This window comes from Bos taurus, chromosome 2, assembly GCF_002263795.3.
Source record: "Bos taurus isolate L1 Dominette 01449 registration number 42190680 breed Hereford chromosome 2, ARS-UCD2.0, whole genome shotgun sequence".
Lineage (NCBI taxonomy): Eukaryota > Metazoa > Chordata > Mammalia > Artiodactyla > Bovidae > Bos > Bos taurus.
The window spans coordinates 79,794,411-80,082,768 of record NC_037329.1 but is presented as its reverse complement, the minus strand read 5'-3'; the positions used below and the strand labels follow the sequence as shown (position 1 = coordinate 80,082,768).

The window sequence follows — 288,358 nt, the reverse complement described above, 5'->3', positions numbered from 1 at the left end:
GAAAACACTAGTGTCTTAAAGAAAAAAAATCCAGGGGAGGGAGAAGAAATGAAGCATACTGCTTAGTACTGATTGATTTTACTTTAAAAGAAATCTCCATGTGTACCCTTAAGAAGACAGTCTGTATCCTATTGACACAAATGTGCGTTCTCTAAGACTTTAGTTTGTGTTTTTAGAAAGCACTTAATTTTTTCATGTTATTTGAATTTTTCATCCATTTACCTACAATCTAAATAAGGCAGATAGTTGATTAGACCGAACATAAAAGACAAACGTACCTTCCCAAGTGCAAGAAGCGATTAACTTTTGCATTTGATGTTGGGTTTTCCTTTTTAACATGCAATGTGGACATTTAAACACCAGAGGACAGTGTGTGAATGAAAACAAAGTTCAATTACTATTCATCTAACTCAATTCATTTACTTAGTATATCAAAGTAAAATCTTAATTTTAAGTGATTTTCCCCCAAAGACATTTTATGTCATTTTATGCTTCAGAAATTAAAAGTAGAGGTTGATAGAAATGTGAATCATGAGACCAACTAATCAAGTTAATTTGAATCATAATGGAAATTAGAAAGATTAATTTCATAAGCAATCATTAATAATGGAAGCTCTCATGTACGAATAATCAAAGCTTTAAGTATTATATGGTAATTAATTCGTTACTATGGGTTGCATATTTTAAAATAATTCAAACCTCCCTTGTTTTTGGTGTGCTTATTAATAGCAATCCTGAGGGAAGAAAAGCTAAAAGGTTTCCTTAGGAAAGTTTTCTGTATGTGTCTTTAAAGGGGCAAGAGAGAAAGTTATATTAAATGAAAAACAGGTTTGTTCATAGGTACTTTGCCTTCAACCATGGAAGAAGTCAATTGTCAGCCCTTTCTGAAAGAGGGGAAAATTGTGTTCTTGATGAAAAAGAAGGCCTAAGGTGAAGGATTAATTGTATTATTTTATTGTCTGATATTGAAACTAATATTTTGTATATATTTCATTTCATTTAAAAATGCATTTGCTTTGGGGCTTGATTTGGAAAATGGTCTGGTATGAACTCACTTTTAACACAGCATATGTTAAAAAAATTAGCTAGACAGTTACATCTCTCATTTGTAAGGCCCTGTAGTTTTTCCATAATCAAATTCATATGCAAAACACTTGCTATATAAGTTATTCATGCAAAAATCAAGGTATAAATATACTTGGAATATACTTTTGCACCTTTTCTCCTCTTATCTTTAGGAATACTGTATTTTAGAGTTGTAAAAGAACTGTGAAAACTTACACAGCTTCTTAGGAATAATGTAATATATGAAGTATAATATATTTCTATCATATGTTAAGATGATGTATTATGTATGATAACTTTCTTAAAGATAAATAGACCTGAGCTTGTTTTCCACATATCCTTCCTCCATTTTCAAAGTTTTCTAGGTTATATGGATTTGCCCTGGTCTTGATGATACCTTGACTACAATATTTGACTTCTGTAATTCTAACTGTATTCATTCTTTCAGCCAACAATTATTGAGTGTCCACTACATCCTAGTCACCCTTTCTGGTACCAGAGATATTAAGGCAAATAAGACAGATTAGATCTGGGGAAAGAGTTCTAGGCAGAAGCTTGCAAAGTGTCTGTTTTTCTGAGAGTCTAAAAGAAGATCTTTATGACTGACTCACTGAATAGTGAGTAGAGGAGAAATTGATCAATACTGCCAGGTGCCATAGGGTCTTGGTGGGCCAGACAAGGTGCCGGGAGCCGGCATATTGCATATTGAGTGCATATTGCATATTGAGTGCAGCACTTTTCAGGATCTGGAATAGCTCAACTGGAATTCTATCACTGCCGGTAGCCAGCGTGAGGAACTCCGCCCATGACAAAGGTCATGAGGAAGGAGGCTCGGCATACGCAAAGGCGGGATCGAGCTTCAGGAGTCCCCCTGGAAATTCTCGAGCATATACCCCCAAAACCAGAGTCTGCCTACTTTCTGCTTTGTGCTTTCACCTACACCTCTGACTTTACGGGGGGCTGTCCCCCACTACCTCTCTCTGAAAAAAGTTAGCTTACAGCTCCAGTTAATAATTCCTGGGTGTGACAGTGTTTAACTTACAAACTCCTTTGGAAATCCTCTAGCCTGCCTGAATAGGTTTTTCCGGCCTCATGTGACTGTTCAGAGCCTCCCAACTGTGAGAGGCAGGAGATGTTCTAAACTGTCTAAACACAGATTCTTTTGAATAGTTAAAAGATTGATTAGAAATTGTATTGGTGAAGGGATTTTCACTAGTTGGGCCAATGTTTGCTGCTAAGTTTCCATATCCCTTACCTGCTGTGTCCCTGGCAGTGTATTGATTAATATAATTGGTGTAAGTAGTAGCTTTAATGTTTGTAACCTGGGACCCTTGAGTTAATTCTTTTTCTTGTTATAGCCCACCACACCTTTGCTCTGTAGGAATGCAACTTTATCTAATGCTTTTGGAGGGTGGCTCCTGACCAATCACCTTTAGAGAAAAATAAGTTTTCTGAAGAAAAGGTCTTAAAATGTTAACAGGCCTCCGGGCCAGATGATGCAAATCACCTAACTTTTGCATATGCTAAGTTTGCAGGAAGAAAGCCTGGCTTGCTGCCTGACTCTACCCCTTCCCCCATTATCCTCTGTGCATAACTTAAGGTATAAAAACTACTTTGAAAAATAAAGTGCGGGCCTTGTTCACCGAAACTTGGTCTCACCATGTCGTTCTTTCTCTTACCTTCTGGCTGAATTATTCAGCCTCTTTTCTCCACTGAATTTCTTCACTGAGCTATCCTTATTTCAGCCTCTTTTCTTCACTGAATTTTACTGAGCTATCCTCATTCTATTACTCTTTATATCCTTAATTAACGTTTAATTAAGCAATTGTTTCCTGATCTTCGCCTACGCCGTCTCTCCTTCGAATACCCTGGATCAGCCGGGGCTGGTCCCCGGCAACAAGGGGCTTGGAATTCATTCTAATTGCAACGAGAAGCCTCTGGAGAGTTTTAAGCTGGGAAATGATTCAACCTGATTTACCCTTTTAAAGTATCATGTTGTCAAGAAGGCAAGTTCAGAGGCCATTACAAAGATAGGATGGTGGTTGGACTAGGATTGTAGCAGTGGGAATGAAGGGAAGCAGACAGACTATGAATATACTTGAGACTTAGAGGTGACAGGGAGTCAGCAGATTGGCCACAGTATGTGAGGGAGGGAACAAAGTCAAGAATGGCTCCTCAGTTTTTGGCTGAGAAATCTAGTGATGGAGAAGCCTGAGTGAGAAGCAGGCTTTCTTGGACGAGAGGGATATTGTTTTGGCCTTGATAAATTTGAGGTTATTATTAAATATTAAAATAGAAAAATTGAATTGACAACTGGATATAGGTAAGTGAAGCTCAAAGAGGTGGTCAGGACTACAATGTTCATTACAGCACTGTTTACAATAGCTAGGACATGGAAGCAACCTAGATGTCCATCGGCAGACAAATGGATAAGAAAGCTGTGGTACATATACACAATGGAATATTACTCAGCTATTAAAAAGAATGCATTTGAATCAGTTCTAATGAGGTGGATGAAACTGGAGCCTATTAAACAGAATGAAGTAAGTCAGAAAGAAAAGCACCAATACAGTATATTAATGCATATATATGGAATTTAGAAAGATGGTAACGGTGACCCTATATGTGAGACAGCAAAAGAGACACAGATGTAAAGAACAGACTTTTGGACCCTGTGGGAGAAGGCGAGAGTGGGATGATTTGAGAGAATAGCATTGAAACATGTATATTACCATATGTGAAATAGATTGCCAGTACAGGTTTGACGCATGAGACAGGACGCTCAGGGCCGGTGCACTGGGATGACCCTGAGGGATGGGATGGGGAGGGAGGTAGGAGGGGGGTTCAGGATGGGGGACACATGTACACTCATGGCTGATTCATGTCAATATATGGCAAAAACCACTACAATATTGTAAAGTAATTAGCCTCCAATTAAAATTAATTAATTAATTTTAAAAAAAGAAGTGGTCAGGACTAGATGGCTAGATATAGATACCCTTGAAACTTAACAACCAATGGGAGGAGAGAAATATTAAGCAAATAGTATAAATAAGAGGCCTTCTGAAGAAGAATGGAACAGGAAGAGAATCATATGTAAAAGAAAGATTCAAGACAGCCTCTTTGAGAATTGAAGGCTCTGACTTCTTCAACAGTATCATATTAAAGGGTTAAAGATCTTCAATTACAAACAGGACCTATACCTATAAAATGGTTATTGCTTAGGGAAATAGAACCATAGTCATATGCACTTTCCAATTCATAACAGCACCAGAGACTGCTTTCCTACCAATTACAAAGATCAAAGATCATCCCTCGTAAATATTACATAGAGCATATGCCTCCACAATGGATTTTGAGCTAGAACTAAGCCCTTGTTGTCAATTCTTTTCTTTTTTTCTCACTTACAGTTTCTTTTTTTTTTTTTTTTAATAGGAGAAAGACGGGGAGAAAACAGCTTCTAGGAAAACTGAATACTAATTATTGACAAAAGCTGTATCATATACATGCTCAACCACTCCCTCCCACACCTCTCAAAATTACAAGCTTTTTTTCCCTATTTTAAGTACCCATTATCATAAATTGAGGCCAACGTCAAACCTTATTTTCCAATTTCTCTTTCTTTCTTTGGGAGCCTTAAGCAATGCTCTTACTCTCGTGGATGTCATCTTGGTGCCAGGGAACACAGCTCTCATGTGGCAGGAATTACAAAAGAACAAATAGCTAAGCTTCATCTGCCATGTGATCCATTATCAAAATTTTTATCTTTTGCTTCTGGAATATGAAGTTGTACTTCAGGGGAAAAAAAGAAGAATATTCCAAATAGTGATTCATATTTTCCCTTAAAACCATAACTTTTGTGAGGCCCAAACTGTTGTTTTCAAAATCAACTTGCTCTACAAACAGCTCCTCCCCACCCAGAAATTAATGCATGAACACACACAAAAATGCATAAACTTACATATAAACAGACTGAACAGTATGTGTGTATCTTTAAGTTTTAGCTTATGTTGTTTCTGTTACAAAGCTGCTACAAAAGACCTAGTTGAACAATAAAAATATTTAGCATATAATTGTATTTACTGAGTTGATTGAAGCAATCAGTTTTTTGCCTCAGACTCTAGCAAAGCTATTTAGATGCTTTCTAGATGGTACTCAAACACTTTTTTCATGAGTCTGTTAGTTTCTAAACCATAAAACTTGACTTTCCATATATTTTTTTTCTTTTCTGTGCCTTTGGATTATACCCTCGTGCTGGACTGGATCCCTTCCCATTTAGCCTCTTTCTTACATTCTTCTGCTTATCTCGTAGCCTCCAGACCCTTCCTGATGCAATCTTTCCTGCTCAACTCCATCAGATTACGGTTTCTTAATTATCACTTTATGTCACTTTTCTGCTCAAACACGTCAATGGTTCACCATTTCTCCATGAAGTCCAGACTCTTAAATATGACAGCAGCTGACACCTCACTTTTCTTATACACAGACGCTGTGAAGTCCAGCTAAGCCAAGCTCCTATGTCCAAGTCAAATGCCTCTTCAAATGATCTTCCTAATCACCGATTCTTGAAAAATATCTTATTCTCTTTAGCTATTAGTAAACAGCCCACAAAGTGACAGCTGTTACATATCATATGCCCTTGCATTATAGATCCTGTGTTTACATAAGTTTTGTATTTTTCATCTTTCCCACTAAAGTCTTTGAAGGCACCTTCTTTCTCTTGTTCATCATGCTGTACCCAAATATACGGCAGGTGCACAATAAATATTTGTTAACTGGAATTATCAAGATTGCCCGAAACTTTAGTAGTGACATTAATTTTATCCTGATTCAAAGAGCAACTGTTTTAGAACATTTACATGAAAAGAATGATCCTACTTCCTCTCTACATTTCTCTTATTAACTAAAAGATTTCTTGTGACTGTGCATTTTCATATGTGTTTACTGTTCTTGACATTCCACAAGAACCAGCAGGTTATTGGTTTTAATAAAAAGAGAACTATGCTTGGGAGGTTTTTAGATAGATCACTAGTCTGCTCCTTGATAAATCAATAGTTAGGCAATATGCACATAGACACGTGCTTTTCAGACTATAAGCATTCTATTTCTACCCACTCCAGGACTTCACCTAAGCCACAAGAGGAATTTACCTGTTTACTTAAGAGTCTCTAGCTAATAATGTTATCTATGATGTCTTTTTAAAGCCTTAAAATGTAAGAGACACAAATTAGCATCCAATAATTTCAGTTTTGCAGTGAAGTGAGTGGCAGCCAAGCTTGTAATGTTTCCACCAGAGACTTTTCTCACCTGAGTGTTTTTGGGGCTTCCCAAAACACTGAGCTGATGGCACTAGTGGTAAAGAATAGACAGGGTTTGATCCCTGGGTCAGGAAGATCCCTTGGAGGAGGGCATGGCAACCCACTTTAGTATTCTTGCCTGGAGAATCCCATGGACAGAGGAGCCTGGTGGGCTATGGTCCATAGGGTCGCAAAAAGTCAGATACAACTTAGCACACATCACCAGTGTTTTTTAGAGCTCCCCGCGAGGGGCTGATGGCCCCATGTTTGGCCACAGTGAAACCACAACTTGAGATTCTTGAAATTATCTGGGTTCATCTATCTCTCTGTATCTCTCACCCATGAGTACCACACTGCCCCCACTCTGACTGCCATTTAACTATAAATTACACCAATGCATGGCAGGAAGAAAGGTTCAAACAGTTTTCCTGTATTTATTCTTCTACAAAGACTATAGGATGCATGTGGCCACAAAGGATGCTGAACTGGGCACCCATTTCAAATTTGAAAACCAGAGAATAAAACACAGTGTCACCAGAGGGGGGAAAATATTACAACTATTTCCAGCCTTGAAAAAGAAGTGGCCATCACTGTGGGGATTGTTGGGCAGCTCAACTCAAAGCAGGAAACAGGACCTGTAGGAATGTAGTAGGCTTTTAATCAAGTGAGTACAATTTTTAAATTTTCAAATCTTTTTTGTTTTTGAAGCATATCCATTAGCTTCTGAAAGATCAGCTCTTACTGACTGAGCTGGTGCTTTGCTGTTGACACAGCTGTCAGGCTATCCCTGCAGAAGGACTGAGGGGAGTCTTGAAGCTCACCCCAGGCTCTCCACCCACACACCTTCATAAAACATTCAGGTATTTCTCTGCCTGATTACTGTGCTTATACCACTGTGTAACTATCACTCTCCTAACCAGATGTTATCTCAAATAACCTCAATAGAACTATTATGAAAATCTAGGAATAAGGTATGGGGTTCAGCCAGGATTGCACAAGAAGCTTTTGGCCACAGATCCTGCCTTGAAGCCAGAAGTGATTATTATTACTAATAATTACTTTCATTTATTAAATTCCCACCAGGTGCCAACTGCTTTATATCTGAAATATTGATGAGAAGTAATATTATTAAGCTGCTTATTATGTGCCAGGTACTGCTGAGATTCTTTACATGTATTTACATGTAGAGATTCTTTACATGTAAATAATGCAATTTACATAAGAAAATGCACATATAAAATAGAGAGATCTTTTTAATATATAATTTGACTTATTTATTTTTGGCTGTGCTGGGTCTTCATTGCTGTGCGGGCTTTTCTGTGGTTTGTGGTGCTCAGGTTTCTCATCGCGGCGGCTTCTCTTGTTGTGGAGGACAGCTTCTAGAGCATGTAGGCTTCAGTAGTTGTGGCACACGGGCTCAGTTGCTCTGGGCACTCAAGGTCCTCCCAGATCAGAATCAAGCCCATGTCTCCTGCATGGCAGATGGATTCTTTACCACTGGATCACCAGGGAAGAGCCGGTGAAACAACACGTGGTAGTTTGTTGCTGTTGTTTAGTTGCTAAGTCGTGTCTGTCTTTGCAACCCCATGGACTGTAGCCCCCCAGGCTCCTCTGTCCATGGAATTTTTCAGGCAAGAATACTGGACTGGGTTGCCATTTCTTTCTCCAGGGAATTTTCCTGACCCAGGAATTGAACCTGCATCTCCTGCCTTGGCAGGTGGGTTCTTTACCACTGAGCCCACTGGGTAGCCTGATAGATGTTTAACAGCAGTGGATGCTTGAGAAAACTGAGATTCAGATAGATTATAGTAAATAACCTGCTGAGGTCACACAAAGAGTAGAAGCTGGAGCTGGGTCACGATGTCTGGAAGCTCCAACAGTCATACCATTGGCTGTCTTGTTATTTTATCTTCCCTGTTCAGCAACTTTTCTTCCTGGTAAACATTTCACTTTCATGTGGTGGTGGTGGTTTAGTCACTAAGTCGTGTTCGACTCTTGCGACCCTACGGACAGTAGCCTGCCAGGCTGTCCATGGGATTCTCCAGGCAAGAGTACTGGAGTGGGTTGCCATTTCCTTCTCCAGGGGATCTTCCCAACCCAGAAATCAAACCCAGGTCTCCTGCATTGCAGGCAGATTCTTTACCAGCTGAGCTACGAGGGAAGCCCACTTTTATACCTAGTTATTAGATGAGGCACTTGAGGTCCAGAGATATTACTTAATGCAGGTGGTAACTGGGGTCCTCCTCAGATCCCTTGGAATCCAAAGCCTTGGCAACTGCGCACAGAGCTCTATTTCCCCAGAAATCTCAGAGGATGTCTGGCCTTCTGTGTCTGTCTTGAAGTGATGTCTGAGGTTTTCTCAAAGAGCTGCCACCTCTCTCTTTTTGATTCTCTATCCTCTTTCTGTCTCTGAACTCTAACTGGAGTTCACCTTCTCCACCACCCACCAAACCCCCAGGGCATCATCATAAAACTGCTCCCTCCTTTGTCTCCTTGTGGGAAGGGCTCCTTTGTCTCCTTGGGGGAGGGGCTCTATACAGAAACTAATACTTTATTATCCCATTCTAATTTTTCACAGTCTGAGGTAGTTCTATAGAGTGCTGAGTCTGCTGAAAATGCAAACCTCAGGTTGTGAAGAGGTAGAACTGAGTGTGGCCCAGGTATCCACCTTTCTTTATGAATCACCCCCTGATTCAGACCCAGGCAGCTCCCTTCATTTACTCTAGTCCAATATTTCACTATTTTCTGGCAACAGATTTGCATAGCAGAGAGGGATTTTCCAGTGGGAATTCCAGGCAAGAGTGAGAAATCTTACAGCAGAAAGGCCTTTGTTTTTTCTCCTAATATCATATAGGTCACTCTTGGGTATAGATTTGATTCATAGAGATTTAAAGCAAGGACCTTTTAAATATTCATCTCATGTCAAATTCAAAGAATAGGTCTTTTAAAAAACCTCTGGTTTATTATCATGAAATGTACTAAATAACCATATTTTTCCTCTTTGATCATTAAATATATACATATATCACATATATGAAATAAACAGTGTTGGAGTTCATAATCAGGCTTCTTTCCCCACTGTTTCAAAGGATCCTGAGGAATAATGTAGAGTTTTTAAAGACTCTCTTTCTTTACCAATATCCTATAAGCTATGTCTTGAAAGATCTGAGCATTTTTCTCTTAATTTCAATGTACTTTCCTCCAATAATAATCAACATGAAAGAACTAAAACACTGATGATAAGGAAAAAACATAGATAGTGGAGAAAATAAAGGATTAATTCTTAATGCTAATAGAAGTTTGAACATTAAGTAAGTATTTTAGACTGTTAGGCATCACTTAAAGAATGAAGAGACCCATACCAAGAAGATTTAACAGTTAACAAGGACAACCATAATATCATAAATAAATTAAGCTTGAATAAATACTGATGCATGCCCTACCTCTTTTATTTTGAGTGCAGAGCTTTCACACAAAATTCTCATTAGTAATAAATTCCCTTTGCTATGATGGTGACCTCATAGTTTAAAATGCACAGTTATTTTTTTTCAGTCAACTTTGGATGTGTTCTGAAGGATTTATCTAAACTCCTTTTTTTCCCAGATATTCCTCTGCTTATATTTGCATAGTCATTTGCATAATATTATTCCTGATAAAGCCCTGGTTCTCTGAAGAAGAAAATTAGCAATTATTATTTTGCCACAAAATGAATGATAGCACAGGATGTTAGCTACCAACCTCATTTAAAAACTTTTGAAACAGGGCATAAAAATAATATAAAGACATGTACTATTAAAAAAATTACCATCCCATCACACATGGCAAAGACTTCTCTTTCAGTGATTAACGGTGTCCACTGAAGGTCTGGTGGAGAGGGGGAGGAGCAGAGTTGTCAGTTGCTAGAAAGGCAGGGAGAGCAGGCAAATTATTCCGAGCAAACCATTTAATGAGGGCTTTGTTAGCGTGGAGGGCTGCCATGCTGTATGACAGCTGGCACTTAAGAGTCACGTTATTAAGGCAACATAATTCTGTCCATCTGCAGTTCAGCAAAAGGGCCAGTAATGGCCCACAATAGCCCAGAGCAACACTGGTTTTAATTACATTCTCCCTTATTGCAAAATACTACATACATATATGTTGCACACACCAATATGCACACACACATTTGTTTAGAATAAAGAGGATTTTTTTATCTTCTTAACACGACCTAAAATGACTCTTCTTCTCATGGTCATCAGGGAAGGCCTCTGACCTCTCCTGTTCTCTGAGAAAGAAGTGCCCAGCTGTGCTTCCTCCCCAAGTAATGGCGACAGGCATCAAGTCACATCATTAGCAGAACTGCCACAGATGGGGTGAGGGAGAGGGCTGCCAGCAAAAACTAGTCAACACTATCTCACACACCTCCAGATTAAACAGCTTTAGTATATCTAATGGATTGAAAAGCCAATGGTCACCAATACTATTTCTTTGAGGGACAATAGCAAACTCTTTTAAAAAAGGAAACTTAAACATAAATGTAAATTTTCCCTTATAACTGAAGTTATAGAACATTGGGGGAAAAAACTGTAATTTCATTACCCAGAGATAAAAAATAGTAAGCTTATAGTGATGTCTTCTTTTTTCTATATTTTATCTGTCTGTAACTTGTTAAATTGAAGAAAGTAGGGAAAACCACTAAACCATTCAGGTATGACCTAAATCAAATCCCTTATGATTATACAGTGGAACTGAGAAATAGATTTAAGGGACTAGATCTGATAGATAGAGTGCCTGAATAACTATGGAATGAGGTTCATGACATTGTACAGGAGACAGGGATCAAGACCATCCCCGTGGAAAAGAAATGCAAAAAAGCAAAATGGCTGTCTGGGGGCCTTACAAAGAGCTGTGAAAAGAAGAGAAGCAAAAAGCAAAGGAGAAAAGGAAAGATATAAGCCTCTGAATGCAGAGTTCCAAAGAATAGCAAGGAGAGATAAGAAAGCCTTCTTCAGCAATCAATGCAAAGAAATAGAGGAAAACAACAGAATGGGAAAGACTTGAGATCTCTTCAAGAAAATCAGAGATACCAAGGGAACATTTCATGCAAAGATGGGCTCAATAAAAGACAGAAATGGTAGAGACCTAACAGAAGCAGAAGATATTAAGAAGAGGTGGCAAGAATACACAGAAGAACTGTACAAAAAAGATCTTCACGACCCAGATAATCACGATGGTGTAATCACTCATCTAGAGCCAGACATCCTGGCATGTGAAGTCAAGTGGGCCTTAGAAAGCATCACTATGAACAAAGCTAGTGAAGGTGATGGAATTCCAGTGCAGCTATTTCAAATCCTGAAAGATGATGCTGTGAAAGTGCTGCGCTCAAAATGCCAGCAAATTTGGAAAACTCAGCAGTGTCCACAGGACTGGAAAAGGTCAGTTTTCATTCCAATCCCAAAGAAAGGCAATGCCAAAGAATGCTCAAACTACCGCACAATTGCACTCATCTCACATGCTAGTAAAGTAATGCTCAAAATTCTCCAAGCCAGGCTTCAGCAATACGTGAACGTTCAAGCTGGTTTTAGAAAAGGCAGAGGAACCAGAGATCAAATCGCCAACATCCACTGGATTATTGAAAAAGCAGGAGAGTTCCAGAAAAACATCTATTTCTGCTTTATTGACTATGCCAAAGCCTTTGACTGTGTGGATCACAATAAACTATGGAAAATTCTGAAAGAGATGGGAATACCAGACCACCTGATCTGCCTCTTGAGAAACCTATATGTAGGTCAGGAAGCAACAGTTAGAACTGGACATAGAACAACAGACTGGTTCCAAATAGGAAAAGGAATACGTCAAGGCTGTATATTGTCACCCTGCTTATTTAACTTATATCCAGAGTACATCATGAGAAACACTGGGCTGGAAGAAGCACGAGCTGGAATCAAGATTGCCGGGAGAAATATCAATAACCTCAGATATGCAGATGACACCACCCTTATGGCAGAAAGTGAAGAGGAACTCAAAAGCCTCTTGATGAAAGTGAAAGTGGAGAGTGAAAAAGTTGGCTTAAAGCTCAACATTCAGAAAACGAAGATCATGGCATCCAGTCCCATCACTTCATGGGAAATAGATGGGGAAACAGTGGAAACAGTGTCAGACTTTATTTTGGGGGGCTCCAAAATCACTGCAGATGGTGATTGCAGCCATGAAATTAAAAGATGCTTACTCCTTGGAAGGAAAGTTATGACCAACCTAGATAGCATATTCAAAAGCAGAGACATTACTTTGCCAACAAAGGTCCATCTAGTCAAGGCTAAGGTTTTTCCAGTAGTCATGTATGGATGTGCAAGTTGGACTGTGAAGAAAGCTGAGCACCGAAGAATTGATGCTTTTGAACTTGGTGTTGGAGAAGACTCTTGAGAGTCCCATGGACTGAAAGGAGATCCAACCAGTCCATTCTGAAGGAAATCAGCCCTGGGATTTCTTTGGAAGGAATGATGCTAAAGCTGAACTCCAGTACTTCGGCCACATCATGCAAAGAGTTGACTCATTTTAAAAGCCTCTGATGCTGGGAGGGATTGGGGGCAGGAGTAAAAGGGGATGATAGAGGATGAGATGGCTGGATGGCATCACAGACTTGATGGACATGAGTTTGAGTGAACTCCGGGAGTTGGCGATGGACAGGGAGGCCTGGTGTGCTGCAATTCATGGGGTCAGACATGACTGAGCGACTGAACTGAACTGAACCGAACTTGTTAAACAGTAATGTTATACCATTATATTGATTTATAACTTTCTTTTTTCCGTATAATAATATCCTGCTAACATCTCTTTCTTGTCACTCAATATTTTATTCTACAACATGATTTTTAATGAAAGCCTAATAGTTCAATTACAAGTATCCACCATCTGTTATTTAACCCTCCCCCTAAGTTGGCCACAGCTCTGTGAATAAACAACAAAAATGTTGGGCATTCAGGTTGTTTCTTTTTTTTTTTTTTTTTTTGCTCCTTTACAAACACTTTTTCAAACATAAAAAGAAATTATCAGATAGACACATGAAATAGTCATAGTATTTCCTGATGAAATTTCCAGAAACAAAAGGCAACTATTTGTTGCGCCATGTGGCTTGCAGGAACTTGGTTCCCTGACCAGAGGTTGAACTTGTGCTGCCTGTAGTGGAAAAGCAGAATCTTAACTACCGGACTATCAGGGAATTTCCATAAAAGGCAACTATTAATCTAGTAGTACTTTTCAATGAATTTGTATTTTCTTAATCACAGTAGTATCTATGCACATTTTACAAGGAGTCATACACACACACAGGTTAAAAAAACGATTCAACTCCTGTGTGAGTTCCTAATATTCTATAAAACTACACAAGTTCAATGGGGGTCTCTAGTGCACAGGTGGGAAAGAGTTGATTATAGCACAGATGTAGAAAGGATGTTCCAGAAATAGGCACAGAAAAGTGGCATTAATATTTCCTCAGATTGTAAAACTCCAGTGTTATTAAGGCCCCTTAAAGTGAAAAGCAGGCACTAATTTGCTGTCAGTGATCTGTATCTGTTTTATGTAATATTCAAGGAAACTTCTTAAACAGCAGGGTTAGAAATCATAACATAGCTTTCATGCACATTATTACAGGTCCACGCATCTGTTTGTGTCAGCAGCTAATATTCAAGATCAGTATTTTGCTTTTAAAAAAACTAGAGTTTGTATCTACCATGAAAATTTGTCTATATCCAGTAAGGAGAAGGAAATGGCAACCCACTCCACTATTCTTGCCTGGAGAATCCCAGGGACAGAGGAGCTTGGTGGGCTGCCATCTATGGGGTCGCACAGAGTCAGACACGACTGAAGTTACTTAGTAGCAGCAGCAGCAGCAGTAAGGAAATAAAAGGGCAAACTTTTCCTGCATAAGACAGACTTTTAACACATTTCCTAACTCTTAGAGCCAAAAGGTCAAGAATAATGTAAAAGTAAGAGAAAAATAGATATTGAAGAAAGAACAACCACAATAAATCTGTTTTAATAGTTCACACTAATTAAAGTCAGCTCAATACATCTATTTTGAGGTTTTAGCACATTTGATGCAATTCCACTATTTAAAATTCGAGGGAGCAAGTCATTTGCTATTTCAGCATTTAGTTATTGGTAGGCACACAACAAGAATTTTAAAATACTTGTCCAAATCTACAAAAAGGTATTTATAAGGACTGTACAAATATCTTCCACTATCATCTGTAATGGCAGGCCTATAAAATTTTCTCTATTTTTGAATTGGAATAGGCTATAACTTGTAATAAAATTTTTAAGAATCCAGATTTAGATAGAATATATTTTTTTAAAACACAGAATGTCTATGAAATGTGGGTTGGGGGGAGGATGTAAAATTATGCCCTGTGTCTTTGCAAATTTTTTTTTATTATGTTGATGCAAGCCAAGTGTCAGTTGACACTATCCTTCCTTAAAGATTTAAACAAAATTTTGCTTCCTTTCTAAATCCCAGTTGGAGTTTGTGACCATCTCCAAAATCTCTGTGCATTTTGGGGTTTACTTTCTGAGTCATTTGTGGTGCCAGGCTTCTACAAAACTCTGGATCTCATGCAAACATCATGATGTTTCTCTGCCTTCTTCTGCATTGATCCAGATGTGGGATGCAGCCATTTTGATTTCCCCTAAAACACTCACACCAGCATTAGAATGTGAAGCAAGATGACACAGATTAGGGTGACCAAAGAGGATCATATATCACACAAGTTCAAATGAAGTCTCAGATATCCTTGTTCATAAAAGTCCCTTGATCACCCTGCTATAGAAATTTCTCATTTTAAATTCAGCCATAGCTCCCAACTTGCTGCACAGCTCACTTCTCATTTCTTCTTTCCTCCTCTCTCTTGATTGTTGCACATGCAAGGCAATTTCACTCTCTCTTTGCTATTTCCTTCTAAACATGCCCTGGAGCCTCATTTTCTGTATACAAGAGACTTATTAAAGCACTTATCCTAAACAACTACAGTTTCATTCTACCCCTCTCTCTCTCCTTCCAACATACACACACACACACACACACACACACACACACTCATACACAGGTAGCGTGGTAAATACTAAAAATGTTTATCATATAAAATTACTTTTATAGTTATAAAACATGAAATAATGACTTCATAGGTTTTATTCTCTGTGTTGGTATAGAAACTGCCTGCAGAGGTACTTGGGGAATGCCCATTGTCAGGCTGAAATATAAAGTGACAGTACTAAGCACTGTTTTTTCTTTATAATCCCCTCCTGCCAAGAGAAGTGAACTCAGAGGCTTTCTTTGTCTCTTTCTTTCCCTCTTTCTCTTTCTATCCCTTTCTTCCCCCCTTCTTTCTTTTGTAACTAAGAGGTGTTTTTATTCAAAGTTCCTACAGGTGTTGGCTTTGGTTATTTCTGCCAAGTTACATTCCAAATAGTTGAGTTGGGGTCTGGACTATAAATAGGATCTTTAAATAATGTTTAAAAAAGAAAACACATGCATACATACTCACATATTCTAAACCATATGTAGCCAACATTTGTTGCTAACACAACAACCATTTCCCTTTCCTTTTCTTTATAATAACCTGCTAAGTCGCTTCAGTCGTGTCTGATTCTGCAACACTATGGACTGTAGTCTGCCAGGCTCCTCTGTTCATGGGATTCTCCAGGTAAGAATACTGGAGTGGATTGTCGTGCCCTCCTCCAGGGGATCTTCTTGACCTGGGATCGAACCCACATCTCTTGTGTCTGCTGCATTCACAGGGGAGTTTTTTTACCACGAGTGCCACCAGGCAGAGCCCCTATTTCACTCCTGAGGTGATTCCTCTCCCATGTGACTCAAGGATGAATCATAATTGGTCTAAGCCAGTTCTGATGATATAATTTCTCTTGCCAGTGACTGTTTTAAACATGGACATGTGATCTAGTCCTGGACAACATATAATAATGAGCAAATACCAACTAGGGAATGTTGGGAAGCGTCCTCTTTGCTCTTAAAAGGAAAAAAAAAAAAAAAATCCCAAGGAGGGGATATTCTCTTCTCCTACTGAATGTTTTCATAAACACATGGAGCTGTAGTCGCTGTCTTGTGACAATTACAGTAAGCTAGAGGATAAATCTGACAAGATGAGATGGCAGAGTGAAAATATGGAAAGAACCTAAATCCTTGATGATATCATTTTACTTTTGAATTAATCAACCCTGCAGCTGCCTCAACATTTCTTTTTTTCCTGAGGGGGAAAAAAATTGCCCCTTATTTAGCCAGTTGAGTTTGGGTTTTCTGGCTTCTAGTGTGGAGAGCATCCCAGTACCTTGTATTCAAGTCCATTGACTAAAATTAATGGGTTGGGAAGATCCGCTGGAGAAAGGCATGGTAATCCACTCCAGTATTCTTGCCTGGAGAATCCCATGGACAGAGGAACCTGGTGGGCTATGGTTCACAGGGTCTCAAAGAGTTGGACATGACTGAAGCAACTTAGCACGCAGGCATGACTAAAATCAAACTCCTTTGAACATGTATTTTCTCTAAGTCAGTTGGAGCTGCTATCTGAAGGGCTACCATTTTCATCTTCATGTTTAAAGATGCTTGATCTCATTCACCAGCCACTCTAGAATTGCTGTGTTTATGTTGCCTTCTTGGCAATTAATACCAGATGTTTCTGCTCAGAAACATGACTATTGGACTCCCTGGGCCTTTTTTCCCCTCATGCCATATGGTCTCAGGAAGAAGAAGGGTGCTGACAGGGTGATAGGTTAGCCCCATCCCAAGAACGGCTCCTTTTGACTCACAGCCAAATTTATGAAGACAGGAATCACCAAGGCCATCGAGTTTCCGTAATTTGATAAGAGGTCGCTAATAGCATCCATTCGTCCTGTCTCTGTTATGTAGACCTAAATGTGGTTCAAAGATAGCAGAATGACATTTCATAGACAAAGACACCACAGTGAATATTTAAAAGACTGACTTGTTTCGAAAGAGCCTCTGTTACCCTCCCCTTTCTTGCCGTCCAGCCCCAGGGGTTTCCGGATCAGCAGGGCAGTCTTGTCCTGTCATGTTCTTGCTAGTTTGTAATCTCTGTCTCACAAAATCAATGGGGTGGGTGTGGCTGAAAGTGTTAATGGAGCAATAACAACAGGAGGCAGCCATCTCCACCTCCAGACTTCTGGGTCTCAACCCCTCTTTGTGGCAGGAGTGATGTCTATTATTAATCATAAGTATTCCATGTTTTAAAGTTTAACTTTGCAAATATTATAAAATATGATTAATCTACTCTATTTACAAGCCCATTATCCTTGAAAATATTTCAGAGGGGGAAAAATCCCTATGGATTATTCATATATCTTTCAGCTCATCTCCCAAAGGCCAAAATGTGGGAGAGGATTTAATGGCTGCTTCTGCTATTCTTCATTCCTCTGTCTCCATTTAGGATTACTGATATTAATCCAACTTAAACCCCAGCAAGGGCTGTGTGATTTTAAGCCAGTATTTAACCACTTTATGCCTCAGTTTCTTAGCAAAATTAGACTAATAATTTCATTGCCAAGAGTAAGTAATATAATTTAGGTGAAATGCTTCGCCTAATGCTTGGCAAGAAGAAAATGATCAATAAAATATCAAGTATTGTTGTACTGTGTCATCATTGCTAACAATTCTGCAAGAAATTGTGAGGCACAAATTTAGTTTTGTCATGGTTTTTCTTTTCTTAACTATAAAATGGAAAATAAAGTCAGTCTAATATTTAAGGATTAAATAGTTTTAATTTAATCTTAAATCTATAAGCATTAGATTTTACAGGCAGAATTTTGGCATTATAATGTGTTAGAATAAGTTTATTTCAAAATACTAATTATAATCAGAAAAGTAAACTTTTCCTTTGATAATAATAATGCTTCCTTTTCTTTTGCAAAGAAAAGCAAGGCAGCAAAGAGTTTGCAATAAATTGTACTCTGATTTTAGACACATAGTACAACCAAGAGATAAGATTAAATCCACAAGAGGGAGACAGGTTCATGCTAAATTTCCTCAGGGAAAGTTAAAGAAAAAAAAAAAGTACAACTCTAATTGTGTTCAAGGACTTTTTGAAATTTGCAAAAACATTTTAGGTTTAGCCATTTTTTAATGAGTGTACTTTTAAATTCTAAAAGTAAAATAGTATCTTAAAACAAGTCGGCAAACCTTTGGATGTGTGTACATGCCTACACACTCAAATATCTGCTGGGTGATTCCATTTACAAAGAAAAGAGAGTGAAAGGAGGAAAAAAAGAAGAAAAAAGAAAGGGGGGCTGGAGCTGTGTATGGGGGAGTGCTGTTAAGAAGGAGAAGGTAAAAGTACTTTAACAAACAGGCTACAGGGTTGAAGAGCTGCAGTCTGAGGGTGCCTCCACGCACTGCCCTGTCAACTCGGGCACTGGGCCCATTTCCGGCCCCATCTGGCAGTGAGCTCTGCAAGCGCGTCCATTTAACCGGCTTAGCACTCAGGAGGTCTAGCACCCTCGAGTCTTCCCTTCCTCCACCACATGTCCCTGGGCTGCTCTGCAGGGTCTCTTCTGCCTCCAGAACTGAAGTTTCTGTGAGTGGCCTGCCACCATCTGTTTCTACTCACCAAAGGTGGAGACAGTTTCTCAGGGTCTGAGATAGCTCCCATTTTTCTTTCTGGTCCTACTCTTGAGAGCCCTTTGTGGGCTTTTCCTTTTATAGCTCACCTTTCAACTGGCCCTTAGAGAAAAGGGTCTTGTCTAGAGATGGATCAGGAGCTTATGGGGCCTTCTCCACATCCTCTGCTGTAGCTCCTCTCTGAAGTCCCAGATAATAATATCTCTTGCGTATTTCCTGAGTTTTTCAGATGCCAAAACCCATCACCAAACGGAAGAATTAACTATTTGATGATTATGAGCACAGAACCCCCAGACCTACTGGTGCCTAAGGACTGATAATGTTAACCATCCTGTTATCTCAATATCAGCCAATCACAGTATTGTGCATGAGCTGATCCCTTATCCTGGGACGTCCCTCCCTCTCCCTGCCTTTTAAAATGCTTTGCTGAGGGAGTTTCCTGGTGGTCTAGTGGTTAGGACTTGGTGCTTTCGCTGCCATGGCCTAGCTCAACCCCTGGTCTGGGATTCTGCAAGCTGTATGCAGCACCCCCAGAAAGAATGCTTTGCTGAAACCCTTTAGGGAGTTTAGGGGTTCTGGGGATATAAGCTACCCTTTCTTCTTGCTGGGCCCTGCAATAAACCTTTCTCTGTTCCAAACTCTGACATTTCGGTTTGTTTGGCCTTACTGTGCATCAGGCATGTGGACTTGCATTTGGTAACAGAGAGACTTAAACTGAAACCCAGTTCCTAAGCAGAGCTTTTAACAAAGGCCACAACCATCTCCCAATGTGGCCTTTGCTCCTCCAACTGGGCATAAGGCACCCTCATCCCACCCCCCCCCACCCCCACAGACAGCTCCCACATCTGCTCTCCAGAGCTCTCCCCTGTCCCCTGCCGGCCCCTCCGCTTCCCCTTAGACAAGAGTAGACTTGGGCACCTGGAGGGCCAGGCAGTCTGGGAGGAAGGAAGCCACTGCTGCTTTGCCATGTGTCATATGTTTTCTACCAGACACCTGGCAGCTTGGGTCCCTTTCTGGAGGGGGTGAGGAGCCTGGGAATCAGGGGCTGGAGGAAGAGAGACCTGAATGCAGGGGACTTCCCCAGGAGATGAGCAGTAATCCCAGTCCTGGTTCCACCTCACTGAGCTTGGCCCTCGTCCCCCCAACTCCACCCTGCCCAGCTAGAATTTGCTTGATTCTGCATGCCAGAGTGGGCTTCCCCTACAAGAAGGACGGTTCATTTGGGGGCAGAACCCTCAGTTCCCAGAAGCCTTCTCTCTTTAAGCTGCTGCAGCGTGTGTGTGCCTCCGCTGAAAGACGGGCAGTTCAGACCTCGGAAGGAGCTTCCCTGGCTCCATCACTTCCAGCCTGTGGGGTTTTCACCCTGTTACGTGGGGATGATGACACACGGTCTGCAGAGCATCATAAGGGTTAAGTGAGGTTAGACGAGTCAGAGATTTTCAAATCACTCCCTGAGGAACCCTAAGTGTCTGGAAGACATATTTAAGAGACCACACTGGCAATATGGAGAGGGCTCTGGCAATCACACACACACACACACACACACACACGCACACACACTTCAACCAGAATATCTGGTTCACCTTACATACAAGAGTTTACCCCTCTCTGGATTAGAATCCTCTTCCTTCCTGTGTCCCCATATGCCAGTGGGCTTTTAGACTAGTGGTCAGTAGCCTTGAGCAGGGCTTCCTTGCAGCTCCACTGGGGTTTGGATCCTCCAAATTCACACTCACCCCACTCCCACCCCTTAACCACAGCAGCTCCATTTTCATCTGTCCTGTGTCATTTAAAGCAATTCTGAGGAACAGTGGTGAGGAGAAGCTGGTCCAGTACTTTCAGTCTGAGAACCCCTGGTGGCAGGCGTCTGGAACCACTCAGATGAGCAGTAGTGATGGGGTGTGATGCATGCTGCTGTGAGCCAGAATTGGGTGGGTCCCGGTCTGCCTCAGCTGCAACTGTCGTGCTGGCACAGGGGGCTCAAAATACTTCTCAGCCCAAATACTTACCATGTGCCAATCGACTGGGATTGTTTTCTTTGTTGACTTGTACCAGCTTTACTGAGAAGGAAACTTTGGCTTGAGCCAGGGCACCATCTGTGGTGAGGGAAGTGGCTCCTGGAGGGGCAGATGCAGAAGCTGGGATTGCAGAGCACAGACGCCCCTCACAGCCAGCCCCACCTCTGACAGAGTGGATGGCCTGCTAGTGTGGATTGTCTGTGCCATGGTGCCCCATGAATGAAAAAGATTCCTTGTCAGCTTAAAACACTACACACACACACACACACACACACACACACACCATTCACATTGTGCCAACTGTTCCCATGAGCATACCTAGATCAGTGGGTACAGACTTAGTGTGATAAAAGCTTATCTCTGGGTGTTCTTATTGAGTAAAAGACTGTTCTATTTTTACTTTATCTAACTATAACTTCCCTGTTATTTATTTATTTTGATTTGAATGGTTTAATTATGTCACAATAGTCAAAATGTGGAAGCAACCCAAGCATCTATCGAGGGATGACTGGATAAACAAAATGTGGAATTTACCCAGAGTGGAATAGTTGCTGCTGCTAAGTCACTTCAGTCGTGTCCAACTCTGTGTGACCCCATAGATGGCAGCCCACTAGGCTCCTCTGTCCGTGGGATTCTCCAGGCAAGAATACTAGAGTGGGTTGCCATTTCCTTCTCCAATGCATGAAAGTGAAAAATGAAAGTAAAGTCGCTCAGTCATGCCCAACTCTTAACGACCCCATGAACTGCAGCCCACCAGGCTCCTCCGTCCGTGGGATTTTCCAGGCAAGAGTACTGGAGTGGGGTGCCATTGCCTTCTCTGAGTGGAATAGTATTCAGCCCTAAAAAATGAAGAGTATTCTGACACACACTACAGTGTGGATGAACCTTGAGGATATTATTTTAAGCCAGTCACAAAAATATAGATAACATATGAGTCTACCTCTATGAGGTACCTAGAGTAGCAGATTCATAGAGACAGAAAGTAGAATGGTGACTGCCAGGAGCTGAGGGGAGGAAGAATGAGAAGTTAGTGTTTAATGGCCACAGAGCGTGGGTTTGGGAAGATGAAAAAATTTCTGGAGATGGATGGTAGTGATGGCTGTACAGCAATGTGAAGGTGCTTACTACCATTGACTGTACACTCAAAAATGGTTAAAATGGTAACTTTCATGTTATGTATGCTACTGCTAAGTCACTTCAGTCGTGTCCGACTCTGTGTGACCCCATAGACAGCAGCCCATCAGGCTCCCCCGTCCCTGGGATTCTCCAGGCAAGAATACTGGAGTGGGTTGCCATTTCCTTCTCCAATGCATGAAAGTGAAAAGTGAAAGTGAAGTCGCTCAGTCGTGTCCGACACTTAGCGACCCCATGGAGTGGGGTGCCATTGCCTTCTCCTCATGTTATGTATATTTTACCACAATAACATTTTTAAATGCTTATGAAATATTTCAAACAGAAAAGTATATATAATAACAGTCCATTTATAAGTTCTCAGATTTAATAATTTTGCCCTGTTCACTTCTTTTTTATTTCTAAGCAAGAAATCATCACAGAAGCAGCTAAGTCTCTCCTCCTCACCCCATCCATTTCATTCCTCTTTCTCCTCCATAGAGGTAACCACCTTTGCATGTATCTTCCTATCTATACTTTAACATTTTCCTACATAAGAACATATGATACTGTTTTGTGTAGTGTTTAAATAGGACAAAGGGTAGTGTCTTTTGCAACTTGCATTTTTACCCATCTTTTGCGGGGAGATTTATACACAGTGACCTACGGAATTCATCGAAAATCCTGAATAATATCACATTGTTTGAATCCCACTGATAGACATTTAGGTGGTTTCCAGTTTTTGCTATCACAAGTGCTGCAGTGAATATCCTGAGCATGTTGCCTTGAGCATGCTGAGAAACACGAGTTTCCCAGATGCCATTCCCAGCAGTGGAACTTTGGGGTTGGAGGGGATGTGCATTTTCTATTTCATTAGATATTGTCAAGTTCATCTCCAAGGTGGCTGTACAATTGAACTCCCACCTTCACCAAAAAAAGAATGTGTTTCCCCCATTGCCTCACCAAACTTGGATACTCTTACTTTTTTCCCTTTTAATCTAATGAGTATGAAGTTATATTTCATTGAGTTTAATTTGCATTTCCCCATCAGTGAGTTTGAGCAGGTTTTCACAAGTTTCTTAACATTCTAGTTTCTTCTTTAATAAACTCCTTGCTTCCAATACTGAACATTTCATAAGGGCAAAGACAGTCTATTATTTATAGCAGAATATTCATCACCTAGCACAAAATAGGTCATAATTATTTGCTGAATTAATAAATTACTATAGATGCTGGTAAAAAATTTTTTTCTAATTTTAATGACAGTTAGTGCTGTAATTACTCCTGATGGAGTTATTTCAACTTCATGGAGGCTAAATAATTTGCCACTTCCACACAGCTGATAAACTGTGGAACCTAGACATAAACCTTGGTCTCATGTCAAGAGAGCCCACAGCCTTCATATTTCAACATCCTGCTTGCCTTCAAAATTCAGCCAGGAAAATAGAAGAAAAATGAATTAATGGATTAAGGATCTTTAATTCTGTTAACAATCCTTTGTTTTAATTAAGCTACTTTACCTTGATTAAATCCCTCCAAAAAATGTGGTTTAATGTGTGAAAGTACATTAGACTTTGAAAATCATCAAAGGATTTTACTAATTTGGAAGCCTTATACCAGGAGGAGGGAAAAATCCCCTATTTAAAACAAAAGTTGTTGCCAGCTGCTGTTTTCCTCTAGAGACCATTTATATCTGTTGCTCATACTTTTCACCCAAATTGTAGGTTTACACACCCAACTGCCTAGGAGATAACACTTCCTGATGTCTAAAACACATCTCAAACTTGCCTCTCCAAAAATGAACTTCTGATCCTCATGCTCTGGTCCCCAATCCATTCCACCCACAGCCTTCCCACCCCAGTTGACAATAGCCCCATCCTTCCAGAAGCTCAAAACAAAAACCTTGCAGTCATTTTTACTGTGCTCCTTCTTTCCCACTTCACATCGTTTTCCTCTTCAAATCACACTGACTGGGCCTTTCATACATGTCAGGCTGCATCACTGCTACGACCCTCAGGGTAACACCCTGGCCCTATGACCCCATCTCTGCATTAATCTAATAGGTCCTCCTCCTTCTTCCTGGCCTCCAACAGTCTATTCTCAACACAGCAGTCAGTGATGCTCTGACAACTCAGATCATGTTCCTCCTCTGCTCAATGGCTCTCTATTTCACTTGGTCTAGAAATCAGTCCTCAAAATGGCCATAGGCCCCACATGATTTATTTCCCCATTCCTTCCCCAAGCTCATCTCCTCTACTGCCCCCTCCCTGGTCCCCTTGCACAGGCCAGAGGCACTCCTGCCTCAGGGCCTTTGCACTTGTTCTTCCCTGCATCTGAAGAGCTGCTCCCCATAGTCACAAGACTCACTTCCTCTCCTCCTCGAGGTCTTTGCCGAAATCTCACCTTTTCAAGAAACTTAAGTTCTGCTCCACCTCAAACTCCTATATTCCTAGTCCCCTGGTATAATTTTTCTCCTTTCCATGTCATTTATCACATTCTAGCATGACATATATTAATACTATATACTTAATAAATAATGCTCATCTCCCCTCAATTAGACTGTAAGCTCCTCAAAGTCAGGGATACTTTCTGTCTTGTTCACTGAGACATCTACATAGCTAGAACAGTGTCAGTATATCCAGTAGTGAGTGCCCAACATCTCACATAGATATGGAACATGGATGTAAAAAATCCTCATAACAATTGTTCAGTTGCTTAGTTGTGTCTGACTCTTTGTGACCCCATGGACTGCAGCACACCAGGCTTCCCCCAGAGCTTGCTCAAGCTCATGTCTATTGAGCTGATGCCATCCAACCATCTCATCCTCTGTCATCCCCTTCTCCTCTGCCTTCAATTTTTTCCAGCATCAGGGTCTTTTCTAATGAGTCAGCTCTTCTCAGGTGGCTAAAGTATTGGAGTTTCAGCTTCAGCATCAGTCCATCCAATGTCTATTCAAAATTGATTTCCTTTAGGACTGACTGGTTTGATCTCCTTGCAGTCCAAGGAACTCTCAAGAGTCTTGTCAAACACTCATAGCAATAAATACAAATTAAAAAATTGATTCCAGTAATAAAAATAATACATCATACCAAAAGGAGTTAATCCCAGAAATACAATGTTGGCTCAATATTTGAAAACCAATCATATTATTCACCGTATCAAAAGACTGAGGGAAAAAAAACATATTATTGTTTCAATAGATTCAGAATAAAACTTCTGACAAAATTACTATTCATGCTAGAATTCTCAGCAAGCCAGGAGTAGAGGGGAATTTCTTTAATATGATGAAGGACATCATTTAAAAACCTACAGCTAACATCATAATAATGGTGTCAGATTGATTACTTTCCTGCTAAGATTGGAAATAAGGCAAGGATATTTACTCTCAACACTCCTACCAACATCCTTCTGAAGACTCCAGCCACTGTAATAAGACAAGGGAAAAAGTGGCATACAGACTGGAAAGGAGGAAATAAGACTATCTCTATTAGCAGATATGATTGTCTATATAGAAAACACCCTAGTTTCCAAATATGAACTAGAAGTAATGGATGAGTTTAGCAAGGTCACATTTTATAAAAAGTCAATATAAAAAGAAAAATCAATGTGTTTGTATATACTAAGAATGAGCAATTGAAATATGAGTTTTTTTAAATGCTCCATTTATAATAGCATTGAAAAACAAAAATACTTAAGTATAAATCTAACAAAATTTATGGAATATTTATTTGTAGAGTGAAAACTATGGAACATTGATAAAAGAAACCAAAGAAGACCTAAACAAATGGAGAGAGTATTGTGCTCATAGATTCAAAGACTTGATATTGTTATATTGTACTCAATACTCTCCCCAAATTTATCTGAAGATCCGACCTACAACCTAAACCAAAGTAATAGAACTATATTTTGTAGACATAGACAAGCTGATACTAAAATTTATGTGGAAAAGCCAAAACAGTTTTGAAAAAGAACAAGACTGTAAGATCTTACGTGCTGTGTGTGTGCTCAGTCGCTAAGTCATGTCTGACTCTTTCCGATCCTGTAGGCTGAAACCTGCCAGGCTCCTCTCCCCATGGCATTTCCCAGGCAAGAATCCTAGAGTGGGTTGCCATTTCCTTCTCCAGAAGGTCTTCCCGACCCAAGGATGAAACCCATGTCTCTTGCATTGCAGGCAGATTCTTTACCATTGAGCCACCTGGGAAATACATTAGACCTTATTCTCTCTGACTTTAAGAATCATTCTAAAGCAACATGGATCAAAACTATGTGGTATTAATGAAAGGAGAGATCAATGCAACAGAATAGAGAGTTCAGAAATAGAGCACACATACATGGTCAATTGATTACTGACAAAGGCTCCAAGGTAATTGGTATGATTAATGTCTTGTGTTACTTTAGAGGTTACAGGATGTCCAGAAATCTGGATAAACATTATTTCTAGGTGTGTCCGTGAGAGTATTTCTGGGAGAGATCAGCATTGGTATCAGTAAACTGAGTAGGGCAGATGGCTCTCCCCAGTGTAGGCAGGTATCTTCAAGTCCATCGAGGGCCTGAATAAAACAAAAGGCAGAGGAACAGAGAATTTTCTCTCCTTTCGCCTGACTGCTTGAATGAAAATAATGGTCTTTTGCTCTTGGACTGAAGCTTAAAACACCTGTGCTCCTGGTTCTGAGACCTTTGAATTTGGACTGGAATTATACCAAAGCTTCCCTGGGGCTTCAGCTTGCAGATGGTAGTACTTCTTAGCCTACATAATTAAATTAGTCAATTCCTCATAATAAATAATTGTATATATTTTGTATATAATATAAACATAATATAAAGTACATGTAACAGAAATATAAACATATATCCTATTGGTTTTGTGTCTCTGTGCTGTGCTTAGTCACTCAGTTGTATCTGACTCTTTGCAACCCCATGGACTGCAGTCCACCGGGCTCCTCTGTCCATCTGGATTCTCCAGGAAAGAATACTGGAGTGGGTTGCCATGCCTCTTCCAGGGGATCTTCCCAATCCAGGGATTGAACCTAGGTCTCCCACATTGCAGGTGGATTCTTTACCAACAGACTCATCAGGAAAGTCCTTTGCATCTCTGGAGAAACTTAATATAGTAATTTGTTTGGAAAGAATAGTATTTTCAACAAATTGTGGTGGACAATTGGATATTTATATAAAAAAAAAAAACCTTTGACCCATGTCTTATACCATATACAAAAATGAATTAAATCTAAATTTTAATTTTAAAACTATAAATTTCTTAGAAGAAAACATAAGAGAAAATCTTTTTGACTTTGAGTTAGGCAAAACATCTTTATATACCACAGTAGAAGTATTATCCATAAAATAAAAAATTGATTAATCAACATTTAAAACTTCTGCTCTTTGAGGGACAATTAAGAAACTTTACAGACATAAATCACCAACTGGGGAAAATATTTGTAAAACATGTCTAATGAAGCACTTATAACAAAAATGTATAAAGAACCTTAAAAATGCAATATTAAGAAAACAAACTATCCAGTTTTTAAAAATGGCCAAAGTTTTGAACAGACACTTTACCAAAAACGGTGTATGGGTGGCACACAAGGACATGAAAGGTATGCGACACTGTCAGTCACTGAGCAAATTAAAACCGCAATGAGGTATCACTATACAAGTACCTGTTAGACCTGCTAAAAGAAAAAAATACCAAGTGCTGATGAAGATATGGATCAACTGGAGATGTATGCACTGCTGGTGGGAATGCAATATGACATAACAGCCACCTTTGAAAGCTGTCAGTTTCCTATTAAGTTAAACATACACTTACCCCATGATTCAGCTATCTCATTTCCCAGGAGAAGTGAAGACTTTTATTCACATGGAAACCTGTAAGTATATGTTTACAGTGATTTTATTAATAAATACCCCAAAATGGGAAACACCTCAAATGTCTTTCAACTGGCAAATTGGTTAAAAAAAGAAATGTGCAGCCATACAACGGAGTACGACTCACCAGTAAGAACAAACAAACCGATGATTCATGGAAAAACTATCAAATGTATTAATGCTAAGTAAGTAAAGCTATATACAGTGTGATTCCTCTTTAATTCCTTTTTTAAAGTTTATTTTTATTGAAGTAGAGTTGATTTACAACGTTGTGTTAGTTTCTGCTGTATAGAAAAGTGAATCAGCAATACATATACATATATACCTTGTTTTTAGGATTTCCTTCCCAGTTAGGTCACCAAAGAACATTGAGAAGGGTTTCCTGTGCTATATAGTAGGTTATCTCATTAGTTATCTATTTCACACATGGTAGTGTCTATATGTCAATCCCAATCACCAAATTCAACTTGAAAAGGCAAAGATATTGAGAGAAAACAGATTGGTGGTGGCAAGGGCTAGTGGTAAGGTGAGGGTGACTAGAAAGGAGAACAAGGGAACTTAGGGGGGTGATGCAGAGTTCTACATCTTGATTAACGTGGTGGTCATACAACTGTGGGCTCTCCAGGCGGCGCTGTGGTAAAGAATCCACCTGCAGGTTTGATCCCTGGATTGGCAAGCTCCCCTGGAGAAGAAAATGGCAACCCACTTCAGTATTCTTGCCTGGAAAATTCCATGAACAGAGGAGACTGGTGGGCTATAGACCATGGAGTCCCAAAGAAACAGACATGACTGAGCATACACACACACAAACACACACACAGATGCAACTGTAGCACTTGTCAGAAGTCATATAACTGTACATTTAAACAGGGTGAACTTTACATAGTATTGATCATATATAAATTATACCTCCATATGCTCAACTTTTAAAAGAATGAGAGAGGGAGAAAGAGAGACTGTGTGAGCAAACAAAAGAGACAATCCAGGGCTCCGAGGAGGTTAGAAATTCATCAGGATGAAATGGCTAAAATCTCATTCCTTTTACTTAAAAAAAATGAAGTCTTTTACCACCAACATCATGGTGGGAAGTTCAGGAACAGAATGATGTAGGCAAATGAGCCTGCAGGATGGCTCAGCCAGCGAGGCCAGCAGCATGTATCACAGAAGCATCATACCAAGGGAGGCAACAGAATCCAGGGTACCAGGATTCAGGTGAATGGAGGTCCAAGCAGGAGCTGCAGCCAGGACATAACAGAGAACTGGCTGGTTTGGACTAGCCCTGAAGGAGAAGTGAGACAAGCTCCCCTTTCCTCTAAAAGTACCAGAGAAGATAGTCCTTAAATGGACAAAAGCAGACACTTGGACTATAATTCAAAAAACAATCCAGTCTCAGATTTTTTCTTCTACTACATATCAAGTTGTACTGAATTCATCTTTTACAACAGAAGTATAAACAAGCCCAAAGTCAAGAATTTGCTTGCTGTTTTTCTACTTTGTGAATTATCACCACTCTAGCAGATACATTAAACATTTGTTTCACTTAAAGCTGTAAAAAACCATTAAGATCCATCTTTGCATTGCTAACAAATATGATGTCAATGCTGTTAGTTCATATATAAAAAAATGGATAGCATCTTCTCATTTTTTTTTAAATGATGCAGGGTTTGACTTGGATAAGAGTTCAATGGTGTTCTTTAAAAATACTCTTTTTACAAATGAGTTAGGCTCAGGATTTTATTTAAGTCAGCTATTCACAAACAAGTATCCTAAGGAAAACTATTTCTACTGTGTAAGCTGTAGAAAAGAGAGAGGAAGAGGAAGAAGGGTGGTCAGATCAGTTGGAAAAATGTGGCAATGTTTCCCCTTGGAATTCATGATGCACGTTGGTGCTAAAGAACTTTCCAGGAAGCAAGCTTGTTTAACTATACTGGGGCCACATACATTTTGCCGGGTGTCCAGCACAGATCTTAAGACAAGGAGGCATTCTGTCTCTTGTTTTGAATGAAGCCAATATTTCCCAAGCTTTAACCAGAGAATCTTTTCTTCTAGAACATCTGTTTTAACAACCTGCTATCAGTGTTTTCAGAAACTTCTGAGTCAGCTATTTTTTAAAAAAAAATCAATGTGGAAATTTAAAAGGAAAATTTACATTGCCCAATAAAGAAGAAAAGACAAAAAAAATTTACTAAAAAATTCACCTGATATCCTACTGTCAGATATAGTCACGTCTTTCCTCTGCCATTTAGAGTTCAGCTAAAATCTGGTGAGTTTAGCAGTTTTCTAATTTGGGGCTTTTCCCCTTAGGCCTCAGGAAGTTAATTCAAATGATAGTCTGACTTTTTCACCACTATCATGTCATGTTTTTAAATGACAGGGTGAAAACAATAACGTGAAAAGCTACAAATTATGCATTTTATAGGGGATGGAAAAGTTCAGTTAATCATAGTCCTTTTAAGATTGATTTTCACAACTTATCTCATTCCAGAAGGGTCTGGAAATAGGAACTGTCAAAATAGATTAAGGAAGCCAGTCTTCAGTTCTGTAGATCCATTAGATAACGAGGGTATCAAAAATCTTGTAATACAGCTCAGTTCTTTAGGGGGAAGCAAGGAACAAGACAGGGTTAGAGGTTGCAAAGTCTTAGGAAAGGCTTTAGCCTGATGGAAACACTATCCCCATGGGTGGGCCCACCAGGATGTATAGCCCTCAGCTTCCTCCATCCTCCTTGACTTTGCTAACAGAGTCAGGGCCCTTCTCTATTTACCTGAGGAGGCTTACAGGGAGGCCCTGACAACATACACTTGCCTGCGTGCAGTAAGAGCACTTCCTGCTTCCTCCTTTACCATCTGGATTTCATAGAGGATTTCCAAATGCAGGGAGAAGGAGGAGCCCTGGATGTTCCAGGCTCACGTTGCCTAGAGATCCAGCATGAATGACTCAGGGTTCTGTCAGAGGGGCAGAGTCACTCTATGTTTCAGGATAAAGTACCTTTTAGAGGAACTAGATCTCACACAAGTGTGGGAGCAGCTGGGGAAGTGAAGGTGTGAAAGGGCAAGTTGGGGGATGAAGTGTCATAAACTAGTCAAGCAGAGGAGTTAATCATGTTTCAAGGACTGAAGGGCGATTGTGAAGTGGGGTTGTGATGAGGTTTTCAGGGAGCTCTGGCCTTTGTTTCTGCTGTGGGTCTGTAGCCTGGTATCTGGCAAGGGGCTCGGGGCTGCTGGTCAGCATGGCCAGTTGTCTGGATACAGAGCAGAGTGAGGATAAGCTTTGCCCATCCTTCACTACACGGGACTCCAAAAAGACCCTCAGAAAGTGACAGCCATGGCCTCTCTTCTGCCTTTCAAATCTTGTGCAGTTTCCACTCCTGGTCAACTCTAACCAGGCTCAGGGCGGGAAGAGGATCTACGGAAACAAAGTTCCCACCCAAGGTAACTTGGCATAGTGCAACCCACCACATATAGTCTGCACAATCGGCAGACTGAAAATGTGAAATATGCAAGAGGCCCCTCTGGGCAACATGCAGAATTCAAGGTCAACTTCTGCAATGCTCCACGAGCTCCTATTTTTTTCCAGGATAGCACTGAAGACGTTGTCTTTACTTGTGTGTGCTCAGTGGCTCAGTCATGTCTGACTTTCTGTGGTCCCATGGACCTTCCAGGCAAGACTACTGGAGTGGGTTACCACCTCCTACTCCAGGGGATCTTCCTGACCCAGAAATCAAACCCACATCTCTTGACTTTGCTTATGTCACTGATAATCAGAACATTGCTAAACCTCGAAAGGAGTGTCAACAAAATGTCATCCACAGAAGAATATTCTGCTCTCTCCAAATTATTCTACTCCATACCTGGAGATGGCCCATGGAGACATCCTTCTGGCTTCCACAGGAAAAACCTTGGACCCTAGCATTAGTGAAAGCTTTTATTAGCAAAGGCAGTTACCTGGTCTTTCTAATTTAGTTCTCTCTATATAACTTGAGACAATGGAAGAGATGATCCCTCTCTAGTTCTGACATTCTATAATTCTACATCTATGGAAACCTAACATCTGGAGCGGCAAGTCTGCCATTTTCATGCATAGGATGAAACTCTGCCAAAGAAAACCTCCAGCTTATGGAAAAGAAAAAGCAGTAGTCATCTTTTCTCATTAGCTGCACCAGATTCCGCTACCTCAGCTACATGCTGGTTAGTCATCTCCAGTAATAACCTCCACTCCCAGCTCCAGGCCGCTGCCCAGGCTCAGGCTGAAGTCTGTGGTCATGAGTCACAAAATCTTAGAGCCAGGAATCGAAACGAGACCGCGAAAGGCAATTTGCCTTCCCTAACTGGTTTCCTAAGAACGGGTTCCTTCCCGAAAGAAAAGAATAGTATTTGTGGCTTATGAAATACCAAGTTGTATTCCCCCTAAACGCATGGCTCCAGATATAAGTTTTAATCTCCAATTGGAAAAACGGAGATTTTGGTTTTAGTTATCACTGTCAGTTGTTGGAACCAGAGCTCCTTCGTGGGACATTAGGTCACAGCAAATGCAATGCTTAACAGAACACAATCATTGACACAATCTGCTCCTGTCTGGGAAATGTGATGAGGCTGCTTACTTGGCCTTTTGGAATTTTCCTTTTGCTTAATTTTAGGACATGAATTAAAGCAAGGCTTTGCAGTAGCAGTGTCCTTCTAAGGCCATCCTACCCGTCCTCTCTCCCCACAGGTGTGTTCACCTGAGCTCCTTGCTGGAATTCTACTAGACATCTAATAAACACTCACTGACCATCCTCTCTCTCCTGCTACATTATGAGAAATAAGAAGGAGGTGAAGCCAGTCCTACTTTTAGAGTACCACACCCAGGGCAGCCTCCACTGCCTAATTTCAAAGTTTGAGAGGAAACAGGAAATGCAATTTGCGGACTATAAAAAGAGGCTTGGAGAGGATCAAAGTTTGGATAGAAATGGAAACCCAAGTATCTTCTGCAAAGCTAGCACACTGGGCCCCAGGGAATGGCAGGGAGTGGCTATATGGACAGTGTTACTGCCAGAATTTGGCCAAGGGAGATAAAGGGCAAGGCTGAGGGTGGGAGTGTGATCCTGGGAATCTAAAATAAGTACATGAGAGGAGAGCAGCATAGAAAACAAGGGAAGAGGCCAAGGAGAAGCGAGGAAGACCACAAAGAAGCAGTGCAGGATTTGAAAATCGAGCAAGCTGATTCATGATTGGTGATCTTGCTCAAAGCCCAAGATGAGCTGTTTCTAAGACCTCCCATGGGAAGGGGAGAGGAGTGGGAAAGTTTTCCCAAAAGATCCCTTCCAGCTTCCAGGGGAGGTGATGTCCGTGCTGATCTTAACAACTGGGTTGGAGGGAGTTAGTGATACTACACTGACTAGGAAGCCAGACAGCTGGGCGCCAGCCAGTCCCCACGGCATACTATTGTGTCATCTTAGCCCAAGTTGTGCCTTGGTTTCCTCATCTGTAAAGTTTATTCAGTCAACACATCTTTGCTGAGCTAGGCAGCATTCTGATAAATAAAACAGACAGAAATCCCTGCTCCCTATAGCATACCTTTTAATGGATAAGAATAATAATCATAATAATAGTCATAATAATAATACCCAACTCAAGAGGTGGTCATTGAAGATTAAGGAGCAAATACATATCAAGCACACAAAACAGTCACAGCATATACAACAGATGTTCAACAATGTTATTATTTTAATTGTTAGGTGGGCAAGAAGGCAAGGGCATTCCAGTCAGAGGTACAAAGAATGTGGTGAATATGGAAACAGTAAGGAGTTAATTATGGCCACTTTGATGCAACCAGGGATAAAGATAAAGTTGGAGAGTTGATTTAGGACCCCAGCTCCCTGAGCCCTTAGCACTTCCTACACATCTTCAGAGGTAGCAGGCTTCAGGCTCTAGACTTTACATCTCAGCTCAGTTATTCAGTAACTTGCTTCCTGTGTGACTTTGGATAAGTAACTGGAGCTCTCTGTGCTTCTGTTTCCTGTAAATTGTAGTAACGAGATCTATTTCACAAAGTTGGTAGGGGATTAAGAGGGTTAATACTTGTTAGCTCTTAAAACCTGTGGTCACAACTCAGGGAGCATTTAAAATACCTAAGCTTCAATTAGTCATTCTTACCATTTTTATTTCTATCATCTTCCTCAACTCTCTAGTTTACCCATAGGTTCTACAGTTATTCTTCCTGTTTTGTTTTGTTTTGTTTTCCTTCTGTCTCCAACACAACTCATCAGGAAATTCTGCCTTTACCCTTTACTAGGTCTATGGGATGCTTTCTTTTCCCTCTAGGTTTTCTTTTCTACTCTAGGCCCTTACTGTCTTGTTCCAATAATAGAGCCGCAGTTTTCTAGTTGGCTTCTTTTTCTGAAGTTATCCTTTATCCCAGGATGTTTTCACAAAGCTGCCAGAATTATCTTAGAGAGCATCGTGCACATGTTTAAGAATCTGTAATGTCTATTGCACATATTCATCTTATCCTGGCATTCAGAATAATTGCATAAGCCCTGCCACCCCAACCACCACTACCACTTTCCTACAATTCCCCTACCCCCTCTAGGGGGGCTAGCTCAGGTGCAAGACAGAAAAGGTACTTTGCCCTCAAGATATTTGACTACCATCTGCAGTAAAATCCTTGTTATAAGCCAGGGTCTCACCAGGAAACAGATGGTACATTCAAATTGGATACTTTAGGTACAGTTAATAAAAGGACTATTTACAAAGCTTTGGGTAGGATTTAGGGAAACAAATAATGGGAGTGTAGTACCCCAGCGGTTGCAACAGTCAGGAGCTGTTATCACCCACTAGGCCTGGAGATTTAAGGGCAGAATGTAGTTACCAAAGTGGGACCTTTAGTAGAGGGATGTGGGCAAGACATGGTAACCTAGCAAACAGAAGGGGAATAAGAAATGCTCTCACATTGTTTTTACCCTCTGATTTTCTCTGAATTCAACCAGAAGCCAGAGAGTGTGGCGGCACATTGAAACAGCTCATACAGATCAATTTCTTGGACACAGAGCAAGGTGATGAAGTGGGAAGAGTAGACCAGGAGGAGCAAATGAGAAACACTCCTGCAGAATCATAATAACAAATATAAATCTATGATGACCCTACAGCTGCACAGTATATAACATGCACAGTCAAATGCAACAGTCCTGACACCGTAATATGGTTAGGACCACCTCCACCTCCAATCACATTATACTTCCACCCCCTAGCCTTCACCACCAAGGCCAAGGCTTGACCTAAAGGAGCCTCTGTACAAATCAAGAAAATGTGTACCTTCCCCAAGACACGACTTTTATTTGATGGAAAGTTTTGGAACATGCTGAGTTTGGTAGAATAAGATGTCTTACAGCCATCTGCCAGAAAGTGTTCATTATCATAAAGATACAAGCCTGCAAGGATGCATATACAAGGACAGCAGCGTGAGGAGCTCTGCAGACCCACTCCCCAGAGGAATAAGCAAAACTCGTGTAAACTATTAAAACAACAGAAACCATATTTAAAGTCTCTGGAAATTGTCCTAAATGAGGAAACCTTTCTTTACTCAAGAAAATTTATTAAATTTTATTTCAAAATCAGAGAGATCCTGAGGCATCTGAATCAACAACCCATTTCTTCCCTCCCCCTCACCCCCAACCCCCCACCACCCCACCACTTCCCCTGCATCTCAGCTGAAGGGAAATTCCACTACAGGCAGGTGTAGCCAAGATAGGGCTTCCTCTCCCCTCAGCTCCCTATCAAAAGTTACTATATCTCACCAGGAGAGCATTTCTTATCCCCTCCAGGTCTGTTAAAGAGGCTAGATTCCTTGTGAGTGTGGCTGAGAGGTTGGGGTCTCTTCTGAAACTCAGCTACCACTTAGAAGACAGGGCTCTAACCCAGGCATGGAACAAGAACCCTGGAATGTGATCACCTTCATCCCAACTCACTGATGGGGTTGAGGCTGTACCCTGGAAGAGACAAGCTGAGAAGAGGAGAGGCTCTCACCCTTCCCAGCATGCAGAGTCATGGCTTAGAGGTTTTGACCTGGGGGAGACAAAATCCATAAGAAAAGGGAGCCCCCATGCGCTTCTTAAAGAAATCAACTTTATTTAAAACAAAGTATAAAATGGAGTAGGACAGTGGGACCTGTCACTTGTACCTTGTACCTCCTGGGTACAAGTCTCCCATTTCTTCTTTGTAGGATACAGGCCTCATTCAGCTTGCTAAACCTGCTGTCATTCCAGGGTGGTTCTGTACACACCCAAGTTTTCACCCTCTGAGGAGCAACACTGCCAGAGGGTGAGACAGAGGGGGAAACAGACTTCACTAAAATAGTCTAACCAAGTTACTAAACAAACAAACCATAAAAACAAGCTCCAGAGACAAGACAGGGAAATTGGAATCCAGAGTTGCTACAATTGCTGTTACCTAAAACACACAGTTTTCAACAACAACAAAAAATTATAACACAGGCATAGGAAGAGGAAAATGTGACCCATACATAGGGAATGAAAGAGCAGACAACAAGATCTGCCTTGATAGGGCCCAGATGTGGGATTATACAAAGACTTCAAAGCAATCATTATAAAGATATTCAAAGAACTAAAGGAAACCATGCTTTAAAAAGAAAGATACGGTGATAATGTCTCATCAAATAGAAAACATTAATAAAAGGATAGAAATTATTTTTAAAAAACCAAACGGAAATTCTCAAATTGAAAATACAGTAACTGAAATGAAAAATTCACTAGACAGGCTCAACAGTAAATGTGAGCTGGCAGAATAATGAATCAGAAAACTTGAAGATAGATGGAGATGGTTCAGTCTGAAGAAGGAAAGAACATGCAGAACAATTGCTAGAGCCTTAGTGAAATGTGACACATGTCTAAGTACAGCAACATGTGCATAACTGTAGTGCCAGGAAGAGAGGAAACAAAAAGAGCAGAAGAAATAATGGCTGGAAGCTTCCCATTGTGAATGACAACAACTGAGATGTGATGCTTTGTGTGGTGCACAGCCTGCGCAGCTGTACAGGCAGTCTGAATTTACCACCAGTCACCACCACCATTACCATCTCTGCATCCCGCCCCCCCACTTTTTTTCCCTCCAAAATAACAATTCTGCTCTATTCAGGTCAGTCTAAATTATCATCTGAACTTGTCTTAAGTCATTCTAGCACATATCTTTTCCCTTGTCAACTCCTATTCTTGGCTCACCCTTCTGGTTTCTTTTTATTAGTTACAAGCCTATCATTTCTATCAAGTTCCCAAGCCCACGTATTTTTATCTGACTATATATATTGCTGACATGCTTTCTGATTGTTCTAACATTTTATTTAGTTTCCTGACAGATATTTATTGAATGCCTATTATGTTTCAGACATCATACTTGGCAGTAGCAAACAAAAAGACAAAGACATCACCTTCATTAGGCTGCACACGCGTAGGCAAATAAAGAGCATACTTTTAGATAGCAATAGGTGCTCTGTGAATATAAAGCAGGGTGACAGAGGTTACCTGGGGGGAGAGAGTTGTCTTAGATAGTGTGCAGAGACGGCATGGCTGATATTTGAGCAGAGAACTGAATGAAGACCAGGAGCCAGCCAAGTAAGTGCAAGGAAAGAGGCAGGGGAGACAGCAGAGGTGAAGGCCTCAAGGCAGGAACATTCATGGTGGGTCTGAAGAAGAACTAAAAAAGACCGTGTGATAGGAGATCATTAAACCAGCAGGAAAAGAGTAGGAGTTGAAGTTGGAGGAACAGTTGGTGGGGGTGGGGGCTCCATTGTATAGGGCCATATTGGTGTGCCCTGTCTGTCCTTGGGAAGTCTGGTTGGGAGTACTTCTTGAAATAACCCATGTTCTCCCTTATCTTCTACCCAGGCCCTATCTGTCCAGTGAAAGGAGGGCAATTTTTTAATATGTAGACCTCAGAGTTTCTGATCTTGAAAAGGAGAACTGTTAGAGCCAAGGGTGAGGGCCAGGTTGGGGAACAGGACCAGGGGCACTGAGGGTTAGAGATCAGCGACAATCACTCAGGGTGGTAGGGCCCTAGCAAGTCGACAGATAGATTTTTTGCATAAGCTTAATCTGTGTCAAGACCTTTATATACACAATGCCATATAAACTTCACTGCAATCTTGAGACACAGGCTTTATCTTCCTGTTTCACACAGAAAGAATCTGAGACACAAAATACTAAGTAGATTGTCCGCAATTACCCTGTTGAGGGTAAAGCTAGGATTTTAATCTACATTTGTTTGGTCAAAAGCCCAGACTTTTAACCAACCATTATCGCTTCTGTGTCGAATCTTAAAGGTTTTATAGGAGGCCCACCAGAAAAACAGTAGGAAAAGGAGGAAAGCAGTGAAGGAATTTAGTAGGAAGAAATCCTTAATTCCTATGACCTGTGAATATTTTGACCACACAAGTAAATATTATTGTTTATGGTCAATCTGTTCTTTTTATTTCATATAAGTTAGCATTTCAATGAGAATTGACTTGAGAGTAGAAGATAAAATCCTACAGTTTTTATTTTAAAACCAATAGCAAGGTTTTTTTTTGTCTTCTTAGAAAACTGCTATATGTTGGTTTGTTTAGTTTAGAAAACACAGAAAACAGAAGAAAACAAAAATCACCTAGTGAATACTCATTCAGTTTAAGTGCTGACATACCTGTTTAGAATCTTCTGGGTCCTCATTGTAAATTCTTAGTAGAATCTGCTTGGTTCAGCTTGGATCATATTTGTTCCTTGAGCCATTCACCTGTAGCCAGGAAGGTTAGGATCATATAGTGATATCAGAGTTGCAGAGACCCACCCCTTTGGGTTTTCAGAGAAGGAGATCATGAAGGACCCAAGAGGCTATGAAATTTGGTTGTGGAAAGCTCTTCCTGAAGGCAATGCTGTTGGGGAATGGGGGGCATCTAGCAGGACCAGAGACAGATGAATTTGGGGCTGTTGCACCTAGGCAAAAAAATAGGCTCCTGCACTAAGTAGTGACTATTGGATGGAGAGCTGAAGAAGGAAAAATTAGGAGGGAGAACCAACCAACTACCTTTGGTGACTGATTTGATGGGGGAGATGAGACTGGGTTTAGGTAAGAGGACAGGAAAACTGGTTAACAAGATGGTGATTTTGAGGTGCCTGTGGAACAACTAAGAAGATGTGTCCCATGGGCAGTTGTGGGCAGTTAGAGCTTAAAAGAGTGATCTGGGTCGGAGTGAGGTGGTGGTTCCAGCTGGGAATGAGGATAAGATAATCAGGGAGAATGTGTGGAGTGAGAAGCCAGAACCCAGGGAGGGCTACTAATGGATAAGGGGCAGTCAATTAGGAGTCTGAACAGGTGTGATTGAAGAGTTGAGAACTAGCATGGAGTGCTGTCATGGAAATCAGCAGAGAGTATTGTCAGGAAAGTTGACGGGAAATGCTGCAGACAGATCCAATGACACAGAGCCTGGAGAGAATCTTTTCAACCTAGCAGCAAGGTAGATTCACTGTGGGGAGGGGTAGAAAGTGAAGCCCGGTTGTAGAAGTGAACACACTGTGAGAACAGAGATGATGTGGGAGGCCTTTCAGGAAGTTTGGCCATTAAGGGAAGAAGACAGGATAAGGCAGAAGCCAGAATAAAAGAAATATGGATAGATGAAAGAGAAAGAGTGTGGTGTGTGTGTGTGTGTGTGTGTGTGTGTGTGTGTGTGTGTGTGTGTGTGTGTAAGAGAAAGAGGAGGAGAGAAAGGGAGAGAGGAATGTGGCTAAGTGCATTTAGGAAGTTTAATAAAGAATAAGATGCAGAAGAAGGGATCCTGAGCCCAAGCAAAAAAGATGGACCAGTGCCTTAGAGGATGGGGAGGGGTGAGTCTGGGTGGCAGTCAGTGTGCAGACCGATAAGCAGTGGGTTGAGGATCTCTGCCTGGTGGCCTCCTTTTTCTCAGTAACCAAAGAGACCACGTCATCTGCTGACGAGGTGGGAGAAGGTAGGCTAGGGTTTGAGGAGTATGAACTCTATGTGTGCTGTGCTTAGTTGCTCAGTTGTGTTCAACTCTTTGCCACCCCATGGACTGTAACCCGCCAGGCTCCTCTGTCCATGGGGATTCTCCAGGCAAGAATACTGGAATGGGTTGCCATGCCCTCCTCCTGGGGATCTTCCCAACCCAGGGATCGAACCCAGGTCTCCCACACTGCAGGTGATTCTTCACCATCTGAGCCACCAGGGAAGCCCAGTATGAACTCTCTGCCATGTGAATTGGAGACATATAGAGACATTTCCTGCTGACATCAGAATCTGTGATGCTGTGGTGACCTCTGTCTGAGCAGCAAGGACTTCTCTGTAACACAGAACTCAGCAGCCCAGGCTGAAGAAAAAGAATGCATATGATTAGAATGGTCAGGTTTGGGGGTTTTGCTGAATGTAGGGGACAGAATGGCAAAAAGGAAGGGGTAATGGGCATAGAGAAGAGGAAGTAGGAAGTGGGAGAGGAGGAGTGGCCAGGGCCAAGGTGGGACAGCAGGAGCACAGCACTGTGTGTTTAAAATAATCTAGTTTCTCCATCCAGGAGATATTGCATGACCGTAGATGACAAAGCCTTGACTCTTGTGCTTTAGTGTGCTTTAGTAACTCTGTTAGGCTTAGACAGTCTAGTCTCTAGCTAAAGGCTCTCCCAACCACAGGGGTAATAACAAACTAATAATAAGCTAATAATAAACATTTCTGAGCCTTTTGGAACATTTGTGCTAGTGGCTTCTCACAGTTTGCTGCTGCTGCTAAGTCGCTTCAGTTGTGTCCAACTCTGTGCGACCCCATAAGACGGCAGCCTACCAGGCTCCCCTGTCCCTGGGATTCTCCAGGCAAGAACACTGGAGTGGGTTGCCATTTCCTTCTCCAATGCAGGAAAGTGAAAAGTAAAAGTGAAGTCGCTCAGTCGTGTCCGACTCTTAGCGACCCCATGGACTGCAGCCTACCAGGCTCCTCCATCCATGGGATTTCCCAGGCAAGAGTACTGGAGTGGGGATGGTTTACATCATTTAATTCCACTCCAATCCGGTCCTTATGTCTGCTCTTACCCTCACTTACAGAGGATATTTGGATTCAGAATCTAATCAACTCCAACAACATATGAGCTTGGCTGATTTTTAAAAATATGCCCTTCCCCCAAATCAACTCCAAACAGGGTGTTAGCTTCATCTACTGAACATTCTCCTAGGATTCCTGACAGACTTGTGCATCTCCAAATAACCCAAAGAAGATGACATATCAAAGAATACTCATTTTAATTTCCATAAACTGTAGGAACTGGAAGAGAAGGGGTCCTTAAGTCTGGCAGAGGAGACAGGGCAGGGAAAGGATGATGGAGAATATCCTCAAGGTGCCAAGAATCCCCCAGAACTGCAGAGTTTTAACTGAGGTAAATCTGGCCGGAAAGCCCTGAAATGCCTTAAATCTCGAGCCCTTTGATCAGTGGCTTTTCTGAAAACTATTTTTCCCGCCGCCTGCCCGACACGTGCAGGGCTGAGAAATCTTATTAAAGACCTTTCAAAAAGGCTCCATGTCTTGGAGCATCTGCTTGTGGTATGCAAGAGATTATACATGCTTGATCCTGACCAGAGGGACCCAGCCAGCTCCAGGCTCCATCAGGGAGACAGGACTTCAAACGGGAGGCTCTCAATTAAGGAAACAGCCTTTCCTGGCCCTGACTCTGAATCTCATTTCTAGCACAGGCTCCTCTGGTTAATGATAAGAAGCCCGGGATAAGAGCCTGCTTGTGTCCTGAATGGCTTCCTTCCTGAGGGAGGAGGGAAAAAAGGAGCGAAAAAGATTAGCACAAGCATCAGGCTCGTGATTTAGCTTCCCTTCTGAAAAAATTTTTTTACAAACAGCCCTTTACCATCTGAGGCTGTTTGGATTTCTCTTCTCACATTGCCCCATTCAGGGTGTGTTTTATTTTCTATGGTTGACCCTGTGGATTGTGGGGTAATGTATCCTTTTTCTAGAGAAGGCACTTAATGGATTAAACCTGAAAAGAGTCAGTGGTAACAGACATCCATTAGAGAGGGCTATTTACATGCAGTCACTCCTGCAGTTTTTGAAAAGCACAGAATTAAGAGAAAAAATTGCTGGAAAATACAATCATTAGAGTCCTTTGTCCCTCCAGGCTCCTCCTCTTCATACCCCTCACCTGCTGCAAGGCAGGGGAAGGCACCAAGGCACTTCTAGGGATTGAATTTGGGAGGGTGGGCATGGTTTCTGGGGTGAAAAGGACAGTCAGGACCAATGAAGATTGTGAGGCTTTACCATTTTTCCATTCTGCTTCTGCTATGTCTCAGGGTCTTTTCCACGGGCGCTCACAGAAACTCTCTTGAACAATCTGATTCAGAACAACTTCTACAATTCTTTACAAAAAGCAGATGGCTTGATATGAAGTTTCAGATTCAACTTTGTGCGTTAAATCAATAGCCCTGGGCCAGAGAGTAACTGACAGAGAGCTTTGAGAATTTTACATCTCCTTCTCCTTAGAGAATTGTCACTTTTGAGTCCTTCATTTAAAGGACTATGTTATGATTTGTCATGTTGGAAAAATCCACACATTGAGAACCTTGTACTTTGTGATCTTTACAGAGTTAGTTTATTTAGCACAGTTGTTAGCCAGATACATCTTACTCGTTAATGGAGAGGGCTGGTAGCAAACACCAGATTTACGTCTTTTCCAGGTCACATTCATTATGGATGCAGAGACTGGATCTTTGTCTAATTTGGAGAAAATACACAGATGAGAGGAAATACAGGATCAATGCTCTCATGTGTTAAAAGATAAACTGAGGCATATTAAAACTTTTAAGAGTTTGAGCAAAAATCAGTTCAAAACAGACAGCATCCAATTTAGCAGAAAGAAAGGAGCTCTAGGGAGCTGTACAGAAGGAAAGAGGACTACAGACAGGAGGGAGCAGAAACAAGGAAGTTATACTAGGCAAAAACGTGGGTTGGTTGGTTACTGTAAGGTCACTTTCCTTTAGGAGTTGTCAGGGGTCTATCAGGCAGATTATCTCACTAGTGCTGATCAGGTGATTCCTGAATGACTGGTTTAAGATTATATTTCTGGGTGAACCCAGTATGTAATTAAGACTTAGTTTGGGCCTGTGGTCTTGTTTTTTTTTTTTTTTTTTAACACATCTCAAACCTCAAACCTACATCTTTAAAGTAGAAAGGCTTGGGGTTATAGAATATAAAATTAATAAAAATTCAAAAAGCTTCTATTAAATTGTGTTGACAGTCTAAAGCAAAATGAAAATCAATTCAACAAATATTTATTGACTATGCTAGATGCTTCTGGGACTAAAAGATAAATTCAACATGAACAAATGTCAAGTCCAACATTTAGGTTGGATCAATTGCATAAACTCACAATACATGGTACATGGATGAATCAATTAGGAGGTCATGTGAGAAAGGCCTTGATCTTCTGACATAGCTGGAAGACAGCTGATGAACCCTTGGGTTGCTCTAGCTGGGATACAATACTGTTTGAAAAAAATTTAAGTATAGTTGATATACAATATTATATAAGCTACAGGTTACAATAGAGTGATGCACAAATTTTTAAGGTTATACTCCATTTATAGATATGGTCCAACTCTCACATCCATATATGACTACTGGAAAAACCATAGCTTTGACTATATGGACATTTGTGGGCAAAGTGATGTCTCTGCTTTTGACAGAATGGAGACTGTTTAACCTTGAAAAGATCTAGTTTAGGAAAGAACAACAATCACAGAACTGAGTAAGAGTGACCTTCTCTACATCCTTTAATCTCTGTCTCTTACAGACTAGAAAACAGGCCCAGCAAAGGGAATCCCTTGCTCACCTCCATCTACAGTCATGCCTAAACCTGCTAGTTTTATTCCATAGCATCAGGTTACATAATCCCAATACTCACCCTATAGCTCAGGTTATGCTTCCTGTCAGCTGGCTGATTCCTGTGGTCAGAAGAATGGACCTTCCTTGCCCTGAAAGTAATAGGAAAAAGACCTAGAGTTTAATTCCTCTTCCATCCTTCAGGACAACTCAGATGGACCTCTTGGCTAAGCCCTCACCCATTAGGTACTCTCTCCTTTTAGTTCCCACAGCTGTCTGCTAATATCTCACTGTAGCATCTTTCACACTGAATTTTAACTATGTAATGAGACTACATGTACGTTCATCTTCCCACTAGACTCTGGCCATGTGGGCTAAATGACTCAGACTCAGCTTGGCTGACGCTGTTCCCAGCACCACAAGTGACTCCTCCTTTTGACCAGGGCTTCCACACAGCTCGACTGCCTTGGGGTAGTCAGGCTCCAAGAGCAAGTGTTCCCAGAGTGCACAACCTTTTATCACCTTGCTTCAGAAGTTACATAACGTCATTCCCACCATGCCTGCCAAGATTCTGGGGAGAGGGGCAGAAACCTCACCGCTCTATGAGAGAAATGTCAAAGAATTTGCAGTCATGTTTTAAAACTATCACCTGCTGACAGAAAATAAACTAATAAATATGTGAAATACTAGATCCTACGTCTAGTGGTGACTAACTTTGACCAAGAAGAGTTTTAAAGGGAGGATAGACAGCACTATTATTTGAGGACTTGAGGTGAAATTCTAGATAGTATGGTCAGAGAAGGCCCCACTGACAATATGGCATTTGAGCAAACACCTTTCACTATTTGATCTTCAATCCATACCTTTCCATTCCTTCTGTGTCTTTAGGCCTTATTCTTACTGACTCCACTGTACTCAAAGTTGTTCCAACCATGGACTTTTAAACTCTCATTTTTATGGCATTGTCTATCAGAGTCTGCAGTGTGGATTCCCTCAACCTATTGGTCAGCAGAAGTCACATACAAGCATTCTTGATTGCATGACACCATGTCAAGAAAAACGCAGGCATTTCAGAACTGTGTCCTTGCTAAGAGGTGTCAGTTACTAAGGAACCAGGAAACGGAGCACACAGCCCCTTCCTATTTGCATAAGTTTCAGTTAACATGGCGCTATGCAAAGACTGCCTGTATTCTCTAGTTTAAAAAACCCTACTTTATTATTTCAAGCCTCTCCTCAGTACTTAACTACCTCTTCTTTGTGTGCACGGCTTGGCATTTTTGATCTAGGATACTTAAGTGTTTGAGATATTGACTGAGTGTTTTCTAGTGGAGAAAAGTTCATGAAGGTGGAAGAACAGTCAAACACACACTTGTGGAATAGCACACCATGTGAATAGAGGTAGCTGGTAGATATTGTGTGTTCCTGTGCGCTCAGCTGGGTGCCCTTTTCTTCATTCACCTAGTGTTTCTCACAGACAAAACTGAACATAAGCAAAGGCAAAATTAGTGTTATGCTCAAATTATTCCCTAATGTATCAATCATGTTAGACAAATTCACAATTTCAAAATAAGTGTTATAGCAGAATAGACTGTATTGAGTTTGAGATGTCTACTGTCAGGCAAGTGGAGCTGTTGAACAGGCATCTGTCTATAATTTAGGGAAAAGACCAAAGTTGAATATATACATTGAGAAGCCATCAGTTTATATAGATATTTAAATTCACAAAATCTTCCAGGGTTTGAGTATAGATAATGAGGTATTCAGACTGAGGTATTCCAACATTTAGGGGTTAGAAAGATGTGGAGCAACTAGGAAAGGAGCCTAAGCAAGAGCAGTCTGTGATGAAGGAATAAAACTAAAGATTGTTCTAGAAACAGAAGAATTCCAAGGAGAAGAGAATGATCAACTTTGCTCAATTTTCCTGATATACAAGATAATAATTGATGGAATGGTAGGAGTAAAAGCTTCATTGCAGAGGGTTTAGGAGAGAAAGACAAATTGGAGACAAGTATAAATAATTCTACCAAGAGATGTGCTCCATCAAGGAGAGTAGAGAATTTGGCAATAACTAGTATGAGATATGAGGTCAAAAGAGACTTTAGAGATTTTTTTTTTCAGCATGGGAGGAATGACTGTCTTGTATGATAATAGAACTACGAAGAGGAAAAGGGACAATTATTGATGCCCTAGAGGAAGAAATAATTAAAGGAGATAAGACATTCCATGTGAGAGAAGGGATGGATGGAATTCAGCGCCCAAGTGGAAGGGTTGGCTGTAGATGGGGGTGTGTATGGTTGACACGTGGAAATAAGCAGGAAAGCAGAGAATATAGTACATGTGTAGGTAGGTATGTACATGAAGTGGTAGGAGCTCTTGTCACAGCTTCTTTTTCCTCAGTGAAATGAGAAGCAAATTCATCAACTGAATAAAGATGTAGAGGAGGAGAGGTTGAGGAAAGCTATGAGGCTATAAACAGTTTTCTGGGAGGTAGGAATAAACTAGGGATGGCTGGCTAGCAGTAATGGGCCCAGTGGAGATTAGGGATCATGAGACGATAAATTAAGTAATAATCATATAAAGTGTTTGGAACAGTGCTGCACATCATGGTATTCAATCATTGTTAGCCATTTGTTATCATTATCATCATCAACATCATCTCATACTCTTTACTCTTAAGAAATTTTAAGCAATCGTAAAAAGAAGGAAGAGGGATTTAATATTGAACATTTAATGTAGTGTCCTTACAAGAATTTTCCATTACCACTTCCCACCACAAGGCCTTGCTTTTAACTAGATCAGAGTTTGTCTATGATTTAGTTACTTACCCCAGGCTGCTGTGACAGTTATGCTGGCAACTCCAGGAGAATCATTCAGTCCCAAATGTGATACAAGTTGAGCTGTCATAGAACCCTATGTTTCTGGTAGCAGTAATCCATCATATGGTAGACACATGACCCAGTCAGATTCTTTCCCTATATTGCTATATAGCTCCAGGAGTTGGTGAAAGATAGGGAAGCCTGGCATGCTGCAGTTCATGGGGTCTCAAAGAGTCGGACATGACTGAGTGACTGAACTGACTGACTGACTATATAGAGCTGAGAGAGAAAGAAAATCTTCTTTCTCTCAGGTTGCCTAAAGTGGGAGATGCTCTACACCATTGTCCAGTTGATGCTTTTGTCTAACTGCTGGTGTATCTTCATTCCTTCTTTAGCACACACTGAATGATGCCCACAGCACTTTGAATACTCACGCACTGCTTCTAGAGGACTCTCTTGTTTTCTGATTTCTGCTCCTGTTGGTTGAGATGCATACTTACCAAGAGCTGGTTGCATTTGTTCCTAAACCCACTTATAAAACCTGTTATTGAATATAACTATATAACATCATGTATATGTATAAATCAATGATATATGAGTGTGTAAAGAGAGTCGTGTCTGAAAACAAAGCCAAAGGCTTTGGAAGGACTTGATAAAAGCAAAGCACTACACAAAATAAAGTTTCTATCAATTTAAGCATGGGCAAGAAAACTTTAAATGATTGAAAGAATCATAAAAACTTAGATCTAAAAGTATCTTTAAGCTCTCCCACCACAATAAACAAACCAAAAATAGAAATGATAGATAACACACAATGGAATGGTTTATGTAATAAAGGCCACTCAGAATAGTAATCAGAGAGAACTTGGCCCTTCATCAAAAAGTTGGTGAGTAAATGTACATTAAAATAGACTATTTAAGGTAAATGCATATCATTCTTTAAACTTTATACTGTAATAATATTTCAAAATTTACCTAACAATTCCTAGACCTGATCTCATAGGATAAGAATAATTCCATAGAAGCTTTTGACAACTCTGTTTCAAATTTACTAGGAGGCAAAATAGAAACAGTGGAAGGTTCCACTAGATAAGTGGCATGCAAGAGCCACTTGGTGTTGAATTGGGAAGTGGGACTTGGGTCAAGTTCTGATCAGGAGTCTAGCTAAAATTTGTGTTTCGGGGCTGTTCCTTGATGCCCCCAAGTTAGCTCAATGGGAATTTAGCTAAAGCAGGAGGATAAGCGTTTCCTGGCACATGTGTAGACATGGGGTGGGGTGATGAGACAGGTGATCAGTCTACAGTCAGGATTCACAAGTAGTGTAAGCAAAGAGCAGGAGTGGAGGTGAACACTGACTCAGGGGAGAGGCCTAGGGCTGTCTCCACTACTTTATGCTGCCAACAGGACCTGGTAATCCTGGGCCTCAAACTGCTATCCAGAGGCAGAACGGATGGAAAAGAGCCTCATTTGAGAAAGAGCTAATTTGAGAAAGAGTTACAGATGCTGAGATTAATTCACATTATGAAAGATTTTGACATTAATTTTTAGTGTGTAGGCTAGTCTTATTGAACAAAAGTTATCTGAAGTAGGAAGGCAAATACTTTCTATTTTGAAAAGATTATTCCAGGCATTTTTTTTTTTACTTAAAGACACGTTTGTATATATACTCAATACCAGCAGACCTAGGAAAGAATTTTAATTCCTCTTCAAATGCCTTATCAAAAGAGCAAACCTCATGCACCCACCTCGCACTTAATCATTGTTTCCATAGATAAATCAAATACAGTCACAAGTTTTAAGTGTTCATCACTTTTACTGAAAAGTCAAATACCCCTTTATGTATTTTGAAAATCACATTACAAAGCTGGATTGATTACTGACACAACATAAGTCTAACTTGAATTCTTTGCTATATTCAAGATTAACTCTCCAGAGTTTTATGAGGCTTTCTTAGAAAATTTGACTACTATTTAGATATAGTTATACTTAGCAATCAAGTGTTACTTTTCTGAATATATCTTGTTGTGCATCAGAATCGAACAGTAACTGTACAATCTGAGTTTCTTTTATTTCAAACAATTCCAGCAATTACATATGCTTCTTTTGTTTGGACAGATACTAACTTGATGAGTCTCCTATGTTATCAACACTTGGCTAAAATTTATTTTGAGGCTCTGTGAAATCAATTTCTCTATCTACAGAAGAAAGTATTCATAATAAATATGTGGAAGGATCTGGAGATGCAACAGATTAAGTCCCCACAGGGTATCTGGATTCATTCTCAATGGAAATCTGGTCACATAGTTCTGAGGTCAAGGGACGAATTTTACTCAAGAAAGCTTCATAATAATCTTAAAACTGAAAGACATGCTTTTGGAGCAGTCAAATTGTATTTTTCATTCGTTCACTGGTTTTCTTCCTTCAACATTAAGCATATCTGAAGGTTTTATTATATGTAGAAGATGTAAACATGGGATCAGTTCAGTTCAGTCACTCAGTTGTGTCCGACTCTTTGCGACCCCATGAATCACAGCACGCCAGGCCTCCCTGTCCATCACCAACTCCTGGAGTTCACTCAAACTCATGTCCATCGAGTCAGTGATGCCATCCAGCCATCTCATCCTCTGTTGTCCCCTTCTCCTCCTGACCCCAATCCCTCCCAGCATCAGAGTCTTTTCCAACGAGTCAACTCTTCTCATGAGGTGGCCAAAGAATTGGAGTTTCAGCTTTAGCATCAGTCCTTCCAATGAACACCCAGGGCTGATCTCCTTCAGGATGGATTGGTTGGATCTCCTTACAGTCCAAGGGACTCTCAAGAGTCTTCTCCAACACCACAGTTCAAAAGCATCAATTCTTTGGTGCTCAGCCTTCTTCACAGTCCAACTTTCACATCCATACATGACCACTGGAAAAACCATAGCCTTGACTAGACAGACCTTTGTTGGCAAAGTAATGTCTCTGCTTTTGAATATGCTGTCTAGGTTGGTCATAACTTTCCTTCCAAGGAGTAAGCGTCTTTTAATTTTATGGCTGCAGTCACCATCTGCAGTGATTTTGGAGCCCCCCAAAATAAAGTCTGACACTGTTTCCACTGTTTCCCCATCTATTTCCCATGAATAGGACATGGTTATATGGAAACTTAGGACAAGTGCTCAATAACATAAAAACCAAGTGACAACAAGATAGTCCATTTCTAATTGCCATTGGTTTGGACAAAGAGTTTTGTGAATTAAAAGGAGGAGGGAACCCTCATAAGTTAATGTGCAGGATGGACTTGAGCAGAGTTCTGAAAGGCATAGTGGATTCAAGGAAATGAGATGCACAGGATGACTGAGGGAAGCAGGGGTTTAGGCATGGACATGGAAATCATTGTGCTCATTTAGCAGCATGGACTAGTCTAGGCTACTTACCTGGGGTAGCTACCCAAAATATTTTTGTTGAATTTAATTGATGGCATACTGGAATAGAGTCTTGAATGCTGGCCTCCAGGTCATGGAAAATCTGTGAAGTCTCTTGAACAGGGACCCGGCAGGATGAAATTCAAAAGAAATTCCTGCTGTAGTTCAGGAATAACAAAACAAGGACTTGGATTGGGCCAATCAGTGCACTGGACACAGTGATTAGTTCAAAAAATTGAAAATACAAATCAAATATATCCATTGAAAGTGAATCCCAACATTTTTCTGTGATGTCTTCTTCTGTGATGTCTGGATAGTTCTAGATAATGAGACTAAGTTGAAGTTTTGGAGAGGGGCTTCCAGAAAAACTTTTAAAGATCAGATTCAATAAATATGAACTATTTTTGCCTTTTTTCCTGAAAAGTGGAAGTGCAGGCTAAAGCCATGAAAAAGGGACAAGAGGCATATTGAGATCTTGGCCTTGATGATTACAAGTCACCCAAAGAACATCAGCCAATAGCTACCCACTTCTCACTTGTTCCATGAGAAAAACAAGTGCATATCTTATTTTATTTATAGGCTTTCCTAGTGGCTCAGACGGTAAAGCATCTGCCTGCAATGTGGAAGACCCGGGTTCGATTCCTGGGTTGGGAAGATCCCCTGGAGAAGGAAATGGCAATCCACTCCAGCACTCTTGCCTGGAAAATCCCATGGAAGGAGGAGCCTGATAGGCTACAGTCTATGGGGTCACAATGAGTCAGACACGACTCAGCGAATTCACTTCACTTCACTCCACTTATCTTATTTTAGCCACTGTTATTTGGGTTTTTTGCTATATACAGTCAATTTTACCTCTGCTAACTTCTCTTCCTTAATTTTCCAACTTTAAGAAGAACGAGATGGTTGGATGACATCACCAACTCAATGGACAGGAGTTTGAGCAAACTCTGGGAGATGGTGAAGAACAGGGAAGCCTCGCATGCTGCAGTCCATGTTGTCACAAAGAGTTGGACACAACTGAGCAACTCAACAACAACAACAACAAATTTTCCCCCATGTCATTTTCTTTATCCTGTCCATGCATTTTCTGCTCCAGGAAAAACAAAATACTTTCAGTTCTTTCAACAAGTCATGTCTTCTCACCTATAGGCCTTTTATATGCTTATTCTTTTATTTTTTTCTCTCTCCCGTAAACTCTTGTCCTGTTTAATTCTGTTCAACCTTCACCCACCCCCCAACACTACCTCCATAGTGGTGCTTTTTCCTTGAAGATGTCACTTTCTTGTCCCCTCCCAACCATCACCACCACCACTCCCCCAATCCCTACCCAGATTCTAAGCTTTCCTAAGAAATTCAAAGCATACATTACTCTCTCCATCAAGAAAAACAGAACATCAAAGGGGCTCTTTCAAAAACATCATGCTTTTCAATGTGTTCAACATATGGGGAAGCACAGTGAGGGAGCAAGGTTTACACATCCAGGTTAGCTGGCTAGTTTTGGCCTTCCCAGAGAATCTCTCTGCCTGACAGCCTGTCTGAGATCTCATCAAGGGTTGGACTCCTTTACTCCCAAGAGATCTTTTACCCAACAGAGCAGAAAACAAAAAAAATGGAACAACTCAATTCTTATCCTCTACCACATGGATCTAATAGTCAATTCAAAACATAGGCAACCTTGGCTCATCCTTTGCCTCTGGAATTATTTTGATACCTGGCTCACTTTATCATACTATGATGTAAAAGACTCTGGCCTCGGTCTGTGAAGGTTCTATCCTTCACAGTAGTTTATTTTCCATTAAAAAAAAATAGTAATTGTGGGTAGATAATTTTTCCCACTTTGTATCCTTTCCTTTTTCCTTCCTTCTATTCAAGGAGGTCCAGAAGTCAGCCATGTTCTCATGGTCTCCGTGTAGGCTTGTGGCAGGAGAGAAAGTGAAGTCACTCAGTCGTATCCGACTCTTTGTGACCCCATGGCCTACCAGATTCCTCCATCCATGGGATTTTCCAGGCAAGAGTACTGGAGTGGGTTGCCATTTCCTTCTCCAGAGCAGATAATAAAAAGACCAAGTAGCTGAACACAGGGATCCATAAGTACCTTCGTCTGGACAAGATGCTGGGGGGAGGACAGGAGAAGGTGACCCTGCGCCACGCTGTCCGGATGTCCCAAATCTCCCGCTGCCTGGTTCCCCTGCCAGAGGGGAAGGGGTTCCCTCGCTACCCGCGTGGGTCCAGGGAAGCCCTCCTGGCTGGCAAGCCAGAGCAGAGTTTCTAGGCGACAGACAGCATGTTGGTCTTCCAACACCTTGGGCGAGATTCTGCATGTGACCTCGACTAGATGCCAGCATTTCCTCTCACTAAGGAGCAGGGGCTCCTGGGATGGGGCCTGAGTGCAGGGCTGACATACAGGGTTATCCTGATGTTAATTCTATCTCCAGATCAGAAGTAGCTTAGACAAAGATCTGGCTTTGTCTTACAAAAACCCTTCTCTCCTCTTCCTCTCTTTCCCCAGATTCAGAGAGGACCTCTTGGCTGGCTTATGGAGAGGAAGAAGACAAAGTGAGAGAGAAGACAAAAGAGAATGAGCAATGGAGACAGAGGTGAGCTCTGAGAGAGAACCACAAGCTGAGGCTGCTCTCTGCAGAAGCTCTGTGGGGAAATGGCTGCATGGTGAACCCTGGGAAGGGATCACAGGCTTCTGAGCAAGCGTTCCCACACTCCAAATATGTAATAGAAACAGCAGCGAGCCTCCAGCCCTGCAGGTGAGATGCAGATAAAAGCAATGGAAAGCACAGTGGCAACCAGAGTTGCTCCCCTGCTCTCCCACCTCTCCTTCCTGAGGTCTTAGAAATTCCAAGCATCCACCTATCCAGATGGGATGGGGGAGAGGCCCAGGAAAGATGAAGGTTGTCAAGACTACTGCACATGCATGTTGGTGGCTTACAGAAAAGTGCCTGAGCTGAGGCATGAGGGTGCAGGCTGGCTGAAATCTACGTGTTCTCTGAGCCCCAAGCTCTGTACCTGAAGGAAGAGGCTTTTTGTGACTTGCTCAGTGAAGGTGTGCTTGTGATTCTACTATCTGGAAGGGGTGTGTTTTGGAAATTGAGTGCTAGCAGAGCCCCAAAAGTTGACTTCCACCAACCCAGAGTCAGAAATAATGTGGTTTCTAGACAGTGGGATCCACATCTACTACATGTGTGCCAGGCCCACCTGATGGATGGCTGTGAAAATCAAATGAGGTAATATGTGTGAAGAAGGTATTTGAAAATTGGTGACATGCATACATGCTTGAGGTATTATTATCAGCAGCTTTGAGACATGGTGCCAGAACAGTTCTTTTTATGTATGATCCATATAAAACATTAAATTTCTCATCATTGCACTTTACTTGGAAGTGAGAGGACTAAGCCTACAAAACTGTATGTTCATTTTATTCAAGCCATTGCATTTGGCTTGTGGAATGGTTATTCTAGGTCCTTAGATCATTTGTTTGCTTAACAAAAACAATACACGTTCTATGTACTATTAAATAAACATTGATGATTGTGACACTAAAATTAAAAATGTAAAGTACCATGAAACTCAATTAAATCATTCTCAAAGGACTCTAAAATGCAAGCTTTCATGGTGCCAAGATAATTTCCTCTGTTGGTACGCCAGACCAGGTTTAAAATGAAAATATCGAGTACACGTAAACTCAATGGTTCTGTCCTATATTGTCACAGTAAGAGTTGAACCCAGGGACTCTAATTTAGAAACTGAATCCAATAAGACTTCTATTTTGGCTTCCTAAAGGCCTTTCTCTCTTTCCTATTCCTGATTTTATTTTTTAAGCTATAACTAAAATTACTTAGTAAAAAATGTTTTGAGACATGTGAATTCATTTATAAAGTAGTTCTGCTATAAAATATCTTTTTGGCATCAATTTCAATGAGCTCATTTTCCCCCTTATTCTTTTGTTTAAAGATGAGAGAAACTGGTAGGAGGAAAAACTTGGGGGGTGGGGGGAATGGTTGGAGCCCTCAGGACTGCCTGTGACAGGAAGTCCCAGCGGAACAGCCCACGGTTACAGGAAGCAAGAAGCCTTTCTTCCCAGAGTCATCTGCAGCTGTGTCCACCAAGAAGGCCACATTCCTGGACTGACCTCCACTTAATTATTCTGATCAACAAAGCCCCAGACTTTGTCCTCAAAAGTGGAGAGAGTATTTTCTGATATGAAAAGTAGTTTCACCTCCTCACCTATCCTAGGCCAGCCGCTGCTATGGGCTCCACCCTCGGAAGTTCCTTGGAGTCTCCTCTTCTTGAGCAAACCATCTTCTGGAACTGCTCCCAAGTACAAGGTACAAGAGCTTGGAGAAACCAAACAGCCTTGAAAGAAAGAGTATCAGAGTGACAGTCTGCTGAATTTCACACATCTTCCATTTTTCTCTTAGTAAAAGTGTAAAATCTCAAGGGATTCCAACAGGTCTAATAAAAATTTGTATTAATAATAAAAAAATAGTAACTGGCTAGAGGAAACAGAATTTATTGGCCCAGAGTCTGGAATTATATATATGAGTCATTTTTATAGCATTTCTAATACCCTGGGCAAGAAAAAAAGAAATGTCTCAGCAAGATATGCTTGCTTTTGACCTTCAGAGAAGGAATGTGATTTCAAGCCTTTTTAATAGTTGCAATACCTTTAAGCAAAAAGAAATATGCTAACTCAAATGAGTAGTGTTTTTTCAGTGATGGGAATGGGATGCTCTTAAAAGTCTTGCCTGTGTTTTCTACATTACAGAGTTCAACTACCGAATAAATTAGGGCCTTCAAGGAAGCCATAAAAACTCATCATTTAAAGGCACATTAATTCTTCTAGGTCACTGGGTGTCATTAAGTAAATTACTGGCCTAAAACATTTTAAGATGCCTTTGGGGCATCTGAAAGAATATGTGCTTTTCTCAAAGAAGGACTGGATCACTGATGGTTGGCCTGCCTGCCCTTCTTGCCAGGAAAAGCAGTACCCATCTATCTTAGACTCATGTTTAATTCTAGGAGGTTGCTATGTATCAATGCCAGGAATCAGCTTCTGCTGAATTGCAACTCTGTGCTTTGTGTAAAGGCTTGATACACTGATTCTTCACCTTGAAAGATTCCCAACATTAGGCTAAGTGTTTCTCAACTCTTTTTCCATTATTGTTCTCATAAGGATCCTTTTAAGACATTAACTGCTACCCCTCTTCCTAGGAAATTAAATACTAAGTAACTAAGGAATAAGATTTTGTCAGGTAGGTTTGAGCCATTGTAAAATTGAGTTTACTGTCCTTGTAGAGAATATATGCATTAGCTAGGGGTTCTCAGCTTTGACATTGCTGACATCTGGGGCCAGATCAATCCTTGCTGTGGGGGATCACCACACAGAGTAAGATGTTTACAGTAGGATGTTTAGAGCATCTGTAACTTGACCCACTAGATGCCAGTGGTACCCCACTCCCTTGCCCCAGTGACACCACCAAAAATATCTCCAGACCTTGCCCAATGTCCCCTGAGGGAGAAAATTGACCTCATTTGAGAACCACTGCTCTCAGCATATAAACAAGAGGGAGGCATGTCAATCTGTAGCAAAAGTCAGAACAACATTTTTGACAAAACGCAGGAAAGACAACTTTTGAGAACTCAGGGAGAGTCTAGGAACTAGAAGGTCTAATGCAGAAGATGGTAGTGAGAAAAGTGAAGAGCAAAAGGCAGTGTTATGTTGGGGTGCAGGCAAGGAAATGGTTGGGAAATCAGACCAATTTATTATTTGTTCTGCGGGGCGGGGGGAGCTCACTGATCTCACTCTTCTCACCCCACTCTGCCCCCTCTGCCCTTGGGCTCCCAGCACACTGAAGGCCTGACAAGATTTTGTATGTTTATCTTTTGTTTATAATTTGTGGATCAGTTTGGAGACATTTTAAATCATTAGTTCTGCTTCTTTTTGTGACAGAGTCCAGGGGAAGTACTGGCATGGCCTGTCATGGATTGGGTTGAGATGCTAGGCAACCAGGCCTCAGTTTATAGCCAGAGTTACCAAGGTGAACAAGAATATTTACTTCCTTCCAAACTCCTTTTCATAATCAGTAGCATTCATCCTCTACTAACTGATTTTCAATGAGTTAAGAGATGATCTTGACCAGTTACTTGCCTATGGCCCCAGTCTTGCTTTAATCAGTACAGTTGTGCCTCAGTCTGTTCGGGGTGTATTTATAAGATTTTATTTGAAGGAAGATTTCCTCTACTTGAAATAAAAGCATTGATCATTTAGAGGTGGAGAGTTACCTCTTAGAACTTCAATTTACATAGAGTGCTGAGAAAAGAGCTAAAGGCATCAGAACAAACACAAATAAAATACTGTAACTCCATCTTACTACATCTGATTCCAAGGAATTCTGAGGATCTAAAGGACACCTCTTGAAAACCAGTGATCAAGACAGTTTTGTTGTTAAGGAACTGCTATCAGGATGAGGTGGTGCTAGTCTTAAAGAACCCATATGCCAATGCTGGAGACATAAGAGACATGGGTTCGATCCCTGGGTAGGGAAGATCTCCAGGAGGAGGGCATGCAACCCATTCCAGTATTCTTGCTGGAGAATCCCATGGACAAAGGAGCCTGGTGGGCTACAGTCTATGGGGTTGCGAAGAGTTAGACATGTTTGAAACAATTTAGCATGCACGCATAGGGATGACAGGTCTGACCAAAAATGTGCAACAGTGGCTTAACGAGACCTGGAACAGCTCTATTTAGATTGGTTTGATTAGATTTCATCTCTGCCTGTAAGAGTTGGAGGAGGCTTAGAAAACTACAGCAGAAATGTGCAAGAAATCATATACTAGAAACTAATATAATGTTGTAAATCAACTGTACTTCAAAAATGGACATTTCTCCAAAGAAGACATACAGATGGCTAACAAACACATGAAAAGATGCTCAACATCACTCATTATCAGAGAAATGCAAATCAAAACCACTATGAGGTACCATTTCACGCCAGTCAGAATGGCTGCAATCCAAAAGTCTACAAGCAATAAATGCTGGAGAGGGTGTGGAGAAAAGGGAACCCTCTTACATTGTTGGTGGGAATGCAAACTAGTATAGCCACTATGGAGAACAGTGTGCAGATTCCTTAAAAAACTGGAAATAGAACTGCCTTATGATCCAGCAATCCCACTGCTGGGCATACACACTGAGGAAACCAGAAGGGAAAGAGACACGTGTACCCCAATGTTCATCACAGCACTGTTTATAATAGCCAGGACATGGAAGGAACCTAGATGCCCATCAGCAGATGAATGGATAAGAAAGCTGTGGTACATATACACAATGGAGTATTACTCAGCCATTAAAAAGAATACATTTGAATCAGTTCTAATGAGGTGGATGAAACTGGAGCCTATTATACAGAGTGAAGTAAGCCAGAAAGAAAAACACCAATACAGTATACTAATGCATATATATGGAATTTAGAAAGATGGTAACAATAACCCTGTGTACGAGACAGCAAAAGAGACACTGATGTATAGATCAGTCTTATGGACTTTGTGGGAGAGGGAGAGGGTGGGGAGATTTGGGAGAATGGCATTGAAACATGTATAATATCATGTATGAAACGAGTTGCCAGTCCAGGTTTGATGCACGATACTGGATGCTTGGGGCTGGTGCACTGGGATGACCCAGAGGGATGGTATGGGGAGGGAGGAGGGAGGAGGGTTCAGGATGGGGAACACATGTATACCTGTGGCAGATTCATTTCGAGATTTGGCAAAACTAATACAATATTGTAAAGTTTAAAAATAAAAAAAAAACAAAGTAACTACTGATTAAAAAAAGAAATGTGTAATAAACAAGAACCAGAAGAAAAGGATTAAAGAATGTTCATTTTCTTAAAAGGGAAAGGCCAAGAGATGATTTAGTGTAGAAAAGGGAGAAGATAGTTAATAGTTTAAGTGCTTTCAAGATATCATGATCCTTGGGAATCATTTAATCTTTACAATTAGCTAGAATGGCAGGCTACCATTTGCCCTGTAACATTCATTCTTCCCTTTTGCCGCGGTTAATAGCATTTTCAAGTGGTCTGATAGCCTCCAAAATAAACACTACATTATATGTGTATTTATCTACATTCTGATTATTGGATAAATGTGTTGTGGTAGACTTTGAGACTCTGCTTCTTCCCTTCTTGCAGTTAGCTGGAGAGTAGATACAGAAGCTGGAGCAGGAGCAGCCACCCTGGAACTTCGGGCTACTATGGACAGAGTCACATGATGAAATGAGTCCTTAATGGCATGGAGTGCTATACCTGCTCTGGACCAACCTCCAGACTATATATGAGAGAGAGAGTAACTTTTATCTTGTTTGATTCTTCATTACTTTGGATTTTTGTCAGTCAAACTCACCTAATCTCAACTAATAAGTCTAGGTAATGGCCATTATCCCACTTCCAGGTAAGAAAAATGAGGCTCAGAGGTGCCAAGTAGCCCAGAGTGGCTACTTTTGTCCAACACCAAAGCCTCTGAGTTTTGTATTACACTGAGTCTAAACTACCATACAAATTAAAAGTTAAGACAGGTCTGTAGGTAAAATGCTGTGTATTATTGCTGCTCTTCATATCCGGAACTGAAAGAACATAGGTTTGTCTTACAGTAACAGGTTGGTAGACCTACCACATCACCTGATCCCTAGTTAGGAGAAATCAAACTTCATCACTAATTTGTTTAAGTAAAGACCTACCTGCAAAGGAGGATGATCCAAAGCTATTTGGTCTCCTTTGAACAATGTCCAATGAGCAGTTCTTAACTGCCAGGCACTGTTCTGACATTGGGGAGGCAGCAATGAACAGAAGAGACAAAAACTTGCCTTTGAGGAGCTCATTTTTTCCAGTAGAAGTAGAAAATAAACAAAAGGGTAAAATGAAAATATTTTAGATGATGATAAGTATTATAAAGAAAATATATTAAGGAAAACAGATAAGAAATGGAGAGAGGGGAAGAGAAGGGACTGCATGCTTACTTCAATGCTCAGGGCCTCACTGAGAAGGTGATGTTTGAGCCAGACCTGAAGCAAGAAGTGAAGGAATATGCAAGGTGGATATCTGAAGGAACAGCATTTGAGGCAGAGGGTATAGCCAGGACTAATGCCCTGAGATAGGAGTGTATTTACTGTGTACTAGCACAGCAAGGAGCCAAGTGTTCCTGGAGCAGAACATGAGATACAGTTAGAGAGACAATGAGAGGCCAGATGGTAGAGGGCTTTGTAGGTCATTGCAGAGAATTTTGCTTTTACTTGAATGAGGTGAGAAATAAATAGAGGGTTCTGACCATGAAAGTGAAATGAGATGACTTCAATGTTAAAGGGATACTTTAGACTTCTCAAAAGAAAACAGGCTGAAAGGGTAAGAGTTGGGGCAAGGAGGCCCATGAGATGGCCATTGCTATAGTCTAGGTAAGAAATGATGGCAGGTTCTGGTTCCGAGAACGGCAGAGGAACATGTATCGGTTAAACCTCTCACAGATAATAGTTATAACCTCTAAACAAAATGTTTTTAAAGAATTTTAGGGCACTGTCAATTGATCAGAAGCAGGGGGAAACTGGAGAGAATACAACCCTTTTAAGAAAGGAATCACACTAAGTAGATTGTGGGTTTTCACTGGACAGCAAGCTCCAGTCCACGTAACACAGGGCAGCTAGAACTCACTCAGAAAGCAGTCTTACTGGTTTGAAGAATCAGACGGAATTTAGAGGCTATGAGAGTAGCTGGAAATTGAGCAAAGAAATCTCAGAAAAAAAAGATGCCACAGCATGGGGATCCCAAAATTCTGCATATAAATTTCATTCAACTTCTTGGTGGAATCCTGGACTACAAACATATGGGGTAAAAAAGTTCAGAGGAAAACAATAGGAAGAAGACTATAAGAACTGATCAGAAATTTTAACTATTGCTCACAAAAGGGGAGGAAGAGTTTGGAGTTTAAGTTTAGCCAAGTAAATTATCATAAAATAACTGGATAACAAAATCCAAGATTCTCCAAGATACATTATCCACAATGATCAGCTTGAAATCCAAATTACTAGACATGTGAAGGAAGAGAAAAATGTGACCCAAGGTAAAGAATAAAAGCAATCAACAGATGCCCAAGATGATCAGATAGTGGAATTAATGAACAAGACCTTTAAAGCAGCTATTATAAGTGTATTAAATGACTTAAAGGAAAAGTAGCCATAATTCTTGGTGAATCTCAATAGTAAAAATGAGAACTATGAAAAAGATTATAAAGTTCTAGACTGAAAAGCATAATATCACAAATGAAAACGTCACTAGATGGACTTACCTACAGACTGGAATAGCAGAAAAAAAGAGTCTGTGACCTTCAAGATCCTATTTCAAATCCTAAAAGATGATGCTGTGAAAGTCCTGCACTCAATATGTCAGCAAATTTGGAAAACTCAGCAGTGGCCACAGGACTGGAAAAGGTCAGTTTTCATTCCAATACCAAAGAAAGGCAATGCCAGAGAATGCTCAAACTATTGCACAATTGCACTCATCTTATACACTAGTAAAGTCATGCTCAAAGTTCTCCAAGCCAGGCTTCAACAATATGTGAACCATGAACTTCCAGATGTTCAAGCTGGTTTTAGAAAAGGCAGAGGAACCAGAGATCAAATTGCCAACATCCACAGGATCATCAAAAAAGCAAGAGAGTTCCAGAAAAACATCTATTTCTTCTTTATTGACTATGCCAAAGCCTTTCACTGTGTGGATCACCACAAACTGTGGAAAATTCTTCAAGAGATGGGAATACTGACCTGCCTCTTAAGAAATCTGTATGCAGGTCAGGAAGAAACAGTTAGAACTGGACATGGAACAACAGACTTGTTCCAAACAGGGAAAGGAGTATGTCAAAGCTGTATAGTGTCATCCTGCTTATTTAACTGATATGCAGAGTACATCATAAGAAACACTGGATTGGATGAAGCACAAGCTGGAATCAAGACTGCCAGGAGAAATATCAATAACCTCAGATATGTAGATGACACCATTCTTATAGCAGTAAGCAAAGAAAGCAAAGAAAGGAAGAACTAAAGAGTCTCTTGATGAAAGTGAAAGAGGAGAGTGAAAAAGTTGGCTTAAAACTCAACATTCAGAAAACTAAGATCATAGCATCCAGTCCCATCAGTTCAGTTCAGTTCAGTTGCTCAGTTGTGTCCGACTCTTTGCGACCCCATGAATCGCAGCACGCCAGGCCTCCCTGTCCATCATCATCTCCCGGAGTTCACTCAGACTCACGTCCATCAAGTCCGTGATGCCATCCAGCCATCTCATCCTCTGTCATCCCCTTCTCCTCCTGCCCCCAATCCCTCCCACCATCAGAGTCTTTTCCAATGAGTCAACACTTCGTATGAGGTGGCCAAAGTATTGGCGTTTCAGCTTTAGCATCATTCCTTCCAAAGAAATCCCAGGGCTGATCTCCTTCAGAATGGACTGGTTGGATCTCCTTGCAGTCCAAGGGACTCTCAAGACTCTTCTCCAACACCACAGTTCAAAAGCATCAATTCTTCATTACTCAGCTTTCTTCACAGTCCAACTCTCATATCCATACATGACCACTGGAAAAACCATAACCTTGACTAGATGGACCTTTGTTGGCAAAGTAATGTCTCTGCTTTTGAATATGCTATCTAGGTTGGTCATAACTTTTCTTCCAAGGAGTAAGCATCTTTTAATTTCATGGCTCCAGTCACCATCTGCGGTGATTTTGGAGCCCCAAAAAATAAAGTCTGACACTGTTTCCACTGTTTCACCATCTATTTCCCATGAAGTGATGGGACCAGATGCCATGATCTTATTTTTCTGAATGTTGACCTTTAAGCCAACTTTTTCACTCTCCACTTTCACTTTCATCAAGAGGCTTTTTAGTTCCTCTTCATTTTCTGCCATAAGGGTGGTGTCATCTGCATATCTGAGGTTATTGATATCTCTCCCGGCAATCTTGATTCCAGCTTGTGCTTCTTCCAGCCCAGCGTTTCTCATGATGTACTCTAGTCCCATCACTTCATGGCAAATAGATGATGAAACAGTGACAGACTTTATTTTTAGGGGCTCCAAAATCACTGCAGATGGTGCAGCCATGAAATTAAAAGTCTCTTACTTCTTGGAGGGAAATTTAATGACCAACCGAGACAGCATATTAAAAAGTAGAGACATTACTTTGCCAACAAAGGTCTGTCTAGTGAAGGCTATGGTTTTTCCAGTGGTCATGTATGGACATGAGAGTTGGACTTTAAAAAAAGCTGAGCACTGAAGAATTGATGCTTTTGAACTGTGGTGTTGGAGAAGACTCTTGAGAATCCCTTGGACTGCAAGCAGATCCAACCAGTCCATCCTAAAGGAAATCAGTCCTGAATATTCATTGGAAGGACTGATACTGAAGCTGAAACTCCAATATTTTGGCCACCTGATGCAAAGAACTGACTCACTTGCAAAGACCCTGATGCTGGTAAAATTGAAGGAGGGAGGAGAAGGGGAAAATAGAGGATGAGATGGTTGGATGTCATCACCGACTCAATGGACATGAGTTTGAGTAAACTCCGGGAGTTGGTGATGACAGGAAGGACTTGCTGCTGCAGTCCATGGGGTCACAAAGAGTTGGACTGAGCGACTGAACTGAACTGAACCTTCAAGACAGATCAATAGAAGTGATCTAAACCATAGAACAGAAGGAAAAAAAGTTTTTCAAAAATTAATAAAGTTTAAATGTACTAAGGGACAATATCAAGTGAGGTATTATCTATGTATTTGTAGTTCCAGAAGGAGAACAGAGAGAGTATAGAATGGCAGACCTGTACTACTATAAATGACAAGAGAAGATTTGTTTGCAAAATGAAGAGAAAGAACACCAGAGAGAAACACAGATTTATAAGAAAGAATAAAGAGCACCCAAATGGTAAAAAATTAAAAATAATATTTTTAATCTCTTAATTTACCTTAAAGATTGCTGACTTTTAAAGCAAATAGTAACATGTATTATTGACTTATATGTAGATGTAAAATACAGAAGGATAATCCTTCTGTTGGACGTCAAAATACATAATAAAAGTAATAGAATATTATACACTCAATAAAATTTGTCCCTGAGTTCATACCGATATAAAGAAATACATAATACATAAATAAATGGGAGTTGGGGAATTTCTTTTTTACAGAATAATGACAACCTTCTATAAATTTAGAAGGAATGATGAAATTTGGAAAGTATCAATGGAAAATAATACTGTGGTTAAAATTTTGATGAGGAATGTGTTTGTTAGTCACTCAGTTATGTCTGACTCTTTGTGACCCCATAGACTATAGCCCATCAGGCTCCTCTGTCCATGGGATTTCCCAGGCAAGAATACTGTAGTGGGTTGCCATTTCCTTCTCCAGGGGGTCTTCCTAACCCAGGGACGGAACCCAAGTCTCCTGCATGGCAGGCAGATTCTTTACCATCTGAGCTATGAGAAATAGCACCTTTACATAGAAGGTTCGTGACACTGTACAGGAGACAGGGATCAAGACCATCCCCATGGAAAAGAAATGCGAAAAAGCAAAATGGCTGTCTGGGGAGGTTACAAACAGCTGTGAAAAGAAGAGAAGCAAAAAGCAAAGGAGAAAAGGAAAGATATAACCATCTGAATGCAGAGTTCCAAAGAATAGCAAGGAGAGATAAGCCTTCCTCAGCGATCAATGCAAATAAATAGAGGAAAACAACAGGATGGGAAAGACTAGAGATCTATTCAAGAAAATTAGAGATACCAAGGGAACATTTCATGGAAAGATGGGCTCGATAAAGGACAGAAATGGTATGGCTCTAACAGAAGCAGAAGATATTAAAAAGAGGTGGCAAGAATACACAGAAGAACTGTACAAAAAAGATCTTCACAACCAAGATAATCACAGTGGTGTGATCACTCACCTAGAGCCAAACATCTTGGAATGTGAAGTCAAGTGGGCCTTAGAAAGCATCACTACGAACAAAGCTAGTGGAGGTGATGGAATTCCAGTTGAGCTATTTCAAATCCTGAAAGATGATGCTGTGAAAGTGCTGCGCCCAATATGCCAGCAAATTTGGAAAACTCAGCAGTGGCCACAGGACTGGAAAAGGTCAGTTTTCATTCCAATCCCTAAGAAAGGCAATGCCAAAGAATGCTCAAACTACCACACAATTGCACTCATCTCACACACTAGCAAAGTAATGCTCAAAATTCTCCAAGCCAGGCTTCAGCAATATGTGAACCGTGAACTTCCAGATGTCCAAGCTGCATTTAGAAAAGGCAGAAGAACCAGAGATCAAATTGCCAACATCCACTGGATCACTGAAAAAGCAAGAGAGTTCCAGAAAAACATCTATTTCTGCTTTATTGACTATGCCAAAGCCTTTGACTGTGGGGATCACAATAAACTGTGGAAAATTCTGAAAGAGATGGGAATACCAGACCTCCTGACCTGCCTCTTGAGAAACCTGTATGCAGGTCAGGAAGCAACAGTTAGGACTGGACATGGAACAACAGACTGGTTCCAAATAGGAAAAGGAGTACGTCAAGACTGTATATTGTCACCCTGCTTATTTAACTTACATGCAGAGTACATCATAAGAAACGCTGGGCTGGAAGAAGCACAGGCTGGAATCAAGATTGCCAGGAGAAATATCAGTAACCTCAGATATGCAGATGACACCACCCTTATGGCAGAAAGTGAAGAGGAACTAAAAAGCCTCCTGGTGAAAGTGAAAGAGTAAAAAAGTTAGCTTAATGCTCAACATTCAGAAAACTAAGACCATGGCATCTGGTCCCAACCATTCATGGGAAATAGATGGGGAAACAGTGGAAACAGTGTCAGACTTTATTTTGGGGGCCTCCAAAATCACTGCAGATGGTGATTGCAGCCATGAAATCAAAAGACGCTTACTCCCTGGAAGGAAAGTTATGACCAACCTAGATAGCATATTCAAAAGCAGAGACATTACTTTGCCAACAAAGGTCCACTTGTCAAGTTTAAGTGACAGTAATAGCAGCAGTCAAGGCTATGGTTTTTCCAGTGGTCATGTATGGATGTGAGAGTTGGACTGTGAAGAAGGCTGAGTGATGAAGAATTGATGCTTTTGAACAGTGGTGTTGGAGAAGACTCCTGAGAGTCCCTTGGACTGCAAGGAGATCCAACCAGTCCATCCTAAAGGAGATCAGTCCTTGGTATTCACTGGAAGGACTGATGCTGAAGCTGAAACGCCAATACTTTGGCCACCTCATACGAAGAGTTAGCTCATTATAAAAGACCCTGATGCTGGGAGGGATTGGGGGCAGTAGGAGAAGGGGACGACAGAGGATGAGATGGCTGGATGGCATCACCGACTTGATGGACGTGAGTTTGAGTGAACTCCGGGAGTTGGTGATGGACAGGGAGGCCTGGCGTGCTGCGATTCGTGGGGTCGCGAAGAGTCGGACACGACTGTGTGACTGAACTGAACTGAACTGACTTAACACGGAAAAACCAGGTAGAAACCACTTTAATCAAATAATTAAATTTCAGAATAAATTACATGTATATAGTCTGTGTGTTTGCGTTACGTTTATATGTTTGAGAGAGGGAAGAAAAGGGAAATGAGTGAAATAAAAAGGAATTGAAGAAAAATGTGTAACATTTGTAAATCTGGATATTCAGTGTGCAGTAGCTCTTTATAACTATTTTGGCAATTTTTATGTTTGCATTCATATTGAAATAAAGAAAATGGCAGCTTGATCCACAGTGGTAGTGGTGCATGTTATAAGAAACACATTTCTGAATATATTTTGAAAGTAGAGGTGGAAGTATTTGATAATGGATTGGGCGTGGGATGCAAAAGACAGAGGTACCAAGGATGACCCCAAGATCTGGGACTAAGGTGAGTAGAAGAAAGAAGTAGACATTTATTGAGACAGGAAAACTGTGAGTAGAAAAAGTCTGTGCATGTGGAAATCAGAAATTTATTCTGGGACATGATAAGTTTGAGATGCCTATTTGTCAAGTAAAGCTTTTCCGTAGGCTATTGAAATATATACCTGGAGTTTGGGGAGAGGTGTGGGCTACAGATATACATTTTGGAGTTATCAGTTTATTTAAAGGCATGAGAGGATATAGGAAATTAACAGAGAAGGCAGAATTCTAGGATATTCCTGATGAAGATCTTCCTGCTCTAAATCTATAAACAGCATATAAGTTCACAGTCTAGATTTAGCTATTTGAATACTCATAGTGCAATTTAATGTTACTCTAATTTATTCACTTACATTTTACAAACCAAACATTTATCATCTTCAGTATGCAAGAAAATGTCTTGAAGTGCCTGTAAATGCAAGCATCAACATGTCTAAAAGATTCCACCTAAATAGTAGGACTTAGTAGGTAGCATAAATAAACAATTCAGAGTCATATATCTTGTCATGCTGCCTAACTGATTCATAGAAATTTATTGCCCTGATACAAAGTACAAAGATGTTTTAGGTAACATCAAGCTATGCTTTTGCTAGAGAAAACACATAACTCTATTTTCTCATCACTTCTGGGAGAATAGGGACAAAGCTTATTGCTGTTCTGTTTACTGATTTTTAAAAAAATAAACCTACTGTTCATGAAAGGTTACAATAAATTGGAGGACACTTAACCCAAAGTCCCCTAGAAGTAAGTTTGCTATGTCAAATTACCCCGTGACCTCTGTGAGACACAGCCTTCCCAACTAACAGCAATGGAAAAATTCACTTAATTTTGGGGTGGTTTTATATTTTTTCTTTTTCTTCATCTCCTCTTTAATTTTACTGTAAAATAAAACACTAATGTAGAAAACCACACAATTTAAATGTATGGCTTACTGAATTAGTATAAAGCAAATGTCTCCAAGGTTCTGAATAGAACTTCACCAGTCATCCCAGAAGCCCTTTAGTGTGTCCCAATCCATTCACAAACCCTCTCTTCCCCATAAGTAACCACTATCCCGACTTATTCTTCTGGTCTCTGTATTTCCTGAGAATTAAATGATGAATCCAGAGACAAGGTCAGATTCTGGTTCCATCCCCTTGGCAAATCTATATAGGTGGTATTTTTGAAGACTATGGAGGCACATAGCATATGATTGTCATTCTTTTCCGGATTTTAGAAACTGTTAACATTTAATACCTATAGCAAATTTTGACATTCTAGTTCTATAAATATTTTATTTATTCATTAGAATATTTTCATAAAGAGACACTTCCCCATACCCACTATTTGGTTGTACTGTGATATAATTCATACAGGAAAAGAGGGATAAATATTTGGTTCTTTAGCTATACTTGCCAGTTTTCAAGATAATGATTTGACTTTCTATAATCCTCCAAAAGGAGTAATTACTTTTCATATATTTGTGAAACCATGGATATAAATGTATTTAATATACTTCAATCCATACAGTTATCATTATGCACTCTTCAGGTTTTTTTTTTTTTTTTCTTTTTTCTACCTGTTCAGATTGACTCCAAGTCTTTTAGACATGTCCCATGTAGTGTCTGATAGCTTCCTTGCCATCTGGTGTGACAAGGGGTTCCAAGAGTCATCTTATTTCATTTTCTCCCTTATACCCAAAACCAGTCATTTCTCCAAGGAGACAGAGTCCCTTGTAGTGAAACATGGTATTGCAAGACCACAATCTGGGTGTTAGATTGTGGAGGGTGTTAGATTGTAGGTCATTGCAAAGAATTTTGCTTGGGCATATCCAAGGATAAAATAAGATCAAGTACCTCATGTGTTTATAATGAAAGTTCCAATTCAGTTATGAAAACACCAAGTTTTTACTTAACCTCTTCTCTATTACTTTAGTATCTTTTTTCTTCCACATCAAAAATCCTGATTCTCAAGGAATCAGAGACAAAGGAGATGATAGAATTGTTCTCAGGGATGAAAATGATGACACACCTAAATATCTTATGATTAGTTATTTGTCTTATATTATACACCTAATAGTCTCAGGATAGCAATTATAAGATGAACAGCAATATGATTACTGAAAATATTCTCATCTCCACTTTTAAACAGCTGTACAATATCTACACTATCAGAGGATATAGCTCTAAGCATTCTCTGTTAGTATTTAGTCATCTTAGTCCTAGGGAACTGTTGAACCTAATGGGGCTCCTCTGGTGGCTCAGATGGTAAAGAATCTGCATGCAATGTGGGAGACCTTGGTTCAATCCCTGGGTCAGAAAGATCCCCTGGAGAAGGGAAAGGCTACCCATGACACTATTCTTGCCTGGAGAAATCTACGGACAGAGGAGCCTGGCAGGCTACAGTCCATAGGGTTGCAAAGAGTTGGACATGACCGAACGACTACACTTTCACATCTGTACTTAATGTTCACCAACAATCCTTATGTCAGTCAATATCTGTCTAGTTATTTTGTTGTCTGAAGCACATTTTCTGGAAGATTTCACAGCAGGAATCATGGAAACAATATTCCCTGAGATCTGTGCCCATTATACTTGAAAGTTATGCTGGATTTTAAGAAATCTTTGATTCACACTTGTTTCCTTGAAGATTTTAAATTTGTTGCTTCATAGATTTCTCACATAGAGCACTAGTGTCAAGATGTATAATAATCTAATTTTTTTCCTTATAAATTATATACTTTTTCTTTTGTAGATAGTCAAAGGATATCTTCATTTCCTTTAGAGCTGACTGACATGTCTTGGTGTTGATCATCATAGGTCAGTATTCTAAGGGTAGATGATATGTGCTTTAAATATTTAGTTTCAAGTCTTTAATTTCAGAAAGATTCTCATATTATCCATACATTCTATTTTCTTTGCCTATCTTTAGTATTTATTGTGTTCTTTTAAATGATTTTCTATTTCTCTTCATTTCTTTATTCTCTTTTATTTTTAAGTATTTTTATTAAAAAAATGTTCACTTTGAGATAATTTTAGGCTGTCAATAAAAATATATAAAAAACATACAAAGAATTCCTGTCTACTGTCTGCCTAGGTTTCCCTAAACGTTAACATCTTTACATATCCAAAGCACAATGATCAAGATCAGGAAACTAACACCAATATAACTCTATTATCTAATCTATAGGCCTTAAATTTTTTCAATTGTTTCACCAATGTCCTTTTTCTCATTCACTATTCAGTCTAGCATCACATATATCTCTTTAGTCTCCTTTAACTTTAAACAGTTCCTCCATCTCTCCTTATCTTTCATATTTTTGAAGAGTATTGGTCAGTTATTCATAGACTGTCCCCCAGTGTGGGTTTATCTGATAAAACGAGATTTAAGGAATCGGTTCACATGATTATAGAGATTGGCGAGCCCAAAACTGTAGGTTGTGTCAGCAGACTGAAGACCCAAGGAAAAGTTGATGCTACAGTTCAGGTCCAAAGGACATCTGCTGACAGATGCTTGGGTGAGGTCAGGCTTTGTTCTATTAAAGCCTTTAACTGATTAGATGAGGTCCACCCACATTATGAAGGGCAATGTGTTTTACTCAAAGTCCACCAATTTAAATGTTAACTTCATCCCAAAACACAGGAACATCTAGAATGATATTTGACCAAATACTCAAGTACTATGGCCTAGCCTAGTTAACACATAAAATTAACCACCACAGTCACTATAATTCAGTTTGTGTTACTTGCAGCCAAAAGCATTTCTGATACATAGTGCTATCTGAAATCTATGAAAACCACTTAGATAGTTCAAGCATATCTCATTCTAGTTCACCTCAGTCATAACACACAAAGTATTTTTCTACTGTCTATATTTATCCTTTATCTCCTATATTCTCAACCAAGATCTATGCCTCTGAAAATCCTAGCATTCCATTGTATATCAAAGGTCCTAAGAAACACTGATATCTATGTGCTTTTCAACAGAGAATTATTTTTTCAAATTTTTATTCACGTTTGTTATGGTATAGTCCTGTGATCTCTAATACAGTAGCCACTAGCTACATGTGACAAATGAGCATTTGAAATGTGGATGGTTTGAACTGAGATGTGTGATAAGTATAAAACATTAATACACATTGACTTTTTATTTAATTAAAAATGTAAGATATCTCAACTTTTTTTACATTTATTGCATGTTGAAATGATAAGGTTTCGGATCTATGGGGGGTCAAATAAAATATACTAATTATTAAAATTAATTTTGATCTTTTTACTTTTTTAATATGACTACCAGAAAATTTCAAATTACACATAAGAATTGCATTTGTGGCTCACATTATCTTTAAAATGGGCAGGGGTGGTATATACATAGAATTTTCTTTAAAAATTACAGTCATTTTGTAATTTATCAATATTGCATGTACACTTTACTTGGATTTAAAATTTTTATTCAAAAATATGTTGACTTGTTTTATTATTTTTTAAAAGGCTAGCCAGAACACTGTTCAGAGTTCAGGAAAACAAAAATTATAATGAAAAATCCTATGTGTAATGAAAGGGTTATAAGAACAGAGAATCAGCACTTTGTGTCCAAAAAGTTTAGCAATTTTCCCAGCTCACTGAATTGTGGGAACTCAGCTTTTCCAGGGAATAAATATGCTATTTTTAACATTTTTATTATACAATTTGTCACAGGCTGTCTCATGAGAGTATCAACAATCAGTTTTAAACAGAATCCAACCACAAACACTTCTCCACATGTGACTTGGAACATCTGTCCTGCTCGAGTCCTGTCCACATCAGGCGAGGGCTAGTCTGCTTTTGATTCTTACTTTCCTAAAATCCTTTGTCCTACTTCCCACACTGAACATGAGGTAGGGTGAAAACCATCTTCTAGGGCCAGCCTTCAGCAGGTCTACGTCCGTGGCTTCCCCTCACTGAAGACTGAGACCCTTTCAGATGGAGGCAAGTGCTGCATTCCAGGGATATCACTGACTCAGTGATTTATGTGGCATTTCCCCTAATGATTCCAGATGCATGCTTTGATCTAGAAGAAAAATCCAACCAGGCACCTCCTAGCTGAAGAGTTCATCATATCTGCCCTGAGCAGAATGCTTCAAGCAAGAGGTACAGACTCTCAGGAGACTACATCGTCACATAATGAAGAAAAGACTCATGACTGGAAAATAAAAAAAGAAAATATGCTTATTCATTCAAGGGCACTGAGGCCATCAAAGACACCAGAAGAGGGTGACCTAGTGGGATGGGGAGAATTACGTAAAGGGATCCCAGGAGTCTTAACTCCCCTTAAAGCAATATCAGTCTTTTTGAAGTTGGACATTCACTAAACAATTCATTGATGATGTTGGCTATCTAAATAACTGCCATGCTAGGTGCTTTCCTAAAAGAAAAAAATCTTTAGTGAAGCAAAACTATCCCAAAATTATGCTTTCCAAGTGCAGATCTCCATACCAATTTTTCTTTAAATCAGGGAAAATTCTAGTTCGTGTAAGAGGTCGAGTCTTCAGAATAGCATGCATGCAAGTAAATGCTTGACACTTCAGCTCATCCCAGTGGAACAAGGAGACGCACTACACCTCTCACTACTGTGTGATTCACGTGAGATAATACATACTTAGGTGTTTTCAGCAATGATAACAAGACTCACAAGAAAGCATTTGCCTTAATAGGAAACAGATCTCATTTTTAAGAAGATTATTATGAAAGTAGCTGAAAATATTTAAGCAGAATTGATAGGAATAAAAATCCACTGTAAAAGTAAATACATTTGAATGAATATATGCCATTCCTTTATTATTTTACATGTTATTAATATTAAATATTTATATACTGTCCCTTTTGCCATGCTTGTAATATGACAACTATGACAGAGAGATAGTGAAAGTTTCAACTTGAGTTAGACTCAAGTTAAAATCAGTCCTATCATAACTTTTCAATTCAGTCTTTTAACTGCAATGACTATGTTACATGTAGTATATGTATATATTTTGTACATAGGGCACGATTTTTATTTCCAGACTTTTACAAGGAGTATTACACAGTTTTATGTCATTACATAGTCTTCACAGTATTTCTCTCTATGAAGAATGTTTAATGGATGCACAAATCAATGAATTAAAAGGAAGCAATAATGTTGGAAAATAAAAGAAATTCTGCAAAGTCAATATAGTATTTCCATTGGAAGAATGTTCTCACAATATGCCTTTTAATTTCAATACATAACGATAATTCATGCAACTTGTGGGGAAGGTGTGCCACCTTATGTAGTTAGTGAATGGTCTTCCACATCAACAGAGGGACAGTTTCTGTTGTTTGGTTTTTCCCTTTGGAGGAAGAAAAGCCTAAGTGACAGATAGGCCACAACCTGGGAAGGAGACCCAGCACCAATGCCTACATTGCAGGGCCATGATCACGTTCTTCCTCTTAACAATGATGTTGTTGGAGCAATGGCTAGATAAAATATTTACATCTATTTTTAAAAAGCCAGGTCCTTAACACTGAAATGCTTCTTTCAACACTTCATTGGGTTTTGCCCATGTTGAAATCCCCTCTAACCAGGCAGATAGGCTATAATTCTTAAAGTTAGGTTCATTGTTAGATACACAAATATCTTTCCCTATAAAAATAGTTCTAAGAAATAGCTGGGATCCTACACACATATACCCAAAGGCTATTTATACTATAAAGTGGTTGAAACATTATGTTTGCAATGATACCTAGCTGAAAATAATACTATATAATATTAATCATTAAAAGAGAAAAATAATGAGGTAAAATAAGAAATACTTTCACTGAAAAGCAGCACTTAAGAAGTTTTAACTAGAAAAAGATAAGGAGATAGAATTTTATGTTTACTTCCAAGGATTTTAGAGTTTGATCATATTTTTTTTTATAATGTCTACTTTCAGTTGCTTAATAATTTGATGCATTTGTTAATTTAATGTAAGCTCGAGGAGTCTAGGGACTTGTCAATTTTGTCATTATATCTGAGCACCTAGGATAGTATCTGACATATAGTAGATGCTCATTAAATACTGCATTCTCTCATTAATTCAGCAAATATTTATTGAACATCTGCTATGTGCCTGCCACTATATAGAAACTAGGAATATAATAAAAAGAAGTCAGGAAAAACCAGTCTCCACCTTCATGAAGTTATTCTCCTATTGGGAAAAGAGAAACTCACTAATGAATCTTACTAATGAATCTCACTAATGAATGTAAACCTGAGTTCAATCCCTGCATTGGTAAGATTCTGTGGAGGAGGGCATGGCAATCCACTCGGGAATTCTTGCCTGGAGAATCCCATGGACAGAGGAGCCTGGGGGACTATAGTCCATAGGATTGCAAACAGTCAGACATGACTAAGCGACTGAGCACAGTGAATGTAAGCATCCAGAGTTAGCCAAGGGTTCTAAAGCAAAGAGGTACTTTGTCATGATTAGCACACATTTTTTTTTTTTTTTTGGTTCAAAAATGCTATGAAGATGAAGAAATACAGTTCTCCTGAGGAAAACGGAAAGGCTAAAGGGCAATAAGAAAGGAGATTATAAAGAGTATGTGCAAGCAGAAAAGAATAAACTTTCCAGAGATGCAGTGAACCAAGCTGAGAGAATGGAAAGACAGAGATGAAACACACCACCCCTCAGAGAAAATGAGGTGAAAGGAGAGAACGTGAGAAGGAGATATCCTCCCCAGGGCACGAAGCAATGCATTCCAGAGTGGGTCAATGGGCGTGGAATGGGGGGGGGGATGAGGGAGCAGAAATGCCACATCATTCAAATACACAAGATGTTTCATACTTAGGACGTTCCTCTGTAGTCTCTCTGAAAAGTTAGTTCTATGATTTAGACAAATATGTCTCAATTTAATAAAATTATCTTTATAATTGAGTTCTAGAAGACTAATTGGAAGGAGAGATGTAAGGGTGTAATTGATACTTTATTATTAAGAGAGAGTGGTTAAGGCATCCAACTTGAACTGCCTCTATACACAGCAATGTTTCTTCCCACTTATCCAGCCCTGGTCACTGTGTCTTGCCTGCTGTTCTGTTCAGACAGCTTGGCCATGTCCCTCTCTGGTGTCATCATTGGTTCTCTTATGTCTCTCATCCTTTGTCCCCATAAGTCTGTCAGAATGACCCAGAGCCAACACACTAGTCCCCTGCTGCATAGAGGGATGGAGCATCTTCCTGATGGCATGAAGGAGACTACATTTTTCCAGTAGAGAAGGAATTAACAGTGGCTTTTAGACATTCTGGCATCAGGGTCTTTGCTTGGTGGAATGTGGTAGATACAGTTCATGGATTTCTATTTTGTTCTTTTGCTTTTTCAAAATTTTAACCCAAGTGTTATGAATTTTGAGGGATATGACATGGTGTTTTCAAGGGAGGCAGAAAGATGCAGGATTGTGTTGCAAAATAGTTGCAAAACTATCTCCAGCACTTCCTGATTAGATTTATCACAGATAAGGAGGTCTGCCTATTTGCAAGATGAGGTTAAAGTTCAAAGAAGCAAGTGCATAATGGGGTCACTTTTCCTTTCTTTCTTTTTTGATATATACCCATGTGTATATGGTGGGGTGGGGTTGGGGGCTTCCCTGATGGCTCAGATGGTAGAGTCTGCCTGCAATGCAGGAAACTAGGGTTCGATCCCTGGGTCAGGAAGATCTCGTGGGGAAGGGAATGGCAACCCACTCCAGTATTCTTGCTTGGAGAATCCCATGGACAGGAGCGTGGAAGGCTACAGTCCATGGGGTCGAACATGACTGAGCGAAACACACACGTGTATATGTGTATGCAGGCATGCTGTCTTCAGAGGGGAGGACTCTGGACACCTTTTGTTTTGGGAAACAATTTAGCCACAAGAGAGACTGGATCATATGGTTTCAAAGAATAACATATGTTTGATGTTACATTTAAAACACGTTTATTTTAAATATCCATCTGTCAGCCACAAGCCCATGGAAATCTTACGACTGCTAAGTCAAGAGAGGCCCCCTATCTAAAATTTAAATGCAAATAAGTCTTCCTGTGTCGAATAAGTACCAGAAAAAGATGGAGGGAGAGTTGACACAGTTAGCTTCTTAGCATCTGGGCCCCCAAGGTTTTCAAGGGGAACAGTAGAAAGTTATTCCCTACAAAACTTAAATGAAGCATAAATTAAACTCTGCAGATGCAATTATTTCTCTTTACGGTCCAAGGCACCAGCTGGGTAGGCTCAAGAGCCATTTGGTGCTCAGGGGGCAGTTTGCCAGGCTGTCTCTTCTCTGTTTGCTGCCACTCACACCAAGTGCTGAAGGACATGGTTAAGATGCTGAAACCACCACCCTCTTCCTCCTTACTTCAGTAGTTGAAAAAATACTTTAAAAACTGTTGCCATTTTTGTTTGTGGAAAACATACCTGATCACATTATTCTAATCTTTTTTTCAGTAACAGAATTATTCTATTCAGCAGCTTAGAAAATAAGACAGGCAACAGAAAAAGTAATAACTTACTTTTTAAAACAGAAAGCAACAAAAAAAACCTAAGTGCTATATAGCAGATACTCTATCAACAAAACAAAATCTGTCTCTAGAGGGATAATACAAATATGGCTTTCTTGGGCATATTCTGAAAAATTCAGTATTTTTATAAGTTTTATCTGTAATCACTTTATAAATTTCTGATCACTTGGTTTTGATTCTTCTCTAACTGGAAGTATAACAAGTCAGTTCCTTTACAAGCAGAGAAGCGCCAGGCTGCCACATTGAACAGTGTGGGTAACTCTGGGGTTGCTGACTAACTGCCCTGCAGGCAGGGTACCAGAAAAGCACCATAAGTAGGTGAAGAAAAGGAGGGTGCCAAATCTCTGCTTTTTAAGTGAAGACCCAGTGCTGCTATCATGTAGAACAGAGGAGACTTCAGAGCTGCTTCAGAAGAGAACCAAGGTAGAGATTATGGTCACAGTTTGTATACAGGATTCTCTAATCATATTTTCACCTGTAGCATAGTTTACTGTGGGCCATTTTAATCTTCATCAATTTAATATCAAATATCAAAAGTACTCATTTGGGTTACTAATTTGTTAATAGAAAATTGTGAGCAATCTTCTCCAGATATTTTTAGGGTCGCTCTCCAATGCCAATAATTTTGGCTCCTGCTTTGCATTTATCCTGAGGAAGCTTAGAGATGGAGTAATTGGAGAGATTGAGATAAGTGAGGAGAATAACAGGGCCAAGTGACCACTAGTGAAGGTTTGTCCTTATAAAAGAATAAACATGAGCCCAGTGTGTGCAATAGAAGCCCTGGGCTGTGTGTTTGTAAACCAGGATTAAAAATTAATGGAGCTGACAGACTCTAGGAGCTTCCAATCTGCTCTAAAAAGCTCTTCCTCAAAGATAAAAGATGTCAGGGCCCCTGGGTCTAAGCAGTGTAAATCTGTATGAACACCCATCATTACTTCATCAGAAGCTGCAGACATTGGCTTACTGCAGCTTCATGAAATTCAGTCAGTTTCCCTGATCCTTCCTATTAAATAAATGGTGTGTTGCAAGCAGTCACATTGTTCTAAACAACAACAAAAACTGAAGTGCCAAGTCTCACGTTGCTGTTCTTCAGTCACTTAGTCATGTCTGACTCTTTGCGACCCAACACACTGGAGCCCACCAGGCTGCTCTGTCCATGGAATTTCCCAGGCAAGAATGCTGGAGTGAGTTGCCATTTTCTTGTCCAAGGGATCTGCCAACCCTAGGGATCGAACCCGGGTCTCCTACTTTGGCAGGCGGATTCTTTACCACTGAGCCACCAGGAAAGCCTGCCAAGTCTCATACAGACCTAATATTACTAATTTAAACACAGTCACTATCAGATAAAGTGACAATTTCTTCCTGAGATAAAATACCTAAAGAGTCCATGTCTTCTCAGACAGCCGAGAATCTCTGTTATCTCCTTATCAGAGGGGTCTACTCTTGACTTGTCTGAAACAGCCTTGAATCTAGGAAAGGCTCATCTGAATGTCTGAGTTAACGTCTGAGCCTGCCTGACATGAAACACTCTTCCCTGGACAGCTCGTCAGCTCTTCTACAAAAGGTGAGTCCAGTGGGACTCAAATAACAATGGACATGGGGAAGATGCAAATATAGTTCTGAAATGGTGTTCATGATACTGGATAATCGATACTTCTGATATTAAAAATAAGATGTTTTTGGAACATACACCATCTTTTACAAATTTATTTCTTAATTGAAGGATAATTGCTTTACAGAATTTTGTTTTCTTGTCAAGCATCAACATGAATCAGCCACAGGGAATATACACCATCTTAATTAGCTTAGAGGTAACTCCAAAGAATGAATGAAGACCAGAGAAAGACTTACTTAATTGTTCATATAAACGTTACTTTCCTTAAGATTGCAAGAGAGAAAATTTCTTTCTGAAATATTTGCCTGGGAACTGAGAACAATCCATCTGCTTGTGCCTACTTCTTGCCAGAGGGATGGTCTCAAAAAGTTATTATATAAAGTTATTGGTGGTGGGGAGAGTGGAGAGATGTGGGAATTGAATTATTATAAAGAAATATCTTTCAGAAAAGTGGGGCTAAACATTCAATTGTATAACTTGAATGAACAAAGACATTTAAAATCTTCATTTTAAGGGAACACTCAGGAGAAGGAAATGGCAACCCACTCCAGTGTTCTTGCCTGGAGAATCCCAGGGACGCGGGAGCCTGGTGAGCTGCCGTCTATGGGGTCACACAGAGTCGGACACGACTAAAGTGGCTTAGCAGCAGCAGCAGCAACAGGGGGTAGGGGGAGGTGAAGGAACAGAGGGTTAGAAATGGAGAAGTTTTGTTTCTATCTGGTCTATTTATTGAACAATTATTATGCTCTAGGCATTGCCAGCTTGGGTTTCTACATGGGGTTCATCTCTCCTGCATGTTTTTTGTACTGTGGCATCTTCCATTAATATATGCTCAGTCATGTCTGACTCTTTGAGGCCAGACTTTTCTGTCCATGGAATTTTCCAGGCAAGGATACTGGAGTGGGTTGCCATTTCCAACTCCAGGGCATCTTCCTGACCCAGAGATTGGACTCATGTCTCTTGTGCCTCCTGCATTGACAAGCATATTCTTTACCGCTAGCGCCAACTGAGAAGCCCCTTCCACTAATATCCACCACTGTAAATTCATAAATGAAAATTCAGGAGTTTGAGCATCCTTTCCTAATCCAACTAAGGGAGCCTGTGGTAGGGAGTGAGAAAACCAGGAGACACGGATTACAGTCTGGTTTTGCCAGAGACCATAAAACCTTGGACCAAATTATTGAATCTCTCTGGGCCCTGATTTTTCTTACCTGTAATATAAAGGAACTGGAAGTTACAGACTGCAATTCTCAAACTATGGAGTTTTGGCAAAGGGTCCATGAGTCTACATGAAGTTCTGTTTACCATATCCATGAGAGCAAACATATGTATTTCCACTTTGCAAATGTGTTGAGATGTTCTATGATTAAGAAAATGAAAACTTACTGAATGCATTCAAAAACTATGTATCTGCCCAATCAGAAGATGTTAAAAGCATGAGGTCATGCAGGTATTCATGAATAAATTAAGAAGGGGTCTTCATATTAGACAACATTGGGATCCACCCAATTACATGACAGAGAAGATCTCAATATTGTTTCATTGCTACTCTTGAAACTCCACTGTGAAAGGAAAGATTCTCGTTTCAGGCAAGAGTTGAAAGTGTTTTCCCTTCACTAACACTTTTAATCCTCAGCATCCACATTCTAAGTCAGAATGGCAACTTGTGAGACACTCTCAATGTACCTTCATTTGAAGAGCAGTATCAGGTTTCTACCAAGCAATCAAATGGCATTTTTGTCTAACGGTGTACATTTGGCAAGACTTGTTGAGGTGAAGTCTAAGATAAAGCAAAATGGCCCATTCAGGGATCTGATTTTGGTTTAAAGACATTTTATTACCTTCATGAAAAGAACAGTGATATAATTATTGAATGATAAGTAACTTGGTCACATCAAAATAGGACTTGATGGCAAAACTAAGAATTTAAATCTTTGCACCCAATATAAAGTAGCTCCCATTCCTAGAATGTAGCATGTCTTAGCAGAAAATATAACTGGCCCTTGAACAATGCAGGGATTAGCATCACTGACCCTCTACACAGTAAAATTCACGTACCTTATAGTTAGCTCTCCATGTATATTGCTCCTCCATATCTGTGGTTTTAGCACCCAGGGATTCAACCAACTGTGGATTCCGTTGTTCTACAGTATTTACTATTGGAAAAAAAACTGCATGTAAGTGGACTGAAAAGTTTACACCCATGTTGTTCAAGGGTCAACTGTAGAACGAAATCCTGAAACGGTTGCCCCAAAGAACAAGTATCCAGAGGTGGGTCTGTTTGGCAGGTAAGTTGACAACCATGTGACTAACGATGACTTCTGAGCAATCCAGGATGCGGACAGCAGACCTGTACATGCAAGTGCCCATTAGAAATGGCATCTTTAGAAAGAGAGATGAATGGTGTGTCTGCGTGTACACATATCTGCATGTGTACTTGTGAAATAAGGGGTTTCAAACAAACTCTGTGTGTCTGCTGTGGTTTGGGGGCAGTTCAAGACACCACATGGTATCCTCATCTGTGGGGTTTCTTTCTAGTGGAAGGAACAAATCGGTGGGTGTATTTCCTTCCCTTTTTATAATGTTTCTGTGCCAGCTCCCAACTGCTTTTCATTTAATATTACCAGATCCCTTTTCTTTTTCGGATCCAAGTCCAATTTGTGCAAGGAAGTAAAGACAGCTGTTACCAAACTGCCTTGGAGATGAGCAGACAGACTGGATTCCAACTTCTGCATTTCCTGGATATCTACCTTAATTTGTCCATAATACCCAGACACAAGAACTTTTCCCCTATTTATATTCAAAGCTATGGTAAAGTGAATGTGCTTTCCAACAAAAATATGCCTATGAACATCTTTCTTTTTATTTTGGCTTATAGTCACCCAAATCTTACATCATTCAGGTATGACCTAAATAAAAAACTTATGATTATACAGTGAAAGTGAGAAATAGATTCAAGGGATTAGATCTAAATAGACAGAGTGTCTGATGAACTATGGATGGAGGTTCATGACATTGTACAGGAGGCAGTGATCAAGACCATCCCTAAGAAAAAGAAATGCAAAAAGGCAAGATGCTTGTCTGAGGAGGCCTTACAAATAGCTGTGAAAAGAAAAGTCAAAAGCAAAGGAGAAAAGGAAAGATATACCCACTTGAATGCAGATTTCCAAAGAATAGCAAGGAGAGATAAGAAAGCCTTTCTCAGTGATCAATATAAAGAAATAGAGGAAAACAACAGAATGAGAAAGACTAGAGATCTCTTTTAAGAAAATCAGAGATACCAAGGGAACATTTCATGCAAAGATGGGCACAATAAAGGATAGAAATAGTATGGACCTAACAGAAGAGGAAGATACTAAGAAGAGGTGGCAAGAATACACAGAACTATACAAAAAACATCTTCATGACCCAGAAAATCATGATGGTGTGATCACTCACCTAGAGCCAGACATACTGGAATGTGAAGTCAAGTGGGCTTCACCAAGCACCACCAAGAACAAAGCTAGTGGAGGTGATGGAATTCCAGTGGAGCTATTTCAAACCCTTAAAGATGATGTTATGAAAGTGCTGCACTCAATATGCCAAAAATTTGGAAAACTAGCAGTGGCCACAGGACTGGAAAAGGTTAGTTTTCGTTCCAATCCCTAAGAAAGGCAATGCCAAAAAATGCTCAAACTACCACACAATTGCACTCAACTCACACGCTAGTAAAGTAATGCTCAAAATTCTCCAAGCCAGGCTTCAACAGTATGTGAACCATGAACTCCCAGATGTTCAAGCTGGTTTTAGAAAAGGCAGAGGAACCAGAGATCAAATTGCCAACATCCACAGGATCATCAAAAAAGCAAAAGAGTTCCAGAAAAACATCTATTTCTGCTTTATTGACTATGCCAAAGCCTTTGACTGTGTGGATCACAACAAACTGTAGAAAATTCTGAAAGAGATGGGAATACCAGACCACTTGAGTGCCTCTTGAGAAACCTGTATGCAGGTCAGGAAGCAACAGTTAGAACTGGACATGGAACAACAGACTGGTTCCAAATCAGGAAAGGAGTACGTCAAGGCTGTATATTGTCGCCCTGCTTATATAACTTATATGTAGAGTACATCATGAGAAATGCTGGGCTGGATAAAGCACAAGCTGGAATCAAGATTGCCGGGAGAAAGATTCAAATTCATTGGAAGGACTGATGATGAAGCTGCAACTCTAATACTTTGGCCACCTGATGCGAAGAACTGACTCATTTGAAAAGACCCTGATGCTGGGAAAGATTGAGGGCAGGAGAAGGGGACAACAGAGGATGAGATGGTTGGATGGCATCACCAACTCAATGGACATGAGTTTGAGTGAACTCTCGGAGTTGGTGATGGACAGGGAGGCCTGGTGTGCTGTAGTGCATGGGGTCGCTAAGAGTCGGACACGACTGAGCAACTGAACTGAACTGAACTGAAATCTTACAAATATTAAAGACAGAAATAAGTTTTCTCTCCTTCTGAGTAAATGTTATACCTGGGCAGTGTTAAACTTGTCAAGCCCTTTTTGAAATTGAATCTCAAAAATGCCAGCTTAGACATCTGAATAGAAACTTACTGATTTTCCCCCATGAGGAAGTATGTGTAAATCACTCAGTCATCTCTGACTCTCTGACCCCATGGGCTATAGCCCACTAGGCTCCTCTGTCCATGGAATTCTCCAGGTAAGAACACTGGAGTGGATAGCCATTCCCCTCTCCAAGGGATCTTCCCAAACCAGGGACTGAACCCATCTCCGGCATTGCAGGTGGATTCTTTACTGTCTGAGCCACCAGGAGAAAGTTATTAGGTAGTTTCAATTGAATAAAATGGCTGTTTCCTATCTAATAGATACAGCTCTATCTTCTATGAGCTTCTATTCTAAAAGCTGTTTTCAAACTTTAGGAAATTCATTTCAGGTCATTTTTAGGGGCTATAACAAGGAGAATGAGTCTTTATGATTACTCTGCTTCAGTATAAGTTAGATTACATTCTATGAGACAACAGAATGGCAATATTATCATACACATTATGTTACTGAATAAACAATGAAGATGACCTTGTAGCTGAAGGACTACTTTCAGATTTCTAAATGTAAGTTTTATTTTTTGCTGTGCAATGCCTCAACAAATCCACCCCTCTCCTTTCTGTGTATAAGCTAAGACCCATGTAAACTTCTTCCTTGTTTGATTTACAGACATGCATACCTTTCTGGGAAATGATTATTACTGTTACATATAAAATTAATAGTAAACATGTTTTTCTATGTTTATAATTTGCCCCTCATAAAAAAAGGAGGGGGTGGTGAATACATATGCCTTTACTGCTCCTCTCTGTCAATTACAATCTCTATGTCAGGAAAGCTGAGTTTGCAGAAATCATTTTAGAGGAGGCAATTCTGAATTTAACTAGCATAGAACTGCACACAAGAGAATGGAATGGCTGATTACTAGGAAATGATTCAGAAAAAAAAATTTAATTAAAAAAAGTGTTTGAGTACCATAGAAGCCAATGATATGAATTCCACTTGCAGTACCTCACAGCCTCACCTACAAACTATTATCACTGCACAAGGTAAGTCATCGTAAAACATGGTAAAAGTATTACTGTAGAAGACTAGTAAAGAACCACCTCAGAGGTCTTTCATTATGTACCACAAAAGAACTGAGCTCTCTGATGGCTCAATGGGTAAAGAATCTGCCTGTAATACAGGAGACGTGGGTTTGATTCCTGGATCTGGAAGATCTCCTGGAGGAAGGCATGGCAACCCACTCCAGTATTTTTGCCTGGAAAATCCCACGAACAGAAGAGCGTGGGGGCTACAGTCCATGGGGTCGCAAAGAGTTGGACACGATTCAGCGACTAAGCACAGCACAGGAAAGAACTGAATTGAAGACGGAAACACCTAAAAATGAAAGAAAATACTCAAACACACTTTTTATGAAGACTGCACGGAAAACTGTAAATGGAGATGATTAGGGATATGGATAGGAGCCAGTGAGTTAATGGAAAACCAAAATATCATATTAAATTAGAAGCTGCTAATTTACTTCAAGGAAACCTTGAATCTTTTCTCCATATGATCCCATTAGAAACTCCCATGCCTGATCCTTGTGGCTAGAGAAAGGCTATTTAACTTCACATTTTTAGAAATCCAACTGTCACTACTTAAAGTACCTGAAAATTTATTAGTCTTAATGCTTTTCCCCCTTCTACCACAAGGGCGTAGGACCTCTAAGAGTCATGAATTTCACTTCTAAATGACTATGCCAACATGTTGCAAAGCTACAAACTAATATTAGTTAGTACTAACACAAAGACACATAATCAATGTAATAAAGAATCAAACAGTATAGTGGGGCAGGGATGGCCTTTTCAATAAAAGGTGCCAGGTTCACTGCATATCAATGTGGAAAAAAAGGAATCTCGACTCCCTACCTTACACCATTCAAAAACAAAAGCAAACAAACAAAAACTCCAATAGACTAAAGAGCTAAATGGGAAAGGCAAAATAAAGGGTTTAATGGAAATCATAGACAAATATAATAATAAACTTGGGTAAACAAGCATTTTGTAAATAGAAAACTAAAAGTATTAACCATAAAGGAAAGAATCAATGAATTGTACTAGGCTAAAAGGGAATATCAAGCCATCAAAAGGCACTGGTAAGCAAGTAAAAAGGAGACCAGACTGTGAGACAATACAGACAACACACATACCCTATAAAGGTCTCATATACAAAACAACTGCAAGTCAAAGACAGAGAATTTGAACAGAAAAAAATGTCAAAATACTTGAATAGGCACTTCACAAAAGATGATAAGCAAATGGACAATATTGAAAAGGTGTTTGGGTTCCTTAGTCACCAGGAAAATTTGAATTAAAGATCCATCAGAAGGATCAAAGTGAAAATGACGGCCAACACCCAGTATGGCAAGGATGTGGTGCAACCATGACCTCGTGCGCTACTGGGGAGAGTATAAACTGGTGCCGATTCTTTGTAAGACAGTTTGACGGAATCTACTAAAGCTGGACACATGCTTACCTATGAACCAGCAGCTCTATTCCTAGGTATATAACCAGCAGAAATGTATAGATATTCACCAAAAGATGTTCATAGGAATGTTTGCAGCAGCACTATGAGTAACAGCCAAATGCCCATCACAGCAGCATGGATTACAAAAGTGCTGTCTACTCACATGATGAAGTATCATACAGCCAGGAGAACAAACTTTAGCTACATTCAATAATATAAATGAATCCCACAATTATACCTTCCCCAACTTATGACAGGATTACATTCCTGATAAACCCCATTGTAAGCTGAAAATTCCGTAATCCAAAGGTGCATTTAATACACCTAACCCACCAAACAGGGTAGCTTAGCCTAGCCTGCCTGAAACATGCTCAGAACACGTACATTAACCTACAGTTGGGCAAAGTCATTTAAAACAAAGCCCATTTTATAATAAAGTGCTGAACATCCCATGTGATTTACTGAATGCTACACTGAAAGTGAAAAACAGAAAGTTGTCTGGGCACAGAATGGTCATATGTGTATCAGCTGTTTCCCCTTGTGATCTCGGTACTGACAAGGAGCTGCTGCCACTGCCCAGAATCACAGGAGCATCTCAGGCCCAGGGAAAGATCAAAACCCAAAATTTGAAGTCGTTTGAATGAAAGAGGCCAGAAAGAAGAGAATATATTGGATGATTCTATTTATAGGAAGCAAATAAAAAAAGGTCTAAATTAAAACACAATACTAGACAACAAAACAAAATTACTTTTGCAAGGGATGACTGGGATGCAGGAATTTTCTGGGTGCTATCTTTGGGGTGCTTCTTTCTTGGGTGCTAGTTATATGGACGTGTTCACTTGGTAAAAAATTCTTGGAAAGGTCCATTTCTGGTTTGTATATATTTCTGATGTGTATATCATTAAAAAAATATATTTTTAAAGAGAATATGCCAGATCCATTAATTGGTGCGAGAAAGAAAAGAAGCAAAAAAAAAAAAAAAAAAAGAAGTTGGAGTGAAATGACTTAAGAGAATATTCTTAAAAGTCCTCATCACAAGAATTGAGAGGTGATGAATGTTAACTAAATTTACTATGATAATTTCACAATAACACATATAGCAAATCATTATGTTGTATACCTAAAACTACCTGGAGGAGGAAATGGCAACCCACTCCAGTATCCTTGCCTGGAGAACCCCACGGACAGAGGAGCCTGGCGGGCTCTATAGTCCATGGGGTTGCAGAGTCAGATGTGACTGAGCATGCACACACACCTAAAACTAAGTGTCAATCATATCTCAAAACTGGCTTAAAAAAAAAAACATTAAAAAACTAACTGCAATGAAAAGGTAACTGGCTGATCTATTTCTTTTCTCAGTACTGCCAGGCCTTTTGGTGAATACGGAATTAAATTCTGTTCCCAGTTTTCTCCTTAAACACTGAGAAGCTGAAACTATTTTCCTTACAAAGTTAGAATTTTGTTGAATTTTATGAAATTGAGCAGTGGGATCTGGCCATCATGTCAGCAAAAAAAAAAAAAAAAGTTAATGAGGAAGAGATTGTGGTTTACGCTCTACTGTGTGTGATTAACTCCAGATTTTGAAAATGATCTTCAAACCTAAGAGAACAAAGCAAACAATTTCAAGATTTGGAAGAAAACAACTGAAAAAGAATGAATTTTCTACCAAGTGGCTATTGGAATACAAGCTGATGAGACTATAAAGTGTCAGCTCGTCAAGACTGAGGCTTCCTATGGTTCAGCTAGGCAAACCCTGAGAATGAAAGCACAGAGAATGGAACTGTTAACATGAGATCCAAAGAAAGAGCCCCTCCAATAATAACATAGCTCCTCAACATTAAATCTTCAAATGGAAAATGAAAACTCACAGCTGCTTTTCTCACTAGAAGGAAAGAAGAGCAGAATACTGCCCTTCCTTTTCATGAATTTGAGTACTGCAGTATTAATGGAAAAACAATGCCCAGTTAAAAAACAAAGGCTCCTACTACAATGTCTTTTGGCAAAAGAATAGACCATTACGGAATTTACCAGCAACTTACACCATTTCAAAAAGCGCTTGCTATTTGAACATCTTAGGGCCTAAACTACCTTACCTAATACACGAAAAACAGCATACAAAGAGAGAAAAAAAAAACCCAAATGCTGTTTTCTATTATATGTAGCTTCAAAGAATTTTAAACCATGCTGTAATTATCATAATTATACTCAATTACATGAACTTGAGAGTTCTCACTCAGCATATTACTTGAAATGCCATGATAATAAAACCATTTATTCTCTTAGATTTCAGCCAATCAATTCTAAGGATGTGCCCAGGTCTCAGAACCCTTGGCCCTGGCCTTGCTATTACAGACAGGCCCCATATCCCCTGGAGTACGAGCAAAGGCACTCAAACTGCAGCTGAAGGTCTTCCATTTGAGTATTGGGTCCAAGTTATTAATCCGAGTATGAAATCACAAAGCTGTATCCAGCCTTTAAGTCGGTAACTTCCCCAAGTTCCTTTCTTGCCTGTGGTAGATGGATGTCAAAGTCAAGGGTAACTGCATCAACAATGCGGAAACTCAGCAATATCATGGTCTGATGTTTGGTCCTCACTGCCTGGTTACTTTTTTCAAGCATAACATCTACAAGACACTCCAGGGGCCGGGCAACCAAGTGGTGGTTGGGAATAAGTTAGAGCTGTGTTACTAGGGTACACAGGAAATCTGGAGTGCCACCTGTACTTTAATTCTCCACTGCAGGACAGTGACAGAACTTCAGACACACAAATCGCGGATGCTCACCTGCTACAGTAGGTGACAGTACGGCTTATCAGTAATGTCTAGTTAGGTAGGACATAGGTGAGCAGCACAGGCCAGTCTGGCCAACAATGCTGTGCCCTGAGAGCTTCCATTCAGGAAACAACCTAACGATGATCAGCAGGGGACTGGATAAATAAAGTATAGTGCATCCATACAACGGAAGACTATATGGTACAAAGAATGAAGACTGAAAAAGGCCAAGTAAAGAACAATACCTATAACATATTAGCTTTTGTCTACTAAAGCAGGAGGAAGGTTAAGAATCTCTATTTTTATTTCCTCTTGTAAGCATATGCATAAAGTAAAGTAAAAGAAAGATTGGGAAAGACTGAAGGCAAAAGCAGACGAGAGGAGCAAAGGGTGAGAGATAGATAGCACCACCGACTCAATGGACAGCAATGTGAGCAAACTCCGGGAGATAGTGAAGGACAGAGGAGCCTGGTGTGCAGCAGTCCATGGGGTTGCAAAGAGCTGGACACGACTTAGCAACTTAACAACAAAGTAAAGCAAAACCAACTGAAAACTATAGTTAACTTTTCAGGAAGGCATAGGAACTGAGCAAATGATGGGATGGAAAATCTGTGTTATATGTCTTTTCATACTTCTTTTTATGTCAAACAATGGGAATGTATCACATATTTTTTAAAGCATTAAAAAAAAAAAACCCACCTCTCAGTTCCAAATTTCTACTCACCTATTTCAGGAATCATCAATCTACCACTTTAGATACATGTTGGAAAAGACTAAAAGAAAGCAATTATATCTTCTACTTGAACCAATAAGCACAAAGGCTTTTGAGGATTTTTTTACAGCAACAACTTTTTTAAGTACAAAAGTTAAAAGAAAATCCCCAGAAAAATAGTTTCAATGACTGCTTCTGGTTTATAAAAGGTAAGTGAAATTCAATTACACAGAGAACATGTAATGTTTGGATTGTAAAGCCTTTCCGTGCGATAATACATTGACACACAACTTAAGAAAATAGCTTGAAATACAAAAATACAATTGTGATCCAGGAATGGCACCAAATTAGAACAGTTTTATTATTTAACATACCAATGTATATACATTATCCTCCCAAATAGGAAACAATTTTGATTCCAAAGTTTAAAATGTGATTTCCAAAATGAATCCTAACTATAAATTTTGGGGTAAAAATAGTCCTGCAAATTAACACACATCATTTTGATCCTTGACTAAAATATGCACCCTGTACTAATCACTTCTCTCATACAAAATGTATATTACAAATAAAACTTTCAAAAAAGATCTCAGATGTTTACTGCATATCATAGAGAATGCTTACCACCATCTGAAAGGCTTTAAGTCCTTCCCTTTATTAGATGTTTAAAACAGATACTCAAATCTGGATGAAAACAACACTCTGCAGGTATTAGCATATCTAGGATCATATATGATGCTTATCAGAAAAAGGAATATATAACTTTGCTGGACTGCTTCTGTTACTTTTTCTAAAATAAGAATTACTCTTTCTTACTGTTTTAAAAGCAATGATAAGAGATGTGAACAAATTAAAAGTCCTGTTCAAATGTCAGTTTTCTCTTTTCAAACAGAAACCACATGTAGAGGCATTTTTACTCAGTCATATATTTCTACTTCCTAGGACCAGCCCTTCTTGAAGTATATATTGTTAAAGACCATCCTACAGGGTTCCTAATGAACGCTGTCCATTATCGCCAGTAACTGTTCTCGTCTCAGCATTTTCAAACTCTCTTAGCTCTGGTAAAGCCAGCACAAACCAGCCAGAACACAATGGCCTTAAGGGGAAAAAAAAGGGGGGAGCCTACTAATAAGTTTTTGTATCGCCTAGTACAGTGCCTAGCACAGAGTAGGCATTCAATAAATAGGTGACGAATGGATGCACTATCTTTTAAGACCGTTTCCTACACTTAGATGTATTAATGATTTATGAGTAATATGTTGCATTAGGGCACACAAATCTAACATGATGACTAAACAAAGAACACACATGACATGGCGGAGATACTGTTAGCGTCTACAATTCCGTCCCAGGGCAGCATGTGTACTTTAAGGGTTAAAACTATTCCAATAATAAGAATTGATTAGTCAAATATTTTTATTTTGCCAAGGGACTCTAACAGTATTAACCTTTGGCAATTCCCCAACATACAATGAACTCCAAACAAAACAAAACCAAATTGCACTGTTACAAAGAAACGAGTCCATGGAAGCAGAGAGGAGGCGCCAGTTAAGGGACAGCAACTTCAAGGAGGCGGTTGTTTTTTCGCTTGCACGTTGGGACACTCCCGTTTTTCTGGTTGCCCTGAATAAACTTCACGCACACTTTGTCCTGCCTGAACTGCACCAGGAACCTAGGAGGAAACAATAAGACAAACTAAAGAAAAGTACACACAGAACAGCTGATGATTACATGAACACTAGCCTTTGTTTTTTAATGGATATTTACCTTGACAAGTATTCCCCTTTCCATCAGCCCTTCCAGCCCAGAGGATTATACCCCCAGGCATTACATTGCCTTTTGCTTCCAAAGGCCACCATTTAGCCCTAAGTAAACCAAGTTCATTAGCTCATCATACTCCTATCCAGTAAGAAGGGCTATGAATATCCACATTTGGAATATTAATAGAAAGACAAACATGCTATTTTCCCCATTTTTATCCACTTCTGCATAGCAAAAATAGTAAAATTATCAACAAATTGAGAAAATGAAATGCAGAAATAACAGAGAACAGGTCCAGAGACACTCCAGACTATGGTTTCCAAATATTGGATATTTACACACTTCCTACACTACTTTTTTTATATCTATACACTAAATAACTGTGTTTTAAAATAGCTATGACCTACAGAATAAAAATGATGAAATCATAAGTCTGATCTGCCAGTTATATTTTTAATATCCATTTAAATATATGTATACACACACATATGTCACTATAAAAATTTAACAATCTATCATGTACACCTAAAGACACCTCTTATCCTACCAGTGGTACAAGCAGTACACTGTGGGAAACGGTATTTTAGTTCAAATCTTTCCTTTCACAGCCCAAGAGCAGTCAGGCATTTGCCCACAAGACTACTTGTCACAGCTTCCTACAAGAGACATATGACTGGCTTCCCCCTGGGCTGGGTGCTGTGAGGAACAGGCACTGCAGGTACGAAATGAGGTCTCTGAGGCATCACCAGGGAGGCATACGGGCAGCGTGGCTGTCCTGGAACCCAGGCTTTCCCAGCTCTTTTCTCTCTACCATCAGAATCAGTATAGCATTACCATGTTTTCAGTGTGTTTCTCAGGGAACTGTTTCTGAGTTACTGGTGTATAATTAAATGAGTCAGTCTAAAAAGCATGTGGTAGGTCACATGTTCACTGGCACCCACGATAGCTCTGCTCTGTACACGTCAGTCTCTGCTTCAAGGTCTAAAGAGCCCATGTTTCGCAAACTTTATGCACTGGAGTGAAATGTGACACGTAAGCTTGTACTCATCGGTGGTACATCTGAGCTTTAGATGGGCTGTTTCTTTTCAACTTGAAAGCACTAAAAAGGCAGCTCTAGTTCCAAATTCACCTGCGATCTCTCTCTAGCATGCACACTTAAATCTATGTGCCTCAGAGAGAAAACAAAATCTTTCAAGTTTAACACAAATACATACATTTAAAAGATCAAATATATTTACATTTTAATTTTTAAAGACAATCTGTAGTGTAATAAATGTAGAGAGAAGTTCTTTTCCCATTAACTTAAGCATATACCAGCTGTCTGCATGTCCGCAATTCATGCCCATGATTCACTCCAGAAATAACAGTAGCTAAACCTTACCAAGTGTTTACCACGCACCACACTGTTCTTACTAAGTTACACATATTAACTCAACTTTAAAACAGTCCTATGAGGTAAGGGTACTATTATCTGTCTTTCACAGAAGAGAAAACTGAAGCCTAGCCCACAGTGAAGACATACCATCCTCCAGCAAAGAATCATGTCAGATGCATGATTTCACAGCATCAAAACCACTCACAATGTCACAGCAGACTGAGACAGGTTAGTTGTTTGCATTTAAAATATTCAGAAAAACAACTGTATAACTTAAAGGATACACATGTATGTGTGTATTACATGTATGTATGCATATATACATATATTTAAAGTATTTAATACAAAAAAATCACTTTAGTTTTCAACATTGCAGATTCATTTTTAGAAGAACTATAGATCTTGTTTAATGTTATCCTTAAAATGTAATCTATTTATAGATTGAATAGTTTGGGAATTTAAGGACTGGGGATCACAAGGCAGTCGAGTCTCTCAATGAATTTAATTCTCATGTCTACACATGCTGGTTAAAACTGCTCTAAGGAGGAAGCAGGCCTTTGGCTTTCCTCCTGTAAGCTGACATCCAGTTTATCTACAATGATTATGGAGATTGGGTTTGTTAGAATATCTACTTCTATTTCTAAAAAGGATGCACTAAGGGAGGTTTTGGTCACTGAAATGCATGCTGTTTACAACACTGGTCTGTATAGTCCACAAAAAGACATCATGGGCATGCTTGTCCATGACTCTGTAAAATTTTGTTTAAATTTAAAATGCTCACCAAAAAAGTATATAAATTTAAAATGCTCACCAAAAAAGCTGCTTAAGAACTCCCAGAGGTTATGAAGCAGAGGCTACATGGGAGCCTTGTTCTGCCACGTGGATTCCTGGGCTGCCTAGGGAGGGACTGTGGTGCTACGCAAGGTGCCATCAGCTATTTTCTTTTTATGAGACCGACCAGTAATTAGGAATAGGAGAAGGAAAGGTGTTCTGGTCTAGTTTATAATGCTACTGAATGTTTGTTTTCTTCACATGGCCACACTGAATCTTCGCTCAGACAAGCATGTTTACTGAAAACTTACACACTTAGAACATCACCCCCACCCCTTCTGTGACAAGCAGGGTCCCTTTCACCTGGAAGTCGTGTTCTGAGATCAAATGCCTCAAAGACAAACTGTGAGAGTTGCTGCTGGGGTTCTGTGCTTGACACAGCATGCTGCACCCCCACAGGGCGCCTCAGGAGAGTCACCATGCACAACAAGACTGCAGAAGCTCTGGGAAGCGCTGTCGTGAAGGACAGTTCACCTCTTCACAACACATCACTACTAACATCCTGCCAAGGCAGTGTTCTCAGAATGCCAGTCTGGGAAGCGCTAAAAGCAGCAATCCTTAGTGGCCTGGATGTTGGTGTGGTTTTCTCTGTAAAGATGGCCTTATGGACAGGGAGGCCTGGCGTGCTGCGATTCATGGGGTCGCAAAGAGTCGGACACGACTGAGCGACTGATCTGATCTGATTAACATAGTAAACCACATGTGAAGCTACTTCATCCATATACCAAGAAGCTTCTGCATCTGAACACAAAGAATCTTTCCAGGAGGTGTGGGAAGACCAGTCCCACTACAACAGGAGCCCAGCTTCCTGAGTTATGAAATATTTCAACTAAGAGTTTAAAGATCTAACAACCCTAACAGGTTAACATTTTAATTGATGAGAACCCAACTGGTCCATATCTTTTCTCCTAAGTCTTTATGAGAAAGGACTTGATAACAAGGAAAGTTATTTTGTTTAAATTGCAATTTCCAATATAGGGTATACATAAAAGTCAATTACCACCCCTCACCCTCTATCCCCATCTAAATACCATTCCTAGTGTACAATGAGAACAGACAGTGGACCTAAGGTTCTGTCAAACCTAGTATATCAAGGAGAGCTGGTGTGGCTTACAAAGGGACAGGAATGGATATGAACTTATTTTAGAGAAACTTTTAAAAAGAGTTGAAATAAAACAGGCAGGCAAAATCTTAATTAGAAAATAAAATCATTTCCTATGCAATATGGTGATGCAAATTTTACTCCATGTCCAAGAAAGTATATATATAGACAATAAACAATCTATTGAAAAGTAATCAATTAAGTATCAATCCATATAGTAACTAAAATTCAATCCAGTGATCTCATACTGACAGATTTAATAAAGGGAGGGATGCTCCAACCTGTATGCAAATAACAGGTCTCTATAACTAGAGCCCTAATGTGAAGCCAAAAGAGCAGATTTCAGATTCACAGCAGTCTTAACACTAGTGAACCCTTGTCAACCCAGAATGCTTATTTCATAACTCTACTTTGTATGGAGAAAAAGGTATATCAAATACCTAACACATTCCCAAATGGCACTCTTGACTTCCCCCCACCCCCAAACCCCTCATTCTTCAGTGTCAACTACTGCAGTAAATGGTACCATTTTGGGCTCATGCCCGAAACCTAACACCCAATCTGTTAATAAGTTCTCTTGTTTTCCTTCAAATTACATTCAGAACCTGACTACTTTTCACAGCCTCCCACTCACACCCCTGCCTAAGCCTCGTCATCCTTACCCGACAGCTCGGAGAAGCTCCTATTTCCTCTGCTTTCACTCTTGCCTCCCTACAGTTATTCTCCACACTGCAGGCAGAGAGATCTTTGAGAACCATAAATCTAATTATGTCACATTCTTGCTCAAAACCTATAGTGGCTTTCCATCATCCTCAGTAAAATCTCAACTCTAGGCTCTACACAGACCCTGCCTCTTGCTCCAGGGTCTTCCCCTACTGCCTATTTTGCTCTAACAATGTCCACTCCTGCTTCAGGGCCTCTGCACCTGCTGCCTCTCCTGGAAGGCGTCTCCCTGGATTCCAGTTTCAATTCAAATGCCACCGCATCAAAGTGGCCTCCCTGGTCTCCCTATCAAAAATAACATCTTCTGACCTTTAATCTGCTTTTCTTTCCTCTGCCAGCATTTATTACTAACCAAAGTCACGCCACCTATTTATTATTTCATTTGTGCATATCTGTGTCCTCTATTAGGATGTCAGGCATGTGAACGTGGATACTTGGTCAGTGTCACTCGCGGCCCATCCATCACCTAGAACACATGTCGAACACATACTCGGCTCAATAAGTAGTAGCTGTAAAAATGAATGAGACCAGGTCCCTCAACTCAAACAATAAAGCTGAAACTGAAAAGACATATTCAAAAAATTCATAAACATACTCATCAGAAATTTCAATATTGAGCTTCTGTTTGGTTTGGCTGAGAGTCGTCCGATAGAGCTTGGTGGCCATTTCAATCAGGTGATCACTGCTGAAGAGAAAGTCTCCCTTACTAGCTGCTTCACAGCCCTGAAAGAACAAACCAAGAGTCAGGCTAATTGTAATTAAAGACAGCTCGGGAAGTATGTGTTTACAGGTTTGGCTGAAAACACATTGACAGTCTCTTTAAAACATCAGCTACTGGTGTCAAGTCTTCCGAATCAACAATGATGACAAGAGCAGTCATCGTTTCTTCCAACTTGCTCAGAGCACTTTAGTAAGGTCACCTAAGCCCTTGTCACCCCAAGCTGGTCGATGGACCAGAAGTACCACCAGCACCACCTGGGAGCTTGTTGGAAAAGCAGATGCTGAGTCAGGCCTGATCAAAGGCTTATGGCAGATGCTTCCACAGCGAGGCTCATGTGTGATCTGTTTGCTCGCTCAGGTTGGAACACTCACTGGCCTAACCTACAACTCATCCTGAAAGTGCTGTTCTAAAAGCTCCTCCATGATTTGGTTAAAAAAATAAGAACAGCAGCAACAACGCTTGCAACAAATATTCTAGGGCAGAGGCTCAACCTCAGCTGCACAAGGGGCTCACCTGGGGAGCTTTTGGAAAATAGGGTGCTTGTGCCCCATTCCAAGAAACTCTGATTTGGTTGGACTGGGGAAACGGCCTGTGCACCAGCATATTTTAATATATAATCGAGGTTCATAATCACCGATGAAATAATATGCTCCCTTAGGTTAAAATCCACAGTGGGGAAAACAGGCTGAACAAAGCTTATGGGTTTTTTTTTTTAAGTTCAAAATCAGTTAGATAGACTACTATCTATTAGCTAAGTATATGTCTCTATATATGTTAATATTTACTGACATCTGTTTATTCAGTGACTATTATGTGACATGTACTATGCTAAGCACTTTACATAGTTCCATTCAACCCTTATAACAACACTATTAAGTAGGTACTAATATTTTTCCTATTTTAAGAGAAGAAAAATTAGGTAGGCATATTAAAGTTTAAATACCTTGGCCAAAGTCACTGTAAAGTTAATGGCACCAATGCCAGAGTCTACACTTTAACTGCTCAATTCAAGCCAGGCGGTCCTGGTTAAGCTGACATCAAAAAATCTTCAGGTCAAAATTATTAGGCATTGTTTTACTATAGTTGCATCCTTTAATTAAAAAACCCCCAAATTAAGTAGGGACAAAAAGACATTTACCAATTTAGGAGATACAAGAAACAATAGAAGGAAGCAAAATTTTAAATGTCTTGATATTTCTAGGCATTATCTCAAAATAATGCACATAACACTGGGTGTAAACAAAAAGCTACTCAATGAAATGAGAATTCAAGTGAACAAGTCAATAAGAGTCATTAATCTTATTTAGTTACTGAAAAACAAAGCCTGAGATTTTATGTAAGAGTGAATATAGCCCAATTTTGCAGATCAGTAAGAAGGATATATATTCTTCAAGTAACAGGCATGTGGAAAATCTTAAATCAATGGCTGAGAGATTGGACCAATGCAGAAATCTTTCAGTCAAATCAATAGTTGAAGCTTTACCTCTTTGAGGTGGATGGCAAAGAAGCCATCATTTTGTGAGCTCATGGATACTTTGGTTACATCCACCAGGGGAACCTCTGACTTGATCTGTCCAGACTTTTGATCAGCAAGAAGCAGATTATTATTTGTTAAGAGGAAAATACGGGATGTACTCTACGAGAAACGAAACAAAAAAGGATATAAAACCGAAGATCAAAAACATCCCCAAATTGTCCATGTGTTTCAGGCATTAGTTATTTGTAGAAATGCACATCTCATAATAGTATTTTTCAGCCTGCACACCTATGTAAACTGAAAACACACTAAAGAACATAGACAATCTATTTCAATTTGCAAAAATTTCAGAGAATGAGCAAAATTCCACCTAAGCTTAAAGGCGAAAGAAAATAGCTTCCTTCACAGTAACTCTGCAGAGAATATGAAATGCAAAAAAATTTTTGATGTATAGCTGATTTATAATGTGTTAGTTTCAAACATACAGCAAAGTGATCCAGTTATACATACACTCTGTGTACATATTTCTTTTCAGATTCTTTCCCATTATAGATTATTACAAGACATTGAATATAGTTCCTTACAGTAGGAATTTGCTGTTTATCTATATTATATAAAGTAGTGTGTATCTGTTAACCCTATATTCTTAATGTATCCCTCCTCGCCCCTTTCCCTTTTGATAACAGTGTTTGTTTTCTGTCTGAGTCTTTCTACAATGCAGATTTTAACATTCAGAAAACTGTCCCAATTGAAACAACTGTCATTACAGGTCTCCAGGGTTAGCATTCTTACCTTCCCATTAGCACGGTTAATTTTGTTCACAACCTCAGCAATGATAATCTTTTCTTCAATGGCATCTTTGAGTTTCTTATACTTCGGATTCTTGTTGATTTCCAGGTAAGGCCCTTGGAATGGCTGCCCAACACTGAAGGAAAAAAGTTCCTCACATTAGAAATGGTTTCAGATGGAAGTACTACTAGAAAAAGGTAACGAGTTGGTTGATTCTGAAATTCAAACTTCATTACATTTTTGATGTGACCATGGCATTTGGTTGGGAAGACTTTGGTAAAAATCTCATCACATGGAACAACCAAGACAGAAATCTGTCCCAAGAAGGACAGTCAAGACCCAGGTGCATGGCCTCATGGGAAGGAAGAGGCAATTTCTTCCAGTCTGTTAATATAAAGTTAACAGCTGCCTACACAGGATTCATTAACGCCTTTAAACAGTACAGAGCAATGATAAAGAGGGCACAGATCATTATCATCTCCTGCCCCAAAGAAAATTTTCATTTTCTCACAAAGAGTAAGAAAAGCGACAGGCCTTCTAGGGGGTAGAACAGATCCAGAGCAACCACTTTAGAAGAAAACTTTGGAGCACTTAACATTACCATATAACTCTGGCTCTAAGCCGGCCATATGTGAAAGGAAAATTGGCCTCTCCTCTTAGGATATGCCCCTAAATGGACACAAGTGGCTAAGGTAAACATTCAGAATCGGAGCAGTTTTCTTCCAAACAAACTACTTCTTGCAAGAGGCACGATCATGCACCCAACATCAAGATTTCTTTTCCTAAAGACTTGTGGGATGACTTCTTCAAAGACGCCAAGAAAAAACCACAGCTTCACTTTGAGCTATAAAGTTCTGGCAATTTGCAAATGCAACTTAAAATGCTTGCATTGTGGGTGGAGGATCAGGGCAGAAAATCCACGTAGGCGGTCAGGGTTTCACAGCTCCAGGATAGGAAAGGCCAGCACCCTAAGAGCAGCCGCTTCACACAGGAGTGGGCGCGTACATGATTCCACCTCAATTAATGCTGGAGGCTCAGCACGCCACCGTCCCTGAAAACTAGTAAAACTACCCAAAGGCCTTGGCTTGATATTAACATTTTTGGGTGGTTGTTCATACTCTAACATGTTTTTAATAATACAAAGTGCTAATAGTATTGGAAATTTGTTTCTTCAAAAATGTTTTTTTTCCCCCTCCTTCCAGTTTCTAAGGAGTCATCCACAGGGAATGTTAATTAAGAAGGTTACTCTACAATTTAAAGATACATAAAGAAAATGCTGAATGAATTAAGTCGGAGAGGAAAGCATACAGACAGTTTACCTGTTTGAATATGCTTTATACAGCAGGCACTTTGAATACCATTGGTTTTAGGCACTGTGTTTGACTGAGGGGAGTGTATGCCCCCTCAAGCAGCCAAATCAGCTAACCAAGTAAGCTGTGCTACTAAAATATCTAAAGCAAATGAGTTTGGCAACTTACTTTTATTTAATCCTTTAAGAAGAACAGCTTTCAAATACAGGTAGACATAGAGAACATACCTGCACACATACCACATGCAGTCCATGTGAATATACTTAGCATATAATGCATTTTATTTCTAAGACATTTTTTTGGAAAAAGCTAGAAGTTGTTATAGATTTGGCTTGAAGTTGTACAATCTACTTTTTTTATAAATACCAGATGCAAAAGGGATAGGAATTCTGGGGTGGTGGGGGGAGGGACGGGAATGATGACCTTGGGAGATGTAAGAACATTCAGATAAAGCAGTTTTTACCAAGAACTTCACTTGGCAAACTTGCAGTTGGTTTTCCTTCTTTTACTGAGTACTTGATGTCTACAATAAAGGAACTGAAATTACTGCAGAGGCCAGTGAAGTCGGAGGCAATGAGTTAGCTGACCAAAGGTCAATATAGGCCACTGTCCAGGCAACGCTAGAAAGTGACAGATTGGCTCATTCTTCATTTATTTTACAAAGGAGATTCTGACCCAAATTGTTAAAGTGGGAAGATTGGAATGGTGATTACAGTAGATTGTCAACAGAAACCAGCTAGTCTCTGAAACCAATGGAAAACAAATAGGAATTTACCAAGTAAATCTCTTATTAGCCTAGACAATTTTCATTTTAAATGACAACTTCTAATTATTTAGGAAGTGTTTAGGATAATGCTAAGGGAGTAAAACCAACACATGTGATCTTGTTTCTCTAAGTATGCTAAGTATGAAAGCTCTTGGTCAAATGTGTTACATTCATATTCAGACTTTTCAGAGTACCTTGGACTGCAAGGAGATTAAACGAGTCAATCTTAAAGGAAATCAAAGCTGAATATTCACTTGAAGAACTGATGCTAAAGCTGAAGCTCCAATACTTTGGCCACCTGGTGTGATGAGCTGACTCACTGGAAAAGACTCTGATGCTGGGAGGGATTGGGGGCAGGAGGAGAAGGGGACGACAGAGGATGAGATGGTTGGATGACATCACCGACTCAATGGACTTGATTTTGAGCAAGCTCCGGGAGATAGTGAAGGACAGGGAAGCCTGGTGTGCTGCAGTCCATCGGGTCACAAAGAGTCAGACACAACTGAGCCACTGAACAACATATCCAGCCAAGCTCAAAATAATTCATGAAATTAAAAATCTGTGTGTCACTAAAATCAAATCCCACTAGAAAATGCCTACAAGTACATTTGAGAAACTTTTTAAAAATATTGATTTTTACGGGTAAAGTAAAATCATAATACCTAGATGGATATAAAGCCTTCTTGTCTTTGAAGAGTTCACTGGCTTCTAGCTTCTCTTCATAGATAAGTTTCTGTTGGTCTGTGAATTGGTCCCTGTATTTTTTACACTGTGAGATATGAAAAGAAGAAGAAAAAAAGACATCACTTATATAAGTAAATCATTACTCATCCTTAAATATGCTAAACCAATTTAACAGCAGTTAAAAATAAGAGTAAACGTGTATGAGATATTCATTAAAAGGTCAAGAGAATTTTTCCTTCTTGAGTTTTAAAAGTTTGGTCTTGGAAAATGTCATAAAAACTACTATTTGTGTTGCAGAACTTGCGATGCTTCTTCAAAACATACAAGAACTTCTCTGGCCTGGGCCCTCCTGGGAGTACCGTTTCCTCCCACTACGTCAGCCCTTGGATATCCACACTCTTTCAGAGACTCACAGGAAGAAAAACATGGTCCATCACAGCCCAGCGTGCATATTTATACACACACATATATACAATTGACACAAAAGCTTTACAAAACAGCACTTATCCTGTCTACATGTTGTGTATCCTGTTATTTTCATTTCAAAATGCTGATAGTAATACTACTAAATTGATTTCATGACTCACAAATATGTTACGATCTATAGTTTGAAAAGCAATGCTCCAAATCCTCCATTACCATTTCATGACATGGACATTGTTGTTTCTTGTTGTCTGTCGCTCAGTCATGTCAGACTCTTTTGTGACTCCATGGACCTGGCAGACTTTTCTGTCCGTGGAATTTCCCAGGCAAGGATACTGGAGTGGGTTGCCATTTCCTTCTCCAGGGGATCGTCCCAACCCAGGGATCGAACCTGAGTCTCCTGCATTGACAGGTAGATTCTTTACTACTGAGCCACCAGGGAAGCCCGAATGTGGACATAGGACCTGAGAAATCTCCCGTTCACACTGATTCTGAGATTGTACTGAAAGGAGACGGGGGATGGCATGAGGAGCAGGACCAGTTTCTTTAGATGAACTTTCTAAGAAATCCAGTTCACAGATGGGTGAGAATCACCCACATGACCATATAAAGGATCATCAGCATTACTGCCCACCCTTGGAATAAATGCATCCCTCTCTCTCTCCACCCCCAAACCAAGGGAGGTAAGGGCAAAATTCAGGAGCCAGGGGAAAGGAGAGGCGGAGCAGATGCCTAGTATTCACAACCTCCCATCATTATTTCTGGAATAGTTTCTGTATCAGACTCAAAGGGGGAAGTGAACCTTGAGATAATGGCAAATCTTGCCAAACTGACTCACTAAGTAGGAGAACAGGACTTAGTATTCCATTCCACAGGCTGTGCTGGGAACAATTATTACACTGACTAGTGATAATGTCTCTCTGTATGTATATATATATATATATATATATATATGATTCAGCTAAGAACAAGTCCCAGCACTGAGCAGGAAAGAGTTTCCTGGAAGATGTATCCATCAATTGCTCACTCACTAAATACAAGCCCTTCAACCTAAGACTTCATTCTATCCAAATGACAAATAATTGTACCATTCCACATACCAACTAAGTTACTGAAATAAAGTCCATCTTTATACAAACAAGTACCCCACAGAGTCCACACTGAGCACCACCTAAATTACATGTTATGTGCTCATGTAAAATTAAGTGAGCTAAAATATAAGGCCAAATCAAATAGATTTTCAGCTTCCCTTTTACTCAGAGAGCCAGGGGGAAGGAAATTTTAATCTCTTTAATGTCTTTTGGGTGAATTTAGAGCTTTTCCCCCCAGTCCATCAGAACGTGTATGTTCTCATGTATGTCTATGTAGTTCTATGTAGAAAGTAAACTCATGTAATTTGTGAGACTTTACTATTCACATGAAGATATTCGAATTTTATTATTTCTACTTCCAGTAGTATTTCTTCACATACAGATGAAGACAAAAAATTGGACTACTTGAAAGCAACTAGTCTGGATGGGAAACACAATGCAGTCCTGGAGACATCACAGGAGCACTGAGGGCGCCGGGAATTCTCACAGATAGCCAAGCATGCTTCTTACTTCAAAATCCTGCTTTTACATTACCCTTTGCAAACACTCAAAACAGATAGCAAGACATCTTTGAAAAAACAGAAAAAGATGGTTTTTACCCTCCACAAGTGGAAAATCCTTTTTAGCTCCTTGTGAGTAGAATCCAAGAACAGGTAAGGTCTCGATGGCCAATTCTTATCTATCGGAGATAAGGAAGGCACCTTATTTTTCATTTCCAAGAAGTATTTTTGCACCTGTGTTGGGTTTGACAAAAAATACCAGGTAAGTCAAATACACCAGAAAAAGAAAACACTGTCTAATACAAACCGGACTCAAAGAAACCAGTCTTTAGTGGAATTTAGCAAGTTCTGGTCCATAAAACTTTGTAACTCCTCTGAAAAGTCTCTACTCTACTATTCTCACTGGCTTGAGAAATCTGAGCTCCACCAAATGGTTAAGGAAAAAGAAAAGTAACCAATGTGAATACTAATTTTATTATTATCACCAATAGGAATACCAGTCAACACTAGAGAGCTACAATGTATAACAGGCAGCCACACATGGCTCCTGACTACACTGCTGCTGCTGCTGCTGCTGCTAAGTCGCTTCAGTCGTGTCCGACTCTGTTCGACCCCAGGGACTGCAGCCTACCAGGCTTCTCCGTCCATGGGATTCTCCAGGCAAGAACACTGGAGTGGGTTGCCATTTCCTTCTCCAATGCATGAAAGTGAAAAGTGAAAGTGAAGTCGCTCAGTCATGTCCGACTCTTAGCGACCCCATGGACTGCAGCCTACCAGGCTCCTCCCTCCATGGGATTTTCCAGGCAAGAGTACTGGAGTGGGGTGCCACTGCCTTCTCCCCGTGACTACTCTACTGAACCACAAAGATCCAGGACATTTTTGCCACTGCATAAAGTTCTACTGGACAGCACTGCTCTAGAGCACTTACCATGGGTCAGGCACTGTGGGAGCTTTACAGTGTGACTTCATCTGAACCCTTACCCTAACTCTACAAGTTAAGTGCTATTACTATCCCCACTGTACAGATGACAAAACGAGGCTTTCAAATCTGTGAGTGGTGGAGCAAGCTGGCTCCAGAGTTCACACTCTTCAGCACTACATCTATTCGCAGAAAAACAGAGAACTTTAGGATCTATCCTGGGAGAGGGGCACAGCCTCGCTCTCCCACACCCCTCCACCCACTAGTCTGTGTTGCCAACCTTGCTCTGCAGTGGTTCATGGCAGTTTAGCAGGCCAAGATCTTGACATTCCCCTCAAATTCCTGTGCTGAAATCCTAACCCTCAATGGGATGGTATTAGGGGATGGAGCCTTGAGGAGGTAATGAGATTGAGATGAGGTCACGAGGGCAGAACTTCCAAGATAGGATTAGTGTCCTTATAAGAAGAGACAGGAAAGAGTTTGCTTCTCTTTCTATCATGTGAGGAAACCAGGAAGAGGCCCTCATCAGGCCCAGATCGTGCTAGCACCCTGGAGGCTGTGCAGAAATGAACGTTTCTGTTCAGAGAAATGAACATTTACTGTTTAAGCCACACAGTCTATGGCACTTTTGTCATAGTAGCCTGAATTGAGACACCTGGCTTTCTTGGGTTCACTTTTCCCAAAGTATGTTCTCTCTGTCAAAAAAAGAATATTTGATTAATATTCTTTAATGGGCCTCTTTCTGACACAATTTACCTGAACTTTAGGAGTGATGATAAAAAAAGGTCATATTAAACGTCAATGTCACAATTAGAATTTAACTGTTACCAGATAAGTCACATACTACTGAGTTAGTGCTACGAACTAGTTAACCCAATAATACTAATTAGCCACATATAAAATATAAACTTACAATTCTCTGCAGTGTAAATTCATAAATTTTCTTGCCGGCATTGGCTCTGAAGAATTTCCTGTACTCCCTGCGTACCTTTAAAAAGAAGCAGCAGAATACAGAGGTTAGTGTGTGGCCAACAGATGCCCATAAAGATGACACACCTCTATTAAAACCAAAAATTAAGTGGAAGAAGTAAATTCACAAGTGTCTTTCTGGATACAGCAAAGTAATTGAAGCATATTGAGACAGTGGGGTTTAAGTCAGAGGAAAATAAATTAAGAGATGCAAGATAATACCAGAATGTTTTGATGTTTTAAATCCTCTTAACTAGCTTTTAAACAGCCTGAAGATCTGATGAGAAACACTGTACAGGCATAGCTGCAAATCTATCAAAAATCAAAATACATTTCAGAAAAAATTACATAAGGTAATTTTCACTTCAAACTGTTCTTAAAAGGCAAGAAATGCCTGAGGAAATATATGGCAGTTTCAAACAGACTTGCATATGAAGACAGGACTTGAGTACTACATACTGAGGAGGGCATATGACTAAAAATAAGAATGTAAAAGGAAGCTTTTGAATGATCATTATCTTCCATTTAATTACATTAATTTTTCTCTCACTCCTACTCCCACCAAACTTTCTACTAATACTAATCACAGCACTTAAGACATCGTATTAGTTTTAGTTTACTATTTCTTCTCTGCTATATTGTCATATTTACTTTGTATGCTAGTGTCTAACAAATAAAATAACTGAGGTGTCTGTCAAATGAATGAATGGTAGTTAAGTTTCATAATTGAGGGGAAAATATTTAAAATGTTTATAATCCAGCTATAAATAGGAGAGTTAGAATCTGGCAAAATATTTGCCTATTTGAATAATTTAGACATTATGTTTTTCTTATAGCTTAGCTTTCTGGGTTTAACAGCACATGTTCAAAATATTTCTGTATTAGGGGCTATAAACTAGCAACCAAGTAACCAAATTCAATTTGTTGAAAAATATTTTATATGCACTTTAAGACTTTGACATAGGTGTTCAGACTGCAGATTTCTCTTACAATTCTCTAAGATCTAGCAACAGGAAGCCCCATTCTCACACAGCAAGAACTGAGTGAACCAGAGCAGCCTTTGGAAGAGAGCTGCTTGCTCCAAACTGCTGGAGGCCTGTGTTCCTTCCCCACATTTCATCTGTTACTTCCTTCATGTGACCCGTCTGGTGCCTCTGGGCATTTGAGTACCAGACTTATTCTCTACACCTATGGACTTTTAAAGTTTAAAAATTCTCTTATACACCATGTAGGCTGTTCTTCCTTTAATTCATATCTCACATTACTGATGATCATTTCTCTTGTAGTCATGGAGTTGGTTATAGGGGCTTCCCAGGTGCTGCTGGTGGTAAAGAACTCACCTGCCAACGCAGGAGACATAAGGATTCCTGACACAATCCCTGGGTCAGGAAGATTCCCCTGGAGAAGGAAATGACAGTCCACTCCAGTATTCTTGCCTGGAGAATCCCATGGACAGAGGAGTCTGGTGGGCTACAGTCCACCGGGTCACACAGAGTAGGACATTACTGAAGTAACTTAGTATGCAGCATATTGTTTATAACTATTTCAAAAAAATTTTTTAAAGTTTATGTTTCATTATTTTATTTTTTTAAAAATGAAAAAAAAAATTTTTTTTTTGGGGGGGGGGCTCATCATGTGGCTTATGGGATATTAGTTCCCCAACCAGGGATTGAACCCAGGCCCTCAGCAGAGAGTGTTAAGTCCCAACATCTAGACCACTAGGGGATTCCCTTCAATCTCAAACTTACAAGGGTAAAAGGAACAGGAAGAAAAATGATATTCATTAACTGGCTCCTAAAATTATAAAAATGTACAAAAGCAGAGAAGTTAAAGTGAGGTTTCATGAAAATATATCCTTAGAAATGTACTTGACTGTACATTTATATACACTTGAATGTCATTGTAACTGAGCTCAATGCAACATGCTTTGTGATACAGGACAGGCCCCTTCTCCTGAAATACAGCTACACACAGAAGATGCCTGGTGACAAGACGGTACACAGAATGGGTTCCCTTCCTGGGCCCCAGGGGTCTTAAAAAGGGTCCACTTTGTAATAACTCCACAAGAATCAAATCCTTTAAAAGGGCAAAACTACTGTTCATACCAACAAAACTTTTTTTTAAAAATATAAAAATACAAAATTATTACATTCTTAAACTTCAAAGAAATTTAATCTTATAATAATTTTATGGTAACACATTAAAATACTCCTGTTTTGTGGAAACTGGGGGAAAAAAGACAGTTATGTCTATACTAAGGCCAGTTAACTAACTAAAATAGCATTCACCTACAAACTGAATTTGGTTTATATGATGCGAGCACACACTCTTAATATGAAAGTATTATAATAAATATAAAATCATATGTGCAGTTAGTTAAATCCAGAAAACCGAAGACAAATGTGATGTTGCTGGTACAGAGAATTACAGAGAGTAAAACTCCTGACTCAATGCTGTTTGTTCTTTCCTTTTATGAAAATTAGATGCAAATTAGAATGTGAATAAAACGGGAAATAAAATCCTCAATTTTGACTTTAAAAAAGTCATTTCAGAACTTGTTCAATTCTTGAAATAGAACATCTTAAATTCATATTTAAGTTACTTCTTAATTACTTCAAAATTTGATGAATATTCATTATAATAAAAAAGTTAATTTACTCAAAGTTATAGGCTAAACTTTCAGGGAAAAATACAGACTCTTAAAAGCAGAGTTTATGGATACTGCTAACTCAGTTCAGATTCAGAGTTAATGCTTTCCTGGATAATATTCAAATATTTAGAAAAAAGTGAATTATTACAGTATTAAAGTAAAAAGAATGAAGAGCAAATATCAAAAAAGGGCCTAATTATCCCCCCAATGACAATATGAATAGCTCCCTACAGTGATGAGTTATTGACTCTTAGGAAGACAAAATCCTTGTATTGCCTAAGGTCATTCTCAAGGTTTTCCAGAGCCTAATCATATTTAGGTACCTGCATCCTTACCTCAAGCAGTAAGAACCTCTTTGAAATAAACCCTGCCTTAAATGAGAATGCATTTGAATCTAAAGTTCTCTTTAACCTGAATGATCCACTGCTGGTCTTACTTGTCAAAATCTGTACATTTATGCAACACCCTTTGGTTTCTATGCTGAACAATTAGAATGATTGATGGCCAGTTTGAAGAAAGCTCTGCTCCAGGAGCCATCAATGGGACAGAATAGAAGGATAAAGGGAAACAAAAGCCCAGTATCCCCAGCCTGGTCACTGCAGACAGTGGGTCAGCTTTTAGCTCAACTGCTATAACTCTGTATCACAAATGGGGAAAAAAACACACTTCATCCTCATGAAGAGGACATTAAATAGAATTTGCATAACAAAGAATAAAATATGCTACATTACTATAGTTAAATAATATGCTATTACTTTAAACCTATTACTTAAAGAAAGACACTGCAATAAAATCAGAAAATTTTAGTGTATAGGTTTGCTCTCTAAAAGAAACCAAATTAGGCAAGGTGCCACTGTAAAAGATTGTGCAGACCATCAGCAAGCATAATTGATCATTTGGTCAGGGTTAGTAGGTGCTAGAAGGGCTACATCGAGTCACCGTGGACAGAAAGAAGTTGTTGAGGAAGTACCTTCAGTCCAAGCCAGTAAGCCCAAATGACAGCAACTGCATGCTTACGCCTAGCCTCCTCCTTCAAGCGTTTCAATTCCCTTCGAGCCTAGAATGTTTTAGATGGTAAATAAAAGAGACAGCCCAATGCAGATAGCACAAATGACCAGAAAAAGACACCCCACCAAACAGAAGAGCCAATTTATGTATCAGGATTTCAGAATGAAAGAGAAATGGTGCACAATTATTTAAATCCAAAGCATCAGTGTCAGGCTGGTGTACTTTCAGGGCACTGAGACTCTGTCTCCAAGCAGGACAATGCATGTGGGACCCGAGGGAAACACTCCCAGCCTGCCCCCTTCCTTCCAATCCGTTCCTTTTCTCTCCCCTGTTCTCTTTCCCTCTTACATCCTCACCCACACTCTCTCACTCCCTCCCTCATCAAAGCCTCAGAACTGTAAGTGGCACCTAATAATTTCTGTGGACTCCTCTCTGCTGCCAGTCCATGGGGCTAAAGACACAGTGAAATTCCGAGTCCATTCACTTGAACATATAAAAACATAACTCTTGTGAACAACCATTTAAAAAACTGGAAGGAATAAAGGTTGCTTCTCTGAACTTCCAAAAAAAAAAAAAAAAAAACACCCAAACTCTGCAGTTGGAAAATTAGAAGTAACATGTATCAAAATTCAATATTAGCTAGGGCCCCAAACAGTGACATATATAGAAGCAAGATAAAAAGTGAAAACTCACAGGTTTAAAAATCAAACTGAGGGAAAAATTAATCTGAGGCGTGTTTTAAAAGATGAAAACAGACAGGCACTCATGTTTCATGACATCATAGTACTGAGACGAGGAAATGAGTTCACTCAGTGGAGAAATCCACCGTCCAGAGACCCTCTGCCTCTGATTCGGTTCCCTCGGTTTATAAAAGGAACTAGCTGGTTGCACACAGATGTTCAGGGGCAAACACAAACGAACAACTTTGGTTAGCTTGTGGCAAGTTATGATCTTTATGCAGGCAAATGTTGACTTTTCTCATTTTTCTCACAACATGGGTTTATAACGCTGACAAGGTAGACTTAAAAACATAGGACTACGTTGGTATTTGAGTTTCTAACTGGGATTCACATTTTTAGCAGAGATGACCTTTGATTTTTCTAAGTAACGAAAACATCTAAAATGCTCGTCCCTTGGGGTATGTGAAATGTTCACAGAGCCCACGACTCTGCCTGGGGATTAGTGAGAGTATTTCAGGAGGCCTTTGTTTCTGAACACAAACAGCTGATGCCGAAATTCCTGGGATTCTTCAGGGGCAATTACAGCTAGTTTTGCACGAACATAGCTTTCTGCTAAATCACAGATGATCATTCTTTTCACATATAATATTTTGCTTATAATAATCAATAGCGGCTCTAGTGAGCCTAAAAACCAATTTCATTCATGGATTAATATTTTTGCCAAGCATGCATTAAAGGCATTTCTATTATCAATGTTACAAGGACCAATCAAAACCCAAATTTTAATTAAACATTCCCATCATGCCCCCGCCACATACTAAAACACCTTTAGAAAACCGCCAGGACACATCAAGGGGGTAAAAAACAAACAAATAAAACTCCTCCCAAACTACACATGCACATTATTTGAGTTTTAAAAAAGAGCAGCTACGCTAGTACCTCATTAGTAAGCAATTAGAGTGTTTTTTTTTGCCTACACGTGCTTAGAGTTAGCTTCCTAACGTGCTCTGTTGGCATGAACATCTCCAGGGTTATTAAATCTCGCTGCTAGGACATGCGCCACTGTTAACCGTGGGACTCCATCCCCTGAGATGCTAGAAACATGGATTGATTATTGCAGATTCCAGGATGGGAGTGATGGGATATGCATTTCAAGTACCTTAGATCCAAGCCAGTAAGCCCAAATAACTGCAATAGCATGTTTATTCCTAGCCTCCGCCTTCAGCCGGCTCAGTTCCCTTCGCGCCTGTGATGCATTTGAAAAGGATTTACAGAGAAGTTTAAGGCAAGAAAGGTTACTGCTGGTTCCCAGTGGAGAAAGAGGAAGACAGACACGGTCACCATCAAACAGTATACAAAAGCGTGAGCCACCACCCCACACCAAAATGTTGGAAAGAGCAAGAGGCAAACGCGTGCTCAGGAGCTTAAGCCAGTGAAACCCGAATGAGGGGGTCCCTTGTTTCACAAGTCACTCTTGACCCACTGCTATCCTGGGGGGTCTCTGGCCTACCTGGGTGCCGTGCCAATATGCTGCAATGGTGGTGACGGCTTCCTCACAGCGCTTCTGATGTTTCAGTTCCCGCAGGATTTTCCGGGCCTAAAGCACACAGAATGATCCAGAAAGAGCGAAAATCAACCAAAAAGCAAACCCCGTGTATCCAGTGACTTGAAAGAAAATACCTGAAAACATAGTCATAATTCCCATTCTCAAGTGAAAAATCAACAGCTTAAAGAAAGGAAAAGTTGCTCATTAGCCCAAAATGGACCATGAGAAGGAGGTAAATGAAGACATTGTCAATCATGACAGTGTAGCCCCACTCAGACAGACAGCATCCTCCCACACTCTGATGAAAGTGAAAGTGTCAGTCACTCAGTGGTGTCCAACTCTTTGCGATCCCATGGACTGTATGTAGCCCTCCAGGCTCCTCTGTCCATGGGGATTCTCCAGGCAAGAATACTGTAGTGGATAACCATTCCCTTCTCCAGAGGATCTTCCCCACCCAGGGATTGAACCCAGGTCTCCTGCATGGCAGGCAGATTCTTTACCATAAATCTGACCATAGCAATATAAACTGGATGCCTCAGATGGAAGGAAGAGTTCTCTGAACATGATGGGTGTATATGGTGGGTCTATCTCCAATGATCCATCAAGAGCCACTTGATCATTTTTCCTATTACTGTCTGGAATGGAAGTGTAGTTGTACTTTTTATTCAAAAGAGATAGTTAAAACTTGTTATAAAACAAAATTATCTCACTCGTTCAATACTAGTGGCTTCCTTCCAGTCATTTCTGGAAACTGATTTAGTCGGGGTAGGGCTAGGAGGACAGCTGGTTTGGAGGTGAATCTTGTGTCCCGCCTCTGGTCTCTGGACAGGGCATCTGAACCCCAGTACTCAGTAGAAGGTCAAAAGAAAAACCTGCAGGCAGCAATCTCACATACTCTGTGTGCTCAGACTTATATTTGGCCATTGCTGTGTATAACTATTAATACCAAGTCCTTGGGTTGCCCATAGGACTAGACAAAGGGCAATGGAAGCCATGGGACTCCCAGTCCAAGGCTCCCCCTCCAGAAAGTTCTCTGGGCCTGAGAACTACCCTGAAGTAGTCCCTCTGGATCCAGCCCCCTCCACAAAATCACCCAACAGGAATATGGCAACAACAGGCCCTGAAGTTCCTTTGACTCAAGGAGGGATCAGCAAGCTTTATCTGCAGAAGGACAGATAGTATGTGTTTTTGGTTTTGCAGATCATATGTTCTCTATCACAACTACCAACTCTGCTGTTGTAGCGCTAAAGCAGCCACACGCAAGATGTCAGACAAGAGCATAGTAATGTCCTGTTGTTGTTCAGATGCCCAGTCTTGTATAGGACGTAGTGTACTAATAAAGCTATCTTTACATGAACTTTGCACTTCAGGTATGCATATATTTATATGAAACTTGTATTTCCTATAAGTTTCACATGTCATGAAATCGTCTTCTTCTCTTTTTTTAAATTTAATAATAATATACAAATATAAAAACCATTCTTAGCTCTCGGGTTGTGTGAAAAGAGGCAGTAGACTACGTTTGGCTTGTGGGCTACAGTTTGCTGACTCTGAACCAAGCTTTGGCAGGAAGGACCTAGAATCAGGTGGGGTGGGTGCACTAAGACAACCAGAGCTTAGGATCTTTCAATCATGACGGGACAGCCCGTAAGACTGTCACAGGGAGGGTATGGAAGGCACTGGGTTGGGGGTGCTCAGGTCTGGCAGAACTCACAGGTACTCAGCCTCATGGACTACCGCTTCCCTTGCAAATAGCAGGTGAGAGGAGATCAACATCATGTACAGTATTATTTCAAGGACTTCCTGCTCAGAGAACAAATCTTGAAAAGAAAGCAGGAAGCAGCCAAGACATGGTGCTGTAGGGCCCCAGCTTGGCCCATAATATTTATTCTTTCTATCTGACTGTTTACAAGGTGGGCAGGAGACAAGGAGCCCTCCCCTGCAGAGTGAGCATGAAGACATCATCCTTTGTAAAGAATGTGAAAACACCAGATAAGTAAGGGTCACTTCTTTCAAACTCACCTTCCAACCCCGGATATAAGACTGAATTACCAAGGCAGAGCTCTTTATCTGTTGATACCTCTTCTGTTGCTGTAGGATGAAAGGGGAAGATATCAGCAGTTCTATTTACATATCCACAACACACATACCAAGAAAGAGTCAGCTCACTTAGTGCAATGAACTCTTGATCACCCTTATTCCTTCTGGCAACCAATTAAGTATAGAAATCAAAATATCCAAGAATCCAAAATTATTACAATTAATTCAAAGTTTGCTTCAAGGCTGGTAAATACAATTAACTAATGTCTAAATGAGTCAGGACCCACCACTCTTAACATCTGTTCTCCGCACCATGTTGTTATAACACACGGTCAAATGCACAACAGATACCGATGAACACACACGGAATGAATACACACTGACTTCTGCACCTACTTCTGAGCGTGTGCTCTTCTTGGTTCCATTTCTCACCATGCCACTGACTACGTCAGCCTCTGACACCCCACATTCCTTTTAGGTTTGCTGCTTTTACTGCCTCAAGCTGGGAAATCAGCTCACAAATTGAAGCAAACGTTTATCAATCGACTAAACTTTATTTATCGAGCTGGTGCTCTACATCCAGCCCTTGAATAGAACTATGAAGATGTAGATGTTACCCTGACTGCATCCCTGCACTCAAGGACTCAGAGGGGACACCAGTCAGCAGTGGAAAAGAGAAACAGGGTCTGTCCCAGAGAAATGCGAGCCCAAAAGGCAGGTTCAGATGCAGCAGAGATTATCCAGGTGGGCAAGGTTAAGCAAAACCCAGTCAGAGTCTTCCCAAGGGTCAGTGAGACAAGGTCAATGGCTGGAGGCCCGTCTTAATTCCCAGCTGATGTCTTGGAAAGCGGAGGCTGCTAGAACACTAACTCTAGAAAAAGTGAGTGTTGACTGTGTTTAGTAGGGAATATTCACTACAACGTGGGTCCCTGGGATGAAGTTTCACAGTTTTTCAAACAAATTACTGAAGCCAGGCTGTGACTCTGACCCTGGAAATGGCAGACTGCCCAGCTCACTTTCTCTAAGGGGGGACAGATGCTCCAAGGGCTCTAGGCTATGTTCTGGAAGCTCAGAAGAGATGGAGGGTGAAGTTATCAATGTATGAGCAGCAGAACAAGACGATGCCAGAGAGAAAGGCAGAGATCCTGACAAAGGGCAATGGAAGCCACGGGACTCCCAGTCCAAGGCTCCCCACCAAGCCCGCGGAAAGCGTTCCAGGCCTGAGAACTACCCTGAAGTAGCCCCTCTGGACCCAGCCAGAGGACCTTGTTTCTGGGACCTTGGACAAGTCACTGCCCTTATTGGTCTCAGTTTCCCCATCAATCAAATGAGGAGCTGGAAAACCTCTAGGATTCCACACAGAAGGATACTCCATGTCTGTAGGGAACAAACTGTACCTATAATACCTGACCACTGCTTCTCACATCCATTTGGTACCTCCATGTTTTCTTTTAAAATTCCTACATGGCTTGAAAATAACTCTCTCTTTAAAATTCACCTTAAGGAGCCATGAAATACCACAGATTATGGGTTTTAAGGTAATCAGTAACTGAAAATGGACATTCAGAAAATCTTTGATTTACTTGGTCAAGGGAAAATCACTGGCCTGTATAACTATAGATAACTGATGGAGGTATTACATAGATATTGGAGTTTAAAAAAAAATTTTTTTTTTTAACAAATTGAAGGTTTGTGGCAACTCTGTGTTGTCAAATGATGGTTAGCATTTTTTAGCAATATTTTTTAATTAAGGTATGTACTTTTAAAGATATAATGACATGGCACACCTAATGGATTATAGTGTGGCACAAACATAACTTTTATATGCACTGGGAAACAAAAGATTTGTGTGACTAGCTTTATTGGTACAGTCTGGAAACAACCCCACAAAGTTTCTGAGTTTTATCCATAGTTAAAATTCTGAAACAGAAATAACATTCTAAAGCTTGGGCTATTATTTGTTTTCATTCTAATTCTCAGCATCAAGAATTAAGAATACATATGATGACTTTTTTAAAATCTGGAGATACCAAAGCTTTATGTTGCTATTATCGGTTCCTGTTTCTTCTCATTCTTCTGACGAAATGGCCCCTTCCAGAAGGTCTTCCTTGACCACCCCATCTAAAGTAGTATCTGTCTCACCATTATTCTAGATCTCAGTTCTCTATTTCCTTCCTAGCACTTACTACAATCTGCCATTGTTCTGATTATTTATTTGCTTAAATGCACATTGTCACTCACTAGATGTAAACTGTATGAGGTCAGCAACCAGGTTGTTTGGTTCACGTTGCTATTCCCTCAGAGTCTGGCAGAGGAGGAGTTTCAAAACTATTTGTAGAATTGAAGACAGATAAATTTAGGATGCTTCAAAACTTTTTTTTTTTTTATTGATCTCAAAATAAGAAATAATAAAAATGGGTTCCTTGAGGATTGGTTATTTGTTAGTCCTCCCACTCTAAGGCAAACAGAAAACAGAGCGTTACAAAACTGCCAAAGGGCAAAGTACCACTCTGTGCAGCCAGGCTGGAGACAACAGCCCTCTGGGCCTTTGCAAAATACATGTGAATAAATTTATCATTAATGTGGCTGGCTACGGTCAGACTTTAACACTTGTACCGTTGGTTATACTCTTTTAACTCAAGGAAGCAGTTTTGAAGATGTTCTTTTAAATGTAATTTATCTTTACTCATTTAAGTAACATTGATTTATAAAACTCAGAAATTTACACTCAAATGGATTACACGAGAATAGGCCAGCATAAGTTACGTTCTAATTATACACTCCTTTAAAGTAAAACTACTCTACAGCTGAAAAAGAAGAACACATTTAAAGGAGATTTGATTGCAATTTTAATTCACTCTCCAACCCACTGTCTAGTGAAAAAGCAGAGAATGAAAATACACTTGGCAGCAGTGCCCTTATCATTAAAATTCATTTTGTGAGAACACAATGCCAAGTTCAACCTAGCCTAGAGGCAAACCTTCAGGTTTCCCTCAAACCTGTTATGCCGCCAATGAAACATCTATAATTGAGTGAGAAAGAAAATTCCCCAAAGAAATTCCATATCAATTAAATAAATATACTTTATTTTCGCACCTTTTCCCAAAGGGCCTGATATCTGAGGACTAAAGGAAATCCAAACCTTTACCCAAACCCAGAATTCTACTAAAATGTGGCACTAGCTTTCTGGAATTAAAACCATTTTCAGAGCTCCTACAATAAATGGAGGACAGCCAATTATTTGGGAAAACTGACCCTACCCTACTCAAATGGTTAAATAACATTATCTCTTCCAATCTGAAAACCAAATTCAAGATGTAGACCTCCACTACATGTATCTCCATCAGTGGAAAACAGTGGGATGAACTCAACTGGAGCTCTGACTTGTCCTGGACTCAAACCCCATCTCAGCCATCTAGTAGCTGTTACTTAGTTTTCTCATCTTTAAAAAACGGGACCAGAAGAAGACCCATTTCACCAGGTCATTGGGAAGATCAAGTATGTAAAAAGTTACTTTCATAGTTAAGTACAGAACAAACATTTGCAAAAAAGTACCATGATTATACCTCAAAAACGTCATGAGCTCTTACCGCGTATCTCCTGAACCAGGCAGCAATCACAATTTGGCTTTTTCTCATCAGCAGGAAATGTGTGCGACATTTCCACCCCCGATAAATCTTCTGAATGAGAGTGGCCAGGTCCTCAAGCCGTTGCTTCCTCAGGTCTTCTAATTTGAATAACTAATAAAATAACAGATGGAGAAAACTATTTGGATGAATTCATGCAAGATACACAATTTAGGGTACAGTGTTTTACAAATGTTTTACAAAGTGTTTTACAAATGTTTTACAAAGTGTTTTTACAGTGTTTTACAAAGTGTTTATGACAAATCACATAAGGGCTGGACTGAGCTCTAGATGTGCCTTCACACTATCAATGAGAATGAAATTGTTAACAGAAGGGGGGTGACTTCAAACGATTGCTTAGGTTTCTCTCAAACAATTTAAATACTTTTGTATTTCACCATATTTCCAATAAACCTCTATGTTCATTATATTTCATGCTAGTCTCTTCAGTTATAAAAATGCTCAATCAGATTTTTTTAATAAGTAGAATTTTAAGTGTTCTTAAAAATTTTTTTTAATTTGGGTGACTTCATGTAGAGTTGTCTTTCCTGAAATTACTGTATAATTCAGACATTACATATACAGACTGGATTAACCACCAATTTTTATGAATGAGGGAGGTTTTACTGTATTATCAGTTTCTTTGATTTTTTAAATATTACACCATCTATCAGCTCAAAAATTTTGATGTTTCATAAAACATGTGTTCTTCCACTACCCTTTATTAAGCCATCCACTTGGATATTTGTAGAAAAACAAAAATGTGACATTCTTGGTAGCATCTTGGGTAACACTATAAAGTTAAACATCCTTTAAGAACTTGCTTACATGATTATAACACAAATGCAAAATTACATACTGTTCTTGGGTTTCTAATGAATATCTTTGATCTACCAAAGGAGTATTCTTCCACAGGAATCTCCAATTCATTAAACAAAACTTCCACACCAGCTCTATAAAGATAAATAAAAGCAACACATGTTCTGAGTTACAAAAATAGGTTATCTTATCTTAAACCATGATATTAGTTTCTCAGATCAGATCAGTCGCTCAGTCGTGTCCGACTCTCTGTGACCCCATGAATCGCAGCACGCCAGGCCTCCCTGTCCATCACCAACTCCTGGAGTTCACTCAGACTCATGTCCATTGAGTCAGTGATGCCATCCAGCCATCTCATCCTCTGTCGTCCCCTTCTCCTCTTGCCCCCAATCCCTCCCAGCATCAGAGTCTTTTCCAATGAGTCAACTCTTCGCTTGACGTGGCCAAAGTACTGGAGTTTCAGCTTTAGCATCATTCCTTCCAAAGAAATCCCAGGGCTGATCTCCTTTAGAACGGACTGGTTGGATCTATTTCTAAGTATAACTGTTCTTTCACTAAGCATCCTTTCATCAGAGAATTCCCAGATTGAATTCCACACATTTAACCAAATCCAGGGGTAAATGCTAAAAAAGCATTTTGGGTTCAAACTACATATTCTATGAAAATATGCTATTAAAGCCAATTTCTTGATTTCATTAGCTGCTGCTGCTAAGTCGCGTCAGTTGTGTCCGACTCTGTGTGACCCCATAGATGGCCGCCCACCAGGCTCCCCCATCCCTGCGGTTCTCCAGGCAAGAACACTGGAGTGGGTTGCCATTTCCTTCTCCAATGCATGAAAGTGAAAAGTGAAAGTGAAGTCACTCAGTCGTGTCCGACTCCCAGCGACCCCATGGACTGCAGCCCACCAGGCTCCTCCGTCCATGGGATTTTCCAGGTGAGGTGCTCAAATAAACTCATAACAATGGATCAACCAGGGCCAAAAGAGTATGCAAGAAATTACATCTATTTTGAATCCTCTTAGTTAACCCCTTTAAACATTTTTAAGCACTGCTCCTACTACTCAGATTGTAGACAGGGACCAAGAGTGCTAAGTGCCAGGCAATGGAATGCAAAAGAACACAGGCCTTACGGGGCAGAAGCAAGGGCCTGGACTCGGCTCTAACCCCTTCATCCTAGAGCCTGGATTTAAAGTCAGTCTTTAGCCCTAAACTCTGCCCCACCAACCTGTGGACTGGATACCAGGCAGGGAGGAATACTTGTTCTGTGTATTATAGTAGACAATGACCATAATACCCTGGAAATTAGCAGTAGGAAATGACATAGCACCCAAACCCTAATTACTTGGGCACTGAATTATGCATCAGAGACCACACCGTAAGTCTGGAATTTCTTGCAATACGAGGTGAGCATGTAATTCTACTGATGCTCCTGTGACAGGTCAGGTGCACTGACAATGTGGAGGCACAACCAGTGCAGTGAAAGAAAATCCCATTAAACAGCACACTGCTCCTGCTGTAGTAGTTGGGAAAGCTTCTATGGCCTGCAGAAGAGTAACTTCTGACTCTGGTGAAGCAGAAGAAAGGCCTTTGCACAGACAAGGCCTGGATTCTCTCCTGCAGCAGCCCCCCACCAGCACACAAGCTCTCTCTGCTTGGGTCTGCAGTGGTCCAGTGCTCTGCTAGGACTTGATGGATGAATGCAATGTAGGGCGGATGAGCTGAAAAGCCACATGGCCCTGAGTTCTGCCATATTCTCCAATCCAGTTTTACTTGCAATAACACTGACACTGTGAACTCTCCTGTATTCAGATACAGAACACAGAATCAGATCAGATCAGATCAGTCGCTCAGTCGTGTCCGACTCTTTGCAACCCCATGAATCGCAGCACGCCAGGCCTCCCTGTCCATCACGGACTCCCAGAGTTCACTCAGACTCATGTCCATCGAGTCAGTGATGCCATCCAGCCATCTCATTCTCTGTCGTCCCCTTCTCCTCTTGCCCCCAATCCCTCCCAGCTTCAGAGTCTTTTCCAATGAGTCAACTCTACAGAATAGATAGATACAAAGTGAAGTGAAAGTCGCTCGCTCAGTCATGTCCGACTCTTTGCAATCCCATAGGCTATACAGTCCATGGAATTCTCCAGGCCAGAATACTGGAGTGGGTAGCTAGCTTTTCCCTTCTCCAGGGGATCTTCCCAACCCAGGGATCATACCCAGGTCTCTCACATTGCAGGCGGATTCTTTACCAGCTGAGCCACAAAGGAAGTCACAAGAGAACAGATATAACTGCTCCTATATCCATTTCTTAATTGGTACAGACTTGGGCAAAGAATTCGATCCCCACTCCCTACTCACTCTCTCTGGGGTTAATTCTCCAGAAAAAAAAATGAAAAGCTGAAAGCAGTGATACAAGATGCCTCTAACTCTACCCTGCTATGATTCTACACAAATACAATTATCAATCACAAATTTCCCTCCTGCTAACTCACCACAGCATATCTTAGAAGTTCTATTGACATACAAATTCCAAAGGTAGATTTGATAAGCCCTGTTTTAACCTTGAAGACCAAGCGCTCTAGAATTAATAAAAATTGGCACAAAATGGTATCCTGACAGAAGACGGTCCAAACCAGAAGTTACATCCAAATTTTCATAGGATTCTGTTTCGCCTGAATAGCACGTGAAGAAAACAACATGGTATTTGTATGTTTTAAAACTTCATCATTAAATGTGATTAATGAATGTCTCACCTTGCTGGTCCTTTCCAGTGAGGCCATGTTTGTTTACAAAGCATTTTGTATCTTTCTAGGCAAGGTTCATAGGCCTGCCTGAAGGCGTAGCCTGCCCTTCTCACGCGGACATTCTCCAAAAGACCCAGATACCTGACCTGATGACACACTAGACCCTCGTTGAAGATGTGTGCTGCTTTTTTATCGTTCGGTTTGATACACCTGAAAGAATACACAAATATTAGTTTTTAAACTCTGTCTCTTACAGATTGATCTGTCCATGTTTTACAAAGTATCACATAGAGTTATTTCACAGTCACATATTACTTATCATTCTTGGAAACCTCATCATTTCCTTTGAAATTATTCCAGATCATTTTATAAAAACATTAAGATAAATACACTGCAGACTCAGCAAAAAAAAAAAAGAATAAACTCTTATGTACAATAACATGGATAAATATCACTGACATTCTGTTGAATGTAAGAAGTTTGATGTATAAGAGTGCATATTCTATGATTCCATTTATACTAAGTTCTAGAGAAACTATTCCTAGTGAGAACTCGGCAGTGTTTTACCTCTGGGGAGAGGAAGGCATGAAGATGGACAAGGAAGGGGCACAAGGGAATCTTCTGGGTTGATGGAAATGTTTTATATCTTGGTCAGGATGGGGCTACATGGGCATAGAAATATGTAAAAATTCAACAGCCTCCACAGTTAAGCTTCATATATTAGATTGTGTATATGTATATTACATACCTCAATCAAACAGTTAAAAACACTGCTGTCTCACTAAATCCCTATTATCTCCCTCCTTTTAAACAGAGCACTTTGCTGCCCAAGGAAAGACTAGATTTCCCAGCTTCCTTTGTAGGTAAGTGTGGCCATGTGACCAAAATTCTAGCCAGAGCAGAAATCATGTTTGCTACTTCTGATGTGTCGTTAAAAGGAACTTGGTTCTCCCTTTGCTCTTCTGCTAACTGCTGGTTGGCATGTTGACATGGTAGAGAGCTATCTCTGACTATATACATAAAAGGAGATATCCTGGAAATGGCAGAGCCTCAACACAGAAGACATTACTCTGTTAGCCTTGAAGTCCATACACTTAGAAGTTACATAAGAAATAAATGTTATGTAAAATATCATGTAGGAAACGAGTTGCCAGTCCAGGTTCGATGCATAATGCTGGATGCTGGGGGCTGGTGCACTGGGACGGCCCAGAGGGATGGTATGGGGAGGGAGGAGGGAGGAGGGTTCGGGATGGGGAGCACATGTATACCTGTGGCGGATTCATTTTGATATTTGGCAAAACTAATACAATTATGTAAAGTTTAAAAATAAAATAAAATTAGAGAAAAAAATAAAAATAAAAAAAAAAAAAGAAATAAATGTTAATCTTGTTTAGGCCCTTATTATTTCTGGATCTTGCTGGAGCAATCTTTATATCTTAATTAATATACTGTTAAACATTTATGGTTATATCTGCCTCACCATAACTGTCAAATAAAATCCACATGCATATACAATATATGAACAACTAAATCTTACATAGTTTGACCCTGGTGTTTTCTATGATTTTCCTTTTTACATTTATAAAAATAATGCTTACTTTTTGGTTTAAGAACAAATAGATCAATGGAACAAACTAGTGAGTTTAGATCTAGATGTCTACACATATATTCAACTGATTTTCGACAAAGGCATCAGGGCAAATGAGTGAAAAATAGAGGTTTGTTTGTTTTTCTTTTCATTACACAGTGCCAAAACAAGATACCTGTCTGGGGAAAATAGAGCTTAAAATGAATCTGAAACTGAGTCTAAAGATAAAGATATATATATATACACTTAAAATGATATATTCACAACGTTGGGAGTTTATTAACTAAGAATTCTTAGAGTCCCATTAAAACCACTGAAAGACAAGGAGAAGAAAGGAATTTTCTGGGGGTGATGGAACATTCCATGTCTTGATCTGAGTAGTTGTTACCAAAGTGTATTCAGTGGTGAAAAACCAATGGAGCCATTTACCTAGGATCTGTGCATATCACTCTATACAAATTATACCTCAATTAACAGAATCTTAAGGTTTAAAAAAAAGTTGACTCAAATGAGAATAACAAAACACTGATCGCACAAAGTTTCTTGGTTCATTTTTTTGGAAACTAGGATCCTTACCTAATATATGTTCTAACCTGTTGGCAACCAAACCAGGGGATGCTATTTACATTTGCTATGAACACAAATATTAGGGCAACAAGCCAAACACGAAAATATTCTTCATGCTAACTTCCTCATAACTGAATTTTCAAAGACAACAGGAGAAAGTATGTGTGGGCATGCATGTGCCACATGAAACCTGACCTGCTAGACAAACCCTCTATCACCTAGTTCATCAAGTACACACATAGCCAACTCTAATACTAATCGGCCTGTACTGAATGTTGAAATCTATGATGACTTAGAAGCAAAAAAAGAAACCAGATTTTTTAAAAGGGGTTCTTGTCTTGTTTTGAAAAAATTTCGATTGTTTCAGAAATCATTACTTGAGGCATATGCTTCCTCACACAAGACCTGCAACTCAGGTGTCAATGGGCCAAGTCAATGTTACAAGAATCCACAATGAATCCAACAGAAGAGTTTATGCAAAACCTTATCAGAAATAAATTTATATTTTGTTTCTTGTCTTTAAAAAAAAACAGAAAGTTGCAAACTCCTGTATGCCAACAACCCAATTAAGTATCTATTCCCATCCCCCGCCACACTTCTTCTTTCCTTTTTAAAATTCCTTATTTTGGGGGCACTGGAGTATTTTTCAAACACACCCAAGACACCATATGATTTGAACTGTAAGTACTTTAGTTACCCCTTTGCTTGGGCTATACTCAGATTAAGCAAACAGGAAAATGATCCTCCTTGTGAATGCCTTCATAGTTGAATGGCCAAAGAATTTTATGTGCCAGAAATACCTAATGTAGTTTGGATTCTTGGTCTGTAGATTTTTCATCAGAGTGGCTACGGATGCTTTGAACTGTGAGCCGGCTGTAGGAGGCCTTTTCAGGTTGATCTTGGCAGGGTTTCCTTCGGGAAATAAAGATTTGATGAGGGCGTGTCCAGCCTTCCACATGGCTTGGGACAGGTCCCGATAGAGAAGGTCATTGTTCTTGTCCACAAATCCTTCCACTTGGTACAGCACCTATGAGCAGCACATGGGACTCAGTAGCTGATACGCTGCACACCAGAACATCAAACAGCTGTTAAAAATATCCTGAGACTATCTATACTGCAGCCTCTTCTTTCTCCATCAAAAAACCCTCAACACATTAGTCACACTCTAATACCAAATTAGCCTCCAAGTTTAAATTCCATCTGTCTAAATCACAGAGGAGTTCAAAATAAATTCTATTACCCTTCAGGATTTGCAAGAATAAACTTCAAAAATGTTATCATAACATTTTCAAAGGATTTTAGGGTTTTTTGGGTATTCAATCATATTTTTGAGGTTTTACTTATATTTTTTAGTTTACATACGCCAATTCAAGCGTGTTTAAAAGGAGATAGGGGAAAACAGAGATAACGTTCACATTTTTATAGACATCCTACACCAGCAGGGAAATTGACCAGAAAAGTATTTTTTAATAACATGGGCTAGTGAAAAAAAAAATGAAGTACCAAGTTCCAACATTTTGAAATTAAAGGTAATTTAGATACTATATACTTCATATTTGGGATTCCCTGGTGGCTCAGTGGTAGAGAATCTGCCTGCCAATGCAGGAGACTCTAGTTCGATCCCTGGGTCAGGAAGATCTCCTGGAGAAGGAAATGGCAACCTACTCCAGTATTCTTGCCTGGAAAATTCCATGGACAGAGGAGGCTGGTGGACTACAATCCATGAGGTCACAAGAGAGTTGGACCATGACTTAGCAACTAAACAACAACAAAACAACTTCATATTTACTAAATACAAAATCAGATTTTGTTTCTCCTCTGACGTTTGCAAGCTTATTTATAATTACTGTAGGGACTTCCCTAGCAGTCCAGTGGTTAAGACTCTGCCTTCCGATGTTGGGGATGTGGGTTAGCTCCCTGGTTAGGGAGCCAAGATCCCATATGCCTTGCAGCCAAAAACCCAAAACATAAAGCAGAAGCAGTACTACAACAAATTCAATAAAGACTAAAAAATGGTCCACATCAAAAAAATAAATAAAATGGAAAAAATTAAAACCTTACTGTATGTCTTTAGTGACGGCTCATTTTTACTGGCAAATTTTTTATGTGTCACTAGATCTTTTTTATAGGCTAGCTCTCAGCCTAAAAATAATAAAATTTATTTTTTAATATATACTTGAACTCTTTGATTAGGTCCACTGGCTTTCCTTTCAGATCTCAGTACTAGTAAGGTTTTTCTCAATATGATCCAGATTCTATGCCCACTAAACATTCATGGATTCTACAACCCCTCAGGAGCTCCATTTATCCTCCAGAGCTGGCGCTGGTCAGAATGCCTTCTCTGAGGCAAGGTGTCTGCCCTCCAAGGAGTAACTGTGACCTCCCTGGGGTCCCGGGCTCCCACACCTTGCCAGCATAGTGCTGGATCCTGAAGCAGCTGTGAGGAAGGGACGTGTCATTGAGGAACCGGGAGCACTTGCTCATCCTGCTCTCAAAATGCTGGTGGGTAGCGCAGACTTGGTTCAGCTTTTCCAAGAAGGTCTCATCCGTGACCGTGCCCGGCCTAAGGCACTCTTCATCCAGCATGGCTAGGATCCCGTTTGTGTTCTAGGAGAAAGGAAATAAAAAGGTTTCCTTCCTTCCTCACTGTATTGTTTTCATAATTATTCCTAATTATGCTGTTAAACATAGTCAACTTAGTCACAAGAAAAATTGTTTTGTTACAACAAAAAGTGCAGAATCAAAACAAATAACAAAGAGAAACACAGGAATCAACCCCTTCCAGGGTGTCCCAGGTGTGTTGGAGGAGGGGGCAGGAGTGTCTTTATGAGGTTCCCCCCACTTCCCCCCATCCATGGTGCCTCTCCCACAGAACAGGATGTAGGAGTTACCTCAGCCACCTCAGCAGGCTGATGACTGAAACTTATGTAGTTTAGAAAAAGGCAACTTATACCGCAAAGACCAGAAAGCAAATCTGAAAGTCAGGAACTAGTCTGACACTACTATCTGTATAACATGTAGTCATAAATCACAAAGCACTGTCTTCTAAGGCCATTATTGGATTCATAGCTTGAGAAGGAAATTGGTTTCAGATGTTTCCAAATTGCTCACGTGTTCAAAATAGTTTATTTTACTGGGAAAAAAAGTGATGTGACTGGGATGCTGCTTTTAATGATCAATGCAATCAAGCTATGTTTCAAGAATCATCTGTTTAGAATAAAATTCTCTTTCCATATTAAATTTCGAAATGGATGTTAAACATGAGTTGAGAATTTGTTTGCTGAGTATTCAGACCCTGTGATCATATTTATCCCAAGAGCTGTCAGCCCAACTAAACCCAATAAAAAAATCAGGAAACTTCTACTTTGCTAAATAAAGGCTGTTGTTCCTTTGATTGCCTCTACAGGCCCACACGTCTCCATTCCATGGAGAACAATCTACTGACCATTAGCCCCACCCACTTCCGCTAGGGCAAAGTCTCACGGCTCTCCTCTTCTCTTTACAAGGCCGTGACATCCTCTGACCAGCACTTAAACACTTCACACACAAAATCTGGGGGAAGTGTGGACTCTCAGGCATCAAGTGTGTTCATAACATCCCCAGAATAAACATTATTGTTAGGTGTTGCTGAAAGGAAACATTTCCTTTATGTATCCAGGATCCTACATGGACATGAGTTTCTTTAATCACATATGCAAGGGGATTTGGGGCTGAGATAATTTAGCTATATTAGGTGTATTACCACTGTTCCTTCCCCCACCCCCCTTCTTAAAGGGAAATAATTAAGTGCAATGTTACATTTATGAAGAAAGAAGTGTTAGTCACAACTTCTGAAAGTTAAAATTCCCTCAGCAAATTACTTCGGTCACAAAACTTACCAGAAAAACTTTTCAGGAAAGCGATTGATTTTCTAAATTTTAGACTACAGTTTTAAATTGCTTAGGTGGAATATTAGTGTTCACAATCCAAAACTGTCCAAATTTTTCAAAACAAGGCTTATTTTTTAATTGAAAAATAATAATGGCTCAGAATTTTTTTTTAATTCAATAGTCAAAGGTGCAGCTTTCAAGAATATTGTGAATACTGAAGGAAAATATATTGGCGAACTATATAATATTCAAAAACATCTTGTTGAAAATGAATAGCAAACGACCTGTTGGACATTTAGAGCCTGTGATTCTATTGCTGAAACAGCACTCATCTATGATGACACCTAAGTTTACGCATTGCTTCAAATTACTTTGTTATCAAGGTCAGGATCCTAAGCTTTTACACACAAATGAGTCTTCCCACAATCAATTCATTCATAATAAACTAAAAAATATGATGTAAACACAAAAATCTTAGATTTGGAAAGGTTACTAAAAATGATGCAGTAATTTTTCACACCTTAAGCCTCTAACATGCATAATTTGTAACCTGAAAAATCCCATGGCCCTCAGCCATCTGTGAAGTCACACACACTGTCCGTCACATCCTTAAGCAAGGCCGTGATCCATACCAGCCACCCCTGGGATCCTATGTCATTCAGCTCCCAAGATGGTGCCTTTATCTTCCTTTAATTTGAACTGCATGGAGTTTTGTTGTTTTTGTAAACTTTTTTCCAGTTTTACTGAGATATAACTGACATAATACTGTGAAAGTTTAAGGTGTACAACATGTTCATTGATCCACAACCATATTGCTAGTTACCTCCATCACATCACCTAATTACCATTTCTTTTTTTGTGGTGAGAACATTTAAGACCTACTTGCTTAACCACCAGTATATATAATACAGTGTTGTTAACTCTACCACCATGCTGTACATCAGAGCCCAGAACTCTCTCATCTTACAACTAGAAGTCTGTACACTTTGGCCTACATCTCCCTATTTCCCCCAAACGTTAGCCCTTGGCAATCACTATTCCTTTTATTCTGTTTCTGAGTTTTTTTTTTTTTAACTTAGATTCTACATACAAGTGATATCATACAGTATTTGTCTTTCTCTGACTTCTTTCAGTTGCCCTCAAAGTCCATCTTTATTGTCACAAATGGCAGGATTTCCTTCTTTCTCAAGACTGAACAATATTCCATTGTATATGTACACCACATCTTCTTTAGCCATTCATCTGTGGACGGACCCTTAGGTGGTTTCCCGAATCTTGGCTATTGTGAATAAAGCTGCAGTGAATGTGGCAGCGAAGATACTTCTTTGAGATCCTGATTCTGGGTTTGTTTGTTTTTTTTTTATATATATGCCCAGAAGTGAGATTGCTGGGTCACATAATAGTGCTATTTTTAATTTCTTGAGGAACTTCTATACTGTTTTCTTATCTTTTTTTTTTTTTTCTCTCTCTACACTGTTTTCTATAGCGGTTACATCAATTTACATTCCCACCATCGGTACATTACTATCTCACCACATCCTCACCAACAATCATCTTTTTGATAATAACCACTGAATAGTATGTTAAGAGGTCATTAGAATTTTAGGAACGGCATATTTTGATTTGGCAAACATCTTTTTTACTGAGTTTCCTATGATCAGGGCTCTTATTTCCAGGAGCGGTGGATTGGACCTGGGATCCCAGCACATAAGATAGAACGGTGTACCTAAGGGCATAGCATCTGAGTGTCAAGACCGGGCTCTGTGATACGGCAACAGGATGAGCATGGGGGAATACTGGCTAAGTATCAAAATGTCTAGCTCTCTATGTATGTATTTAAGAACTGTGTGTAATTTCTTAAGCTTGTGATAAAAGTCTCCACAGAACTCTATTTCTCTAACATGTTCAAATACTGGAAATACTAAAGCTTAACATTGAAGGCAGTCAGATCATTCGTAACTAGTGAATTATACTACCAAGAACTTGTTAGAAAACTGTACTTAATACTCACATTTTCTATTAGGTCACAAATGATAGCATTATTGAAGTACTCAATGTGAGTCCATTCTATGTCCTGAAAAAGAAAGAACATAATCAAATCCCATATAATGATGCTACAACACTACTATCTATAATACAAGACTTTGCCCATCTTACGATCTTCCACTTCCTCTCTGAAAATTTCCTTTATAAAAGTCAGGGTGGCAAATGTCATTTTATGGTCCCCAAAACTCTGGTAATGCAGCAGTCTAGCACAGACACAATTTGATTGAAATACATGCCCTTGACCTGGGCTGAGACGGCCTCCCCTTCCAGACTCCCATCTGTGGCAATTTCCCATGCACTTCGCTGGCTCTGGGCCATTTACTCACCAGGCCCTCGGGTCAATATTACTTTGTATATATTTACAATGTTTATAAGGAAATAAGTCAGAACTTGAACCCAAGAAACTAAGGCCTAGATTTTTCTGTTCTTAATTTGTAATCACAAGGAAGAAATTCATTTTAGAGTCAACCCCATGTTTAGGGCCATTAACTATTTCAAATGTAAAAATAGAACACTGCTAAGAAAAGAATTTTCAACAGAAAGACAAAATGAAAACCTAGGCACTGGTTCTAACACCAGCTACAAAGCCAAAGCTGGGAGGCCAAATGTAAACATTCTGTATCTGCTTACAGTCTGTCCGTAAGTGTAAACATTTATTTTTCCAGAAGGGGAAGAGAGCTAATTCATACTGTAAGCTAAGGATCTTCCTATATACTCTTAGAACTGGTTTAGACAATCTGTACAAACTGTTTTAAGTTACAGATCAAAGTTTGGGTATTCACTTTAGGATGAGAAGACAGGAAGAGAATAAATCTGGCTTTTAGGATGTTTATGTTAAAAAAGGTGTCATTCAAGTATAAAATGTTTCTAAAGCATGATAATAATTCCAAATGGTAAATGAAATATTTATGATTTAGTTTTTGAGTAGATGAGTTATTTTACTAAGTCACTGGGGATAATATTCACATTAGAAAAGTCTATACTGAGAGGCCATAAAAAGAAGATTCTGTGTCTTTAATGACTTAAAATGACACTATAGAAAAATGAAGAAAAATAGGTAATATTACTAAAATATTAAAGCAATAAATGAAATGGAAACAAAACATAATGCAATACAGATACAATAAAATTTCTCCTTTTGTCTAAAATAAATACATTTATACATAGAAAAATGTTGGCTATTTAAAAAAAATCAAAGGGTGAAAACCAAGTATCTGTTTTAAAATTAAGGATGAATGTACTCTGTAAATATGACTTGATTATTTTCCAACTACATCTAAATGAGATAATACATCCACAGCACTAGCATTAAGATCTGCTTTTATTTAAAAATGTTAGAAAATCAATGTTTTTAAAGAGTGAACCAAGTCTTAAAATATTTTCAAATTTATATACAAGACTTTTTAGGTGTACTGTTCTCTTCAGTTTGGGCAAATGCGTAGCGTCAGGTAACCACCACCACAACCAGCCTCCAAAACCCCCCAAGCTGCCCCTCTGTAGTCACACACCTATCCTCTGGCCACTACTGACTATTATGTCTCTATCACTGGTGCCTCGACAGCTCTGACTTCTCTAGAATGACATACAAATAGGCTCATACATATGTAGCCTTTGAATCTGGCATTTTTCATTTAGCAAAATGCATCTGAGACTCCTTCACACTCTTGTGTGTATCACTTGTTTGTTCCTTCTCATTGCTGAGTATTAGGGCCTCGTACAGATGTACCACTGTTTTTCCATTCAATCATCTCAGACTAGTTTCTTAACAGGGTACTATTTTACTTCACTGCACTGGAATCCCGTGAGACTCAAGTCCGTCAACTGATGTCCACTGAGCACCTACTATGTGCTGAGCACTGTCCTGCACCAACAGCAAAGAAGTTCCCAGTCAGCTCAGATGTCGTAACAAACAGGCTTTAAAAAGGTACTTGATACATCTGATTGTAAGGTTATGTCTGAATAGTCTTCTGAAACCAGAATTTGTATTATGAGTTAAAAAAGGAATACTTAAAAACTTTTTTCAACATTACCTCCCGTATATATTCCTCTTGCTCTTCTTTAAGAGTCAGCTCAATGAAGATTTGTTGCAGCTTTTCATTACAGTAATTGATAATGAACTGCTCAAAGCTGTTGTCCTATGTGGAGAAAAGTGAAGACAGCCTTATAAAGCATGCCAGCAGCGCTCTCACGACAATGCAGCTCTAACATCTCACTCCACGAGAAACGTCACACACTCTTGCGGACCTAACCGCGGCCCAGCACACAGCTCCCGGACAGAGGCTGGCACACTGAAGGCACGCGAGGAATGATTCACAAGTCAAGTGAATGAATGAAGGATACACAAGTTATGCAGCTTATAGAGAATGAAGAATTTTAGTTGACAAATAAGCAGCCCACACATGGTAAAAATGAAAAGTAAATACATTCCCCCCAGAAGATCATCAAAGAAACAGTGAGATTCTTCATCTCGGTCATCCAAGTACTGTCTTCCATTCTCAGGTGAAACTCTGGAGCTCAAGAAATTCTTTCTGAAAGAGCTCTTACTCCCCGACCCAGGGTCATATCCCTCATTCTGACTCTTACATACCAGCACTTGTGAAAAATCATGTTATGTGTATATAAGCATGTACATGTGTATTCACACCTTTGATTAGTTTCATACTCATCCGTGTCACTGGATTTTACATTTCAAAAGGGTTGAGCACACATCTCTTGCTCACTAATGGAAGCCCATGCCTGCAGCAACTTGTACCTGAACAAGCACTCATCGTGTCCTGGATGAGTGAATAAATGAATGCAGGGCTCACAAAGTACAGACTTAAGGGAATCAGTACATCAAAATCATCTCCTAGCTACAAACCATCTCCTCTCAGAAGGGTCACACATGTATCACTTTTATGATTCTCAGCAGTTTCTTCTTCACAGCAGAGTTACTGCCTAGAAAGATCCATTCTTAAACCATTTCTGAACAATCTGCAACTCTTAATGTATTGCTTTACATACAGAGGGTACAAAATGCATGTCTGTTGGATGAAAACACCAAGAACCACACCATTCAGAAAGAAGCATCTCTGGGAAATAAAGTTTGTGATTTTCACTCTCTCGTCCTCTTTGCACAGAGAGGACACGGTGGCAGTGAGTGAGAGATGGTGGCCACACCGCTGACTCTTCTCCCACTGCAGTGGACAGTCCTGGCCTCGAGGCTAAGAGGGGCCGCCCGTAATGGCAGAACTGAAGCTCGCCACTCTCTGTGAACACTGAGCAGCTGCCTTCAAATCTCTCCAGAAATGATGAAATCAAAAGTCATAGGTTTTTGAAAGCTGATCTTTCAAAATCAAATTTAGTTCAACCAGGACAAATTGTAAAATAATACCTGGGAGGGAGCACCTAGAGGTTGGCTAAGGATCTCTAATCACTAGTAAAGTAATTAATCCTGGGAAATTTTAAACTCTAAACCATGAACTACACATAAAATATATTATCACTGATTAATCTTACAGTGTTAAATGTTGAAGATAAAAGTTGTGGGTTTTTTTTTTTTTTTTTTTAATCCTGAAGGTTCTGACTTAAAAGGCACACAATTATCACCAGAACATTCAATCAATATAGTCCTGGACATGAAGGTCATTCCCCAGCACTCATTCTCATGTAAAGTTTTAAAAAACAAGTGCTCCAATTCTCAGAGCTTAATCAATTTGACTAGCAGCTGATGTTGGTCTGATATACCAATAGATGCCTTATTATAATCTGTATAATGCCATTTATGAGAAAACCTGGCTTTCCTAGTTTGGTAAAATATATCTGTATACTACCCCAAATTAATACTTGTACATAAAATTAAAATTTTAGTGATTTATAGGAGCAGATCTTTGTTTGTTTTTTTTAATTTTTTTTTTAATTCACAGAGTAAATCCTTTCTGTTTAATTTAACAGGTTTGTACCCACGGAGCTATTTAAACAAAATTATGCTAAATTTTCAAATGTTAACTAATGAGAAGAAGGGAGGGGAGAACCAACTGGTGTCCTTGACACAGTATGTGGCTGGGAGCAGCTGGAGGTATGCTTCCAGAACAGGACTATGAAATAAATACACACAAGCGAGTTAGGAACCAAGGCAAAGCTTCACAATCACAATACAACCTAAGGCATAAATCTGAGCTAAAGTAAACTTCCCCTTAATTTTTATAAGTTCTTATATGGACTTTTTTGTAAGTTCTTCTATAATATACTTCATATCCACACACAGTTAATCAATGGCCATTTACTGCAAAAACTTCACACAGTTGGAGAAGCTATTAACACAGGCGCATGCAACAGACCAGCACTGCACACAGGTCATACTTACTGCATTCTGGTGCACAAAGGGACAGATTACACAAAATGCAGTCAGTTCTCAATTTGCAATGAACTTCTAAAAGTAAACACTGATGGACAGTTATTTATTGGTGCGTATGACAGATTTTATCATCCAGGCTATATTTCTGATTGGCACAAAACTTGAGATCAAGACATCTGTCCCATCAACTCAAAAGACAGGATCACAATACCTACCCTACATGTGGTATCTGAATTGGAGTTCTGCTAGGTGAGAGCTACTCAGAATAAAAACCGTTTGCCTGAAATAATATGTCATATATCCTGCTTGAAGTCCTAAGGCTTCAGAATGTGGTGCTTCTAATGCTAAATTATCAGCAAAAATAAAATGTGTCTGACATATTCACTCAAAGACTTGGGGACAAATTTGGCAAGTCACCAAGAGAGTGAAAAGGTTCATTGAGATCCAGGGCGCCCCTCCCCTTTCCCCACCATAGCGACCCCTTCCTGTGGTACACGTGCTGTGTCCCCTTCAAATACAAACAAGAGGGACAGGAGAGTGTTCTGGAAACAGCCTAAGAACAAAAACTTGATTCTGACCTCAACCTGCTGCTTATAGAACAAAACCCCAAATCAACAGCACAGTCAATAAGACAGAAGCCAGCTTACTTCCTACAGAAACACCCCGCATTTGTCGCAAACCTACCTCACGGACCCCAAACATGCCATGAACTGTCAAAGAGTGATTCATTACTACTGAAAATGAAGGCAATCATATTTCCTGTGATTAATGTTTAGGTTGTTGACAGTGTCCCAAATTTTGGGGAAATGAGACTTCACAAATCATTAAATGTAAGTTGCAAAAATTTACAATTTGCAGAAAATTAAAGAACAGTCTGGTACTAGTTCATACAGGTGCAACTTGCACACACTCAGTTTTTTCATTTATATAAACATTAAATATCACCAGGTTCTTCTGCTCCCCTTTATAAAAGCTAAACTGGGTCAAGGAACCATCACATGAATATGTAGGCACCAAAGCAGCTTGGAATTTGGATGTTTTTTGGCTTGTCGAGAACTGCGGGTGGCCAGCAATCCCTGCGCCGGTTCTCTCTTGTACACGACAGTCCTGTGAATCAAAGTCTCCAAAGGAGGAAGCAGGCAGGAGCATGTTCTCGTGAATGACTCACCTCCTCTCCCTCCAGTTTTCTATCCACGCTCCACGCATGGAATTTTTCTCCATTGTCTAAAGCACATTCATCCCTAAAGACTGAAGGATAACACTAAAACTCTTGGCACAAGAACATACTGAATTTTCCATTAGACAATCCCCTTAAATGAAGCTCAGAACCACCCTTACCCTTGTTGGACTGCTCTAGAAACACAAGTAAACAGCAAAGCGTCTGGGTTCTATACCGTTCTACACTGTTTACAAAGAGTAGACTGGGGTAGTAAGCACTCATTGGATTTAGAGATATAAAATACACCAACATTTTAGAATCTAGGCCTTCTATTAAGAATTCTAGAGTTTGAGCCCAGCTTTTCAACATAAAAAAAAAAAAAAAATTTCATACTCCCAAAATTCATAGCCAGTTTTTACTCATGTCAACCATGAGCTTTCCACTTGTAGTGATTTTGAAAGATGAATCAAAAATATTGGCCTGTTATCATATTTGTATATTCTCAGCAACAAAGAAGGCTAATGATGTCTTTTACTCTTTAAGACAGATATTTAAATCTTATACTCCTTATAAATAATAAACATAGAAAGGAAGATGTAAAATAAATGAGGTAGCTCCTTCAACTCCATCATTAGGATGGTGGGTGGGAAGGAGTCTGCAGATGAACTAACCCACCTGCCAATGCAGGAGACACAAGAGATATGGGTTCGATCCCTGAGTCAGGAAGATCCTCTGAAGAAGGGCATGGCAACCCACCCAGTATTCTTGCCTGGAGAATCCCACAGACAAAGGAGCCTAGGGGGGCTACAGTCCATAGTGTTGCAAAGAGTCAGACATGACTGAAGCAACTTAGCATGCAGAAAATGTATGAAACAGGGGAGCAGTTCTAATTCAAAAGATCATAACTTACTTCAGCAAAAGCACTATTAATTATATATTTAATCGATATTTCCCATAGCTCAACACTTTCATCTGAGGTCAAAGTTTAGATGTAACAGGTTGGGTGGGGGTTCCATACTTTAAATACAATGGAGTCTTTTGCATAACAAATGAAATAGCACTTTTATCTAAAAGTTCTAAAACTTTGTAACAACACTGTTTTAGGAATTGGGCTGTATTATTGCTTTAAAGTGTGCTGTTGGTCTTAGCAAAGGTTTACTCAGTGGAAAACCCCTGGGCAGTCCCCATTTATAATGCTCTTCCTACAGAAAAATACAATGCACTTAACAATCCATTTTTAAAAATCACAATGTCAATAAGTGGGCCCCAGATCAAGAGCCACTCCCCCCCCACCGAAAATTAACTTTGTAAAAAAAAAAAAAAAAAAAAAAAAATCCTCAGAGTAAGAGAGAAACATTTAACATTAAAGATTGTCCTTTTCAAAAGACACTCACAAAACTGACTGACTGAAGCTATAGAAAACTTTCCTTTAAATATGTAACATTTTTCTTTCCAGTACCTACTCAAATATGAATATGGTCAATATTAGAAAAACAGCATTCCAGTTCTCTTAAATACTTTTTAAATATGCTTTGACTTAAAAAGTTATAGCGACAACAGACAAGCATATACATATTATGAACTATATTAATTCTCACCATTTTCATTCTAAAATCTACTTTCAATCATCTCCTTCCTCTTCAACTATAAGTTCTCCAGCATATAAAAGACAAAATTAAATACAAAAAGCTGGAACAAAAGATGTTCCCTGCAACTAGAATCAATCTTCTTTTAAAAAGTATTTTAGAAAACAAATCCTATAATCATTAGATGAACTTACCAGTTGGTCTCACACTGACATTTCCCCAGGTATTAGTTAGATTCTTTAATTTGAAACTATCATAGCACCTCGCCTATCACGGCCTTATGATATATGGCCACTTTCAATGAGGTTCTGAGATCAAGATGAGTAAGAATGCCTGATTGCAAATAACAGCATTTGGCCTGTGCAAAACTAGCTCAGTCACATGAGAGGTAAAATATTCAGTCACTGCTGTCCTGCTTTGGTCTACAGGACACTAACAAGAGTTCCCCAGTAAACCACCTGTCCACTCTATTAGATAAGTACTTAGAAAAGAACTGAATCAATTTAGATTGCCCAGCATTGTTCTGAATTCAGTTTCACTTTTTTTTTTTTTTTTTTAAAGAATAGCATTTGCTACTTTATGTAGATGCTATAAATATTCCTCAGAAATCTAAGGGCATGTTTTCAGTTATAAGAATATCCAAGCTGAATTGTGAAGATTTGGAGTGTCTGGATTATAATTCTCTTCCTTTGCAAAACTGAATACATTCTACCAGGATGTATAGCTAGATTTTTCTCCTCAATGAACTTTAATTCATTTCACCTTATTTTGGTATCAATGTTCCACTAATCTGTTTTCCAAACTAACATCAGATCACGTGTGGCCAGCAAGGCTGAGCCATTCACCCAGCTGAGACTGGAATGTTTTGCAGTCAAACGCATGTGTCATCATCCCATGGTTTAATGCATCAGTTTCCCTCTTCCGTTTAGAGACAGACCAAAGTAAATGAAAGGTTTCCACCAGCTCAGCTGAAAAACATTCTCATGGGAACTGTCAGTAGGGTCAAGAGGCAGAATTAGAAACATTTAAAAAAAATTCCTTCTAGTCCTGTACAATTTTTAAAGTGATGCCCAGGGCTTTCCAAAAGGCAGGACCTTAATTCACTGAATAAAAAATAAAGAATTTTCTCTATATTCTATGAGTTTATTTTCACTTGAGTATAAAATATCACTGAAATTTTCATTTTTGCACTGATGCGGATTCTAATGCCTCTTCTTAGGTCATCCTCTGAGCCCTTGCACATGAGCTTATGATACTTTTACGTCCTCAATTATCTGGGTTCCTAGTGTTCAACCTGATAAGCTCTGACATTTCCACATGTTCCAATTTTGCTGAGAATCCAGAAAAATGTATAATAGGATCTGGGGTATTTGTGTGAATACATTAAAAGAAAAAAAACAAAAAACTTTCTAATTCTGAATCAAAAAGGAGGTAAACGTATCTTAAAAGAGCCCAACCAAATCCCTTCTCTGCCTTTGCCCCAAATAAGTTTATTTATAAAAGAACTAATGCATAGATTGTTAAAAATCAAGATGCCTGAAAGATTAACTGAGAAGGTTTAGACAGGAAAATGGAGAGAACAATTAACTATAATGAAAAACAAATCTTAATTCTCTCAAGAAATTGGCAGGGAGGGTCCCCATTTACTAATTTACGGCATGGAGAAGGAAAATTAACTTCTAAAGATTTTATGGACATCATAAGATTTGCTGTAGACATACGACTGGTTGGATCTGGTCTGTTTAAAAAGAGTAAAATATAACCGATTTGGTTTTAGGAACATTATATACACACAGATTAGGTTTAGGTTAAGATGAACTGTGGGTGAGGCAGGGCATGTAGTGCAGAGGTCAAATGGCAAGGACCCCATATACGCTTGGAATTTACACTGAAGATTCCTGTTTATAAGAGCAACCTTGATGGCACATTGGAATTACCTGGGAGCTTGAAAATACTGCTGCTTGGACCCCACACCCAGAAGTTCTGATCTATTGGTCTGGGGTGCAGCCCGGATAGTTGAATTTTCCAAAGTTCCCCAGGTGAGTCCAACGTGTAGCTAAGTTTGAGAACTACTGAACTGGAGTCATGATAGAACATTGGGTTGCCTTCATCTTCCAGGAAGCTCTAATTAGCCATGAGAACTTCAGAACTTTCTTCTGAAGAAAGGAAGGCCATTTAGAAACATAATGCAGGCATTTTCAGAAAGTCCATAACTATAACAACGTTGAGAAAAATGGTGATAAAACTTGCAGAAGGAAAGCATGTTGGGAAAGGTAGGCTTGTAGAAAAACCTGAATTAACCATAAATGAAAAATATTCCTGGATTGCTAAAGGGTGTTCCAATCAGTGCTAAGTTACAGGAAGTTTCCACTTGGAACATCTAAATTCTGTTATGATTAGGTCTGCTTGTTTGTTGTTCGTTGGTTTAGTCACTAAATTGTGTCAGACTCTTTGAGTCCGCATGGATTGTAGCCCACCAGCCTCCTCTGTCCCACGTAATTCTCCAGGCAAGAATACTGGAGTGGGTTGCCATTTCCTTTAGCAAAGGATCTTCCTAACTGAGGAATCGAATCTGTGTCTCCTGCATTGGTAGGCAGATTCTTTACCACTGTGCCACCAGGGAAGCCGAATTAGGTCTATAATAAACACTTTAAAAAAGAAATCTAATTTCCTGATTAGAGCTTCCTACCAAAGAGAGGATGTGTCCTCAGCCAGCAACAGACTCTCCATCTTAGGACCAAGACCATAAGCTCCATGCAGGCAAGGAACATCTTTGCCTTGCTTACCACCAGCATTCTGGCTCACTGGAGGTACTGAATAAACCCTGGCGAAATGACTCCCTCACTTACACATGGTCAAACTGCTCATGAGGTTTAACTCAGGAGGACAGGGCACGGCAGGTCTCCCCAAGGCTAATTAGAGCTTACTGGAAGATGAAGCCAACCCAGTGTTCTATCGTGACTCCACTATCTTATTTAAAAAAAGGATCCATGTACTGTGACATGACACTAAACGCTCGCCCATTGACAAGGATCAATGAATTTTTTCTGCCAAAGCAAAAATAAAATTAATTTGATTTGAGAAATATCAATGAATAGAGTTTTTTTCTAACTTTCTAGTGAGATCTCCACTTTTGCCCTGCACATGAAACCATCTAAATGAAGATAAGCAATGTGCTAGGTAAGAAACCACTTTCCCTGCCAATGGTGAAGAATGACTTGACATTTGGTGCCCATCAAGTGACAGTAACCTGAGGTTTTGCTGGAAAGAAATTAATTTTAGCACCATGACTTCTGAGTCTACTCAGGCAATCCTTCTCATGCACAAATACCAAATTCTTCCTCTTACTAAGGGACCAGGAGCTCTCCTTTTCAGAGTCTGCTAAAAGGACACCAATATAAGCAAACACTGTGCTGAAGGGCAGTCTTCAAGGGCAGCAGGAAGCACAAAGGTCCCCTGCATTCTTCTACCAGCACACAGATGAACCCTGGGAAGGCGCCCTACAATGCCCAGGAGCTTAGCATGATGACAAAGGTGCAGAAATAGGGAGCATTTCAGAGACTTAAAGCATTTGGGTTTTTTCTTCGTCTCCAGATACTGGGAACATGTGAGTTTGGGGAGAAAAGTAAAGAAAAGCCCAGTAGAAGGGCTTTTTAAATTATTTATCAAAGAGGCCTAAGATTTAGGTCCTGAGTCTGACATATAGTAGCCACATAACCTTGGGATAGTTACTTGACCTTCAAAGCTCTGCTGCTGCTGCTTTTTTAATAAAAGGAGAAATAATAGCAGCCACTCCATGAGACTATTGTGGCAATTAAATCAGACAATGTACATAACACTACAATTCTTGCATATCGACAGTTCTCAATGATTATTTCCCTCTAGCTGTTAAATATGGAACATGATAAAGCAAGGAGAAGGCATGATCCCCAAAGTCAATGTTGTAAGAAAAAGGCATTTACTAGAAAGGCCTGGCTGAGCTGCAGGAAGCGAGCTGATGTCTTTTTTGTGACCCTGTGACGCTGATACTTGGAACATGTAAATTCTTCGGGTGGTCACTCTGGGTAGGGCCTCGTTGTTTAAAGGAATTCACAAATTACTGGTGGTGAGAGTTAAGATCTACTCATTATTTTTCCTGAACCAAACTAAAATACCAGTCCTAAAAGTAAGGCTCCTTTAGGTCTCACTTTAAGTGAGAGTCCTTTAAGGATGCCTGCTGCTGCTACTGCTGCTGCTAAGTCGCTTCAGTCGTGTCCAACTCTGTGCGACCCCAGAGATGGCAGCCCACCAGGCTCCCCCGTCCCTGGGATTCTCCAGGCAAGAACACTGGAGTGGGTTGCCATCAGGTCCTTAAAACAGCTTCTAAATGCCAAAGTTAGCAAGGGGGTAAATACGAAATTCTAATATAAGTCTATCATGTTTAAATATTTAACTTGCAATGAACATGGAGTCTTTTAAAAAGTTTCATTATGAACTTTTAGCTAAAAATTTCTTTCAATCTGTGCAGCAGAAGTCATAAGATTACAGTTGGATGAGACCTGGATAAGACCCAACAAAGCACATAATGCAGACACTCTCTGCCTGAGTCCTACAGAGATGAAGTAACCAGCTCTGGCCAGGCCACAGCCAGCCTCTGGCTCTCCCATTTCTGGCTTTTTTTATGGCACCATCCTATCTGATTTTCAAGCAACCTACAAATGAACAAATATTAATAACTACAGACATAACGTCTATATACTTTGTTAGGAATTTCACAGTAAGAATTCTGCATTTGCAATTTCAAAAGTCAAATACTAATACAAGAAAACAGCACAGTCTCCAAAATACTGGATCTCAGCTCTTAACACATACACACACACATACAACTGTTACATCTTTACAAAAGTTATTTGTAGATTGAGTCATATTAATTATATTAAATGCTGTCTATAGAATACATGATTTAATCTCCAATTGTTTCACAAAATAAAGATAATAATAACAATAATAAGCAGCTCACCTCAAAAATTTCGAAGCCATAAATGTCCAAAACACCCATGACTTTCTTTCTCACTTTTGTCTGTGCCTTAAAAATAGTTTCAAATTGAAGGGTTAATTTAAGCATTACATATAACACTAAAAGCATAACAAGGACTATAGACATAGATTACAAGTTAATTGTGTCTCAGGCCTAGAAGAATAGAATTTAGGTTTTTTTAAAACACATGAAAGAGGAAAGCCAGTTTATATTTGAAAGTGTTTATTTGAAAACTCTAAACAAATTTAGTATTTAAAGTCTTTCTTAATTTCTTTTTCTTATATTTAATTTTATATTTTAATTATATAAATTTTAATTTATATAATTTTAATAGATGATTATTATTTTGATTATAAAATGATAATCATTTTATATGATTATAAAATTTTAATAATAGATGATTTAAAGAAGGAATCATTATGCTTTCTTTATCAGGTGCTAAATTAGATGCTTAATTATAAAAAAAGAGATCATAGGGTCTTTCAAAACCATCTAGTCCAATACTTTCATTTTCCTGAAGAACATATTATAGCTAGACTGATCCAGTGACCTCTGCAGCCAAGTGTGCATAACTAGTCACCAGATGAGTCACAGCCAGGACCCAGGATGCTCTCTTCTGCAGTAACTCTGCAAATACCATTAGACTATTCATTGGTGAGATTTCTCATAACATGCATGCAAAACAAAACAGAACTGCTGACAAATTTCAATCCCAAGCAAGGTAAATGCTTTTCAAGGAACAATCTCGGTAAGTGCTAATCAATTACCTGATTATAAAATTAAAATATCCTTAACTTAATGTTTATATTCTTCATACCACTTATTACAATTATTTATTTATCTGTTTATAGAGATTCAGTACCTTAATGCTTTCATTGATTCGATTTACCAGCCATGAAAACAACCTGCTGTAGAGGTTTTTAGCCAGAGCATCACGGGCATAATAAGCCTATTAAAAAGAAAGAAAAACTCAATACCCACAATTACCACAATGCTTAATTTCAACAAAATAATGAAGATCTTTTAAAATGATATTGAAAACTTTTATTTCAAATTTCTTTTCAGAGCATTTTTATTGTACTCTGGATGAACAGTCAAGCCATTAAGAAAACTGGGAAAATGGCTTATACCCAGTTATTATACTTTTTTGCATCCCAGGAAATTAATTTTAAACACTGCAAAGGCTTTCTCCACAAGGATGTTCATCTCAGTGTTAATAGAACAGAGACAAATCACAGGCAATTTAGATGTCCAACAACAGAAGCATAGTGAAACAAATAAACAAGCACCTGGTGGAAGGGAAGTTACACAGCCATCACAGAATGACTGTTATAAAAATCAGATAATGAAATGAAAAATCCCTATTGTGCTTTGTGATAATAAAAAGTATACATTTATTATAATAACAACTATTTTTTTTAACTATTAGATGTAGGAAACTCAAAGGAAATATACTGAAAATGGTTTTGACTGATGAGCTCTCTAATTATTTTTCATCAATCAGTCTTTTGAGCATTTAAAAAAACTTTCGTAATAAGCAGTGTAACAACATGTTGTTGGATAATACTTTGTATAATAAAAATAAAGTGCTTTCACTCGGTTGTCTGTTTGAAAGCTGTTCACAGCTACTTAACAAAGAATAGGTAGAAGACATGGACGTCTCTCTGACCTTGATTTAGAATACAAAGGTTGGAGAAAGTTGGGTTTGGTCAGGAGACCTAACAGACCCTAAGCAAACATCCAGGCTGCCAAGGGTATGCAGGAGTACTAGTGATACGTCTGATACCATTGCTCTGGGGACAGGCCTGGAAACGGGGAGCAGGAGCCCAAGAAGAGATAGGCCCCAGGAAAGAAGAGGTTCTGTTGCTGTTTTTAATACTAGACATATGTGTGTACTTCATTGTTTATAAACAGAAAGTTGGGCATTACAGTTCAAATGAATCATTTTTATTTTATAAAGAACACAATATACTAGATTATGTGAACATTCTTTCTCTACAATTCTTCTTTAAATGAAGTGTGACAACTTTAATAACAGACTCACTCCATGGTAACATACTACAGCTGGGAAGAGAGTACCTTTTCCCTTTATCTGATACTTCCATGCTAATCCCAAACCCGTCTCCCTAAGTCTCAGGCAGCTACTTCAATATGGGTTAGAAAATTCACCTAGACGTTGGTAAAAAAATAAAGCCTGACCGTCCGATACTATACATGGGGTGGGGGCTGGGAGGCAGAGGGAATAATTCCACAGAAGAAAATGTTTATAAAATGCTGACACAAAGACAGAATGTTTAATTTAGAAGACTGGTCTTTCTCCAATACCCTTTCTTCTAGGTTTTGTTCTGTTTTTTTTTTTTTTTTTTTTAAATAGATAATTTAAGTGCCTAGTGTCTGCAGGTATATTTTGAAGTGTCCTTGTCCTCTTCTATGGCTTCATAAACCTAGGTAATTCTTTCTTAATCCTTTCCCCTTTCTTCTTATAAGTTCAAGTCATTTCCAAACACTACTTATTTATAAACAGACCCTATTTCATCATCACATCATCCAGCTCTCCTAACCGTATGCAATTTGCTATAAACAAACCACTGTTTCAGTATGCAACTGAATGAATACTGACAACTTATTCTGGTAAACTGCTCTATATTTTTTAAAGTGTAACCACTGACAATCTTAATCGTCCTTGTTTTGTTCAAAAACTTATTTAGAAGTCTCAAACTCAGATGCTTTTAGGGACTGCACAATAGAAATCAACGGGAAATAGTGGGGTCCAAGCGAGATGGAAACTGCATTCCAGGTTAAAGGAACTCAACTTCAAAATTTAAAAAGCAAGCTAACACAAATAAGCCAAAAACAAATAAGCCAAAACTACAATTTCCTCAAATATTCATCAAATAAAGTACACCTACTGAGCTGTATCTGGCCTCACGGATGTCAGTTTGCTACCTGTAGTTTCTTGGGTCTGACTGCTGCCACCTCATCTCCACAGTAACATCCTCCAAAGGACGGATTATTCCCATATAAGGATCATGAGTAAGGTGTGTAGAAATAAGGGAAGACGCCGAGTGCACAGACTCGCCATCTCAGATTCTAAGCACAAATGACATGACTGTTTCTGCAGTTGATGAAGCTCTTAGAGAAAAACCCCAGGAGGAATCTGCTTCCAAGATGATGTCCAGTATCAGGAGTGACCCAGGACAGTAGGGTAAGTGGAGACACAGAGATGCATGGCATGGGGCCCACCTTCCGGGAGCTTAGAGAGGAATATAGGAGGTCAAACAATCAAAGGGCAAGTTCTAAAGGAGTTTGCAGGAGAAAAACAAGTTCAGAGAAGGAATAATCGGGGCTTTATGATTGCAGAAGGCTTCCTAGATGAGGTACAATTCAAGGACCATCTAGACAGCAGAAGGAATTAGCAATTACATGGATAAGCAGGAGCAAAGACCCCAGGTAGAAATGAGTATGGCATTTAGAGAACTATCAGGGAATAAACTGGGAGAAGTCATTTAGGGTCAGATGACAGGGACTCTGGGAGCCAAGGTTCAAGTATGTGGTAGAAGCTGAATAATAACTCTGTCTTGAGTTTCTGTTATTTCAATATTAGTCATTCCATCTGGGGAAAGATCTAAATGCCTTGGGGAAAATGAGGCATAGAGCAGTAAAGATGATAATGGGGCCCAAGAATTGAAGTCATGAGGAAAAGGTAATAAAACAAATCACATCTTGTAGGAATAAAAATCTTTTAGGCCATAAGACTTGTGGAAACAAACTCCATGAATCCTACAACACCAAGAAAAAAACTAGAATAAGAAGCTGAATAATCTGAGATCTCAAGCCAATTTTTTATGTCAATGGTTAAAAGAATGGGGGAAAGTTTTACCCTGTAATGCAAGGTGACCCAAAATTATAAATGTAAGAGGCACCTGGGTCTGATTTCTGTACAGGATCATTAAAATGCAAGAATAAAACACACACTAAAAAGACAGAAATACATCCATATATATTCCATATATATATATAATATATATGAAATATTCCTAAAGGGCCTCTTAAACAGATGTTTTCTCACCGCATCACTATATACTTCACCATCCCCACTCTGTTGAAATATTCTCAAAATGGGACCTCGGGATGGACCGTAGCAGCAGCAGCGGCAACTGGGAATTTGTTAGAAATGCAAATTCTCCCATCCTACCTCAGACCTACTGAACCAAACACTGCAGGGGGTATGACCTGCAAACCGTGTCTAAGAAAGCCTCCAGGTGATTCTCATGCACCCTCAAGTTGGAGAACCGCTGTTGCACACAATCCGCTCTGACATCATTTCTAGCCATGTAGCTCTGAATCCTCTTTACATATTTATAGCCTTAACCAAGCCTGATCAACTCTTTTCTACTATGTACTCCAAACCTGGCTCCTCTCACACTTTTCTTTTTGAAATACCATTTCGTCTATTCTTTATACATCTAATCATTCAAAGACTGGCTCAGAAATCATGTTCTTAGGTCCCTACTAATGGTCTACCCGGAGGCTTCCGCTGTGTGGGCTCTCAACCAATTTTTCTTGATGAGGCAAGTGACTCACCATCTGACTCTGAATGAGTGAGGTGGACAAGGACAGACATGGTAGCAGTAGTAGTAACTTAGGAAGAAGGACACATAGCAGTTATAGCTAGAAAAGGATTGTTACACTTCAAATTTACATAATTATAAAGCTATAGTATTTTCATAGTCAAAACTGCTCATCTTAAGTAAGAAATCAATGTTGAAAGAAAGCTAAAAGCATGTATGTGTTTTGGGTTAGTAAGAAAGTCTAGCTCAGAGCAGTAGAGAGGCAGACTAAGCCCACTCTATGTCTTGCAGATGCTTAAGGCTACTTACAAGGAGGATGAAAATACAGCTAGACAGAACAGGCCTGAGTGGGAAAAATCCTGAGTTAACCGTTTAATTCTAGCCCAGATCAACAGTGACTGGTGGGACAGTGTCTAAGCCATAGAACAAAGCGTTTATACTGAAAAGGTCTATACAAGCTCCTACATATACAAGCATGCTGGAATACATCTGTTCATCCATCCTTGAACCAAAGGAGAAAAGACATAAGCAACTCAGACTTGTGTCTTAGAAAGACTCCACTGGCCTAAGTGTGGAGGGTGGAGGGGGAACAGTAAGAAAGGCAGGGAAGCCAATCTGGTCATTTAACCACAGCCAGCTTCCCCCACTGTCTTCTCCAAATCAATAATGGTGCTTGGGCCAAAAATGTTGGGAGTCACCCTTGACTCTTCTCTGTCTTTCATCTCACACATATCAACGCATCAGCAAATCTTATTGCATCCCCTTTCAAAATATACTTCTCATTCCACTGCCGCCATCTGGTTCAAAAGCCACTATTGACTCTGGGTTAGCACACAACTGTGCGCTCCCCTGAGTTATGAATGTGTATCCCCCTCCCTCAAATCCATATGTTGAAGCCCCAGTGTGACGGTATTTGGAGGTGGGGGCCTTTAAAAGGCAGTTAGATTTAGATGTGGTGGTGAGGCTGGAGTCCCCATAATGGGACCAATACCCTTAAAAAGGGATGAAGACACCAAAGCTCACATTTGCTCACTCCTTCTCTCTGCCATGTGAGGACACAGTAAGTAGGCAGGTGTCTGTATATAAGGAAGAGGGCCCTCAGCACAAATTCCACTATGTTGGCACTCTAATCTCAGCCTTCCAGCCTCAAGAACTGTGAAAAATAACTGTTTTTGTTTAAAGAGAATACAGTATTCTGTTAAAGCAGCCAAAGTGACTAAGACACCCTCTGTCCCTTACATTCTGCTGTCTATACTGCAGCCAGAATGACCCCTTACAAGGCAGATCATACCACCTGTGCTCACAACTCTCCAGCTATTTCTCAGCTCACTCAACCCCTCTGCCCTGAACACTATGGGTCCCCCTTACTCTGCTCTACTTTCTTCTCTGTCCATTGCACTTATCACCTGCTAGCTTGCTATATGAATTTTCTAGGTCTACTGCTTTGTCTGGCTCCTCCTGACAAAATTTTAAGCTCCACAAAGGCAGGGATCTTTGTGTGTTTAGTTTACTCTGTACCCCTAGTGCCTAAAACAATGCCTAGAATATAATACGACAGGATAATAGCCTGAAAAATAAAATTTTTGTTTCCACTTATACAAGATTCTGAAGACTTTAAAAACTCCCTTCTAGACATTATGTTTCACCCACCTGAGCCACATTCAGTGTAGTTGAAACTTTCTCTTGCTTGGCCTCAACTGTTCGGAAGCTGAAAGCTCGCTCTAGAACTGACTGGTCAATGCCGGTCAGCTCGCAAATTTCTTTTAACTCTGTTGTAGGGGGAATGGTCACAAAGAGTTACTGCATATCTGCTGCTAATAATCAATCACTTTCAAGGCTTACAGCGTTCTTTCTAAATCATTTTCAAATCAATCAGTGTAAAATATATAAATTAAAAGACTTCAGACTGAGCTGTAATTACATTTCTGCTCGGTTTCACTAGAAAGTTTTTTCAACTCAAAGTAAGTTTTACTTTCTACATTAAAAACTGGGCAGAAGTTCAAAGTCAGTTTTTCTCAACAGGGCCCATCCTCCACTGACTTACCATTTTTATCTTTGATCTTGCTTTCATCTAAGCCATTCACTCGCGATTCAGGCTTGAACTCAATGTTCCCCAGCTTCAACACCGCAGCCACCACCTCCAACACAGACTCAGCTTCATGGTCCATGAAACCCACAATCTGCATGGCATTCTAGGGGAGAAAAAGCAACTGTTTTCTGTCTGAAGTTCTCTATTATTTAAAAAAAAATAAATCATAAAACAGACTCGCCTCTGAAAAAAAATCAAAAAGACAAAGTGTCCCAGAGTAAACTTTCCAAAAGGCAAAACTAACATCATATGGAAAAATCTGAACGAACTTGTGGCCAACCTAACAATGAATGAACTGAATTAGCACCAATGAGGGGCTCTATCTTGCTCAGTGGTTTCAAATTCTGATTCAAGGAGCCCTGGGGTATTTCACGGGCTGTGGCAAAGAGGAAGATAGAGGGAGAGAAGGTGGAGAGCTGAGCCCTCGGTTCCCACTCCAATTCCAACCACAGCAGCTCTGTGTGTGTGTGTGTGTGTGTGTGTGTGCGTGCATGTGTGTGTCAGCAGCTGTGTGTGTGTGTGTTTTCATACTGGTGTTCTGCTGCTAGAAACAAAACCAAGCAAAAAACCTTACGTAATCCCCTACCAAAAAACCTCCTCATTTATTTTACATATGAGAAAAACTGTGGTTTGCAAAGGTGAAGTGCTCAATTCCAGGAACTATGGGTAATAAGGAACATTCGTCCAGTCATAAATTTTTATTGTGTGCCAATGATTTGCCAAGCAAAGTAATCACAGAACTGGTCCCAAACTTAAAATCATGACCAGGGATCAACAGGCTTCCATATGAGGCTGTTCAGACAACTTAGAAAAAATGATACTCTCAAGAAACGTTTTCTTTTTGGAGAACAGCCCAGTTTGCTTGCTTACTTATTTACTTCCCCCCACCCCAGTCAATCTACCTATTTATTTATAATGACTAGGTTACACAGCAATGGGAGTACTATAAGATTTATCATTCTAGAAATTTCAAACATACACAAGTCTAGAGAGCAGGAAAAGAACCACATGTTATATTCACTCACCCCTAAAGATGAACTGATTCCAATCTTATTTTATCTATAATCCAGCCTATGCCCACCCCTGCCACTATTGCAGCTGTATCATCTGGATGTAAATAACAGTTAGCAGGATCATTTCCTAATAGAAGCAACTTTCCAAGTGCCTCAGAAACATAGAAAGCAGAATTTAATTTAAAATGATTTTTTTTTCTAATGAACACAAATGCTAATTATTCTGTTTTATGGAAGATTTTTCAAAAACTATATATAAACATGACTTTCTGTCTGAAAAATAGATTTGACTTAACATGATTGTAGGACAGTTTTCAAATGTGGAAATTAACTACTGAGCATTGGTTATAAATACATTTGGAATTTCAGTACAATATAAAAAGTCAAACCCCAAAATAGATAAGAAAGCTCCTTTTGATAAACAGTAAAATTGCATGCTCCAATAAAGCCTGGCCTTCTCAATACCGTATGACTATTGAGCTAGTAAAATATCAAACTAATAAAAATACAATAAATACTATAATTATAAAACCTTTGGGAGCATGAGTTAGGAATCAAAGAAAAGTCCAAACTTTAACAATTCTGATTGAGCAATATAACATTACCCATTTTAAAGAGTAATAAAAGTATTACATCTTACCCTAACGGTTCTGAAATTTGCTGCATCATCCACTCCATTAACTTTGGCCGAGTCCAGACTCAGGTAGTTATATCTGCTGAAATCCCGCTCAAGTTTAAGCTTATCTATTGAATCACACATATGAGTTGATAAGTTACTTCAATAAATCTAATCATCTTTAACATCTCATTCCTTTAACCCTTCAGATAAAAGACTTTCATACTATGCATTGAACCAAAAGAACAGAAATAAATGGTATCAACTCAAATATATCAGTAATAGTATTTGTCCAAAATCACCTTTATCATGTGTACATATTTCAAACTTTTTTTTTTTTGCAGGCCCTTTCCATATTTGGATTATTTATCTTCAATGAGCTGTTTCCTTATAACATATGATGTCTGCCTAGTGATTCTCCCACTGTTGGACACTTGGATTTTCTCCAGTTTGTTATAATAAATAAAAGCCAGTGATAAATGTCTTCACACAAAATATTCTTTGGATTCTTTTGAATGATTCCATTGGGATGTAATCCAAAAAGTGGTGTGCCTGGGCAGCAAAGTCTGATCATTTTATGACTTCTTCTGCTTTGCCAACTAGTCCCCCAGGAAAAAGTCCTCACTTTGAAGTGATACTCAGAAGCTCTAGATAGATTGATCAGTCCTGACAACTCTGCTAGCTTTATCCTCTTCAATAACTTTAGCTAATAACATGTGTAGGGGCTACTTCAGTGCTGCTTCAATTTACATTTGTGGATAATTAACATCTACTTCTGCTTTATTGACTATGCCAAAGCCTTTGACTGTGAGGATCACAACAAACTGTGGAAAATTCTTCAAGAGATGAGAATACCAGACCACCTGACCTACCTCCTGAGAAATCTGTATGCAGGTCAGGAAGCAACAGTTAGAACTGGACATGGATCAACAGGTTCCAAATTAGAAAAGGAATATGTCAGGGCTGTATACTGTCATCCTGCCTATTTAACTTATATGCAGAGTACATCATGAGAAATGCCAGGCTGGATGAAGCACAAGCTGGAATCAAGATTGCCAGGAGAAATTCAATAACTTCAGATACACAGATGACACCACCCTTATGGCAGAAAGTGAAGAAGGACTAAAGAACCTCTTGATGAAAGTAAAAAAGGAGAATGAAAAAGTTGGCTTAAAACTCAACATTCAGAAAACTAAGATCATGACATCCTGTCCCATCACTTCATGGCAAATAGATGGGGAAACAGTGGAAACAGTGACAAACTTCATTTTTTGGGGCTCCAAAATCACTGCAGATGGTGACTGCAGCCATGAAATTAAAAGATGCTTGCTCCTTGGAAGAAAAGTTATGACCAACCTAGACAGCATATTAAAAAGCAGAGACATTACTTTGTCAACAAAGGTCCAACTAGTCAAGGCTATGGTTTTTCTAGTAATCACGTATGGATGTGAGAGTTGGACTGTGAAGATGGCTGAGTGCCGAAGAATTGATGCTTTTGAACTGTGGTGCTGGAGAAGACTCTTGAGAGAGTCCCTTGGACTGCACGGAGATCCAACCAGTCCATCCTAAAGGAAATCCGTCCTGAACAGTCATTGAACGGACTGATACTGAAGCTGAAACTCCAATACTTTGGCCACCTGATGTGAAGAACTGACTCACTGGAAAAGACCCTGGTGCTGGGAAAGACTGAAGGTGGGAGGAGAAGGGGATGACAGAGGATGAGATGGTTGGATGGCATCACCAACTCAATGGACTTGAGTTTAAGTAAACTCCAGGAGTTGGTGATAGACAGGGAGGCCTGGCGTGCTGCTGTCCACAGGATCGCAAAGCATCGGACATGACTGAGTGACTGAACTGAACTGAGTATGAGGGTAATTTTTTCCCCAAGTGTGTTGATTTTCCATAGCTCTTTTTGTTTAAACTATTTGTTCAAAACTTTTCATCACTTAGTTACTGACTACTGGATACTCTCCTGATGGACTTATAATAATTCTCTAAAATATCTAAAGGTCATATTTTTATCTCTTGTATCAGTTGCAAATGTCTTTTCCACTATTTTTAAATTGTCACTGAGTAGTATGTTTTTATATGATTATACTCATCTACTGCTCCCTGCTAACTTCTCTCCAAGTGGACTAATTATATTCTTCCATTTTTTTTTAATAGATAATGAGCCTCTCCCCCAATTTTTAGCTCTTTTAGCAACCCATCTGAAACACAAATTATAGTCTTCCATTTTATTTTTTTTTAATTGATAATGAGTCCCTCCCCCAACTTTTAGCTCTTTTAGCAATGCATCTGAGACACGTTCCAGTACCTGGTGAGGTACTACAGAGACAGATACCAAAGACTGTAAGGCGGTAGAAGCCAACCCATCGTGTTCTTCCCTTCAAGTGGAATTATGGAAAAATTTTAAGAGAAAAAGAGGAAAATCATAAGGGACACTTCTTCTTTGGATGCTGCAATAGTAAAAATTAAATTAAAACACAAAAACAGGGACTTACTGAGAAGCTCTTCAGAGGCACCAGAAAGCAGCTGATAAAACACATGGAAGTTTCTTTCGCCTCTTGGCTGCTTAACAACTCGAGATTTCTCTAAAAGATCTAAAGAGAAAAAGAATCAAAAGCATAATACAGCATTAATCTCACTTTCAAATACACTGTGCTTCTTTCTCTTCCCCCTCAACTTTCTTTTTCATTTTCTGTTTTGTACTAATAAAGTAATAACGGAAGCTACATTTTCAGTTCTACTTTCAGGAAGAAGCACAACTCTAACTAGAACCACTAAATTAAACAAACCAGCTTCCGGGTGAACAATAGTGAATATGCAAAATAAGTTTAACAATACAATCAACAAGCTGATTAAAGACAACACAGCTTTTATAATAATATTCTCTTGATTTTATATATGATGACACTGCATGCATGCTAAGTTGCTTCAGTCGTGTCCAACTCCTTGCAATCCTATGGACTGTAGCCTGCCAGGCTCCTCTGTCCATGGGATTCTCCAGCCATGAATACCAGAGTGGTTTGCCATCCCCTCCAGGGGATCTTTCCATCCAGGGATCAAACCCAAGTTTCCTGCATCTCCTGCATCGGCAGGAGGGTTCTTTACTACTAGTGCAACCTGATGACATTAGGTTCTTCAATATGTAGTATTACAAGTCCAAGTAAGGAAATGCAGCCATTCAGTTAAGAATTCACTGAAGAGTTATAATGATAACAAATTAAATATTTTTGATATTTTATGCTAAGTGCTTTATAGACATTATGTCATTGAATCCTCATCATTTTGTAAGGTATAACTTCACAGATGAAAAAACTGATAGTTCAAGTGCTTAAGAAAGATTTGAAATCAAGCCATCTGACCCCAGTGCTACCTGGCATAAGAGAAGCAAACCTCTTTGATCTCTTGAAGTCTTAAAGAATGAAAGATGGTTCTCATTTAATGGAATCTGGTGTTATCTGACAGTATACTTTCATTGATGCTGGATAATTTTTTCATGCTGTAATTTACATATTATCAAATGTTCAGGAAGGGAGGGAGGCAGACAGGGAGAAAGGAAGGGATGAATACCAGCAAGCCAACCAGAAAGGCACCACTGTGGCAGAAACAGAGAGTGGCAAAGTACAACTGCAGAGAATATTCCTACCTAGAGTCCTGTTTATCACTGACCACCAATATAAAAGAGGGTCTGGATTCTGTGGTCAAAGGCCAAATTTACTTATAAAATTATGCATCAGTGATCCCATTATTGAGCACTAATTCTAGAGAACAGACACATTCGATTTACCATCAGACTGAAATCTAAACATTATCCAAAAAATTAGTAAAGGAGAGTACAGTGTGCAATTTCACAGGGACTTTTCCCTAAACTTCTTAACTCATATTTCTGGAAACCTTACCAGCACAAGAGGAGGAGTTTAGGGAGAGTTAAAAAGTGTTGATTCAGTGAACAGGGACGTCCTAGGGTGCTCCAAATACATGAGGCCGTTTGTAAGAATGAAGAGATAGGTTAAGAGGATACATAAAGTTGACAGAAAGAACAAAAACATGTAAATACAAAAATTATTAAGAATAAGATGCTGCAGAGATTTCACCTTCAGCTCTTACTTGACTTGGACAACTGCAAATGCCCTCAAATCACAGATGGAGAGTAATGAAGACTTCATATTTAGCCAAAAAAACTGAAACTGAAAAGCACAAGTGACATAAAACTCAAAAAAGGATTGTTTAATAGTCATCATGTCTAAGGACTAAACATTTCAATCAATAAATACTGACATCCAAGGCAGCAGACAGAATAAACAAAACAGGTAAGGATAAAAGTATATGATGGCACTCATCATGGACCAAGCTCCTCTGGGGTCCTAAGAGTACCAGCACAGTTTTAGAAGAAAGAACTCAGTGCCTGGGCAGAGTCTTCACTGAGACACTGCTGCTGCTGCTAAGTCTCTTCAGTCATGTCCAACTCTGTGCGACCCCAGAGACGGCAGCCCACCAGGCTCCCCTGTCCCTGGGATTCTCCAGGCAAGAACACTGGAGTGGGTTGCCATTTCCTTCTCCAATGCATGAAAGTGAAAAGTGAAGTGAAGTCGTTCAGTCGTGTCCAACTCTTAGCGACCCAATGGACTACAGCCTACCAGGCTGCTCCGTCCATGGGATTTTCCAGGCAAGAGTACTGGAGTGGGGTGCCATTGCCTTCTCCGCATTGAGACACTAACTAATCCTAATTCCTCAAGCCTAGAAGAAAGTAACTACATGAAAAACAGAAACAAATGCTCCAGTTTACTTCATCCTTTCATGAAGCTCACTTACTGCTCACCCACCATATGACAGAATTACCTGGGATGAGCCCAGCACCGACTACACACCTGAAGACCTTCTTCCTCTGGACCTACAACTGTCACACCTACAACTGTCTCAATCACTCTCACCACTCAAACCAAGGGCAGCAGCTTTGTCTAAGGTGGGCTGCCAACACCCTTGACAGAGACAGCAGAAGGTGGGGATGAGAAAGGCAGAATGACCATGTGTCCTTCACCTGTGAAAGCCTGCAAAACCCAGGCTCTCCCCATAGCACCAAGAATCCCACTATGCTGCCCTCGCCTCACAGGGCACCTCAATGATGATGACGAACAACTGTTCAGAGCCACTCACCCAGTTACACTCCACAAGCAAACTGAACTACTTACTTCAAGACACGAAATCAACTTCAGAGCCCGTGACAGGGACACGCTGTGCAACAGCAACACGGCCAGCCTCATGTTTGGCACATTTGAACACATGCTCACACACAATGGGGAGCTTAGAAACAGTGATGGTTGTATGATTCAGCAGATAACAGTCACCAAGTTAATGAATGATATCCGCTTATGCAGTGTGGAAAGGAATGCTGGCCAGTATACTCCTTGTACCACACATCCTGATATAATCAGTGATCACTATCACATTCAAATCTGAAACATAATACAACCTGAGTTTAAAAGAAAAAGTGCAGGAGGGGAAGTACAAGGAAACTTTCACTGACCTTTTGCTCCGCATTCAATACTTTTCATTTATTATCATACCTCCTCTGAAGTTGATTTTACAAGCCCCATATTGTAGATGAGAAAACGAGGCAACACATTGTTACTAAGCGACAGAACCAGAATGCAAAGCTTTAGGAGACTAAGGTATCCTGCTTATGCGCTTTATAATTTTCTTTCAAACAGAATGCTAAATCCATAAACACTTGGAAAGGCTGAGACTATTCTTCACAAAAAATGTTTGACTTCACCTAAACAACCTGATCACAAAGTGAGAGCCTTTTACTACAAAGCAGTTAAGGGTTTTACCACGTAAAATGCTATGTCGATTATCCCAGAGCTTATTTCTTTATGACTTTTCTTTAAGTTATAAGCTTCGAGGCAGAAAAGTAATCAGGAAAATGTTTGCTCCCAAATAATTTACTAGTGCCTAAAGCCATTCCCTATTCTATTTTTTAAATGTGCGTGCACCAACATAACCTAACAGCATGAAGCCATATCAAATAATTACTCAAATAAATTCAATTCACTCTAAGGACTTGCCACCTGAACATTTAAATTTATTTAAGTATGACCCTGACTTAAGGCAAAGCAAAACACTGCCACGGCCTCCTCTTTTGTTTTAGATGCTTCTGCTACCACTGCTAACAAGACTGCAGCTCTGCTAACAACTTAATAAAAAGGAGTACAGGATACACCAGATATTTAATAGAGAAGACAGTAAAATAATCTCCATATATTCCATATATTCCAGTGAAGCTACATTCCTCCCTCAAGACATAAATCTAAGTTCATATTAAATTTGATATAAGTGAAAGTGTTCATCACTCAGTTGTGTCTGACTCTTTACGACCCCATGGACCATCGCCCACCAGGCTCTTCTGTCCATGGGATTTCCCAGGCAAGAATACTGGAGTGGGTAGCCAATCCCTTCTCCAGCGAATCTTCCTAACTCAGGGATCAAATTCATGTCTCCTGCTCTGCAGGCAGATTCTTTACTGTCTGAGCCACTAGGGAAGCCCATTTGATATCTGATATAAATTTAAGTTTAAAGGGAAGAAAGAAACCTATGAAGACATTCTAAAGGGGAAAAGCAATGGGAAGGGACAAAGAAATTCTGGAATCAGAACTTCCCCCCTGACTCCACCATGACACTGACACCTGACTATTAACAGCACCAGACCAACTGAGGGGCTTTCTTAGTTTTGACTAATTACTTGCTAGTTCATAGCTGATACATGTGCCTGGCACTGAGACAACCTCCCTAAGGCACAAGAAATGAAAGAAGTAAAATGTCCATGTTTGCACCTGTTAAAAAAGAAAGTCTTTTAATAAGCCAAGGAATAAAAGAACAAGTAGTGGTTTCAAAGAAGAAAAAATTTCGCATTACTTGGAGTATAACAGTTAAAGGATTAGATAGCAGGATCAAAGTTTCTTTACTTGACATATAATCTCTCTTCCTGGACAGAAAAGAAAAAGAAATGGTCCAAGATCTTGATTAAAGCTTATAGAAGAATCAGCTTTGCCTGTTTTGCTTGTAAGGCAGGAATGACAATGAGCCCTGCTCCTCTCCACAGATACACACTAGAAAAAAGTGAGTGGCACTGAGGACTTCCCAGGTGGCACAGTGGTAAAGAATCTGCCTGCCAATGGAGGAGACACAAGAGACACAGGTTCAATCCCTGGGTCAGGAAGATCCCCTGGAATAGGAAATGGCAACCCACTCCACTATTCTTGCCTGGAAAATTCCATGGGCAGAGAAGCCTGGTGGGCTACAGACCATATGGTCACAAAGAGTCGGACACGACAGAGCAAATGCAAGTGCATGCACGCACACACGTGCACAAACACACACACACACACACACAAACACACACACACGGCTTTTTCAATGGATCTATGTCCCTTCCCTAATGCGAAATGATACAGTTAGCAGTAATTAAGGACCTGCCACCTAAGTAACAACATTTATCTCCATATGGACTCTGCTGCCTTGGATCACCATCCCTGAAGAAAAAATGTCAAATAACCAGTGATTTACTGGGCATAACTGATGGTAATTTCAATGAAAAACTTGGATTATGAACAAATGTTTGTTCATACATTGGGGTATATATTCTAAAATCAACTCTACAGTGTATTTTTGGAAATATAAAACATTACCCTCAAGATTGACAATTAGGAAGTTTCACTAAAGACAAGCTTTAAAGTAAAAAAGATGGGGCAAATATCTTCTTACAAATCACTCCCTGTGCCCATGTATTATACTAAAAGAAAGCAGACATGGGTGCTCACTCCAGGGCTCTCTTTCAGCCCGGGTCTCACACAGACCTCTGTGTGGCTACATGTCCCAGACTTTGCAAGCCCTCAAACACCTGGTATGACAGTTTTTTCCCATATCTCCACCTCCACGCAGCATTTTCATTTTTAAGAAATCAGCTTAAAGTTCTAACTCAAAAGTCAGAATCCTAAAGTGATAAATCAGTACCAAAGATAGCTGGACATGTTGAATTAAAAGTTGTGAAAGGGCTCTCAGTGTCTACACATAAAAAACCAATTTGGGGTTTGAAACCCTAAGAAAATGTGCCTTATTATCTACCTGATTAACTATGGGTTTTTTGCTAGAATCTGGTTCCATATATATAGCACTTATGCATTTTCACCACGGATTTTTTTCTAATACAAATTTAAAATTTATCTAATAACTGAAAAATTACTCATGTGTCTATGTATCGGAATCTAAAATTTGATGCCCAACCCTGAAATAAAATTAATGAAATATCTAGTCCACAATATCTTATTATTACACACACTATTCTAATAAATCCCAATTCATTTCTTAATCTGAGGTTAATTTAGACATATGTGAACATCTGGTTTCTTCTTTAGTATTGTATGTAGTCTTATTTCATGATAAACATGCAGTCTTTTCTTTTCATGGTAAACATATTTTTATATAAGAAAGAATACCAAAGTAAAAATGAGACAAAGCATCTACTTTTATATAAAGCCATCCATTACAGAGGAACAGAACTGCTCTCTGAAATTTCAGCTTTATTGCTACAGATACTTCACAACCAATGGTGGATTATTTCTGTCTTCTGGAGGGGTATTAAATGTCAAAGTGCTAAAAAAGCCCAGCCTTGAATTATAAACTAGGTGATGTACTGCCTCAGTACATCAAATTTTGATGAATTTTGACTCTAAAGAAGACAGATTACAAACAGACCCTATTTATTTATAAAAACAGACCTTGAATAGTCACTAGCTGTTGAGAACTGATTCATGTACAGGAAAGTCCCCAATTCCACCTCAATACATAACACACACACACAGACACACACACAGACACACACACACACACACAGACACAGACACACACACACACACCCACCCACCCACCCACCAAAAACAAAGCAGATTCAAGTTTCCTTTAGGAAGTGTTGTAACAAGCAGTTCTGCTCCCAGTCACCCACTCATCATCAATTAAGCCAAAGGTATAATGTAAAAGGAAGAAAAAAAGCTATAAACCTCAAACAACTTAAAAAGAGTAAAATTATATTCCATATGCTACAAAATGGCATGAGTGCGCCATACATATGGACTAAACAGCAAGCCATGAGATAGCACATAAATTAATTGCATCAAAAATTCAAAAGAAATGTAAAAGAAAAGGAATTCAAAGCAATTCCTTCTACCCATCCCCCTCATCTTTCTAGTAAGTAAGGTGGGCATTTATTCCTGCTTTCTGAGTCCATGTGGAAGGATTTTCTGCAATTAACTCCCCAGCCCAGGAGACCCTGACTCACTCCTCCGCTTGGCAGGAGGAAATACTCCTCTGAGCAGTGAAGTTTGGAGAAGAAATGGGCATGTGTGTACAGCTCAGTCCTCTGGTTCCCCACACTGTGCACATTCCGCTCCACTCCCCAGGGGCTGCTCAGTGTGGTCAATACCTGCCCACCTGCCAGAGGACTACTAGCACCCCTCTTGGTGATAAACCAAATCACTTTCTTCAACCTTGCCTCTACAGTAATAAAGCTGCTTTCTCTCCAGCTTGATTCCTATGCCTATTTCTCATGCGTTTCCAAACTGTGTGGGGAAAGCACATTACTTATTAGACTTCTGTCTTAGTTATTTACTTTCCACTGCATAGCAAAGGTCCCAAAACCTACCAGCTTAGACCAATATCATTTATTAACTCATGAGTCTGAGAGTTAGCTTTGTAGTTCTTCTGATCTAACCCAGGTTGGCTGGCAGCTGGCTGACCTAAGATGCTCTCAACTCATACGTCTGCTGGTTCATTCCATGCGTCTCTCATCATCCAGCTGACTCACCCAGGTTCATACACATGAAGGTGATGAGACAGTTCCCCAGAGAAGCAAGAGAGGACAAGTCCCAGCACAGAACCAATTTTCAAGTTTGTCAGTGCACCATATTTGTGAGTTGTTCCACTGACCAAAACAAATCTCACAGCCAAGCCTTATGTCATGAGAGAAGGGACTACTGCAGAGGGTGGATCCAAGCTGAAACACTGTTGTGGCCATTTCTGTAAACAATCCATTGGGTTTAGGCTTTTTAAAATAAAATGGTCACCGATTCTTTCCACATTCTTCCCACTGAGAGGTGCAGTCCACATCCCCCAGCACTGAAAGTGAGCAAACTTGTGCCTACATGGACTGAAGAGTGTCAAAGTAACACTGTACGATTTCCCAGGTTCCTCGGGCTTCTTCCTGGTTCTTTCAGTATGTCAGTATGTTCCCTTTTGGGGCACTCCCTCTCAGAACCTAGCCGGCCTGCCGTGAGAAGCCCAAACCACCCATGGCCACACGTAGATGGCCCTCAGTCTAGCTGAGCCCAGTCCTTGAATGATCCCAGCACAGAAGCCTGACATGTGAATGACAAAGACCCCAGAGGACTATGACCCCCACCATTTGTGTAAGTCTTCCCCAACACTGGGAAAGTCCATGCAGCTGAAGCTCCATATGCTGTAGTGACAAGCCAGCTCTGCTGACTCCATCTGAATTCTTGACCCACAGAATCCAAGAGCATATGACAGGGTGTTGTTTTACTCCACTAAGCCTGGGGTGGTTTACTGGGCAGTAATCATAACTGGACCACACACCAACTTCAACATTTGCTTTCGTTCATAATCACAGGATTGTGTTACTTTTTTCAAGCTGAACAGATATCAGCAACAGAGAAGTTTGATTACCAACAACTCTGTTAGCCTTTCTGGGATTTAGATAAAGTATTTTTAAATGATTAGCATAGAATTTTCAGATAAAATTATCCAATGAAGAAGCAGCTTTATTATTCAATAAATTTCTCTGTGTCGAATTGTACTTGTTGCACACTAGGTACTTACATGTAGTTAATTCAACAATTATATAATAGACATCAGACACTATTTTAGTTACTGTCATTCAGCAACCATACAAACTAAGTCTCTGTTATTATAGGGTATATATTGGTCTGGGAGCTAGAGACCATCAACAAATAAGTACAATGAAAAGAAGCTAACGTTTACTGAGTGCTTACTACATGCCAGGCCCTGTTACAAGCGCTTTGGATGTTAACAAATTATTCACAACTCATCACAATTCTATGACATCAGCACTATTACCCTCATTTCAAAGATAAAGAAATGAAGGCACAGAGAATTAAGTAATTTGTCTTTTTGTTTAGACATTGGCACACACATGATAAATCACTGAGAGCTGCATACGTAAGATCATGGATATGACCCAAATAATAAAGCAGGAAAACACAGAGCCTACCTATATTTAACCAATTCCATCCTCGTCTCCAGCATTTACTGAGCACCTACTGTATGCCAGATATCACCCAAGGCTCCTGATACGTTACTGTGAACAGGACAATTTTGTCTCCTGTCCTTACAGTTCCCTCAGGTATATATGCACACTTGAAATCTTGAGGCTTCTTCTTAGTATTGGATTACCAAAAAGTTTGTTCAGGTTTTCCTGTAAGATCATATGGAAGAGCCCAAATGAACTTTTTGACCAACCCAATACATCTGTATGCTTTTTAGGAAATAAAATCCCTTGAGACTTGTACCATATTTTCTGCACAGTCTGAATTGCCTTTTACTGCCATAACTATAAACAAGTATCTATAGCTATTAATGAAAGCAACAGGTTTCCAAACATTTTAAGTTCATAACATTAGGTCCAAAATCCTCGAACGTAAATGTATAAATTTTATGAGATCAATAAGCATTAACAAATAGTAGAAACAGTACTTCACATCAGCCAAAAATCTGGATATGCATCCATATTTTATCTTCTCTACTTAAGTAAATGTTTGCCATTTTCTCTTTTTTAACACCTCTCTCCTAATGACACTAATCTCAGAAACACATAGCTTTCAAATGAGATGAAGACAAGTTTTACAGCACACCTCTCTTAGAAAGATAGAGTAAGTTATTGGGCTTTCCCCCCACTTCCTGGGTACACAATGGGCTCAAGTGATCCTATGACTTTTTCAAGGTAATAATTAACCCAAAGCGTCTTACACTTTTACTAGCTGGCTGCTGACAAAACAAGCAATATAGACTTCGTACAAAATGGCAAATCTTGTCTTCTTTTAACTAAGATCATGGCATCTGGTCCCATCACTTCATGGCAAATAGATGGGGGAACACTGGAAACAGTGGCTGACTTTACTTTTTTGGGCTCTAAAATCACTGCAGATGGTGAGCACAGCCATGAAATTAAAAGGTGCTTACTCCTTGCAAGAAAAGCTATGACCAATCTAGACAGCATATTAAAAAGCAGAGACATTACTTTGCCAACAAAGGTCCAACTAGTCAAGGCTATTGTTTCCAGTCATGTATGGATGTGAGAGTTGGACTATAAAGAAAGCTGAGCGCTGAAGAATTTATGCTTTTGAACTGTAGTGTTGGAGAGGACTCTTGAGAATCCCTTGGACTGCAAGGAGATCCAACCAGTCAATCCTAAAGGAGATCAGTCCTGAATATTCACTGGAAGGGCTGATGTTGAAGCTGAAACTCCCAATACTTTGGCCACCTCATGCGAAGAGCTGACTCATTTGAAAAGACCCTGATGCTGGGTAAGATTGAAGGCAGGAGGAAAAGGGGACGACAGAGGATGAGATGGTTGGATGGCATCACCGACTCAATGGACATGAGTTTGGGTGAACTCCAGGAGTTGGTGATGGACAGGGAGGCCTGGCGTGCTGTGGTCCATGGAGTCGAAAGAGTCAGACACGACTAAGCGACTAAACTGAACTGAACAAAATGGCAGATCTTGTCTTCTTTTCTGGGTACAAGAAGCTAACTTTTGGCAGCTTGGTGAGAACAAGAGTGGGTTTACCCATGGCTTTATACTCCCTTAAGACAGCAGGCAGCAGTTCCCTGTGGCCACCTATGAGTCAGTCCTCTGTCTATACTGGGTGAAATTTCCTGCTCTCACCACTGATGTTTCCCTCTCCTTTTCAAACCAAAGGATACTCTAAAATACCAGGGTGTTCCCACTACCACAAATTTCAATATTATTTCATTGTGGGAACAAATGGTAACAGAGACCATTTGAAATCCATTCATGATGATATATTAATCTTCACTGGAAATGAACTGAGTGTTTACTATTTATTCTCCATGGATACTGCAAGGACTAGGGACAGGAAGACATTTCTGTTTGAAATTTGAAACTTCAAAATGTAAAATCCAAGTGATTTTCTAATACTTGCAATCTAAGTCATCCTTAAATATTTTCCTAGAGTCCTCAAGAGTAACATAGGTTCAGTCATCTCAGAATATTCTATAATAAAGACAGTTCATTTATTCTCATTTTAAAAATAATGTGCTATTCAATTAATAACTAGAGCTAATTTCTCTTATAAAATACAAGTGCTGTAAATGTGTTATAACTATCTTTCAGAATAAAAGTTAATCATTTCTTAAAAAGGTGGTCTTAAAATTGAGGCTACCTTTTCCTGTACAGCTCTCACCAATTGGCATATACTGTGAAGGAAGCTTGCCTGACAAACTTGGCAGGGTTATAATCATTTGCTTTTGGTGGCATCATAAATGGTTTGCATGAGTACTTCTGCATCCTGATTTGACATTTAAAATCATTTAACATAAGTTGCACCACCCTAGCCAATTTCACTTCAGATTAAAACTTCCTCTTCAAGATGTTTCCCCAGTAACAATACATTTTTGCAAATATGGATAATCCCAATGGATGGTACACAAACTAAATTAAAAAATTAAATTATTTAAAAACTACAAATGGTAGAAATGGGAAGAACCATGGAATTCATCCAAGTCAGTTCTATTGTTTCCAAGATGAAGAAACTCTAGCCCTAGAAGTTTACTCCATGAGTTGTGGTTTTTAAAAAATTCAGCTGCACGGTGTGCCCAAATTCTAAAAACACTCACTTTGGAATCAAATGGCATTCCTCTGGTTCTAGAGTTTGTCAGGAAGATCTCAGGGGCCACCCGGGGGTCTAGGGGTTCTGGCAACTCATTTCCTCTTTAACCAGATCAGGCCTTGTTTTATCTGTTTGATATTTGGAGTAAAATTTTATTTGGAGAAAGAATGCCACTACTATAACAAAAAGCAGTGCTTCAGATATCTGAGCCAATTTGCTTTTGTCTAGTACAGGCTTAGACTGCTTTCATTCTAACAATCCTAATAGCATCTTAGGGCAGAGAGGAGCCAGGGGAAGGTGGGGAGGTGGGGTGGCTCAGCAGTGTGGCCCTCAAAAAAACAAGAGAGTAGCTAGGCTGTGGCTCCCACTGGATGGGCACAAACCCTGAGTTGTCATCTTACACATCCCAAACGAATCAGATGAAATCAACAGGAGCAGAGACATCAGGATAGTTCCAAAGCGTGGATGAAGGGGCCTCATTGACAACAGGTACTGACCACTGTGCCCCCGAGAAAACTCTGCGCCTGGGACTGTTGAGTAGACCTGACCTAATTTTGTTCCTTTTTTCACCTTTGACAGAGAATGTTTCACTACAATCACAAATCATGACTAAAGAAAACTAAATAAATCTGTTTCTACCTAACAGGTGTATCACATTTCAATTATCTAAATACACTTAAAGACAAAATTTCTTAAAACCTGAAGAACAGGTTTTTCTCATCCTATCAGATGAATGTTATCTCAAAAAGTTATTAAAATCAATTATTATTTGTTTTTTTAACCATAATTTTGTTAAAGAAAACAACTGTTGAAGAATCTTTTTTATTACTGGATTGGCTACAGAATATAAAATACAGTTGGGCTAATATTTATTTCTTTAGCAGATTTCTAAAAAATTTCTCAAAGGCAAAGACTCTGATCTTTTAAAAAAGACTTGGAAATTAAATACTATAAAAACAATCTAAAATGCATAGGTTTAAAATCTAAGTGTAAGAACAGGAAATGTTTCCTTATAGCTATTTCTTAAAGACCCAAGTATCTAAACTATTCTATTTACATATTAATATATATTTTACTATTCTGAACTTCTTTAAAATACTCACAGTTACTTATCACTCCTCCCAGTGGATCCCCTTTAAAATCAAATTCAATATCCATATATTTGCCCTGCAAAAGAAAGAATTTGTGAGTTAAGTTCACCTCAAAATATTCAGTCTGTATCTTACAACATAGCATAATAAGCCCTTTATGCATTGGTTTAAATGTAATTAAGAAGGACATAGTTTATGTAACCATGATGCAAAACAACATGCCTCCATAAATCAGATCAGATCAGTCGCTCAGTCGTGTCCGACTCTTTGCAACCCCATGAATCGCAGTACGCCAGGCCTCCCTGTCCATCACCAACTCCCGGAGTTCACCGAGACTCACATCCATCGAGTCAGTGATGCCATCCAGCCATCTCATCCTCTGTCATCCCCTTCTCCTCTTGCCCCCAATCCCTCCCAGCATCAGAGTCTTTTCCAATACTAAATACTCCATTAGCTCAAACTGAACATATCTCATTGCTAATTTAGGAATACATCTTCTCAGCCATCATAAGACTTTTCCATTTCAGATATGTGCTTCAAAGCTCTTAATGGTATGTTTATTCAATCCAAAAATGAAAACCAGAAAAAATAAGTATTTCTTGCATATGCGCTAGCTAGGAATATAAATTATTTCAGTTTTATAGGCAAAGTATGTTTTAAGCCATGACTAGACATTTCAGACATACTGGATGGTGGATAAAATGGAACACTTCAAGTTCTGTTTTTACATCTACTCAAATCAAATGCACGATTATGTGGTGTGACCACCTCAGAATCAAAGGCTGATCATTATTCTTTTTGGCTTTTGATCTAGATTATACAGCAACATATAACTCATGCTCGTATTATACTATATAGATGGAGTCTCAAACACACAGGAATACACGTAGAGTCTCTCATACTATGATTTGTAGAGAAGAATCTCGAATCATCTGGTTAAAGAGTTACAAATATATCAGAATAACTGACAGCTGTTTTTTGTTTGGAAAAGTGTGTGTTGATCTAATAAATTGTCTGGTTTTGTTTCATATTCTACCTTAGTCAGATCTATGGTTTATAAATAATTCTGCCAGAGAATTAATTTAATTCTATTTTTCAAAATAATGGTAAAGGAGAAGAAACACAATCCCATGGCACACAATCAATGATGCAATCTGTGACTTTTTATTAGATTGTGAATGCTCTCCTGCCTTCTTCACTGTCATAGGTCATCTGGCCTCTTTAAGTCTTCACTTACTTATTACGAAGATGTCCATCAAGCATCTCCTAGATACTAATGTAGACACAAGGGAAAGCAAGGCATAGCTCCTGCCCTCAAGGAACTTACAGCCTGGGGGAAACTGGGACATAAACAGGACATAACCATGTACAGGGTTGCAACCTACATGGGTCATGGTGCTGTGCACAAAGAACAGAGGACGGGGGCAGTGTGGGAGATCTTCCCCGACTTAAAGGCGAAGTATCAGGAGAGGTTAGGCAGGCAGGCGCTCAGGGGTCAGGGAAGAGCAGGCTTAAGGACTGGCACCCATGAGGATACTAAAGGAAGCCACAATATCATGACACCAACATTTTCTCCTGACACAAAAGTCTTGTCATTCAAGGTTCCTCAACAAGGATGCAGTGATCAGACTTGCCTCTTTCTAAGATCACTCTGGCTGTGTAGAATGGACTGCAAAGGATCTAGCTGGCAGAGGTGACAGCACATGGAGAGAAATGGTAGTTTGTAGCTGGTGTGGCAAAGGAGGAAACTAAACGGAGTTGAGAGCTACGGAGGGAGTCATGATGACAGGTTGCAGTTAGACGCAGAAGGTAAGGAAGGTTGGGGTCAAGAATTCCAAAGTCCAGGTTGAGATCCAGGCAATTAAGAGCAGTGCTCTGCAGGAGACATGGGGACCCCAGAGCCAAAGCAGCTATGAAGGAGGGAGAAACAGTAACTTCACAAGAGAGTCAGAGGTTGACCAGAGGAGACAGGATGACTTTGATGGCAGGTGGTCCCGGGGCATAGGAGGTGACAGAGCTGGAACACAGGAGGAGGGACGAGTGAGAGACAGGAGTGTATGTGAACTGACATGGGGATAGGGAGGTGTCAAGGAGTGGGGTTAAGTGAGTCTGCAAGCTTTGAAGATGATTCTGTGAAGCAGGCATAATACCATCAGCTGAGAATAAAGAATAGGAGGTTTGAAGTGAGTAAACCCTGTGGAGAAGGGAAATGGAAACTGACCAGGGCTCAACTCCAGGACAGCACTGAGAACCCAACGGATGCCCATGCTGACAACATCCCCAAGGCGTGGTTCTGATCCTGCCACCAGACCACTGACAAATAACCAGGGGCTTCCCGCAGACTACAAAACCAAGTCTGAGACCCTGACCCTGCTTCTCCAAGCCCTCCAGCTGGGGCCCAGACCCATCTTCCCAGTGCTCTGGTCCACGGCTCCATTCACAGAACCTCTGGCCTGGCCACGAACTCTGGCAAATGCAGGTCCACACTGGCTTCTCCCCCTCAGTTCCTCAATCTGTAGTGCCAGTTCCTTGGGCTCACCACTTGATTTTGGCTTCTTTAAATCCTGTGGACCTGCTCAGGACTGTCCCTGCCCCGGACTCCTCCAGCTTCTTGAGTCTGAGCTTCCCTAACTCTTCATCTGTACTTGTCATGGGGAACTTACTAGTTTCTGTGTTGTAATTATTTTCAGACATGTCCATTTTCCTGACTAGGCTCTAAGCTTTTTCAAAATAGGTATCCATTCATCAACAAATAAATGTCTCCAGAGTCCACTATGGCACCAGCTTATTCAAGCTCCTAGGGCCACTTTAGTGAACAAGGGGCTGAAGAGCTCATTTCCTCGGCTCCTACTCTCCAAGGCCAATGAGGATGGAAATGGGAGAAGAGAGCAGAGTTAACTCCAGAGCCCGATGAATACCTTCAAAAATGAAAACAGGGTGAAGTCACAGAGGCTATAAAAGGCATCATGGAAGTGACATCTGAGATAAGACCTACACAATACGAGATGCCAATCATACACAGAGCTGGGGACAGAGCGCATTGGCCAAAAGGACCAGCAACAGAAAGGCCCAAGGCCGGGAAGCACTCGGACATGCCTGACCGTCACAAAGGCCTGTGTGGCTGAGGCCTGGGGAGCCCAGTAAGGGTCGGCTGGGCAGCCTAGCTTGCCCTAGGAGGATTGAAGGAGCCCAGGCTGTTTTCCAGGTACAAGGGGACCGCAGAAGCTGTCACTGGCAGGGGACGGCAGTTTGCAAAGACCACTCAGGCTGCTAGTGGGGAAAGGACTGCAGGCTGCAAGAGGACATGCAGGGAGACCTAAGCTTAACTATGTTTAAAAAACAAAAAACAAAACAGAGTTTTCAAACAAATGAATAAACTGTGTGTGTGTTTCTATTCTTACTGAATGAGAGGCATGGTGATGAGATCTTCCTGACCCTATAACGCTTTCTCCCATGCTCTCCAGAGCCTCACACAGCTCAGGGTACACAGCAGATGCTCAACAAAATCCCCTTCCAAAGTTTTTTGGTCAAGAAGTGATTTTCAAAGCCTTACCCTATCCCCCCCTCCAAAAAAAAAAAAAAACACTAAGTCTTAACATAAGCTCAATATGTCAAATTAAAGTGAGTGCTGTGGTGGGGGTCACTATGAGATATATCATGGGAACACTGGTCGACACTGTCAGCTAGAGTGAGATGAAGGGTCTACCAGATTTCTCAGCAAAGAGATCAAGAAATTTATTCCAGGATAATCAGTCAAACATAGTTGAAGGAAAGGTTAATTTCCCTGGAGTCATAAACCCCTGTTATATTTACAGCAGTAATTTTAAACATATAAGAGTCCTACTATAGTATTATAACACAGACTCTAGTATATTACTGGCAAAGTCACAGGGCACAAAGCAGAGAAATTACTAAAAACTGGGCATGAAATGATTTAGCTTATAATCAAGTATTAATCTCATATCCTAATACCCGTGTTATGATAGCATTTCTCTGAAGTTATTCAACAAGCTGAATTACTTGCCGAGCCTTTTGCTAGATTTTCCAATATCTCTAAGTACTAATGACTCTTTAAGCAATATACTTCTCTGCATTTTTATGGTCTATAGACTAAATATATTTGCAAATTTTTAAAATGTATGTACATTTGCCAACAGCAAAAACAAAATCTCTAACCTATATAGAAGCTTGATCTTTGGAATTACTCCTATCTGCCCACACTTTGTGTCTAATTCTATTTATGTAATGAGATTAGCCATGTTACCACAACAGGAAAAGGCATGGCTTAAATCAGTTTTAACAACTTAAGGGGGTAATCCAATGGAAAAAATTCATTGCCTTGGAATTAGGAACCTTAGTCTTTCACTTTCCAAGCTATCAAAACTATCTCTACTGAGGTCATTCTCGTACCTTAAGCATGGGACAATTCTAATAAGAAAAAAGTAAAAGGGGACTAAAAGAAGCTAGGGGTGAGGGTTGGGGAGGAGGTGTGGGGTACAGGAAGAATCTCTGGCAGGGAGGCACAGAAGATCATCAATAATGGTCCGAAGCAATGTATATGAGAACACAGCTTTATCAAATGTATAGAACTAACTATAGGAAAAAAGCCATCCAATTTCAAAATGCAACCATGACACTCATCATATTTCCCCCAGCTGCCTCCAGGCAGTGTGTGCCTCCGTAAAGACCAGAGGTGGGAAAGAAGGCAGCCCAGCTGGAGAGATCCCAGGGGCTGATGTGCAGAGTGCACACTGGAGAGAAATGGAGATGAGGCTGGAAAGGATTCAGTCAGCTTCAGCTGTCACTATTCGGTACTCCTCTCATCCCCTACAGGTTGCCACACTAATTGATTTTTACCTCTATAAGGTTTTAGAATACATGTCCATCCTTTCTGGCCCCACTGAAGAAAGGTTAAGAGCTGTACAGTATACAAACTTGACACCTAGTCTATCCTCCTTTCTACTTAATTTCTAAGTCTTAATTATGATTTTTAAATATCAAAACTCACATTAGTAAAGATTCTAAACAGCCCTATTTAAATTGCTCACAGAATTTTACGATAGACGATAAGAAAACGTGGGGAAAAATAAACAGCCTGTCACTCCATGAAGAATTTGAAAGGAAAATTCCAGAAAGCATGAAAATAATCCTTATAGAACTTTTAGCCTATCTCAATACAGTGTTTCTTATTTTTTTAAATGTGGGTATTAAGACATATTAAACATCTACTGGTTGTTTAAACACACATGAACTAAATATTAGTGTTAACACTTATGCTTATACAAATACTTACAAATCTAGAGGAGTTGTCATTCCTTACAGTCTTGGCATTTCCAAATGCTGGTAGGAAAGAAACAGATGTGTGGTCAAGCGACAGAAAAATAATTTCAAGCCAAAAACTAAAACAAATACATGACATCTATAAATTTCTAGAAATGCTACTTGCAGCAATGACAGTTCCGTCCAGAAAATTTCCATAGAAACTAAACACAAGTTTTAATAAGCTGCCAAAGCTCCCATGTCCTCTTATAAGTTCATAGAAAGAATCATTCCTATGATTCGTGGAAATTTTTTCCAAGTACTACTGTAAACAATCTTGTCTAATTCAACACCTTTTAACTGCTTTGATGGTAGTCAACTGAATGGCTAGCAAGCGGGGCTTCTGTGTTCTTCTTCCATTACTAACAACGAACAAGGTTATTTTAGAGATAACTACTTAACATTACCAAAGGTTTTATGAAACTCAACTGATGAGGTTTCCAGGTGGAAAAAAAACATGAGAAATTTTAAACTGTTTAATTAACTTTGAAATAAAAGCTATTTAAATGTGATTAAATATATAACTGAAATACAGAAAGAGTAAGAAATTTGGAAACTAACATCATTTCCAATAGACTAAAAATATCACATAGTTTCATTAGTTTATGTCCATCAGACCTAAGCGAAACAAACAAAACCAAAACAAAAACAGCCCACAAGGCAAAATCAAGTTAGTTCCAAGCTTAGCTGCTTCAGGGAGCCAGAATCTTCCACAGGACACCCTTTCCAATGAAAGCACGGAAGAACCTTGGGGATGACACTGCCCCAGGCACAGAATGCTGCTGTCTGACAAAGGACTTTCAGTGTCAAAAGGTAAGAGGACTGTTTCATCAAGCTTGTGCATAAGATAGGAGCAGATTAATCTGGGCCTTGGTAACAGAATTAAGTGGGATAAATGTAAGTCATAGAAGCAGAGGGGATCCCTGTTTGATGCTGTGAAGCCCAGAAGCATACCTCAAACTTTAATGTGTAAACCAATCGCCTGAGGATCTTGTTCAAGTGCACATTTCAGTTCACTGAGTCCAGGGATGGGCATGAAATTCTGCTTTTCTACCAATACCCTCCCACCCTACCCTGAGGGATCTGTGGGCCATACTGCAGCCAGTAGGGACTGCAGTGTGATATGCAATGCTGTGGTGAATAGAAATGACTCTTTAGATGAGAGGCGAGGCATCAAAACCCCAGAAGCTTTCACAACTTCATTAAGTTAAACAGAGACAAGAAGATCAGAATAATAAGCTCACATGATTCAGTTCAGTTCAGTTCAGTCGCATGCACACCAGGCCTCCCTGCCCATCACCAACTCCCGGAGTTCACTCAGACTCACATCCACCGAGTCCGTGATGCCATCCAGCCATCTCATCCTCTGTCGTCCCCCTCTCCTCCTGCCCCCAATCCCTCCCAGCATCAGAGTCTTTTCTAATGAGTCAACTCTTCACATGAGGTGGCCAAAAACTGGAGTTTCAGCTTTAGCATCATTCCTTCCAAAGAAATCCCAGGGCTCATCTCCTTCAGAATGGAGTGCATGGATCTCCTTGCAGTCCAAGGGACTCTCAAGAGTCTTCTCCAACACCACAGTTCAAAAGCATCAATTCTTCGGCACTCAGCTTTCTTCATAGTCCAACTCTCACATCCATACATGACCACTGGAAAACCATAGCCTTGACTAGATAGACATTCGTTGGCAAAGTAACGTCTCTGCTTTTAAATATGCTATCTAGGTTGGTCATAACTTTTCTTCCAAGGAGTAAGTGTCTTTTAATTTCATGGCTGCAGTCACCATCTGCAGTGATTTTGGAGCCCAAAAGAAATAAAGTCTGACACTCTTTCCACTGTTTCCCCATCTATTTCCCATGAAGTGATGGGACTAGATGCCATGATTTTCGCTTTCTGAAGGCTGAGTTTTTAGCCAACTTTTTCACTCTCCTCTTTCACCTTCATCAGGAGGCTTTTTAGTTCCTCTTCACTTTCTGCCATAAGGGTGGTGTCATCTACATATCTGAGGTTATTGATATTTCTCCCAGCAATCTTGATTCCAGCTTGTGCTTCTTCCAGCCCAGCGTTTCTCATGATGTACTCTGCATATAAGTTAAATAAGCATGGTGACAATATACAGCCTTGACATACTCCTTTTCCTATTTGGAACCAGTCTGTTGGTCCATGTCTAGTTCTAACTGTTGCTTCCTGACCTGCATACAGATTTCTCAAGAGGCAGGTCAGGTGGTCTGGTATTCCCATCTCTTTCAGAATTTTCCACAGTTGATTGTGATCCACACAGTCAAAGGCTTTGGCGTAGTCAATAAAGCAGAAATAGATGTTTTTCTGGAACTCTCTTGTTTTTTCCATGATCCAGCAGATGTTAGAAATTTGGTCTCTGGTTCCTCTGCCTTTTCTAAAACCAGCTTGAACATCTGGAAGTTCATGGTTCACATATTGCTGAAGCCTGGCTTGGAGAATTTTGAGCATTGTGTTACTAGCGTGTGAGATGAGTGCAATTGTGTGGTAGTTTGAGCATCCTTTGGCATTGCCTTTCTTTGGGATTGGAATGAAAACTGACCTTTTCCAGTCCTGCTGTGGCCACTGCTGAGATTCCCAAATTTGCTGGCATATTGAGTGCAGCACTTTCACAGCATCATCTTTCAGGATTTGAAATAGCTCAACTGTAATTCCATCACCTCCACTAGCTTTGTTCGTAGTGATGCTTTCTAAGGCCCACTTGACTTCACATTCCAGGATATCTGGCTCTAGGTGAGTGATCACACCATTGTGATTATTTGGGTCGTGAAGATCTTTTTTGTACAGTTCTGTGTATTCTTGCCACCTCTTCTTAATATCTTCTGCTTCTGTTAGGTCCATACTATTTCTGTCCTTTATCGAGCCCATCTTTCCATGAAATGTTCCCTTGGTATCTCTAATTTTCTTGAAGAGATCTCTAGTCTTTCCCATTCTGTTGTTTTCCTCTATTTCTTTGCACTGATTGCCGAGGAAGGCTTTCTTATCTCTTCTTGCTATTCTTTGGAACTCTGCATTCAGATGCTTATATCCTTCCTTTTCTCCTTTGCTTTTCGCTTCTCTTCTTTTCACAGCTATTTGTAAGGCCTCCCCAGACAGCCATTTTGCTTTTTTGCATTTCTTTTCCATGGGGATGGTCTTGATCCCTGTCTCCTGTACAATGTCACGAACCTCAGTCCATAGTTCATCAGGCACTCTATCTATCAGATCTAGTACCTTAAATCTATTTCTCACTTCCACTGTATAATCATAAGGGATTTGATTTAGGTCATACCTGAATGGTGTAGTGGTTTTCCCTACTTTCTTCAATTTCAGTCTGAATTTGGCAATAAGGAGTTCATGATCTGAGCCACAGTCAGCTCCTGGTCTTGTTTTTGTTGACTGTATAGAGCTTCTCCATCTTTGGCTGCAAAGAATATAATCAATCTGATTTCGGTGTTGACCATTTGGTGATGTCCATGTGTAGAGTCTTCTCTTGTGTTGTTGGAAGAGGGTGTTTGCAATGACCAGCACATTTTCTTGGCAAAACTCTATTAGTCTTTGCCCTGCTTCATTCCGTATTCCTAGACCAGATTTGCCTGTTACTCCACGTATATTTCTTGACTTGCTACTTTTGCATTCCAGTCCCCTATAATGAAAAGGACATCTTTTTTGGGTGTTAGTTCTAAAACGTCTTGTAGGTCTTCATAGAACTGTTCAACTTCAGCTTCTTCAGCGTTACTAGTTGGGGCACAGACTTGGATTACTGTGATACTGAATGGTTTGCCTTGGAAACGAACAGAGATCATTCTGTCATTTTTGAGATTGCATCCAAGTACTGCATTTTGGACTCTTTTGTTGACCATGATGGCTACTCCATTTCTTCTGAGGGATTCCTGCCCACAGTAGTAGATATAATGGTCATCTGAGTTAAATTCACCCATTCCAGTCCATTTTAGTTCACTGATTCCTAGAATGTTGACGTTCACTCTTGCCATCTCTGTTTGACCACTTTCAATTTGCCTTGATTCATGGACCTGACATTCCAGGTTCCTATGCAATATATTGCTCTTTACAGCATCAGACCTTGCTCCTATAACCAGTCACATCCACAACTGGATATTGTTTTTGCTTTGGCTCCATCCCTTCATGCTTTCTGAAGTTATTTCTCCACTGATCTCCAGTAGCATATTGGGCAACTACTGACCTGGGGAATTCCTCTTTCAGTATCCTATCATTTTGCCTTTTCATACTGTTCATGGGGTTCTCAAGGCAGGCTAAAAGATGGTCCAAGTTTTGAAAGCAATTGTCTGATCAAAATGTGGAGAGTTCACTGTGGATATTCAATAACCAAACCCACTGTGTTACATTTCATGTTAGCCAGTATTTTTATGTTTTTGATTGTTAAAAAAAAAAGTAGTTGGTTCCTGCTCAGTTAAGACAAAATTTACAAAGTCACACCAGGCAAGTCCTTTGATTCAGAGATTCCACTTGGAATGGGTATGGCTTCATGGTCCCTGACAACAAATTCTCTTTTTGATAGTAAATAAGCTGAGATGCTGTATTGAGTAAAGAAACCTGCACATGAAAAACACTCAAAAAAGGATACTTGCTGAAGAGGTCCTTATCCCACATCCACCACCAGCTAAAGGGCTTTGATACATGTAACCTTGCTAATGGTGAGTGTTGACCTAGTCATCATGAACACCATAACTTTTCCATGTTTTCATGGGCTAGATCTTTGCAGCGGGGGTGAACATGCAGGGATGCCAAATTAACTAATATGCACAGCCCCAAAGTCTAGCACAAGATGCTGACACATAAAGGAGAGTTTATTGTGGTTTGAAGGTCAAGGGCAAGTGAAGGAATTGCTTCAAGAAACTTTATTCAGGGTGCCATTTGCAAGCCATAGACCGTCTTTTCATCAAACAACTCTGAGTTGCATATTACTAAACATAGTTCTAAACACTAAAGTCTTTTATTGTAAGCCTCAGAAGCAAAAACAAGTGTTCCATTATAGAACACTCGAGACACACTCCTCAATTGTTTTTTTAAGTTCATTGTTCTAAGTGTTCATTTACAGTTGCAGCTCCAGTTAAAAAGTAAAGCATTCCCATAAAATATAATACATGCCTACAGTGGACATTTCTCCCATTTCCTGCACTGAGGCCTCATTTCAAATACCATCAAATAAAGAGTCAAATTCTAATCACAGATGCGAGCTATAGCATTCCACAGTGTTTCTCCGTTAGATCTCAGCATTCTTAAAATAAGCATCTACAGAAATATAACACATGTATAGCATCCTAACTTAAAAGCAAAAGACAATAAACAAAAAGTCATAATACTGGAATAAGAAGAAGATATAGTGCTTTCTATCACAGCATCTTTATTTGTTAAGGTACTGAAGGGAAGGAAAGATCAGTAACAATGTAATAGATGTTTTGGCCTCTGTTTCTCACATGCAAAGTATTTCCATGAGTTTTATTTCACTATCTGGGGGATAAAGATGTATACGGTGTAATAATGTGGATGGAGGGACTAGGCCTGAGTAACAGAGACAATGGGCAGGGCTGTTTCTCCATACTGGGTTGGGGCAGGGTGAGGCGGGGTTCTCCCTCCAAAAGCAGCTCTGCTTTAATCCATGTTAAATCTTGACCTTCCATGACTCTGAACAAACAGTTGAACCACACTACTCTTTTGAGACCAGAACTTCTGACCAGGGGTTGTCTTGACCCCCACAGGGGACAGCTGGCAATGTCCGGAAACATTTTCAATGGTAACAACTAGAGGCAGGGGTGCAACTGGCACCCAGTGGGTGGAGATCAGAGATGCTGCTAAACGTCCTACAAGGTACAGGACAGCCTTCTACATCAAAGACTTATCCAGTTCAAATTGTCAATGCCCTCGCTGAGAAACCTTTTCTATCCTAACAGCTGTGTCAAATGACAATACAGGTATGCTTACAGTATAAAGCAATGCAGTGGGCCTTCTATCAACAGAGACAGGCTTTCACTTACTGATTTCAACATATGGATGGCTTATGCTGATGGTTTATGCCAACCTCCATGATAGAAGGGGACTTATCCCTGGCTTGGTTTCCTGATGGTATTATGGACTAAATATTTATGACCTTCCCTCCCTCCAGCTTCACATGTTGGAAGCCCTAACCCCCAGTGTAATGGTATTGGAGATGGGCCTCTAGGAGGTAAACAGATGAGGTTATGAGCCAGCCCCCAACCACCCATCATCCCCCTCCTCCTCCCACATATACACACAAAGAAGAGGTCATGTGAGCACACAGCAGGATGGTAGCTGCTTACCAACCAAGAGGCTTCAGAAGAACACCTACCTTAGCAGCAGGTGATCTTGGACTTTGGAGCCTCCACAAGTGTGAGAAAATAGATTTCTGATGTTTAAGCCACCCAGTCTGTGGTACTTTGTTATGGCAGCCCAAGCTGACTGACCCAGATGGCCAACCAGAGAATAAAGTCAAGTTTAGGCTTTCTTTAACCCTTAGAAACTGGTCCTTAAATGTTTCTCTGACATAGCCTTGGTTTCCTTGACAACAGAAATCACCAGCCATGGGTGTTATTCTGAATAAAATAGCACTGCCCTCACATTACTCTTTTTCACTAAGTTTCTCCCCGCTGTCAAGTCAAATGCAAATAGCAATTGATTAATATTAAGCAAAATTTAAGTAATTCAAACAAAAACTGAGAGGGAAAAAAGTGACTGCAAGTGGGAGAGCTCCTTTAGTCAAGGAAAGGGTTCCCTCCTTCAAGTTCATGCAGCCCCGAGTTCCTATGGCATGCTACCTTGCTCAGCAGGTCTGGGCCTAACTCTCCTCTTCCCTCTGCCCTCCTAGGCTACCTCCAGGTGCCTGAAGTGCCCTGAAAACTGGACTGACTGTTCAAGTCACACTGAACCAATATACATCCCAAATCCTACCTTCCAGAACTGGGTTGGACTGTAAAAGCTGTTCTTTGACTTGATTAACTTCTGCTCCTTTTCCACAAACAGCTGCCACGTAGGACATAACAAGCTTGCTGGCCTCTGTGGATGAAAACAAGCCATATTAATAAATTAAACCGATAAAAATTTTTTTTTTTTAATTTTGGGGTGAAGAGATCTGGGCGAGAATATGCACTAATAGTGTTTTCAAAAGCCTGCACTTCCTGGGAGCAAAGAATGTTTTGGAAATCTTTTAAAATATTCATGCTTTCTATTCAGATATATCACTGATTTAGGTGTAACAGAAACTGTGCTTAAAGGTTATCACTGAGTTGCTAAAAAATTGGCTGAGTAAACATAGCCAACAAGATCTCAGGACTATATTCTTAAAGCAATTGTTTCTTAAAAAACTAAAAATAGAGCTACCACATATAATCCAGCAATTCCACTCCTGGGCATATATCCAGAAAAAAACCGTAATTCACACTAGTATGAATAAAACAGATAAACAACAAGGACCTACGGTATAGCATGGGGACCTATATTCAATATTTTATAATAACCTGTATGGGAAAAAAAATCTTAAAAGAATTGTGTGTGTATAAATATATACCTATAACTAAATCACTTTGCTATAGTCCTGAAACACATTGTAAATCAAGTATACCTCAATAAAAAATTAATTTTTAAAAGCAATTGTTTATATACAATTACTATATTATACACAGGTGATTCAAGTCAAAATGAACTTGATAACCTGAGTGTCTTTACCAAATGTATTTTTACAGTTTACAAGAACTGCCTCTCCTCAAAAATACTTTCTACATCAAATTGGCCTGCTTACAATCAGATTAATTACTCTTCAAATCAATTAAAAATCTAAGCAGCTAATCTTAAGGATTTGAATACAAGAAATGCAGACCTTCCAGGGAACCTTTTAGTTACTTTCATAGACTTCACTAGGAGAAAGATCTCTGCTAAAAGACGCAGGCCACCAGAGGCATGCAAAGAACTCTTTGCTCAAACTGGTGCTTTTGCTTTGCATGAGTGCTCAGTTGTGTCCCACTCTTTGTGACCCCATGGACTGTAGCCCACCCAGGCTCCTCTGTCCATGGAATTCTCCAGGCAAGAAACTGGAGTGGGTTGCCATTTCCTCCTCTAGAGGATCTTCCCAATCCAGGGGTCAAACCCACATCTCCTGCATCTCCTACAATGGCAGGCAGATTCTTTCTTACTGAGCCACGTGGGAAGCCCAGCTGAAACTGGTAAGGTGGGCCAAATCTGGTTTTATCCTTCCCCAATCAATACATGTTTCTTCACAGCATCTACTTCCAAAAAACTGATCCTTTTAATATTGTTCCAAGGAATGGTAATAGATGTTAAGGGAAAATGAAGTCCAAAGTCAAACGAATTTGGGGCCACAGTGAGTTAGGTTAAGTGAAACAGGTTTCCTTATTACATGGCTTCTTAGAGGAGCATGTGCATTGTGGAAGTCTGGAAAAAGATCAAGAACGCACCATTTCCCAAATTTATTTGCTATCAAATTTCTTTCGAACTGTCCCAGTTCTAATGTTCCATAATCAGGATCTGGTAAACACTCAACCAGTAAATGTCAGCAAAATAACACAAGGACCCACATTCGGGCAGTCAAGAAGAAAAACCAATCTCCCCAAATCTTACTTTCTTGCAAGTTCTTTGCTCTGGTGCCACTGTCGGAGGGCAGGAGAGCCTTCCCCAGGTGTGAGTGGCAGGACCCCTACCTACGGGTGTAAGGGGATCAATCTTAATACTGCCCTTTCTCATGAGGACATACACAGGTAACTTCCAGCCCATTTCCCACATCTGTATGTGAAGAAATGAATGACTGGAATATGACCTTGAGTGTATTGCCCAACACGTGCTTCAGGGCCTACACACAAACCCAAAGCATCAACTAGTAACAGGAGCCACAGAGCACCAGGAATCCACGCAGGTCTCACAGAGTCCTCAAGGGAGTGCTAGCAGATACAGTGCTGAGGAAGCAGACGATCTCATTGGAGCCCTGAGGACGGTGGTGGGAGGCGGGGTACTTCTTCAATGGTTGGAGTTAATGCTGCCTCCAATTTGCTTACTGGGTAACGAGAACGAGTCCAAACAGGTTCTCTGGTGGTCTGTGATGGCTGATTTCTGCTGTCTCCTCTTAAAGACTGTAACTGAGAAATATCAGTCTTGCATTTTTGCAATACCCTCCTTCCAGAGGGCACTGTCCCTTAACACACCCTCCATCCTGTCTAGTTCCTGAACCACATTTCCCATTGCACTCAAGGTTTAACTATGTAAAGGCAAGCGAACTGTATGGACACACTTTTGTTGCTCCATCAGGGCAACCTGGCCTCAGTCATGGACAAAAGTTTATATTATTACCTTTCATTTCACTTTTGGGTGCTGCATTTCCCATGCCCACCAGTCCACACTGGAACTCTTCTTCTGTCACTTCGAAATACTTTGTTTCTAGGCTCTCTGGCTTTCAAAGTCAGGTGAGACAGCCCTCCCAGCAAACTCCTGACGCCTTGTGCTATCTGGTCTCCCAACTGTGGGCCAACTCTCCTGAATCGCCCACGCATTCCAACCTTATGGTGTGGCCTCTGAAACCATTCACCTCCAGGCTTGCTTTCTCATCATCCTGTTTACTCAACAGCATTCTTTACTCCCTATCCCCACCTACACTCTCACATGTATTACCTATACTCTTCCTGACTTGAATTTCTGGCCCTCTACTCATTATACTACTAGAAGAATGGAAGCATTTACAGGCAAAAGAACTGCTCCAGGTAGTGGTAAACACACACACAGACATATTTCAGATGGAAAGGTAGGTTTTCTTTTAGGTAAACTAACAAGAAATATTAAAAGTCCAGGCCAGGCTATTTTGCTTATTTCAGTGATTATGAACCTCACTGCAGCAAAACCTCAAACCTCAGATACATGGCTACACCCAGTTCTCTGAAAATCTTGTTCGAGTCCAGGATGGACACCAGGGACAAAGTGCTGTGTGTGTGCCCATGTGTATGGGAGCAGAGGGAGGAAGGGAGATCAACCAGGAACGAGAACTCTTTGGTAGCTGGGGGAATTGATTTGACCTCCCAGAGATCTTTTAATGGCCTGAACGAAATAGTATCAAATTCTCTCGGGGTCAAATCTATTTTAAAAAGGCATCAGTAGCAGATTTTTTGGAACTTGGATTTGGCTGACATCATACAGCTGTTAAAACTGTATGTAAACCCACAATATCTACCGAGATATCACGATGAGGTTAACTTAAGTTGAAATTAGGAATCAGTTTTATTAATTTTAAAATCTATTTAAGTAATTCAAATATAATGTTTTAATATACTTCAAAGATCCTTCTAAGTTGTTAATAAGCTTCTATGTTCAGATTCTTAACTATCTTCAGTAATTCTACTACTGGGCTCATTTTAATAAATCATTTTTGGAAGCTGGGATTAAGGGTAATTTTCTCCAAATAAAGCCTCACTGTCTAAAAGAGACTACTCTTATTATTTTTTTTTTCCTGACATGATACTTGATCTTTAACTCAAGTAGTTCACAAGAGAGTCGACTACTTTAGAGAAAATAAGTAAACCTGTAGGACAAGTGGCAAGGTCCACGGTAGTTCAGAGACTGTTTTCCCTATATTTCACCATGCTGGAGACAAGAAATAATAGCTATCTAATGAGACTTTCTGCTTCATTTTCCTTGGCTCTTCTATGCTAAAGTTCAAATACATTTAGATCTTTATTCAAATATTTAGATATTTATCTAAATCAAAACTTTATGTAATCACCTCTATATATGAAAAATATTACATTTCTGAGGAGAATCAAGAATTAAATTATCATCCTCCTCGACACTACAAAGCCCAATTTTTGAATCATGTTAACTGTCACAGGAACCAACTAAGCATGACCTTGGCAACCACAATATAAAACAGTAAGCCTTTTGCAAGACAATACTTTTGAGTAAAATGAATGCATTAATCCACTAATCATACTCTCAGGGACAATGTCTTGCATGTTTGCTGTAAAAATATAAAAGGGTTCTATTTAGGACAAAAAAAAAGGGTATTCTTAATATGTACTAGCCATTCAGGTGTGACCTAAATCAAATCCCTTATGATTATACAGTGGAAGTGAGAAATAGATTTAAGGGCCTAGATCTGATAGATAGAGTGCCTGATGAACTATGGAATGAGGTTCGTGACACTGTACAGGAGACAGGGATCAAGACCATTCCCATAGAAAAGAAATGCAAAAAAGCAAAATGGCTGTCTGGGGAGGCCTTACAAATAGCTGTGAAAAGAAGAGAAGCGAAAAGGAAAGATATAAGCATCTGAATGCAGAGTTCCAAAGAATAGCAAGAAGAGATAAGAAAGCCTTCCTCAGTGATTAATGCAAAGAAATAGAGGAAAACAACAGAATGGGAAAGACTTGAGATCTCTTCAAGAAAATTAGAGATACCAAGGGAATATTTCATGCAAAGATGGGCTCAAAAAAGGACAGAAATGGTATGGACCTAACAGAAGCAGAAGATATTAAGAAGAGGTGGCAAGAATACACAGAAGAACTGTACAAAAAAGATCTTCAGGACCCAGATAACCATGATGGTGTGATTACTGACCTAGAGCCAGACATCCTGGAATGTGCAGTCAAGTGGGCCTTAGAAAGCATCACTACGAACAAAGCTAGTGGAGGTGAGCTATTTCAGTTGAGCTATTTCGAATTCTGCAAGATGATGCTGTGAAAGTGCTGCACTCAATACGCCACCAGATTTGGAAAACTCAGCTGTGGCCACAGGACTGGAAAAGGTCAGTTTTCATTCCAATCCCAAAGAAAGGCAATGCCAAAGAATGCTCAAACTACTGCACAATTGCACTCATCTCACATGCTAGTAAAGTAATGCTCAAAATTCTCCAAGCCAGGCTTCAGCAATACGTGAACCGTGAACTTCCAGATGTTCAAGCTGGTTTTAGAAAAGGCAGAGGAACCAGAGATCAAATTGCCAACATCCGCTGGATCATGGAAAAAGCAAGAGAGTTCCAGAAAAACATCTATTTCTGCTTTATTGACTATGCCAAAGCCTTTGACTGTGTGGATCACAAACAACTGTGGAAAATTCTGAAGGAGATGGGAATACCAGACCACCTGACCTGCCTCTTGAGAAACCTGTATGCAGGTCAGGAAACTAACAGTTAGAACTGGACATGGAACAACAGATTGGTTCCAAATAGGAAAAGGAGTACGTCAAGACTGTATATTGTCACCATGCTTATTTAACTTATATGCAGAGTACATCATGTGAAATGCCGGGCTGGAAGAAGCACAAGCTGGAATCAAGATTGCTGGGAGAAATATCAATAACCTCAGATATGCAGATGACACCACCCTTATGGCAGAAAGTGAAGAGGAACTAAAGGGCCTCTTGATGAAAGTGAAAGAGGAGAGTGAAAAAGTTGGCTTAAAGCTCAACATTCAGAAAACTAAGTTCATGGCATCCGGTCCCATCACTTCATGGCAAATAGATGGGGAAACAGTGGAAACAGTAGCTGACTTTATTTTTCTGGGCTCCAAAATCACTGCAGATGGTAACTGCAGCCATGAAATTAAAAGACACTTACTCTTTGGAAGGAAAGTTATGACCAACCTAGACAGCATATTAAAAAGCAGAGACATCACTTCATCAACAAAGGTCCGTCTAGTCAAGGCTATGGTTTTTCCAGTGGTCATGTGTGGATATGAGAGTTGGACTATAAAGAAAGCTGAGTGCCAAAGAATTGATGCTTTTGAACTGTGGTGTTGGAGAAAACTTTTGAAAGTCCCTTGGACTGCAAGGAGGTCCAACCAGTCCATCTTAAAGGAGATTAGTCCTGGGTGTTCATTGGAAGGACTGATGTTGAAGCTGAAACTCCAATCCTTTCGCCACCTCATGCGAAGTGCTGATTCATTGGAAAAGACCCCAATGCTGGGAAAGACTGAGGGCAGGAGGAGAAGGGGATGACAGAGGATGAGATGGTTGGATGGCATCACCGACTCAGTGGACACGGGTTTGGGTGGACTCCGGGTGTTGGTGATGGACAGGGAGGCCTGGCGTGCTGCGGTTCATGGGGTTGCAAAGAGTCGGACATGACTGAGCAACTGAACTGAACTGAACTACAAGGGAAGACCCATACATGTAAATGAGCAGGCTCTACATGGATTCCATCACTGTGTCAGGGAAGAAAGGTATGAACATAAGCAAGGCTTTCTGAGGATCTTTTTTTTTCAGAACTAATAAATTTATCCAGGAGTTAACAAGTACCCACGCATGCATTAACAGATAGCTAGGTTGGCCAAAAAAATTCATTTGGTTTTTTTCCATAACATCTTATGGAACCCAATATAAGTATCATCGTATGTCACATACACATCATATAAACCCTGTTACATATGTCACATAGCATAGAGATAGCCATACACTTATACACCTAATACTGATATATTTATCTACTTACACACCTCTCTATTTCCTTGGCTAAAGCACCCAAGGTTTTCTAGGGACTGAACAGGTCTGGTAGTTCAGTGACCGAAAGAGTATGACTGCCTATACAAGCAAGCCACGTTTGTATACAGTGAAACAAGGACTCTACAACATTGAAGAACACCCTTTTCAATAGCCCTGAGTCTGCTGTGCTACAAAATAACCCAGCTGCAGCACATCCAAACTGGCCAGACAGGCAGCTGTGAACTGCCCCAATTAAAAGCAAGGGTCTTGCAATGAGAAACACTGCCTCTGCTTCGAGAGGAATCGTGACTGGAAATGTTTGTACTGAAACACAATTAAAAAGAAGCTGCTTTGCCTCTGAAAGTTGGCCACAAAATCTCTGATAATTCATATAAAACACACGAGTCATGAAAGACCTCGCTCACATGAGGAAGAAAGAAAACATAGCTCACGGCATTTTGGCCTTGAGCTTGCTTAGCTCTTCTGTGTCCATGTGGAGATAGTCAGCATTGTAAAACGCTCGTGGATGTTTAGGCTACAAAAAGTCAGTCACATCTCTGTTGCTGACCGAGTCAGAAAACTATCACAGATATAAAGCAGTGCAAGGTCATCTGGGGTTCAGAACCAAGGGTCTTAACGAGCAGGGCAGGCTTCACAACTCTTGTAGCAGATGGCTGCAGAGTTCCTAGAAACTGATGTAACTGTAAAATTAGAAGCCAAATAATTTATAAAGCTTTCTTATATCAGGATCATCTTCTCAGGCCCACAGTTTACTCTGATGTCCTTGGAAAAATGCAGTTATGATGGTTCCCTCATGTTCTGCCTCCCTGCCCCCATCAGTGCTTGAATGGCTCTCCACAAACTATTTGTATTCATGATAGTGAATTGTGAGTTCACTGCCTAGAAATAGTTGGGCACTTTTATGAGGCATGATGAATTTTTTATTTAGCACAGCAGTAATGAATTAAATAGGACCCCAAAGGATTCAAAGAGTTTACACCTCTCCCTGGGAGCTCTCATTATACGACCCTACAGTGTAAGAGTGTCTCCAATGTTTAAGACCAATAACATCATCATCTGCCAAGAGAGGTTTACAACCTCATTAAGTTAATTACTTCTTATAAAATGAGCCCTCTGATACTGCGTGATGGTTCTGTATATGCTATTTAGTAAAAACTCTCACTGAAAAGAGATACTGTATAAGTACAGAGCACATTCCAGGCCCTCAATAAATGTTAGCTCTCTTCTTTCATTCATTAGCTGATACAAAAATGCTAATAACTACATGTACTCAAAAAAAATTTGGTGAATAAGATAACGTGACATTCAAAAAATGGCCTGGCATTCCTCTTCCCCACAAAACTGAAATTAAACCCCCTCTAGAAAAGCCTCAACCACTGTGCTACAGTCCCTGTATTATTTTCCATCATTTCATTTTCCCGTAAGTAATGTCTATGAAAAAGAGACATTAAACAACACAAAGTCTCTTTACTCAAAACTATTACCTAATGACAATCAAAACCTTAATGCAATTTGAAACAATTTCTGTGTCACTACTTTCAAAAGGAAAGAAAAGTGGAAAAAGATGGGAATAAGTAAGTAAAACACTAACTGTCTCTATGGAGATGGAGAGGCAGGAGACGCTTTTGGAATCTATAAGTGAAAGGAAGGGCAAAGCAGTCACCAAAGAGTATAGCTGAGTGGATCTTTACAAACAGAGCTCTTAGGAATAGTGCCCACCACCCAGCACCAGGAGTTCTATGTGATGGATAAGTGAAGCCTCACCAGATCTAGGAAGCACAGGAGCTCAAAAACAACACAAATGTTCCAAGTGACTTTTGGACAGCGCTACTCAAAGTATGGTTCAAGGACCAGCACTACTCAAAAGCAGATCTGTCCACGAACAGCTATTGGTCTGTCTACACATGAGAATAGACTTTGAGAGAAGTTTTTGTAGCAATCTGGTACCTTGTCTGTTGAAACTAAAACTTTAAGTTGGGAACCTTTCTATGTCTTCTTGGATTTCTTCTGGTATTTATTGATCAGCAACAATCTGGGCGAGTGAAGAAGCTGGTGCTTCCCAGTGGAAGGTTTGACAATATGACCAAAGGTGGTACCCTCCTGCAACCTCCCGCGGGAAGCAGCGCCTGTAAACAAAGCTTCCCAGCAGAGGAGGTGGCAATGACCCTGTGAAGCAGGTGTCCATTCTTCAGCTTATGAGGGGTAAAGGGGTGCGAGAAGGACTAAATCTAGGGAAGATGATAGGATCTCAAGCAGTGAATGGGACACTGAAACCAAGAGGACAAGTTATCAAGTAGAAAAATGTCAAGAAAAGAGAAAAATATAGAAAAGAAGAATGAACTCAATGTGCCACTAGATTTCCACTGGAGGAATAAGGTGTTTCTGTTTTTCACAGAAAGAATGAATGTCTACCCCATGAAACAGTAACAGCAACCTCTACTCCATCTCTCAATAAGGAAGGGACACAAGCCCAACCAGGAAACAGAATTCTGCACCAGGAGGAAGCAGGTGGTTTACAACTCTCTGAGAAGGAGGAGGTCATACACTAACATGGCTCATGAGGGGACACATGTTCCAGAGGAGATGAAGAACTGGCCCACGCCAATCAAACCAGTGACCACAACCCACTTCTGATGACTCACGTGGTAACACACTGAAATAATCAGATACTCAAAAAATTATAAAAACATGATGAAGAATGAGTAAAAATCTAAAAGAAAATTAATAGGCTTAGGAATATTTTCATCTCTTCCTCCTTTATGCCTTAAAAAGGAAACAAATGTGAAATGAATAGGCTGGTAAATACCATCAAAATGACTGGGGTGGGGACAGGTGACATGAGACATCATCACCACCAATGACTCTGTCAAGGGACGCAGTTTTTAACTGACCTTGCCACCACTTCCACTGGCCAACCTGGAAACAAACAAGAAGCGGTACTGCTTTTAAGAATTGAATTCTGTTTCACAATGAAAGGAAGGTTAGAGGCAGTGAAAGAGCAAAAACTTTCTCCCAAGATATCAATATCCTCCTAAAGTTCTTACTGGGAAGAAGGAATCCTAAATAGTGAAAGATTTCACAAATTTCTGAGTGAACAGAGGTAAGAGCCCATACCCAGAGTTCAAATGAATGATCTAAAAAGGGGTGGGAAACTCAATATAATGACTATTTATAATATATACTGACAACACACAGCAAAAAGCAAACCCTTCCATGAATAGTAACACGAGCTGCCACTGGGGTGGGGGAAACATGAGGGGAAGGTACAGAAGCAGGTAGGGGCTAGGTCAAGCAGAATCTTCTGGGTTAGGCTTATATTTTAGTGCAATAAAAACCATTTCGTGAAATGAAAACTTTAAATTAAAAAAATACCTTGAAGCAACAAAAATGGAAAAATACACCAAAACTGATGAGATACAGCAAAAGTAGTTCCAAGAGGAAATTTTATAGCTATAAATGCATACATCAAGAATAAAGAAATATCTCAAATAAACAACCTAATATTATACCTCAAAAAAGTAGAAAAGTAAGAACTAAGCCCAACCTTAGCAGAAGATACAGTTTTTTGAGGAAACAATAAAGATTAGAGCATAAATAAATGAAATAGAGAACAGGAAAGCAACAGAAAATTGAGTTGGTTCTTCAAAAAAATAAACCAAATTGGCAAAACTTTATCTAGACTAACCAAGGAAAAAAAGAGAGTTCTAATAAATAAAATTATAAATGAAAGAGGTATCAACAAATACCACAAAAATAAAGGATCATAAGAGACTACTCTGGACAGTCATATGCCAACAAATTAGACAACCTAGAAGAAATGGATAAGTATCTAGAATTATGACTAGAAAAGCTGAAGAGACCAATTACTATTAGGGAGAGTGAATCAGTAATCAAAAACCCCAAAATAAAAACACCAGAACTGTCTCAAACTCTTGTAAAACAAAGAAGAGGTAACACTTCCAAACTCATTTTAGCAGGCCAACGTTACCCTGATACCAAAGTCAGATAAGGATACTACAAGAAAAGAAAACTACAGGTCAATATCCTTGATAAATGTAAATGTCAAATCCTCAGTAAAATACTAGCAAACTGAATTCAACAGGTTCATACACAATGATCAAGTGGGCTTTGTCCTTGGAATGCAAGGATGATCCAACGTATGCAAATCAATAAACACAACACCTCACAGTTAATACATGTAACACATCTGAATAGAATAAAAGGTTGAGATCATGTGATCATCTCAACAGATCTGGAAAAAGCATGTGACACGCAGTAGAATGAAACCGACAAAACTTAATTACCACTCACAAAAATGAACTCAAACTGGAATTGAAAACTTAAGAGCAAGACCTGCAACTGTGAAACTTCTAAAAGGAAGCAAAGGAGAAAACTCTTATTAGACACTGGTCTTGGCAATGATTTTTTGGATATGACACACAAAGCACAAACAACATAAGCAAAAATAAACAAATGGGATTACATCAGACCGAAAAGCTTCTGCAAAGCAAAAGAAATGATTAGCAAAATGGAAGGCAACATACTAAACGGGAGAAAATATCTGTAAATAATATGACCAACTAGGGGTTAATATCCAAAATACATAAACAGTTCATACAACTCAATCCCTCAAAAAACCCAAATAATCTGATTAAAAAGTGAGGAGAAGACCTGAATAGACATTTTTCCAAATATGAAAAGATACTCAACACCATCAATCACCAGAGAAATTCAAATCAAAACCACAATTCGGTATCACCTCACACCTATCAGAATGGCTAATATATGTATAAAACAAACACATACACACAAAACATAAGTGTTGGAGAGGATGTGGAGAAAAGGGAATCCTTGTGCCACTACTGGTGGGAATGTAAATTGGTACAGCCACTATGGAAAATAGTATGGAGGTTCCTGAAAAATTAAAAAAAAAAAAACAGAACTACCGTATGATTCAGCAAAATCACTTCTGGGTATATATCCAAAGTAAATAAAATTACTAGGTTGAAAAGATATCTGTACTCCCATGTTCCATGAAGCATTATTTACAATAGTCAATACCTGGAAACAAAGTAAGTGTCTGTCTATGGATGAATGAATAAAGAAAATGTGTTATATATATACAATTGAATATTGTTCAGCTAAAAAAAAGGAAGGAAATCCTGCCCCTTGTGACAACATGGATGAACTGTGAAGGCATTATACTCACTGAAGTAAGTCAGACAAAGAAAGACAAATACTGTATGATCTTGCTTATACATGGAATCTTTAAAAAAAAAAAAAAAAACCTCATAGAATCAAAGAGTAGATTGTTGGTTTGGGGAAGAAAGGGGAAATGAAGACATGTAGTTAAAAGGTACACACTTCCAGTTATAAGATGCAGTGCTAGGAATCTAATGCATAGCATAGGGTCTAGAGTTAACACTGTATTGTATTCTTACAAGTTGCTAAGAGAGTAGATCTTAAAAGTTCTCACCACATAGACACAAAAGAAGGTAACTCAAAAAAAGAAAAAAATCAAACAGGCCAAGGCTTTGATCCAGTTTTCAGTTTTACAGATCATTCTGGTATCTTTCTGCAGGCAAGCATAAGGGGGAAAGAGACCTGTTAGATATTGCTACAAACAGTCCTCAAAGGAAAAGAGGATCGGTGGCTTGCTCTAACTAGAGTCTCCAGGTGGACACAAAGAAAAGGAAGAAAGAGCTTGGCATGAGATATATTTTAGAGGTAGGGCTGATAGAAAATGGCATTTATGTGGACGATACAGGAAAAGAAAACATCAAGGGTGACTCTAACATCTCTAGCTTCAGAAACTAGGTTGACAGGTGGTCCCATTTATTGAGATCAGGAAGTTTGGGTAGGAGGATGAAATCAAGAGTTCAGTTTGGGGCATGCTTAGTCTGAGATGTCTCTTAGAGACTCACTTAGACATGACAAGCAGGTACTGGATGTGTAAGCTGGGAGACCAGGTAAGAGGAACTGACTGGCATATACAGTTTAGGAGGCAACTACATAATCTGAGACTCATTGTGACACTCTCTTAACTGATAATACAGATGACTTCAAATAATTAAGTGACTGTCCTGCAGAAGAGCAAGTATACTTATTTGGTAAGGTTCTAGACTACTGAGTAAAGAGGAATACATAGAGGCAGAATTCATCTCTAAGTAAGGAAGAACTTTGTTAGCCAAACCTCTGTGACAAAGTCCATAGGCCACCATACAGAATGGTGAGCCTTCTATCAGATTCTGCTGTTGCTGGGAGGACCCTACAGTAGATGGTCTATATAAGACTATGCTCTCTGTTACCTAAGATTCTCACATGCTGGACCTTCCCCCTCCATTTCTGTCCACCCAGAACCTAGAACCCGCACAACCAAAAGAAACAGTGCACTGTGTGTTCAAAGGCTCTAGGAAGGGAGCTGGACACACTGATCTAATCGTTCTTTCTTCAGCTACTCTAGGGAATAGAGAAGAGGCACTCCTCATGAAAGTGGAGTAGAAACAGATACTTCAGGGCAGGTCAGGAGAAACAAAAATAGATATTTCAAGGCACAGATCTAACTAAGGGCTGATGAACAGAATGGATGCAGTCAGACGACTGAAACATCCACAGGGGATTTTCTTCTTTTGACCATCAGGAAATCAAAGTTATTAATCTGATAACTAATTAGCCAAGCAAAGTGGAAACATTTAAATCCCACTCTGGCAAACAAGTAAAAATTACCAATTAAAAGAGTCTTATCTATAAAACAAGAACATCTTAGAGATGAAACAGTTATGAAAATATCATCCTCCTCTTTCATGGACTCATCAGTTCCATCAAAGAAACCCACTGACAAAAGCAGTCCTAACCTGTCCAAGTTTGACTGACTCAGACAGCACAGCTCTTCTGAACCTTTTCCAGGTAGCTGGGCACCATCTGTAAAAGCACATTCTCACTCAAGACCATCAATCACACAAATCGTTTTTATTAAAAGCACGAGAAACAAAGCATAATCCCTCCATTTGAGGGGTTGTTTTATGGGGAGGTTGCCAACCTGTCTAAAAATACATACAGAAATCTCAATTCTTCAGGCTTCAGAGGAAGACTTATCTTTTTTTCAAATAGTTTTTTAATATTTACTATTATTATTTTTTATTTGGCTGCACTGGGTCTTAGTTGCACCATATGGGATCTTTAGTTGTGACATGTGGGATCAAGTTCCCTGACCAGGGAGCGAACCTGGGCCTCCTGCGTTGGAAGCTTAGAGTCTTAGCCACTGGGGTACCAGGGAAGACCCAGAGGAAGGCTTCTCTGGAGTGAAATCCACCATTTCTTGGGGCCTTCCCTCACATTTAAGCAGAGGTAGGCTTGTGGTTGTGGTCTCCCTAAACTCAAATAATTATTCCTTAGGGAAGAGGTAAGACTTTACAGATTCTGGTGTCTTGGAGGAAAGGTCAAAGACCCTGAAGTACTCAGGAACTACACTAGAGGTCTAGAATCCAGGAATTGACTCCCGCATTGGCTGGAACCCCTTTTGATAGGTGCCTGCTCCTTCACATGAGAGATGAGGCAAGTTCTTCCTGGAAAACATTCCAGGATCCTAACAACTGGCCTTCCTGCAAAGAAGTCCTGTAAGCTTCATGCTAATGAGCCCACTTTGCTGACACCATCCTGTCCATGGTTCACCTTCTTAGAGGAGAAAGTAAGTTGTCAGGTGGTGACCTTACCTGTTTTTCCTGCTCCGCTTTCCCCAGTAATCAGAATACACTGGTCTTTATCTTGATCTCTTAGGGATCTGTATGCTTCATCTGACAGGGCAAAGCTGCACGGGATAATGGAAAAAAAAAAAGTCCTTACAATTCAGCTCATTATTATTCGTTTACCAGATATAACAGGCTCTTTAAGGGCCACTGTTATGTTTCAGATAGAAAACAGAAATATCACATTGTTTTTCTTCAAATTCTTCAAGTAAATAAATAAAGTTATTTATTCTTTGTGGCCCAAGTTATCTTCTCCTATGCATTCCCTATTAACTAAAATGGTATTGATGTACTGTACACCATAAAGATATGCTTTATTTAACCCACACACTATATTTACAGCTTACTTTGTTAAAATCTGGGCAACTAAGAGAACCAAGAAAAAAATTTACAACACATGTCCACAACTGGATAATGTTGCTATTTCCAGGATGATAAACTGGAGTTTCAAAACACTGAGAAAAAAGTTTTTCAAATGTTAGAAAATGTTATCAAATACTAAATAGCTGACACTACCATCACAAAACTAAAAACAGAACTACCACCTTCACAAACAAGACGGTTGAAACTATGAGATCCACCAGTGGAAGGTGGTCCTGTAGGTTGCTATGGTTCTTGCCCAGTCTTGGGCTCCATGATGACAAAGGGCCCCCTATCAAGTAAGCTCTCATGTCGACCTTCCCCTCCGCAAAATCAACTAACAAGGTAAATTCTGACTCCCTCTAGCTAACTGAAGAATAATTTTGACAATATGATGCTGTCTTAAAATAGGTAAAGCTGCTCTTCTAATTCATTTATTTTGAGTCTACCTAATGTGAAGAAAATGCTAGGAATGCAAAGATAATTAAGATTCAGCCCTTCTTTGATGAGTTTTCAGCCAAAAGTAGGGGAGAGATACAAATAGAGAATAGATAAGTGCAAGGAAAAAGATATATGCAAAACATTGCAGAACCAGACAGGGCCCTCAGTAGGGTGAGGATTAGAGTTGGAGTATTTTAAGAGGTGGGGAAAAACAGTCCTAAAGAAGTAATGAGCAAGACAAAGGGCTTTGAGGCAAAAACAAAGGCCAAGATATCCTAGAGGTGGACTAAGGGGTATGAGCAGTTGCATGCTGCTGAAAGGCAAGGCCTGAGGAGAAATGCACTAGAGAGATGAAGTGAAGTTGCTCAGTCATGTCCCATGGACTGTAGCCAACCAGGCTCTTCCGTCCATGGAATTTTCCAGGCAAGAGTACTGGAGTGGGTTGCCATTTCCTTCTCCAGAGGATCTTTCTCACCCAGGGATTGAATCCAGGTCTCCCAACTTGCAGGCAAACACTTTACCATCTGAGCCACCAAGGAAGCCCAGAGAGATGAGCAGACTCCAGATCAGGAGAATGGAGCCACCCAGGGGGACTGTAAGCAGAAGAGGGGCAGGACCAGATAGTAACCAGAGAGTAATTGGAGCTAAAACACCAACATTTACCCTGCACCAGCATGGGCCCCAGGCCCTTCGCATTTAAGGATTCTAAGTCTCACAATGAAACCACTATGAATATATTATTCTGTTTAGTTCAGTTCAGTCGATCAGTCGTGTTCAACTCTTTGCGACCCCATGAACTGCAGCACGCTAGGCCTCCCTGTTCATCACCAACTCCCAGAGTTTACTCAAACTCATGTCCATCGAGTCGGTGATGCCATCCAGCCATCTCATCCTCTGTCGTCCCCTTCTCCTACTGCCCCCAATCCCTCCAGCATCAGAGTCTTTTCCAATGAGTCAACTCTTCACATGAGGTGCCCAAAGTATTGGAGTTTCAGCTTTAGCATCAGTCCTTCCAAAGAAATCCCAGGACTGATCTCCTTCAGAATGGACTGCTTGGATCTCCTTGCAGTCCAAGGGACTCTCAAGAGTCTTCTCCAACACCACAGTTCAAAAGCATCAATTCTTCAGTGCTCAGCTTTCTTCACAGTCCAACTCTCACATCCATACATGCCCAAAGGAAAAACCATAGCCTTGACTGGTTGGACCTTTGTTGGCAAAGTAATGTCTCTGCTTTTGAATATGCTGTCTAGGTTGGTCATAACTTTCCTTCCAAGGAGTAAGCGTCTTTTAATTTCATGGCTGCAATCACCATCTGCAGTGATTTTGGAGCCCCAAAAAATAAAGTCTGACACTGTTTCCACTGTTTCCCCATCTATCTGCCATGAAGTGATGGGAACAGATGCCATGATCTTCGTTTTCTGAATGTTGAGCTTTAAGCCAACTTTTTCACTCTCCACTTTCACTTTCAGCAAGAGGCTTTTGAGTTCCTCTTCACTTTCTGCCATAAGGGTGGTGTCATCTGCATATCTGAGGTTATTGATATTTCTCCTGGCAATCTTGATTCCAGCTTGTTCTTCTTCCAGCCCAGTGTTTTTCATGATGTACTCTGCATAAAAGTTAAATAAGCAGGGTGACAATATACAGCCTTGACGTATTCCTTTTCCTATTTGGAACCAGTCTGTTGTTCCATGTCCAGTTCTAACTGTTGCTTCCTGACCTGCATATAGGTTTCTCAAGAGGCAGGTCAGGTGGTCTGGTATTCCCATCTCTTTCAGCATTTTCCAGTTTATTGTGATCCACACAGTCAAAGGCTTTGGCATAGTCAATAAAGCAGAAATAGATGTTTTTCTGGAACTCTCTTGCTTTTTCCATGATCCAGCGGATGTTGGCAATTTGGTCTCTGGTTCCTCTGCCTTTTCTAAAACCAGCTTGAACCTCTGGAAGTTCACGGTTCACGTATTGCTGAAGCCTAGCTTGGAGAATTTTGAGCATTACTTTACTAGCGTGTGAGATGAGTGCAATTGTGCAGCAGTTTGAGCATTCTTTGGCATTGCCTTTCTTTGGGATTGGAATGAAAACTGACCTTTTCCAGTCCTGTGGCCACTGCTGAGTTTCCCAAATTTGCTGGCATATTGAGTGCAGCACTTTCATAGCATCATCTTCTAGGATTTGAAATAGCTCAACTAGAATATATTATTACTAATCCTATTTTCAGATGATGAAATCATGGCACAAAGTGAAGACAGAACGTGTCAAGGTCACACTGGCAGTATGACGCAGTGGAGTCCAAACTGAGCCCTGCTCTTGACCACTGGCACACACCACCTCTGTGTTCTGGACAGATCACAGGGCCACAAGAGTACACTAAGAGAGATCCATCTAAGGCAAGGAGCCCGGTGAAAGGCTGGGACACTTGGAAGGGTGTCAATTCAGCCTTTCAATCACAGACTTGGGCTTTTCTTCAGAAAAGTGTGTGCAGCCATTAATACTGACAATGCACTGAACACCTTCAATCTGCCAGGAGCTGAATCTTATGTGAACAATGTACACTGATCTTTTTCCATCCAGCAGCCCTCCCTCCCTCACCCTCAAACCCCTTCAGCCATCCCCTGAATAAGCAGTGTCCTGCTCATCCCCAAGGATGCTCAGGGGCCTCATCCTTGTCCAGCGTTCCCTGATTTCCCAAGTGAGAAGCAAGTAAGACCCTCTGTGTGATTACATACTGTTGTTGTTGTTGTTTAATTACAAAGTCGTGTCCAACTCTTTGTGATCCTATGCACGGTAGCCTGCCAGGCTCCTCTGTCCAGGGGATTCCCAGGCAAGAATACTGGGGTGGATAGCCATTTCCTTCTCCAGGGGATCTTCCCAACCCAGGGATGGAACCCTCGTCTCCTGCATTAGCAGGTAGATTCTTTACCACTGAGCCACCTGGGAAGCCCCACTGCAACCTGGGACAGTGGAAAAAACAGTGAATCTGGAGGCAGACGGCATCCAGGATGGACAGGATTCTATGGGCCCCAGACCCACAACTTACCACCTACAGGACCTGGAGCAAGTCACTCACCTTGGCTGAACTTTGATTTCTCCAGGTACAAAATAAAGAAATGTAGCCCTGTACTTTAGCTCAGAAAATTAAATCAAACTGTATGAAAGCACCTTAAAAGTGACTAAGTCCTCAATAAATGTCTAATGTCTTTCTGTATTATAATTAGTTATGCAGACATCTTCTTATCCCCTACCAGAGTGTAAGCTTCTGGGGGCACAGCCTTTCTGTGTAATTAACTTTCGTGCATTCCACAGAGCTATAAACATAAGACATTGTCTATACCAAAATATGAATGAATGAATGAGTGGACCTTCTCCAAGTTTTGACAAAGCCCCTAACGGACTGAGCTCCATGAAGCAGGAAACTCATATCTCCTACTGCCTTCAGACAGGGCAGGAAAGCTTTACTTGGATTTCTTATTAGCCCCCTCCTCCCTCCCATCCCTCCCACCTCAAGACAATAGTTCAGCAAAGCCAATGTCATCTTCACCACTGGCAAGAAATGCAGGAAAGCATGTTACGCCAAATACAAATGAACTCTTCCAATCATATATTGATATATTTGCTGACCTCTTCATGGATTAACACAGGTCTTTCCCCAGGTTCCTAGTACTGCAAGTTAGCTTTATATATTCTACCATCGTTAGATCCCAAATGATGCAAAATTACTTCTAACATGATTAACCACATGTGATTGTGACTGCACACATATATGCATGTGTACACACAAACACACACACACAGGCTCAGAAGATCACCAAATGACTCTGACATGGGTTTATTTCCCATCAAAACACCCAGGTAGAACACTTACTTTCCTCTTGTCTATCTAGACAGAATCGTTAACTGCTGTCCCCCAACCTGGGCTTGATACATCTAGTGGGTTTAAAGGCTAAAAGGGATGGTTATTCTGTCAGGTTTCTGAAGAGTCAATGATTTCAAACTGCCATGAAAATTTACCAATTAAAGTACTCACACACCGGGAAAACTGGCCCGGAATACTAGCAACATCCACCTCAAGCAGAGCATAATGCCATCTGACTTACTTAGTATAAACACAAGATCTTGACTTCACTTAAAAAAATAACACAGGGGGGCCAGGACACCAGCTCCCCTCCCAACCATACTCTCTTTCTCTCTGGCAATGTTCAATCTTACTCTCTCTCTGGCAACGTTAGCACGTACCCATCACCACAGCCAACATTTGTAACTAAACTGAAACCACATGCCAGCCTTCCCAACCACTCTATAATTAAGGAACCTAAATAAATCTTTAAAGCAGTTTTTACTTAAAAACAGTTGTGACCCATATGCTTCACATTATTTTGTAAGCATGTCAGCATTGTGATTTACCACACACAAAAATGAATGGTTTACTGCACTATAATGATGATAACTTAAGGGGCAAACATGGTCTTCATCGCACCACATCAAGAGCAGGGCTTCATCTATTTCTTCTGTCCTCTACTTGAGCTCTAAGAATAGCGACAGCCCGACGTTTGAATGCAAGTCCCCCCTTCATTTCCAGATCAGCTAAACAGCTGTTCATTGAGAGTCAACCTTCCATTAACATCGAGCATGTTTGCTGCACATTTGCCAGCAGTTGTATCTATTGTTTATAGGTTTTGGAAGCTAGATTTGGGGCTCATCTATCATGTTCTGTCAGAGCAGAAGATTGAGTTGCATGTTCAAAATTATCTAGCCAGTATTTATATTCTTTCACCATTTTATTTCTGTTCAGAATGGGAATCTCTGCTGTGGTCCTGCTTTCGTGGGCATCAGGGTGTCCCTGCCCAAAACTCCAAGCTCCTTACCCTATCATTTTCTTTCTACGTTTCCTTCACCTATTTCAGGGAGCAGAAAAGATGGTGTGACACCAAATATACCCCCACCACCACCACCTAAAGCTTATGTTCTCCTAAAGTGAAGGTCATTCAGTCACGTCTGACTCTTTGTGACCCCATGGACTGTAGCCCGCCAGGCTCCTCTGTCCATGGAATTCTCCAGGAGTGGGGAGCTGTTCCCTTCTCCAGCAGATCTTCCCCACCCAGGGATTGAACCAGGATCTCCTGCATTGCAGGTGGATTCTTTACTAGCTGAGCCACCAGGGAAGCCCACCCATGTTCTCCCAAGCAGACCCCTTTTTCTCAGTCCCTCTGGCTCTCCTAATGAGGTGCTTGAGGAACCATTCTCTAAAGCAGTCTAATCCATTCTGAAAACTTCTAGTTTGTCATCTCCTCTAGCCAAAGTGTTACACAGAACAAATTTCGTCTTAGGAAACTTTCCTAGACTTAGATGACTCTTTCTACCTTTCTGTTTCTATCTTTTTTTTTCAAGAACTCTCAAAATGGTACTTCCTTTCATTCAATCCTGAATCCTAGAATACTTTCAAATTACACTAAGGAAATTCTGCTTCTGAATTTAACCCTCTTAAAACAGCTCTGTCTCAAAATTCTCATCCACATTGAGACCTGCAAAACTTAAGTATTTCTCCACTTTCTAGCTCTGATTCACCTCTTAAAACAACATGCTTTTAAAATTAAGCAACAACAACAAAAATACAAAGTGCTTTCTAAAAAAACTCCTAACCTATAAGTGTGCCACCAATTTCTAACTTCATATTAAATCCCATTAAGGACCAAGGTCCACAGCAAGGACATGCAAGAGAAGGAAAGAAAGAAAGGGAATTATGTGTGGTGTATTTTGCACAGTATCCTTGAGGTCTGTTTGTTTATTTGCTGGCTTTTAAGGACCAGGCTCTCCCATCCCTGGGATTTTCCAGGCAAGAACACTGGAGTGGGTTGCCATTTCCTCCTCCAATGCATGAAAGTGAAAGTGAAGTTGTTCAGTCATGTCTGACCCTCAGCAACCCCATGGACTGCAGCCCTCCAGGCTCCTCCATCCATGGGATTTTCCAGGCAAGAGTACTGGAGTGGGGTGCCACAGCCTTCTCCAAAGGAGAAGCACAATGCTGGCCTTTCTTGTAAAATACCATTGCAGATACCTGTACACCTATGATTGCCTCATATTCTTAACTCAGAAACATTCACTTGCTTGGAAAATAACACTGAGTTAAATTAGTGTTATGCTCTTCTGTGAAACATTCATCCCACATCTTAAAGAAAAACTTCAGGGAAAATAAGTTTTTATACTTGTTACAAGTAACTATAACTTTTTATCCTGGAAAGCTTTGTTCCATTCTTGTCCTATGCCATGTTTTCATAATTCTCGCAATATCTCAAGCTTTTTCATTATTATCATGTTTGTTAAGGTGACATGTGATCTGTGATCTTTGATGTCAGTTATAACTTTTTGTTTCATATAGTTTATTTAATGTATGTACATTTTTTAAGATTTAATACTATTACATACTTCACTATGAGACTATTGTATAGGGTATACATAACTATCATATATACAAAGAAACCAAAAAAATTCATGTGACTTGCTTTATTGAGATAGTCACTTTACTAAGGTAGTCTGGAACTGAACCCACAATATCTCCGAGGTGTGCCTAAAAAAGCACAGTAAATTAACATATTTACAAAAATACATTTATTCCTACATAGCCACAACACTGGTAAGCATTCCTAACAATCCAAGAGAAGACAGAACAAAAGTAAGCCTCTCTTCAAAATAAACAGCAATGGGCATATGTATGCATGCGTGCGTGCTAAATTATTTCCGTCGTGTCCAACTCTTTGCGACCCTATGGACTGCAGCCTGCCAGGCTCCTCTGTGCAAGGTTCTCCAGGCAAGAATACTGGAGTGGGTTGCCATTCCCTTTGTGAAGGGGACATATATATACTGTGAAGTAAAAAGGCAAGATTATGAGAAAGAAAAAAAGAACAGAATTGGAGGGAAATGGATGATAAATGGACCTAAATGATGGCAAGGTTTCTGCATTTTACATAAAGCAGTACAACATTAACTATGTATGGATCTTGAAAACTTTAGGATATACATTATACCATGAACAATCACAAAATAATAACACAGAGGTATAAAATAACAAAAGAATTAAAATGAATTCTAAAAACAAATTCAAATTATCCAAAGATAATAAAAGAAGGCAAGAAGAAAAACAGGGAATAAACAGAAAGTATATTATTAAATGGTAAACCTAAATTCAAGCACATCAATAATTACACTAAATGTTAATGGACAAAATACTCCAATCAAAAGGCAGAGTATGCTAAAATGTATATAAAAACAAAACCCAATTTGCTGCTTCCTATTGAAGTCAAACTTAAAATATGAAGACATGGATAGGCTAAAAGGAAGTAAGATGGAAAAAACAAAAAAAAAAAATATATATATATATATTCAGGTATGACCTAAATCAAATCCCTTATGATTATACAGTGGAAGTGAGAAATAGATTTAAGGGGCTAGATCTGATAGATAGAGTGCCTGATGAACTATGGAATGAGGTTTGTGACATTGTACAAGAGACAGGGATCAAGACCATCCCCATGGAAAAGAAATGCAAAAAAGCAGAATGGCTGTCTGGGGAGGCCTTACAAATAGCTGTGAAAAGAAGAGAAGTGAAAAGCAAAGGAGCAAAGGAAAGATATTAGCATCTGAATGCAGAGTTCCAAAGAATAGCAAGAAGAGATAAGAAAGCCTTCCTCAGTGATCAATGCAAACTAATAGAGGAAAACAACAGAATGGGAAAGACTAGAGATCTCTTCAAGAAAATTAGAGATACCAAGGGAACATTTCATGCAAAGATGGGCACACTTAAGGACAGAAATGGTATGGACCTAACAGAAGCAGAAAATATTAAGAAGAGATGGCAGAATACACAGAGAACTATACAAAAAAGATCTTCACGACCCCAATAATCACGATGGTGTGATCACTCACCTAGAGCCAGACATCCTGGAATGTGAAGTCAAGTGGGCCTTAGAAAGCATCACTATGAACAAAGCTAGTGGAGGTGATGGAATTCCAGTTGAGCTATTCCAAATCCTGAAAGATGATGCTGGGAAAGTGCTGCACTCAATACGCCAGCAAATTTGGGAAACTCAGCAGTGGCCACAGGACTGGAAAAGGTCAGTTTTCATTCCAATCCCAAAGAAAGGCAATGCCAAAGAATGCTCAAACTACCGCACAATTGCACTCATCTCACACGCTAGTAAAGTAATACTCAAAATTCTCCAAGCCAGGCTTCAGCAATACGTGAACCATGAACTTCCAGAGGTTCAAGCTGGTTTTAGAAAAGGCAGAGGAACCAGAGATCAAATTGCCAACATCCGCTGGATCATGGAAAAAGCAAGAGAGTTCCAGAAAAACATCTATTTCTGCTTTATTAATTACGCCAAAGCCTTTGACTGTGTGGATCACAATCAACTGTGGAAAATTCTGAAAGAGATGGGAATACCAGACCACCTGACCTGCCTCTTGAGAAACCTATATGCAGGTCAGGAAGCAACAGTTAGAACTGGACATGGAACAACAGACTGGTTCCAAATAGGAAAAGGAGTTCATCAAGGCTGTATATTGTCACCCTGCTTATTTAACTTATATGCAGAGTACATCATGAGAAACGCTGGGCTGGAAGAAGCACAAGCTGGAATCAAGATTGCCGGGAGAAATATCAATAACCTCAGATATGCAGAGGACACCACCCTCATGGCAGAAAGTGAAGAGGAACTAAGAAGCCTCTTGCTTAAAGTGAAAGTAGAGAGTGAAAAAGTTGGCTTAAAGCTCAACATTCAGAAAACGAAGATCATGGAATCCAGTCTCATCACTTCATGGGAAATAGATGGAGAAACAGTGGAAACCAATGTCAGACTTTATTTTTTTGGGCTCCAAAAATCACTGCAGATGGTGACTGCAGGCATGAAATTAAAAGACGCTTACTCCTTGGAAGAAAAGTTATGACCAACCTAGATAGCATATTGAAAAGCAGAGACATTACTTTGCCAACAAAGGTTCGTCTAGTCAAGGCTATGGTTTTTCCTTTGGGCATGTATGGATGTGAGAGTTGGACTGTGAAGAAGGCTGAGCGCCGAAGAATTGATGCTTTTGAACTGTGGTGTTGGAGAAGACTCCTGAGATTCCCTTGGACTGCAAGGAGATCCAAGCAGTCCATTCTGAAGGAGATGAGCCCTGGGATTTCTTTGGAAGGAATGATGCTAAAGCTGAAACTCCAGTACTTTGGCCACCTCATGCGAAGAGCTGACTCATTGGAAAAGACTCTGAAGCTCGGAGGGATTAGGGCAGGAGGAGAAGGGGACGACAGAGGATGAGTTGGCTGGATGGCATCACGGACTCGATGGACGTGAGTCTGAGTGAACTCCGGGAGCTGGTGATGGACAGGGAGGCCTGGCGTGCTGCAATTCATGGGGTTGCAAAGAGTTGGACACAACTGAGCGACTGAACTGAACTGATACCATGCCAAAACAACTGGTCAGAAAAAGAGAGAGAGAGAAGTACATTTCACTGTCTTTTCTCTTTATTCACCTAAACTCAAAGATTTCCCTAGTTGGCAACTCAATGAAAAGAAGGCTGTTATGTCATGGCATGACATATGGCAGATTAAAGGTGAAACTTCATTAACTTCAATCATTTTTAAAAAAATATTTATCAATACTTACTTTTTAAAGTTCATATGCATTCTTATATCCTAAAAGGCTTGTTTCTATTAGGTACAAAACAGAAATCTCATCAGGGATGAATCATTTTAAAATGACATCTGTTCTGAAGTGACACAGTTAAGACATCAAATAAGGCTCAAAAGTCAGGTTTTAAAATAAGACATAACAAATGGACACAAAAAGGTTCTTCTTCGTCTCTAGAATTACACTGACTTTCAAAAAACAGACTACAGAGTATTTTTGCAAATTTTCATAGACTGAGTCAACCTCAATGTACACTAGGTCTCTCATTATTTTTTAATGAGTCACTCAAAAATATTTTCTGGACAGTCAAGCATAACCACTAAAGGGACAAAAACCATAGCATTAGAACGTTTTGTGTGAATAAAATGGTTCATAGGTATTGTAACGTTCTAAGGACTAACAGAAATCCCTGTGTAATTACACAAGACATTCTTCTCCTTTAGTATTAGAATTTACAAACAAAGCTCTTTAATTCACCCGTTCACGTGCTGCTGCTGCTGCTAAGTCGCTTCAGTCGTGTCTGACTCTGTGCGATCCCATAGACAGCAGCCCACCAGGAATCCCCGTCCCTGGGATTCTCCAGGCAAGAACACTGGAGTGGGTTGCCATTTCCTTCTCCAGTTCACGTGTTAGATATGCTATATAATCCACAACAAACAGCAAAGAGCACTTAAAGGGTAGTTGTTCAAGATTTTTAGGAATTTTATTTACAATCCTCTTGCGATGGAAGAAGCTCTGAGGCATGCTCACATTTTCCCATCCCCATGGGCCCAACCACTGTCAAAATTATGATGGAGTTCCTCAGTTCTACTGAGCCCAGGGTCAGCTGGCTAAGTGTCCCTCAACAGAACAAACACCTTCCTTCTCCTGGAGAGGGATGTGAAGGTGGACTGAGCCAAGGGGTGAATCATTTACAAAGGTGAATTGCAACAGCCAGGTACTGAAGACAGACATTAGGAAGTAGGTAAGAGGTTTAAAAAGACTAAATTATGTCAGGAAGGAAAAGGACTGGACTTAAGATATGAAGGCCTTGAGGAGGAAACATCTGCCTTCAGGCCCTAGAAGCTGCTCTTTGGAACTTAGCAGTAATCCCTTGTGCTGTTGAGGACTTCCTTCTGCAAATGGTGTCCTGAGCATGAGAGGCCACAGGGGAAAGCTTCACAGGGCCAGCATCCTGCTTGGACTTGGCAAGCAGTTAAAAGCACAGAGGCTGACTCCACTTTATCAGTCTTTGCTGCTGAAGGGCCTTATCTCGCAAATTAATGAAGTGTGGTTGGTTTCTTCTATCTTCAGTGAGGGCCCCTAACAACTAATATGGAAGAGTACGCGGAGGTTAGAGCAAGAACATCCACAAGGGTGAGGTTCCCAGGCACCTCCAAGCTGAGAGGCATCATACTCACTGTGAGGGTTCTGGGAAAAGATGAAGAGAATCTGTCTTTTAACAGCTTAAAATCAAACAGGAAAGACATTAAATCCCCCCCAAAAAAGAGGTGTAGAAGAACATTAAGGTGCATAATGCTATTCATACTAGAAGAATTCCAGTTGAACCACACTTATTTCTCCTTCTAATCCACTCCCACTCTTAAAAAGATTCTATCGAAAACAACGACACAACGATACAAAGTTCATTCTACACAGAATCCTGAGTTCTGTGTACAGCTCCACATTGCCTATATTTTTTATATCTAACTTCTACCATTACACAGGATATCCTTTCAATGACTATGATAAAATAATAAACAGCACAAGAAGCAAGCATTCTAGCCTGTCTTCCCTGGTTTTCCACTGACTTGTAAATAGATCTGAACAGATTTCCTCATTAAAAAAAAAAAAAAAAAAGGTGTGGGAGATGGTAAGAAACATATGATCAATTCCCTAAAAAGAAAAAAGAGGGGGTGGGGAACACAACTTCTACTGAGTAAAGTATGTCACAGAAGACAGGTATGTCACATCTATATGCGAGGACAGAGGCTGGAAGAACACAGAAAACAAGAGGAAATTGTGTTATTTCCTCTATCCAGAAATTAACAAAACACACCTGATTTGAGAGGGAAAAAACCAGACAACTGAGCTCTTAATGCAAATTCAATAAGCCCTCAAAGTATTTTTAGCATCTCTTTTAACAAAAGAATACTAACAAATAACCTTTCATTTCCCAACTCTCATAAAAGTAAGGACACAGGTATTTATTTACAAAAATAGCCTTTTTTGCTTAGGGTAAATATAATTTAAACAAACTCCCAACACAATCGTTTCCAAGCTTTTTAGCAAGATAGCTTATTTCAACCAACTTATGGCTTCCCTGGTGGCTCAGCTGGTAAAGAATCTGCCTGCAATGCAGGAGACCCAGGTTCGATCCCTGGGTTGGAAATATTCCTTGCAGAAGGAAATGGCAACCCACTCCAGTATTCTTGCCTGGGAAATCCAATGGACAGAGGAGCCTGGTGGATTGCAGTCCATGGGCTGCAAACAGTAGGACATGACTGAGCTACTAAACCACCAACAACCAACATCATGGTTTTTTATGACTTTATTATAGGCAACTCAAACTTCAGGTTAAAAATACCTATTCCAAGAGACAAAATGTGGTCCACTGGAGAAGGGAATGGCAAATCACTTCAGTATTCTTGCCTTGAGAACCCCATGAACAGTGTGAAAAGGCAAAAAACAGGTCAGTAGGTGCCCAATACACTACTGGAGATCAGTGGAGAAGTAACTCCAGAAAGAATGAAGAGACGGAGCCAAAGCAAAAACAACACCCAGTTGTGGATGTGACCAGTTACAGAAGCAAAGTCCGATGCTGTAAACAGCAATATTGCATAGGAACCTGGAATGTTAGGTCCATGAATCAAGGCAAATTGGAAGTGGTCAAACAGGAGATGGCAAGAGTGAACGTTGACATTTTAGGAATCAGTGAACTAAAATGGACTGGAATGGGTGAATTTAACTCAGGTGACCATTATATCTACTACTGTGGGCAAGAATCTCTTAGAAGAAATGGAGTAGCCATCATAGTCAACAAGAGTCTGAAATGCAGTACTTGGATGCAATCTCAAAAACGACAGAATGATCTCTGTTCATTTCCAAGGCAAACCATTCAATATCACAGTAATCCAGGTCTATGCCCTGACCAGTAATCCTAAAGAAGCCGAAGTTGAATGGTTCTGTGAAGACCTACAAGACCTTCTAGAACTAACACCCAAAAAACATGTCCTTTTCATTTAGGGGATTGGAATGCAAAAGTAGGAAGTCAAGAAACCTGGAGTGACGGGCAAATTTGGCCTTGGAGTACAGAATGAAGCAGGGCAAAGGTTAATAGAGTTTTGCCAAGAGAATGCACTGGTCCTAGCAAACACCCTCTTCCAACAACACAAAAGAAGACTCTACACGTGGACATCACCAGATGGTCAATACCAAAATCAGACTGATTATACTCTTTGCAGCCAAAGATGGAGAAGCTCTATACAGTCAGCAAAAACACGACTGGGAGCTGATTGTGGCTCAGGTCATGAACTCCTGATTGCCAAATTCAGACTTAAATTGAAGAAAGTAGGGAAAACCACTAGACCATTCAGGGATGACCTAAATCAAATCCCTTACGATTATACAGTGGAAGTGAAAAAATAGATTCAAGGGATTAGATATGATAGAGTACCTGAAGAACTATGGACCGAAGTTCGTGACACTGTACAGGAGGCAGTGATCAAGACCATCCCTAAGAAAAAGAAATGCAAAAAGGCAAAATGGTTGTCTGAGGAGGACTTACAAATAGGTATGAGTAGAAGTGAAGCAAAAGGCAAAGGAGAAAAGGAAAGACATACCCATTTGAATGCAGAGTTCCAAAGAATAGCAAGAAGAGGTAAGAAAGCCTTCCTCAGTGATCAGTGCAAAGAAATAGAGGAAAACAACAGAATGGGAAAGACTAGAGATCTCTTCAAGAAAATTAGAGATACCAAGGGAACATTTCATGCAAAGATGGGCACACTTAAGGACAGAAATGGTATGGACCTAACAGAAGCAGAAGATATTAAGAAGAGGTGGCAAGAATACACAGAAGAACTATACAAAAAAGATCTTCATGACCCCAATAATCACGATGGTGTGATCACTCACCTAGAGCCAGACATCCTGGAATGTGAAGTCAAGTGGGCCTTAGGAAGCATCACTACAAACAAAGCTAGTGGAGGTGATGGAATTCCAGTTGAGCTATTCCAAATCCTAAAAGTTGATGCTGTGAAAGTGTTGCATTCAATATGCTAGCAAATTTGGAAAACTCAGCAGTAGCCACAGGACTGGAAAAGGTCAGTTTTCATTCCAATCCCAAAGAAAGGCAAAGCCAATGAATGTTCAAACTACCACACAATTGCACTCATCTCACACGCTAGTAAAGTAATGCTCAAAATTCTCCAAGTCAGGCTTCAACAGTACATGAACCATGAACTTCCAGATGTTCAAGTTGGATTTAGAAAAGGTAGAGGAACCAGAGATCAAATTGCCAACATCTGTTGCACCATCAAAAAAGTAAGAGAGTTTCAGAAAAACATCTACTTCTGCTTTATTGACTATGCCAAAGCAAAGCCTTTGACTGTGTGGATTACAACACATTGTGGAAAATTCTTAAAGAGATGAGAACACCAGACTACCTGACCTGCCTCCTGAAAAATCTGTATGCAGGTCAGGAAGCAACCGTTAGAACTGGACATGGAACAACAGACTAGTTCCAAATCAGGAAAGGAGTATATCAAGGCTGTATATTGTCACCCTGCTTATTTAACTTCTATGCAGAGTACATCATGAGAAATGCTGGGCTGGAAGAAGCACAAGCTGGACTCAAGAATGCTGGGAGAAATATTAATAACCTCAGATATGCAGATGACACCTTATGGCAGAAAGTGAAGAACTAAAGAGCCTCTTGATGAAAGTCAAAGAGAGTGAAAAGTTGGCTTAAAACTCAACATTCAGAAAACTAAGGTCATGGCATCTGGTCACATCACTTCATGGCAAACAGGTGGAGAAACAGTGGAAACAGTGACAGACTTTATTTTTTTGGGCTCCAAAATCACTGCAGATGGTGATTGCAGCCATGAAATTAAAAGACACTTGCTCCTTGGAAGAAAAGCTGTGGCCAACCTAGACGGTATAATAAAAAGCAGAGACATTACTTTGCCAACAAAAGTCCATCTAGTCAAAGCTTTGTTTTTTCCAGTAGTCATGTATGGATGTGAGAGTTGGACTTTAAAGAAAGCTGAGCACCAGAGAATTGATGCTTTTGAACTGCGGTGTTGGAGAAGACTCTTGAGAATTCCTTGGACTGCAAGGAGATCCAACCAGTCAATCCTAAAGGAAATCAGTCCTGAAAGACTGATGTTGAAGCTGAAACTCTAATAATACTTTGGCCACCGGATGTGAAGAACTGAAAAAGACCTGGAAAAGACCCTGATGTTGGGAAAGATTGAAGGAGGAAGAGAAGGGGACAACAGAGGATGAGATGGTTGGATGGCATCTCATCCAACTGACTCAATGGACATGAGTTTGAGTAAACTCCGGGAGATGGTGATGGACAGGGAGGCCTGGTGTGCTGTGGTCCACAGGGTTGCAAAGAGTTGGACATGACTGAGTGACTGAACCGGAGAAGGCAATGGCACCCCACTCCAGTACTCTTGCCTGGAAAATCCCATGGATGGAGGAGCCTGGTGGGCTGTAGTCCATGGGGTCGCCAGAGTCGGACATGACTGAGCAACTTCACTTTCACTTTTCACTTGCATGCACTGGAGAAGGAAATGGCAACTCACTCCAGTGTTCTTGCCTGGAGAATCCCAGGGACAGGGGAGCCTGGTGGGCTGCCATCTGTGGGGCTGCACGGAGTCGGACATGACTGAAGCGACTTAGCAGCAGCAGCAGCAGAGTGACTGAACTGAACGGATTCCAAGAGGTTATTCCCATGGCCTTCCTAATTGTCCTCAGAACTTAATGTTTTATTCATTAAAGTAAACAGAATGACTTCAAGTTCTCAAAATGCTGAGTTTTGAGATAGGTGTTCCCTACTGACTAGAAGCCTAAAAATGTGCCACTTCATATGCCATTCTGTGTGTCTTTGTTAAACACTGAAACACACATTCTGATTTAAAGCACTCCACATCCACAAACCAAACAATTAAGACTGTTCAGTAAAGTTAACTTTTCAACATTCAAATGTCACACACTCTGCATCATCTAACTTTGATAGTCCCCTTTGCCAGGTATATACACAGGATACAATGACGTGAGGTGGAGTCTCAGCTTCCCTCCAGTAAGAGAGAGAGGAAGAGAAACACAGGGACAGCTATCCACACTGGAAGATGCTGTGCTGAGCACCCTGCATGGTACCCCATACTGAAGAAGTATAGAGAAATCTGGCTGCGGTTAACATGGAACACAGTGAGTAGAGATGGCCTCTGAACAGGAACCCCAAGTACATCTGTTTTGTATTTTTAAAAAAAAGCACAGAGGAGAGGGAGTGGGCAGCAGTGAAAGCTTTGAAGAAGCTGTTAGCTTTCTAGCCTAACAGACCTGGCAGAAGGTGCCCCTTATAGAGAGGCCGCAGGATCTAAATAAAGGACAGAAAGGCCAGATGGGGCTAAGATTGCATGTTACAGAATCAAGCTCACAAATCGACTCACATCTGAAGAGAGAGATCCACCACCATTTCATAGAGTGGATACACAATTCAGTGAAATCAGCAAATATAGGGTTGGCCAAAAAGTTCATTCAGGTTTTCCGATAACATCTTACAGAAAAAACCTGAACAAACTTTTTGGCCTATCCAATATTAAGATTAAGATTCCTGGTTACCAAGAGATACATGTACACACACATACACACACAAAGATCACCATGTACATACAATGCAATTGCCCGAGCTTACGTATATTGCTGTGAAGAAAAGAAAGTGAATTGGCAAAATAATAATAATAATGAAACGTCCTGAAATTAGCTAAATTTATATCATGACATTGTAAAGGAAGAAATATCTTGGGAAATAATTTTAAGAGAATTTAGTACTCGTTAATTCAGTAAGCATTCTACATGCCATGGAGTGTTCCAGGCAGAGGAATATAAATGCTGTCATCCCCACCCTCGGGTTGCTCAGTTTAGAGAAATCACATACTATCTAATGAGACAATAATTCAGTCATTTGAGGACATGTCACTTGGTCTATGTGGCTTACTTAAAAAACAACAAGAAATCCATTTCCTAAAGCTTGAGGGAAGCCAATACTAGAGAAAAAAAGATAGTTAAAATTTTATTTGATTATTTCATGAAGGTACTCCGTATACCCTTCAAATCTATCCCTTTCTCTCCTCTCCATCACTAGTTTTTTATTGCCTTAGATGACTTCTTCATTTCTGGCCTGAGCTTTGGTAACTCTTAGAGGGGTTTTCTATATCCAAATAAGACACTTTTCACAAGCCATCTTGATACAACACTGTCAAAAACTGAGGCCATTTTTCATTGACATGACTTTCTCCTCTGATCTCACTGCATCCAGGTTTAACTTCTTGATTTTACATGTTTCTGTGACAAAGCTTCTCAAAGCTAGGTTGTATCGTTCCTATCTTCCAAAACTATGATCCTGTGGAGCACAGCGATTTTAAGTATAATGCATTTATTTTGCTTAGGCACCAGACACAAGTACTGAACACATGATGAGGATTTCACAGTGGTTTGGACTGAACTGGAGTGATATTAAGGGGCTCTGCTGGCCCACAATCCACCAGAGTTTAATATGTACCTATTCCAGTAAGGTTTACAAATTTAGGACAAAGACAAAATGCAGAAACCTTTCTTCTGAATTTCCAAATGGGGAAAAAAAAATTACATGGCCAAATCCATGTCTCAATTTTAAAAAGAAACTTAAGATAAAGGGAGGAAATCAGAGGATTACGAAACAGACCAATGAGATAGAAGCCCCCTCAGAGAATGAGTAGGCTCTGGGCTTGGGGTGACTGACAGCCCTCTCTGAGAAGCTGACCAAGGATGACTACCCTTTGCTTGGATGTGGCTCCCAGACAGATTTCACACCCACTCCCTCCTTACTCTACCTCTGCTCCCCTTCACAAGGAAGGGGTTTCAACAATAACATAAGGCAGGCTCGTAAGATGCCAGAAAGTCTGCTCTGTACAGTATTCGGTTAACTTTTATGTGTGTGTGTGTTTTATGCTAAAATATCTGCCTTTCAAAAATGGCTTCAAAGTGGCCACGTAAGAATGGGTAAACCAAAAATACCATATGCCACTCTGTCTGTAGGCTGGCTTCCCCACAACCCTCCTCCTTCTAAAACGCGAGCAGGTCACTCCCTCCTCCACAAGCTTCTCTGGCCCCCACTTGAGGCAGGGGATGACGAAGCAACAATGCTTTGAGCTACTGCTGGAGGAAGATTTAATGCTGATACCCACAAAGTGCCCTAACACTCAGAAAGGGGTCTGAAACAACTCTCGTTATCACTGCAGCACACAGAAAGCACAGCTCCAGAATGGACTTAAAACACAGGGTATGCCACATCTGCTTTCAAGATTCTAAAGCTAGGTCACAGTGTCTGCAAAGTGGCCACAAGGAAATGACTGCCTTGAAATGCCACATTCACAGATGACATGGATATTTGAGAGAAAGACTCGGATCTGCAAGCGGGCAGTTAGTATCATTACCATATGACTGAAGGACAAAAAGTCTTCTGATAAAGATTTCATCCTAAAAAACTAAACTTTGAAATACTAAGAATAAAGTCCTGGAAGACAGCAGAAATCCTCCCAGATGAGCGGCAAAGGGACAAAAGATTCTGATGAGATGAGACCATGCCCCAGGTGCTCTGGATACAAATACTGGGTCCCTAAAAGCTATGCAGAGTGTCAGGGTATGTTTGTTTTTATTACAGAATATAAGCTTAAGACTCAGGAAGATCTCCTGGAGTAGGAAATGACAACCCACTCCAGTATGCTTGCCTGGGAAATTCCATGGACAGAGAAACTGGTGGGCCACAGTCCATGGGGTCGCAAAGAGTCACACCACTTAGTGACTAAAACATGAAGCACTTAAAAACGTCCTTCATGTACATCCCTACTGGTTTCTGGCCCAAGGGGTCAAAATCAGGCAGGTCACCCACCCAGAAGCCAGTCTCTAAGGGCTTTATTTCTCACTGGTGTGCTAAAGAAGCCAAGCCCCTCCCAGGAGCAAGATCAGTTATGTCTCCTGTTTTATCTCCCTGTCAGTTCCTCTTCTGCCCCCACTGTCCCTGCCAAACACTCTCTTCTGGAAATCCTCAGTGATTCCCATTGTTCAAAGACAGCGTTGCCTACAAACCTACAAAAATCCCATCTGTATATCTATTGTATGTGGTTTAAATTTCTGGAGAACTTTTTTTGCTTTTCTCCCTTGAGAGCAGAAATTATGATTCATCATCTCAAGCGGATGATACACGGTGTATGGTCAGAATAAATTTGTGAGATGAATCCTAACATAGTCTTCTCTCCTAGTCATGTAAGAAATTGACAGAATCACTGTATGGCATTTCCAAACTCCAAGTTTACCAACTATTTGTAACTAAGTTAGGGAGAAATTAAAAGAAATGTTATTCAGATATGTATATGTGACTGCACATTCACATCTTTACAAAGAAAGAGACTTATGGATTTAAAATACTTAGAAAAGAAAGTTGAAGAGAACTGGGACTCTACACTATATTTTCTAGTTGAAATTTTTCATTTAAGTTTCTTACTATCTAGCAATTCTCCCTAATGTTAATCCATATAGATTCTGTTTAAAGACACATGCAAATGGTCATCTAAAATCCTCTGCTTTAGAAAGACAAAGCATGATTATATTTGCCCTGGTAACACTCTAAGACCTTGTTATTGCAGTTCTTGAACTAAGAGGCAAAAGCAACCAGAATCATTTCCAGAACTGCCTGATGAAGAGATCCTGCTCCTACTGCTTCTCAGAGCCCTCAACTGATAGTCCCGCTCCTCTCCAGAATAAGTATAGTCCCTCTGCAAGGACCCCCTTGAGCAAATCATCATGATTATCATAATGTGCTTCTCAGATTCTACAGCCAATATCTATCAAGAGGGTACAACCCACCAGGAACCACGCACCCAGCATCAGAGGACATGTAGATGAAAATGAGCTTATCCTTACCATCCAAACCATCAAGTTCAAGGCTCTCCCTCCACAGCCCTGACTCTGTTCAGAGTCACCCAGCACAGTCCCCTTCAGCTCCCCCAGCAAAAGACTCCACTGGAAGAAGGAATGGAGTTTCACTGTTCTGGAATTTATGTTCTTCAGAGCAGGGTTTCTACACCAAGAAAAGCACTGGGACAGGCAGAGGTGGGGCACTCAAAATTTTTGTCAGATGAATAAACCAATAAATCTTCAAAGACTCCACACATCAAATCTTTGAAACTTAAACTGGTTACAAGACTACTTAGAAAAGCTATAGTCACAACCCTCTGTCCCTTTTTCATGTGTCTTTTTTGCCATTGAGACCTGTGGTCCCTAAACTTACTGTTTAAGGTTAAACATACACACACACGACTGCTCTCTCCAGATACGTGTACTTCAAATACCTACTAACTGAGGAAATATCAATCTCTGCAGTAACTCCCCAGACCCAAAGACTGGGACCATTCCTATACCCTTTATGGTTGCTTAAGCATAACTATAAACTAGTTCCAATCCAGAGAATCTTCTATTTGTCATGTCTGTAGCCCACAACTCTACAGAGAGGAAGCAGCCACCTATTTAAATGAGCCTTGCTTTGCTTCCTCAATTTTCATAAAATAATGACAACCTTATTTCCAAATTAAGGCTCTATCTTTTCCTGACAACAGGGCACATGTATTCTGGGCTCTTTCCAAAGAATATCATCTCTGTCAGTAGATCACCATTAATTCAAAGCCCAGTTATGAAAAAACTGAAAACAAATAAAGGAACATACAAAACTGTCCTGAGGGAGAAACTGCAATCTATCTGTTCCTTGTATTTATGAATCAAGCCTAACCATCAATAACCTAGGTACCTGTACTGGTGGTTCTCAACCTTGGACACACATTAGAATCACCTGGGGAGCTGATGCTCGCTACCCTTTCCCCACCCTCCACAGATGTAATGGATTCTGTGGGGGTCCTGTGGAGCAGCCAAGGATAACCAATCGCTGACTTCAGTGTCTTACAGACTTGCTTTTGCAAAACTGTGCTTTGGTGTTATGTCCTCTGCTTCCACTTAGTGAAGTGACAGAAAAAGCAGCCATATTAAATTCACTACTTTATTTTCTGCAGAGAAATTTTGGGAGGTGTTGCTCAAGATGCTCTCCTTCACTTTGAAAGTCCCGTAAGACTTCAAAATCTCTTTTAAAACTAACTGGTAAGGAAAACTTTTCTCTTGAGCAACTCAAGTACTTTGATCTTGTGTGCAAAAAGAATTTTGTAACTGATCATATTCCCCTTTTTGTTTTGACCACCAGGAAATGAAAAATCCAAGTTCAATAACCATAGAGGACAGCATGGTATTAACTTTTGCTTTGGTCTCATTATTTCTATTTCCTTCGCTTTTTTTCTATTTTTTTAAAGCAAAGGAAAGGTTTATTACAGGGCCAAGCAAGGAGAACAGGTGGCTTATGCTCAAAAAAAAAAAAAAAATCCAACCTGCTCTGGCTTTACGAAAGCTATCATTTTAAAATATTAACTGTAAAACAGTAAGCTGCTTTCAATCACCTTTCAACGTAAGGAGATAAAACAGTTAGTTCCCATCCATACTCTTCACATATCTTTAAATGTATATATAAAGCTAATTCACCTCATTGTACAGCAGAATTAAAAACTATAAAGCAACCATATTCCAATAAAAAAATTAGATAAAAGACCAAATACTGGCACTGCTGTGACTAAAATGCATGGATACCTGTAAAGTTCTTCTGTTTTTTTTTTTTTGGAGCGGGGAGGATAGACAAGTAGGTAGATAGACAGACCTCCCTCAAAATATATGAGCTCACTTAAAGTATAGCTAAGAATGGCAATTTCCCAGAAATTTTTCATTCATTCACTTAAAACTGTAACATTCTAAATTCACAAATCTAGAAAAACCTTCAGTGTGCAAGCAGATAGACATAGGTTTATCAGAAGTAAAAGACTACAGTTTAAAAATCATAGCAACACTGAGTTAAGAGAAACCTCAAGACTATTGCCCCACCTCATGTTATGTAAAGAGAAACTCTGAATGGGTGACTGTTGACATGGATTCTATATCTGTTCATTCCTAATTCTATGCTTTCCTCTAACCCATCACCCAAACACCTCAAAACATCCCATCTCTTCTGAAAAACTACAATATTCTTCTTTCTTGCCAATTCCAAGAGGACTCTTTCCTTACATGCTTTTATGGAGACGCTGAAAAATTAGGTGTGTGCTTGTGAAAATGTACTATTCCATTCACTAAGATTTCCAGAGTATAATAAACAAATTCTGGTCACCAGTAACTCAAAGAGAGTTAATAAGACTCACTTCTTGAAAGTTATCTCTATAAAGAGAATTGGAGATCTGCCTTCTTTTCCACGTAAACAAGACCTTGCAGGTACATCTCCACCCCGAAACAGAAAAGTCTGTCACAAGTGCCCAACTGACAATGAAGTCAGAAAAGGGCAAAACTAGACTTTAAATCTAGATATGTTAACTAATCTTCAACTTCCCTAACTTAGACTGTGACCTCAGAAACTGAAGAATCAAATGGTCCCATATACACCCTGTGCTGTGCTTAGTCACTCAGTTGTGTCGGACTCTTTGCGACCCCATGGACTGTAGCTTGCCAGGCTCCTCTGTCCATGGGGGTTCTCCAAGCAAGAAAAATGGAGTGGGTTGCCATGCCCTCCTCCAGGGGATTTTTCCCAGTCCAGGGATGGAACCCAGGTCTCCCACACTGCAGGTGGATTCTTTACCATCTGAGCTACCAGGGAAGCCCAAGAATACTGCAGTGGGTAGCTTATCCCTTCTCAAGAGGATCTTCCCAACCCGGGAATCAAACCAGGGTCTCCTGCTTTGCAGGCAGATTCTTTACCAGATAAGCTACCAGGGACGCACATATACAACCTATTACCTAGTTATTCTAAACAACTGAACCAACTAACATTTTAAAAAATCAGTAACATTAAAAAAAATTTTTTTCTAATGAAAGTTTTCCTAAAATACATTCCACATTTCTTAAATAGGAAGATCATATACTCATAGGATTTCAGAGTTGAAAGGAACCTTAGAATTAAATTATTTCCCATTCACAAATTCTTTGTTAGCATTCACAACTCAAAACGACCAACAATAAGTCTACTGACAGCACAAGTTCATCTGTGAACATTTAAACATAATATTATCATTATTATATTCATATCTCATACTTGAATAATTTTACTGTTTTCTCTTCCCTGGTGTGAGTCCCAAAGAAGGTGGCTCCTAAATTTTAAAACTATACCATTTGAAAATTTTCCCTCTTTTTTCTTTTTTTAGCTCAGATCAGATCAGATCAGTCACTCAGTCGTGTCCGACTCTTTGCGACCCCATGAATCGCAGCACGCCAGGCCTCCCTGTCCATCACCAACTCCCAGAGTTCACTCAGATTCACGTCCATCGAGTCAGTGATGCCATCCAGCCATCTCATCCTCTGTCGTCCCCTTCTCCTCCTGTCCCCAATCCCTCCCAGAATCAGAGTCTTTTCCAATGAGTCAACTCTTCACATGAGGTGGCCAGAATACTGGAGTTTCAGCTTTAGCATCATTCCTTCCAAAGAAATCCCAGGGCTGATCTCCTTCAGAATGGACTGGTTGGATCAGTTACTAAATAGCAAACTGAGATATCCAAGCAGAGTCCTTACAGTCTAGCTTCATCTTTTGATATGAATTCCTAGAACATCAGAAATTTCTGAACATGTGATTAAAGGTTTATTTAACCTAATTAACTGATATTACAGACTGTTTAATATGTGCCAGCCACTGAGAATATAGCAATGAACATGGACCCAAGCTTCTCTGGGTGATGTGAAGGTGAAGGCAGGCAATAATGAAACTAAGTAAAGTATAATGTACCAGAAGTTGGTAAAAGAGAGAAACAAAGCAAGCAAGAAGGATGGCGAATGCTGGGGCAGAACAGAAAAGGAGACCAGGATGAAACTGTTAGAAAGGATAACAATGGAAGGACCCATTAAGAAGGTAGCATGTGAGCAAAGACTCAAGGAAGGTGAGGGAGGAGGACTTGTAGAGAGAGAGAGATACACACACACTGCAGGGGCTGCGGCATTCCAAGCAGAGAGAAGAGTGAGCACAAAACCCTCAGTATGCAAGTGTGCATCTAGGTTAACAGTTAAACAGAATTCTATTTTAATTTAACTAATGATATTTTAATGTTCTATTTTATGTTTGCAAAGAGTTGATTGACAATGATTTTTAATCATATCTATGGGTACAGTAGACACTGAAGAGATCGAGATTGAAAGAATACACGAAAAAACTGTACAAAAAAGATCCAAATGAACCGGATTACTTCGATGGTGTGCTCAGCCACCCAGGGCCAGATATCCTGTACAGCAAAGTCAAGTGGGACTTAGGAAGCACTGCTGTTAATAAAGCTAGTGGATGTGATGGAATTCCAGTAGAGTGATTCAAAACGTTAATGGATGATGCCATCAAGGAGCTGCATTCAATATGTCAGCAAATCTGCAGACTCAGCAGTGACCACAGAACTGGAAAAGGTCAATCTTCATCCCAATTCCCAGGAAAGGCAGCACTAAAGAATGTGCTAGCCATCGAACAATTGCACTCATCTTCCATGCTAGTAAAGGCCATGCTTAAGATCTTTATATCCAATAAAACTGTTTACCAAAAACAACTGTATTTTTCCAGATAAGAAGACCCAAGAAAAGTATGTAAAGGATACACCATAGCATTTTTGCAAAGTACTTAATCATGACCAAAGTTAACAAGAGAATGACTGTTACAAACTAGAAATAAAATTTAAAAAGTAATATATTATCTATATTATATGATGAAACTACAGAGTGACATTACTTATTGGGAGTGACATTATTTATTTATTTATGGTTTTCAGTTTTCCCACCATGAAAATTAATATGATTGCTTTAAAATTAAAATTTACTGGTCAGAAGTAGTATTAAAATTCTTCTGCATCCATCTTAAAATTTTAATATTTCTTCACCTTACACCTTTGACTACACTCATATTTGGAAAAAGAATTTCACTAAAGTTGTCCTTAAACACAACTTAAATTCCACAATGTAAAGGAAACTAATTTTTATTCATTCATTCTCAGAAGAGTTGAATCCAAAAAAATTAACACTACACTGGCTTAAGTTTCAAAGCTGGTCAGACCATTTTGCCACAATTCTCAATAGGGGAATATGTGAATTAACACAGATGAGATCAGCATTTAATTTTCTAAAATTCTCAATAAATACATTTGTTCCAAGAAAATCGATAATATGGGAATTGGACCAAAGACATATCTACTGGCATAAACCATCAAAGCATTTACACACATCTTCAAATATTCATATATTAACTACTTCTGTAAACAACTGCAATGAAATTGGACACTATTATAAACTTTGTTCATAGTAAACGAATAAACCACTAGTCTCTGCTGAGTGGGAAAAAAGGAAAGAAATAACAACAGAAACATGAAAATTGAGTGAACAGCTTTACTTTTGTAGTTTAAAATGCATTCAAATAAGATTCAAATGGAAATGTGAAAATCCACAGTGATTATAATCATTACAAGGGAAATATTTGACAGTACTTTAAGAGGACTTATTTTCTTTCTAAATTATACTACTGAATTCATGTTTAAATTCATGCAGAAACTTGCTTTACTTGGTAAACCATGAGTTGAATTATTAAACAGCAATAACCCTAGTGAAATGAACAGATTATCCTAGCAAATAGGAGGCCATGACACATATTGACTAAATCCCATTCTATCTTCTACTTCCTGGGTGTATTTCCCAGCTTCCTTTGCAGGAGGCTGGGCCTATGTGACCACACATCAACCAATGAGCAAAGGGTTGACCATGCTCTCTCGCTACCTCCAACAGCAAACTTAAAAGCCATGTCTTCCAGTTGCTACAACTACAGCCTGAATATGAGTCACCACTCAGAGGACAGCCTCTGAGGACAGCCATCTGACTCCCCATCAGACTCTGGTACCACTGACAAGCAAACTTGCACTCTGTTATGTCTTAAGGTGTGAAGGCTTGTTGTCCAAGCATAACCTATCTTATTCTAATACATCCCTGAAATTCCCTGCTGCTGCTGCTGCTAAGTCGCTTCAGTCGTGTCCAACTCTGTGCGACCCCATAGACGGCAGCCCACCAGGCTCTCCTGTCCCTGGGATTCTCCAGGCAAGAACACTGGAGTGGGTTGCCAGGTCCTTCTCCAATGCATGAAAGTGAAAAGTGAAAGTGAAAAGTGAAAGTGAAGTCGCTCAGTCATGTCTGACTCTTCGTGACCCCATGGACTGCAGCCTACCAGGCTCCTCCGTCCATGGGATTTTCTAGGCAAGAGTACTGGAGTGAGGTGCCATCACCTTCTCCACTGAAATTCCCTAACTAGATATAAAACATACACTATTGCCTTGAGTTTTATTTTGGACAGGTAGAAAATTCATTAACAACCAGCAGAAAACAGCTGAAAGCTAAAAATAAATACTTCCTGTGTCTCTAATGTATCCCTAACTCTAGGTCTCCAAAGTGAGATGTGGGCATCCCAGGACATGCCTAAGATAAGCCAATGGAATATGGATATAAAATATTAGAATTTCTATTTATAGGTCTTTATCATATTTTTAAGGTTCTTGTTCTTGTGGATGTTTCATAATGTATACCATACAAAAGATAAACACACATATTGGACAGATTTTAAGACCCATGATCTTGAGACAAGAAAATAATTATAACTGTTTAGTCCCTGCTCAAAAGATGCTCCCTCTTGTCCAATACTTAAATCGGAAACAATTAATGAAATATATAAGACAGTATACAATAAAGTCCATACAACTCTGACATAATGCATGCTATGGAAAATACATGTTAGAACCACCAAGTGGGCTTTTGGGAAACGGCTTCAAAATGCAGGTGTACTCTGGATGCGTCCTGAAAGATGAGTAGGATTTGAACACGTGGTGAAGAATGAAGCGAGTGAAACAATACACAACCAGGGTGCCTAAAAAGAAGGAAAAATGAAAGCAACAGCAAGACAGGTGAGGAGAGGCCAAGAGAAGGAAAGCTTACAACTAACAGATCCCCAGCCAAATTTATTCAAACTCAACCTCTGTATTTTCAGCCAAAATTTTCTGTTCAAGGTCAATGCCAGATATATGCAAACAGCAAGGAAACAATCTTTAAAATGACAAATTTTCAAATCTGAAGATACATTTATGCTACTTGATCTATGCCTGTGAGATACAACCACAGATAGGATACTATTATAATGACAATCGTATTACACTCTGAAAAGGAAGAAAATGTACAAAGCATTATACACCATTTTCTATTTGTTTTAGGACAGATGCCCAAGAAACACCCAGAGACATTTTCACATTTCCTCCTTCCTTATATCCATGTTTCAGGTAATGAGTAACCAGATAGCAAGGACTCACCCGTATCAAGTAATCTTAAACAGCTGCTGCTACTGCTAAGTCACTTCAGTCATGTCCGACTCTGTGACCCCATAGACGGCACCACCAGGCTCCCCCGTCCCTGGGATTCTCCAGGCAAGAACACTGGAGTGGATTGCCATTTCCTTCTCCAATGCATGAAAAGTGAAAAGTGAAAGTGAAGTCGCTCAGTCATATCCGACTCTTAGCGACCCCATGGACTGCAGCCTACCAGGCTCCTCCGTCCATGGGATTTTCCAGGCAAGAGTACTGGAGTGGGGTGCCATTGCCTTAAGTGCATTCATTTTATGATTTATGTCCTAACAACTTTATACTTCAGTAACGTTTTCTTTAATACATTTCTCTGACCATGGGTGGGATTCTGCCATTTTTAATATCCTTGTTTTTATTCAAAATGCTATTCACACATATAAATTACGCTTAAGCCTCTGCTATTAACAATGGCCAACGCAATTCTAAACAGAGAGAGAAGCAGCAGCAACACTGGAGAGAACGTGAGGCAGCGTGTATGAGACAAGAATCTGTCCTCTGAAAGCAATCAAAGCAACAGCTTAAAAATTAGCAAGTCCTAAGGAAATATTCAAAAGCCCTTAGTAGCCCACGCTTCACGAAAATATAGATGACAGAAGTGGAAATGGACTCATCCAGTGGCCATCTAGGTCTCCAGTAGACAACCTAGGAGGATGCCTGTCTGTGTTCCCCAAAAGTAAAAGTCCATGGTACAAACTGTGGCTTCTCTGGTGGCTCAGACGGTAAAGAATTCGTCTACAACTCAGGAGATCGGGGTTCGATATCTGGGTCAGGAAGATTCCGTGGACAAGGGAATGGCAACCCACTACAGTATTCCTGCCTGGAGAATCCCATGGACAGAGGAGCCTGTTGGGCTACAGTCCACGCGGCTGCAAAGAGTCGGACACGACTAAGTGACTAACACACACACCTGGTACAAACCAGCCAAACCTTCCCTCCCTTCAGGTACTTTCTAATGTTTGACTGTTGAGGTGGACTGAAGGGAAAAGATTAGTATACATTCTAACTTATGCTTCTACTGCTTTTTGTAAAATTGAGTCAAACCATCAATAGGGCTTACAATGTTCTCAGTGTAATTGAGTATATTCTTTTCAGATCTCCAGCTGACTGCCCAGGCATTTGGACACTGAACACGAACCTCCCAAGAAAAGGATTCCATATTCAAAGGAGAGTACATCCTTTGCAGAAGTCAATAACGACTGAAAATCAGGATTACTGTACATAAAATGCTCTTCCTCCTGAATAACATTATGATTCATCACCCATAGCAACTAGAGGTTTTGTCATAAAACATAATGAATTAACATCTGTTTACACTTATAAAACTCATGTCAACATTCAGTCATTTACCACTCATTGATTAAAACACTGCATTTACACACATACATATTTAGGCATATTTGACAAGCCTGACATTTTTTTCCAGTTGGTGACTGAAAATGCAAGATGGCAATTTTTTCAGACACATAAGCTTGTAATTTTAAGTAATGTCCTCATCCCAAACCCTCCTCCTGTTACTTTAGAATAAACATAATCCTTCAATCCTCCCAATGATTCAAGTAGACTGGTATTTGAATGTTTTATTTTTGTAAAAAAAAAGTTCTACATATGGCTATCATCTCAACTCAAACACCGTTTCCCTTCTTCACATACCTTCCTATCATCCCGGAACACTGTGCCTTAGCCAAAACTAGTCCTTTGCTTTTTCTTCTACACAGATCATTATTGTACTTTACAGTGGCCATCAATTTCTAGAATTCCTTCTTGAAGACTCAACACAGGTGGCACCTTCAGAATCTTTGAACCCACCAATCTTTTGTGCTTCCACCTTATTCCTTGTCATTCCAGGTACTCTATTATATTAAAATGACCTGTTTATGGAGCCATTCCTTTCTCCTCCCAACTAGCCTGAGATTGTTGGAAACAAAGAACATCTGTATCTTCTATACACAGTTTCTAACTAAAGAGTAGGCTCCCCATAGTCATTAGATCAGTCACTCACTCAACAAACACTTAACGCGACGGCTGCTACGGGACAAGCATTATTCTAATTGCTATGGATACATGGATATGTAAAATAAACACAGCCCCTGCTCTCCTAGAGATGACACTCAAATGTAGGAGACAAATAATAGAGACGCAACAGACACCTAGTGAAATGGCAGATGATAAATGGAGAAAGTAAAACAGTCTCAAGGGACAGTGAGTGGCTGGGGCACAGATTGCTATTTTAAGTATTTTAGGTAATCGTGGATGGTTAAGGAGTTTCCTAACTGAAGTGAGAGGACTTCTCTGGTGGCTCAGATGGTAAAGAATTCACCTGCAATGCAAGAGACCAGGGTTCGATCCCTGGGTCAGGAAGATCCCCTGGAGAAGGAAATGGCAACCACTCCAGTATTGTTGCCTGAAAATCCCATGAACAAAGAAGTCTGGAGGGCTACAGTCCATGAGGTCGCAAAAAGTTGGACCGAATGAGCAACTAAGCACACACACATACAACTGAAGTGAGATAACAAACATGTCGGTCCCTTTAAGGGGAGAAAGTGACACAGAGTGTGTGACACGTGAGAGGAGCAGAGAGGAGGCCGACCTGGCTAGAGCACAGAGATGAGAAGTCAGGAGATTGGTGCCCACATCAAGTGGAGCCCTGCAGACCACATGCAAGGCACTGCAGGTTTCTGAGCAGCAGAGGAAAGCAAGCTAATGGGCATCTTCAAGAAAGATCACTTCAGCTAGCAGCCATCACATTTTTGGGCAAAAGATGGTTGAGGTATTGAGGTGTGGGTAGAGACACAGGGAGAGCTGAAACAGGAAGCCCCACTAGGAGGCTCCCACAGTAATCTAAGTGGGAAAGGCTGGTGGCCTGGACAAGCACGGTGGCAGTGGTGATGAGACGGGGATCTATACAGACAGTGCCAACAAGTGAACTGAATGTGGGGTGGGAGAGAAAAGGTTTGTGGCATAAGTAGCCAAAGGATGGTGCTGCCACTGCCAGAGATGAGAAAGAGGAGGTGGAGGGGGCAACCCGCCCTCCAGTCTGAAGCAGCCGAAGTTCATTTATACTGAAGGGTTGAATATAGTTGAGTTACCAGGAGCTAGGGGCTGAGGTCCAGCTGGAGACCTCAATCTGGGGGCATCAGCACATCTTTGAAGCCCATGTGGGTTTCTCTAAGTGTCTACAGAGGAGAAGGAAAAGACCCCAAGCCAAGCCCTCGGAGGTGCCAACCTTCAGAGGTACAGGCACATCCAGCCTTCCACGCAGCAAACAGAACGTATGGAGGTCAGAAAGCCAAATTCAAACAGGGTTTCAGAAGGAACTGGTCATATTGTCCAATATGACTGATAATTAAAGGAAGGAGAGAATTCAAAATTGACTACTGGAGTTGATGACATGGAGGTCACAGATGACCTTGATAAAGAACAGTTTTCATGGAGAACAGAAATAAATGCCTGACTAAAGAGAACAAAGAAAAGGAGATAAACTGAGACAACACACATGTGAAACTTCTTCTTAAAGTTTTGTAATAAAGGGAAACGAACAGCGTGATAGCTCGGAGACATGGAAGCAAGAGAAACATTACAGCATGTATGTTGGTGGGAATGGAAGGAGGAGAAGAAAAGGTTGATAACAGCGCAGTGGGGAGATAATCACAGAGCAAAGTCCTGAGGGCATGAGCGGGGCTGCATGCCCATCTCCTCCAGGGCCAGCATGGAGGAGAGACCTGAGAGTGGACTGGACAGCACAGTCTTTATAATTCTCAGTGTTTACGGAATTGAACTCCCCTTAGATTGAACTACTACTTAAGATATTTCTTATAAAAAGGAGTCCCCACTAATTCAGCTTTCTAGAACACTTTACAGAAACTGTTACATTAACCTGGCTTCAGGAAGCTAACATTCAAGTATTTCAGGGCAAGCTTCCTATGCTTCTCAAGAACGGCGTATCCACACATACCAATCTGTGGCATGTGCCTGCTAAGTCGCTTTAAGTCATGTCCGACTCTGTGCGACACTATGGACTGTAGCCCACCAGGCTCCTCTGTCCATGTGATTCTCCAGGCAAGAATACTAGAGTGGATTGCTGTGCCCTCCTCCCGGGGATCTTCCCGACCCAGGGATTGAATCTGCATCTCTTATGTCTCCAGCATTGTCAGGCAGGTTTTTTACCACTAGTGCCACCTGGGAAGCTCATCTCTAGTATGATAAGAAATATATTTGGTCTTTGACTCTGATTCCTGGCACAGAGCTCCTAAAACCCTTGGAATTTCCTGAGTAACAGGAAAGTCTTCTGTTATTCATAACAAGCCCCTTTTGCCCACACCTGAGTTTACACTAATGAGGTGACTCATGGCGGGATCCCCAAATAGCTTCAGCTTAGGGACTGGTCACCAGAAAGACCAAATGTATGATTAGAGGGGAGGGGGTCTTTCAGCCTCCACTCCCCACTTCCAGGAAGCAGGTGGGGGTGGCTGCAGATTAGGTTATAAAACTCTTCAACAAGGAGATTCAGAAGCTTCTGGGTTGAAGGCACTAATGTGCTGGGGAGCAGATCCACCCAGAGAGGGCATGGAAACTGCACTTCTTTTCCCCTATACTTGTGCTATGCATTTCTTCCATTTGGTTGTTTCTGAGTTGTATCCTTTATAATGTTGAGTCATTTCAGTCATGTCTAACTCTTAGAAACCAAATAGACCCCATGATGGCCTACAGTCCATGGTGTCACAAAGAGTCGGACATGACTAAGCAACTAACACTATGAGACCCCATGGACTGTAGGGTCCTCTGTCTGTAGGATACTCCAGGCAAGAATACTGGAGTGGGTTGCCATTTCCTTCTCCAGGAGATCTTCCCAACCCAGGGATCGAACCTATGTCTTTTAGGTCTCCCGTGTTGGCAGGTGGGTTCTTTATCACTAGCACCACCTGGGAAGCCCATCCTTTATAATAAATCAATAAATATAAGTGTTTTCCTGAGTTCTATGAGTCATTCTAGTGAAGTATTGAACTTGAAGGGGGATGTAGAAGCCCCCAAATTTGCAGTCAACTCTAGAAGTGTTGGGGGGCCTGGGCACTTCATTTTCTGCTGGCATCAGAAGCGGGGGCCGACTTGTAGGGCAGAGCCTCTGACCTATGGGATCTGCAATAACTCTGGTAGTTAGTGCCAGAAGTGAATTGCCAGCTGGTGTCAGAGAACTGGCTGGTGTTGGAAATAACCATACCTTTGGTATCAGAAAACACACAACATCTGCTCTTAGGCCACGAGGGAATAAAGCAAACAAGTGATAAGGGACCATGAGAACTGATGACAGCAGTGAATGTCTCCATGCTGAAATTTCAAAGCTACCAGGTGTAAGGAATAAGAAAACAAGACTACAGTACCACACTCTCTTAAAAATATACACAGGTAACTCTGGATCTTAAATGTAGAAAACATGAGGGTGGCGAGTTCACACACAGCAAAGGCTGGTCTATTTGCTTTCCAAACCTTAATCACCTGAGGAGAAAGGTCAGACCAAAGCACCACAGAGCCAAGGAGTTAAGAGATATAAACAACTGGACTTGGAACAAATAATTACCTTAAAAATAAAACAGCTACACGGTAATTTCATACACTAATCAGGGATTCAAATTTTACATAAAACCTTTCAGAAGCACATTTATAAACAAGTAAGGCTGAGTGATTGAGTATGAGTGGCAATATTGCATTATGGCATCAGTGGATATTCAATATTGGAAATGCAGTTCTACACACATATTCTCTTCCAGAAGTTCAGACAAGCCACTCTGTTCACATGCTTGGATCAGGGAATATGAAGATGCCAGGGAAGAAGTGCCCCATTTCATGTCCATGCCAACTCCCAGTACCCACAGCTACTTTACAAGGCTGTCTCCAGACTAGCTTAGCTTTGGGGGAACTGCTTGGCATTCACACCCCCAGCTCAGCCAGGGGTCAAGACTGGCCTCTGAGCTTCCTCCCATCCCTCTGAGTCACTCCCACTGGATTCTATGGGTTTGCCTCTGAAATGTTCCATTTCCAGATGAGACTCTGCCCTCGTTCCTTCCAGCCTGGATTACTGCCAAAGCCGACCAGATCCCTAAACTTCACTGTCCTTGAGTTCCCTTCCCCCTGGGGCACCAGGACAGTTCAAATCTCAGTTCAGTTCGGTCATCCAGTCATGTCCAAGTCTTTGCGACCCCATGAACCGCAGCACGCCAGGCCTCCCTGTCCATCACCAACTCCCGGAGTCCACCCAAACCCATGTACACTGAGTCGGTGATGCCATCCAACCATCTCATCCTCTGTCGTCCCCTTCTCCTCCTGCCCTCAATCTTTCCCAGCATCAGGGTCTTTTCAAATGAGTCAGCTCTTCGCATCAGATGGCCAAAGTATTAGAGTTTCAAATCTCAAGGCTGCCCTTATCTCTCCTGCCTGCTTAAAATTGCAAATCCTTAGCACACAAGCCCTTTGTGACCCAGATCAGCTCTTCCTCTTCCACATATATCCCCCTTCCCAGCATGCATCCTACATTCCAGCCTCTGCAGACCAAAGGAATTGAGATCAAGGATGTGCCATGTCTTTGTACCTTTGTCTCTCTCCTTCAGTCCTTGGCACCTGCTGTTCCCTCTGCCAGAACACTCTTCCCTCCAAATGGCTCATCCCCTTATCTCCAGGACCCACTGGAGTATCACAGTCTCAGGAAGTAAGGCATCCCTGGCTGCCTTATTTAAAATGGTACACCATGGTACTCCCACCCCCACACAGGCCTCCTGTGTTCTTGTCACCATCTCCAACACCATTTATTTTCTTCTCTGGTTTATTGTCTCTCCCCCTGCTAGGATATAAGCTCAAAAAGGCTGAGATTTTTGCCTGGTACCTGCACTCATGCCTGGCACATGACAGGCACTCAATAACATCTGCTGAATCACTGGATCAACACTGTTCCCTCTGCTGGGAAAATTATATCCTGGCCCTAAATGCTATTCCTTATCTATGCAGCTAACTCATTCTTCAAAAATCCTATTGTCCCATCCCCCCGCCCTCAGGCAGGGCTTAACACCTTCTCCCTGGCATGCCCACAGAACTTTATCCATGGGGGACCACACTCAAGACACCTGCAGACAGGGGGCACTATTGATAACTATGCTGGAATGACAGGCTGTCAAGGGCAGGCCAGAACACATGGTCACTCTGATCTCCCACCTTTTGCATGGCGGTTCTATCTCTTGTGTATTCATTTACTTCCTGGTATGTCTCCCCCACTTGGCTATAAATCCTTCAGGGACAAATCATCTCTGTATCCCCAACACCTCACACATACTATGGATGCTTAATAATGCTGAGTGAATGAATGAACCATCGCTTCTGCTTGGGGATTTGGAACCCTGAGACAGGCTGGAGCAGGGAAGACAGCACACCTAGACAGTGGGCACAGCAGCAAGCACCGCCCCCACCCTGGGGTGGGGAGGGGATGGTCCTCCAGGACCCACTCCCCTTGCAAGTATTTCTGTCCCATGACAGCCCTGGGGCCCTGTCTCCTAAGAGTGGTTCTCCTAAGTGCCTTACTGAACTCTGTTTCTATTACCGTTGATTTTGTTGACCTCCCCCAGAACAGACCAGTATTTGCTGACCCCTGTTTAGACAAACTCCCACACAGTTCCCTTTGCCCCACCCATCCAGTCCAATGGTCACACAAGTCCCAACAACAGGCCACAGCAGTGAGTATTATTTCAACAACAAAGGGGGGACCCCTCCCCACCCTCTGAACACAACCTCTCCAGACAGCACTCCTCGAGTGTGTTCTAACAGTAGATGAAGTGTTATATTATTAACTCCTATCAGGGCTGAGGCCTAAGGTGAAATGGATCTCTTCCAGAATGTTGTAGGATTTCTCAGGGCCTGTCAAAGTCCTGTAACATTCTGGCGGGAAGCAGCCTATTTTGCTAGGAATTAAATTTTTCCCTTTAATATTACATACCATTGAAATAATCATGTTTGTTGGTATGAATATGTGCTTAGCTGGCTCAAAGAATCACCTTTTCAACATAAACTTTCTTTCATGTCTGAGATATGCATTTTCTAAAGAGTGATAAAAATTTTAATTAGGGATCTAGAAATTAGAATTCAGAGACTTTGCAGACATACAGAAACACTTTTCATTAATAAATGTATCCTTCTATCACAATTCTCATGGTAAAAACATCACAGTTATATAGAACCTAAGCTTTCTGATTTTAATTTTAAAAGGTTCATAAACTATAAGAGAAATTAGCTTAGGTCAATTTCTGCTAATAATATATGTTCTAAAAGACACTATTTTGAAAATAATTCCCATAAAGCGATAGAGAATAAAAGTTTGAGTTAAAGGCAGGAAGTTCAGATCATGGAGCTTCGTAAAAGCTGATTTAGTGAGAGGCCCAGGAAGCTTCCATTTAACATCTGTCCTTCACCACCACAGGGTATCACACTGCTTAAATAAACCAGTCTTTCTACATCAAGAAAGTTTTTCATCCACCGTTGTCCAGAATCCAACAAGTATATGCCAAGACAAAGCAAACGTGGTGACTGCCTTCTGCTTATTTTGACCCAAGACAGTCACACAGCAAGGGAAAAGGGCAATTTTAATGATTTTTAAGATATGACATTCCATATGAGTTGTTAAGGTATTCAAACTAGAGAGTAAGATGGAGCTCAGGTGCTCCTGAGCACAAGTTACTCATGTGGATTAGAGACCTAAGCAGATACAAACCCTACCAGATCACAACCAATGGCCTACTGACTTAAACTACCTGAGAGAACATGGCTTAGAGGTGCTTTACAAGAATAGTATTTAAATTCATTTTGTTTTTCATAAGAGTTTCCCTTCCCTTCCTCTTCCCTTTTCCCCTTGAACGGACGGTTTGAACAACATCGGTTTCTGTACACTTAAGTTTGAGGATTGTCTCCTTCATGATGACAGAAATTTTATTGGCTTTGTTCACAGCTATATCCCAGTGCCTAAAAGAGAGCCTGGTATATGGTAAGCTCTCAATAAACATTTGCTCAGTAAATGAGTAACTTTCCTAAAGCAATAACCAGAAAGAATGCTAGATGGGAAAGCACAAAACCCTTTTCTGAAAGTGGTTTTCCAGAAGGGACTGAATCAATGAGAGGCTCACCTATTTCAAAAGGAAAATTAGGGAAATAATACAAAAGCCTCATGACAGGACATCACATCAACATTTTCTCTTGTTCTCTATCTTTCTCCCTCTTCCTCTCCTTCCCTTCTCCTTCTCTCCATCTCTCGCCTTGATAAAGTACCTTAAACCCAGTTGTAAAAGCAACCTCTATTAGAATCAGGCTCTAGTTACCATAAGACTTCTTCAAACAAATAAATTTTTACTCACAATATTTTAACTCTGCTAAGGAAAATACTGGTCACAGAACAGGGACAATGCCTGGGGCTTCTGCCCTAAACTCTATCCTAAGTCCTGGACATGCAACCACAGCACCAGCACATTGTGAGACACGGTCAGAAATGTTCTTTCTAATATGAATCTGGTTCACCCTGAAAGGAGTACAGGATTAACAAGGACTCAAAATCCACAACATCTTTCTAGCAACACCATTCTCTAAGCACTAATATCTAGCCCTACAAATTCAATCATCATAAAATTAGGGATCACAGGTTCCCTAGAGACGTCTGGAAAACTGACAGGAACACGTCTACATCCTCCCATTAATCACTTGTCCCTTTTTAGGTGACAGTAGCCAGAAATTTTTCAAGGCCTTAAGATATTTTTCTCAGTTTTTAAAATGTGTTGCAAGCTTTTCCATTTACCAGAATGCAAAGACTGCTTCCTTCAAATAGTGCTTGAAATGCCTATGTAATATGACCACCGTATTATACCTCAGTCTGAGAAGGACACATTTCAGCTTGCTCCGGGGTTGCAACCACTGAGAGGGGTAGGTGGTGGGGTACTTTTCCTTCTAGAGGCATGTTCCCTTCCCTAGACACTGCATAAAATTAGATAGTAAGTGCTCTACATCAGGAATAAATTGAACACTCAGTGTTGAAGAGCACTATAAAAATACTTTAGTCTACTTTATTGTAAAAATGAAAAAAACTTCTCATTATACCACATGAAGTTTTGAATAAACTCTGCAAATAGCCTTCCAAGAATAGTTTGATTTCCTTGAATTGTCAGAGATAATACAGGCAAAATGTAATGAAACATTATTTAAAACCTCTTTTGTACTCAAGTAATGGAGCTCTTAAGAGAAAAGCATTGTGAAAGCCATGGAGATGGACAGAATAAAATTCCTGATCTATAGAAGCTTCGGTCTCATTAAGGAGGATGATGCTGCAACACAATTAGCCACAGTAAGAAAGGTGGTGTGTAAGATCATATGAGTGGTTCCAAGAATTCAGAGGCAGGGAAAGTCACCAGTGGATCAGTCTAGGGCTGATCAAGCCTTTAAGACAGAACCTAGGAGACAGGCAGGATGTTAACAGTAGAGTTGGGATATGAGGTGGGAGACGTAGAAAGGAGAAGACATGGAAACCTGTGACTCCAGAAGGCATGTAGTGGTGTTTAGACTGGAGAGGAGGACTGAGGCTGGACTGGCAGGAGCCTGAACAATAAGCCAAGGAACTTGAAGTTCACACAGATAGTAACAGGGACCCCAGGGGGTTTTCTGATTTTACAAAGATCCATCTGAGGGTGATAAACCCTATCTAGTGCTGCAAGGTTAAAAAAAAAAAAAAAAAAGCAATAACCCAAGAACAGGCCAGCTGATTTGGTAATTAACATATCAGAAAGCGTATGTCGCCACGGTAGTCTGAGTGGAGGAAGTGACCAGTTCAGTCATCCCCCTTATCTCTCCCCTATCATTCTTCCCCATCTCTCAGGTTTGGCCTTTGAGGCAGTTCTCCATGAACAGAGTTACTAAGTGGTCTAAAATGTAGCAAGTCCTCCCTGGGATATTTAAGGAAAATTCCTTATACACAAAAACTGTAAAAACCACACTGGAAAGACATGGCTTACACAATTAGAAAGGTAAACAGTATCATCTATGCAGAGCCAGCCACCCAATGTTATCAGGCTTGAGGTATAGCTTCAAACATAAAGGGGACAGGAATTCAAAGAAGGAGGGGAAAGAAGAGATTATGACACCAGAAAACCATTTTTGGCTTTTTTTTCCTTCCCCCCCCCCCCATTACTTCTATTATTTATTTTTTCTTATTAGAAAAGCAATGCATGGCTCTTACATAAAAGAACACCAAACGAGAAGAACATTAAAAAATATCCATAATACCACTCAATAGAAACAATTAGCCTTTTCATACAAATTCTTCAAAATCCTGTCTTACGTATATTTATTGTATATATGTACATGTGGTGTGTTAGTCTTATCGTTCAGTTGTGTTTGACTCTGCAATCCCATGGACTACAGACCTCCAGGCTCCTCTGTCCATGGGAATTTCCAGGCAAGAATAATGGAATGGGTTGCCATTTCCTTCTCCAGGAGATTTTCCGATCCAGGGATCAAATCCGGGTCACCCGCATTTCAGGCAAATTCTTCACTGTGTGAACCACCAGGAAAGTGCTATATATGTACATATGCTTCCATAAATTAGGTAACAGTGCTTGTAATTTGTCTGTGTTGTTGTTCAGTCACTAAGTCGTGTCCGACTCTTTACGACTCCGTGGACTACAGCACGCCAGGCTTCCCTGTCCTTCACTATCTCCCAGAGTTTGCTCAAACTCATGTCCACTGAGTCAGTGATGTCATCCAACCATCTCATCCTCTGTCACCCCTTTCTCCTCCCGCCTTCAATCTTTCCCAGCATCAAGGTCTTTTCCAATGATTTGTCTGTAGCTAACTATAATTTATAAAAGTGATTGATGGTCATTTATAACTAGCAATTAATTTACTTCATTTAACCCCTTATTCAATGGCACCTCACTCCAGTACTCTTGCCTGGAAAATCCCATGGATGGAGGAGCCTGGTGGGCTGCAGTCCATGGGAATGCTAAGAGTCGGATACGACTGAGCGACTTCACTTTCACTTTTCACTTTCATGCACTGGAGAAGAAAATGGCAACCCACTCCAGTGTTCTTGCCTGGAGAATCCCAGGGATGGGGGAGCCTGGTGGGCTGCTGTCTATGGGGTCGCACAGAGTCGGACACGACTGAAGTGACTTGGCAGCAACCCCTTATTCATGAGTTAAGAAAACATTTTTTAAAAGGAATATAGATAAGAAGCCACTGTTTATCTTCATTTTATTCATTTATACATTTCCGCTCTCTGAAAGTCACATACTTATGTAGAATGTAAATATTTTTCAGTTGTCTGACACTTAAGAAAGACCATTTCTGGACACCTTCAAAAACACATTGAGTTATGAGGGAAATATCTGGACAGTTTTGCAGACTAACAGTGAACAACAGATCAAGAGAAACTTCAAATAAAATATGAGGCAAATTAATCAGCAATTTTCAAGGGACATGGTTTGAGCAGCTGCTTAAGTTATTTTTTATTCAAACTGGAACCAAGTTCCTGAAGTAGTTATCATTAGAATGCATCAAAAGCTTAAAGTCATCTTATCTTCTTATACCACAAAGATCCTCTCTTTGTGGATCCTATCTCTGAAAAGGTCAGGTTGGGTTTTAGCAGGGAAACTAGAAAGCACTAACTCTGTTTCAAATGCTGTCAAAGATGGACATTCACAAAGAATAATGAAGGAAAATGCATTAAAGTAAGTGGAAATGTCCCACCATGGAGGAGAAAACGGTAAGGAAGAGCTTGTCAGAATGTTGGAAATGTGTCCCACGTATTATAATAATTATTATACTTATCACTGTTAATAGCAGCAGCTGTCCATTACAACGGATTCCCTGATAAGCACTGTATTTATATCAGATAATTGTATTTTCTAAATATCTTCTAGATAGTTATCCCTCACAAAAATCCTATGAGTTATTTTCCCATTGTATGCAGCCAATTAATTTCTGAGTTGATGTTTTTTTTTCAAGTAACTTGCTCAAGGTTACAGAGTTTATAATGGGAAAACTGGGACTCAAACCAAATCTTGATCAATGTATTTTGAACACTTATTTTCAGGTGCTAAGCAAATTACGGTGAGCAAAAGCTGGTAAGGCAGGTAAAGCTGACAGGAATCAAATAACGTCCGAAAGAAATGTTTAACTGTAACTGTGACAAGAGCAATAGATCTGACTTTGGCAAGGACAGGGTCTAATGCAATCTAAGATCTAAAGAACAGGAGTTGCCTTGGGGGAAAGGGAGAGGAAAAGCATTCCAGGCAGAAGGCACAGAATGTGCAAAGATGACCTGATGGTGGGAAGGAATGTGCTGAGGACTGAAAAGTGAGGTGGGGAGGGAGCTGTGATATGAATCTAGCGATTTCAGATTTAATAGGTGAGATTGTACCTTTCACCCCACATACAATGTTTTATGTTTCTGTTTAGTTGTTAAGCTGCATCCAGCTCTTTTGTGACCCCATGGACTGTAGCCCGCCAGGCTCTTCTGTCCATGGAATTTCCCAGACAAGGATACTACAGCGGATTGCCATTTCCTTCCCCAAGGAATTTTCTCGACCCAGGGAACAAACCTGCATCTCCTGCACTGCAGGCAGATTCTTTACCACTGAGCCACTAATTTACAGAGCATGGCAAAAATATCTTATCTTTATCACAGGCACTCTGGGAATTTATTGCCAGTGTGGTATTTTTCCCTTGGGGATAAAAGGTGAATTCAGGTAAGCAGTGCTATGTAGCCTCTTATAAGAATCTTTAGGAGCAGGTATAAAAAATGGATATTCCAGGGCATGAATTTCTGTGTTCTAGAATATACATCTAGCATACAACTAAACAACCCCAAAGTGGAGATTTCAGCTGCAAATGGAAGAAATGGCATGCAGTCTCTGGAGGCAAACCGAGGCACAGCGAAGTTATCCTGGAGAGCTCAGAATGCAGGAACATAGGCAACCCAAGGATGGCAGAATAAAACTGCAGAGTAACAGGCCTAATGTGAAAATGACAGAATGTATTTCCAGCTGAGAGGCACGGCAGGTAACTATTCTCACATCCCTGCTCCCCAACCCAGAGCTGGGTGGCTTTGATAAATGGCTGATTATTCTGAGACAATTTCCCCTCTCAGATGGCGCCAGAGGTAAAGACCCCATCTGCCAATGCGGGAGATATAAGATACACAGGTTCAATCCTTGAGTTAGGAAGATCCCCTGGAGAAGGAAATGGAAACCCACTCCAGTATTCTTGCCTGGAAAATCCCATGAAGAGAGAAGCCAGGTGAGCTACAGCCCACAGGATCACAAAGAATTGGACACGACTGAAGCAACTTAGCACACACATATGCACACACTATAGTACCTACCTCACAGAATTATTTTGAGAATGACATGAGTTACAATACACTTCAAGTATTTAGAGAAGTACTTGCACACAGTAAGTATTCAATAAATACAAGCTATTACTACTAGTATTATTAATGCTATTACTGTAAAAGGCAGTAAGCAGTTAAGGAAAGGAAAACACCTGCAAATATATATCTAAGACAATGGCTTCCTAGGTGGCTCAATGGTAAAAGACTCCACCTGCCAATGAAGGAGATGTTGGGAACAACCCCTGGAGGAGGAAACGGCAACCCACTCCAGTATTCTTGTCTGGAGAATCCCATGGACAGAGGCAGGTAATAGTCCATAAGGTCATAAAGAGTCAGCCACAACTGAGTGACTGAACGCATGCGCGTGCACACACACACACACGCGCACGCACGCACAACACAACAGGTCCTCAAACTTGCAAATACCTCTGAATCACCTGGAAAGCTTGTGTAAAATGTAGATTCCTGGCCTACTAGAGTAAGGCTTACGAAACTAAATTTCTCCTAAGCTCCTGGCACAATATTGATATAGCTGATCTAAGCACTTAAGAGGCATGACTTGAAGGCTGAGAACTTAAAACAAATCTTAAGGCATCAAATAAGGTATTTCCTTGTAGGGACTTATAAAGAGAACTTTATCAAACAAATTTCAGATTTTATTTTTGCTAAGGCAAAATGAAACAAATTCACTTACAAAATATACTCCTAAGGAGCAAACTGAATAATCAAAATCTACTTGATTGGTAAAATACAGTGTTTAGTTTTAATAACCACTCCCACAAATTATTTAAATCTTTAGTTTCAAACAGTTCAAAAATATTACTGTATGCTCCACTATCAAAAAAAAAAAAAAAACCAAAAACCTAAAATCAGTATCTGGACAGTAGTGTGCATGTTCTTTAATTATCAGATTTATTTTCTAGTAAAAATAATAGAGCCCATCTTCAATCATACACAAAAAATTCTTTTCTGCTAGGACACAACTAAAACTCTGCAGATTGTCTGACTTTAGCTCAGGGTTTCTCACTAGGTAACTAGTGTAGATTATTGGTTGGTTGGTTTTAGTCACTAAGTCATGTCCAACTCTTGTGGTTGGTTTCAGTCGCTAGGTCATGTCCAACTCTTGTGACCCCTTGGGCTGCAGCCTACCAGGTCCCCCTGTCTGTGGGATTCCCCAGGCAAGAATACTGGAGTGGGTTGCCATTTCCTTCTCCAATTATAGATTATTACTTACGGGAATTATTTACAATGACAAGTGACTTTCTCAGAAAAATCAAACAAGTGACTAACTTCAAGGAAGGTGAAATCATTGGCCTAATGCACACATCTGGTGAACAATGTCCATGAAGATTATAAACTGAAGGCATTATGTATTTCTTTTTCTCAAAACCCATTACACAATCCAACACCTGGAATCTTTCTTGACCCAACAAAGGCATGGAAACACTGCTTGGGCTGTTTATAATAACAAACAATACACATTCCTGTTTTATTTGCAAAAATAATTAGTAGCAGCTGCTACTTACACAGAATTTTTAACAGAAAATACTTTACATACTGAAACCAAATACTTCAGGACTTAAAGAGCCTGAGGACAAATGAAGTCTTCTTTTTTTTAAATTTAAAATAAGCTGTAACAATTAGCTTCTATGTTCCTTCATCTGATTTTTAAAAATGACTAATAACATTTTCCTGAGACTCAAAGGAAACAGCTGGACACATCTGTCAACTCAACATCCCTGGAGTGAAAGAGAAACTTGATACTTTAATACCATACTTACATATGAGGGCTCAGTTCATAGAAATTTCTGTTCCTGTAATCTTCCACTTTCTCTGGTGAATAAATGGGCAATGACCGGTATGGGTTAACGGATATAACCACACTTCCAATGTATGTCTGCAAAAGAAAGAATAAAATACAACCATTTTACCATCTTAAGTCTTAGTGTTGCATGGCTTTATCCTTTTAAAAACACTGGTTCTACTATACTCCAGTATAAAATAAAAAGTTTTAACAGTGGTACATCCTGAAAATAATTTCAAAATTTAAAAAATAAAGACACTAGTTCTACTGCCTGATCATTTTGTACTTTTCAAGAACACTTTACATCTCTGAAGATAGATGGCCGATAATGTTTATTTTGCTGATACAGGAAAGCACAGATTTATACATTGAAAAAAGCTTTCAAAATAAATCTCTAGATTAACTCATGATCCTGAATAAGAGTCCTCCACAACCGTCATACTTGCCAAAAATTTCGTCACCGACCACAGCTAATTGTCAGCAAGACTATGCTTTCCTGGATTCCAGCTACAACTGGTGCTTCCCTCTCTCATCTTTATCCTCCAATTTCAGTCTATAGTGACCCAGGCTTCCCCTCCTCCATGCCTACACCCATACCTATCCAATGGGACCTTGACTTTGGCACTGCCCTTTCATAGTCTGTCCATCTCTACAATGGGCTCAGACCACATATAACTCAATATCAGAGTTACAGCTTTCCCTTGGGCATCTTGCTTGGAGAATCCCATTGACAGAGGAGCCTGGCAGGCTACATTCCATGGAGTCACACGAGTCAGACACAACTTAGTGACTAAACCACCACCACCACCACTCAAACAAAATAATTTCATATTACATCTAATGGACTTCAATATCAGAATTGAAAAGTACTTGCTGAAAGAGTACATTTCATGTTGAATTTAAATTTAATGTAGAATTTAAATGTACTTTCAGAAGGATCCATGCTGTTATCTTAGCAGACAGTAAGCCTCTCACACTGCAAACCATAACATTATTTATGTTTCTTTCCATTTCTATCTTAAATTCTCAGCAGCAAGAACAGAGTTGGGTTAGGTCACTTTGCACAAAGACTACCACAATGCTGCAAGCAAAAGTTACTTAACTGTAACTCATCTTAGCAGTTTCCTTTTTCCTTTCAGTTTTAACATTATAAAGATGGCAGGAAGGGGGATGCTAACAAAAAAGATGTCAGTTATGAAAAGGTTTTTAAAGAAAAAGATAAAAAAAGAAAGAAGAAAAAGCTCACTTCCAACTTCCCCACCTTTCTAGGGTCAAGCAGCAAAAGGTGACATTTTTAGGCCAACAAGTTTTTCCAGTACTGTCACCACTGGATTCAAGGAGACTGTTAGATCTTTCTAGAAAATTAAACAGAATAGAAAACAGAACAGTAAAAATGTTCTGATCTTTTTTTCAAAACGTGGGTCACAATTATTTTAATTATAAAAGCCTTTTCCCCCAACCTGGAAAACGGAACAGGTCACTTTTATATCTATTTTCATCCTATAAGGTCGGAGAAGGCAATGGCACCCCACTCCAGTACTCTTGCCTGGAAAATCCCATGGATGGAGGAGTCTGGTAGGCTGCAGTCCATGGGGTCCCTAAGAGTTGGACACGACTGAGTGACTTCACTTTCACTTTTCACTTTCCTGCATTGGAGAAGGAAATGGCAACCCACTCCAGTGTTCTTGCCTGGAGAATCTCAGGGACAGGGAGCCTGGTGGGCTGCCGTCTATGGGGTCGCACAGAGTCGGACATGACTGAAGTGACTTAGCAGCAGTAGCAGCAGCATCCTATAAGAATACAATCTTAGCAAGAGCAGACAAGACTGCTGCTGTAAAGAAAGACTCTCAGCTCCCACGCAATTAGGGTGCAGGGTGTCTATTTCCCAGTAGAATGGGAAAGAATAGAGATCTCTTTCAGTGAATATTCAGGACTAATCTCCTTTAGGATGGACTGGTTGGATCTCCTTGCAGTCCAAGGGACTCTCAAGAGTCTTCTCCAACACCACAGTTCAGAAGCATCAATTCTTCAGCGCTCAGCTTTCTTTATAGTCCAACTCTCACATCCATACATGTGCTCATTCCTATCAGACTTCTGTGCTGCACTGGCACTCCACCTGGTCCCTCTGTCCCAAAAGGGCTCACAGAGCAATACCTACTGGAATCCAGAGCCTGTTCTTCTATTCAGCTGATCACACCAAAAAGGACTCCTTCACATAATGCCAAAGACTACTTCCCAATTAGGTTCTATCTACCTTCTCCACCAGGGGCAAGTCTGGTTCTCATTACCCTCAGTGGATGGATGGATGGATGGATGGATGTGATCAATCCATGTCCTTTTTCACTCCATGTAACCAACCTCCTAGCAATCCTAGCTTACCATCTCCATAATCCCAGCCCTCAGCACCCCGAGTTCTGAAGCGTGCACATCACCGGACACGGAAGGCCCCCTCCACTCTCACCATCCTATAGACCCAGCCTCTGACGTCTAAGAGGGAAGAGAGAAGGGAAGGGAAAGGAGTGGGGAGAAAAGGCAAAGGGAAGAGGGAGAAGAAAGGCGCTACCTTTCCACAAATGGCACGTTCAATTATCAAGTTTATCTCTCACTTCTCAAGGGCAGACATTAAACCAAGAATGTACAAACATTCCTACGTCAAAACAATCTCATACTTCAGATATCTCTAGAATTCCAGAACAGGCGCCTTGTAAATACCCAAATAATACTCAAAAGAGAGCTCCTCCTGTGATGACAGGGAAAACTGAAATCTTTACTGGAGGCCAGGCACCCCACAGGCTCCACTCTCCAGACCACAATCCGGAATCCAGAGGAAAGGGCCCAGACAGACAAATAGCACAAGGACCAAGCACTTAATTCTATAGGAAAGTTCTTCCAGAACCTCATCCTCAGAGATTCTATTTCAACTCTCTAGAGAAGGGCCAGAGAAGGAATGGCACCCCACTCTAGTACTCTTGCCTGGAAAATCCCATGGATGGAGGAGGCTGGAAGGCTGCAGTCCATGGGGTCGCTGAGGGTCGGACATGACTGAGCAACTTCACTTTCACTTTTCACTTTCATGCATTGGAGAAGGAAATGGCAACCCACTCCAGTGTTCTTGCCTGGAGAATCCCAGGGATGGGGCATCCTGGTGGGCTGCCATCTATGGGGTCGCACAAAGTCGGATACGACTGAAGTGACTCAGCAGCAGAGAAGGGCCAGGCATTCGCATCTTTAACAGTCTCCCCAGAAAAAGAACCAAGTAACCAAGGTTAAAAACACTGCTTGATGCCTTCACCCTCAGGGCTCACAGGACCAGGTTTTACTTTCAAACACAGCTGCGTTGGCCTGTCTTATACTATTTTACCTTCCCCTTTAAATCGTCCTATGTAATTAATTCCATGAACACTTCAAAAAGAAAAGAAAATTCTCCCAGCTTCAGTTACTTTCATCTTAGCCACGTTTATAATAAACTCAGCATATGGCATCTCAGTACACTACAGAGAAACAGCAGCTTCACCTGTAAACTGGGGCCTTCCCATGGCAGTATGTTTCAAACGTTTGACTATGACTCAGCGTAAAAAATATTTTCATGACAACCAAGTACTTGTGCTTGAATGTATATTTACATACACATGCATGTAGACATATGCATGAAATAAAAATTTCACAAAACAGTAAATATCCTTATCATATGCAATGTACTGATATTCTTTGTTCAACGCTATTCATTTTCATTACAAAATGTTTTAAAACTAAATGGTTTTCATCACTTAAAGGCTCAATCTTGCAGTTTAAAAAATACTGCTAACTGAGCACTTCATTTTTTTTAGCTGTCGATGGCTTTGAGATGCCATTGAAAGCTATGAACCTTCTCTCTCCAAAAAACATACATGTAATATGCACATAGAGTTTGCATACAGTTGATATACCAGATTACAAGTTCCCACCCTAAGGAAAGAAACAACAGCCACTAATGGAAAAAGAGAGACAGAGGGAAAGGGGGAAAAGGGAGAAAAGCAAAGAAAAAAGAAAAGGAGTAAGAAGTGGTCAAAATAATTCTAAAAGTATAAAAGTGAAGAGTCATTTAGAATAAGAGCCAATAGCTCAGCTCAGTTGGCCCTGAGTGCTTTATTACAGCACTGAGTCAGAACACAGCCTAACAGTTAAGGGCCAAAATGAGATAGACAGTATTCTGTTTCCGTTGACAAGGACACATGTAATACATTTCGGAAAGATATCTAACCAGAAACACTTTTTTTTCAAGTTAAAAGGGAAAGCCTTTTTACAGTTTTAATATTTTGTGTGTCTCAACTATGCAGAACTGTATACATATTCTTCCACAAGGCCAGGTTCACGAAACGCTAGCAAACATACAGAACAGTCACAAAGGTGTCACATCTTCATATCATAGTTCTTCACAGTGCAACAATAAGATCTTTAGAAGCCCTAACCCTGAAAGCTTATATTTCAATTCCACATATGAAATTGAAAATAAAACTATAAATAAACCATAAATACCATAGGAAATCCTATAGTGACTTCTTTTCACCATGATGATTACTTGGAGGCTTCTTTTCAAATATCAGATTCTTCCAAAATATTTTTGAAGCCCCTGTTCTGCTGAGGCTCTAATTTGGCATCCCATATGTCAGCTTCTTCCTTTCTTCAGAACGAATTTTAGCCATTTATTTACAGTCACCGCAGTTTCTTAAAAACTCACCCCAACAGTTATTAAAGTTTCTTGTATATAATATACACTGAAGCACCTTTTTACTAAACTCTTCCTAAATCACCATGAGACAGAAATGAAGTCTCCATCTCAATGTCCTTAACAACGGAGCACAAAGAAGTTAAGTGGTATGACCACATTATCTAACAAAAGTGGAATCAGGACAAGGAGCCAAGAATCTGTTCTCTTTTCATGAGAGCACACAGTCCATGCTGCTGTCAGGCCTGGGAAGCTCTGGCAAAAAGTGGCCAAGAACACCTCATCACAGGAACTTGTGTTGTACAGTGCCTTACAACAGGGTCTTCACCTTTGTATAACAGAGTGACTCTGTTGGGCAGAAGCCTCTTTCTGACTATCTGAGGAATGGAGACATCCTTACACCACCAGAAATAAACAAAGAAGAAAAGGGGAGAGAAGATTTTCTAGTTACAGGAAAATTTTGTATCTCAACGGAAAAGAATTTTTTTTCATGTTTATTCCAGCACATAAAGTTGTGCCTACGTCTTGAAGAAACGCAAGACACTGTGTCACAATCATCCTTTTAACTTGAGAGAAACGAATCAGCAAGGTGGCAATGGAACAGGTCATGTTTATTTAAATAGTTCACTTAATGCTAATTATTTAGTCTAAAATTTCATCAAAAAATATTCAAGAATATGTTGGAGTTCTCCAAGTCCTAGTCTCCAAGTCGTGTTATTTTCACCTCTAAAGTAATAATAGTTCAAATCCAGAAGGGGTCAGGACTCAAATAAAGTAAAAATAACCTTTCACAAGGCTGCACAACCACATGGTCTTGACTGAATTTAGGCTACAGCGTTTAACAAGTAAGCGGCAAATTTTTCAAGAGCCTTCTTTATGCAAAATATCGTATTAGGCACAGTGAAAATGTAAGACACTCCTGTGGCCTATGCCCTGAGGAGGTTATAACAGAGCTTAGGAGGTGAGACTTCTTTATCATAAAACATAAAGTTTAAGGGTTATCCACTCTAGCCACAAAAACAGATGAAATAGGATTTAAGTGATTCTTAGCTAAATGAATGCATTAGTCTTCTTTCTAAAGGAGTGCTTTGGGTTTAAATGAAGGTCACTGTCAACTGCAGAGGTCCAAGAATGTTCCAGAAGTTAGAGGACTTGGGCAGGTCTAAAAGGATGGGCAAAATTCAGATAAAGTAGCATTCCCCCGAATAGTAGCATGAGATTTGGTTTTCAGATCACAGTTGAACCCTCCCCTTTAAAAAATTTTTTTGCTAAGATTGTTGTACGCTTCAAATGTTTTTTTTTTTTTAACTATGAATTGCTGGAGACTCAAAGCAGATATCTGCGCACCCAGGTTCAACTTTGGCTCACAAGTGCCAAAAGGCAGAAGTAACTCAAGTGTCCACAGATGGATAAACGGGAAAACAAAATATGGTAGACAGATACAATGGAATATTACTCAGCCTTTAAAAAAAGGAAATTCGACACATGCTATAACAAGGATTAAAACATGGATAGCAACATAAAGCGGAGAAGCCAATGGCACCCCACTCCAGTACTCTTGCCTGGAAAATCCCATGGACGGAGGAGCCTGGTAGGCTGCAGTCCATGGGGTCGCTAGGAGTCGGACACGACTGAGCAACTTCACTTTCACTTTTCACTTTCATGTTTTGGAGAAGGAAATGGCAACCCACTCCAGTTCTTGCCTGGAGAATCCCAGGGACGGGGATTCCTGGTGGACTGCTGTCTATGGGATCGCACAGAGTCAGACACGACTGAAGCGACTTAGCAGAAGCAGCAGCAGCAGCAGCAGCAACATAAAGGCCCACCCAGTCACACTTCAGACAAAGAGAAACAAACAGCTTACCTTGAACAAAGACCTTTTGTGAATAACAGCCTAGAAAATAAGACTGGGATCAAATTGCAGACAGCTTCAAATGTCAGGGTGAAGAGTCTGAGCTTCAGTCTGAAGGCAGTTTTGAAGTAAAAGTCAGTGTGTAGGGTGAAGGGGTTAGATGATGAAACTGACTGAATTTGAACCCAAGTCACCCTTGGCCCATAAAAAAGGCTTCCGAATTGTGGTGCTGGAGAAGATTCTTGAGAGTTCCTTGGACTGCAAGAGATCAGATCATTCAGTCCTAAAGGCAATTAACTCCGAATATTCATTGGAAGAACTAATACTAAAGCTGAAGCTCCAATACATTGGCCACCTGAAGCAAAGAGCCAACTGATTAGAAAAGACCCTGATGCTGGGTAAAATTGAAGGCAGAAGGAAAACAGTGTGGGAGAGGACGAGATGGTTGGATGGCATCACCACTCAACAGACATAAACTTGAGCAAGCTCCCGGAGATACTGGAGGACAGGGAAGCATGGCGTGCTGCAGTCCATGGAGGTCGCAAAGAGTGGGACATGACTGAGCAACTGAACAACATCCTGACTTACATATTGAGCTTTATGCTCAGATTCCATGCCATACAACATTACAACACTTCAAATGTTATCTAGCAAAGTTTTTTAGTTTTTATGTGAACCTGGGCGCATTATTGAACCTCTCCAACTGCAGTTTCATCTCTGGACAAGGAGGACAAGACTGGTTCTTCCCCTTGTCCAATCTGAGGGTTAAAAGAGATTGTGTGTCAAAGCACAAACCACAGCACCTGACACACAGCAAGTATTCCATAAATACTATCTACTTTGATTAGGGAAACTCACAGTTTGACTCTACTGGAATCTACTGGCTATTATGGACTCGAGAATCTCAGTTAAATTCATCAGTGAGCCCTATGACACTTATCAAATGGTCTTACCAATGGTCTCTGTATACAGGGAACAGGCGAGTTATCAATATCACAGGGGTGCATGAGGTATGTATGGTCTTAATGAAGTTGGTATGAAAGCCTGAGATACACAAAATGCCTGGATAAGGAAAGCTGGTGGAATCTGCAGCAATGACAACATGCTACTCACTTCACACGGAGGAATTTTCCCTCTTCTTGGGTCTTGGATCTTGGGAATTTGATCACAAGACATTAAAACATTACATGCCACAGCATTTTTAATTTAGACATCTGTCTTAACTGGTTTTTGAAAGACAGTTTGGTCTACCAACTCTTCAGTTCAAAATTGTGAAAAGCTGGCTGCCTATGTGAAAAATTATAAACATAAGGTTAATAACAATTAGGCTTCTATCTGGGTCTTATATCAAGAACAATGGAATTCAGTAAGTACACCTCACAAGCCCAGTCTAAAGAACAGATTTGTGGTATAGAAGAATAACAGCCTAATTTTCACAGAGGAAGAAACCGAAGACTTTAGAAGGTTTTAAAAACCTACCGAAGCTCCCACGCTTAGTGGCAGAGACAGTTTCATGCCAACACTCTCACTGGAGTCTGTGATGCGAGAAGAGAGAAGTATGATTTGGTCAGGCTCTGTCAGCTGCTGGGCACAGAGATGCTCTCTAGTTACATCAAGTATAGAGAGTTCTATTATAATAATGACACACTCAAGAACTCCCCAAGGAACCCATCACTGAGCTACCAGAAAAGCTGGGACCCAAGCCCACCCAAGAGTGAGTGTGGATGAGTGTAAGAGTGCATTATAGAATAAAGTAACTTGAGTTTGTGAAGACTTCCTTTCCAGGCCCAGTATCCATGTGCTCATCCCGTGCTCATCCCCTGCTCACGTCTCTGCTTTTTCTGGGCCTGCTACTGACTGATCTTCTCACTTTCTACTCCATAGCTGGCCCACTGCAAAGACTTATTCATAGTTTCTGCCTGTACATGGCCCATCATGGCCTCACTACATCGTGACTGCCAGCCTCTGCTCCTGTTGATATAAATTTTTTTCCAGTACTTCTCAATTCAAAGTTGGAGGAAAGAACCAAGCCCTGTTCATCCTTTTATCTATGCTGTGCCATCAATCACTGGCCTTGGCTTAGCAGGTTTATCAGGTTAGCCTGGCCCCTGTCAGTCTAGTCTGAGACATGCCTTAACCACCATATGATAATCCTTTGTTCTTGGGCTGCCATTTTAGACTATGAATTAAGGAACTATATATGAGTTCTATGCTACACCAAAATACCAACTAAAAATATCACCTCGGGCAGTTTTATTTCAGAGCAGGATAACACAATACTACCTCATCTTCATCGAAATAAACTCTGTAATGAATAAGTATTTTCCAAATATGCACCATTTTTAAGACTCTCTTAATGAAGGTACAGAGTGGTCCCACATTACAGCTTTGCTACCAGCTACAAGTCTTGAAAATAATATGCAGCTAACTGAAAGTAGTAATCCAACAAAAAGGCTTCCCTAGTGGCTCAGTGGTAAAGAATTCACCTGCCAATACAGGAGACTCAGGTTCTATCCCTGGGTCAGGAAGATCCCTTGGAGAAGGAAATGGCAACTCACTCCAGTATTCTTGCCTGGGGAAATCCCATAGACAGAGGAGCCTGGCAGGCTACAGTCCATGGGCCACGAAAGAGGTGGACATAACTTAGAGACTAAACAACAACAATCCAACAAAAACGAGATCTGTATGATGGATACCAAAGAAGGAGGGGCAAGGGGAAAAAGGGAGTGCGGAGAGACAAAGAAAGAGTCAGAGAAGGGGAGAGACAGAAAAATATTCTACTTATAAGAAAATCTCAGGGTCCCAAATCTTGGACTAAAGTCATTCTGGGTTTCTAAGATTTTCTGATGGTCATGGCCCCAACTAGGTATACCGCTTCAACTATGTGTCAAGCACTGGGCTAAAATGTCTCTTAATGTCCAACACAACTCAACAAGATAAGCATCAAGACACGTATATTATAGATGAAAGAACTGACCATCACTCACTTCAATGGTCACAGTGGTTGTGAGTGGCCAAGATACAACCTTGTTCTGTCAGCCCATGCCTGTCCCAACACGCCACATCGTGTCTCACCCTCCACCCCTCCACAACGGAGCTGAATGAAGAAAGGAGCCTCTCCTTAGAAATTAGAATTATCATTAATACCTATCTGTACTACAGATGTAAGAGCAGAAATAAACACATATATAGAAGGGAGGGCTGAATCAGCCACATGAACTGGGCACACGTCTCCCGTGCTGAATTGTTTCCTCTACTCTGTGCTTCATCTTCTTTTTTTAAGATCCTGCAGTGAAAGCACAGACTCTTAACCAGTGGACCACCAGGGAGGAAGTCGCCCTACTCTATGCTCTCAAAGGTAAAGGACCACATGCAGCTGTCCAGTGAACAGGATGAAAATCAATCTCCTCCCAAGATCTTCTCCCATCTTCCAGAGATAAAAACACCATCCTACAGGTTGCTGTCACTTTTCTTTGACTAGGGAACACCTAGTTTAGAACTGAACATACTTGTTCCCTGCCACACTAGTTCATGTCACTGCACCACTGAATGCTCACTCAACACACAGCAGGAATACTGATTATCACTTCCATTATCTGCCTGGGTTGTTGAGACTGCCTTGCTCCAAACCCACACATTCTTCAGTATCATATTCAATTATGTTGAACAGCACTCTGCAGGCCGAGAATCCTTCCCTATTAGTGGTATCACTGGTGTGCATGATAACTGTAAAGTCAGCAGGACTATTAGTAAGAACTACAGATCCAGACTTTCTGGGTGTGAATCCCTGCACTTTTACCACTGTGTGATCCTGGTCAGGTTACTTAAGTCTTGCTGAGCCTCTTTCTTCATATGTAAAATGAAGATAGTTTTAAAAGCTACAGTGCCTAAGACTCTAGTAAAACTTAAACACTCTGTGTTAGTCACTCAATCGTGCCCGACCCTTTGTAACCCGCCAGGCTCCTCTGTCCATGGGATTTCCCAGGCAAGAATACTGGAAATTGAAAGTGAAAGTGTTAGTTCCTCAGTCCGCACTGGACTCTTTGCGACCCCAAGGACTGTAGCCTGCCAGGCTCCTCTGTCCATGGGCTTCTCCAGGCAAGAATACTGGAGTGGGTTGCCATTTCCTTTTCTAGGGGATCTTTCCGACCCAGGGATTGAACCCTGGTCTCCTGCATTGCAGGCAGATTCTTTACCGTTTTAGCCACCAGGGAATCCCAAGAATACTGGAGCGGGTTGCCATTTCCTTCTCCAGGAGATCTTCCTGACTCAGGAATCAAACCTTCATCTCCTGTATTGCAGTCAGATTCTTTATCGCTGAGCCACCAGAGAAGCCTTAGTCTCCCGCCAAATCAAACTTCAGGTATGACTTCAATCAGAACATTTACATTTAATATATTTAAATATTAAACAAATATATCAAGTACTAGATAGTGCCTGCATGATGAAACAACTCTCTAGGCTTGGCAAATAACAGATAAACATGTGTCCATTTTGCAAGTTTAAAGAGGAAAAATTTTTCCAATCACCAAAGGTTTTAAGAGAGCTTGGACAGGTTGAAACTGGCAAGCTTTTACCAAAAAATAATTGTTTTGAAAAGCATTATAAAACAGTCCAAGAGTTAGACTGTGCTCAGAAAGTAGACACAACAGCCTCGTGACTGTTTTTCACAGCATTAGGAAGCTTTATCTAGCTTCCTAATGCTATGACTCCATTCCAAACATCAAAGCTACACTCCTGAAAACACATGATTTGTTCTTCATGTTTCCTTAACAATCTACCTTTTCAGCTAGCCAAGCAGGCAGTGTATGCTCACTATGAACCCCTCACAAACAGTGAAGTCTAGGCATTTCATTCCACCAGCTCAGGAGTCCCTCCTTCTTCCCCTATTTGGTTAAGGCATGACGGGAGGTGGCATTAAAGAAGGTTCTTGTTTCACACAAATTTGCTGGGTCTGGGTTCTCTGGGAAAGACTGATCCATTTAGATAAAGGAGAACCTCTTACTTCCAACTTTAAAACAAAACAAAATTTTTTCATTTTAAATCAAACTTACATGATCTGGAAGATGACCTACCTAACTAGCATTACTTCTAGAAATGGGACTAGGGTACTGAAATAAGAAAATTACATTTTTATGTTATGTATCCCTATACTACCTGTTTTTTGTTTTCTCAAGAGCATTTGTTATTTTTGTAATTTTTTTCAAGGCTGTTTAAAGGAAATAAAAAAAAAAAAAAAGCTGGAGAACGTCTAGGTAGCAGGAATAGCACTAAGTGGACATCTGAACTCTGCCAACAACCCTGTGGGCTCAGAAAAGGGACGAACCTCCAATGAGACTGCAGTCCTAGCTTATATCTTGATGGCAGTCTTCTGAGGCCCTGAACAGAGGACCCACCTAAGCCGTCCCACAAAAAGAGTCAGATAATAAATGTACATTATTTTAGGTCACTAAATTTGAGGCAATCTATTCTGCAGCATGAGAAAACTAGTACACCATTTATACCAAATTCTCAGGAATAAATGTTACCCTCAGGAGGTAGGAATTTTCATGTGCATAAATGAAAAGTGACTTTGACACGTCAAATAAATATATAAATGTTAACTAGAATTATTTTCACTTGCTTTGCAATATTTTAAACCAAATATACTTACATTTAAATATCTTTCATAAGAGCATTGAATCTCATCCTTACAAGGATCCTAATTTTACTACTGACTTCTAAAAATTAAGACAATTTTTACTAGACTTTGAAAGCAGTCTTATCTACAATTAGTTTGACTTAAGATCCTAAAATTGGACTAATTTAAACCTCTATATCTAGATGATCCCCACCTGACAATCAGATAGAAAACAAACTAAATCTACTTGTCAGCATCAAAAATACTTCCTGTCAGAGAATGGACACCTTGGTTCTTTAGTTTCCAAATTTGCCCTGGGCCTTGTTCTTGCCTAAATTGCACCTTTCCTGTTCCTGAACAGAACCACAGTCCTGACCAGTCACCCTAAAAACAGCATCACGTCTGGCTGGGTCTCCTGCATTACCAGTACACCTGAAATCCTGCCACTATCCCATCTGGCTGAGGGCAGGGGCGGGGTGCCAGAAGAAGGTCTGACAAAGGACAGGAAAGAGTACAGCAGAGCAGGACTCAGGAATGTCACAGCCAGCATTTCCCACCACTGGCTGACCCCACAGCGACCGCTGGAGCACTAGCTTGCCCTGCAGCTGGGCCCAGCCTGCACCATACTCTGCCAAGAGTGAGGAATCAAAGCAAATAGTCTCTGATTCTACACGTTACCCCATCAGACCAACATGCCCTCTATCTGTTCTCACCCGATCCTCCTCCATCCATCTCCAGTGGAATAGTCTTCCCACGAGGACCACGTCAATATCTGGAACTGTCTCAGATTTAGAGACTCTGCTCGACTACAGACAGAGTGATAAACCAACTTCAGCCTTTTAAAATCAGTGTGTGAACCCAACTCAAAGCAAAGAACAGATAATCCTGAAGCATGCATTAATATCTTTCATAAAATACCAGATCCTACTTTTATGAGGATCCTAATTCTAGTACCAGCCTCTAAGATCAAGACAATTTTTATCAAGACTTTCAAAGCAGTCCTTTTACAGCTACAATTCATTGAACATGAGATCCTAAAACTGGACTAATTCAGACTTCGACAGCTAGATGATCCCCATCCTGACAATTCAGATAGAGAACAAACTCAAAGTGCTTGTCAGCACCAAAAACACTTCTTATTCAAAGGAGGGCTGCAAGAAGCATGGCAGATTAAAAAACAAACAAACAAACAAACAAACCATATGCATCACAGAATAAAAGAAAACTCAATGACTTCAGGAGCAAAGATTTCAACATAATTTCCCTTAAGTTGATGGACTTCAACTACACCCTTCTCCCCTGGGGCTCCTGTTTACTCTGCCCTGCCTTGAGGAGTTGGCCAGGAGAAAAAGCTTAAGAAGTGTGCCTCTGGGTGCACTTCAAGCTTAGAATTTCAGTAATAAGTGCTTCTTACAGGACGTGTCCTTCAGCCTGGTAACAACACGAACCAATAAAGCCACTTCACTACAGAATTCCCTATCAAGCCTGTGGGGCTTCCCTTGTGGCTCAACTGGTAAAGAAACCCTCTGCAATGCGGGAGACCCAGATCCCTGGGTTGGGAAAATCCCATGGAGAAGGGAAAGGCTATGCACTCCAGTCTTCTAGCCTGAAGAATTCCACGGACTGTATACTCCATGGGCTCGCAAAGAGTCCCGACACAACTGAGTGACTTTCACGCACATACCAAGCCTGAGGGGCTGACAGCAGAGGGTCTAGTCAGCATCAACTCCTGTATTCAGTAGACTATTTAACCTACTTACACACAATCCACCTATTTTGTTGTTGTTTTTTCTTTAATTTAAATTTATTTTTAACTGGAGGATAATTGCTTTAAAATATTGTGTCGGTTTCTACCATCTAACAACATGAATCAGCCATAGGCATACATATGTCCTCTCCTTCCTGAATCTCCCTTCCACCTCCCAACCCTCCAGGTTGTCATAGAGCACTAGATTTGAGCTCCCTGGATCATACAGCAAATCTCCAATGGCTATCTAATTTTACATATGGTAATGTCTATGTTTCAGAGCTACTCTCTCAATTCCTTCTACCCTCTTCTTCCCCCACCAGCCCTGCCCACAGTCTGTTAACCCATCTACTTTGGAAAAAGCTGACCCTTCCCCAAACCTCAGAGTAAACATTTTCTTAAGCCATTCAGCTCCTTCTGGTCACCTGGCCACAGTCACCTGTGGTGACTTGGATTGAAGAGTATGTGTGACTCAATGGCCTACCCAGAGTTCCAGGTTTACCTGACAGGATCACTAGGGATTATAAATGCTGTAGAGGTGATCCTGTGAGAACTCTGTGAAGGAAGGGACTATTTCTTACCTGAAGATAGGGTGGTGGCAGGAGGAGGGTGGACGGCAGGATAGAAGAGCATGTACTCAGATCTAGAGCTGCAAAAGCTCTGAGCAAAGCCAGAGTTCTGAAGTCTGAGCCACACAGCCCTCCATTCACTGGCCCCCTTATCAACCACAGCATGAACAAATGATTGTTCAATACGTCTGCATGGTGAATCACCCAAGACAATCACACACTTTTACAGAATGAAATAAAGCCAGGAGACTATGAGAGGGACTTAAAAAAAAAAAACAAAAAAACCCTGCATCTTTCTGGGAAAGAATTAAAAAAAAAAAATGAAATGCAAGATAGTAAAATATTGCATGTTATTAACTTGGCCTTTGATACCAGGCTAAACAATTTTGTAGCAAAACCATGAACAAAAGCAAAGCAGAAATATTATCAGAATAAAGGCCAAGAAACAGATTTCCCAAGGATGGTATATACAATTTGTGGGGTTACAGAGGTGGGATGATCAAATTTATTGTCCTGTATTTTTTGTTAATTACAAAACCAATACATGCTTGATTTAACAAATCCTATACTGCAGAGGTCTAAAAGAATAATAACTTTTCCCTGTCCTCGTATTCCATCCCCTCCCCCAACTAAAGTCAACATGCTTAAACCCACCCACACTAAAGTTAGCATGGTACTAACGTTAGCATGCCTTTCTCCTTATTCATACAAATATACAAAGAAATCTGTATGCAGGTCAAGAAGCAACAGTTAGAACTGGACATGGAACAAAAGATTGGTTCTAAATCAGGAAAGGAGTACATCAAGACTGCTGTATATTGTCACCATGCTTATTTAACTTCTATGCAGAGTACATCATGAGAAACACTGGGCTGGAAGAAGCACAAGGTGCAATCAAGATTGCCGGGAGAAATATCAATAACCTCAGATATGTAGATGATACCACCCTTATGGCAGAAAGTGAAAAAGAACTAAAGAGCCTCTTGATGAAAGTGAAAGAGGAGAGTGAAAAAGTTGGCTTAAAGCTCAACATTCAGAAAACAAAGATCATGGCATCTGGGCCCATCACTTCATGGCAAATGGATAGAGAAACAGTGGAAACAGTGGCAGACTTTACTTTTCTGGGCTCCAAAATCGCTGCAGATGGTGACTGCAGCCATGAAATTAAAAGACGCTTACTCCTTGCAAGAAAAGCTATGACCAACCTAGACAGCATATTAAAAAGCAGAGAAATTACTTTACCAACAAAGGTCCGTCTAGTCAAAGGTATGGTTCTTCCAGTAGTCATGTATGGATGTGAAAGTTGGACTATAAAGAAAGCTGAGTGCCGAAGAATTGATGCTTTTGAACTGTGGTGTTGGAGAAGACTCTTGAGAGTCCCTTGGACTGCAAGGAGATCCAACTAGTCAATCCTAAAGGAAATCCGTCCTGAATATTCATTAGAAGGGCTGATGCCAAAGCTGAAACTCCAATACTTTGGCCACCTGATGCGAAGAACTGACTCATTGGAAAAGACCCTGATGCTGGGAAAGACTGAGGGCAGTAGAAGAAGGGGACGACAGAAAATGAGATGATTGGATGGAATCACCAACGCAATGGACATGAGTTTAAATAGGCTCTGGGAGTTGGTAATGGACAGGGAAGCCTGGCATGCTGTAGTCCATGGGGTCGCAGAATCAGACACGACTGAGCAACTGAACTGAACTGAAAGTTAGCATGCCTTTCTTTTTATTCATACAAATATACAAACATATGTACATATCATATACCCCCATCTTTGAAAAAGTCATACAACACACATTACTCTATAAGCTATTTTTTTTTTTCTTTTTTGCTTAAAATGAAGAATGCCTAGTGTTGGGGAAGAGTCTTAAGAGTCCCTTAGACTGCAAGGAGATCCAACCATTCCATCCTAAAGGAGATCAGTCCTGGGTGTTCATTGGAAGGACTGATGTTGAAGCTGAAACTCCAATACTTCGGCCACCTGATGTGAAGAACTGACTTATTTGAAAAGACCCTGATGCTGGGAAAGACTGAGGGCAGTAGAAGAAGGGGACGACAGAGAATGAGATGGTTGGATGGCATCACCGACTCAATGGACATGGGTTTGGGTGGACTCCAGGAGCTCATGATAGACAGGGAGGCCTGGCGTGCTGCGGTTCACGGGGTCACAAAGAGTCAGACACGACTGAGAGACTGAACTGAACTGAAGCCTCCAATATGACGTGTGTTTAAAGTTACAAAATGAAGGCACAAACATCATGGAAATGATAGGTCCAAAGTATCATGGAAAACATTAATTATATGAATATCTGGAAGCAGAAAGCAATTTTCTGTTTTTGTTTTATACCAGAAAGAACATTCCTAAAATAGTCAGAAAATAAAATTATGTAAGGCTGAAACCCAGACATTTCGTCTGCTAAAGACTCATGAATGTTAATACTTGGCATTTTGTTTAAAAGGAGATTGTTTTATCTTTAGTGGGTACAACAAATCAGGTATTTGAATGCATGTAATGTTCTACTCTCCATCCTATTCTCAATTCACCTGAAAGGGAATTCTGCTTCTCAGAGCCAAAAAGAAAAATGATCAGCCACCTTAGGTTGGGATATAACTGATTTCTCTTATCTCCACCTGAAAGACCAATGTTTAAAGTCTGTCTTTTATTTGCTATCAGACCATACTTTCAATTAAAGCTGCAGGGCCGTGCAGTTTTCCCACCTGAAAGCTGAAGTGCTATAGCCTGAGGAAAGGTGACCCGGGGCCTCAGTGCCCAACCAAACCACACCTTCCCCCTGTTATATCGCAACAGCATTTTATACCTCGTCCACCTGAATCAGCAGTTTACATAACTGCATCTCTGAACTTAGGTTAGTAGCCAGTTAACCAATTAATATTCCAAAGCAGTACCCACATATCTCATTGTTGTTACTGTCAACCTACCCCTATCTCTAATAATCACATCAAGAAAGATGAAAAGTTCAAGTCCCAGATGGTGATTCCTATTTCATTCAGAAATTAATTATCCAAAGTTATCCTCGAAACATGATTGCCTACCTGAAAAGGAAAGCTATATGAGATATAAAATATAGCTTTGCATATGATTTTTAAAATATATTACTTCCACAAAAGTTACAAATCAGTTATGTTCTCTCCTTTTATTTATTTATATTTCTTCCTACTGTTTGCACACTAATAGGAAAACATGAAGCATGTCTCAATAAACCAATTCATATCTAGACACAGATGTAGCCATGAAATTAAAAGACGCTTACTCCTTGGAAGAAAAGTTATGACCAACCTAGATAGCATATTGAAAAGCAGAGACATTACTTTGCCAACAAAAGTCCATCTAGTCAAGGCTATGGTTTTTCCAGTGGTCATGTATGGATGTGAGAGTTGGACTGTGAAGAAAGCTGAGCACTGAAGAATTGATGCTTTTGAACTGTGGTGTTGGAGAAGACTCTTGAGAGTCCCTTGGACTGCAAGGACATCCAACCAGTCCATTTTGAAGATCAGCCCTAGGATTTCTTTGGAGGGAATGATGCTGAAGCTGAAACTCCAGTACTTTGGCCACCTCATGAGAAGAGCTGACTCACTGGAAAAAACTCTGATGCTGGGAGGGATTGGGGGCGGGAGGAGAAGGGGACGACAGAGGATGAGATGGCTGGATGGCATCACTGACTCAATGGACGTGAGTCTGAGTGAACTCCGGGAGTTGGTGATGGACAGGGAGGCCTGGCGTGCTGTGATTTATGGGGTCGCAAAGAGTCGGACACGACTGAGCAGCTGAATTGAACTGAACTCTATAGAGTGGAAGAAATAGAACTCAAAGGTGATGTAGGATCTACCAAAACTACTTCTACCCAATCCATTGGTTTCCTTCTCAGCTGCTGGTACAGGGCATCACTGCCCCATTTCCTTGGTTTAGTTAACACCATGTCTCTATCTGAGCAGATGCAAATTTCTGTGCTTTCTGCAAATTCCCAAAAAGCTGCACATAAAAGCATTTCTCATTCATATTTTAAATACATTTAAAAAACTCAACAGCATAACACTGTGAAATCCTTCATAGAGAATTTTTACAACATAATATTTCTATCACTGTATATATTTCTATATTTTCATTCTTGTGCCTGACATAATACTTTTGTATAGCAGGACAAGACTATTCCCAAATCTCCAGGGACCAAACACATATCCATAGCTGGTAATTTGCTCCTGTCTCTTACTAACTACAAATATCAGGAAGGTTTCTCTCTCTTTTGACAGTTGACTGCCTTGCATTTCAACAAGTGGTTTCTCAAGGATTAGACTACTAATCTTATGTAGGTATCCATGACACTTCTGGATTTCAAACTTCCTCCTGAGCATATGTCCCTCAGAGGGCAGAACGTAGTCTTCCACTTGATTTGGAATACCATCAACGTCCAGTGCAACACTCTGCCTGGTCAGCAGACACCATGTGTGGTAAGAGACTCACGAGATTCTCATCAACATTACTCACGCACCAAGTGAGCAAACACAAACTTCTTCCTGAGGGTATCAACAAATACCTCTGGACTCCAATAAACAGAAAAAAGAAGAGTCTGAGGAAGAGAAGCCTGCTCTGCACCATAAAATGCAAAGTCTAAACTCCCCAGATGACATTCCGTGCACACTCACATATATCTCATTGTGGTCAAAGCGTTTTTTGAGGTTGTCGATGACGGTGTCCTCACTGAGAGGTTCTAAAAGAACCATATCTCCAACTCCAATCATATTGTCCAGCAGTGATGTTTTCACCTCCATCTTGGCCATAGTCTCTTGCTGTAGCAAAGAAAGAGAAAGGAAGAATTTAAATGAGCAAGATTAGTTCAGATGGGTTCTTGGCACCAACGGAGAAATGAAACACTGCCAGTTCCTAATGGTCCTCACTTGCCTCACCTATGTTGTAACCTCTCCTTTCCTACAACCTATGTCAGAAGCCTAGGGGGTAGAGGGGGTGGGGGGAAGGCTGCAGTCACTGCCAAGCTAGAAGTCCCAACTGCCAACCTGCCACCAAAGATGAACCTCCCTCCCAGTCATCATCACCCCAAGCAAAGTCCATTTACTGAAAGAGCCACTAGGTAGCCAGGATTGCTGTTTCCTTCTTTTTAGATCATCGCCTCTCCCCAACCAGAAGTTGCAAAACACTAGCAAGAGAACCCACCCCACCCCTTTCTACCAGCCCTTGCCTACCAATGTCAGACCTGAACCCACAGAAACCTGCTGCCCCAAGTGGCATCACCCAGTATTCCATGATGAAATGTAAAATGCCATTTTCCCAAAACACATTGTGTTTAAAATGATGTTAACATTTACGGAGTACTTGCTGCATACCAGATGCTATCTCAAGAACTTTCTGTGCATCAGTTAATTTAATTCTCACAATTCTATGAGGTAAATTGTTATCATTATACCCATTTTAAGATAAGGAAGCTCAGAAAGGTTAAGAGATTTTGCTTATGGTTAGTTAGGACTATATTACATTTATGTGTTAAAAGAACAAAATCACCACTTATAATACTGTACCTATGGGGAGAAACTTCATTCCAGGAGTCAACACTGACTGATATACAAAAAGAATACACCCCACTTGAAGATCAGAGGTTGCCTATATAATGTAACCTGCCAAGAATGACCTCAGTATTCTTAATGCTCATTCCAACAGACACACTGCTAGAAGAGCAAAGAGACATTACTTTGCCAACAAAGGTCCATCTAGTCAAAGCTTTGGTTCTTCCAACAGTCATGTATGGATGTGAGAGTTAGACCATAAAGAAGGCCGAGCACTGAAGAATTGATGCTTTTGAACTGTGGTGCTGGAGAAGACTCTTGAGAGTCCCTTGGACTGCAAGGAGATCAAACCAGTTAATCCTAAAGGAAATCAACTCTGAAAATTCATTGGAAGGACTGATGCTGAAGTCTAAAGCTCCACTACTTTGACCACCTGATACGAAGAGCTGACTCACCGGAAAAGACCCTGATGCTGGAAAGATTGAAGCCAGGAGGAGAAAGGGACGACGGAGGATGAGGTGGCTGGATGGCGTCACAAACTCGATAGACGTAAGTTTGAGCAACTCCAGGAAATGGTGAAGGACAGGGAAGCCTGGTGTGCTGCAGTCCATGGGTTGCAAACAGCCAGACATGACCAAGTGACTGAACAACAACATTAAAAAAAAAATTTTTAAGTGTGTACTGAAAAGCCAAAAAAGAGAGACTAAGGACCAGCAGCAAGGCTCTCCGACAAACAAAAGCAACCAATAAGCAACTATTTAATAATCAAAAGAAGAAAACCAAAGTTAACTTATTTGTTAATCTTTTTAAATATCATGCCAACTATACTTGGAATAAACAGCCCCAGGTATTGCTAAAACCCAACAACAGTCACACCAAGAATGGTTTCACATACCTTGAATCAGGCCAGATTCTTTCAAAATAAACCAGGTGGAGGAAGGAGACATGCCATGCTCTAGAGATGCACAGAAGCCAGAGACAGGGCTGGGCCCACACTAAGTCCTTTCAGAGACTTGTTCAGGAATAGGAACGTGAGTGCCCAAACTGTCGCAATAAATTAACATTTCAATCAAATTTCAAGTTCTCAGACTTGAGAAATGCCAAAAGCAATCTAGCAGCGATACATTACATGTAATTTGGCAGATGAGGGAAGAAGGCTTAGGGATTAAGGGGAAAGTCAACCTGAGAAGAGTTTCAAAAATAACCACCTCAACCTAGCAATTTGAATTAAGTAAAGAGGCCGAATGGGAACTCTTTGCCCCAGGGTAGATTCCTGTATATAAAGTCTATTTATGGAAACAGCTACAGAAAGGCAACAGCTTCGTGGCAGGTAACAGCAATTAAGCAGCCAATCTTTCTCTGTAATTAAACCTGCTTCACCATGGTTTCAAATATGAGTTTCAAGCGAGAGTATGGGTTCTGATTTTTACATTTCTTTCCCAACTTTATAATCAATCCAAAGGGCAAGGGCGGAAGAGGGCAAAACAAATGCTGTTATAGGCAGTGGGTAAAAGGGAAAAACTCTGAAAACACAACTTTCTCAGCTCAAAATACCACAATAAAGTAAACCAATTGAAAAGGTGATGCCAACATCCATTTAGTCCAGCCAGCAGAGTTTTGTTTCGTACCAGTTTTGTTTTTTTTTTTTTTTAGCATCTAGGTTCTCGGGGGGAGCAAATAGTGATACCCTCCTCCACACTCTCATTCTGGTGAAACTGGAACCCTGATAAAATGGCACAGAGATACTTCCTATCTTCACACAAATGGATTGACTTTCCCTGACTACCATCTCCAGGCCTGGTTGGGTCACTCTGACATCTCAACAAAATTAGCCCGTATATTTAATTCAGCCAAAAGAAACTGATTTGTTTCTTCCCTGAAAGAGCAACACTGACTACAGGAACAAATTTCAGAATGACTTGCTAACTCAAGGTTTCCATAAACTATCAGAAGAATCCACACGGGAACAGATGGAGAGCACCGAGGACACTTTGTGTTTGATGCATACAAGCTCACCACCTGCACCCTTCCCAAGACTCCCCCAGGGGAATCCATGTTGTTCCAAGGAAGCCACTTTTATCTCATGTCCAGGAATACAGAGTGTGATCTAGACTGTGACAATGAACACATTTCCATCTCCCAGCCATGAGAGCAGATTCAGCGCTGGTCATTTAACTGAGCCTGAAGCTTTGGCTTGGAGTATTAGGACAAAGGTTCCAGCTACCTCTGGGTGGCATGATTTACAGATGTGGTACTAGGAATTGCTATGACCATGACTGCTTTTGGAGCTTCCCTAGTAGCTCAAATGGTAAAGAGGCTGCCTGCAATGTAGAAGACCTGGGTTCGATCCCTGGGTCAGGAAGATCCCCTGGAGAGGAAAATGGCAAACCACTCCAGTATTATTATCTGGGAAATCCCATGGACAAAGGAGCCTGGCAGGCTACAGTCCATAGGGTCTGCTTTTATTAGGGAGCTAGTCTGAGGAGGAAAACAGTACACGGAGGAGGGCAAGGAAAGAAAATAACCCAGTGACATCACAAACCTCCGGAAAGGTTTGCACCTGAAGCCTGCCACACAGCTTGCAAGTTTTCAGTCACAGAGGCCAACTAATTCTCCTTATTAAGTTGTTTGAGTTGGATTTTCTATTATTTGTGACAGAAAGCATCTTACCCAATAAAAGAAGGTGGCACAAGGAAATAGAATGTTGTAAATAACACACTAAAGAGCATGAACCGGCTGAGCTAAGGCCGCAAGGGTGGAGGCATGAGGACCTACTTACTAATTTGGACTGGCAAGATCACCGTTGATATTTAACAGAGAAACAGGTGATTAAACCATGGCCTGTTGTGCCTTAAAACATGGACCCTGTGCTTGCAACTTTTGAGAATGTGAGGAAAAAAATCCGATGCTAGCGTTAGTGTGGCCTACTCATTGAAGATCTACAAGAAAGCCGTAAAACTAGCCTGTCCGAAAGCCAGAGGGAAGAACAAATGATTCTAAGAGGAGTCACTCTGCCTGGAGGCAGGAGATGCAGAGAAGTCCTCTGTCCCAAGAACCAACTGTTTCATCTCTACAGCCCAAGAATAGGATAGCACACCCACCGTGAAGATGGAATGCAAGGGAATTATCACCCACGCTACTGCTTCTTAAGCTTCTTAACTATTCCCAGGTGGATTCCATTCACCAAGAGCTAAGGCCAGGTCCAACTCCCAGAGACAAGTTCTCAGATCGGGTTCTAGGTTCAAAACCTTAGAGGTTGGTAGTATGTCTGATTTTTATTGGGGCTTCCTAGGTGGCACTAGCAGTAAAGAACCTGCCTGCTAATGTAGGAAATGTAAGAGACAGAGGTTTGATCCCTAGGTCGGGAAGACCCCCTGGTGGGCTACAATCCAGGGGGTCTCAAAGAATTGAACAAGACTGAAGAGACTTAGCACGCACGTACTATTTTTTATTAGTCGATGGAAGCAGTAAACCTTGAAAGCTAATAACATTTTTAAGGGAGTCTGGCTGACAGTGACAAGTACTTAATTCTTAAGACAATCAACACCAAGACCTCCAACTCATAAAACAAACTAAAAACAAGAACTGTTAAAATATGACAAAGCCATCATCCCCTACACTCCACTTTAGATGGGGCCACAGAAGACAACGGACAAAAGAGATCTTCTTGATACCCTCTGTGGAGGGGCAGCTATGTTTTCAGCCTCACAGGGAAGAGCTGCATGATGCTGCTGCTGCTGCTGCTAAGTCGCTTCAGTTGTGTCCGACTCTGTGCGACCCCAGAGATGGCAGCCCACCAGGCTCCCCCGTCCCTGGGATTCTCCAGGCAAGAACACTGGAGTGGGTTGCCATGGCCTTCTCCAATGCATGAAAGTGAAAAGTGAAAGTGAAGTCGCTCAGTCGTGTCCGACACTTAGCGACCCCATGGACTGCAGCCTACCAGGCTCCTCCATCCATGGGATTTTCCAGGCAAGAGTACTGGAGTGGGGTGCCATTGCCTTCTCCGGCATGATGCTGGCTGGAGCATTTTATTTTCTTAAGCCAAAGTATGGAAAGAAAGGCATATGTGAGTTCTGGGCAGCCACAAGATAAGCCAGAGGAGACATTCGCCTTTTTTTTTTTTTTTTTAAATGGAGACACTATCTTGTATACAATCCTATTCCAACAAAGAATCCGCCTGCAATACAGGAGACCCAGGTTCAATCTCTGGGTCAAGAAGATCCCCTGGAGAAAAGAATGGCAACTCACTCCAGTATTCTTGCCTGGATTCTCCAGGACATGGACAGAGGAGAGCTAGTCCATAGGATCTATTCTTCAGTCCATGGGGTCACAAACAGTCAGACACAACTGAGCAACTATCACACTTCTACTTTTTTCCTCCTTTCAGGGAGTCCAAGTTACCTTATGACAAGTAACTAGTGAGAAGTAATGCCCAATTCTCACTACAGAATTCGAAGGAGACAGACATGCTTTCTCCACCCCCAAAGAATGTGGCCCGCATGCGTGCGTGCATGCGTGCTAAGTCACTTCAGTCATGTTCAACTCTTTGAAACGCTATGGACTGTAGCCTGCCAGGCTCCTCTGTCCATGAGATTCTCCAGGCAAGAATACTGGAGTGGATTGCCATGCGCTCCTCCAGAGGACCTTCCTGATCCAGGGATCAAACCAGTTTCCTACATCTCCTGTATTGCAGGCAGACTCTACCCACTGAGCGATCTGGGAAGGCAGAACATGGCTTATGCACAGCCAATCACATCCTCCTATGACCAGAAGTCCCGGGACATGATGACAGCTGGTGGTTATACTTATTACTCACTGCATGACAGCAGCAGCATGAAGACCAGGTGGTTCCCATCCCCTAACTTCTGCTACGGATCCCGCTGCCCAGTCCCCCAGTCTTTTGGAGGTTCCTGCCTACCTTCTAAGCTTATATCCTTCCTGGTCCTCTGACCTTTCAGCAATTCTGTGAGTTCCTACATCCTTTCTGCACTGCACCCAACCAAGATCCTTGACTGACTTGAACACTAAGTACTGTGCCCAATATAAGTATTAAACCACTGTTCGATCTTCAGTATTATGTGAAACCAATCTTTTTCTCCCAACCTTGGAGAAAGCAATCCACAAAATACAACAACTGGTGGAGCCTTTAGAGGACCACTGGGGAACCTGGAGGCAGGACCTCCACCTAAGGGCACTGGTTTAGCCCAGCCAGAAACTCACCAACTGATACCAGGTGACTCCATGGCCGCACAAGCTCTTTTCACCTGTTTGTCCATCCAAGAAAAACAAAATACATGATCAAAGCATTCCTTCCCCTACTTACTCTCATCTCAAAAACTTACTACCTATATTGCAGTATATATCAATTCATTTACTGGCATCTTTTGCAGCATAAAAATACCATTTAAAATCTGAAAAGCATCATTTCAAAAATCTCTCAAAATCCAAAAGAATGAAACATAAACATTCTACAGCATCTTAAAATGCCATCTATAACTTAACATATATATATGAGTAGTCTACCCAGCCCCAACCTTAAATTAAATCATCTACCACGTTAATGTCTATGCCTGGGGATGTCAAGACCAGCATTCCCCAAGCCAACAGCCCCACAGAGACATGGCCAAACCAGACAGTAGATCCTTATGAAGAGCATGGCCATTCTACTATTGACATCAAAACAGCAACACTGAAAAGTTATTCCAAAGTAATCGGTAATTTAATGACTAAATAAGAGATGTATTTTAAGCTGAAATATATTATCTGTTGGTCTCCCACGTTACTCAAAAGCCTCAGAATGCCACAGATGAGAACAAATGTGTATTTTTAAGTTGAAACAGTTTTACTGTAGAATCTGAAAGAACATTCTCAAATCAGAGCTGAGCAGGGCAATGGTTAACAAGGATTAACATTGATTTATGAACACAATTTTAAATTTGAAGAAACCTTGGACTACAAGCTACTATTACATAAAACAGATACACAATAAGGTCCTACTGTGTGGTACAGGAAATAATATTCAACATCCTGTAATAAACCATAATGGAAAAGAATATGAAAAAGATTACATATAAAACTGAATCGTTTGCACACCAGAAACTAACACAAAATTGTAAATCAACTATGAAAAAAAAGTGTTTGTCGTTCAGTCGTGTCTGACTCTTTGCAACCCCATGGACTGTCATCAACCAGGCTCCTCTGTCCAAGGATTCCTCCAGGCAAGAATACTACAGAGAGTTGCCATTCCATTCGTCAGGGGATCTTCCCACCCGGTGATCAACCTGGTTCTCCCGCATTGCAGGCAGTTTCTCTACCATCTGAGCCATTCAACTTAAAAAATTAGTAAATAATGGAAATTTCCTGGCACTCCAGTGGTTAGGACTCTTAATGACACTTTCACTACCATGGCCCGGGTTCAATCCCTTGTGGGCAAACTAAGATCCTGCGAGTGTCCCAGTATGAAAGTGAAAGTGAAGTCCCTCAGTTGTGTCCGACTCTTTGCGACCCCATGGACTGTAGCCTATCAGGCTCCTCCGTCCATGGGATTTTCCAGGCAAGAGTGCTGGAGTGGATTGCCATTTCCTTCTCCAGGGGATCTTTCCGACCCAGGAATCAAACCCGGGTCTCCCGCATTGCAGGCAGATGCCGTACCATCTGAGCCACCAGGGAAGATCCTGCGAGTGTCCCAGTATGGCCAAAAATAAATAAGTAAATGATTAAATAATAAATAAATTTTAAAATGTGAAGGAATTTCTTAAGCATAGCCATAAAAGCCACTTTCAGGAAAACTTAATGAAAGCAGGTTATCTACTGCTCTGGTAACTGTAAATGAGGACATCTGAATACATCTATTATAATATACATCAGAAGCAGAGACTTTGGGGAGTCTTCTTACCATAGTAACCACTGTTATTTGACTCGAGTTCCCCTCATTAACCTCCTTGTGCCGTAGTCTTGTATGCTTTATAGCCCCTTTTCTGGAGAATCAGCTCCATGGTGTCAAGAGTCACCCTTATTCATCTTTATTTCCCCAAAGGCACAGTGCACAGCCTCTGGCACATGGCAGGCATTCAGACAAACACAAAAGGAAAACAAGTGTGCAAATTTATGGTTGACAACTGAGTTGTTCAATAGTGCACATTCTCACAGCTGCCATCCTGGGTTGGGTGGTTCCCTCCCAGCCGACCAGAAGGCAAAATAATGACTGTGGCTTCAAGCCACTTTGATCCATTCCTCTAAAAACACAATACTATCAACAAAGGACAGGAAACAGAATTGAGCTATTTGGCTCCCAAAGACATCGCTAATGCTTTTAAGGATAACATGAGAAACACATTTAACTAAGAAAACAAAGCCAATGTGGCAAGATTTCATGAATAAAATAAGACTCAGCAAATCCTGATAGCAAAACAAAGGCAAAAGAGAGGCCAAGTCTGTAAGACGTGGTTCAGTACCTAATATAATGGGTTAAGTGACTAAAAAAAACCTGAAACTTCCTTCCTGGATCTTTCAAAATAGCAACCTCATCTTTGAGAAAAGTCTGATTAAATTTCCATTCAATTCGGTTCAACCACCGCTTACGCTCTTCAGCCCTGTTGGTCCCTAGCATTGTGTTAAGTGCTAGGGACACACAATAATCGTGGTACTTCCTTGTCCCATACACTCCCCAGGAGCTCACAGTCTAGTAAGAGAGTCGAGACAAAAAATAGGTAACTTTTGAAATTTCAAATGACTATCTTAATGATTAAAAGCAACACAAGTTCACTAGAGGAAAAAAGAAATCAGAAAATGTAGATGAGCAAAAAGAATATAAGCCAAATCCAACAGCCTCATGCTTTAGTTTAAATCCTTCTGGATTCATTAGAATCCCTAGAAAACCTGATTTTTATAACCAATGAAATGGCCATCATTTCTGGCTTTATAAATTGATCTATGTAAGTATTTCTGCCTCAGGTAGGAATGTGAAATAGACCCATGGGAGCTATGAAACTCTGGAACTACACCAGTAATATCCAACACTTTAAAATTCAGCCAAATTGTATGGCCATCTGCCCCTCTGTTCTTTACCTTCTGTGTGTATGCTTAGTCACTCAATCATGGCTGACTCTTTGCAACTCCATCGACTGTAGCCCACCGGGCTCCTCTGTCCATGGAATTCTCCAAGCAAGAATACTGGAGTGGGTAGCCATTCCCTTCTCCAGGGGAACTTACCAACCCAGGAACTGAACTCAGGTCTCCTACACTGCAGGCAGATTCTTTACCCTCTGACCCACCAAGCAAGCCCCTCTTTACCATCTCCCCACCCTCAAATTAGCAACCCACAGTATCAACCACCTGACCACCAATCATCTCTACCACTTGGCTGTTTCTAACATATCAGTACACATCCACATCTCTTCTACCATCACATACCACAAGACCAGAAACAAAAACAAAACCACCTCACTCTCCCTAAATTCCACAGTCACAGTTGATCTAGTTTCTCACCTTTGGCCTCTCCCTGTCTCTAACTCCCCATACAATGTATCACCTTGATTATATCAGCTTAATCACTCCTGCTCCATCCCTTCCCACCGTTCCCCACTGGGACTGCCCCAGTTCAGGCTTCTTCATTTCTCACCCTGAAGGCAGCAACCTCCTAAGTTGTCTTCACCACTGCCTCTGCCAGGCCCCCTCCTCCCCCGACCCATGCGCCACACCACCCAAGTTGCCCTTCTACATCACAGTTTGATCAGGTAAGTGAAAGTCACTCAGTTGTATCCTACTCTTTATGACCCCATGGACTATAGCCCACCAGGCTCCTCTGTCCATGGAATTCTCCAGGCAAGAATACTAGAATGGGTTGGCATTTTCTTCTCCACTGATCAGGTAAGCCCTGCTGTAAATCCTCCAATAACTCTCCAGCATCTTTTAATATTCAAATTCCATAGGAGATGCTCAAAAAAATCAGAGAACTACCATATGACCCAGCAATTCTACTTTAGAATTTGAAAGAGGGACTCCAATGTTCATGTTCAAAGAAGCATTATTCACAAAACAAAATGTGACACACAAACAATGGGATATTATTCAGCCTTAAGAAAAAAAGCAAATTCTGACACATGCTATAGCACAGATGAAACCTGAGGACATCATGCTAACTGAAATAGTGAAAGTGTTAGTCACTCATTCCTGTCCCACTCTGTGAACCCATGGATGGTAGCCCGCCAGGCTTCTGGGTCCATGGAACTCTCCAGACAAGAACCCTGGAGTGGGTTGCCATTTCCTCCTCCAGGGAATCTTCCTGGCCCAGGGATTGAACCAAGGTCTCCCGCATTGCAGAGTTCTCCCACATTGCAGGCAGATTCTTTACCATCTGAGCCACCAAGGAAGCCCCAAGAATACTAGAATGGGTTGCCATTCCCTTCTGCGGGGGATCTTCCTGTCCCAGGGATCAAACCCGGATCTCCTGCATTGCAGGTGGATTCTTTACCATCTGACCAACTGAAATAAGTCAGTACTGTATGACTCCACTTATATGAGGTCCTAGAGCAGTCAAATTCATAAAGACAGAAACTAGGACGGTGGTTACCAGGGGCTGAGGGAGGAGGGAAAGGGAAGTTGCTGTTTAACCAGTACAAGGTTTCACTTTGGGAAGATGACCAATGGTGCTGATAGTTACACAACAATGTAAATATCCTCTGTGCCATTGAACTGCACACTTAAAAAGGTTAAAATGACCATGATACGTTATGTATATTTTATCAAATATAAAAAAAAAAAATTCCTCATCAGAGCTGACAACCACAATTGGACTCCAGCCTTCCTCCTCGTTCTCACTGCTCCTTGACCAAGTCTCTCAACCCCTTAAGGCAAACCTCACATGAAGGACCTCCTGGGACAGACAGAAAAGTAGTTCTAGCTGTAGGCCTTTGCTCCACAGGATCAGCTGAGCTGCTTGTCTTAAATAAATCCTCCCTGACTTAAACAGGTATGAGAAGCCCTTCCCCAAAAGCAGTGTGCTCTGAGCAGACCCTACACATCCAGCACAACTGTCAGCTTGCTGGTCTCCTCCGGCCTCTGGAGAAAGCCTGAGCTCCCCACGTGTGAAGACCCCCGCTGCCTGGCCAAGGGATGGTGCACAAGGCGCTGGTGTGCAGATAGGTAGATGGATGCACCTGGGAGTGACTCGGCCCACTGATCCTTCCAGGGTTGGTTCCATTATCTCTACCCTTCCTACCAGACAGCCTCATGAGGTTCACCAAGAATAAGAAAGACCTGGGTTAGAAACTGAAGGCCAAAACACTTTCTTAGTATTTATGAAGTTAAGGGCAAGTGGAATGAAAACTGCATTCTTTAGGACAATTTACTCAAGCAGAGTGTCTCTTAAAGGAGAAGAGGCTGGTGGGCCACACAGGGTGCTATGCAGGGCTCCCCCAAGTCTAAGAAAATGGGCCACGACATGCATTTATGAAAAGGCTCAAATGATGCCAATTTTCATTCCTATCAACACACTTCCTTAGAGAAGCTTATAGTATATGGTATGCCGATTCATGGCTTTACTTCACATAGTTATCTGATTTTCCAATCCTGTTTTCCACTGTTAAAGCCACTACACACTGAGGTTTTATCCATCTTTCTCTAAAGCGTTTTGTTAAGGATATTTAATAGACTGCTAGTAGGAAGGTTTTTGTTAGCATCTTAGATTTAGCAAAGAAACAGGCCTAACTACCAGGCAGTTTCCATACAATAACTGTTGTCTTGAGCTCCAACTATGGATAATAAAAAGGACATTAAGTTATCAGGCAATGATAAAATGGAATAGATTTGAACTGGGAATGAAAACAAACAGCTAAAACCATACAGAAGCCCATAAATCACAAAGCCAGACTCAGATCTTAAAAAGCTGTTAATGCGAAAGGCAATTGATGCAACTTTCTGGATATGTAAGAGTCCACACCCTGGAGGGTACCTCTGAACAGGCAGAGATGGGCCAGGAACCACTCAGCGGCAATGTCAGGTTTGTTTCTGTCTGGGTATAGCAAAGCCGTCAGCCAGGAGCTGGGCTACCCTCAACCCCAGGCATGGTCCAGTTATTAAGGATTTGAAAGATAGCGTCTAGACAGAACTTTATAATTTATAATGTGATACATTAAAAAAAAGTTCTTTTCTAAGGAAATGATGAATTGTATTATCGAGACTAATTAGAAAGACTTTTGAATCAAAAATAACTGGCTGCTATGACAACATTGAAAGTTCTGGATTACAAACTACAGACTACCTCTTCTGATGTATGAGCAAAATTTCTTAGCATCCCAGGCAAATCCTTATTTTACCAGAGATAGAAATGGACCCAGGAGATGTTGCATATTTGGTTTCTGGAAGAGCCAGCGTGAAGAGGAAGCTTTCCTAATGGGTCTAAGAGTATAGGCTTTCATACTCATTATATTACACACACATCCTTCACTCTAATTCCTAAGTCATCAAACTTTAGAATACTCCACAGTTCTTAGAGAAGCTTGACTTGGGAAAGAGTAACTTTTCACAAGTTCAGTAGCAAGAGTTTACCATGACTGAGAATTCACTTTTGATCCACCCAACGTGGAACATCACAGGCTTTGAATCACTGACCTAAGCTTGCATCCAAGGAAATTCATCTCTGGAATTCGAGTTCTGATCTAAAAATTCAAGGATGACAACATCCAGTCTACTTTCTCTTTTGAGAAAGCAAAGCCCAACTCCCAAGAGGCTATCACCAGATGCCAGTTCTCTCCCTCCCTAGTGCCTATTTCTGCTAACCTGAAGAGCTCCCCTGCTTGGCCCTGAGGTCTCCTGGCTGGTGTGTCCATGTAAATAACCTTGAGCATTGCCTCATGTGCAGTGGACATCCCATGAGGTCAGTACCCCGAGGAAGCACGCAGCCGACAGCACTGTCTCCACCATCACTTCCCGGAGGAAGTTCTGCAGAGTCATGGCAGGAACAACTGCCAAAGGGCAGGGTGCCTTCAGAGAATGCCACCCACCCCCAAGACTGGGTCTGAAAACCACCCCCACGCCTCTTCTCCACCCCCTTCCCCAGAGCAGCACCCATCGGGAATGGAAGACAAGCCGTCCTGACTTTAGGGGGAACCTATGGTCATGCTGTCCCACTCACATTGGACGTTATGAGAACTCATGAGCTAATGTCTGAAAAGGCCTATGAGTTCCTGAGGGACAAAGGAGCCAAAAACTGTAAACCACTGTTATAGTCAGAAACACAAACTCAGCTGCACTGGGACCTGCAAATTATAACCAATAGGCCTCTCAATCCATTCCCTCGTGACAGATTAAAAAAATTTCCAAGAAGTCCAACGTGTTTAGATTGGCAAACCTGACGCCCTGGAACCCCCAGGTGAACATAAAAGGGCTCACATGTAACTGGCACACCTGACAGCTCTGATTAGTTCCTGGCTGGTGCACAGACCACAAATACGACCAGTGGTTATTAAACAGAACACAGCCACCAGGGGAAATCCAACTTTCCTTCCAAACGAACTGGCTCGTTAATCAGAGGGTCTCTGTCTCGTCCCACACGCTAATACCCACACCAAGTTCTCCTGTCCTCAGCCCCTCCCCCTGCTTACAAGGTCTGGAGTCCCTCTCTGTTCTCTGTATGCTTGACCAGACCATCCAAGCACTCAAGCTGTTCCCTTATAGTTCAAAGTACGGTGATTTGCACCTGGGAGCCATACATGTAGGGTTCCTTGTACCCAGCAGTTTGGGGGTCCCTCTATGTCAATTTCTGAAGACACCTGGCTGAACAATGACACTCACATGAAATAGCCTAGGGTACACCAAAGCAAAACTATACTTTCCTTAAAAAAGGCTCCTTGCATCATCCAGGCTCTTTTCAGTGACAATGGAGGGAAAGGTACTGAATTTCGTGCACTCTCTGCGGTAAGGAAGGAAAGTATCTCTCCGGGAAACATCAGCTGTTGCATTCTGCAACAGACCAGAGGTTGGAATGAACACCACAGTGGCTCAGAAAGAACCCCCCGAGTTCTGCAGTAGTGCAGGGAGACCCAGCACACTGCCAATGTTGAGCCTCAGTCTCCCCACATAGGGGTCGAACACATCGTCTCCTAAGGTCTTGCTCCGGCTTCCATCATTACTGACTCAGCAAGAATAGCTCAACTGGGAAAGACTGACTTCCTTCATTTCAGGGTAAGCAATCACAGGCCTGATTACAAAGAATGTGAGAAACCAAAAATGCCAGGCCACAGAAAACTTTCCCAATGACACTTACTCAGACATAAAGGAACGCAGCTCTCTTTGTTCTGACCTCACCAGCCAAAAAAAAGAAAAAAAAATATTAAGGGAATAACCACACACAGCACAGAAGGAAATGAACAAAATCACAGGATCACCATCAGGAAAGGCATCGGGACACACGTGACTGTGTTCTCTGTTTACAACTACACGCTTAGCTGCAAAATGGCACTGGTTGTTTTAACAAATGTATCCAGTTATGAAAGCAAAAAGGGATCTAAAATTACAAATTAAGAAATCCATATAAACCCAACTATACTCTAATAAGAATTAAAGAAAAAGAAACCATAGTAAAAGAAAAATATGCATCGCTCAACAGTACATCTTCAATAATGTCTCTGTGCTTGTGGTTAAGAAAAAGTATTTTTGGAATAATAAAAATTCAGAAGCTTCCTCAAGCAGTTATCCCCTAAACCACTTTAGTGGATAGTTACATATCCACACTATGTAATCAAAGACAGAGATGTTTATACATTTACGTTAGGGCTTCATGAATGTTTATTAGTTGAGAACTGATCAAACAAAAACAGCTAACATGTTACCAAAATGACACTGATATGTAAATTGAGAAGGCAAAATGACTTTGTCACTGAAAAAGAATTTTTAAAGAAAATAGCTAAATTGCACTGGGGTTACTTCACCTAAATTGACTAAAATTAGCAATCAGATTAGAATTTTGAAGTATTTTCTGGAATAAGTTTTTTCTAGTTTTGCTCATTTTGGAAGCATTACTGAATTTAAAACCAAATGCACCAACTTTTCTGTATCTCTAAACACATTATAAAGCATTTAGGAAGAAACAGAAAGATATACAATATAGCAGAGCAATTTACAAGGCATACCATAGCTAAATAACTCTTTTTAAGTCACAAATTAAATTGTCTAACAAAATTTGTGTTTACTAAATTTAAATTGATAAATGGTAACTAAATTGTAATAACAGTTCTGTTCATTTCTCAAAATTTTTAGGAAGCAGAAATTATTTCATATATTTACAGAAGTATACATACATAAAAAATGCCCTTTAAGACATGCACACTTATTTTTGCCCTTGAATACAGCATGGTCTCAACCTGTAAAGCTATAGAAAAATCAACTGCTAAACAGTTTGACCAGGTATAGAACTATACAGTCAATTTTCCCAAGGGAAGTTCTGGTAAGATATAAATATTTAATAGTGAACTACATTGTATATGGCCGATTAAGAAAAGTTCATTTCCTGCTACAAGTAGTTTATGAAAAAAAGATTTTCAAACTACCACATTTTAATATTGTAAAGCATCAACTCAAAGGCCTAAACACCTTTACCTTTACACTCTATCCTTAATCACGTCTCTCACTAGGTAAGTAGGTAGGCAGGTAGACTGAAAAACTACAGAGTTCTCTTTAAATGACATAATTATGACATCCACGTTTAGAAATTAAAACTGCTTACCAACTTTTCTTCTCCATTGTTTTTTCCACCAATTTAACTAGCACTTTAGCATTCAGTTCATATGAAAGGGAGAGACAAACATTCGTTGTGACAGGGAAAACACACTAAGTACAACAAATATTTTGCAAACAGATAAGAGGAGGAAAGTAGGTCAATATCCTGTGGCTAGGAAGACACAGCCTCAGCTTCCATCCAGAACTGAATTATATGATTAACCAGGCCGGACTCTCCTCCAATCACAGCCTCCTGTTCTGACCTGTGCCCCTAGGATGCAAAGGCACCGGAAGAACAAGGAATGAGAGACCCTTAAACTGTTTCCCTGTCATTAGCAAACTAGGTGGGTGAAAAAAATGCTTAGGAGCAATGTAACTAATAAAACAAGTGTTCAGGGATTTCCCTGGCTGCCCAGTGGTTAAGACTTTGCCTTCCAATGCCAGGCAGGCTCAACCCCTAGTAGGCAGAGCTAAGAACCCACATAGCTTGCAAGGCCAGGAAGCCAAAAAACAAAACAGAAACAAAATTGTAACAAATTCAACAAAGACTTTAAATATGGTCCACATCAAAATAAAATTTTAAAAAATCTAAAAAACACACAAGTGCTCACACAGGGCTGATAATTCACTATAAAAAGAATATAGAGACTACCATCTATGTTCAAAGGTGAACTATTTTCATGGTCTAGGAGAATCACAAGAAGGATGGCTGAAGAGGTGAAACCTGACCATGAGGATCCTTTTTGAGAATGAGCAGGATATGGCAATCCACTCCAGTGTTCTTTTCCGGAGAATCCCAGGACGGAGGAGCCTGGTGGGCTGCCATCTATGGGGTCGCACAGAGTCGGACACAACTGAAGCAACTTAGCAGCAGCAGCAGCAGGATACGATTACTAGGATGTGATTAAGGGCTTCCCAGGTGGCGCTAGTGGTAAAGAACCCACCTGCCAATGCAGCAGACATTAAGAGATGCAGGTTCGATCCCTGGGTCAGGATGATCCCCTAGAGGAGGGCATGGCAACCCACTCCAGTATTCTTGCCTGGAGAATCCCCATGGGCAGAGGAGCCTAGTAAGCTACAGTCCACAGGGTCTCAAAGAATCAGACATGACTGAAGCAACTGAGCACTCAGGATGTGATTAAAAAGAGAAGAACTTAAAACAAGAGGTACGAAACCTATTCAGAAGATGGTGTCTAGACAGAACGGCAGAAGACAGCTGATTTCATGTCCTGCTGGGCCATGAAGCTGGAAGGAAAGGTGAGCTGGGGCAAGGCTGAGAGTGTGAGCTGAGGGGGTGGAAATGGGCGGGAGAGAGGGAAGCATCACACAGCCTGCCTCTTGCAGTCATTACTGGTATCAGCACATCCAGAGGGCAACAAGTGTGACTGACAGTCACTGGTGATAGTCAGATGGCAAATGAAGTTGAGGACAGCCATTATAGATGATGGGAAGTCATCAAAAATTTTTGAGCAGACATGGAGACAACAAAAATTTGAGATTTGATCAGGAAATAATCTGAATTCATTGGGGGAGTGAGAAGAAGCAGGAAATGGGATTGCTCTGTGCAGTGTTCAGTTCATGCACTGCATAAACATGGGCCAGCCAAGGGGTAATGTGGGGACTGACATCAAGTCAAGCTCCTGAGGGGCTGTGATTGCCCTAAAGGACACCTTTTTCTACTTGCATAAATGCACTGTACAAGCTAGCAGCAGGAAGTTCAGCTGGGGCATGACTCTAGAAGTCAGGAATAAGAACTAGGGTAGAACTAATGGAAATGAAACAAGAAGGTAAGTGCAAAAGAAATAACAGACAAATCTATCATAAGAGGTGGGAAACTAACTTAATAGGAAGGCACGAGAGAGAGGAGGATTTAAGACTCACATCCTTTTTCATCCTAATGTTTAAGTTTAGCTGGTTGGTTTTTTTAAAAGGTCAGTTAAGGTTGGAAGTCATAAGTAAATGATATATACCAAAGCCTATTAATATTATTTTTTAATATATGTATTTAATTGCACCAGGTCTTAGCAGCAGCATGTGGGATCTTAGTTCCTCAAAAAGGGAGCAAACCCGGGTCGCCTGCAGTGGAAGCACAGAGTCTTAACCAGTGGACTGCCAGGGAAGTCCCCGAAAACCTATTATTTTGAATAAACCCTATAAAGATCTATATTTATTTTCCAATCTTTTTCTGTAGTGTTGAGGCTTTCTGAGTCTATGTCCATTGACTGTAGTCCCCAGTGGTCTCTTGTAAAACATTCTCCATGGCATCACTTTCCAGGTCTAATTTCTTCAAAGAAAGGTGAGGCTATAAAGACACCTGGGATGCAATGTGGGGTGGACTGCAGTATTCCTGACAAATGCTCACTACTCTTCTCTACGGGGTTGCTAAATTCAGGTGTATAGCTAAGAAGGTTTCACACTTGCCCTTCCTCTGCCACAGGGATAAGCAGTGTTTCAGAGGGCACAGCTCCATCACACTGCACCCTGGACTGAGGACCAGGGCGACATGGGCAGACCTCCCACCTCACCTATAATGGCCCACCCGCTGTGAGCGTGATTATTTGAGTCACTAAGATTCTGAGGTTTACATAATCACAAATTAATCTACTTGTGCTAAATAACTGACAGTTTTAATGGGAACACTTTTATTTTATGATCTCCCAAATCCTTTGGGATTCCCTGGTGGCTCAGTAGTAAGGAATCTGCCTGCCAAGCAAGACACGGGTTCAATCCCTGGATCAGGAAGATCCCCTGGAGAAGGAAATGGCAATCCACTCCAGTATTCTTGCCTGGGAAATCTTATGGATAGAGGAGCCTGGAGGGTTCAGTCCACAGGATCACAAAGAGTCAGACATGACTGAGCTACTGAACGACAGCAAATCCTTTAGTTACTTCAGCTACTCCTAAATCAGCTGTAATCACTTTTAGAAACTTATTAGGTGGCTTATTAAATAATCAAATGAATTTTCATAGAAACAGTTCTTTTTGCATACATTTTAAAATCATTATATTAACTATAATAGTAAGTAAAGCTGGCATAAATAGGCTTGAAATAAACACAACTGAGTCCAGATAAGCATAGACTGGTAGGAAGAGACGCTCAAGAGCACACTATAGGATGGCCCTCCAACTCTGGGCATTTACTGTGTTATGGGCATCAGCTGATATATTTTACAAAGGAAAAGAGCACCAACTAATCCAGCCAATCTGGAGGTCACTAGGAGCTTAAAGAGTTTTTTAAAGCTATGAGCCTAGACAGTTATAAGAATGAACAGTACTATCATATTACCAGGCTAAAAATCTAGTTGGCTTTTCAAAACCATATCCAACTACCATATTTATTCTGTCCCAAATGTACAGTCAGAAGTGCTTAAGTCATTTAAGAAAGCACAAAAATAACACTTCAAACCCACAACCAGACATAGAGTCAAGAGTACAAGGTCACATGTCTTTCCAATAACCTGCCTCTCAAAGATAGAAAGAAAAAACACAGAAGTTACTATTAAAAACTAAATTTGAGTTTCATACTTTAAAATTATATACTTCTTTTAAAACTGTCGACAGAGATAAATGTTCTTCTCAAGCTCGCCCAGAAAAATCTGGGTGCTTCTATTTTAGGTAGCCAAACAGCAAACCTACCCATAATTTATCTCCTTTGAGAAATCTGATAGCCTTTTCAACAAAAATACGAACTTTTATGTAGAAATCATGCTGATATATTTCAATAGACTACTGAGAGAAACACTGTGTAAACACATATACAGACACCCCAAAGTGACCAACCGTGTGAAATAACATATCCTCACAGTTCAACCCCAACTCCTTCACCAGCACCATGCATGGAAAGCCTCCCTCCTCTGCATCTAGTAGGACAACCTAAACTTCTATATACTTTTAATTCAAAAAGAGAAAAACCCACATCTGGAGAAAAAAGGCAGTAATACCATATCTACCCAAATAGTTCTGCCCCCAGGCACTACTGGGATAGTCACCTACTCAAGTCTTATTTTAAATGACATGGGCTCTTGGTGGGGGGAGGCGGGGTGGAAAGGAATCCAAATCGAAACTTTAGAGGGGAAAAAAAAGCATTAATTTCTAAAATATGAGGGGAACTCATAAAAATTTTGACTGAACCCTGACTAAATCAATGTTCCCACTATGTTTTAGTTTTTTTTTTAACTGTGAAATGAGCAGCCATGAGGATAAAATTACAGAATGATTTAGTCTGATCATCAAATAAAATTTACTACAGGGTTAACCTGACACAACCTTTACACCTGAGAGAATGAACGCTTTGCTCTATGAGACTGAGTTAGAGCTGGGAGGAGTTGAAGACAAATAAATGAACTTGATTCCAGGAGGAGAATAAAGCCAGCCAAGGCCTACATCCTAGAAAATCTGGACACCCAGGGACCAGGGGAGGTGAGGATGAGACTAGAGCAAAGGTCACCACAGCCACACTCGTGCGGCTCCGCGTGAGGGTGACAAGGAGCAGCAGAGCGTCAACGGTGTGCAGGATGGGGGACAAAGAGGAAGGAGAAAGAACAAGTGTGTCAGCAGGTCTAGAATCCACCTGGTAGGAGCAGAACTGTGCCTTCACCCCAGTGCCAAATTCATATGCTGAAGCCCTAACCCCCAGCACCTCAGAGTACGGGACAGGGGATCTTTCCCCATCCAGGGATCGAACTTGCATCTCCTGCATTGCAAGTGGATTCTTTACCTTTCTTTACCATTTTTTATCCCTGGGTCGAGAAGATCCCTGGAGAAGGAAATGGGAACCCACTCCAGTATTCTTGCCTAGAAAATTCCATGGACAGAGGAGCCTGGCAGGCTGCAGATCAAGGGGTTGCAAAACAAGTCAGACACGACTGAGGGACTCAACAACAACACTTGGAGACGGGGCCTTTAAACAGGCAATTAAGTTAAAATGAACCCATTAGGGTGGACCCTAACCCAACATGACTGGTGTCCTCATAAGGTAACAGGAACACAGCCAGCACAGACTGAGGGATGCCTGTACAAGGTCCAGTGGGAAGGTGGCCATCTGTAATTCAACAAAAGGGGCCTCCAAGCAACCAAACCTGCCAACTCCTTGATCTTGGACTTCTAGTCTGCAGAACTGTGAGAAAATTTATTTCTGCTGTGTACAACACCCAGTCATAGCATTTTGTCACAGCATTGCACGCAGATTAATACGACATTCTATAACCCCTTGTAAGACTGCCTACTTCTCTCTTTCTCCACAGCCAAGCTTTCTGACATACCCGACCTTTGACCTTGACCTTTGCCACCCTTCCTGTTGGCTGCCCACCACACTTCTTCCTAAAACCTCTCTCCAGCCCTGGCTTCCCTCTGGCCACTTCTTCCTGGCTGTCCACTTCCCACCCCCACCACTCCTTCTTCTCCTCAGCAGCTTCTTTTCCTTTGTCCACTTGTCACAGAATAACGTCTCCCAGACTTCTATCACCCACCTTCTCCCTTCCTCCCTCTTTACTCTAAGTGACCCTCACAACATCCACAGCCTCGATCACACCTAGATGCTGATGGTCCCTCCATCCAGACCTCAGTCCCTGGCCTGTCCCTGAGCCCTAGTGTCTGCACTTCATGGATCTGTTAAACCCCACTCTCTGTCTGGAGGCCCCACATCCCAAATGAAACCCACCACTTTCAACCTGTCTGTGCCAACCATTCCCAACATCACACAGGCTAGAAACTTGGGAGTCATCCCAGACCCCCACTTCCCCAGCCCTCTCCAACCCAGTCACTACAGCCCCCCACTGAGTAAAGAAGGGTACATCAGAACACTCACCACAATCATTGACCCAATCAGCACATTCTCAACAGCTACTATCAGCAAATCACCCAAAATACAGAAAAGGCTCAATGTACAAAAATGTTCATCATAGTATTATTATTTTATAGCAGCAAAGTGGTAGAAGCAACCCAAATGCCCAATAAAAAAGAGGTGCTTCAGGAAATGATTGTACTCAACAGAATACACAACTATAAAATTTATTTCAAAACCTGTAGTAATATAGAAAATACATGAACTCTATGATTGCAATCATTCCAAAACAAACACATAGAAAGCTTGAAAAGGAATATTCAGAAATGGTCATAGTTGATATTTTAGAGTTAGCTGGCTCAAGAAGAGTCTTCTTTTAGTTTCATTTTCTAAACTTTCTGTAATGTTCTTAAGATGATTTTTTTTTAGTACAAAATATCCAAAAGCGAGTGTTTGTTAGTAATCTTGGACCTTCTGAGTCACCTGGTTTCAGGATAAATGGGAATTTTACTTCAGAACTCCCTTCAGCTGCCATGCTACCTTCATGTCACATCTGTTGCAACATCCAACGCAAACTCCCACGAAATTATGTTTCCCTCTAAATCCTATTTTACTTGTAGCCCTCAGAGTGAGATCCTAAAAATTAATTCTTTCAAGAAATCCAACTGGACACATTAACAGCTGCATGATTGCGGAACTGGGCTCCCAACATCTGCCATGGTTATTAACTGTTCTAGGAAGAGAAGATCAACACACAGGCGCTGCTGCCAGGAGGGCAAGTGCAGAGCTGGAGTGGAATCACAGAAGGTGAAGCCCCTTAGTATCAAGTGTCCAACAGGGTTGCAGACTAACAGGTAAGGAAGGGGCACTTTCCCATCCAAGGGGAGAAGCTGTCAACCCTTTCATCCCAAAGTCCATGAGATAGGAAACAGTTTCCTGTTGCATTTTACCTACATTTTCTGTTTCATTTTTAAATTATCAACAAATTGCAAATATTAAGGCTGGGCTGACAGTTTGACCACTATTTCTCAAACAACTCATGCCATCCCCTTGGCATGCGTCAGCTAAATCCAACAAATTTCTCTTTCTCGACGTATTGGTGTATATAAAGCGAAACAGACAAGCTATAAGATCTTGTCCATGCCTAGTGGGTCAGTGACAGTACAGACCTTTCAGAACTGCTGCCTTACTCAGTAGTAGCATATATGTTGTTTCCTTTTTAAAGAAACAAGTACTATTGCCTGGAAAATCCCATGGACAGAGGAGCCTGGTAGGCTACAGTCTATGGGGTCGCAAAGAGTCGGACACGACTGAGCGATTTCACTCACTTCACTCTGATGAATCCCTTTGAAAAGTAAATACTAAATCCCAGTTATGTGTGTTAGTGGCTCAATCATGTCTGACTCTCTGTGACCCACTGGTGGACTGTAGCCCACCAGGCTCCTCTGTTTATGGAATTCTCCAGGCAAGAATACTGGAAAATAGGTAGCCATTCCCTTCGCTAAGGAAATCTTCCCAAACCAGGGATGGAACCCAGGTCTCCTGCATTGGCAGGAGGATTCCTTACACCCAATCTATCAATCCAGATTTCACCGTAAGTAAACTAGACTTCCTTATACCATAAGTTCTACCAAAAAGAACACACATAAATATTTACGTTATGTTCAAATCAGACATTGTGGTTGGAGATGAAAAACATTACAAACTGTGGAGTAAAGTATAGGAAAGCATCCCTTTATTTATATCCCCTCAACTAGATTTTATATTTGACTGTGAAACATCACTGAAATTAGCAATATTTCTCAAATAAATAGCTACTCTGCTGATACCAGGCAACATTGCTGTCACATTTCCTTTGAAATTCGTATCAGTATCATTTTGAGATATTCATAGCATGCCACTGCTTAAAAATAAATTCCTGTAGATAAAACAAACTTAGCAGAAAAGCCCATTTCTCCACTCACAATTATTTGAGAAGGGACATATGAAAGGAAAACTGTAAAGCTCACTGAACTTTTTAAAAAAGTAATTAAAATCAACGGGCTTTTGAGGAAATGTGTCAAATTTGGCCAAGTTCTCTTTCTAAAGATGTATTTTGGCAATTTTCCAGAAAATTTTATTTTCTTAAGCTCCAAAATCACTGCAGATGGACTACTGCCACAAAATTCAAAGACACCTGCTCCTTGGAAGGAAAGCAGTGACAAACCTAGACAGCGTCAAAAAGCAGAGACATCACTTTGCCAACAAAAATCCATCCAGTCAAAGCTATGGTTTTTCCAGTAGTCATGTACAGATGTGAGAGTTGGACCAGAAAGAAAGCTGAGCACCAAAGAACTGATGTTTTTGAATTGTGATGCTGGAGAAGACTCTTGAGAGTTCCTTGAACAGCAAGGATATCAAACCAGTCAATCCTAAAGGAAATCAACCCTGAATATTCATTGGAAGAACTGATGCTGAAACTGAAGCTCCAGTACTTTGGCCACATGATACAAAAAGCAGACTCATTGGAAAAGACCCTGATGCTGGGAAAGATTGAGGGCAGGAGGAGAAGGGGGCGACAGAGCATGAGATGGTTGGATGGCATCACCAACTCAATGGACGAGTTCAAGCAAACTCCGAGAGATACTGAAGGACAAGGAAGCCTGGCGTGCTGCAGTCCATGGGATCACAAAGAGTCAGGCACGACTTAGCTAGTGAACAACAATAATTTTCCAGAATTTTGCTCTTTCAGCTTGGAAAACTTTAAAAATTCTAAGACATAACAAGATGGTGGCCATGGAGACAACCCTAAGCAAAATAAGGAAAGAGAAAAAATTCAACTTCAACACTCCCTCAATTTTCCAAGTCCCCCAAGATTCTCAGTGTTTTGATTTAGGAAATCAAAGACCACCCCCAGCAACCCACTCTAGTATTCTCACCTGGAGAATCTCATGGACAGAGGAGCCTGGCGGGCTATAGTCCATGGGGTCACAAAGAGTCAGACACAACTGAAGTGACTTAGCACACAGCACACAGACCACTCCCCCAGCCTTTAGTGAGCTAGGAAGTTAATTAATTCTAGATATGAATAAATAAAAAGCAACTTAATTTAGATTTTTGAGGGTGAAAGTTACATTTATTTTTACGATTAAAAATAATAAAATTTAGTCTTTACTTTGAATTGTAGAAATGTGTGCATCATTTCCACGTGACAAGCAAGTAAAGGAGAAAGATGGGGTCATTGAAAGGAGCGGTTCTCAAAGGGAGGGGAGTAAGAGGAGACCAAAGAGAGTAACAGATGGCCAGAGGCCCACTCAGGGAGTGCAGCAAGAGACAAAAAGGGAAAATGATGGCAGAAAAATAAACACTCAAAGACAGAAGAGCCTCACAAGGTCCCACATCCCTGTCTTCTAACTTTTAGGGATACTTCTGCTGAAGACTTTTATTAAATACAGTGTGTTCCTGCAACTATAAGCATACATGGGAAACTCCTCCACCTATGAACTGCAACCAAAACAGGCAGACCCCAGGCATCCCACCCTCTTCTGCCCTACTTGAGGGAATCATTAGGCAACAGCAGCCTGATCTTTCTCATAAGATTTTTGTGTATTATTATTAGTTCAGAGGTAACATAACCAGATTACAGAAAACATGGAAAATAAATAGGGTTGTAAAGTAAGCCATCCCAATCTACTAAATAAACATGATCACTGTGAACATTTTGGTTTCTTTGTCATCTTTCTTCCTATACATTTCTCAGAGGAGTATCTAGAGACCCATATCATATCATATATTATATGCACGGCTTAGAGTCAAACAAATCTGAATATCTACTGGGGGAAAGGGAGGAAGAACCCCAGAAATCCATTTTCAGGAAAGACTAAGGAGTAGCAACCAACATTTATACCAAGCACTTGCTCTGTGCCTGACACTATTCTATACACATTTTGACTCACTGAATTCTTAATACAACCCAAGGAAGAAGGCTCTACTATTATCCAAATGTTGCAGATGAGAAAATGGAGGCAGAGACAGATTAAGCTATGTGCCCCAGGACGTGGACAGGGGCTGCTAAGCATAAGAGTCAGGTTTCAAACCCAGTACCCTCCCCAAAGCAAAGTCTATGACAATTGAACCGCACTGTCTCACTGAGTAAGGGTCATCATCACGTAAGGGAAAACCAAACCTTTACACACTTGGCCCAGATACAAAGCCTCAAAGACCAAAAAGCTGCGACTGAAGTGTGCAGTCTGCGAGGGAATCAAGTGTGCATGACTCAGATCAGAGTCCCCCACCCCCACCCCACCCTGTCACAACAGAGCCCTCTGTGTGTCTAGAGAAGGGGCCAGAGGGAAATGGAAGAGAGAAACCCTAGACCTTGGAACAGCCAAAGATGGCCCTGCTCAAGAGCCCTCCCAGGAGGAGAGAGAGGGCTTCTCCAGACCACAGAGCAAATCTCAGTCCAACAGTGCAGAGCCCAGGACGCTGGTGTGCCCAGCAGCCACCAGGAACCAGGGCAGCAGCAGCGCTCAAGGGGTGGAGCAGGGGCTTGGGGGTGGGCAGTAGCCCCATTCAAGCCCTATCACACAGGCAGCGCTCTCTTTACCTGGGCAGCTTCATTTGAGAAGGAAAGGGAATACACTGACCAAAAATTTTTATGTCATCATAACTTAAACATTATTACATACCACTATGATGATGAGGGTGTGTTAGTCGCTCAGTGGTGTCCGACTCCTCACGACCCCATGGAGCCTCCCAGGCTCCTCTATCCATGGAATTCTCCAGGCAAGAGAACTCTAATACTGGAGTGGGTTGCCATGCCTTCCTCCAGGGGATCTTCCTGATGACTTCTATGATGATAACTTACTAAGAAGTCAAACTTTTTAAATCATTGATTACTAACATTTCCATCAATCTATTATTAAAGCAGGACTACACCTCAGGGCTTCTGAGCCCACCTTCACTGCCTGGAAAACTCCACCATCCTTCTCTTCCTGGAGATGCACATCAGGCAGCTGCATGAATGCCTGCTTCCTAAGGCAGGCCCTCCCTCCACCCCCAAGCCAAAGTCTCCCCTCCCCATCTTTCTTATTCTCGGTGTCCTGTCCTTTCCCTTCATAGCAAATATCACAATTCACAAACATGTCATAAATATCTGTGTTCAATTCCGCAGTGTCTCTCCCTCACATTCCATGAGAACAGAAACACGCCTGCTCTGCTCACTGTTACCCAGCACCTAATACCGTGCCAAGGACATACTAGGCACCCAAACATTTGATGCCTGAATACATGAATGCATTAAACAACCAATAATCACCACTTCCCCTTACTTCTGAAAGTGTCATACAGAATTTTTAAATTGAAGTGAGTTATGACATTTCCATGACAGGCTGTTAGTTATTTCACACTTTTATTAGAAAAGCTGCCCGACTCCAGGCTCCCATAGCAAATACTAGTTGTAATGTGAACTTGGTCAAGAACCCATCAATAAACAAATACAAAATCGATCCCATTCCTGTATACCAGAGACACCAATCAGAAATGTGTTAAACGATTCCACTTATGATGACCACAAAAACCATAAAGCACCTTGGTACCAATCTAACAGAAGTTGTGAAAAAGTTTTACACATAAAATTATTAAAGTTACTTAGGTCTTCCACGTCCTTTCATTGAAGGACATAAAGACCTAATCAATACAGAGGTATATTAGGTTGCAGATGAGAAGCCATGAGACCCTAAAGATATCAATTCTCCCTGAACTTTTATTATGAATGTAATTCCAATAACACAAAATAAAAAAATAAATAAGCCACACGCTTGGAGATTATATGTGCAAGCTGACCCATGTGAAGGGAGAGAGAACAATGCAACATGCATTTGACACGTCAGCTGACACAAAGACAGAACATGGCATTTGGTGTGAATTCCAGTAATTTAACTATTATGGGTGTGCAGTGTTACTTCCAATACTTTGACTGTTTCAAATATTTTCACTGTCGTAAGCTGTGAAACAGTAAATGCTACCAGCTCAGGAAAACTGGGTTGTGACAGATGTGTAGGTGTGACAGGTGGAGAGGGGCTTCCAGGAAAAAGGAAAATATCCAGGAGAACAACAAGGCAGAGAAGCAAAAGAAATATGTGAGCGAGAACCAAGTAACACATGGTCCCATGGAAAGTCAGACCGTGACAGATCTAGAAACAGTACAATGTAGTAACTCCAGCAGTGTTACCTACAAAGTGATCCTGCCACAACGGGGGACACTGGTCACAGAAGCTGGGACCTGCGCACACTCCATCTTCCTCTTGGAGATCCACAGTGCACAGTCACAAATAAAAGCCCATGACAAGGCTTTCTGCATAGAGGAAACTGTTTTAAGTTTATTTACAGAAACTTATTCAAAATGTTGTTTAACCAATACTTACTTGGCCAAGGACTCTTTTTTACTAACTTGTCATGGAACAACACCCTTTGGGAAATGTTGCATTCTGGTAACCCAGCCTTTTAAAGGCCTGAACCAGAATAGACTTAGGGATTTGAAAATAAAAGGCAACACTCAACCCGACACTGTAACTGAGTGGACAGATGTAAAAGTCACAGAAAATAGAGAAGTCAGTGATGCTTCTGAAACCCAAAGTCAAGATGACTGTAAGATTAGCGCAGACACAGGATCAACTACTTAGGTAATGGGCCCTAAGGCTGGATTTTGATGGATCTGGAGAGAAAGATACTCCCCTGGAAAGAAAAGTGAGCAAGGAGTTCAAAGACTTGGAGTCCACTGACAGATGTATCCCTGGCTAACTTTTTGAGCCTGGGCAGTTCTCAGACACACGGAAGGGGTTATGGGGGTGGCCTGAAGGCCCTTTCAATTTTACCACTCTACCATTCCAAAAACTAAATATCTGAAGTCAAAACACCAAGAGAGTCAAGTTCTGCCTTTAAAGAAGGTGTGAAATGTTTACAACACAGGATACAAATAAACAATTCAAGAATCTGAATATATGAATTTAAGTATAAGGATGAGAGGTCTTTAAGAGATTATACAATTATGGGTGCTAAAGAGATTGCCCCAAGATCTATAAAAGCTATATAGTCTCCTCCTTCCATTGTCACAAAATACTTAGTATTCCTAGGGCAGAAAGCAGATTCCTGAATCTGACCCAATGTGGTGGTTCATATATTTTTATGAATGCCTCTCAACACCCTGAAGATTTCAAGCAAGTGAGAACTTTTTACTAGATGGCTCACCACATCAAAAGTAAATCAAAACTGTGGTCAGCGTATTACAACTATAATTAGACAGCATGAGGGCTGCCAAAAAAAAAAAGCCATGCAAACTGGCCTAAGCCCTATGTTCATAAAAATTAAACTGCTCCTAAAAGCATTTAGACAGGGACTTCATAAAATGAATAAAAGAGTGATGACCCTTTTGAAGCACTTTCAAGGGAAAAAATGATCAGCTTATTTGCAATCTGAACACTGCAAACAGTGCTTCAGAGTCTAATACAGAATTCATAAGAAACGAGCACGAGGGTAAGAGAGAGAAGGTGTACACTGGCAAAAGTCAGTAGGGCCAGCGGGAATTTTTCAATTAAGGTTTTTGGTTTGTTTTTTTTCTCTTCTGGTGGAAGTGTGCAGAAAATGTTTTCATAAAGCCAGTGAAAACGACCAGTCAACTAATATGCAAACACACAATAACGAAACCAATAGTGAATAACCTGCTCCATTCCACTGTCCTTTCAAGGCAAATTTTCTAAAGCCTCTTCAAGGATGTGAATCTTTTTTAACAAGTTTTAAAACTTGTAAAGTACAATTCTGAATCATATCTTCATTTTAACACAACAAAATAAAGCCATCTGTGTAATTTCAAGGCATTTTGAGTCCATGCAAGATTGATCAGAAGTCTCTGGAAAGCAGAGACCTGGTATCCTCCTGGCCCCTCCGAGTTATCTACGAGCCAGGCACCTGGTGTTTGTAAAGCTCAATGTTGTGGTTTATCTGCTAAGCAAAGGAAGAATATCCATTTTCATTTACCTCTAGACTGCAACTTCAAAAACTGCCTATCTTGGATGAGAATGCATTTCATACCAATTCTTTTCTTCCTTTCTTTGTCCAAAGTCTTAACGCCCAAAGTTCCAGCTCTGCAATGGTACTCCCACAGTTTACCCACATGCATGAGACTCTGAGCTCCAACTGAATGCCCAGCAGCATAACTGTGCCCACAAAGACTGGAGGCCAGAGATCGGACAAAGCCCTGGAAAACTCCCAGAAGGCCAGTGAACTCCCACAGAAAAGGCGGTGATCAGCAGAGGTTGAGAAAGATCACCAGGCACAGCTGGCTCCTTGGTTTGTTTCACCAAGTCCCCCTTACTTGAGAGAATAATGCAGGAGAGCCAAGCACAAGACACAGGGGAAAAAAAAGAGAAACTCAGAAGCATTTCAACCAACTCTCCCAGCACTAGTGCAGTCAAGGACACAGGAGCCCTGACTCCAGGGGACAAAGGAAGCGATCTAGGAGGGAGAGACACTGTCAGGGTGGGCTCGCTCTCTAACTCTATAAAACTCACTCCTCAAGGCTTCCAAGAGCATTGCACCAAGAGGAAGACGGCGAAGCACACAGTCTTGGGTTTGATCTCTACTAGCCTGGGCCGGTTACTCAACCCCCCATTTACAAATACCTCCTACTAAAGAAGAACAATGAGGAATAAATGAATCAGGCTATGGAGAATACAGGATGCAGCCTGACACAGCCCAAGTACCCAATACTTAATGGACAGCAGCATGAATGTCATGTAGCAAAATATATTACAATTCTTTGGTGACTTGGCATTTCCTGTCCACAATGCAAATAGGCCTGAAGTCTATGAACAGCCTCAGTGGGGCTGAACACAAGATGCGGAATGGTGGGATGCTGGCAGGGAAGAAAGCAGGAGGGACTTGCTGGACAGCAGGACCAACCATGGAGTGCAACACCCTCTCCCATGGGATGGTACTTTATACATCCTTGGGGTCTAAAAAAGGATACGGTCCTCTCTCCTCAGGCAGCAAATTCACAAGAAAGATGCTCCTTAACACACCAACCAGTCCAGCCTTCAGAGGCAGGTGTTCAGAAACTCAATCCTCTGGCACCATCAGAAGTTGGAGGAAACAAAACCAAGGCTCAGGCACTGTGCTTGGGTCCTCCCACTCTCACGCTTTGGTTTGTTTACAGCTTTTGTCTCAGCAGCAAGTATTGGCATGGCCTTGGTCACCACAGCTGTCACAGTCATTTTCTTCATCACTAACATCCACTCTCTGGGGGCACTGAGCTGCCCTGTACATCCTCTGATACACAACAGATTTCCTTTGCTGTTTTTTAATGCACAGCCCTACATCAGCTGTGTGCTTAATAAGATATGAATTGATGAAGACACTGGCAACTGAAAAGAAACCTATGGGAGTTATAAGAGCATCTTTCATCCCTCTTAGCTGGTATGGAAGGTGCTCCCAGTTAGCACTCAGCAGCCTACGCGTGTGCATCCCCTCTAAATATCCAATGGATGAGAATGTAATGGCCTCAGGAGACAAAACTTACTGCACTTATACTACAATCTCTGAAGACCCCAAATGATGTCCTAGCTTGAAATAATTAAACAAGTAAAGGTAGAACTTTCAGTCTTCAAAGTTTTATCTTAGGAACAACAACAAATAGAAACCAATATGGAATTTTCCACTTGCCCAGGAGCATTCTGAGAAGTCCATAAGCAATTGATGATGCCAAGTGTTCGGATCCACTCCGCTCCTGCACTCAGAGGTCTCCTAGGTCAAGGTCAGGTGCCGCCAGTTCAGCACCATACTCCACTCCCCACCCCAAGGACGGATACCACTTCCATTCCCCTCTCACGTGGATGCCTAAGCTTCCCTTCCCTTCCCCTGTGGGGACAGGATGAGCACAGAAATCCTGTGGAATGTGTGTTCCCACAGAGCTCAGAAATGTGATGATCTCAGAGGATATTGTAAAGAAAGACCCTTGACACTTCCCTAAGGAAGAATGTCTTCTGTAAAAGGCGACTGCCAGGACAAAAAGCAAGTGCTGGGAAAATCTACGGCCTGCTGCTGTGTATGACTCCAATTCTGATGTCCCACTTCCTCTTTAGAGTCACATTCCTTCCCTCCTTATTCCTCTTCTAAAAAGACATGCTGGCATTAGGTCTCAGTAAAGAGGCAAAGTGCAGTGTTCTAATAAAGGCTGGAAGAAAAATGGGCTAAAATAGATTTCAATAAATATCAAGTGACTATAAGATCTACTCCATTCCACTACCTTTAAATGTTCCCCCTGCCAAAAAAAAAAAAAAAAAACACTTATTTTTAAAAATGTGCAGCCTAACTTTTTCATTTATTTCATTCACTTAAAGTTTATTAACATAGGCCATCAAACAGCAAAGCTTTTTAACAATACAATTTGAAGAGCTGTCACTAATCTAGCCTTTCAAACCTATCTCATAGTGGTTTTTGAAAGAATCCATGATGGTAAGATACATGAAAGTGATATGAAATCTGAAAATGGCTAAACAAATACATACTTGGGATTCCCTGATGGTTTAGCAGGTAAGGAATCCACCTGCAATGCAAGAGACACAGGAGACTCAGGTTTGATCCCTGGGTCGGGAAGATCCCCTAGAGGAGGGCATGGCAACCTATTTCAGTATCCTTGCCTAAAAAAACCCCATGGACGGAGGACCCTGACGGACCACAGCCCAAAGGGTCACAAAGAGTTGGACACTGAGAGACTAAGCATAATCAAATAGATAATCAAGTTGCTATCATTCCCAGTATTAAAAGATAATCATACCATACACTGCAGACCTTGGAATCAGAGATTAGAAATCATATCTCACCTCCACCACTTACTAGATACCTACACAACTAAGCAAGTTACCAAACTCCCTAGGCCTCAGTTTCAAAAGTTAAAATGGAGATAATACCCACTTTATCAAGTTGTGAGGATTAATAGAATAATGCATATAAAACCTTTTTCACATAGTAAATACTAAATGATAGCGTAAAATCAAAGTGTCCATTGAAAATCGTAGAAGGGAGCTTCCCTGGTGGTCCAGTGGTTAAGAATCTACCTTGCAATGCAGAGGGCACCAGTAAGATATCTGGTCAGGGTAGATCCCACTTATCACAGAGCAACTAAGCACGTGCACTACAACTACTCAGCCTGCGCTCCAGAGTCCTAGAGCCTCAACTACTGAAGCCCGTGCACGTGGTGCCTGCACTCCACAAGAGAAGCCACCGCAATGATAAGCCCATTCACTGCAACAAAGGGTAGCCCCTGCTCTCCGCAGTGAAAGAAAAGCCCACTCAGCAATGAAGACCCAGCACAACCGAAAAATGAGAAACAGCAGAAGGGAGGGGGACAATAGAAGAATCTCACCCAAAAGGAGAACAAATATTAAAAACAGGGATCCTACCCTCTGAGGATTCCCTTCTTGGCCAGATACCACTCCCACCCACCCCCACTCCCTCCCACTGATGTCAGAAGCTCCTCATTGCTTTGCGTAACTGTGCAGCAATCAGGGAGAGTCTGTCTTTTAACTCCAGGGTTGACAAAGTGATGATTCATCCCATCCCATGAAGAGGGTGCAGCCTGTAACCAGCCTCATCATACAATAGGGAATCCATGGAATGGCCTGTGGCCATAGACCAGCTATTTAAGAGCATCTCCCATCCATGTCTTTGGTAGCAGTGACAGTCTTACCCTTTGCATTTTGTCAATGTATATTCCAAAGAGTACTTGGGAGGAATCCAACTGTGCTCTATTTTACAAAACAATTCACAACATAAACAAAAAGCCCCAAATGCCAAGACAACAGTAAGGAAGGCAGTCTCCTCTGTTCACTGCCCATGGCACCATGTTTTGCCAAGCAGTGTGTTAGTTATAACGACAAACAGCTTGACGGTTGGACAGCATCCCACTTCAGCTGCACATCATAATGGCTCCTGAGGACAAATCCCACTGCTTTTCAGCCTGGCCTAAAAATCTGACCACATCCTAGTAGCTGGTACAGCTCTTTTCCATTACCACTGAGTGGGCAGGAAACATTTTTCTCCCCCGGAGTACGTTTCTCATCCCCCTTCTAAGGTTAAGAGACTTTCAAACTTGGTTGTCTTCAAATGAACAGCCAATGGGGTAGTTTACCCCTGAGCCCTCAGACGTCTCAAAGCAGCAGCTCTGCGTCATTTCCCAGCCCTGCCTGCAGCCAGACAACTATAACTGAATGTCTCCTAAACTATCCCCACAGTAATTCTAACCTTCAGTACAACTCTGGGATCTTTCCACCAGGGTCCCATAGGCACAAACCATGAATGCCTGGAAATGTCAGCCTCCTCCCTAAATGGTTTCGCTTGGAATACTCCATTCAAAAAACACTCATCATTCAATCCCCTGTGACTCCCCCGGGGAGGTCAGCCAATCCTCTTGGGCCTCTTGATTCCAATCTAGGAAAGGGTCACTTAACATATGCCCAACACCTTACATTCAATTCTACCTCCCCCTAAAAAAAGATTTCTGTTCACCATAATGCTAACCGTTCTCTCTCTTAGTCCAGATGACCCACATTATGGCAGTGAAAGCACAGAAGTCGTGACTCCTTAACTCAAAGCCCAAAGAGTGGTGTGTATGATGTGTTTTCTGGGAAAGACTGTAAAGGGTTTTTCAATCTGGTGTTATCTAACCTGACTCATTTATTTAGCAATGTCTAATTTTCTGATGGTTTTCCTCCTCAAATATTCCTGGAAATTTGTTATATTACAATGGAGAAAATTGTGTCAAAATCAATGCTATAAAATTTGCTCCCTACCCATTCGAGTCAATACCTACTAGCTACAAACACGGACCCACAGGCACATATATACACACAAATACTCTGATTTACAGCGGGGGGTCAAAAAAGTCTTCTTCCATTCTAATTAAGAAGATTTGATTTCAACAAACCAACACTGAGAACGCCTAGAACTCAAGGAAGTACACAACTTGTTGCAGCAATAAACGCTCGGCCGCAGTCTGAACAAAGCATTACAAATAAGCTCCAGAAACCCACACAGCAAGCCCTTGGACAAAATGCTGGGTGTTTGTAATCAACTCCCCACTCTCTCTCATCACCCACTCCCCAACCCTCTTCCCCGCCCCAGCAAGAACCCTCCAGGACGCCCGCTCCTGCTTCCATTCCTGCCCCGCCCCCTCCCCTTCCCTCTCCAGGACCGTGAATCAATCCCATCCCGGGCAGGAAACGAGACCCAGGGCAGCCCCCTCCGCTGCGGTGGAACAAAGGAGCAGAGCGCAGCTGCACGCGCAGGACGCCCCATCGGGTCCCGGGCCCTTTCTCCCCAGCCGCCGGGGCACGCCGCACCTGAACCCCACTCCCCAGGACGCCCCATTGTTCTCCCTCTGCTTTCCTTCCCGGAGGAGGCCACCCCGCCTCCTTCTATAGAACCAGGGGGCCAGGAAACAGCTGTGCACCAGGGGGATGGAGGGGGTGTGGGTGAACACCAGGAAGACCAGGATTCCACTTTGCCCACAGGTACGAGGGGGATGGGGCAAAGTGAGAGCAACTTAGTTTAGCGCCCTCTACTCTCCCACCGCCCCCGAAGCAACTGCGGAGTCGCGACCACCCTGCGCGACCTCCAGGGTGCGCAGCTCTCGCCGCCTCGCCGCCCGGCCCGGGAGTGAAGACCGCAGACCCCGCTGCCCAGCGCCCAGCGGGTTGCGTCAGGACCACGGGGACCGCGGGCACAAAGGACCGAGCGGGCAGGGCAGGGGGAAGAGGGAAAGCGCTCGCGCTACCTCGCCGAGCGCCACTCTGCCTCCTCGTCGTCCACCCTCTCCGGCGCGCTCCGGGACGTTGGCCCTCTGCGAGGCTGCGGGGCTCCCACGCGGCTACTCGGCGGATGCTGCTAGCGGCTGCTGCCCGGCGACTGCCGGCCCCTGCGCCCGCGCTCCCACACCGCCTCCAAGCGCCGCAGCCGGGGCTCCCGTGCGCGCCCAGCTGCAGAGTGCGCGGCAGCTGCAGAGTGCGGCGCTGCGGCGGGAGGCGCCCGGCCACTCCCCTCTCCCCGGCGCGGGCAAAGGGGCCGGCCGAGGGGCGGGGGCGGCGACCTCGCAGCCTGGGATTCGCCCCTCCGCGAGCCGGCAGAACCGGGAGCCGCCGCCTCCCAGCCGACTCACCTCCGGCCGCCTCGGGGCCGGCGGCACAGCGCCCCCCGGTGAGTGCGGGTGCAGCCTCGGCCCCAGGACCCGCCTGCACGGGGCAAGCAGTGAAAAGAGGGAGAGGAAGAGGCGTCCCTCTCAGCCCACGGAAGGCGCTGCCCTTCTACATTTTTCACTCCCGAATTTATTAACATCAAACGACAAATATAATTACTGGAGGGGCAGGCCAAGGGGACCGGGCCGGCGGGGAATAACTAGAAGCCAGACTGCAGGCACCGGCTGGCAAAGAGTAGGACTGCTCATTGTTCCTTCTCCCTTGGATAAAAAAAAGTTGGGATACCCAAGAATATTGGAAAATATTAATCTGACCGAAAAGAAAAAAAGTGTACTGAGTAGCAAAGTGTGCTTTTATTTACAAGATTTTTTAATATCTGCACAACAGTACATATGAATATAGAATGATCAGTGACAAAGTGTTCATCTGTATGTTATTTCAGCATCCTGGAGTGGATAGAGAATCAGGCCCTCCTTCACTCCAGCTGGGTTCTTGTCTCTTTGTAAAATTCAGAGCAAGCCATTTGACCCTCGCCCTGGTTTCCTCATCCCAAGAAGGGAAGGGTGCTCATCCTAACTTACTCACTGGGTGAGGTGAGGATTACTTGGCTAAGGTGTTGAAAGCAATGAAGACATGGTAATTGTTACTCATGTTTCTGTTTTATCCAATAAGGAAATAAATTGCCAAAAATGGGGCCAGGTTTAAATGGACTGACCTATATCTGGAAACTGTCACTAAAATGAGGTGAACCAAAGAATTCAGACCATATATAGTAACTGTCCCCACAGGCAGTGCTATTTGTCAAATGCTACCAGGAGAGACTGAAAAGGTAACTGTATCTTGCTTTGAAATGACACTATCATTAATGGCACCATCAGCATTCTGATCTACATAAGACACCAGAGATGTTCTAAACTTAAACATATTGAGTACCAGGTACTGTTCTTTTCCTGTTTAATCT

General features: G+C 40.7%; 1 protein-coding gene across 8 annotated transcripts; it reads right to left on the bottom strand.

Moving 5' to 3' along the window:
• Window positions 1–87,982: 87,982 nt before the first annotated feature.
• On the bottom strand, window positions 87,983–287,190 carry MYO1B (myosin IB). 8 transcript variants are annotated; one of them, XM_059875676.1, is made up of 32 exons: window positions 267,398–267,503; window positions 253,131–253,317; window positions 251,803–251,946; window positions 232,622–232,737; window positions 188,200–188,294; window positions 173,948–174,052; window positions 166,980–167,026; window positions 161,699–161,762; window positions 149,157–149,255; window positions 146,677–146,780; window positions 144,979–145,126; window positions 144,585–144,703; window positions 139,226–139,312; window positions 138,346–138,411; window positions 128,296–128,400; window positions 126,231–126,293; window positions 122,757–122,957; window positions 121,151–121,377; window positions 118,205–118,405; window positions 115,496–115,589; window positions 114,601–114,750; window positions 110,993–111,061; window positions 108,935–109,021; window positions 108,584–108,670; window positions 106,707–106,793; window positions 103,031–103,105; window positions 101,298–101,432; window positions 99,163–99,269; window positions 96,428–96,560; window positions 95,642–95,794; window positions 94,033–94,160; window positions 87,983–89,317 (listed from the first exon to the last, which is right to left on the bottom strand). In XM_059875676.1, exons 1-32 carry the CDS (start codon window positions 267,412–267,414, stop codon window positions 89,194–89,196), a joined length of 3,624 nt encoding a protein of 1,207 aa, XP_059731659.1. In that variant the 5' UTR covers window positions 267,415–267,503; the 3' UTR covers window positions 87,983–89,193.
• Between the last annotated feature and the right edge of the window lie 1,168 nt (window positions 287,191–288,358).

Bases quoted from the DNA above. Each gene is read 5' to 3' on its own strand.
- MYO1B (XM_059875676.1), bottom strand. The intron at 232,738-251,802 runs GTGAGTGTGCAC...TTTCTTTTGCAG, and splicing joins TTGACCACAATGAGATATAT to ACATACATTGGAAGTGTGGT. The intron at 145,127-146,676 runs GTAAGATGTAAT...TTTCTCCCCTAG, and splicing joins CAAATTTCAGAACCGTTAGG to AATGCCATGCAGATTGTGGG.